At 41.5% G+C, this 288,358-nt stretch overlaps 4 protein-coding genes and 2 pseudogenes across 12 annotated transcripts in view; 3 read left to right on the top strand and 3 right to left on the bottom strand.

Annotated features, from left to right (window-relative positions):
• AKAP14 (A-kinase anchoring protein 14) overlaps positions 1-7,045 on the top strand; it is a 7,667-nt gene extending 622 nt beyond the window's left edge. Inside the window, exons 1-4 of the mRNA XM_081043859.1 lie at positions 1-894; positions 978-1,069; positions 5,294-5,473; positions 6,240-7,045. The exon at positions 1-894 is cut by the window's left edge and continues 622 nt beyond it. Coding sequence (XP_080899985.1) covers positions 738-894; positions 978-1,069; positions 5,294-5,473; positions 6,240-6,296 — 486 coding nt within the window. The 5' untranslated portion in view covers positions 1-737 and the 3' untranslated portion in view covers positions 6,297-7,045. The remainder of the gene's footprint in view (positions 895-977; positions 1,070-5,293; positions 5,474-6,239) is intronic.
• Positions 7,046-9,577: 2,532 nt separating this feature from the next.
• On the bottom strand, positions 9,578-23,383 carry NKAP (NFKB activating protein). Its single transcript, XM_081043855.1, has 9 exons — positions 22,914-23,383; positions 20,677-20,757; positions 16,973-17,043; positions 16,532-16,669; positions 14,783-14,846; positions 13,519-13,628; positions 13,346-13,421; positions 12,215-12,364; positions 9,578-10,435 (listed from the first exon to the last, which is right to left on the bottom strand). Exons 1-9 carry the CDS (start codon positions 23,297-23,299, stop codon positions 10,261-10,263), a joined length of 1,251 nt encoding a protein of 416 aa, XP_080899981.1. The 5' UTR covers positions 23,300-23,383; the 3' UTR covers positions 9,578-10,260.
• Positions 23,384-28,050: 4,667 nt separating this feature from the next.
• LOC308495273 (large ribosomal subunit protein eL38-like) lies at positions 28,051-28,297 on the bottom strand (annotated as a pseudogene). Its single transcript has one exon. The product of its transcript is annotated as a large ribosomal subunit protein eL38-like (transcript).
• Positions 28,298-92,135: 63,838 nt separating this feature from the next.
• On the top strand, positions 92,136-99,587 carry ZBTB33 (zinc finger and BTB domain containing 33). Its single transcript, XM_081044047.1, has 2 exons — positions 92,136-92,315; positions 94,646-99,587. Exon 2 carries the CDS (start codon positions 94,648-94,650, stop codon positions 96,640-96,642), a length of 1,995 nt encoding a protein of 664 aa, XP_080900173.1. The 5' UTR covers positions 92,136-92,315; positions 94,646-94,647; the 3' UTR covers positions 96,643-99,587.
• TMEM255A (transmembrane protein 255A) lies at positions 93,021-236,280 on the bottom strand. 7 transcript variants are annotated; one of them, XM_081044051.1, is made up of 11 exons: positions 236,031-236,250; positions 233,493-233,542; positions 228,068-228,210; positions 219,068-219,130; positions 216,865-216,954; positions 188,123-188,191; positions 186,625-186,696; positions 186,111-186,199; positions 172,760-172,922; positions 124,182-124,325; positions 100,913-102,227 (listed from the first exon to the last, which is right to left on the bottom strand). In XM_081044051.1, the coding sequence occupies exons 3-11, from the start codon at positions 228,146-228,148 to the stop codon at positions 102,069-102,071; spliced, it is 930 nt and encodes a 309-aa protein (XP_080900177.1). In that variant the 5' UTR covers positions 228,149-228,210; positions 233,493-233,542; positions 236,031-236,250; the 3' UTR covers positions 100,913-102,068. The 7 variants fall into 7 exon arrangements, 6 of the variants coding, with proteins under 6 accessions (XP_080900176.1, XP_080900177.1, XP_080900174.1 ...); XM_081044050.1 differs by lacking the exons at positions 100,913-102,227; positions 233,493-233,542 and adding an exon at positions 93,021-93,149; XM_081044048.1 differs by lacking the exon at positions 233,493-233,542 and having other exon boundaries at positions 236,031-236,280.
• Positions 125,421-134,332, top strand: LOC308494394 (eukaryotic translation initiation factor 4 gamma 3-like; annotated as a pseudogene). The gene is made up of 2 exons: positions 125,421-128,303; positions 132,430-134,332. The product of its transcript is annotated as a eukaryotic translation initiation factor 4 gamma 3-like (transcript).
• Positions 236,281-288,358: the final 52,078 nt, after the last annotated feature.

The raw sequence follows: 288,358 nt of genomic DNA, 5'->3' as shown, positions 1-288,358 counted from the left end.
AGTAAATGACTTCTCATAAGTGAAGAGACTTACGTATAGCAGGAAAATGGAATCCATGACTGTGGGGCCAGAGCCAGGAGTGCAGATTCCAGGCTCTTGGCCTCACGTGGAAAGGTGCTGGTTCAGGTAGTAAATGGCCATCAACTATGATTGGATGGCCATCAGCTGTGGCTAGTTGGTCGTCAGCTGTAACCAGTGAGCCACTGGCCACTAATGTAACTGCTGTGGCTAAGCTAGCAGAAAATGAGGGCTAGCCAGAAGATGGTGGCTGAGCAAGCAAGAGTGGATTACAGTTAGCACGGTGGATTGCAAGTGAGGTTGGTTGTGGATAGTGTGGCTTCTGCCTCCCGTGTCTCCAACCCAGCCGCCAGTGAGAGTATAGTGGTTTGACTCCCCTACCTATGGCTCCGTGGGTGTTCCTTTTTGGCTTCACCGTGTCCTGCGTTCTTATGTGGGGAGCGGGAGCAGAGACCCCGCAGGCCGCTCTGCGTGACAACGACTCAAGGGAACAAATGGAAAAAAGATGGAAAAGTAGATCTCAGCAGCCAGGCACAAAGGGTAAACAGCAAGGCCTCACTCCTACCCCAAGCTTTAATCACTTCCCTAGAAGAAACAACTGTTTTCTGACTTTTGTGATTCTTTAAGAGATAGCTTGTACTTTTAGGAGTGTGTACACATGTGCGCACACACAGGTGCAAAAGTTAACTTCTTGAGTTCCTTTTTCCAGGCAAAAGAAAATGCGTAAGACTAAAAGTGTCAGATTTCGGGAGACAGTAGATGTGTATGTAAGTCCTTCAAGGCAGATGATGGACACAGAAGACGACCGCAGCGTAACTGACCTTGCTCTGGATTTAGCGAAGAGGGCCGTCTCCGCTGCTGCTAAGACTGTGAGAGGTAGTAATGTGGGTGCCTAAAGGACTGCCTTGTTACATAACGTCAACTACCAGGCAACTAACAAATTCACGTCTTGTTTGCAGAAGATAAATACACCATCAAAAACATCAACTGGATCACACATGGTGAATTCACAGCAGAAAGGGGCCGTAGACAAATTGAAGAGTTCGTTTTGGTAAGTTAGTTGACCACTCCAGTTTGGTGTACAAGGGCAAAGAACAATAAAAAGGCTCTAGTTTGATGAAAATTTTGAAGTCCAGAAACCCTAGATGATATCAAAGGCAAATAAAACAAGTAAACGTTGTCCCCATCTGACTTCCAAAATCAAAGTGGGATAGTCTTTGAGGGTGAAAAGCACAATTGTATTTTCCAGTGTTTGTATTATCATAAGTGAACATTTCCCTAGAAATGTCTTATGTTTCCAGTTGAACATTTTGCTCATGCTGGTGCATTAAATGTGGGGCCCAGTGGCCTGAGGTACCAGTTGCTTCTCCCAAACAAGAATTCGCCATCACCAACTTTAGAACATTCCTATTAACAGAGGGGATGTGCAGGATGGAAAGTCATTTCCATGTAGCTTTGGGATGTATTGCCTGCAGTCAGATGCACATGCCCGTGAATTCCTTTTTCTTTTCCTCCTGCGCCTGGCTCCGCCTGGCTCCGTCCCACTCGTGTGGCTTATCCTGGCAGCTCTGCTGAAAAGGCTCTGGGTTGCTTTGCGGAACTGGTGGGTAGATGAAGAATGATTGAAATTCCCACTCATTGTACTTCCCCAGATGAGAGACCAGTTGAAATTGGTGGAGGCAAACCTCCACCCCTGGGAGAATTTTCCTGCTGTCTCTGTTCCTCTGGCTAGCCCATCAAAGCTCACAGCCCTAAGGGCCCTAGGCAGCCCCGGCCAGGTTGGAATTAGGAAAGGTCAGGGATTTCTGGCTTCACACCCTCCATCTGTGATCCAGAGAGCACAACTCACTGTTGCCATTTGGAGGGGTATCTAGAGTGTAATAAAGATGCATGGTACAAAGTACTAGTTACTCTTGGGCTTTACTGCTCCAGAGCATGTTTCCATTTGGGGTTGGGTAAAGGACCCTACCAGATGCACCCAAGGATCTTGAATTGGCCTGGAATGGGACAAAGAGATGGGAAATTTTGCCCCTTGGAAAGTCCACTGCTCACCCTGAGTATAAGACAAAAGGAAGTCCTGACAATGCCTTACAAGGCCCGACGTGATCTGAGTGTCCTCCCTCCCAACTTAATGCTCAGATACCATCACCTACTACCTTCTCCCTTTTTACCTTCCTCACTCCAGCCACACTTGTCTCCTTGCTGTTCAACTGCCATGCATGTCCCCACCTCAGGGCCTTTGCACTTGCTGTTCCCTCTGCCTGGAACACTTTCCCCTGAGAAATTCTCATGGTTCATGCCTCACCTCGCTTCAGATCTTTGTTAAGATTACACCTGCTCATTGAGGCCTTTCCTAGCCATGTCATCTAAAATTGTGACCCTCTCTCTTTCTCTGACTTAATTTTTTCTTTAGCACTTAGTTCTACCTAAGATACTAGATTTTACTTATTTATCCCATTGCTTTTCTTTCAGCACCGTATCATATGAGGGCAAATACTTCTGTTCGTTTCTCTGTCCCTAGCCCCTAGAAAGGTGAGGTACACATAAGTACTCTATAAATAAGTGTTAAATACATGAACAGATTTATTCTCTCCATACCAATATTTCTTCACAGATGAAGAGCTTACCTACTTTGTAGGGCTGTTGCACAGGTAGAGACAATTAGAAACTAGAAGGTGACTGAAAAGCTAAAAGCTCGATACTTATAATTCCTGACATCCAATCACCCTGTTCCCAGCCCCACTAATGTAGCGAGCCCTAGAAGTGAACCATCTACCATCTAAGTGTCAGGCGTTTCTGATAGACAACTTTCTCAAGCTTAGTGAAAATTTCCCAGAATCCACCATATACCAGAGGATGGCAAATTCGGAGTTATCATTCACTAAGCATTGCTATGTGCCAAGCACTGCTGGGAGCATTTCATGTGCATCACCTCATTTAATTCTCATAACAAACCTGAGTGTAGGTATATTAGTGTACCCCTTTTACAATTGAGGAATCTTGAGGCTCAGAGAAGTTGGGCAATATATTCAAAGTCTTTCTGTTTAAGCAGCAAAATGAAGTTTTGATCATAGGTCTGTCTGATATACTTTTTCCCCATAGTAGGAAAAGGAGTTTTTGATGATATAAATCATGCAGAGTTTTACTGTCAATAAAAAATGGAAATTCAAAAGATTTTAAGGTATTACAATGTGAATAAGAATGATTAAATCTGGTGTCAAAAGGCTTGTGTGTTTGCGGAGAGGGAATAGGTACACTTAAACATTGCCAATGGGCATTATAATTGGTTTATTCTTTTGAGGAATGCAATCTGGCAACAAGAATATACAAATAATTTCTTTATAAGATAAAAAATGGAAAATCCCCAATGCCTAACACACAGTTAAAAATGTTTTAAATGGAATGAATAATTATTTTATTATGAAGGTCACTGCATTAAAAACACTGAAAGAAAATCCATTGGCTATTTAAATTGGTGGGTATTGTATCCTTCTCCAGTTAAAATTTTTATAAGTACCAAGTATCGTCATAAAAAACCCCAGTGAGCAAAAATACAAAGTAGAAAATGAAAGTTATTCCTTCACTCCCACAATACCCAGATGTACTCCCTTAAAGGTTACTTACCATCGATAACAATTTTGTGAACGTATTTCCAGGTGCCTGTTGATTTTGAGTATCCAACATATGTTATGGGCTAAGCCATCCATAGTAGAGTAGCACAATGAGATACTGTTTCCTAGAAGCGAGTACATGAAGCAGTGTTATGCAAAAATTACAAAACACAAGGATAATACCCACTCACTGGAACTACATATAAGTCAGCTGCCTGCACAGTGATAAAAATGGGAAGAAACTGGCCTGATGGAGATAGTTGAATTTGATGTGCCTAAGGTTGCCTTAGTTCACAAAAGAGAAAAAAATCCCACTAAGACACCAAGTTGAGTGGAAGAAAATCTTAGAACTAAGGCATGTGGTGGGGTAGAGAGATAACTGAGCTGGCTGCTCAGGAGCCCTGGGTCCCCGTCCCAGCTGTCGTGTTGGACTGTCCTTACCCACTTGTAGGTCCTTGTACCCTCATCTGTAAAGTAAGGGGCTTCATGAGATGATCTCTAGGGACCATTCCAGTGCTACAGAATCTGTCATTATGTGACAGATTAAACATTAGGACTGAAAAAATACATCAAATAGTATAGAAAGGTTGGGAAAAAAGGCATGCTTCTATGGGTGTCAAGCGGTTGACTGTTGGACTTCATTAAAAAAAATGATGATCTCTGTAGGAAGACAGTCCCTGATCTCAAGGAATGCAGAGTCTGGTGCTCCTCTCTGGCTGACTGAAACAGCCATTTGGGTAGAAGCTTGAAATAAAGTAAGCTGAGGCAGATGGCCAGTTTAGTTGCTTTTTATTTTTTTTAAAGGAGGTCTTGAAATCTTTTTACTATCTCTTCCCACACTCCCTCCACACATACATCACTGGGATTGTTAGACAATCCCACTTTCTTCCTTCTGCAGACCTTCATCTTAATTCAGGATCTTTTTTGATTTGGAAGCTTCATGTACTCTAATAGCCAGCCCAAGGGGGCGGGTGGTTGAATGGGACTTGTTAAACAATGGGACTTGAACACCCATAGAGTTCAAGGCCCTGTGCTAAGAATCAGGCCTGCATTAGGACTTCCATGGACCCTAGGTGCTGGTGACATTTGTGCTTTGGAGGTGCAGACAGCAATCCCAGGTATGTGGATGATCCTTTTGCCGATTCATCCTTTTCTGACCTTATTTTATATATGCCCTATAGCTGCAATGAAGTTCATCTGATTTTCAAAAACAGCTTGTGAAATCAGCCTCATTACTTTCCAGTCACAACTTTAGGTCTCCCAGAGTGGAGTGAGCAGACCACATGTTCTGATCACTTTCTAACTATTTTCTAATTAACCAAACCTGCCTCCCAGGTAAGGGTCTGGAAGGAGGTGAATGTGTATGTATGTGTAGTGTGGATTTACATACCCACATCTGAGCATGTGCCTCTACGGTCCACAGTCCAATTTCAAGTGATGTTTGCATTAGTCACTCATTTCATTTCACCTCCACCTTTTCTGTCTTGCACTGATCATTAGGAGTTGACTCTAGTTTGAATCCCAATTAAAAATGTTAGCAATGGACCCCAGAAGCAGGGCTGTAAACCCAACTGTTATGTGCTGCTTTTATCTAGAGGACTTGAATAGAAGCAAGAAGTCTGCTTGTCTTCCTCTGTGGGCTCTTTCTTTTTTCTATGAAACAGACCTGGGAATATCAAGACCACTGGGTGCACTACACAAAGTTGATAGAGATGAAAGACATGGTTCACAGCTTCTACTACATCTACTCAGTACGCTGGAGCATCCCAACGGCCAACATACCCATGGCACTAGGCTCTGCCTCTGCCTACTTCACTATCAAGGTCAACAAAAGCAAACCTCCGGTAAGCTCCTCCTTTTCTGCCATTTCCATTGATGAGACCTCAATGAGAATGGAGACTTCTCTTGTTCGAGATCACTGATGACCTCCTTTGTGAAACTTAATAGTCGTATTTCTGTCCTCATCCTGCTTGGCTCGTCTGCAGCGCTTGCCATAGCCGATCACTCCCTCCTCCATGAAACATTCCATTTAGCTTCTAGAACAACATACTTTTCTGGTTTTCCTCCTGCCTCACTAACCATTCCTTCTCAGTCTCTGCTGGTTTTTCCTCCTCCCACCAACCTCTTCATATTGTAATGTCCCAAAACACAGGCCTTGCACCTCTTCTCTATACTCAGTGGCTTTAAATGCCACCTCTAGCTTGTGGTTCCCAAATTGGAATCTCCAGCCCAGACCTCTGCACTTGGATGTTTAAAGTTCTGCTGCTTTAAAAATGTTTTTGAACTTTGTTCATCTATCTTATTTCATTCTTATGCCATTCCTAAGAGGTAGATACTGGAACATGTAAAGAAGGTAAATTATTTACTTTTCCTTTTACTTGTAAAAGTAAAAATATTTTACTTTTACTTGGAATTGTTTCCAATTCCATGGCGATTCTTAATGTATTTGTTGCCAAAAAGATCATTTGGAGAATAGAGATTTGAAGTGACAAAGAACTACCACCTACACATTCCCAATTCACAAGGAAGATGAATTCTAGAAAGTTAAGAGTACACATATGGACAAGGGTATGACTGATCTAGGCTGACAATTGTCCTTTTCTCTCTTAGGATGCACCAATCGATGTCTCTTACATCTTTGAGGGCCAGTCATTAGTTCACAGGTAATAAACATTTGGAGACTTATTTAAAAAGGGTGGTTTTTTCCTAGAGAAAAAGATCATCATACTCCAGGAATCCAACAAGCCCACAGCCACGGATAATTCATGTAATAGTCACTTTTTTCTTTTGGACTACCTACCCCATTAGGATTGGCTGAAAGTAGGATTCTGCCATTGTTCTAGAAAATTGTTTTTGTTTTTTTTCAGTGATTAGAAAGAAACTCGAGGATTAATTGCTAAAGTAGAATGGGGGCAAAGTGGGCCATGTCTATTGTTTCTATGGGAAAATTCACAATTACATGGAATTACCTCATGTATAATAATCCCTTTTATTTGTGTAGCAGCTCTCTTAAAGAGTCTTCACATATAAGCTCATTAATTATTTTATTGATTGGGCTTAAGGAATAGAGACAGACTTCACTCCCTTACCCCTAAAAGAGTTTTTGCTCACCAGGAATGTAACAGAGTAAAGAGGGGATCAATCTCTGGCTCAATGTTTTGTTTTCTTTTAAAAACTTTTGGTGTATTTGTTTTTCTTTCTCTGCAGACCAGGAATGACTTACTTTCGAGAAAAATGGCTGTGGGACCTTATTGAGGCCAAACATGTTTTAATGGAGTCAATTCCCTTCTAATTCAACTGTGTCTGATTCTTACAGAATGTTTTAGGATTGAATTTCTAATCAGAATGTATCAAAAATACAGTACTCTCCATCAAACCATAGAATATTTATTGAATAAACTTGTGGGACACAATCCAGCTGTATTTTTTACATTCATTTTCCATTTGGCAATTTCCATCATGCTAGCAGAGTAACCAGTAAGTTGTTTTCTATTTTCTAAAAGATTTTTCCCATCACTATCTGCATCACTCGGAGTCTTACAGGTATAGAAGCTGAGTTTAGAGAGTTGCTAAAATTCAGACCAACCTGTCAGACCAACTGAGACTGGTACTTGGCTGCTTGTTCCCTCATTTGAGCCTAAGTCTCCAGCCCAGACACACCTCTTTATGGGCACAACTGGGGAACAGAAAAATGGCAACAGTTCTATGGCTCATAATATAACCAGGCTGAAGGGTTTCTCTACTCACAGACCCCTTCATTTACTGCAAGTTTTGCCTCATTGTTAAACAACACATTCTGAAACTTTGAAACTGGGCATACTGCCTGCCACAGTGCAGTACCACGACCATGGTGGGAGCAGGGTGGCTTGAGGACTGGGGGCAATGGGAAGGCTCAGTTGCCACCCTTGCTTATTTGTCTTCTTCCCATCCTCACACCAGATTATCATTTGTTCCTACCATCCCTTTTAGGCTGTCTTGCCTGGCTGCAGTTTTAAAATACCAAAGACAGAATTACATTACAAGTGATTACTCACAGGTACATCAGAATACATATTTACATAGACAAGTACTGGAAGGGAGCACAGAATCCTAAAGACAATTGATGTGGTAAGACTGTGGGTAATTTTTCTTCTTTTTTTATTTATTTTTTCCCCCTTTCTTCCACCTCCCCCCCACTCCTGTTCAAACTGTTGTTTCTCAGTCTAGTTGTGTAGGACACAGCTCCCTGGCCCATGCTGGTATGAGCCTTGCACTCCCCCTGGTTGAGGCAGTCGGTCGCTAGCTAGTCAGCCGCTCACAGCCACTCACGGCAGCCCACAGCAGCTCATGATGGTTGCCGGCCACTCACGGCAGCACAGTAGCCAGCCTCCTGCAGCTCACACCAACCTCCGGCTGCTCATGGCAGCCCAGCTCCAGGGAGAGTTGTTGTTCCCAATCTTAGCTGTAGAGGGCGCAGCTCACTGGCCCATGTGGGAATTGAACTGGGGACCTCTGCGTTAGGAGCACCCCGCTCCAACCACCTGAGCGACTGGGCTGGCCCTTTTCTTCTTCTTTTAACTGTTACATTTGTTCAATAAATAAAAAAGGAGGGAACATTTTAGAGCAACAGGCGAGGGGGTGGGACACTAGGAAAGTCTCCTTGGAGAACAAAAAATATAGTATTTCAAACACAATAATTCTCCTATTAGACTTACGGCTCAAGTGACTAAACACAGTTTGAAGCAGTAATTCTCATGTGCTGAAAATAAAATGCATTTAGCCCTTTTATTCTTTCTTCCTCTTTCCCAAAGAATATGCTACTGAACCTGTTCTTTGGCAGATGTTTCCTGAACAAACCCTGATGAAAGACATGGTAAAGTTTTGAAATAAATTAATGTATTTTCTTCCATTTATTCAACAAGCATTTGTTAAGTATCTACTCTGTGGAGGAGACAGGAAAATCCAATGAAAATCCACAATATTCATATATCACAAAATTGTTGCATTTGAACTACCTTGCCTACTGAAAACAAGAGAACAAACTCATTCAGTTTCTAGGAGCCAGTAACAAAAAATGTTCTTAGAGAACAAATTTTTTAAATGGGGATTGTAAATTTAGGTTTTATTACACAGGGAAATAGATGGATTACGTCTCACAAATTTGGGACCCACTTTCCTTTTAACTTTTGGAAACAATAGATTCTTTAAGGGTAGGCAGCAATGATGATACACAAAAATCACTTCAAATTCAGGGGTCATAAAAGTTGCTACATGCCAACTGGCGGTTTAGTTCATTAATTGTGGGTGAAAGGCATTTCCCTAGAACATGTGCTAAACAGTAAAACTTCTGATCTATGCTTTGAAATCTGACTGCCTTATTTTAAAACACCGAACACCACCACTTTAAACTATTCTAAGGAGACAGGAGAGGGCATTTTATAACAGCAGAGTCAGTTTCTCCATCACCCAGGTAATTTAAATTTACTCTAGGCACATAATAATAATGCAGCTCAAAACAACCTTAACAAAAATAACCAAAACTTCCACTGTCTCCTCCCGCTTCACTTTTGTGACCTAACAACTAAAATTGAACAAAATAAGGGAAGGAAAAATACTATGATCTCATAGTCCCAGAATTTTCCATTTCTCCCAAACTTAAAAGTCAATAGTAGCCATAAAGTGATACAGTGAGGGGGTTCTGTACAAAGTTAAAGAGTAAACTGAATGACAGATGTAAAAAATAAACAGAAAGGTTTAACAACATTTAAAATGAAGCCTGCCTATTACATAAAGGACAGACAAAAAAGTTTAATATCATTTTAGCTTCATCCTTATGAAACAACTAAAACAATGATTCACTATATTTTTCCCTATTAAACTCCTGACCACAGTTGACTCCCATTCATTTCTAGTACTCAAATTATAATCTAAGCACAGCTTAGATGGAAATAAAAACATCGGCACAATAGTAGACTTCCCAATATGTTATATTTGAAAACAACATCTTAAAGTAACCAACCTATTAAGAATTTTTAAAACTAATGTTCACATTTTCAATTCAACAAGTCTGGGTTAGTTTGCTTTTTGGTTTTCGGGTAGAGGCAGGGACTAAAATTAAAATACATTATTTCCAGGGCAGACTATATATTGTATAATACAAGTCAATCATCAAATTCCAGATTTGCTTTTTTTCAGCAGTGACTTCATTTTGTTAACAAACTGGCCTCCTGTATTTATCTATCAAGTCCACTTATAACACATTTAACATAGAGGAATGAGAATTTCACACAAGTTCACTTGGGGTTGGGGGTGGGCGTCATGTAAAGCTAAGAGTAGCATTGTCCCATGGTGTGAGAGTTAAGATTCTCATCTCACTGACACTTTATTTCAATGTCACCACCCCCAATACAGTAGGATTTCATTCATAATTTGGATTTTTAAACCAGAAAATTTTATGGTCAATCCAAAATAACCCAAAGAACTTGCTAAAGTTATATCAATAAGCAGCTTTTTATTGAAGGACTGAAACAAATAGAAGGCACAGTAGCACTGTAAAGCTTTTCCAGATCATAGTAATAATCTTTTTGTATGTATATATGGAAACCAGACTTTCTTTTTTGTTGTTAAAAATATCTGAACAATCCGAAAATCCTTATTTGTCATCTTTTCCTTTAGTTTTTCTGTATACCATCTCTCGAAAACTGGCCAGAATCTTGTTTTCTCTCTTTCGTCTCTCTTCTTGGTTAAAGGATGCAAGAGCCCTCTTCTCATCAGCACTATAGATCTGGTTTTCTTTTCGCAGTCGTACAGCCTCCATTCGGCGATGCCTGGAGATAATTTTATTTGTGGCTTAATTTCTCAGTAATTATTCTCATAGTACTTCCACACTAATCCTTTTTTTTTTAATTTATTGGGGTGACAATTGTTAGTGAAATTACACAGATTTTAGGTGTACAATTCTGTATTACATCATCTATAAATCCCACATCACACTAATCCTTTCTTAATATACAGTGGTCCACTTAAAAAGCTGACCAATAGACATTGTTCTTGTAATGGGTTCAATTTTCAAAAGATCATTCATTTTATCTGCCAATGTATCCTTTGATTCATTTCTAGTATTCAAATAATGATCTCTGATGTTTTGTCAACATTGTGAATGTTGTTAATTTCAAATACTAATAGCAGAAGTCTAGTTCTGCTGTTTCCAATAAATGAGAAACAGGCAAATTGTTAAACTTCCTAGGTGATATGTGCAATCTCACACCTGGTAGGGCAAATCTCATCTTCCTGCTCTTCTTCCTCAGAAGTGACCTGGCTATTCTTGGCCCTCCTGTCTAACATATCAGTTTTAGAACCATCTTACTAAGTTTTATGAAAAAAAACTGCCGTGATTTCGATTGGAACTGTACTGAATCTACAGATCAATTCAGGAAGAACTGGTAACTTACAATATTGCCTTTCGATCTGTAAACATGGTCTCTTTCCATTTATTTAGGTCTTCTTTGATGCCTCTTAATGTTTTATAGTTTTCCCTGTAGAGGTCCTGGACATCTTTTCAGATTTATTCCTAAATCCTTCATATTCTTTGATACTGTTATAAATGTTGTTTTGTTACATTTAATTACATTTTCTAGATGTTTGTTGCTGATGCATAGAAATGCAATTGGTTTTTGTGTATTAACCTTATATCCAACCACTTGTTAAACCCTCCTATTATTTACGATTTATCTGAAGATTCTTTAGGATTTTCTATGTAAACAATCATATTATTCACAAAAAATGAAGTGTTATAGCCTCCTTTCCATTCTTCAGCCCTCTGATTTCTTTTTCTTATCTTACTGTGCTGGTCCTCAGATATGATATTTTTAAATGTTGGTTTTCAGAATTCCAGGATTCTGGAGGTGCTTCATGGGTTCTGCAAATATTTGCCTCCAATTTTATTTTAAAATATTCATCTACTTTTCAAAGTCTATAGTTTTTAAAACTCCAAAATTCTGTTTGATCTTGGTACAGATGCTCTAATTCACTCTCCTTGTTCTTCCTGGTACTTTGCTCTCTCTTCCCTACTTTTATACTCATTTCCCCGTGCTGACCCTGATGTCTGCTCTTCAGAGTCCAGAGAGAACTGGAGAGTCCATGTTCTCTGAGTCCACAGAGAATGAGAGGCAAAGTCAGAAACCAGGAAATATTATCTTATGAAAATGCTTTCCAAGCTGGTTCCATAGTATAATGGTCAGTACTCTGGACTCTGAAAATGCTTTCCTAACTACCAGAATGCCATATTCCTCAGGGAAAGTGATAAATAGCTGGTTTTAACTATATCCTTCAGAGGATAAACTATCTGTGCCAAAACACAAACTAAGAAAGGACTCTGGAAAGACTGATTCTTTGATATAGCTGAGTCTGAGGCTTAGTTGCATACATACTTGGAATTTTAGACAACCACATTTAAATCAATAAAACCAATATTAAAACAATACTTATATTCTACTTTTCATTGGGAGTGGTCACTTAATGAAAGTCCATCACCAAATATAAATCTGGTAGCGAGAAAGAAGGAAATTATCTAACCACAGAAAATGACTTCAATGCCAAGAACATACCTGCTACCACTCATTACGTAACCTGAGCATTCAAATGATGCAATTTCTTCACTTGTCAAGCCAATTTCACCTCTTCGTGGGATACGCTTTCCAGCTTTTACATATTCAGCCATAGCTGCACCTTCGCCAGGTAACAGAGCATGGCCATAGCTACAAAGTAATTCAGAATTCAGAAAAGGTTCATTTTAAAAGGCTCAACATCTAAAGAAAGCACAAAAATTTATTTACTCTCAGAAAACAGTAGGAATAACATTTGCTGAATGGCAGCATGCTGGGAAGCCCAATATGAATCCCTTTAATTTAATTAGTGAACAACTCACTGTGATGTTTATGACTAACCCATAAATGCAGATACACTTTGGAAGAACAAAAGAACTGATATTAGTAAATATAGACTCGTGTTTTACAGTTATGGATCAATGTGTCCCTACAGGCACTGCCTTTACTGCCTCTGCCTTCAGTGAATTTCTTTTCCCTTTTTCACTTAAAAAAAAGTATACAAATAACATTATTTCACGTACTTTTTAGACTTATAACCAATAGCAACACTATACAGTAACAATTATCTATTAATTTTCATTCAAGGGGACTTTCAAAATTTTACCATTCCTTCATTCAATTCATTGACTGCTTCTTAAATACCTATTAAACTCAAAGTTGTAATACAAAATAATATCTGTTCTTGTGGAATTTACATTATTAATAAGGATATAACAGCAATAAAATGCAGAATATATAATACATTACACAAAAGAAACAGAAAATGCTGTGAGGACTAAAGGATTAAAGAGGGGTAGGAATCGCACCAACTTGTACAGGGAAGGTATTGGGAATCAGAACATGCACCTCCTTTTGAAAAGGGCTTTGAAGGATGGTAAGGATTTTAAAAGGAAGAAATTGAGGGTAGTGAAGAAAACAGGGCTGGGAAAAGGGAAGGCAAGTTGGGGGAAGAAATAAGGTAAACAGGGCACGATGTGGGAAAGTGCACAGTAAACACTGGGAAGTTTTAGTTCAGCTCAGTTGGAACCTGAGGTATAAATAAGGGAGCAGAGTGAGACAAGCTTGGAAAGATAAGTTAGGGCCATACTTTTTGGAAGGTATTTTAGTTATTGTAAGTTAACTGTTACTTACTTCAAAGGTTTATCATCTTGAGAGGCAAGTGTTTTTGGAGCCTCTGGGCCAATTAAATCCGAGGGTTCCTCAGGCTCTGCATGAAAGATGTTCAGAAACACATTCATATCTTGACTAATCACTTAACTTAATGTTTTACCTGTTCTCAATCAAAGTCTATCAGAAGAACCTACTTGATCGATCCTTCCAGGGATTCTCCAGAAACTCTTCTTGGGAATCTTTAGAGCTTGAATCACTGGAGTCTTTTCTGTTCTTCTTAGACTTCTTTTTCTTGTATTTCTTCCTGTAATATTACAATTTGATACAAATTGACTTAATATTCCCATGTTAAAGGACGTATTATTTTTTTAAGGCTGTGAAAGACTGATTAAAATGATTTGGATTCTCAGCTTATTCAAACTTGTTAGAGAAAAAAGTTTAATTAAAAAAATCATCTAACTTGTTTAACCAAATCACGTTTCACTATAAAAAAGATCCCTAAAAGATAACAGAGATAAAACAGTTTTAAAGATAGCTCTTACTAATTTAAACATCAATTTTAAGTGTAGTGAATTAGAAAAACATCAAACACGTATGAATACTTGGGTTGATGATACAAAAATAACCCAACTCATTATTTTGAAAACTCATAAAACAGATAATAAGCAATTATCCTCCCTTTTCTATACAAACTGTACTTTGGGGTAAATAGCTGATGAGCGTAGGTTTCTCTTATAGAATTGTTCTACCTTTATAAATGAAGAAAGCAAGCCAGAATTAGACTATCACCATTTTGCATCCCTAATGAAATAAGGGACCTAGGCAATGATCATTGGTGACTGTTAATATAAGCAAAAGACACAATTAGACATCATCTGCCTATGAAGTATTCCTGCCAAAAACTCAAATCTGAATCTCATCAAGACTAGACCTAATTATCAATCTATAGGAAATACAGAGAATATGTTAAAAGGACACCATAAAAATACAATCAGCAAAATCCATACTGCAGGAAACTCTACAGGATGAATAAGTTGGTTTCTTCAATAAATAAATTGCAAGAAGAAAAAGAGAAGGGGAATGTATTGATTTAGAGGTGTAAGAGACATATCAACCAATTGCAATTTATAGACATTATTTGGATCCTGATTTGAATAAACTTCACAAAACTGCTGAAAATTGAGAAATTATTGTTAAATATTTTAGGTATGATAATAGTATTGTAGTTATAATTTTTTTTAAAAGAAAGAATGCCTGTCTTTTAGAGAAACATGCTGGTTTATGGATGAAATGATATCTGGGATTGGTTTAAAAATAGTGGGGGGGCAGTGGAGACTGCCCCTGAGTTGGTAATTGTTCAAGCTGGGTGATGGTTACATGGGGGATCATTTTACTATTTTATATAATTTTATATATAGTTGAACTTTTATGTAATAAAAATTGAAGAAAAAAACTGACGATCTGCGTTTCTTCTTCTTTTCCTTTTTCTTGGCTTTCTTTGCTCTCCTCTTTGTATCTTCGTCTACAAATTAAAGCACATTATAATTAAAAAAATTAACTCTAAACCCCAATACTTTTGTAAATATCTTGTTTCTGTTCTATTTGTCATTACACAGAAATTCATTCATTTATTGCTACATCTCAGGAAATAAGCTAGGCACTGGGGACATATAAATTAAAGTCACACTATGTATTTGGTGATACAGGATATTATTAATTTTACTGCATTAAGACAATAGTATTGTGATTAAGTAGGAAAATGTCATTTTTTAGAGATGTACACAGAAATATTTAGGGTGGCAGTGTGATACTTGTAATTTACTTTGACTATCTCAGCAAAAAAAATCATATTTGAAGCATATTTGTCAAAATACTAACAACTGTTAAAATCTAGGTAATACGTATATGGTATTATACAATTCTCTTTATTTTTCTGAGTATTCGAATATTTTCATGATAAAAAAGGGAAAAAAAACCCTATGCGTGTTTGGGGGGATGCTTTCCAGGAGCTCAGTCTAATGGAAGAGACAAAGGTAGAGAGATAAATAGAATCCGGAATGATGGGGGAAGTCTGGGGTGCTCTGGACCTATAGAGGAGTCTCAAAATCAGGTTGATTTGGGGAGGGTGGTTGAGGAATGACTGACCAGGCAAAGGTGACTCTGAAGCTAGTTCTTTTTAAAATCAGTTTTATTACAAAAGTCATGCATGCCTACTGTTGAAACGAATAAGCCAAGCCGAATGCAGGGAGAGACTGACATTACAAGCAGACGGATTCTCAGTGTCAAGTAACAAAATCAAGAGAAAGAACATGGAATATTGAGGAGACAGAAGGTAGTTCTCAGGCTACACAGGATGCTATGAGAGAAAGTGACAGGGTATATGTGATTCGAGCAGGATCAATCAGGGTCTGAACTTTACCCTGAAGGCTATGCAAAGCTACTGAATGATTTTAAGTAGGGGACTGACATGCTCTGATTTGTGCTTTAACAAAGTTCAGTCTCCATTTCGATAAATAAACCTTTCTTTACTAAAAAAAAAAAGTTCAGTCTTCCAGCAGTGAGGAAAAGTGACGGTGGGAATGACATCAGAAGAAGGGGTGCCTTTGTGTAATGTGTTCCCAGAGGAGGCACCCTCTGTCAATCATCAGCCAGGAGAGGGCACAAAAAGGCTGCTTTTTGTGATGTGCCACCCCACAGGGGTGTCATCCTTAAACCAGCTGCCAGCCTGAAAGGGGTCCTTTGTAGTATGCCTTTTTGAAAACTGCACAAAGGTGTCCACTGAGTGTGAGAATTACACAAAAGAGCTGCTCTACCGGGCTGATGCAGCCCTGGACCACTTGGTTTGGCACCATATATCTTGCAGCCCAACCCTGACCTGGTTCAGTGCCGCAGGCCTTGTACAACTACATACAACCAGTCTGGAGTCACAGTGCTTAGGTTCAAATCCCAACTGTGTGACCTGGAGGGTGGTACTTATAAAGTGCTCTGTGTCTCCCTTTCCCCATCTCTAAGACGTATCCTGTAGTTACTGTGTAGATTAAAAAGCAATAATGAATATCAAGCACTTAGCAGAGTGCCCGGCACAAAGTCAGTAAGTGTTCAAAAACTTTTGACTATTATTATTTTTTTTAAGAACCTACTTCTGAAATAAGCTTTAAGAAAACTAGTTTTGAAGCAAAGCTTGCAGAATGATGTTGACTTTCTTACCACTGGAGTCTGTTTCAGAATCAGAGTCACTGTCACTATCGTCAGAATACTTCTTGTGTTTTCTTTTAGATGATTTTTTCTTCCTCCTTTTCTTGGACCTTTCTTTTGAATGACTAGACTTCTTCTTCTTCTTTTCGTCTACATAAAATACAAACAAAAAACTAAGTTGTAAAGACATATTTCTGAGTATCAATTTTATTGTATTTGAAATACTGAAAAGGAATACATGATAGAAAATTTGAATAAAAGCAAAGTTTAATGTTCAACTATTTATAAACTTATTTTTTTAACATCTCAATAAAAAAAGCTCTGTATTTAAAAATATCTCCTGGGGGTGGCTGGTTAGCTCACTAGGTTAGAGCCTGGTGCTGATAACACCAAGGTTGCCAGTTCAATCCCCACATGGGCCACTGTGAGCTGCGCCCCCCCCTTAAAAAATACCTTCTGAAGTAGAAGCTGAAGTGGTGCCTTTCTTTGGCTCTTCATCTTCTACTGGTGTATGTTCATCAGAGCTGAATTTAAAGAAGATGGTTGTAAGAATCAGAAAAGAGATGAAATATAGATCATGGGGTACAAAAATACATTTTCAGTCACAAATGGTTGTCGAAGAACCATTAAAAGCAGGCACTGGACTGCTTTTCTAACAGTACAGCTCAAGGAGTTACCACCTTCATAATAATATGATAATCATTTACACCTGCATAATGCTTTAGAGCTTACAAAGTACTATTCAAACTGAAATAAACAGCTAAGATTTATATTTTCAGAAGAAAGCACAGGGCAAAAGTAAGGAAATGGGAACCATAAGGAAAGATGAAAGAAATTGGAGAAGTCTGAGGGAAGACGTCACAATTTTATTCTATGTGTGTAAAGGACATATGGCAGAGCAGCAACTTTCTGTATCCCCAAAGCAAGAAGAACCTCACACACTACAATATAAACAGATTTCATTCTGTTGTAGAAAATTCTGAAAATGAGTATTATAAAAGTTGTGTAGTAGTTTAGGAAAGGAATCCTTATATCACATTATCTTTTCCTTCGGAGATCACATCCGGAATTTAGGTATCACCTAGAAAATTAATTTTAGGGTTCCTTCCAACTCTAATTCTTTGAGTTCAGATTCTTCAAGCATTTTCCAAAGGTATTTATAAGAACAAGTTTCAGATAATAATGCTTTATCACTCTGTCACAAATTACAAGTTTACCTGACAAGCTCACTGTTTCAACTCAACCTAAAGTAGACACAGAAACAGAGGTGAGAGAAGAAGCAGCTTATGAATAGCATCAAAGAGAAAAAAAATAAGGAAAAGGAAAAGGGATTAAGCCTTCAGATGCTATTTGATACAGGAAAACTAAACAAAACCCTATTAGTATAATCATTATTAAAAAATTCCTCTGCAAACAGAATAGAGAGCTCAGAAAGAAATGTACACGTACATGGTCAATTAATTTACAAGAAAGGAGGCCAGAATATACAATGGGGAGAGGACAGTCTATTCAATAAATGGTGCTGGGAAAACTGGACAGCCACATGTGAAAGAATGAAAATGGATCACTTTCTTACACCATACATAAAAGTAACTCAAAATGGATGAAAGACTTGAATATAAGACCTGAAACCACAAAACTAAAAGAAAACATAGGCGGTAAGCTCCTTAGCATCAGACTTGGTGATAATTTTTCAGACTTGACACTGAATGCAAAGCAACAAAAGCAAAAATAAACAAATGGAACTACATCAAACTGAAAGCTTCTGCACAGCAAAGGAAACCATCAACAAAATGAAAAGGCAACCTACTGAATAGAAGAAAAATTCGCAAATCATACATGTGATGAATTAATATCCAAAATATATAAAGAACTCATACAACTCAATAACAAAAAAACAAACAATCCAATTAAAAAATAGGCAGATGATCTGAAAAGACATTTTTCCAAAGAAGACATAGAGATGGCCAACAGGTACATGAAAAGACGGTCAACATCAGTAATCACCAGGGAAATGTAAATCAAAACAACAATAAGATGTCACCTCACACCCATCAGAATGGTTATTATCAAAAGGACAAGAAATAACGTGTTGGCAAGGATGTGAAGGCAACCCTTGTGCACTGCTGGTGGGAATGTAAATTGGTGCAGCCACTGTGGAAAACAGTATGGAGGTTCCTCAAAAAATTAAAAATAGAACCACCATATATGATCCAGCAATTCTACTTTTGGGTTTTTATCGGAAGAAAACAAAAACACTAACTTGAAAAGATAATCTGCACTCTCATGTTCACTATAGCATTATTTACAATAGGCAAGATATGAAAACAACCTAAGTGTCTACTGACAGATGGATATAGAAAATGTGGTGTATAAAATGTATGTACATTTTAAGGAAAAAACTGAATTAACTGTAACACTCAACATATACCAATAACAAAAGATGAATACAAGTCAGGTTTGAGTTCTGCAATTACAAGAGGTGAAGAGGTGCTCAAAGTAGTTACCATCAGTGTCCAGACACTTCTGATTACGGTGAACTACTGCTTGAGCATAGATAATATCTCTTAAAATATGTATACATTTTTTTGGCAGCCCCCCCAAGTGTGTGTGTGTGTGTGTGTGTGTATTTATATACACTGATGGTAACCACTTTGAGTACCTCTTGTAATTGCAGAAATCAAACGTGTCTTGTATTCATCTTTTGTTTTCGGTATATATTGAGTATTACAATTTTAATAGTCTTTTTTAAAATAAATTTTATTGGGGAATATTGGGGAACAGTGTGTTTCTCCAGGGCCCATCAGCTCCAAGTCGTTGTCCTTCAATCTAGTTGTGGAGGGCGCAGCTCAGCTCCAAGTCAGTGGCTGTTTTCAATCTTAGTTGCAGGGGGCGCAGCCCACCATACCATGCGGGAATTTAACCAGCAACCTTGTTGTTGAGGGCTTGCGCTCTAATCAACTGAGCCACCCGGCTGCCCCTCCGGCAGCTCAGCGACAGCGTCTTCAATCTAGTTGTGGAGGGCACAGCTCACTGGCCCATGTGGGAATCGAACCAGCAACCCTGTTGTTAATAGCTCATGCTCTAACCAACTGAGCCATCCGGCTGCCCCTTTAATACAGTTTATTCCTTTCTTAAAATGTGTATACATTTTTTGGCACTGTGTGTGTGTGTGTGTGTGTGTGTGTGTGTGTGTGTATCAACAGAATACTATTCAGCCATAAAAAGAAGGAAATCTTGCCATTAGCAACAACATGGATGGACCTTGAGGGCTTTATGCCAAGTGAGTGAAAGAAGTCAGACAGATAAAGACAAATATTATATGATCTCACTTATATGTGGAATCCAAAAAAAAACAAACAAGTTCATGGACACAGAGAATAGAGAATAGATTGGTGGTTACCAGAGGCAGGGGTTGGCGGGGAGTGGGGGAGTGGGTGTCGGTAAAAGAAGTGAAGGTAGAAAGTTACAAAAGGGTCAAAGATACAAAATTCCAGTCATAAAATAAATAAATCATGGGGATGTAATGTACAGCTCAGTGGCTATAGTTAATACTGTATTGCATATTTGAAAGTTGCTGAGAGTAAATCTTTAAAGTTCTCATTACAAGAAAAAAAATTCCTTAAGTATGTATAATGACAGATGTTAGACTTATTGTGGTGATCATTTTGCAATATATGCAAATATCAAATCATTAATGTTGTACATCTGAAACTAATATAATGTTGAACGTCAATTATACCTCAAAAAATCTTTTTGTAATGCTAACATCTGACATGCAATCTTCTACTGGATTGAGAACAAATAATTAGAAATAATATAAATGTAATTAATACTGAACTCTTCTATGCATAGGAAATTAGTACCTCATGAATTACAATTTAAAGAGAACAATTAGTATGCTAAAATCCATTAGCAGCATGTTTTAATCCTTAGGTATGTTCAATGTTTTTAAAACTTAAGGGGTAGAATAGCATAAATTACAAGAAAAAAGAAAAATGTGAGGTGTACTTAAAAGTTCTTAACAAAAATTCTGACAACAGACTCTGCATTTAAACAAATGTTACATTTAATATACATACATACATATATATATATATATATATATATATATATATATATATATATATGTATGTATGTATATTTCAATCACTTACTCTGGTTCCGGATTCTTTGGAGAAAGTCCCCATACTTCAGGAGCTCCCAATTCACCAATCCTCTCTCTCTCACTTAATCTCCTAGAAGATATAGGCATGTAAATTAAATCTCCATGACTAAATTGTTTCCTAAATATATAATCAAATTCAAAGGGGTCCAGTTAAGTCCTATTTTTCTTTTACATTTTGAACTTTAAATTAACAAAAAGTTGGCTTAAATGTAAACTCAACACTTACAGTTTGATGTTTTGATAGTACTATCAAATGGTACAGACTACAGACAGCCTGAGAGGCTGGGCCAGAAATGCAGCCTGGGAGACTGTCAAGTGCATCCTTTCTGCCACATGCATGACATAGCTCCTAACTGTTCATCTTCTGCAACATGTGACAGAAACAGATTTTACATTTGAAAATAACTTTATTTGTTCACACACATTTATGAAAGTAAAGAGAAGTCTTTACTTTTGATTTGGTCAAATCTTCCATTTGCAGAAACTCAGGAGTTAATGTAGAAAAGGAGTACATCATTATCTACTCTTGGAGGACACAAAATCTTTTTTTCTTGTTTTATGTTTGTGATTTCTTCTCTTAATTTTTGCTATTACTCATAAACAAACAAAACACAAAAATTAAGACTCAGTTCCTCAATGTTTAGCTGCTTGTGACTCCCATTTTTTAAAGCCCTTACAAAATAAATATGACTGTTTGAATAAACTGTTTTTTACTTTTTTATTCAGGGGAAGAGATATTATAACCATGCAGTTAGACTCATGTTTTCCACTTGAAGAAATGGTTGAAAAAGGGACATACTTATAACCGAACTGGGACTATTATGCATACAGGGGGAAGTATGCCTGACAGGCTGTAAAGAACAAGCAGTCAAGTTCTCATCACCTGACTTCATCTGTACTGAAGATAAATAATTTATCTTCTAAATGTACAAATGCAAATTTCATCCAAGAATTTCCCACATCTTTTGGTGAGGTTTGTCTAGTAAGAAACTGGTTGCTTCTTGCTTGACAGCCTGGGGTAAATTTCTGAAAATTTTAATTGGCGAGGTAGGTCTCCAACCTAACTCAAGACCATTTTTACTGTTTCTGTTCCTATGCAGGAAAACATAATGGCTAACACTTAAGGACTATTATGTTCCAGGCACTAAATCATTACAACTCTGAAGGCAGTCGTGCTAATTTTATCCCCTTTTAAATGGTGAAGAAATAAAGTTCAGAGAGGTTACGTAATTTGCTCAAGGTCACACAACTATTAAGTAGCAAAGCAGGGCTGCAAACTCAGGCTGTATGATTCTAGAACCTGTCCTCTTCATTACTATGCTTTATGACTTCCCACTCCCTGAAGAAAACAATTCATGAGACATTTCCCTGATGTTGGAACCTAACCTTAATGCCTGTAATACTTTTAAATTTCTTGTTTATTAACACATAGTGTATGTAAAGCACTTAGTACAGTGCCTGACACATAATTGAACACTCATAAGCATTAGGTATTAAGACTTACATGGCAATAATTATAACCCTTTTTCTTTCTTATTCTTAAACTATCCATTTTTCACTCAAATACTCTCATTAGAGACCTGATCTCACCCTGACTTTATTTTTCATGGTCTAGATTGAGACCACTTAACAAAACCTTTCTCAACATAGCCTAATCTACAGTTTAGCAGATCAGTTTTCCTACACTCATTCAATTATCTTGTCTCAGAGGTTTTTCTCCTCTCCAATTTAAAACCCTAAATCTCAACCCTTCTCAACTCGCTACAAAACATTTCCACTTACATATCCTGTTATCATCTCAAACCTGTGTGATCATTCAACAAGCAATGGTTGTGTGCCCACCAAGTGCTAAGCATTGTGAATGATAAAACAGGGCTCCTTTCCGTGAGATCAGTCTAGTGGGGAATAAAAACATGCTTACGAATGATAACCACACAACCAAGTAGATGCTATATAATTCCGGTACGCCATGTCCGCTACAAGCCAGGAGGCAGAAAGGAGTAGCGGGAGACCAGAGCACTGTAATAAAGAGGGCCTAGGATGAGTGAAAACCTAAGGAAGAAAAAAAGAGAATAAGGCGTTGTAGTGGGTGGACTGAAGGGATGAAAATGGGCGCAAGGCAGGCAGAGACAGCGAAATGCGAATAGTCAGTAGCGGGATGAACGATAAATCAGACTCGGAAGGCAGGTGGGCTCGTGCACGAGAAGGTGCGTCCATCTCACTCACTTCTGCCGCAGGCTCTCCTCCCTCTCCTTATCCAGGAGGCTGGGCCAAGGCTTGTCGCTCCCATAGGGGCGTGAGTAGCCGCCATAATAGGCGGACGAGGAGGCAGAAGCGAAGGGGGTGCCCCGCGTCGCAGAGGGCCGCTCTCGAGAGCGTGACCGCGAGCGAGAGCGGTAAGACTGGTTTCGGGAGCCTTGGCTGAGGCCACTCGGCTGATGACTGAGGCCATTCCGATCCCCCGACCGAGAGCAAGAGTGCGAGCGAGAGCGGCGTCCCCGCGGGGAGCGAGCGGATTTGCTGGGCTTAGGGCTCTTCGAGGAACTGCGACGCTTCCCCCTGAAGCCCGAGGCCTCCCTCTCCGGGCTGCGCGAACCAGACACCGGAGCCATCAGTGCCGCTAGATCCCGGAAACCGGGGAAGAAGAAGGTGTTCTCGCGATCTTGGGAGGATCTCGGTTGCCTTGGCTCCCAGAACAAGCCAATCACGCCACAACAAGAGCCCAAAAAAACCTTGGAAACAGTTCCGGGTACTACCGCAAATACTTTCCCCGGACTTAAGTAGTCCTGCCGGTGGGACATGATGTGTGTATGGGCATAAAGAAGCCGGTGGGGCAACCGGGTCGGTGCATCCATCTGGTTCCGAGCGAGGTTGCTCAAATCTAAGCGGGACTGGAAACCACATCCTTTCTGCATCCTTGAATTGAAATACCTGAAGGGAAGGAGGACAGGCCAAAGGACATTTTTTCACTGGGTGGCCCTATGAAGAACAAAACCGGTGTAATTATTTATATGAAGAGGGTGCCAAAATAAATGTTTACACATTTTACACTTGATCTTAGCCAAATGGCCAAGAAGCGATTAAAGAAACGGAAAAAGTGTGTTAAAATTGTGATACAATGACTGATGCTAGCATTATGCTAGCATTCATTTGATTAATGCCATCTTCGAGCAAGCATACCACACATTGCATTGCTACGGTAATCCAATTCAACTTTGAAAAGTAATACATAGATACCATCTCTTAAAATGTGTATATTTTTTGTACCCCCGGTATATAATAAAATGTGTGTGTGGTTGTGTGTGTGTGTGTGTGTGTGTGTGTGTGTAGGCATATGCATGCAATTTTTTCTTTCCAATTCCAAGCAAAGTAAGTAGGGTTTATCGAAATTGGTGGTTAGCTATGATGTCTGCGGCCCATGTTGCCCAATTAGCTTAGAGAAAATAAATTCTATGTTAATGACTTGAGCCTGGTACACTCCAGTTAAGTTTGCAGCCTAGAGAAAAAACTGCATATTTATCCCCCAGACACCCACCTCCACCAATGTGCTCCAGTAAAAGGAATTTGTAACCCCCTCCTTGTCCAGCCTTTTAAACTAGTCCCATCATACGCTAGCTCAGCATTACATGGTTAATGGTCATTATTTCTATTCACTCTACACTATTTTTTATTATTTTTTTATTAGTTTCAGGTGTACAAAACAACATAATGATTAGACATTTACACCCCTCACAAAATAACCCCACAAGTCTACTAAACAATCTGACATCCTATATAGCTATTAAAATACCATTGACTATATTCCCTATGCTGTACTTTACAACCTGTGAATATATATATACACACACACAGACACACACACACATATATTTAATTATAGTTGACATTCAATATTATTTTATATCGGTTTCAGGTGTATAGAGCAATGATTAGAAACTTATATAATCTATGAAGTGATCCCCGCAATAAGCACAGTACTCATCTGACACCCTACATAGTCTTTACAACATTATTAATTATATTCCCTATATTGTATTTCACATACCTGTGACTGTTTTGTGACTGCCAATTTGTATTTCCTAATCCCTTCACCTTTCTCACCCATCCTCCTACCCTCTGCAATCTAGCAATGTTCTCTGTGTCTATGAGTCTATTTCTATTTTGTTTGCTCACTTATTCTGTTCCTTAGATTCTGTTCCTTAGATTCTCACGTATAAGTGAGATCATATGGTATTTGTCTTCCTCAGTCTCACTTATTTTGTTTTGGATAATATACTCTAGGTCCACCCATGCTGTTGCAAATGGTAAGATTTCATTCTTTTTTATGGGGGAGTAATATTCCATTGTATAAATGTACCACAATTTATGCAATCGTCTATTGCGCAGTTTGGTTGTTTCTATATCTTGACTATTGTGAATAGTGCTGCAGTAAACATAGGAGTGCATATATTTTTTCGAATCAGTGTTTTGGATTTCTTTGGATAAATACCCAGGAGTGGAATTACTGGGTCAGAAGATAGTTCTATTTTGAATTTTTAAAGGAACCTACTTACTATCTTCCATAGTGGCTGAACCAATTTACAATCCCACCAGTAGTGCGCTTTTTTCCACATTCTCCACATTCTCACCAGTACTTGTTGTTTGTTGATTTATTGATGATAGCCATTCTGACAGGTGTGAGGTGGTATCTCATTGTGGCGTTTACTTGAATTTCTCTGATGATTAGTGATGTTGAGCATCTCTTCATATGTCTGTATGTCCTCTTTGGAGAAATGTCTATTCAGATCCTCTGCCCATTTGTTAATTGGATTTTTTTGGTGTTGAGTTGTATGAGTTTTTTAAAAATAAATTTGGATATTAAGCCCTTATCACAGGTATCATTGGCAAATATCTTCTCCCATTCAGTAGGATATCTTTTTGTTTTATTGATGGTTTCCTTTGCTGTGCAAAAAGTTTTTAGGTTGATGTAATTCCATTTGTTTATTTTTCCTTTTGTTTCCCTTACCTGAGAAGACATAGCAGTAAAAATGTTACTAAGGGTAATGTCTGAGAGTTTACTTCTTGTTTTCTTCTAGGAGTTTTATGGTTTCAGGTCTTATAGTTAAGTCTTTAATCCATTTTGAATTTATTTTTGTATATGGTGTAAGAAGGTGGTCCAGTTTCTTTCTTTTTTTCTTTTTTTTTTGCATATATCTGTCCAGTTTTCCCAGCACCATTTACCGAATAAACTGTCTTTACTGTAATGCAAATTCTTGCCTCCTTTTTCATAGATTAAATGACCGTATAGACATGGGTTTATTTCTGGGCTCTCTATTCTATTCCATTGATCTATGTGTTTCTTTTTATGCCAGTACTATGCTGTTTTGATTACTATGATCTTGTAATATAATTTGATATCAGGTAGCATGATACCTCCAGCTTTGTTCTTATTTCTCAGGATTGTCATGGCTATCCGGAGTCTTTTATGATTCTATATAAATTTTAGGATTATTTGTTGTGGTTCTGTGAAAAATGCCATTGGTATTTTGAAAGAGATTGCATTGAATCTGTATATTGCTTTGGGTAGTATGGACATTTAAATTATATTAATTCTTCCTATCCATGAGCATGGTATGTTTCCATTTATTTGTACCTTTTTAAATTTCTCTCTTCAATGTCTTATAATTTTCTGACTACAGGTCTTTTACTTCCTTGGTTAAATTTATTCCTAAGAATTTTTTGATGAAATTGTAAATGGGATTGTTTTCTTTTTTTTTTAAATTAAATTTATTGGGGTGACAATTGTTAGTAAATTTACATAGATTTCAGGTGTACAATTCTGTATTACATCGTCTATAAATCCCATTGTGTGTTCACCACCCAGAGTCAGTTCTCCTTCCATCACCATATATTTGATCCCCTTTGGGATTGTTTTCTTAATTTCTCTTTCCGATAGTTCATTATCGGTGTATAAAAATGCAACGAATTTCTGAATATTAATTTTGTATCCTGCTACATTACTAAATTCATTTACCAGTTCCAATATTTTTTTTGTGTGTGTATGTGTGTGTGTGTCTGTGGAATCTTTGGGTTTTTCTCTCTCTATAGAGAGAAAAACCTGCAAGTAGTGACAATTTTACTTCCCCTGTCCAATTTGGATGCCTTTCATTTCTTTGTCTTCTCTAATTGATGTGGCTAGAACTTTCACTATGTTGAATAAAAGTGGTGAAAGTAGGCATCTTTGTCTTGTTCTTGATCTTAAGGGAAGGGCTTTTAGCTTTTCACCATTGAGTATGATATTAGTTGTGGGTTTGTCATATATGGCTTTTATTATGCTGAGATATGTTCCCTCTGTTCCCACTTTGCTGAGAGTTTTTATCATGTAGGATGATGAATTTTGTCAAATGCTTTTTCTGCATCTATTGATATGATCATATGATTTTGATTTTTTATTTTGTTAATATGATGTATCACATTAATTGATTTGTGGACATTGAACCAACCTTCATACCAGGAATGAATCCCATTTGATCATGGTGTATGATCTTCTTAATGTATTGCTGAATTTAGTTTGCTAATATTTTGTTGAGGATTTTTGCATTTATGTTCATTTGGGCTATCTGCCTATAGTTTTCTCTCTCTCTCTTTTTTTGTTTGGTAATGTCTTTTGTTTAGTAATGAAATCAGGGTAATGGTGGCCTCCTAAAATGAGGTAGGGAGCCTTCCCTCCTTCTGGATTTTTTGGAATATTTTGAGGAGAATAGATGTTAATTCTTTTTTTGAATGTTTGGTAAAATTCACCTGTGAAGCTATCTGGTCCAGGACTTTTGTTTGTTGGGAGCTTGTTGATTACTGATTTGATCTCATTGGTAGTAATCGGTCTGTTCAGATTTTGTTTCTTTTTGATTCAGCCTTGGAAGAATGTATGCTGCTAGGAATTTATCCATTTCTTTTAGATTGTCCAATTTGTTGCCATGTAGTTGCTCGTAGTATTTTCTTAAAATTTTGTGTATTTCTGTGGTGTCTGTTGTCACTTCTCCTCTTTCATTTCTGATTTTAATTGTTGGGGTCCTCTCTTGTTTTCTTAGTGTGTCTGATTAAAGGTTTGTCAATTTTGTTTATCTTTGAAAAAAAACCAGCTTTTGGTTTCATTGGTCCTTTGCTTTTTTTTTTTTTTGCCTCTATTTTGTTTATTTCCACTCTGATCTTTACTATTTCCTTCTTTGTACTCACTCTGGGCTTTGTTTGCAGTTCTTTTTCCAGTTCCATTAGGTATAAAGTTAGACTGTTTATTTGAATGTTTTCTTTCCTTCCTTCCTTCCTTCCTTCCTTTCATTTTTCGAATTTTTAAAAATTTAATACAGTTCAGATCAGCATGTCTGGTTCATTTCAGCTCCTTCACTGCCAAACCTGGGGGCAGGGACTGCTTCAGTTTTTCTGCCTTCTCTTTGTCTGTGATGACCAAAGTGTAAAGGTATCTGCTGCATCGAACTTTAAACTTCACATTATCCTTTTTTTCTTTTTTCTTTTTTTTTTTTCATTATCCTTTTTTTCTTGATCTTGGCCGATTTGGCGTCCTTTCATCTGACTGTGAGCAGGAAGTCCTTGATTTCCTCAATGTTGTGAGGCATGGCCAGGAGGCGCGGAGAACGTGTGGCGGGCACCTGGCTGTGGAGTACCTGTGATTACCCACCCCCCATTCTCCGCATACCTCCCCTCTTGTTTCTTTAGATAGGCCTGCATTGCTACAAATTTCCCTCTTAGGACTGCTTTCACTGTGTTGATTTTGGGTCATTGTGTTTTCGTTTTTGTTTGTCTCAAGGTATTTTTTGATTTCTTCTTTGATCTCATTGTTGACCCATTCATTATTTAGTAGCATGGTATTTAGCCTCCATGTGCTTGTGTGTTTTTTTAGTTTTTTTTCTTGTAATTGATTTACAAGAAAATCAATTTCATACTAGTTTCATACCAGTGTGGTCGATGCTTCAATCGTCTTAAATTTACTGAGACTTGTTTTGTGGCCTAACATGTTTTTTATCTTGGAAAATGTTCCATGTGCACTTGAATGTATATTCTGCTGGTTTGGGGTGAAATGCTCTAAAAATATCAATTAAATCCATCTGGTCTAATGTATCATTTCAGGCCACTGTTTCCGTGTTGATTTTCTGTCAGGAAGATCTGTCCATTGGTGTCAGTGGTGTGTTAAAGTCCACTACTGTAATGTTGATCCTAGAATTTATGTCAGTCAATATTTGCTTTATGTATTTAGGTGCTTCTGTGTTGGGTGCATACATGCTTGCTAGGTGACATCCTTTTGTTGGACTGATCCCTTTATTATTATGTAATGTTCTTTTTTTATCTCTTATTATAGTCTTCATTTTAAATTCTGTTTTATCTGATGGAAGTATTGCTACCCCAGCTTCTCACTTCCATTTGCGTGAATTTTTTTTCTATCCCTTTACTTTCAGTCTGTGTGTGTCTTTCTATCTGAGGTGGGTCTCTTGAAGAAAGCACATGCATGGGTCTTGTTTTCTTATCTGTTCAGCTACCCTATGTCTTTTGATTGGAGTATTCAATCCATTTACATTTAAAGTGATTATTGATAGGTACATGGTGATTGCCATTTTATTATTTATATTTTTGCTCTTCATTTGTTTGTTTTCTCCTTTCTTCTGCTTAAAGAAGTCCTTTAAAAAAAGAAGTCCTTTTAACATTTCTTGTAATACTGGCTTGGTGGTCATGAATTCCTTTAGCTTTTGCTTGTCTGGGAAGCTCTTTATCTCTCCTTTAATTTCATTTTAATTTTTTTAAATTTTTATTAGTTTCAGGTGCACAAAACTATGCAATAGCCATACATTTCACCCCCAAAAGTAACAACCCCCTCCCCTAATCTACTGACCCCCTGACATCGTACATATAAATTACAATTCCATTGACTCTATTTCGTACGCTAAAGTCTATATCCCGTGACTGTGTGTGTATAATTATAGTTGGCATGCAATATTATTCAGCTACAGCTTCAGGTGTACAGTGCAGTGGTCAGGCATCTACACCATCCCTGAGGTGGTCTCCCTAATAAGACATTTGCCCATCTGACACCCTACAAAATCTTTACAACATTATTGATTATATTCCCCAAGCTATCTTTTATATCCGCATGGCAATATTATAGTTACCAATTTGTTCTTTCTAATCCCCTCCCCTTCTGCCTCATCCTCACCCCGCTCTCATCTAGCAGCGATCAGTTTTTCTCTCTATCTCTTTGAGACTATTTCTGTTTACTTTGCTCATTTATTCTTTTCTTTAGATCCCACATATAAGTGAGACCATATGGTATTTGTCTTTCTCTGTCTGACTTATTTCACTTAGCATAATGTTCCCTAGGTCCATCCATATCGTTGCAAATGGTAAGATTTCATTCTTTTATATGGCTGAGTAATATTCTATTGTATAAATGTACAACAGTTTCTTAATCCAGTCGTCTAGGCATTTCAGTTGTTTCCATGTCTTGGCTATTGTGAATAACGCTGCATCTCCTTCAATTTTGAATGACAGCATTGATGAATAAAATAGTCTTGGTTGTAGGCCCTCAGTTTTCGTAACTTTGAATATTTCCTGCCACTCCCTTCTGGCCTGCAAAGTTTCTGTTCAGGAATCAGCTGGTAGTCTTATGGGAACTTCCTTATATGTAATTAGTTGTCTTTCTCTTGCTGCTTTTAGGATTCTCTCTTTGTCTTTAACCTTTGCCATTTTAATTTTGATGTGTCTTGGTGTGGGCCTGTTTGGGATCATCTTGTTTGGGATTCCGTGCTCGTCCTGGGCTTGTATGTCTGTTTCCTTCGTCAGGTTAGGGAAGTTTTCAGTCATTATTTTTTCAAATAGGTTTTCAACTAGGGTCTGCTCCCTCTCTTCTTCTTCTGGTACTCCTATGATGCTAATGTTGTTGCACTTGATGTCCTACAGGTCCCTTAAGCTATCTTCATTGTTTTATATTCTTTTTCGTTCTGTAGTTTCTATTGGGTGTTTTCTGCTACCTTGTCTTCTAAATTGTAGATTTGATCCTCTGCTTCATCTAATCTGCTGGTGATTCCTTCCGGTGTAGTTTTCATTTAGGTTAATGTATTCTTTTTTAAATTTATTGGGGTGACAATTGTTAGTAAAATTATATAGATTTCAGGTGTACAATTCTGTATTACATCATCTATAAATCCCATTGTGTGTTCACCACCCAGAGTCAGTTCTCCTTCCATCACCATATATTTGATCCCCCTTACCCTCATCTCCCTCCCCCACCCCCCTTACACTCTGGTAACCACTAAACTATTGTCTGTGTCTATGAGTTTTTGTTTCTCATTTGTTTGTCTTGTTCTTTTGTTGTTTTTGGTCTATATACCACATATCAGTGAAATCATATGGTTGGTTCTCTGCTTTTTCTGTCTGACTTATTTCGCTTAGCATCATACTCTCAAGATCCATCCATGTTGTCACAAATATTCCTATATCATCTTTTCTTACCGCCGAATAGTATTCCATTGTGTATATATACCACAAATTCTTTATCCATTCATCTATCGAAGGACATTTCGGTTGTTTCCATGTCTTGGCCACCGTAAAGAATGAAACTGGACTGCTATCTGTCACCATGTACAAAAATTAATTCAAAATGGATCAAAGACTTAAGCATAAGACCTGACACAATAAACTGCATAGAAGAAAATATAGGTACTAAACTTATGGACCTTGGGTTCAAAGAGCATTTTATGAGTTTGTCCCCAAAGGCAAGGGAAGTAAAAGCTAAAATAAATAAATGGGACTATATCAAACTTAAAAGCTTCTGCACAGGAAAAGTAACCATCGACCAAATAAAGAGGCAACCAACTGAATGGGAGATTTTTGCAAACAGTGCGTCCAATAAGGGGCTAAATCCAAAATATACAAGGAACTCATGCAACTCAACAACAAAAAAGCAAACAACCCAATTGAAAAATGGGCAGAGGACCTGAAGAGACATTTCTCCAAAGAGAACATACAAATGGCAAATAGACATATGAAAAAATGCTCAACATCGCTAATCATCAGAGAGATGCAAATGAAAACCACAATGAGATATCACCTCATCCCAGTCAGAATGGCTTTCATCAACAAGACAAATAGTAACAAGTGTTGGAGAGGCTGTGGAGAAAAAGGAACCCTCATACACTGTTGGTGGGAATGCAGACTGGTGCAGCCACTATGGAAGGCAGTATGGAGGTTTCTCAAGAAATTACGAATAGAATTACCATATGACCCAGCAATCCCTCTCCTGGGTATCTATCCAAAAAATCTGAGAATATTTATAGATAAAGACACGTATGCTCCAATGTGAATTGCAGCTTTCTTTATGGTGGTCAATACATGGAAAAAAACAAAATGTCCTTCGAAAGATGAATGGATAAAGAAGTTGTGGTATATATATATATATATACATAATGGAATACTTTTCGGCAGTAATATAAGATGAAATAGGACCATTTGTGAAAACATGGATGAATCTTGAGGTTACAATGCTAAGCAAAATAAGTCAGACACAAAAAGCAGAAAACCATATGATTTCACTGATATGTGGTATATAAACCAAAAACAACAAAAGAACAAGACAAGCAACTGAGAAAGAAAAACTCATAGACACGGATAATAGTGGTTTCCAGAGGGTAAGGGGGAAAGGGGGTGGTAGATGAGGGTAAAGGGGATCAAATATATGGTGATGGAAGGAGAACTGACTCTGGGTGGTGAACACACAATGGGATTTATAGATGATGTAATACAGAATTGTACACCTGAAATCTATGTAACTGTACTAACAATTTTCACCCCAATAAACTTTAATTAAAAAAACATTATAAAGTATCTTTCCAGTTAGGTTTGGCCAATGAGGAACCCTGATGAAAAGAAGGAAGGAAAGTGAAATTGGGGTCCCTGGTCTCTCCACTGAATTCTCTGATCTTTTTTTTTTCTTCTTCTTCTTTTTTAAATTAGTTTCAGATGTACAAGACAAGGTAATACTTAGACGTTCATCATTTATATCCCTCACACTGTGAACTCCCCTCCCCCCATGCACTATACCTCTGACCTCACACCGAGCCATCACATTATATTTATAAAATTATAGTTGGCATTCATTAATGTTTACCTTCTAGTGTACAATGCCATCATCAGGCATCCACAGTATCCCTGAGGTGGTCTCCCAAATAAGACGCATGTCCATCGGATACCCAACAAAATCTTTACAACATTATTGAATACGTTCCCCAAATTAATTTTCAAAAAACCCTGAGGCCATCTTGTGGTTACCAGCTGCTTCCTAATCCCTTCACCTTTCCCCCTATCCCCAACCCGCCCCCCCCCGCCTATCTAACAACTCTCGGTTTTTTCTTTGTGTCCCCAAAACTGTTTCTGATTAGTTCATTCACTTATTCTTTTCTTTAGATTCCGCATATAAGTGAGATCATATGGTACTTGTCTTTCTATTTCTGACTTATTTCACTTAACATAATGTTCTCTAGATCCATCCATGTTGTTGCAAATGATAAGATTTCTTTCTTCTTTATGGCTGCGTAATACTCCATTGTATAAATGTACCACAGTTCCTTAATCCAGTTGTCCTACCTATGGGCATTTCGGTTGTTTCCATATCTTGGCTATTGTGTAAAGTGCTGCAATAAACATAGGAGTGCATACTGATTTTTGAATTGGAGTTTTGGATTTCTCCGGGTAGATGCCTAGGAGTGGAATTACTGGATCATAGGGTAGTTCCATTTTCAGATTCCTGAGATACCTCCATACTGTTTTCCATAGTGGCTGCACTAATCTGCAATCCCACCAACAGTGCACTAGCGTTCCCTTTTCTCCACATCCGCGCCAGCATTTGTTGTTTGTTGATTTATTGATGATAGCCATTTTGCCTGGAGTGAGGTGGTATCTCATTGTGGTTTTTATTTGCATTTCTCTGACGGTTAGTGAGGTTGAGCATTTCTTCATATGTCTTCTTGCCTTCTGTATGTCCTTTTTAGAAAAATGTCTCCTCAAGTCCTCTGCCCATTTTTTAATTGGGTTGTTTGTTTTTTTGGAGTTAAGTTGAGTAAGTTTTTTATAGATTTGTGATATTAATCCCTTATCAGATATATCATTGGCAAATATCTTTTCCCATTCAGTAGGATCCCTTTTTGTTTTATTGATGGTTTCCTTTGCTGTGAAAAAACTTTTTAGTTTGATGTAATCCCACATGTTTATTTTTTCTCTTACTTCCCTCGCATGAGGAGATATATCAGTGAAAATCTTACTCCGGGTAATGTCCATGAAGTTTCTTCCTATATTTTCTTCTAGATATTTTATGGTTTCAGATCTTACATTTAAGTCTTTAAGCCATTTTGAATTTATTTTTGTACGTGGTGTAAGGAGGTAGTCCAGCTTCATTTTCTTGCATGTGTCTGTCCAGGTTACCCAACACCACTTATTGAACAGGCTGTCTTTACCCCATCGTACATTCTTGCTTCCATTGTTGTAGATTAGATGGGCATATAGGCATGGATTTATTTCTGGACTCTCTATTCTGTTCCATTGATCTACGTGTCTATTTTTATGCCAGTACCATGCTGTTTTGATTACTGTAGCCTTGTAGTATAGTTTGAAGTCAGGCATTGTTATACCTCCCACTTTGCTCTTATTTCTCAAGATAGGTGAGGCTATCCGGGGTCTTTTATGGTCCCATATAAATTTTAGGATTATATGTTCTATTTCTGTGAAAAACGTCGTTGGTAGTTTCATAGGAATTGCATTGAATATGTATATTGCCTTAGGCAGTATGGACATTTTAACTATCTATATTAATTCTTCCTATCCATGAACATGGAATGTGTTTCCATCTATTTATGTCATCTTTCACTTTTTTCTTAAGTGTCGTATAATTTTCTGAGTACAGATCTTTTACATCTTTGGTTAGATTTATTCCCAGATATTTTATAGTCTTTGGAGCAATTGTAAATGGAATTGTTTTTTTAATTTCTCCTTCTGATATTTTATCATTGGTATATACAAATGCAACTGATTTTCGAATATTTATTTTATATCCTGCTACTTTACTAAATTTATCTATCAGTTCTAATAGTTTCTTGGTGGAGTCTTTAGGGTTCTCTATATATAGTATCATATCATCTGCATATAGTGATAATTTTACTTCCTCCTTACCAATTTGGATGCCTTTTATTTCTTTCTCTTGTCTGATTGCTGTGGCTAGAACTTCCAGCACTATGTTGAATAGAAGTGGAGAAAGTGGGCAACCTTGTCTTGTTCCTGATCTTAGGAGGAATGGTTTTAGCTTTTCCCCATTGAGTATGATGTTAGCTGTGAGTTTGTCATATATGGCCTTTATTATGTTAAGATATGATCCCTCTATTCCCACTTTCTTGAGGGTTTTTATCATAAAGGTTGCTGTATATTATCAAATGCTTTTTCTGCATCTATTGATATGATCATGTGATTTTTATTTTTTATTTTGTTAACGTGGTGTATCACATTAATTGATTTGTGGATGTTGAACCACCCCTGCATACCAGGGATGAATCCCACTTGATCATGGTGTATGATCTTTTTTATGTATTGCTGAATTCTGTTCGCTAATATTTTGTTGAGAATTTTTGCATCTATGTTCATTAGAGATATCAGCCTGTAGTTTTCTTTTTTTGTGGTGTCTTTGTCTGCCTTTGGGATCAGGGTGATATTTGCTTCGTAAAAAGTGTTTGGGAGTCTTCCCTCCTTCTGGATTTTTTGGAAGAGCTTGAGGAGAATAGGTGATAATTCTTTTTTGAACATTTTGAAAAATTCACCTATAAAGCCATCTGGTCCAGGGTTTTTGTTTGTTGGGAGATTATTGATTACTGTTTCAATTTCCCTGGTGGTAATCAGACTGTTCAGGATTTCTGTTTCTTCTTGAGTTAGCCTTGGAAGGTTGTGCGCCTCTAGAAAATTGTCCATTTCTTCCAGATTGTCAAATTTGTTGGCATATGGTTGCTCATAGTAATTTCTTAAAATTTTTTGTATTTCTGTGGTGTCTGTTGTCACTTCTCCTCTTTCATTTCTGATTTTATTAATTTGGTGATTATGTCTCCTGTTTTTAATGAGTCTGGCTAAAGGTTTGTAAATTTTGTTTATCTTCTCTCAGAACCAACTCTTGGATTCATTGATCTTTTGCATTGTTTTTCTGGTTTCTATTTCATTTATTTCTGCTCTGATCCTTATTATCTCCTTCCTTGTGCTCCCTTTGGGCTTATTTTGCTGTTCTTTTTCCAGATCCCTTAAGTGTGAAGATAAACTGTCAATTAGTGATGTTTCTTGTTTGTTTAGGTAGGCCTGCAGTGCTATGAACTTCCCTCTTAGGACTGCTTTCGCGGCATCCCATAGATTTTGGGTCGTAGTGTTCTCATTCTCATTTGTCTTGAGATATCTTTTGATTTCTTCTTTGATCTGCTGCTTGACCCATTCATTATTTAGTAACATTTTATTCAGCCTCCATGAATTGGTGTGTCTTCCTGGGTTTTTTTTCCTGTAGTTCATTTCTAACTTCATAGCACTGTGGTCAGAGAAGACAATTGGTATGATTTCAATTTTCTTAAATTTATCAGGCTTGTTTTGTGTCCTAACATATGATCTATCTTGGAAAATGTTCCATGTGCACTTGAGAAGAACGTGTATTCTGCAGCATTGGGGTGAAATGCTCTGAAAATATCGATTAAATCCAACTGCTCCAAAGTATCATTTAAGGCTGTTGTTTCCATATTGATTTTCTGTCTGGAGGACCTGTCCCTTGTTGTCAGAGGTGTGTTGAAGTCCCCTACTATGATAGTGTTGCTGTTGATCTCTGTCTTTATGTCCATCAGTACTTGTTTTATATATTTAGGTGCTCCTATGTTAGGTGCATAGATGTTTACTAGGGTTATGTCCTCTTGTCGGATTGATCCCTTTATTATTATAGAGTGCCCATTTTTGTCTTTTAATATGTTCTTCATTTTAAAGTCTATTTTGTCAGATAAAAGTATTGCAACTCCAGCTTTTTTTTTGCTTCCATTTGCATGAAATATGTTACTCCAACCCTTCACTTTCAGCCTGTGTGTGTCTTTTGATCTGAGGTGAGTCTCTTGTATACAGCATATACAAGGGTCTTGCTTTCTTATCCACTCAGCCACCCTATGTCTCTTGATTGGAGAATTTAATCTGTTTACATTTAAAGTGATTATTGATAGGTCCATAGTTATTGCCATTTTTAAATTTGTAGTAAATTGTTTTCATCTTTCTTCTATTTACAGAAGTCCTTTTAGTATTTCTTGCAATGCTGGCTTGGTGGTAATAAATTCTTTCAGTTTGTTCTTTTCTGGGAAGCTCTTTATCTCTCCATCAACTTTAAATGATAGCCTTGATGGATAAAGCAATCTAGGTTGTAGGCCTTTGTGTTCCATCATTTTGAGTATCTCCTGCCATTCCCTCCTGGCCTTCAATGTTTCTGTAGAAAAGTCATTTGATAGTCTTATGGGAGTTCCCTTGTATGTAACCTTCTGCCTTTCTCTTGCTGCTTTTAAGATTTGCTCTTTGTCTTTAAGCTTTGCCATTTTAACTATAATGTGTCTTGGTGTGGGCCTGTTTGGGTTTATCCTGGTTGAAACTCTCTGCACTTCCTGGGCTTGCATGTTGGTTTCCTTCATCAGGTTAGGGAAGTTTTCGGACATTATTAACTCAAATATGTTCTCAATCCCTTGCTTCCTCTCTTGGCCTTCTGGTATTTCTATGATGTGCATGTTGTTGCGCTGGATGTTATCCCAGAGGTCTCTTAACCCATCTTCATTGTTTTTTATTCTTTTTTCTTTCTGTTGTTCAGTTTGGGTAATCTCTGCTAACTTGTCTTCTAAGTCGCTGATTCGATCCTCTGCTTCATCTAACCTGCTGGTCATTCCTTCAAATGAGTTCTTAATTTCGGTAATTGTGTTCTTTAGTTCTAGCTGGTTGTTCGTTAAGATTTCTACATCCTTTTTTAATTCTAACGGGTTGTTCTTTATGATTTTTACATCCTTCTTTATGTCTTCTCTAAGCTCCTTAAACATTCTTATCACCAGTGTTCTGAACTCTGTCTCTGAAAGGTTGGTTACTTCTGCTTCATTTCGTTCCAGTTGTGGAGGTTTCTTCTGTTCTTTTATTTGGGACATGTTTCTTTGTCTACCCATTCTGACTGACTCTCTGTGCTTGCTTTGAAGTAGTAGGAAGATCCCCTAGAGCTCTTAGTTCTTGCTGGGTTATCTTATGTATTATGTGTCCTTTATATTTGACTTGGACTACTTCGTTCTTCTCTGCTTGTGCTCCACAGGTGGTTCGTGTGTTTAGTATATCATCCTGTTCAAGAAGCACCTTAATTGCTTTTTGCTTGTGAGTAGGTGGGTGTAACTCCTAGGCCGTCTAGTTGTGAAACTTGGCTCTGTCCACCGCAGGGTGTTCTGCTGGGTGAGGGTTGGCCACTTAAATGAGGTTTGGCCTCTGTGGGCTCTTGTGCCTTCAGAGAATTCCCTCTGGGTGTGTGACTTGTAGGTCAAACCCGGTAGTACTCTGGTTTGGTCCAGAGTTGGCTTCTGGATATGTTGAATCTTGTGCCTCTTAAGCTGGGCCCTGTTAGGGCAGTTTCAGCACAAATCAAGTTACCAAGTACAACAACAACAAAAACAACAAAGAAAACAAATCAAGTACATTCACATGTAAAATACAACCGACAATCCCCACTCAACATAGGCAAAGATATCAAAGAAATAAAGACAGAACAAAGCAAATCACAACAAGCAGAAAAAAAAAAACACCAAACAAAGCAAAACAGAAAGCAGCACCAGTCTTGGCTTAAGCCCACCAAGTAATCTCCAGGTTGCCTTCCGCTGTGCCAAATAGTTCCCTGCCTACTGCGCAGGCAGCGCTGGTCACCTGGTGCCCAGAGTGAATTTGGACTGTAGATTTAAATGAGAGGGGCTGAGGGATCTGGATGACAGTTTTCAGAGAGACCGTGCAGTTTCTGTCCTTTCCTGCACAAATGCACGCTGAGAGTAGCTCCACCAGCCCTGTGCCCAGTACTCCTGAGTCTTAGGGCCCTCCTTCCGTGGGTGTGTGGGAGGGGGCGGGCGGGAGATCTCTAAGCTGCTGAAAGCCGGGAGCTGCATCTGCCGCTTACTGCTGAACTCAGGGAGTGCTTCCGCGGTTGACCTTGCCCCACCCCAGGCCAGCTAGAGAGGGTGGGGGCTTGCTAGGGAGGGGTCTTCTCTCTCCCTGGCCAGCCACGTCACACTCCTCCCGCAGGCCTGAAATGGTGGTGGCTGGGGGTGTGGGAGTCTTCTCTCTCCTCGTCCAGCGAAATTCCCCTCCTCCCAGCCTCTTCGGAAGGTCAGAGCTGGCTGCCAATCTTCCCAGCGCCTGAGCACAGACGCCCCTCTGTAATCTAACACTACTCCTCAGTTCAGGGGTCAGTATAAGTCTCTGGAAGGGCGCGGGGAGGATTCGAAAATTTGGGTGAGGGGGCCAGGTGTGGCGTCTGAGTTCTTTGTCTGCTCTAGGGCCCAGGAGCTGCTCGCCCTGGCGGGAGCAATCAGCTGTGGGGCGCAGGGAAAGAGCTCACCTCCTGGACCTTGCGCTCTCCGCTGCATCCTGGGCTCCCGTGGGACTCTAGAGCCCCGGGTGCTGCCTGCCGCTGCTGGTGCAGTGGGCACGCTTCAGGGCTGCGGCTCTACCGTGGGGGTGGGGTGGGGAGAGCGCTGCACGTTTCCTCTTGCCCTCCTCGCTCCTCCCCTGCTCACCCAACTAGAGCACCCCAAAGCAAACCTTCCACGAGTCTGCGCTCTGTCCTGGGAGCCGTGCAGCGGTCGCCGTCTGGCCTTGGATCCACCCTGGGAGGGCGCGTTTCCACTTCTTGCCCCTCTGTCCTCCCACGCTTGCCCAACTAGCGCACCCCAAAGCAAACCTTCCACGAGTCTGCGCTCCATCCTGGGCGCCGCGCCATGCTCGCCAACTGGCCTCAGCTCCGAAAAAACTTTTTAGTTTGATGTAATCCCACGTGTTTATTTTTTCTCTTACTTCCCTCGCACGAGGGGATATATCACTAAAAATCTTACTCCAGGTAATGTCTGTGAAGTTTCTTCCTATATTTTCTTCTAGATATTTTATGGTTTTAGATCTTACATTTAAGTCTTTAAGCCATTTTGAATTTATTTTTGTATATGGTGTAAGGAGGTGGTCCAGCTTCACTTTCTTGCATGTGTCTGTCCAGGTTTCCCAGCACCATTTATTGAACAGACTGTCTTTACCCCATCGTACGTTCTTGCTTCCAGTGTTGTAGATTAAATGGGCATATAAGTATGGATTTATTTCTGGACTCTCTATTCTGTTAAATTGATCTATGTGTCTATTTTTATGCCAGTACCATGCTGTTTTGATTACTGTAGCCTTGTAGTATAGTTTGAAGTCAGGTATCGTTATACCTCCCACTTTGTTCTTATTTCTCAAGATTGCTGAGGCTATCCAGGGTCTTTTATGGTCCCACATAAATTTTAGGATTATATGTTCTATTTCTGTGAAAAATGCCGTAGGTAGTTTGATAGGAATTGTGTTGAATATGTATATTGCCTTAGGCAGTATGGACATTTTAACTGTATTAATTCTTTCTGTACATTAACATGGAATGTGTTTCCATCTATTTATGTCTTCTTTCATTTCTTTCTTCAGTGTCTTATAATTTTCTGAGTCAGATCTTTTACTTCTTTGGTTAAATTTATTCCCAGGTATTTTATAGTCTTTGGAGGAATTGTAAATGGAATTGTTTTCTTAATTTCTCCTTCTGATATTTTATCATTGGTATATACAAATGCAACTGATTTCTGAATATTAATTTTGTACACTGATCTGTTTTTGAAAAGACTTGCCTGAACTATGTACTGTAAAAATTAAATTAAAATTCTCCTCCTGAATACTTCTTAGTCAATACAGTCTTAACACATTACTAGGGCATTGGTTTTGTTAATCCTTCTAACATCTGTCTTGACAGGCTTCATTTCTTGATGAGAAGTTACTGCTGCTTTTATAGGAAAGAGTTTGAAATTAGGCCACTAAATGTATTGATAATTTCCCGGGCTCCTAGGTTAATTGTAATTAATGTTTTTTATTAAATTTATTGGGGTGACAATTGTTAGTAAATTTACATAGATTTCAGGTGTACAATTATGTATTACATCATCTATAAATCCCATTGCGTGTTCACCACCCAGAGTCAGTTCTCCTTCCATCACCATATATTTGATCCCCCTTACCCTCATCACCCACTCCCCACGCCCTTACCCTCTGGTAACCACTAAATTATTGTGTGTCTATGAGTTTTTCTTTCTAGTTTGTTTGTCTTGTTCTTTTGTTGTTTTTGGTTTATATACCACATATCAGTGAAATCATAGGGTTCTCTGCTTTTTCTGTCTGACTTATTTCACTTAGCATTATACTCTCAAGATCCATCCATGTTGTCACAAATGCTCCTATATCATCTGTCCTTAATGCCGAATAGTATTCCATTGTGTATATATACCACAACTTCTTTATCCATTCATTTATCGAAGGACATTTTGGTTGTTTCCATGTCTTGGCCACCGTAAACAAAGCAGCAATGAACATTGGAGTACACGTGTCTTTATAGAGAAATGTTTTCAGATTCTTTGGGTAGATACCCAGGAGAGTGATTGCTGGGTCATATGGTAATTCTATTCGTAAATTCTTGAGGAACGTCCACACTGCCTTCCATAGCGCCTGCACCAGTCTGCATTCCCACCAACAGTGTATGAGGGTTCCTTTTTCTCCACAGACTCTCCAACACTTGTTACTATTTGTCTTGTTGATGAAAGCCATTCTGACTGGAGTGAGGAGATATCTCATTGTGGTTTTCATTTGCATTTCTCTGATGATTAGTGATGTTGAGTATTTTTTCATATGTCTATTTGCCATTTGTATATCCTCTTTGGAGAAATGTCTCTTCAGGTCCTCTGTCCATTTTTTAATTGGGTTGTTTGTTTTTTTGTTGTTGAGTTTCATGAGTTCCTTGTATATTTTGGATATTAGCCCCTTATCAGAGGCAATGTTTGCAAAAATCTTCTCCCATTCATTTGGTTGCCTCATTATTTTGTCAATAGTTTCTTTTGCTGTGCAGAAGGTTTTCAGTTTCATATAATCCCATTCGTTTATTTTAGTTTTTACTTCCATTGCCTTTGGAGTCAAATTCATAAAATGCTCTTTGAACCCAAGGTCCATAAGTTTAGTACCTATGTTTTCTTCTATGCAGTTTATTGTGTCAGGACTTATGCTTAAGTCTTTGATCCATTTTGAATTAATTTTGGTACATGGTGACAGATAGCAGTCCAGTTTCATTATTTTGCACGTGGCTATCCAATTCTGCCAGCAACATTTATTGAAGAGGCTGTCTTTCCTCCATTGTATGTTTTTATCTTCTTTGTCAAAAATTATCTGACCATATTTATGTGGTTTTATTTCTGGGTTCTCAATTTTATTCCATTGGTCTATGTGTCTGTTTTTCCGCCAATACCAAGCTGTTTTGATTATTGTACCCTGTAGTACAAGCAAAAATCAGGGTGTGTGATCTCTCCAGTATTGTTCTTTTTTTTATTATTGCTTTGGCTATTCGGGGTCTCTTGTGGTTCCAAACAAATCTGATGATTTTTTGTTCTATTTCTTTAAAAAATGCTATTGGGATTTTGATGGGGATTGCATTAAATCTGTATATGGCTTTGGGTAATATGGCCACTTTAACTATGTTAATTCTTCCAATCCATGAGCACAGGATGCCTTTCCATTTCTTTTTTTTTTTAATTAAATTTATTGGGGTGACAATTGTTAGTAAATTTACATAGATTTCAGGTGTACAATTTTGTATTACATCGTCCATAAATCCCATTGTGTGTTCACCACCCAGAGTCAGTTCTCCTTCCATCACCATATATTTGATCCCCTTTACCCTCATCACCCACCACCCACCCCCTTACCCTCTGGTAACCACTAAATTATTGTCTGTGTCTATGAGTTTTTTTTTCTCATTTGTTTGTCTTGTTCTTTTTGGTTTATGTACCACATATCAGTGAAATCATAGGGTTCTCTGCTTTTCCTGTCTGACTTATTTCACTTAGCATTATACTGTCAAGATCCATCCATGTTGTCACAAATGCTCCTATATTGTCTTTCCTTAACGCCGAATAGTATTCCATTGTGTATATGTACCACAACTTCTTTATCCATTCATCTGTCAAAGGACATTTTGGTTGTTTCCATGTCTTGGCCACCGTAAACAAAGCTGCAATGAACATTGGAGTACACGTGTCTCTATAGAGAAATGCTTTTATATTTTTGGGGTAGATACCCAGGAGAGTGATTGCTGGGTCATATGGTAATTCTATTCGTAATTTCTTGAGAAACCTCCACACTGCCTTCCATAGCGGCTGCACCAGTCTGCATTCCCACCAACAGTGTATGAGAGTTCCTTTTTCTCCACAGCCTCTCCAAAACTTGTTACTATTTGTTTTGTTGATGATAGCCATTCTGACTGGGGTGAGGTGATATCTCATTGTGTTTTTCATTTGCATTTCTCTGATGATTAGAGATGTTGAGCAGTTTTTCATATGTCTATTTGCCATTTGTATATCCTCTTTGGAGAAATGTCTCCTCAGGTCCTCTGTCCATTTTTCAATTGGGTTGTTTGTTTTTTTATTGTTGAGTTTCATGAGTTCCTTGTATATTTTGGATATTAGCCCCTTATCAGAGGAACTGTTTGCAAAAATCTCCTCCCATTCAGTTGGTTGCCTCATTATTTTGTCAATAGTTTCTTTTGCTGTGCAGAAGCTTTTCAGTTTCATATAATCCCATTCGTTTATTTTAGTTTTTACTTCCATTGCCTTTGGAGTCAGATTCATAAAATGCTCTTTGAACCCAAGGTCCATAAGTTTAGTACCTATGTTTTTTTCAATGCAATTTATTGTGTCAGGTCTTATGCTTAAGTCTTTGATCCATTTTGAATTAATTTTGGTACATGGCGACAGATAGCAGTCCAGTTTCATTCTTTTGCACGTAGCTATCCAATTCTGCCAGCACCATTTATTGAAGAGGCTATCTTTCCTCCATTGTATGTTTTTAGCTTCTTTGTCAAAAATTATCTGTCCATATTTATGTGGTTTTATTTCTGGGTTCTCAGTTCTATTCCATTGGTCTATGTGTCTGCTTTTCCGCCAATACCAAGCTGTGTTGATTATTGTAGCCCTGTAGTACAAGCAAAAATCAGGGAGTGTGATACCTCCAGTATTGTTCTTTTTTTTAAATATTGCTTTGGCTATTCGGGGTCTTTTGTGGTTCCAAACAAATCTGATTATTTTTTGTTCTATTTCTTTAAAAAATGCCATTGGGATTTTAATGGGGATTGCATTAAATCTGTATATGGCTTTGGGTAAAATGGCCATTTTAACTATGTTGATTCTTCCAGTCCATGAGCATGGAATGTCTTTCCATTTCTTTGTGTCTTCTTCAATGTCTTTCAAAAATGTCTTATAGTTTTCAGCATATAAATCCTTCACATCCTTGGTTAAGTTTATTCCTAGGTATTCTTTTTGCTGCAATTGCAAAGGGAATTGTCTTTTGTATTTCTTTTTCTGAGATTTCATTGTTAGTATATAGGAATGCAATGGACTTTTGTACGTTGATTTTGTAGCCAGCAACTTTACTGTATTCATTGATTGTTTCTAACAGCTTTTGGTGGAGTCTTTAGGGTTTTCTATATACAGCATCATGTCATCTGCAAAGAGTGATATTTTAACTTCTTCATTCCCAATTTGGATGCCTTTTATTTCTTTCTCTTGCCTGATTGCTCTGGCAGGGACTTCCAACAGTATGTTGAAAAGCTGAGGTGATAGGGGACAACCTTGTCGTGTTCCTGAACGTAGAGCAAAGGGCTTCAGCTTTTCACCATTAATTATGAGATTAGCTGAGGGTTTGTCGTATATGGCCTTTATTATGTTCAGGTATTTTCCTTCTATACCAATTTTAGTAAGTGTTTTAATCATAAATGGACGTTGTATCTTAACAAATGATTTTTCTCCATCAATTGATAGAATCATATGATTTTTGTCCTTTATTTTGTTTATGTGATGTATCACATTGATGGATTTGCGAATGTTCAACCATCCTTGTGCCCCAGGGATGAACCCCACTTGGTCGTGATGAATAATCTTTTTAATGCATTGTTGTATTCGATTTGCTAGAATTTTGTTTAGGATTTTAGCCTCTGTTCATCAGAGATATTGGTCTGTAGTTTTCTTTTTTTGTGTTGTCCTTACCAGGTTTTGGTATCAGGGTAATGTTGGCCTCATAAAATGAGTTAGGGAGTACTGACTCTTCTTCAATTTTTTGGAAGAGTTTGAGCAGGATTGGTATTAGATCCTGTTTGAAGGTTTGGTAGAAATCACTAGTGAAGCCATCTGGTCCAGGACTTTTGATTTTGGGAAGGTTTTTGATGACTGATTCAATTTCGTTACTGGTGATCGGCCTGTTTAGATTTTCCAGTTCTTCATGATTCAGTTTTGGAAGGCTATATATTTCTAAGAACTTATCCATTTTTTCTAAGTTATTGAATTTGGTGGTATATAGTCCTTCATAGTATTCTTGGATGATCCTTTGTATTTCTGTGGTGTCCGTGATAACTTCCCCTTTTTCATTTCAGATTTTGTTAATTAGTGTCTTCTCTCTTTTTATCTTAGTGAGTCTAGCCAAGGGTTTGTCAATTTTGTTAATCTTTTCAAAGAACTAGCTCTTTGTCACATTAATTTTTTATATTGTCTTTTTGTTCTCTATTTCATTTAGTTCTGCTCTGATTTTTGTTATCTCCTTTCTTCTGCTGACCTTGGGTTTCGCTTGTTCTTCTTCTTCTAGTTCTTTAAGGTGTAACATGAGGTTATTTATTTGGGATTTTTCTTGTTTCTTGAGATAGACTTGTAATGATATAAATTTCCCTCTTAAAACTGTTTTCGCAGCATCCCAAAAATTTAGGTAGGATGTATTTTCATTGTCATTTGTTTCTATGTATCTTTGATCTCTCCTCTAATTTCTTCTTTGATCCAGTCGTTCTTTAAAAGTATGTTGTTTAATCTCCATGTATTTGCCTTTTTTCCTGCTTTCTGTTCGCAGTTGATATCCAATTTCAATGCCTTGTGATCAGAGAATTTGCTTGGTATGATTTTAATCTTCTTAAATTTGCTGAGGCTGATTTTATGTCTCAATATATGGTCTATCCTTGAGAATGTACCATGTACACTAGAAAAGAATGTATAATCTGATGTTTTAGATGAAGTGCTCTATATATGTCAATGATGTCCATATCATCTAATGTGTCATTTAGGGCTGCTATTTCGTTATTTATCTTCTGTTTTGATGATCTATCCATAGCTGTCAATGATGTATTTAAGTCCCCTAGTAAAATTGTGTTTTGGTCAATTTCTCCCTTTAGTTCTGTTAGTAGTTGCTTGGTATATTTCGGTGCTCCCTTATTGGGGGCATAAATATTGATGACTGTTATTTCTTCTTGTTGTATAGTCCCCTTTACCATTATGAAATGTCCATCTTTGTCTCTTGTTATCTTTTTCACCCTGAAGTCTGTTTCATCGGAAATCATTATGGCTATACTTGATTTTCTCTGGGTACCATTTGCTTGTAGTGTCAATTTCCACCCTTTCACTTTGAATCTATGCTTGTCCTTGTAGCTGAGATGTGTCTCTTGGAGACAGCATATGGTTGGGTTTAGTTTTTTGACCCAATCTGCTACTTTGTGTCTCTTTATTGGTGAGTTCAGTCCATTTACTTTTAGGGTGATTATTGATATGTGAGGATTTCCTGTCATTCTATCTTTAGTTTTCTGGTAAGACTGTGTCTCCATTGTTTCTTTGCCTTTTTGTTGTTGTCTATTATTTCTGTGCGGTGGTATTCTATGATGTTTCCCTCTATTTCTTCTTTTATTACAGTATATATTTCAGTTCTGGATTTTTTTTGAGTGGTTACCCTTAAGTTTATGTAAAAGAAAGTTTGATATTTAGAGTATTCCAGTTTCTTCAGCACGCTTACTTTCTCTATTCCCATATTCCAGTTCAGGCCTTTACTCTCCTTTTTATATTTTGGTTGCCACAAGTTGTCCCTGTTGATGGTGGTCTAATAGCCTCCTTGAGTATTTCTTTTAGTGTAGGTCGTGTATTAGAAAATTCCCTCAGCTTCTGGATGTCTGGAAAGGTCTTTATTCCTCCTTCATATCTAAAGGAGATCTTTGCTGGATATATTATTCTTGGCTCACGATTTCTCTCTTTCAATAGTTTGAATTTTTGCTTCCATTCCCTCCCAGCTTGTAGAGTTTCTGCTGAATAATCTGATGATAATCTAATGGGCTTTCCTTTGTAAGTTACCGTCTTCTTTTCCCTGGCTGCCTTGAGGATTCTTTCTCTGTCATTGATTTTAGACAGCTTCAATACAATGTGCCTTGGTGAAGGCCTGTTGGGATTGAGGTAATTAGGTATTCTATTTGCTTCTTGGATTCGAGGATCCAGTTCTTTCCACAAGTTTGGGAAGTTCTCATCGACGATTTGTTTGAATATATTCTCTGTTCCCTTCTCTCTTTCTTCTCCTTCTGGTATGCCCATTATTCTTATATTGCTCTTTCTGATGGAGTCAGAAAGTTCTTGTAGAGTTCTTTCATTTCTTTTAAGTCTCAAGTCTCTTTCTTCTTCCCTCTGTGTAAATTCCAGTTTCCTATCTTTGATGTCACTGATTCTTTCCTCCATCTGGTCAACTCTACTACCTAAGCTGGATATTTCATTGTTAATTTCTTCTATTGAGTTCTTAATCTACAGAAATTCTGTTTGGTTCTTTTTCAAAATTTCCATGTCTTTCGTAAAATGCTCATGGTGTTCTTTGATTGTGTTTCTGAGTTCATTAAATTGCCTTTCTGTGTTTTCTTTCATCTCATTCAGTTTTTTCAGAATTGCAATCTTGAATTCTCTGTCAGTTAAATCACATATTTCCATATCTCTAAGTCCCTTTTCTGGAGACTTTTCACTTTCTTTCTGAACTATCTTGTTGCCTTGCTTATTCATGGCAATCACTGATTTACTATTTCTCTTCCTAGACATCTACAGTAGTGGCTTCTGCAACAGGTTGATAGGTATGCGAAGAGCTTTTGAAGTTCCTAAGCTCTTTCTGCACCAGATTCAGAGCCCATATGTTTCAGCAGTTCTGTTTACTCCTGCAGGGATCCGCCCAGATAGGTGGGGCCAGGGGCGGGGCGAGTCGTGAGAGGTGGCCCAGAGCAATGGCGGCGACCACCACCACAGCCAGTCCTGCTTCCACAGCTCCCTCCCCTTTGCCAGAACTAGTTGAGCTGCGAATCTCTGTCTGCGGTCCACAGTTCTCAGAGCAGCAAATATTCTGTCCTTTGATCCCACACTGCTACTTTATCGCTTCTAGCACCGTGCAGGTGGGGGCGGGGCGAGCTCTGGGATAGTAGGGAGCGGGCGGCTAGTCTCTGTGCCTAAGGCTTCCGTTCTTCGCTCAGCAGTGAGGGCTCAAACCAGCGATTTCAGCCCTCCTCCCTCAGTCTTCACTCCGAGGTCTGCGGTGAGCGAGCGTTGGGTTCAGCCGTGCTATATGCTGCCCCCTTAGTCCTGTGGGTTGTAAGCGGAGCCCTAGCAGTCCGAGTCCTTCCCTCTCCTGCAGCAGCTGCGGAAGATCCGGGAGCAGCGGGCTCAGAGCACTGAGCTAGGTCTGTGTCCTGCGCCCGCGCGGCTCCGTCTCCGCACTTCTCCTCTCCCTCCTCCCCCGCTCGCGCGATTCACCCACCTGGAGGTGAATTCAGTAGTGGGCCCCTTTATCTTGCCTGTCTGCTGTGCAGGGAGTCCTTTGTGGAGTTATTGTTGTCCGATTCGTTGTAAATTCCAGGGGAGCGTTACAGAGGCTCACCTCACGCCGCCATTTTTTCCGAGTATTACAATTTTAATAGTTTTTTCCTTTTTTAAAATATGTATACATATTTTGGCACGATATATGTATATATAATATTATATATATTATATATGTTATATTCATATATATATATATTCATATTCAGAAGGACCCAAGAGAGGAGAGATTGTTGTCCTCTGGCAGTATGCAATGAAGATAGGACGTTTTCCTGTGAAAATAATACTTGTATCATGTATTAATTTGGCTTCTTCGTGTATTATGAGCTCTGTGCTAGGAAGTGTGTCAGGAGAGTGTTTATTTCATTTAGCAGATAGATTCTTTCTAGGCCTAATACATTTTATTTCCAGGAGCCAGAAAATAACAATGTAATAATAGTTACCATGTATTAAGTGCTTATTCTGGGCCCAACTGAAGAACAAGCACTATAAAAGTTATAATCAGGGGCACGACAGGGTCTAATTCACATTTTAACCATCAGATAGATCACCCTGGCCCCTGAGTGGAGAATGGTCACAGGAGAGAAAGAGTGAAAGCAAGGGAGGGAGCAGGCTAATGCAACACCCTACTTTAAGATGGGTTAGGCCCGTGGGTCCATGATACATTTAGGCGCCCATGAAAATAGTTTAACTTCTGACATGCTGATAGATTGGATGTTTGCTGTTGAAGAAAGTAGATGAGACAGCCTACATGCCTTAACTCCTTGAACCCTCATGAAAACCCTATGATGTTGGCGCTGTTAATATCCCCATTTTTCAGGCAAGGAAGGTGAGAATCACGTTGGTGCATTGGCCCAGGACACAGAGTGAGTGGGTCAGGCTTTGGACCTATGCTCCTGACTGCCTCCTCCCTATTACTAGTGGCCTTTTCCTTCTCCCCACAATGTACATCTCTTTTTGTTTTCTTTTTTCTTATCCTACTTCATTATTTTTTTCTCCTTCTTCCCTATTCCTTGACTGAGGGTAGAACCCCAGGATCTCACTGAGCCCAGTGGGTGTCACTCAGTTAAAGAAGCAGGTAACTAAGTCCTGTCATGCTGACTCCCTAGATGCTGCAAAGAAGGGCCAGGGCCTTCCCGTGCTCGGAATCACAACGAAGACCACAGTCTCCAGTTGTTCCTCTATTGGTGGGCTACAGACTCAGTGGGTCTGCCTCTCTGTTTAATGTGCCAAGAACATTTTTTTTTAAAAAAAAACCCACCACAATATATGCAAATACATATAGAAAGTTTAGAGAAATAATATAACATCACTTCAGAGCACACCCACAATTTTCAGAAAAATAAAGGGTTTGTGATTTTTCCACTCTTGGAAAGGGTCTCCATATACTTCCTCATGACAGACTCTCTAGGGTTTTTCTCTGTCATTTAGCTTATTGGGGGCAGATGTGGGGGAGGCTGTGTAATTATGAGTCTGTCATGCATAAGGGGGTCCAAGTCCAGTAAGCTGTGTATCCATAGATATCCTGAAACTTGAATGGGGATGTATAGCAGGTATGCCCTCACTGTAAATCTCCCTACACTGCACCCCTTCCACTTTTTTTTTTTAAACTAGGGCCAATCCTGTGCTTGAAGCCCTGTTTGCATGTCCTAAAATCACTCCATTTTGCCACAAGTACAGGTCTCTTTTGCCTAGGCAAAGATATTTAAACTCAGGCAGATTCTGCCCAGTGGTTATTTTCACCTGAAGATTCTTCTAACTTATTTAAAGACCTCCATCAGTGTACTTAATCAAAGATAGGCTTTCTGAAAATTAGAAATTCCACAATTCTATCAATCTATGCTCAAAATAAGTTTATTGAGCTTATGGGAGTTTCCTCCCTCAAAAAAATAAACTATTGCTTTTTCTACAATGCTATCAACACTGCCCCCCACAGAGCACTAAAATGTCTTTTGTCTAGAGTGGTGCATCTGAAAATATCTGGGCATAAATATTTCACATCTATTTCTTTAACACTTGTGTAGTGCTTACTATGCACCAGCCATTGTTCTAAATATTTTCCAAATATTAAGTCATTTTTCTTCGCTATAACACTAATTGCAAAGGATACCATGCAGTGTAAGTGTTCTTAGCTGCACTAAGCACTGGGCTAAGCACTGGGCTGGGGTCTACACGTGCACTCTGATGAGGATTTCTTACTAAAACTCTGGAGTACTTACACTTTCTCAAGGGGCACGTTGGGTTTCTTGCAGAATGCATGTAACCACCCAGAGTGCTGGGCAAACCCAGCTACAAGATCCTGTTCCCACAGCTCCAGGTAACATGTAATGCTTTGATTTCAGGATCATAGCAAATACTAAAAGCAAGCAGCCTCCAGCAAATCTGTTCAGTTTAATTACTAACCCCTTTGGGATTCCTGGCTGCCGCATATGAAGAACTGGGTCAAAGGACATCTCCAAGCTTTCCTACAACGATTAGAGTGAGGTCTCCCCTCTTTCCTTTCTGCACCCAAATCAGCTTGTAAAATGGAGCAAAGCCCCTTCCTCTGGGCAGGCACCCCACCAAGTCTGGAGTACTTAGCTGAGAAGTGATATAGATCCCTCATTCAGTACACTTGCATGTACCCTACAGGCACCCTTCTGCTTTCTAAACTCATGACTTCATTGGTCAGAAACCTTTCAGTGTCGTTGTAAAATTGTGTGTGTGTGTGTATACAGATACACTATATGTAGTGTATATATATATATATGTGTGTGTGTGTGTGTGTTTGTGTATCCATATATATACATAATATATGTGTATATATACATATATATGTATTTATATTCTTAAGTAAATTGTTATACATGTACATATTTTATATATATGTAACATATATGTATATGTATTACATATATATAAAATATGTACAGATATATATACGCACATATAAAATGGAAGACCTCTGTGTGGAGACTATCAGATGGACATAATAGCAATATTATGCCATAGAACTGATGAGAGGAATAAATGACATAACGTGCGTAAGCACCTAGCACAATGTCTAGCCACAGAGTAAGCCTTCAGGAATGTTTACTACTGTTACTCCATAGTATATCCTATTACAATGGTATAACCGGTGGCATATGTGGTATAATGGAAAGAGGCCTGATTAGGAATCACACGTTCTGGTTCTTTTAGAGATACACTGTCACGCAGGGGACCCTGCTCGCTGCGCCATTTGTCGTGCAGGGTGTCCGGCGGGGTCTCAGCTCCCGCTCCCCACATAAGAACGCAGGACACGGTGAGGCCAAAAAGGAACACCCACGGAGCCATAGATAGGGGAGTCATATCACTATATTCTCACCGGCGGCATACGCCTCTCGGCAATCCTCTCTTGCTGGCCCCCATTTTCTCTGCTAGGGTAGCCACAGCAGTTATATTAGTGGCCAATGGCTTACGGGTTACAGCTGATGGCCAACTAGCCACAGCTGATGGCCATCTGATCACAGTTGATGGCCATTTACTACCTGAGCCAGCACCTTTCTATGTGAGGCCGAGAGCCTGGAAACTGCCATAAAGTAATTTTTCTCACAACAGATGCGACCTGATTCCTTGTAAGTACAGCAGTGAGGCAGCCACTGCTTCTTCCATAAAGTAAGTTACCTTAGAACAGAAGTGGCCTACACCCTGAAGCACCAATATGGCAACCATCCATGCCACCTTTATAAAGCAACTTCCCTCTGAACAGACTCTGCCTTGGGCCCGGAAGCAACAGCAGTGAGAGAGCTGTTGCTGCTGCACAAAACAAGTTCCCTTAGAACTAAAGTGGTCTACACACCAAAGTGCTGTGAACTTCAAAGAAGCAGTTTGTTCTTCAGGAAAGACCAAATGCAAAGGAGGCTGACAGCTGTGGGCTATCTCAGAGCAACTTTCCAGGGAGAGAAAGAACATTTCTGCTCTAACCCCACCCCATGTCCCCTGGAGAGGTGGAATGGACCCCAACCCTTCCTGGCAGAGGGAGGGAACCCCATGCCTGCTGGAGGAGGAGATGAGACCCCACCCCTCACCAGTGGCAGATGGGACCCTAGCCCCTCCTAGCAAAGGAAGGTGACCCTCCCCACGACCCACCCCACCCCGGGATGGGAATCCAGCTCCTCCTGGTGGAAAGAGGGGACACAGGACCCACTCCAGCATGGGACAGGACCCAAGCCATTCCTGGCAGAGAAAGGGGACCACACGCATACTGCAGTGGGGGACAGGATCCCAGCCTTCCCTGGAGGAGGGAGGATTCCCCACACCCACTTGAGGGGGAGGGGATCCCAGCTGCCACAGATCCTATAAAACATGTGCAACTTAATAACAACCCTAATGTCATGCAGGGTGTCATGTGGTGTCTCCTGTCCCGCTCCCCACATAAGAACGCAGGATATGATGAGGCCAAAAAGGAACACCCACGGAACCAATGATAGGGGAGTCATACCATTATAGTCTCGCTGGCGGCTGGGTTGGAGACACAGGAAGTAGGAGCCACAGGATCCGCTACTTGCTGTTTGCTTCTCTGCCAACGCACCTCACTTGCTAGCTGCAATCCACTGTGATAACTGCAATCCGCTCTTGCTAGCTCAGCCACCATCTTCTTGCTAGCCCCCATTTTTTCTAGTGTAGCCACAACAGTTATATTAGTGGCCAATGTCTCACTGATTATAGCTGACGGCCAACTAGCCACAGCTGATGGCCATTCAATCACAGTTGATGGGCTTTTACTACCTGAGCCAGCACCTTTCTATGTGAGGCCGAGAGCCTGGAAACTGCTCTCTGGGGCTCTGTCCCCACACCTAATAAAAACAACAGTTGATAACGTGAGAAGCTAACATGGATTTTCCAAGTATACCATATAACATGGCTAGAGGCTTTCTCACTGAAACCCATCGTACGAAAAACCAACAAGTGGCAATTGTGGCAGTGGTAGCAGCCAGGTTGCTATTAACATGGGCAAGGGAGGCAGAGCAGTGTGTTAACAGCTGCCCACAGCTTTTTGTTGTTGTTTCTGAGGAAGGCCTCTTGGTACCAGAGGAGGGGCTGAAGGAGAAGTTGAGCTGTGACACAGTCTCATCCAAAACTGCCTACATGAGAGACTCTGCTGAGTGGATGGTCCTTCAGTGGGTCCACCTGGGGGTGAGGGAACTGGGCTATCTGTGTTGATCTGACATTGGATGAGAGCATTAATTTCAAAGAAGTAGTTTGTTCTTCAGGGAAGACCAAACACAAAGGAGGCTGACAGCTGTGGTCTACTTCAGAGCCACTCTCCAGGGAGAGAAAACACTTTTCTGCACTACTCCCCCCACAACCCCCCTCCAGCGGGGAAACGGGACCACAACCCCATCTGACAAAGGGAGGGCACCCAGCGCCTGCTCCAGCTGGATGAGACCCCAGACCCTCCTGGTGAAGAGAAAAGACTCCGCCCTACTCTAGGGGGGACGGGACGCCAGCCACTCCTGGTGGAGGAAGGGGATTCCCATTCACCCATCAGGGTTGGGGACAGGACCAGAGCCCCTTTCAGTGGAGTGACGAGACCCGGTGCCCGCCCGCCCTCCTGGGCCGGGTACGGGACCCAAGCCACTCCTGGCGGAGGGAGGGGACCCCACACTTGCCCTTGCGGGGGACCGGACCCCAGCCTCGCCTGGCGGACGGAGGAAAATCCACACCTGCCCCAGCCTGGACGGGACCTTTGCTCCCCCTGGTGGATGGAAGCCCACCTGCGGCGGGGGATGGGACCTCACCACGCCTTGCTGAGAAAATGGGCACCGCACCTGCTTAAGCAGCGGGAAGGGGTGGGGAAAGGACCCCAGGATTCTCCTGGCAAAGAGAGGGGACCCTGCACCCGCTCCAGCAGGGGAAAGACCTTAGGCCCTTTCTGGCGAGGGGAGGGCTTCCAGCCCCCAATCCGGAGGTAAATGTGACCCAAGACTCCAACCTGGCAGATGGAGGGTACTGGCTCCCGCTCCAGCGTGAGACAGTACCTCAGGTCCCTCCTGGCAAAGGAAGGGGACCCAGAACGCACACCAGCGGGAGAAGTGACCCCGGGCCCTCCTGGCTGAGGGAGGGGGCCCGGCGCCCGCTTTGGTGGTGAACAGAACTTAAGGACCCTTCTGGTGCAAGGAGGGGACCCTGCGGCCTCTGCAGAGGGGACGGGACCCAGGCACCTCCTGGCTGAGAGAGGGGACACGACACACGCTCCAGCAGGGAACGAGACCCCAGATCCCTCCTGGCGGAAGAAGGGGCCCTAGGCCTTCTTCAGCTGGGGAAGGGAACCCAGACCCCTTCTGCTGGAGGGTTAAGACCCGGCGATTACTCCAGCTGGGACAGGATCCCAGGTGCCTCCTGGCGAAAGTTGAAGACTCGGGGCTCGCTCCAGGGGGACGGGATCCCAGGTAACTCCTGGCAAAGAGAGGGGACCTAGCGGCCATTCCAACGAGGGACTGGACGCCAAATCCCACGTGGCAGAAGGAGGAGACCCCACGCCCACTCCTACGGTGGATGGGATCCTAGACTCTCCTAGTGAAAGGAGGGGACCCCGCGCCCGTTTTAGGGGGAAATGAGACCACATCCCTTCCAGGCTCAGGTAGGGGATGCCGCGCCTGCTCCAGAGGGACTGGATCCGAGCCCCTCCTAGCGGAGGAAGGGGACCCCTTGCTCGATACAGCAGTGGGAGGGACATTAGCCGCTTCTGGCAGAGAGAGGGAACCTTGCGCCCGTCCCAGTAAAAGGAAGGACCCCAACCCCTCCTGGCAGAGGCAGGGGTCCCCACACCCATTCCAGAAACGCATGGGGACTCAGCCCTTCCTGGCGGAGAGAAGGGATCCTGTGCCCACTCCTACGGGGGTCTGGACCCCAGCCGCTACTGCCACAGGGGAGGAACCCCTGACCACCTCCAGTGGGGGGAAGGATCCCTGTTCCTTCTGCTGGAGGGAAGTGACCCCCGCGCCCACTCCAGTGAAGGGTACAACCTCAACCCCTGCTGGCAAAAAGAGGGGACTCCCTGCCCTCTCCAGCAGGGAGCGGGACCTCATCCCCTTCAGGTGGACGGAAGGGACCCTGCTCCCACTCCAGAGGGTGTCGGGACACCAGCCCATCCTGTTTGAAGGAAGGGACACTGTGCCCCCATCAGCGGGGGACAGAACTCCAGCCCCTTTTCGCAGATGGAGAGAACCATGTTCTGGTTCCGGCAGTGGGTGGAACCACAGCTCTTCCTGGTGGAGGGGAAGAAGAACCTCGCATGGGACGGGATCCCAGCATGGGATGGGATCCCAGCATGGGATGGGATCCCAGCACTTCCCGCCAGTGACGGGATCACTGAGGTGGTGGGCTAGAGCTAGGGATCCTGGGCACTCCTAGCAAGGGTCAAGGTGACCATACTGGCCTGGAACAGTAACCCCGACCCTACCAGGATGGACCAGGGTCTTGTCCCTGGCTCTAGGTGGCCAATGTGGTGATGCCAACCCTTGCAGGGGGCCTGCGGTCCTGCCCTTGGTTCCAGCCAGCCAGAGTGACAAATCCACCCCCTGCCAGGTCGCTCCAGGTTCGTGCCTCGGGCTCAAGTCAGCCAGTGAAGTGACCCTACCCCCTGCCAGGAGGGCCCATGTTCCTGCCCCCAGCTAATGCCAAGTTCCTGGCTCCAGCCAGCTGCCATGAAGACCTTGCCTCTGTTGGAGGCAAGGTTCCTGCCCCCAGCTAATGCCAAGTTCCAGCCCCAGACTACAGACAGCTTGCACAGTGACCCAGACCACTGACAGCAGGGCCTGGGGTCCCAGCTCCGGCTGGCCTGTTCAGAGACCCCACCTTTTACCAGGAAGAACCGGGCTCCCACCCCTGCATCTGGCCTGCCAGCGCAGGGATCCTGCCCACCACCAGAAGGGCCTGGGGTCCTTCCCTTGTCTTGGGATGGCCAGCATGTGGACACTGTACCCAGCTGGGATGGCCTCAGGTTTCACACTGGACTCAGCTGGCCAAGCGCAGAGAATCTGCCTCCTCTCTGGGAGGGCCTGGGGTCCTTCTCCTGGCTCCAGCCAGGTGGTGCAATGACCCTAGCCCTTGCCAGGAGGAACCTATGTCCTGCCACTGGCTCTGGCTAGCGATGTGGCAACACTGCCCCAAGCCAAGAGGGCCTAGGGTTTCCTCCTTCGGTCTGGGCCTGCAGGTCCAGTGAGCATGCCTCCTACCCCGTAGGCACAAAATCATTGTCCTCCAGGAAGAGTTTGGGGTCCATCCCCAACACAGGCTGGCTGGTGCAGCGACGCTACCCAAAGCCAGAAGAGCCTGGAGTTTTGTTCTCAACTACAGTAGACCTACATGGTGACACTGACCCCTGCCAGGAGGAACCAAGGTCATGCACCTGGTTCTGGCTGGATGCTGTGATGACACCACCCCCCACTGTGCAGGCTCAGATTCCCACCACCAGCTTGGGTCAGACTGCACGGGGAACCTGCCCACTGCCAGGAGGACCCTGGGTCTCAGCCCTGGATAGGGCTGGCCAATGCTGGAACACCACCCCCTGCCAGGAAAACTTGGGGTCCCACCCCTGTATTGGCCAGCCACCACCGCCACCCTACCTTCTGCTGAAAAGGCCCAAGGTCCTGCCTCCAGCCTGGGCCCCCACCCCCTGCCCTCCTGTCACCCAGTGAGAGGGTCACTACCAGGGCTTGTGCTCTCCAAAAGGGAACCCTGCCTCCTGTGGGAGAGTTCCAAGGACCCATCCTGGTTTGGGCTCGCTTGGCCGTTCGGGTCCCTGGCTCCGACAGGAGTCCCCAGGTCCCACCCTTGACTTGAGCTGGACAGTGCAGTGTCCCCACCCCCCACTGGGAAGTCCCAAGATCCCATCCCCAGTTGGACTGGCCAGTGCAGAATACCCGCACCCTGCCTGGAGGGCCTGGGTTCCTACCCCTGGCATGAGCCATGGGGTGTGTGGACCCAACATCCCACTTGGATGGCCCAGCGTCTGCCCCCAACTCGGACCAGCAGTTATGGGGATCCCGCCCCTGCTGGAAGGGCCTGGGTTCTCACCCTGGCTGAGTCTCACCTTGACACTGTCTGGAGGGCTCAGGGTCCCACACCCCCACTCAGGTAATTGGTCCAACCGGTGTGGGGACCCTGCCCCATGCCAGAAAAGCTCACAGTCTTATCCCCTACTCTAGCTGGCCCTAACAAAGAACCCAAAGCCTGACAAGAGGGACCCGTGTTTCACCACCGGCTCCAGCTGTGAGGGCCCAGGGTCACGACCCCTGCTCCGGCAAGCTGGTGTGGAGACAGTGATCCCTACCAGTAGGGCCCAGGGTCCTTTCCCCAGCTCTGGCCAGCCAGCATGGCAATCCCCACCCCCACCAGAAAGGCCCAGGGTACTGACCCTGACTCTTGCTGGCCAGCATGGCAAACCCGGCCACTGCTGGGAAGGCTGGATTCCCATTTCCTGCTCTGGTCGGCTGACTCGGTGAAACTGCCGCCCACTGGGAAGGTTCCAAATCTTGTCCCTTGCTCTTGCTGCCTGATAAAATGATCCTGAACCCCGCCAGGAGGGACTAGATTCCCACCCCTTGCTGTGGCCAGCCAGGTAAGGACCCTATCTCCCACCGGGAGGGCCCTGGGTCTGGCCCTTGGTTAGGTCCGGGAGACATGGGGACACCGCCCCCAGCAATGAGGACTTGGGCTACCAACCCCTGCTTGGGCAGGTTGGTGTGGGGACCCCACACACCACCTGGAGGGCCCAGAGTCTTGTCCCCAGCTCCAGTCCACCAGCACAACAACCCCGCCTCCCATCAGAAGGGCCCAGGGCCCCGCCTCTGGCTCAGGCGGCCCAGCATGGGCATCCCTGCCTTCTGACTGGAGGGCTCAAAGTCCCGCCCATGGCTCAGGCTGGCCAGTGCAGCTACACTATCCCCTGCCAGGTAGGGCCAGTGTTCTGCCCATGCCTCTGACCGGCCGGCACAGTGATCTCCCCCCATACCAGGAGAACGTGGGAACCCATCCCTGCCATTGGTTGGCCTATGCAGTGACCCCGCTCCCCACTGGGAGAGCCCAGATTTCTGCCCCCAGGTATGGCCACCTGGCACATCAATCCTGCCTTCTGTTGGGAGGGCCCAAATGACCCACCCTTGGCTTGGGCTGGCATGGGGGAGGGCATAGGTTTTGCCCCCGACTCAAGCCAGCCTGCACAGGAACACTGCCCCTCACACAGATCGTCCAGTGTCCTGCCCCAGGCTCGGGCCAGCTGGCGTGGCGAGCCCACTCTCATGGGGAGGGCCCATGGTTCTGCCCTCAACCTAGGCACATAGACTCCACCAAAAGGGCCCAAAGTCCTGTCCTTAGCTAGGGCAGGCCAGTGCAGAGGCTCCAGCCCCTGCTGGGAGGTCCTATGGTCCCACCCCTGGGTCAGGCTGGCCAGCACAAAATACCTGACCCCCACCCGGAGGGCTTGGGGTTCCAGCTTCAGCCAGCCCTCATACGGACCCCACACCTCACCTGGGGGACCTGGGGCCCCACCCCCAGCTCAGGCCATCAATCACAGGGACCATGCAACCTGCTGGGAGACCCTGGAGTCCAGGCCCCTGCTCAAGCAGGCTGGTTCGAAAACTGTGCCCTCACCAGGAGGGCCCAGGATCTTGTCCGCTGCCAGGGCCAACTGGGATATGGTCACTGCCCCATGCTAGGAGAGCTCGTGGTCCTGTGCCTTCACTCTGACTGGCCTGTGCCGAGAACCTGCATCTGGCTGTGAGGACCCGTGTTCCTGCTTCTGGCTCAAGCAGGCTGGTGCAAGAACCCAGGCCCCCTACAAGGAAGCCAGGGGTTCTGCCCCTGCTTTGGGCCAGCAGGTGCCGGGACCCTGCCCCTTGCCAGTAAGGCCCAGGATCTCGCTCCCACCATGGGCAGGCACACCCAGGACCACCCCCAGGAGGGCCTGGGGTCCAGTCCTCATCTCCAGCCTCCCAGCACCCCCTGACCCCACTGGGAGGGCCCTTGGTATCGGCCCCAACTCTGGCCAATCAACACGGGTGACACTTTCACCCACAGATAGGACCCCAGGTTTGGTCCCTGGCTTCTGCCATTCAGCACAGTGGCCCTACCTCCAGCCGAGAAGGCAAGGAATCACAGCTCAGGCTGGCCTGCGTGGCAACACCACCCCATGCCAGGAGGGACTGGAGTCCCACCCCAGGCTTCAGCTGGCGGTCGTGGCAACCCCACTCCCCATTGAAAGGGCCCAGGGTCTCACTCCTGGCTCCATGTGGCAGCATGACAACCTTGATCCTTGCCAAGATGGCCTGGTGTCCTGCCCTCAGCTCTGGCTGGATGGCGTGGTGACCCTACCACCCACCAGGAAGACCCAGGGTCCCTTCCTGGCTTTGGCCCACCACTGTTGGGACTCTAACCTGAGCCAAGAGGGCTGCATATCCTTACCTCAGCTTGGGCCAGCAGGTGTAGGGACCCCAACCCTGCTAGGTGGGCCTGGGATGCTGCACCTGGCTCAGGCTGGTTGGGGCTGAAACTCTGTCTCCTACTGTGATGGCCCAGTGTCCTGCCTACATCTTCAGCCAGCTGTCATGGCAACACCGCCCCCAATCAGAGAACACAAGTTTCTGCTCATGTCTCTGGCTGGCTGTCACTGGCCCCCACACCTGCCTGTAGGGACCAGGATCTTGCCACTGGCACTGGATGGCCAGCTCAATGAACCCAGCCCCCACCAAGAGGGCCTAGGTTCCCATCTCTGGCTCCGGCCAACCTGTGTGGAGACAACTGGCACTTGCCAGGAAGGCCCAAAGTCCCATCCCTGGCAAGAGCCACCAGACATCATGACCCCGCCCCCTGCCCAGTGGGCCCAAGGTGTTAGGTCTGGCTGGCAGGTGCAGTGATGCCACCCCCCATCAGAAAGGCATGGGGTCCCACCCTTGGCATCAGTTGGCTGGCGCTCAATCCAGCCCACTTCCATTAGGGCCCGGGATCCCAACTCTGTCTCCAGCCAACAAACTTGACAACTTCAATCCCTGCGAGGAGAGCCCATACAGCTGGTGCAGAGAAAACACCCTGTGCCAAGAAGGTCCAGGATCCTCTCCCTAGCTGGGGCCAGATGATGCAGCGACTCTGCTCCCCACAGGGAAGGCTTGGGGTCTAACCCACGACTCCAGCTAGCCTACATGGTGACCCCACATCCTGCTGGAAGGGGCCAGGGTCCTTCCTCAGGCTCCAATAAGTCAGTGTGGTGAAGTCGCCCCCCACCCCCACAGGTCCAGGGTCCTGCCCCCATCTCTGTTCAGCTCATTTGGCAACACTGCCTCCTGCCAAGAAAGCCTGGGGTTTCGCCCTCAGCTTGGGTTGGCTGGCCCGGAGATCCTGTCCCATGCCAGGAGGGTTTGGGGTCCTGGCTGTGGGCCCATCAGTCTGGGGACTCCAGCCCTTGCCAGGAGGGCTGCGGTTCCTGCCCCTAGCTCTGGCTGGCTGGCCTGGCAACCCTGACCCCCGCCAGGAGGTGCCAGAGTCACGCCCCTGGCTCCCTCCAGCTGGCCCACATGGTGACCCTGCCCCCCATTGGGAGGGCCTGTGTTCATGGCCCGACTTCACCAGTCAGTGTGGTGAACCAGTTTCTTGCCAAGAGGGCCCATGTACCACCCCTTCTCAGTATGGTTGTCATGGTGACCATGCCCCCCACTGGAAGGGTGTGGTGTTCTGGTTCTGGCTGGCAGATGTGAAGACCTAGCCCTCTGCCACAAGGGCCTGAGTCCCAGCCCCAGCTATGGCTGGCCAGTGTGGTGACACCACCACCACCACCAGGAAGGACTTGGGTCTCATCTGAGGCATCTTTCGTCTGGCACAGCGACTCTACCTCCTGCCAGGAGGGTCCGTGGTCCCAACCCCAACTTTGGTTGGCCAGTGTGGTGATCCTGTTCCCCACCAGGAGTACCTGAAATCTTAACCCCTACTCCAATCGACCAGCAAGGCAACACCCTACCCATCTGGAGGGCCTGCAGTCCTGTCCTTGGCTTTGGCTGGCCTGCTCAGTGAACCTTCCCCACTACTGGGTGTTCCTGGAGCCCCAGCTCTGGCTGGCCAACATGGTGACATTGTTCCTCATCAGGAGGGCCTGGGGTTCCACCCATGATATGGTAGGTCCACACAGTAAACCAGCCCCCCACTGGGAGGGCCCAGGGTACTGCCTCCAGCTCTGGTCAGCCAGTGTGGCAACCGTCTCCCTGCTGGGAGGGTTTGGGGTCCCACCCTGTCTCCAGTCAGCTGGTGTGGAGGCCATGAATCCCACAGGGAAAGCTCAGGAATTCACTACCCACTACTGCCAGCTGGCATGGAGATCCTGCCTGCCCACCACCAGGAGGCCTTGGGGTCCCAACGTCGACTGGCTGATGCAAACTCACCCTCAGCCAGGAGGGTCTGAGGTCCCTCCCCGGGACCCAGCTGGTCTGCATGGTGACCACGCCTCCTGCCAAGAAGACCCAGGGTCCCAACCAAAGCTCCTGCCAGACGAGGTGGCAACTATGACCCTGCTGGGAGGGCACAGGGACCCAGCACTGGCTGGCTACCACAGAGACCCTGTTACCCACAGGGAGGGTCTGGGATCCTGGTCATGGCTTCAGCCAGTCCACACAGCAACCTGTCCCCTGCTAGGAAGGCCAGGGAACCCAGCGCCAGCTCTGGCCACCCAGCGCTGTGACTTCACCCCACAGCGGGAGGGCACAGGGTCCTGCCCTTGATTTGGGCAGGCTAATGCTTAGACCTCAGCCCATATGGGGAGGTCTCAGGGTCCCGTCCCCATGTCAAGCTGACTGGCACAAATACTCACGCCTCTCTGGAAGGGCCTGGAGTCCCACCCCTGGCTCAGGCTGGAAGGCGTGTGGACCCCACACCCTATCTGGAGGGCTCCAGGACAGTGGTCCCAGGAACCCGGCCCCCTGCTGGGAGGACCTTGTGTCCCATCTCCAGCTCAGGGTGGCAGGCATAGAAACCTTGCCTCTCACTGGAGGACCCATTGTCCCATCCCCAGCTCAAGCTGGCTTTCATGGAGACCCCAGTCCATGCCGGGAGGGCCCATGGTTCCATCCCCAGCATGGGCCAGCTGGTACGGCAACCCCACCTTCTGCCAACAAAACTCAGGTCTCATCTTTGGTTTGGCCATCTGGCATGGCAAACTGGACCCCCCAGCAAGAGGACTTGGTGTCCAGCCCCCTCTCAGACCAGCCACTGTGGAGATTCCACACCACACCAGGAGGGTTTGGGGTCCGGCTCTGGCCTGTTGGTGTGGCAAAACTGCCGCCCGCAAGTAGGGCTTAGGGTCCCCCATGGCCCTGAACTGCTGCCATGCTGACACTATTCCCTGCCAAAACAGCTTGTGTTCCCGCCCCTGGCTCTGGTCGGATGGTGCAGCAACCATGCCCCATAAAAGAAAGGCCCTGGGTCCTGTCCCAAACTCTAATCAGCCAGTGCGATGACCTCACTCTGTCAGGAAGACCCAAGTTTTCATTCCCCAAGATAGTCGGCCAGAATGGCAGCCCCCCCCTCGCCAGAAGGGCCCAGGTTCCCACCATGGGCACCAACTGGCCTGCACAGTGACCACAGCCCCTGACACGAAATCCTGAGGTCCCACCCCTGACTCTGGGGGGCCTACGGGGTAAACCCATCTTCAACCAGGAGGACCCAGGATCCTGTACCCAGCTCAGGCTGACTGTTGCAGTGACCCTGTTCCTCGTCAGGAGGGCCCGGGTGTTGCCCATGCTCTGGCAGCTCAGCACAGCATCCCCACCCACTCCCAGAAGAGCCTCACTTGATGGATGGAGTCAAGGATGAAACCTCGGGTTCTTTAGGCAGGGGTCAGTGACCCCTGGTTGTTGGTTGGAACTCGGGATGAAAGCCGGAGCCCTCCTGGCAAGTGGTGGGGTTGCTGGACCAGCTGGAGGGAGCTGGGGACAGGACCCCTGGATTTCTTGGCACACGATGGTTTCTCCCCACTGGCAGGCTAGAGCCGGAAACAGGGCTTACCCAGTGGGGGGCAGGGTCGCTGGGCAGGCCAGCTAGAGCCAGTGGCAAGATCCAGACCCACTTGGTAGGGGGCAAGTTCCCCACACTGGCCAGCTTGGGCCGGGGACAAGAACCTGGGCCCTGCCAGCAGGGGACAGGATTACAGTGTGGAACACCTCGAGCTGGGGGAAGGTCCGGGCCTTCCTGATGAGGGGCAGGGTACTCGCACCAGCTGGCCCTAACCGAGGGCTGGACTCCATGGGGTGGGGACACCACACCAGCTGAGGGCTGGACTCAGTTTGGGGTGGGGACACCACACCAGCCAGCCCGAGAAGTGGGTGGGACCCCAGGTCCTCTTGGCAGGGTCAGGGTCTTTGCTCTGGTTGGGATCCTGGACCATCTCTGCAATGGGCAGGGTTGCTGTGCCTGATGGCTAAAGCTGAGAGCGTGACCCTGGGCTCTCCTAGCAAGGTGTGGGTCACTGCTAAGATTGGCTGGAGCCACAGCTGCAGACCAGGACCCTCTTGATGGAGGACAGGATTGCCACACCAATTGGCCAGATTAGGGGATGGGACTCTGGGCCCTCCCAGCAGCGGGTGGGGTCCCTGTACTGTACGGCTCCTGCCAGACCAGAGACCTGGGGCCTCCCAGTTGCAGTTGCGGTGTCTGTGCCAGCCAGCCAGAGCCAGAGCTGGACCCCATGACCTCCTGGCAGCAGGTGGGGTCACCTTGCTGGGTGGATGAACCACGGGTGGGACCTGGGTCTCTTCCAGTGAAGGGCAGGGCCCCTATGCTGAGTGGCTTAAGGTGGAGGCAGAATCCCAGGCCCTCAGTTGGGGGTGCGTTCTGCACGCCGCCGACTGGTTGGAGCTGGGGGCAGAACTGGGGCATCCTGGCAGGGGCCTAGGTCCCCACACAAGCCAGCCTGGGCTGGGGGCAGGCCCCAGGCTTTCTTGGAGGGATCCAGGCTTTCCTGGAAGGATGCAAGGTCCAAGCGCTGGCTGACCTGAGCCAAGAGTGGGACCACAGGCTCTCCCAGCACATGCAGGATCCCTGCGCTGGCTGGCCTGAGCTGTGGTTGGGATCCAGGGCCCTCCCAGCGGGGAGCAGGGTCCACATGTGGATTGACCCAAGCCAAGGTTGGAAGCATGGGCCCTTTTGCGGGCTGCAGAGTTGCCATGACAGCCAGCTAGAATCAGGGGTGTGACTGCAGGCCCTCTTGGTGATGGGTGGGCTCCCCACGCTGACTGGTTCACATTGGGGGCAAAACTCCAGGGCTTTTCAGTGGGGGACTAGGTCCCCATGCCAGCTGGCATGACATGGGGACGGGACCCCAAGTTTTCCTGGTGGGGGCAAGGTCTCCGCACCAGCCAGCCTGAATCAGTGGTGGGACCTTGGGCCCTCCTGGCAAAGGGCAGGGTCCAGTGCCAGCTGGCCCAAGCTGAGAGTAGGACTCTGGGCTCTCCCAGTCAAGGGTGGGGTCCAGCTCAGAAAAGTCTGAGCCAGGGCTGGGACCACAGGTTTTCCTGATGTGGGGGGTGAGGTCCCCATGCCAATTGCCCAGAATCAGGTACAGAACCCCGGGCCCACGCTGGCCAGCCAGAGGTGAGGGCGGACCCCGAGACCTCCCAAGGGCACAAGGGGTCCCCGCACCACACATCCTGAAGTGGGGCTGAGACTCCAGTCCATCCTGGTGGGAAGTGTAATTTCAGAACCGAGTGGGCCCTCCTGGTGTTGGGTGGCGTCATTGCACGGGCAAGCCGGCTCCAGGGCTGCATCCCAGGCTCTTCTGGTAAAAAGCAGTGTCTCTGCCCCACCTGGACAGAGCCTGTACTGTGGGCCCTCCAGTTGGGGCAAAGTCGCCATGCCAGCCGACTGGAGCCAGAACCCCAGGCATTCCTGGTGGTGTTTAGGGTCACTTCGCAGGCCAGCTAAAACAGGGGATGGAAACCCAGGACCTCCTGTCAGGGATAAGGTTGCCACACCTGCCAGCTGGAGCTGGGGACAGAACCCCAGGACCACCTGATGGGAAAGAAGTTCCCAAACAGGCCAACTGGAACTGGGACACTGGACCCTCCTGGGGGAGGGCAGGATTGCTGCAGTGGCTGGCTTGAGCTAGGGACGGGACCCAGAATACTCTAGACTTTAGATGGTGTACCCACATCTGCTGGCCTGAGCCAGCAGCAGGAACCAGGCCCTCCTGGCATGGGGAGGGGTTGCCGCACCTGCTGGTTAGAGCCTGCTGGTTTGCCATGTCGGGCCCTCCTGGCAGGGGGCAGGGGCCCTAAGCCCACCTGAGTCAGGGACAGGACCCCAGGCTCTGTTAATGTAGGGCAGGGACCCTGTACTGGCTGGCCTATTTTGGCGGTGGGTTCCTGGGCCCACATGGTAGGGAAGGGGTGCCCCCAGCCTGAGCCTGTGGTGGGACCCTGGGCCACCCTGGCAGGGTGCATGGTGTCCACACCAGTAGGCTGAAGCCAGGATACAGGACCCAGGCCTTCCTGGAAGGGGGAGGGCTCTCTGCACCAGCCCACCAGAGCTGGGGCAGGACCCCAGACCCTCCTGGTGGGGAGTAGAGTCATCGCACCATCCGGAGCCTGGGTCAAGACTGTGGGCTCTTCCAGAAAAAGGCGGGGTCTCACCACTGGCCGACGAGAGATGGGGGCAGGACTCCAGGCACTCCTGGCAGGTGACGGGTTTGCTGTACCAGCTGACTGGAGTCAGAGTCAAAAACCTGGACCCTCCCAGTGGGAGATGGGATCACCATGCTGGTCTGCAAGAGCCAGGACCCTGGGCTGTACTGGAGAAAGACAGGGTTGCTGTGATTACTGGCCAGAGCCATCTGCAGGACCCCAGGCCCTCCTGGTGGGGTGGGGTCACCACGCTGGCTGGCCTCAGCTGGAGGCAGGACCCTGGGTCCTACTGGTGGTGGGCAGTGTTACCACTCTAGCCAGCCAGAGCCAGGGATGGGACCTTAAGGCCCTCCTGGTGAGGGGTGGTGTCACTGACTGGGCGGGCCAAAGCTGGGACCCCAGGCCCTCTTGGTAGATAGTGGGGTCCACATGCTGGCTGGCTGGAGCTGAGATCAGTGGAAGGTAACGTCATCAAAACCTACTGACCAGAGACAGGGGCACGACCCCGGGCCCTCTCGGTGTGTGGTGGGCTTGCCCTGCTGACCATTCCAAGCCTGGAGCAAGAACTTGGACCCTACTTGTGGGAGGTGGGTTTCCAGAACAGGCCGATCAAAGTTGGGTGTGGGACCTCCCTCCAGGAGGGGCACGGGATCTTTGTGCTGGTTGGCCCTGGCTGAGGCAGGAACCCGGACCCTCCTGGTGGTGTGTGGGGTCCCTGTGCCATTGGTCAGAGCCGTGGGTGGGATTTCAGGCCCTCCAAGTGGGGGGGGGCAGGTTTGCCATGTCAGCCAATGTAAGACAGATCAAAATCCTGGGGCCCTCCCAGAGGGAAGCAGTGTCAAAGCAACAGCTGGCTGGAGTTGAGGGCAGGATCCAGGCCATCCTGGTGGGGGCAGGGTCAACACACCTACCAGCCAGGGTTAGGGATGGGACCCTGGGCTCTCCCAACACAAGGCGGGGTTGTCATTCCAGCAGGCCAGAGCAGGGGCAGGATCCTGGGTCCTTCTGTCAGGGTCGGAATCACTGCACCATCTGCCAGGAATCAGGGCGGGGAACCCAGGCCCTTCTGGCGGGGGGTGGGGTCAAAACCTTAGCCAGCCAGAGTGGGTGATGGGACTATGGGCCCTCCTGGCAGGGGACAAGGTTGCAGTGCTTGCCAGCCAGAGCCAGAGTTGAGACCCTGGGACCACCCGACGTGGGTGGGGTCAACACGCCAGTTGGACAGAGCCAGGAAAGGACCCCAAGCCCTCCCAGGATGGGGGCTGTGGACAAGTGCTGGCCAGCCAGAGTCGGTGATGGGACCCCAGCCTCTCCTGGCAGTGGGCGGGGTTCCCTTGCTTGCTTGTCTGAGCCCAGGATAGGCCCTCCCAGTAGGGTATAGTCCCCATGCTGACTGGCCCAAACTAAGGGTGGGCCCAGAGTGCTCCCATTTTGGGGGCAGAGTCTCCATGCCTGCCCATCAATATGGGTGACAGGACCCTGGGTCTTCCCAGTGGAGGTTGTGGTCCCTAAGAAGGCTGGCTCAAATCAAGTGTGAGAACCCATAAACTCCTGGCAAGAGGTAAAGTCTGCACCGGCCAATTGCCATCAGGACACAGGCCCTCACAGTGGAGGGCCTGGTTAAGCCTGGATGACTGGAGCTAGGGGCAGGAACCCGATCTGTCAGCAGGGGGCAGTGTCACTCGGCTGGCCAGCCAGAGCCAGTGGCAAGACTTTTCCCTTCTTTCCAGGGGCGGAGTCACAGCACCTGGGGACCAGAGCCAGGGATGAGATCCCAGGCCCTCCTGGCAGGGCAAGGGATCACCATGCCAGATGGCTGGAGCTAGGAGCAGGACGCCAGGCCCTTATGACAGGAATTGGGGGTCCTGCACTGGCATACTTAAGTTGTGGGCAGGACCATGGGCCCTCCCAGCAAGGGTCGGGTCCCCGTGCTGGCAAGCCTGAGCTGGGGGTGAAACCCTGGGTCTCCCAGCAAGTGGCGGGGTCCATACACCTGCCGACCCAAGATGGTGCCAATACCCTGGGCCCTCCTGGTGGGTGCAGGATCACTATGGTCACTGGCTTTTTCTGGGGGTGGGATCATGGGACCTCCTGGTGGGTTGTGGGGTTGCCACAACTGTGGGCCAGAGCCCAGACCCCAGGCCATCCTAGGGTTGGGCAGGTTCTCTGTGCCAGCCAGAAGGAGCGGGGAACAGGACGTTGGGCCCTCCTGGCAGGGTGCAGGGATGCCAGGATGACCAGCTGGAGCCCAAATGTTGACCCCAGGCCCTCTTGGCTGGGGGTAGGGTGTCCACTCCTGCCAGCCAGAGCTGAAACCCTGGACTTTCCTGAAAATGGTTGGGGTCACCTTGCTGGCCAGCTGGAGCCAGAGGCAGGACCACATGCCATACTATCAAAAGGCTGTGTCTCCACATCAGCTGACCAGTGCCTTGACAGCAGCTCCTCCCAGTGTGGAGCAGGTCACAACGCTGACTGGCTAGAGCTATGGGCGGGACCCAGTGCCCTCCTTGCAAGGGGCAGGGTCACCACACCTGCTGGCTGGAGGCAGGTCAAGACCCCAAGCCATCTTGGCAGGGGCAGAGTAGCTGCTCTGACTGGCAGGAGCTGGGGACAAAGCCCTGGGCCTTCTTGTCGGGGGGCGTGGTCTCTGACAGCCAGCTGTAGCTGGGACCCAGGGTACTCCTATCATGGGGCTGGGTCTCGCGCCAGTCATCTAGAGCTGGGAGCAGGACCATGGCTCCACTCAGCAAGGGGCAAAGTCTTCAGGCTAGCCAGAGATGGAATCCGGGCCCTCCTGGCAGGGGGGTGGAGGGGTGGATCACTGCACCAGCTGGCCACAGCCAGGAGTGGGAACCCAGGCCGTCCTGGCAGGAGCCAAGTTTGCTACATAGGCCAATCGGAGCTGGGGTCAAGACGCCATTGTCTTTGCAGGGGACTGAGTCACTGCTCTGTCCTGCCCCAACCAGGGGTGGCACTCCTGGCAGGGTGTCGTTTGAGTGCCAACCAATCAAAGCCAAGGGCAGGATCCTGTGCTTTCTTGGTGGACGATATACGGGGGTGGGGGGGTCGTTGCCACATTGGCTGGCCAGACCTGGGACCTTGGACCCTCCTGGTGGGGACTGGGTCATCATACCTGGTGGCTGGAGTGGGTGTGAGTGGGATTCTGTGCTTTCCCTGTGGGAGGTGGGGTCACTGCACTTACTGACTGGAGCAGGGGGTAGGATGCAAGGACCTCCTGGCATAGTCACTGTGTGGGCATGAGTCATGGGCAGGACCACAGGACCTCCCCAGGGGGAGGCAGAGTCATCCCGCCATCTGACAAGAGCCGGTATCAGGACCCTGGACCCTCTTTACAGTGGGTGGTTTCTCTTCACTGGTGGACTTGTTACCGGAGAATAGGCCCTTCTTGGCATGGTGTCCAGGTTCTTGGCATCTCGAGCAAAGAATTGAACGAGACATAGAAATATAGTGGTGAAAGAGCAGTTTATTAGAAGTGAAAGTACACTCCAAAGAGGTAGGCGCTGGCCAAATCCAAAGGAGTGGCTCAAAAAGCGGTGACTGGCGAAGACTTGGAGTTTTTATTTCCTTCTCGTCTAGAATGGGCTACTCCTCTCTAATTGTGGGGCTGCTTGATTGATAATGGCTAATGGTTGTGGTAAACAAGGGCAAGTTTGGGCAAAGAGGGGGGAGGTCTTTTGGGCGGTTATTTTCGGTAAACTTTGTTGGACGTGAAGAAATGTTACCTGACGTATCCGGGCGTCTTAGAGACTCAATTCCTATCTTTAGCTTCCTGCCTTATGTCCTCCTTAAGCGATGTGATCCCCATAAATCTCTATGGGAAGTTGAGGGACAGGAGATCTCTTCTTCTGTATCTGCTTCCTGCTGAATGTGGCCATTGTCCCTACCTATTGGGGATTTATGGGACTCTCATCCTATCTGATCTTAGATGAGGGTCTTGAGATCTGCCTGGAGGACCAGGTTGACCTCTGTGGTTGGGATGTACTGAAAGTCTTGTTGGAGTATCACTTGTATCCCAATGGCCCCTAGATGAGAAGAGATAGATTTTAATTAATAGAGTTAAAAGTGTTGGCCCAAGAAGCAGGATTCAAAGCTATTGACACAGGGTTATTGTGTGATGAAAAATTTGTTCAGCTTCATGGAGCTTTGACTTTCTTCTACTTTAACCGGTCATTCAATTGTTGTTCACCTGGGAGCTAGGCCTGGAAAGAGCACTGTGATACAATGACCAGTCAACAGACATTAACCACAAGCTTTAGGGTAATTATCTAATGCAGGGGGTAGCAGATTTCTATGATTTGGGTCAAAAACAATCTATTATTTATGATTCAGAAACTTATTTGTAAAATGATTATAACCAGGGACTATGGAGCCAAAACACTAGGGAAAAGAAAACTTCTATAGTGAGAAGCCCTTTCGTTTGGCCCGTATCAGACTGAGCTGGGACCCCAGGCTCTCCCTACAGCGAGCAGGGTAGCCGTGCTAGTTGGCCAGATAGAAGACCCCAGGTTCTCTTGGAGGGTAGTGGGGTCTTTGCACAGGCTGGCCAGAGCTGGGACCCCAGGCCCTTCTGTCAGGGGCGAGGGTCAAAACCCATGCTGGCCCAAGCCAAGGGTGGGACCCTGGGTCTTCTTGGTGGGGGATGGGGATTCCATGCTGGCTGACCTGAGCTGGGGGCAGGATCTTGGGTCCCCCCGGCAAGAAACAGTATTTCTGTGCTGAATGGGCTGATACAGAAACCAGGCCTTGGGCTTTCCTGGGAAAGGGCAAGGTGCACACACCAGCTGGCCCAAGATGGGTGCAGGACTCTGGTCCCTCCCAGTGAGGGGTGGGGTCCACTCGCCATCTAGACCGAGCTGGAGAAACAACCCTGAGCCCTCCTAGTGGGGAATGGAGTCCTTGCACTGGCTAGCTTAAGCAAGTGATGGGACCCAAAGCCCTCCTGGCAGGAAGCAGGATTTCTGCGCTGGCCTGCTCAAGCTGGGGGTGGGTCCACAGGCCTTCTCCACAAGAGGCGTGTTCTCCGTCCTGGTATGCCTGAGCCAGGAGCAAAACCCTGGGTTCTCCCGGTGGGGGTAGAAGTCACCACACTGGCGAGCTGGAGCTGGGGGCAGGACCTCCAAGCCCTCCTGGCATTGCGTGGGGTCTCCCTGCTGTTGCCCAGAGCTGTGACACCAGGCCCTCTCAGCAGAGGGCGGGGTTGCTGCACTGGCCAGCTTGAGCCAGGTGAGGAATTACAGGCCCTCCTGGCATGGGGTGAGGTTGCCGCATGGACCAGCTTGAGTCAGGGGCAGAATCACAGGCACCCCCAGTGGAGGGTGGAGTTTCTGTGGCACCCAGCCTGAGCCAGGGATGGGACCTCAGGACCTTCCAGTGAGAAATGGGGTCTGTGAGCCAGCCAGTTTTATATGGGGATGAAAACTGGTCCCTTCCAGTGGGAGGTCAGGTTCCCTGCACTGGCCTGCCTGAGCCAGGTGCAGGACACTGGGTCCTCCAGACTGCGGGCAAAGTCACTGTGCCAGCAAGCTGGAGCTAGGGATTGGACCCCAGGCCCTCCCGCCGAGGGGTGGTGTCATTATGCCAACAAGCTGAGCAGAAGGCAGGACCCCTGGCCCTCCCGGCAAGGGGTGGTGTACCCTCGCTGGCTGGCTCAAGCACTGAGCAAGACTTTGGGCCCCTCTGGTGGTATATGGTGTTTCCACACCAGGCAGTCTGATCTGGGGCCCAGACTCTGAGCCACCCAGTGGGGGTGAGGTCCCTGTGCCAAATGGCTTGAATCAGGAGTGGGATTTGGGGTCCTTCCGATGCAGGATGGGGACTTCTCGCTGGCTGGCCAGAGATCAGGGTGGTACCCTAGGCCCTCCTGGCACAAGATGTGGTCACCATGCTGGCCGCTTGAGCAGGGGCAGGACCCTGGGTCCTCCTGGCAAGTAACACGATCTACCCATTGGCCAGCCAGAGCCGGGAGTGGTACCTTAGGCCCTCCTGGAAATGATCAGTGTCACCACATAGTCCAGACATGTGTTGCAAAAGGGACCCTGAGCCTTCCTGGTGTGGGGCAGGGTCACTCTGTAGGCCTATTGGAACTGAGGGTGGGAACCCAAGCCCTCCTGGCAGGGGATGGAGTCAAAGTGGTTATGGGCCATACCCGGAGGGGGGGAACCCAAATCCTCCTGGCAGGAGTCAGGTTCACCACACCAACTGGTTGGAGCCGGAACCCCAAACCTTCTTGGCATGGGGTGGAGTCTTTGTGCCAGCCAGCCTTAGCTGGGGGCAGGAAGCCAGGCCCTCCTGGTAGAAGGCGGGGTCACCATGCCACTGGCTGGAGACAAGGATAGGACCCTGAGTCCTACTAATGGGTGGCAGGGTCACTGTGCTGGCATAGCTGAGGCTGGGGCAGGACCCCAGGCCCTGCTAGAAGGGGGGTATCACCACACTGGCAGGCCAGAGTAGAGGACTCCGGGCCCTCCTGGCAGAGGGTGGTGTCACCACACCAGCCAGCCAAAGTAAAGGATGGGACCATGGGCCATGCTGGTTGGAAGGGATTGCAACGTAAGCCAGCCGTAGTCAGGATTGGGACTCCGAGCTTTCATTTTTGGGGGCGTGGTTGATGAGTTGGTCAACCAAAACCAGAGACAGAAACTCAGGCTTTCCTGGCAGAAGCTGGGGACACTGCAGTGGCTGATGGCTGGCCAGAGCCAGGGGTAAAATTCCAGGCTCTCCAGATAGGGGCAGGATTGCCAGGCTGGCCAGCCCTAGCCAAAGGCAAGACCTCCTCCCCCTTCACCCCTGCCTTGCCCTCCTGGCAGAGGGTGGGGTCCCAGCATGGGCCAGCCCAAGTCGGGGGCAAGTTTCTGGTCCTTCCCAGCTGGGGGCTGGTTTTTCCTGCTGGCCAGCCGGAGGAAGGAATGGGACCCCGAGCATACCCAATGGGGGTTCGGTCCCCACACAAGCCAACCCAAGCCATGGTGGAACCCTAAGTCCTCCCATTGAAAGGAAGAGTCAAAGTGCCAGGCATCCTGTGCCAGGGGTGGACGCTGGGTTATCCTGGCTGGGGTCAGGATTGCTGCACTGACAGGAGCCATGGGTGGGACCCTATGCCCTTTTGGCTAGGGACAGGTTTGCCATGCAGATTGACCCCAGCCAAGGGTGGGACCCCAGGCCTTCCTGGCAGGGGCCGGGGTCTTTGCGCCAGGTGTCCTGAACCTGGGGTGGGAACCCGGACCTTTCTGGTATGGATTGGGGTTTTTGTGCTGAACTGTCGAGGCTGGGGATGGAACCCTGGGCCATCCTGGTGAAGGAAAGAGTTCTCCCTCCTTGCCATCCATAGCTGGGGTCAGGATCCTGGGCCCTCTTAGTGGGAGGTACTGTTTCTGCACCTTCCAGTCGGAGCTGAGACCACAAGCTCTTCTGGGAGTGGGTGGGGATGCTGTGCTGAGCTGCCGGAGCATGGGCAACACCCGGGCCCTCCTGACGAGGAACAGGGTCACTGCAACAGTCAGCCTGAGCTGGGTACAGGATCCTGGGTCCTCCTGGTTGAAGATGGGTTTACCCCGTAGGCCCCCCAGAGTCAGGGGTGGGACCTCAGGATTTCGTGTCAGGGGCTGTGGTCACTGTGCAGGCCAGTTGGTGCCCATGGTGGGAACCTGGGCCCTTCTGGCGAGGGGGGGGCTGCCATTCTGGCCGACTATCTTGGGGAATGAAAACTTGGGTCTTCCTGACAGAGTGAGGTCATCGCACTGGCTGATTAGAGTTTGGGACAGGACCCAGGGCCTTTCTTTTATGGGACATGGTTGCTGCACCATCTGACCAGAGCCAGGGGCGGGAACACAAGCTGTTTTGGCAGGGAATAGTGTCAGCATGGCAGCAGTTCAGGGCCTTGGGGGACCCTAAGCCCTACTTGCGGGCGGCAGTTTTGCCACACCAACTGGCCAGAGCCGGACCCCAAACCCTCCTGGTGTGGTGTGGAATCTCCACAGTGGCTGGTCTGAGAGGGGGCTGGACACCAAGTCCTCTTGCTGGGGGGTCCAGTTTGCCATGCCAGATGGCCAAACCAAAGATGAGACCTGAGTTTTGTTGGCAGAAGGTGGGGTTGCCGTACCAGCTGGCCCATGCTGGGGGTGGTATCATGGGCCCTCCCGGCATGGACTGGGGTCTCCATGAAAGCCAGCTTGAGCTGGGGATGGGACAATGGGTCCTCCAGTGAGAGGCAAGGTTTCTATGCCTGCCACCCTGAGCTGGAGATGGGACACAAGGTCCTCCCAGCAGGGGGCCGGGTTCCTGGGACCACTGTCCTGGAGCCCTCCAGGTGGGGTGTGAGGTCCACACGCCTTCCAGCCTGAGCCAGGGGTGGGACTCCAGGCCCTTCCATAGAGGCGTGAGTATTTGTGCCAGTCAGCTTGACATGGGGACGGGACCCTGAGACCTCCCCGTATGGGCTGAGGTCTAAGCATTAGCTTGCCCAAATCAAGGGCAGGACCCTGTGCCCTCCCTCTGTGGGGTGAAGTCACAGCGCTGGGTGGCCAGAGCTGGCGCTGGGTTCCCTGGCCCTCCTGGTTGGGGTCTGGGTTTCCACATGGCTGTCCAGAGCCAAGATCCTGGGCCTTTCTGATCGGTAGCGGTGTTGCCGTGTCTGGAGGCCTGAGCAAAGGGTTGGACTGGGTCCCTCCCAGCAAACAGCAGGGTCTCCAAGCGGGCTTGTCTGAGCTGGGGGTGATAATCTGGGCCCTCCCAGTGGAGGGCTGGTCCCTGCACCCATAGGTCCAAGCACCAGCCAGCCAATGCCGCGGACGTGTCCCTGGTCTCTCCCAGTGCAGGGCAGGATGAAACCGTGGAACCTCCCAATGGGGGCCAGAGACCATTCGTTGGCATGCCCAAAACAGGGGCAGGAATTTAGGCCATCCCCAGCAGGGAGCAGGATTGCCACGCTGGCTAGCTGGAGCTGGAGCTGGGGCTGCGATGCTGGGCCCATTTGGCAGGGTGTGGGGTTACTGTGCTCACCCGCCCAAGCAGGGGACAAGACCCCAGAACCCCCTGATGGGAGGCATGGTTGCTCCTTCACCCAGTGGGAGGGAGAGGTGGCACCTTGGACAATCCTGGTAAAAGGAAGAGGCCTGCTGGTGTCGGGGGCAGGAACCATGGCCTTCCTGGTGGGGGTCGGGTCCTCACGCTGCTGGCCCAACCAGAGGTAGGGAACTCGGACCCTCCCACTAAAAGGTGGGGTCACTGCACTGGCCGACCTGAGCCTAGAATGGGACCCTGAGCCCTATTGTTGGGTGGAGGGTTAAATGTAGTAATGTAGTTGACATTCACTATTGTTCAGCTTCAGCTTCAGGTGTACAGTGCAGTGATCAGGCATCTACATCATCCCTGAGGCGGTCTCCCTAATGGGACAAGATTCCACTGGATAACCTACAAATTCTTTACAACATTATTGATTACACTCCCCAAATTGACTTTCCTATCCCCATGGCAATCTTGCGGTTATCGATTGTGCTTTCTAATCCCATTACTTTCCCCCATATCCCCAACACCCCTCCCATCTAACAACCCTCAGTTTTTCATCTATGTCTCTGAGACTGATTCTGAATAATTCATTCATTTATTCTTTTTGTTAGATTCTACATATGAGTGAGACCATATGGTATTTGTCTTTGTCTGATTTATGTCACTTAGCATAATGTTCTCTAGGTCCATCCATATTGTTGCACATGGTAAGATTTCATTCTTCTTTATGGAGGTGTAATACTCCATTGTATAAATGTACCACAGTATCTTTTTTTTAATTTATTGGGGTGACAATTATAAGTAAAATTACATAGATTTCAGGTATACAATTCTGTATTACATCATCTATAAATCCTATAGTGTGTTCACCACCCAGGGTCAGTTCTCCTTCCATCACCATCTATTTGATCCCCCTTACCTTCATCTCACACCCCTCACCCCCTTACCCTCAGGTAACCACTAAACTATTGTCTGTGTCTATGAGTATTTGTTTCCTCATTTGTTTGTCTTGTTCTTTTGTTGTTTTTGGTTTATATACCACATATCAGTGAAATCATAGGGTTCTCTGCTTTTTCTGTCTGACTTATTTCACTTAGCATTATACTCTCAAGATCCATCCATGTTGTCACAAATGCTCCTATACCATCTTTCCTTAACGCCAAATAGTATTCTATTGTGTATATGTACCACAACTTCTTTATCCATTCATCTATTGAAGGACATTTTGGTTGTTTCCATGTTTTGGCCACCGTAAACAAAGCTGCAATGAACATTGGAGCACATGTGTCTTTATGTATAAATGATTTCAAATTCTTTGGGTAGATTCCCAGGATAGGGATTGCTGGCTCATATGGTAATTCTTTTTTTTTCCTTTTTTATTAAATTTATTGGGGTAACAATTGTTAGTAAATTTACATAGATTTCAGGTGTACAATTCTGTATTATATCGTCTATAAATCCCATTGTGTGTTCACCACCCAGAGTCAGTTCTCCTTCCATCACCATATATTTGATCCCCTTTACCCTCATCACCCACCCCCCACCCCCTTACCCTCTGGTAACCACTAAAGTATTGTCTGTGTCTATGAGTTTTTCTTTCTCATTTGTTTGTCTTGTTCTTTTTGGTTTATATACCACATATCAGTGAAATCATAGGGTTCTCTGCTTTGTCTGTCTGACTTATTTCACTTAGCATTACACTCTCAAGATCCATCCATGTTGTCACAAATGCTCCTATATCATCTTTCCTTAATGCGGAATAGTATTCCATTGTGTATATATACCACAACTTCTTTATCCATTCATCTATTGAAGGACATTTTGGTTGTTTCCATGTCTTGGCCACCGTAAACAAAGCTGCAATGAACATTGGAGTACACGTGTCTCTATAGAGAAATGCTTTCACATTTTTTGGGTAGATACACAGGAGAGCGATTGCTGGGTCATATGGTAATTCTATTCGTAATTTCTTGAGGAACCTCCACACTGCCTTCCATAGCGGCTGCACCAGTCTGCATTCCCACCAACAGTGTATGAGAGTTCCTTTTTCTCCACAGCCTCTCCAACACTTGTTACTATTTGTCTTGTTCATGATAGCCATTCTGACTGGGATGAGGTGATACCTCATTGTGGTTTTTATTTCCATTTCTCTGATGATTAGTGATGTTGAGCATTTTTTCATATGTCTATTTGCCATTTGTAAGTCCTCTTTGGAGAAATGTCTCTTCAGGTCCTCTGTCCATTTTTCAATTGGGTTGTTTGTTTTGTTGTTGTTGTTGACTTTTGTGTTTCTTGTATATTTTGCATATTATACCCTTGTCGGAGAAACAGTTTGCAAAAATCTTCTCTCATTCAGTCGGTTGCCTCTTTATTTTGTCCATGGTTTCTTTTGCTGTGCAGAAACTTTTAAGTTTCATATAGTCCCATTTGTTTATTTTAGCTTTACTTCCATTGCCTTTGGAGTCAAAGTCATAAAATGCTCTTTGAACCCAAGGTCCATAAGTTTAGTACCTATGTTTTCTTCTACGCAGTTTATCGTGTCAGGTCTTATGCTTAAGTCTTTGATCCATTTTGAATTAATTTTGGTACATGGTGACAGATAACAGTCCAGTTTCATTCTTTTGCATGTGGCTATCCAATTCTCCCAGCATCATTTATTGAAGAGGCTGTCTTTCTTCCATTGTATGTGTTTAGCTTCTTTGTCAAAAATTATCTGTCCATATTAATGTGGTTTTATTTCTGGGTTCTCAATTCTATTCCATTGGTCTATGTGTCTGTTTTTCTGCCAATACCATGCTGTTTTGATTACTGTAGCCCTGTAGTACAAGCTACTGTTCTTTTTTCTTAAGATTGCTTTGGCTATTCTTTTGTTATTCTATTGCTTTGTTCTTTTTTCTTAAGATTGCTTTGGCTATTCGGGGACTTTTGTGGTTCCAAACAAATCTGATGATTTTTTTTCTATTTCTTTAAAAAATGCCATTGGGATTTTGATGGGGATTGCATTAAATCTGTATATGGCTTTGGGTAATATGGCCATATTAACTATGTTGATTCTTCCAATCCATGAGCACGGAATGTCTTTTCATTTCTTTGTGTCATCTTCATTTTTCTTTCAAAAATGTCTTATAGTTTTCAGCATATAAATCCTTCACATCCTTGGTTAAGTTTATTCCTAGGTATTTTATTCTTTTTGCTGCAATTGGAAAGGGAATTGTTTTTTGTATTTCTTTTTCTGAGATTTCATTGTTAGTATATAGGAATGCAGTTGACTTTTCTACGTGGATTTTGTAGCCAGCAACTTTACTGTATTCATTGATTGTTTCTAACAGCTTTATGGTGGAGTCTTTAGGGTTTTCTATAAATAGCATCATGTCATCTGCAAAGAGTGATATTTTAACTTCTTCATTCCCAATTTGGATGCCTTTTATTACTTTCTGTTGCCTGATTGCTCTGGGAAGGGCTTCCAACACTATGTTGAAAAGCAGAGGTGATAGGGGACAACCTTGTCGTGTTCCTGAACGTAGAGCAAAGGGCTTCAGCTTTTCACCATGTTTCTTTGCCTTTTTGTTGTTGTCTATTATTTCTGTGTGGTGATATTCTATGATGTTTCCCTCTGTTTCTTCTTTTATTACAGTGTATATTTCAGTTCTGGATTTTTCTTGAGTGGTTCCCTTAAGATTATGTAAAAGAAAGTGTGTTATTTAGAGTATTCCATTTTCTTCAGCACATTTACTTTCTCCATTCCCATATTCCGGTTCAGGCCTTTACGCTGCCCCTTTTTATGTTTCGGTTGCCACAAATTGTCCCTGTCGATGGTGGTCGAATAACCTCCTTTCGTATTTCTTGTAGTGCAAGTTGTGTATCAGAAAATTTTCTCAGTTTCTGTATGTCTGGAAAGGTCTTTATTCCTCCTTCATATCTAAAGCATATCTTTGCTAGATATATTATTCTTGGCTGATGATTTCTCTCTTTAAATAGTTTGATTATTTGGTTCCACTCCCTCCTGGCTTGTAGAGATTCTGCTGAAAAATCTGATGATAATCTCATGGGTTTTCCTTTGTAGGTTACCGTCTTCTTTTCCCTGGCTGCCTTGAGGATTGTTTCTTTGGTGTTAATTTTAGACAGCTTCAATACAATGTGCTATGGAGAAGGCCTGTTGGGATTGAGGTAATTAGGTGTTCTATTTCCTTCTTGGAATCGAGGATCCAGTTCTGTCCACAAATTTGGGAAGTCTCATTAACAATTTCTTTGAGTATATTCTCTGTTCTCTTCTCTCTTTCTTCTTCATCTGGTATGCCCATTATTCTTATATTGCTCTTTCTGATGGAGTCAGAAAGTTCTTGTAGAGTTCTTTCATTTCTTTTAAGTCTCAAGCCTCTTTCTTCTTCCATGTGTGTAATTTCCCGGTTTCTATCTTCGATGTCACTGATTCTTTCCTCCATCTGGTCAACTCTACTACCTAAGCTGTTTATTTCCTTCTTAATTTCTTCTATTGAGTTCTTAATCTCCAGAAATTCCGTTTGGTTCTTTTATAAAATTTCAATCTCTTTCGTAAAATGCTCATGTTGTTCTTTGATTGCGTTTCTGAGTTCATTAAATTGCCTTTCTGTGTTTTCTTGCATCTCTTTGAGGTTTTTTTTGAAGTGCAATCTTGAATTCTCTATCATTTAAGTCACATATTTCGATATCTTTAAGTTCCTTTTCTGGAGACTTTTCACTTTCTTTCTGAGCTGTCTTGTTGCCTTGGTTATTCGTGGCAATTACTGATTTAGTATTTCTCTTCCTAGACATCTACAGGAGTGGCTACTGCAACAGGTTGATAGGAAGAGGTCTTTGTTTGTTTTCCAATACTTGTTGGTAGAATGTTTTATTTTCTCTCTGACTGCAGCCTTTTTTTGTCTCTCTGACACAGTAGTGCTATATTTTATCTGCACTTTTCCAGCTTCTCACACAATGGGGGGATTCCCTGGGAGACGGGCCTCTCCTCTGTTAACAGTTCACCTGGGTCATAGGGCGCTATGTCCCTTTGGGGTGCGGAGAGCTTTTGAAGTTCCAAATCTCTTTCTGCACCGGATTCAGAGCTGGTATGTTTTAACAGTTCTGTTTACTCCTGCATGGTGTCACCCAGATAGGTGGGTCCAGGGGTGGCGTAAGTTGTGGGAGGTGGCCCAGAGCAATGGCGGTGACCACCACCACAGCTGCTCCTGCTTCCACAGCTCCCTCCCCTTTCCTGGAATTAGTTGGGCTGCGAATCTGTGTCTGCGGTCCACAGTTCTCAGAACAGCAAATATCCTGTCCTTTTGATCTGGTACTGCTACTTTATCGCTTCTAGCACCGTTCAGTTGGGGGTTGGGTGAGCTCGGGGAGGGTAGGGAGGGGGCAGCTAGTCTCAGTGTCTAAGGCTTCCATTCTCCGCTTGGCAGTGAGGGCTTAAACCACAGTTTTCAGCCTTCTTCCCTCAGTCTTTGCTCTGAGGTGTCTGCCGGGAGCGTTGGGTTCAGCTGTGTTATATGCTGCCCCCTCAGACCTGTCGGCTGTAAGCTGAACCTTAGTAGTCTGATTTCTTCCCTCTCCCGCAGCTATGGTAGTTCAGGGATGCAGCGATCTCGGAGCACTGAGCTGGGTCTGCATACTGCGCCCGCTCGGCTCCGTCCCCGCACTTCTCCCTTCCCTCCTCCCCCGCTCACGCAATTCGCCCACCTGGAGGTGAATTTAGTAGAGGGCCCCTTCGTCTTGCCTGTCTGCTGTGCAGGGAGTCCTTTGTGGAATTATTGTTGTCCGATTAGTTGTAAATTCCAGGGGAGCTTTACAGAGGTTCACCTCACGCCGCCATTTTGATGACGTGTCCTATACCAATTTTATTAAGTGTTTTAATCATAAATGGATGTTGTATTTTATCAAATGCTTTTTCTGCATCAATTGATAGAATCATATGATTTTTGTCCTTTATTTTGTTTATGTGATGTATCACATTGATGGATTTGCGAATGTTCAACCATCCTTGTGCCCCGGGGATGAACCCCACTTGGTCGTGATGAATAATCTTTTTAATGCATTGTTGTATTTGATTTGCAAGATGTTGTTTAGGATTTCTGCATCACTATTCATCAGAGATATTGGTCTCTAGTTTTCTTTTTTTTGTGTGTTGTCTTTACAAGGTTTTGGTATCAGGGTAATGCTGGCCTCATAAAATGAGTTACAGAGGACTGCCTCTTCTTCAATTTTTTGAAGAGTTTGAATAGGATTGGTATTAGTTCCTGTTCGAAGGTTTGGTAGAATTTACTAGTGAATCCATCTGGTCCCGAAATTTTTCTTTTGGGATGGTTTTGGATGACTGATTCAATTTCTTTACTGGTAATTGGTCTGTTTAGAATTTCCAGTTCTTCATGGTTCAGCCTTGGAAGGCTATATGTTTCTAAGAACTTCTCCATTTCTTCTAGGTTATTGAATTTGGTGGCATATAGTCCTTCATAGTATTCTTGCACGATCCTTTGTATTTCTGTGGTGTCGTGATAACATCCCCTTTTTCATTTCTGATTTTGTTAATTAGTGTCTTCTCCCTTTTTATCTTAGTGAGTCTAGCCAAGGGTTTGTCAATTTTGTTAATCTTTTCAAAGAACCAGCTCTTTGTCACATTAAGCTTTTCTATTGTCTTTTTGTTCTCTATTTCATTTAGTTCTGCTCTGATTTTTGTTATCTCCTTTCTTCTGCTGACCTTGGGTTTCGCTTGTTCTTCTTTTTCTAGTTCTTTAACGTGTAACATGAGGTTATTTATTTGGGATTTTTCTTGTTTCTTGAGATAGGCCTGTAGTGATATAAATTTCCCTCTTAAAACTGCTTTCGTGGCATCCCAAAAAATTTGGTAGTATGTATTTTCTTTGTCATTTGTTTCTATGTATCTTTTGATCACTCCTCTAATTTCTTCTTCAACCCAGTCGTTCTTTAAAAGTATGTTGTTTAATCTCCATGTATTTGTGTTTTTTCCTGTTTTCTTTTTGCAGTTGATATCCAGTTACAAAGCCTTGTGATCAGAGAATATTCTTGGTATGATTTCAATCTTCTTAAATTTGCTGAGACTGATTTTATGTAACAATATATGGTCTCTCCTTGAGAATATTCCATGTACACTAGAAAAGAATGTATAATCTGATGTTTTAGGATAAAGTGCTCTATATATGACAATTATGTCCATTTCATCTAATGTGTCATTTAGGGCTGCTATTTTGTTATTTATTTTCTGTTTTGATGATCCATCCATAGCTGTAAATGATGTATTTAAGTCCCCTAGTATAATTGTGTTTTGGTCAATTTCTCCCTTTAGTTCTGTTAGTAGTTGCTTGGTATATTTTGGTGCTCCCTGATTGGGGGCATAAATATTGATGACTGTATGTCTTCTTGTTGTATAGTCTCCTTTACCATTATGAAATGTCCATCTTTGTCTCTTGTTATCTTTTTCACCCTGAAGTCTGTTTCATATGATATCATTATGGCTACACCTGATTTTCTCTGGGTACCATTTGCTTGGAGTGTCAGTTCCCACCCTTTCACTTTGAGTCTATGCTTGTCCTTGTAGCTGAGATGTGTCTCTTGGAGACAGCATATGGTTCGGTTTAGTTTTTTGATCCAATCTGCTACTCTGTGTCTCTTTATTGGTGAGTTCAGTCCATTCACATTTAAGGTGATTATTGATACGTGAGGATTTTCTGTCATTCTATCTTTAGTTTTCTGGTAAAGCTTGTCTCCATTGTTTCTTTGCCTTTTTGTTGTTGTCTATTATTTCTGTGTGGTGGTATTCTATGATGTTTCCATCTGTTTATTCTTTTATTGCAGTATATATTTCACTTATGGATTTTTCTTGAGTGGTTACCCTTAAGATTATGTAAAAGAAAGTTTGATATTTAGAGTATTCAGTTTTCTTCAGCACGCTTACTTTCTCCATTTCCACATTCCGGTTCAGGCATTTACTCTCCCCCTTTTTATGTTGCCATCAATTGTCCCTGTTGATGGTGGTCGAATAGCCTCCTTTAGTATTTCTTGTAGTGCAGGTCATGTATTAAAAAATTCCCTCAGCTTCTGGATGTGTGGAAAGGTCTTTTTTCCTCCTTCATATCTAAAGGAGATCTTTGCTGGATATATTATTTTTCGCTCATAATTTCTCTCTTTCAATAGTTCGTGTATTTGGTTCCGCTCCTTCCTGGCTTGTAGAGTTTCTACTGAAAAATCTGATGATAATCTAATGTGCTTTCCTTTATAGGTTACCGTCTTCTTTTCCCTGGCTGCCTTGAGGATTCTTTCTTTGTAGTTGATTTTAGACAGCTTCAATACAATGTGGCTTGGAGAAGGCCTGTTTGGGTTGAGGTAATTAGGTGTTCTATTTGCTTCTTGGATTCGGGGATCCAGTTCTGTCCATAAGTTTGGGAAATTCTCATCAACCATTTGTTTGAATATATTGTCTGTTCCTTTCTCTCTTTCTACTCCTTCTGGTATGCCCATTATTCTTATATTGCTCTTTCTGATGGAGTCAGAAAGTTCTTGTAGAGTTCTTTCATTTCTTTTAAGTCTCAAGTCTCTTTCTTCTTTCATCTGTGTAATTTCCAGGTTTCTATCTTTGATGTCACTGATTCTTTCCTCCGTCTGGTCAACTCTACTACCTAACCTGGTTATTTCATTCTTGATTTCTTTTATTGAGTTCTTAATCTCCAGAAATTCCATTTGGTTCTCTTTTAAAATTTCAATCTCTTTTGTAAAATGCTTATGTTGTTCTTTGATTGCGTTTCTGAGTTCATTAAATTGTTTTTCTGTGTTTTGTTGCATCTCGTTGAGTTTTTTCAGAACTGCAATCTTGAATTCTCTGTCATTTAAGTCACATATTTCCATATCTTTAAGTTCCTTTTCTGTAGACATTTCACTTTCTTTCTGAGCTGTCTTGTTACCTTGGTTATTCATGGCAATTACTGATTTATTATTTCTCTTCCTAGACATCTACAGGAGTGCCATCTGTAACAGGTTGATAGGAAGAGGTTTTTCTTTTGTTTTCCAATACTTGTTGGTAGAATGTTTAATTTCTCCGACTGCAGCCTTTTTTTTTCTCTCACACGGTAATGCTATGTTTTCTCTGCACGTTTCCAGCTTCTCACACATTGGGAGAATTACCTGAGTGTCCTCTGTTAATTGTTCACCTGGGTCACAGGGCTTGGTGTCCGTGTGTGTGTGCAGAGAGCTTTTGAAGTCCTGCACCAGATTCAGAGCCCGTGTGTTTCAGCAGTCTGTGACCACCACTACAGCTGGTCCTGCTTCCACAGCTCCCTCCCTTTTGCCGGAACTAGTTCAGCTGTGAATCTGTGTCTGCGTTCCACAGTTCTCAGAATTGCAAATATTCTGTTCTTTTGATCTGACACTGCTACTGTTCCACTTCTAGCACCGGGTAGGTCGGGGCGGGGCGAGCTCTGGGAGGTTAGGGATGGGGCAGCTAGTCTCAGTTCCTAAGGATTCTGTTCTCTGCTCGGCAATGAGAGCTTAAACCACCATTTTCAGCCGTCTTTCCTCCGTCTTTTCTCCGAGGTCTGTGCCGTGAGCGTTGGGTTCAGCTGTGTTACGGTGCCCCCTCAGCCTTGTGGGCCATAAGCAGAGCCCTAGCATTCTGAGTTCTTCCCTCTTCCGCAGCTGCGGTAATTCCGGGATGCAGCAAGCTCAGAGCACTGAGCTAGGTCTGTGTCCTGCGCCCCTGTAGCTCCGTCACCGCACTTCTCTTCCCCCGCTCCTGCTAGGGCAATTCTCCCACCTTTAGGTGAATTCATTAGTGGCCTCTTCGTCTTGCTTGTCTGCTGTGCAGTGAGTGCTTTGTGGAGTTATTGTTGTTAGATTAGTTGTAAATTCCAGGGGAGATTTACAGAGGCTCACTTCACCCCGCCAGTTTGATGACTTGACTCAATTTTAAAAGACAGACAATTTCAAAATTTGAGAAAAATTTGGAGAAATGCTGGAAAAGGAACATGAATTGGGGCAATTATTTTGGAAAAAATTTCGGCTTCATTAATGAAAATTAAAGAGGAGCACAGTAGTAGCAAACTACTCAACAGAAACCGGGCCGTGTGAACCAAGAAACAGAGCCTGAAATATCCAACACAGCATCATTTGTGATAGTCAAGCGCTACAAAAACCCAGATATCCATCAACATCAGAGTAGATTACGTGTGAAATACTGCCAGGCTGGAACACCTTACAGAGAAGAAACAGTAGATAAACTATTGCTCCACTCAAGAACATGAATGAAACTCACAAACAAAATATGAGCAAGATAAACCAGATACCATGGAGTACTCTATTTTATTCTATTAATAAATCTATCAGATTATTCCTATTAACAACAGTCCAAACCAGGAGAACACTGATCTGCATTGATAGATGCCACAGTGCTTACCTTTAGAAAGAAAACAACTTGAGAAGAGCTTTTGGCTCCTGGTAATTTCAATTTGTTGACCAAACTTGTCGTTACATTGTGGTCATTTTGTGATAAATTATTCAGGTGTACATTTATATTTTATATCATTTGTGTTTGGTGTATTGTAGTTGAATTATTAAATAATTTCCAAATGGGTAAGACAACCTAGAACCGATTGGAAAATTATGAAGGGCAAAAATAATGGTAAAGGGGGTCAAATAAATGGTTATTGAAGAACTGACCCGTGGTGGTGAACACACAATGTTATATACAGATGATATATTACAGAATTGTACACTTGAAACCTCTGTAATTTTATGAACCGCTGCCACCCCCAATAAATTTTAATTTTTTAAAAAAGAAAATGTATTACGTCCTTACAGTCTGTTCACTTCTACTCCACTGTCCTCATGGCCCTCGGGCTGCTCAGGGCCCACTGGCCAGATGTAACTCTCCAGGAGATTCTGGGATTCAGTCCCTTCTGGGTCTGTCTTTTATCATGTGGCTAAAGTCTTAACGAATGCAGATAATAAACTTTGAGGTAATGTATAGATGGCTTAATTTGTTATTTCTTTCATGTAATATGAGTTTGGGGAAATCATTTTGAGACAAAGCATTAACTTATCAGAGTAGGCACAGATGTTATAACCCATGAACTACCTGATGGACTGTCATCAAGATGTCACTGAGGATCAGGAGAGTGTGAAGAGGAATAAATAAGAATCAGAGGCTTTCGTAATTATGAACACACAACTATTTTATTGAAAGTCATGGCCTCAATTTTTATATCTCTGAATATACAAAGTTGAATTAAATATGTTCTAATGTCCTTCCCTCCACCTAGAACTCTATTGTGCAAAGCAGCCTATGAGCAGAACTATGCAGAACTATGAGCAGAACTATGAGCAGCATGGATGGTGATTGTCTCAGAAACAAGTGATCTCACCTTGTGTATCGACAAGGGCAATCTTCAAGGGCCTCACTCTGTGGCTCCCCATCTGGACTGCAAATGAGTGGATTGTTACAAAGTGACCACTGTGAGACAAGGACTTAGTGCAAGATATATGGGCAGCAGTACAGCTGAAAACTGTCACAGTGTAACATGCTTCAGCTCATGCAAAGTTAAATACTCCACCTGGAAATCATGAGGCAGACGGCATCACCTGGCTGCACCAGGCCCTCAGGACCATCAATTATTCCTCTCAAAGAGAAAGGCCCCGCTGGTATGCTTTTCTGACAGCTGAGCCCTCCAAATTTAAGTGACTGGACCACACAGTCTCCTGCCCCAGTGAGGCACCAAAAACAACCTCCTTTTGCCAGTGCCACAAGACCTACCCATGGGGATATATGTGGTCTCTTTGCCATGGCACTGGCAAGCCAGGCCTCGGTGGTTGAGGATCTTAACCCCATGGAGGGAGTATTGGTATAGAATAGGGACTAGTAATATCCCCAACCTTTGTCTTTAAAATCCCTCCCCATGTAACTATTCAGAACCCCAGACCCATAGTAAAGCAGGGCTTCCTATGTGTGACCCCTTTTCTAATTGGTTAGTTTCCCTTGTCCACTCCTAGTCTTCCCTACCCACCCCATTTTGGGGTATTGTTGCTTTCCTCCTGGGCCTGATATTGTTTTTCCTTTGCCTATATTATTGTTGCAGTGTCTGGTTACAATGTACATCTTTAACCCACAAGAATCCCAGAGCTATGACTGCCCAGGGTAGGGGGATGGGGCGGTGGGACCTGCCCACAGGCAGATAAGCTAGCAGGCCCTCAAGGTCTTCCCACTCCACGGGAATGTTGCTTATCAGACAGCCAGTTCTGTACACTGGCCAGCAGTCAAGGTCTCCTGGCTTCTCAGAACACCGTGCACATGAAAGCAGGCATGCAGGGCCTGCCAGATGATTTCTCCCATGGACTGCTCTGTTTTGCTTTACCTCTATAACCTCGCTTCTTCCCTGCCTGGGTGTGGAGCGCTACCCCTCTGGCTGGCTGCCACCACTGGAGACACTCCCTGGTCTGTAAGTCTCAATAAACCTATGTCTCACACTCAGCCACCTGGTGTATTCTTTGGGCTTGTGGCTTCTCAGGCACAAATCTTGGAACAACTTGCACTCAGTTTGAATAGTATATATGTATGCATACATAATATATGCACAAGTATGTGCATACACATGTACATATAGAATATATAGGAATATGTCAAATCAAATTATGTACTTATACAGAGATTTTCAACTGCCTGGGAGTCTGGGGCCCCTATCCCCCATCCATTGTTCAAGGGTCAACTGTACATATTGTTTTAGCCTATCTTGAATTAAAAGAAAAATCTCAGTGGGATGGGAAGAAAAGGCACAAAGTATTTCCTAAGCAGCTGACTGTGTTCATTTTAGTATTGTCAGATTTAGCAGAAAAAAATACCATAGACCCACTTACATTTGAATTTCAGATACACAACAAATAATGTTTTCATATAAGTATGTCACATACAATAATAATGCAACATGATGTTTGAATGGCTCTTTCCCTTGGTTCATTCCATTCTCATACATATTTTCAGAGAGGCACAGAATAGGTACTAAATATTATGTAATTAATGAATGAATGAATTTTTACTGTGGTAGGGTTTATAGTAGTTTCATTCTGTCACTTATTCATAGTCAACCTTGTTGTTTGGTATTACTCATCCATTTAAATAGATTGGCTCACTGCAAAAATGTCCATTCTTAATTCTTTATTTTGACTCATCTCTTATTTGATTTGATTTCATATTGCCAAGTAATTTTTCACAAAGGACTTATGGGTAGTATGTTCTCTTACTTTTTTTTTTCATATTTGAAATAAGCTACCTGTTGCTTTTTTCCTGTAGATTGTATTATTGTTAGAATTATCCACCTCCTCTTTCCCAGTAGGAGGGTTACATAATGTCTATCCAATTGACTTTGAAAGGATTTAAGAAGAAAAGGAGAATTAATAATATTAAACAAGTCACTTAAAGAAAGAATTGTTGGGGTTAAGCAGGAAAGGGGACAGTGATGAAAAAGCAAACGTATATTTAGCACTTACCGTGTTCCAGACACTCATTCATTTAACATTAAATAACCATATTCATCTACCATTTATTGGGTTAAGACAGGCTTCACAAATAAGTTAGTGCTTGAAATGTGTCTTTCTGGAAGCCCAGGCACTTGTCAAACAACAGGAGAGGCAAAGCGGATACGAAAGGAAAGCAATGGTTATTCCAGGTTGAGGGTTCCAGGTACAGAGATGGAAGAAGTAAACAACATATCATATTTTGGAAACTGTAAGCAGTTTGAAACTACATGTAGTTAATTCATTTAATCCTGAAAACAACTGTAAGAAAGTATTATTATCATCCCTATTTTACAGATGAAGAATCAGGCTCAAGTTTACACAGCTATTAAGTGGCAGTACCAGAATCCCAAACCACTAACATCTGCTCCTCAAGTCTTTGTTTTTTCCACTATACCTACCCTCCTATGGTTTCTTCTTATACTTGTGTAGTGACCTTACTAAATCTGTGAAGCTAAGTATAACTCAGAGGTAGCACTCTAGGACTGAATGAATGTCATTTTTCTCTTTTATCATCATCAATTAATATATATTAAGCACTCATAAGATTGTTGGCATTTTAACATAGGAGAGGACAGTTGCTGCCTTCATGGAATTCAGAATCAAGTTCAAACAAGGCAAGCAAACACTGACATGCGGTTATAAAACTGAACTGATTCTATCATCAGCCAATCAAAACCTTTCTAGAATGTGAAATAATTCATAACTCCAAATCCATTTGATATAGATTCTTCCCTTTAAAATCTATTGAGTTTGAAATAGGGGTTAAGCCCGCAGATGAACAGAAAGCGAAAAGTGAAATAACTTGCTGAGAAACAGAACATTACTGAAACTTTCCAATGGTCTTGTCCCAAAGACAAATATTATGGCTCCTCAGGTTTCTTGGTTTGCTCTGCTTTCCTACCAAGGAAAAGAAAATCCTTTCCTGATCATTGGATTTCCTTTAATTGTAGGTACATTTTTAACTTTTTGTTTAGTTTTTGCTGTGCTACGGGGTAAAGGCCATGGACAGAAGGGAATAGAAGATTTCTCGAACTTTGAATTAACAGGTTTTCATCATACCTCAGTTGGGGCTCCACACTTTTAATGTCCTTTCAGGAAAGGGACAAAGACAAGGCAATCCTGTGGGTGGCCTTGGTGTCATTAATGCTGCTGCAAAAGAAACTGTATTGCATCTTCCAATTTACTGAGAGGTAACCAACAAATATTTGATACCAAGTGTGGCAGCTACTGCTACTGTGATCTGTATTTCAGTTAAGTCTCATTTTATTTTTTAAAATTAATTAATTAATTTTCAATTTCACTTACAGTCAATATTCTTTTATATTAGTTTCAGGTGTACAGTATAGTGGTTAGACATTTATATAATTTAGGAAGTGAATTCCCCAATTAGTCTAATACCCACCTGGCACTACACATCATTAACACAATATTATTAACTATATTCCCTATGCTGTAATTTAAGTCTCATTTTAGTTTAAGTCAACTTAGATACTGAAAGGTAAATTGACCCTAAAGTTTCAAGATGTACTTTGTCCTGTTTCCTAAAAAAAATTTTTTTGCTACTAAATTTTGGGGGAGAAATGACTCATTAACCTGGTAAATAGTTTTGCTAATTGCTCAGTTGCCAGGAAAATACTACCATCTGCTTTAGTTTTTTTACAACAGAACATTCCTATTTCCCATGAAGTGTCCTTATATTGAACAATAGAACTTTCATAATTTTGTCATAATTTAAAAGCAATGAAGCAATAATTCTCACATAGTTTATTTTCCCATAATATAAAATATTGGAGAAGAAACTAAGGGATATCTTGTGAATTTCTTATTTATATGTGAAAACACAACTGTATTATACCACTTTGATGTTTTAGTACATGGCTTTACTTTTTTTGTTGTTTTTACATTGGAGTTATGACTTTGGATCGGTTTTCGCCCTGTGTTGGGAATACAGGGCAGTTTATTGAGGAGATTGTAGAATAGATTGGGGATGGACAGATGATGACATCCTTGTCAGATTTCATGTTGAAGAAAACTAGATGTAGTTAGATGTATTTTTATTATGAAATATCCTGATGGACAGTTTCAGTAAAATTTCTGTAGGAAAGAAGCACAGGTAAATGGGTGCAAATTCAAGTTTTTGGAAACTGATACAATATTATCCTATACATATTTTTAGAAAAAGGAAATGAAGGTAGTGAATGGCCTATATTGTTGAAAAAAAAGCTACTATTTTGGTTCCCTAGTTGAATATGATCAATAACCAACCTAAAGCAAAATATTTTGCTCTCCAAACACCGTTCCTGTTGTTTCATTCATCGTGGTACTCAGTCGGAAGTGAATTACCGTAAAAAAAGTGAATTACGTAAAAAAATATTACGTACAACTCATTTACTCATTCATTAAACAACTATTGCACAGTGTCAGACATTAAAGCCCTCTGAGCGTGAAATGCTGTTAAAAAAACAACTCAACAATGCAAGTGTTAATATTATTCATTTTTCAAGATACAGCTCAAATGTTAACATTCAGTTTGCTATGCCGTTCTGTTTTATACCTTGTATAAACACTGTTGTCCATGTTTGGGTACCTATCTACTGAGCTCTTTGAAAAGGTAGAGACCTTGGCTTATTTATTTTTGTATTCCATAGAACCTAGCATAAGATTTGGTATAGATCAAACAGGTGGTCAATAAAAGATAGTTGAAATGAAGGAATTAACATAGTACTGCATCATTTAGTAGTCAATTAAGAAGATAGTACTTCTCCAGAAACTAGTTTATTTCTTTAAAATAGTTACTATAGTTGTTATCTTGTTATCCTAGAATTTGAATTATGAGTTGATAAAATGTATTTGATTTTATTTATTCAGATTATATTTCAAAGTGGTTTATCATCTAAGAAATAAGTTAACAAAGCAGTTTCAAACTTGTAGAAGAAATGAAACCCGGATAGTCTCACAAAGTTTTTATGCCTTAGATGCTTACACTGAATTTGGTTGAAAGCGACTAGTTTCCCTTTCACCCCACCGCTTGTGATGGCATTACCCCCTCTCCCCCTTTCCCTTTTCCCACCCTTTCGCCCTCCGGAAAGGGCCGAACATTCCAAGAGCTTCCCAGTCTTCCTCCGCCCCCTTACGGAAGAAGCGGAAGGCCGAGTGGGGCGCCGAAGGGGGCCAGCCTGCAGCTCGGGTCCTTCCGGAAAGACCCGAAGTACGCTCGGAAGAGGAGGGCGCCTTCGACTTCAGCGCTTCGCCCCCGCGCTGTGCCCTCTGTCGGCGACGCAGGGCAGCGGTAGCAGCGGTCGCGGCAGGAAGCGGCAGCCGCGTCGACGTCGCCCAACACTGGAGCGACGTTTAAAGAAGGAGCCGAATCGCCGCGGAGTCCGGCCTCTTGTTGTTGGAAGACTCCTACCCTTTGGCGCGGCCTGACGAGGAGAAGCGGCGGCGCGGGGAAGCAGGTGAGGACCCCGCCACGACCCGGGAGGGGGTGAGGGGCGCGCTGCTTCTTCGGTCCATGGGCCGCGCCTGTGTCTGCGTTCTTCTCACTTGAACCAGGAAGCGGCCGAGTCCGAGGCTCCACTGCTCCGGCCCTTTCTTTGTGTGGGCCTGGGAGTGAAGGAGGGGACGAACCGTGAGGGACGCGGCGCGGTCCCCTTCCCCGTCAGGGGCCCGAGAGCTGCCGGTGCCCTGGGTAGGCCCGGAGCGTGGGGAGCCCTCCACAGAGACCCACTGGCTTTTTTCTGGCCCCTCTGTCTGCCTTTTTGTGCCTCTTTTTCTCTCTTCCTCGTGTCTACTTTGATTTAGAGCTTTTCTGCCGGGCCCATCCTCCCCTTCCGTCCCCTTCCCAGGGCATAACAATGCCGCCTACTCGGCCTCATCCCCTCCCAGCACCCCCACCTCGTCGCCGCCTTCTACTTTCCCCAGCTCGCTTATTACCCCCGCCCTCACGGTGCTGTACCTACCTCCATCTGTATTTGCAAAAAGCTGCCTTTTCTCGTGAATTGAGGTTAAAAACTCCGGTTGCCACCAGGTGGGTGCAAATGGGGAGGAAGGGGTGGAGGAAGGAAGATGGGGTTCAGCTGCTGCAGCGAGCCGCGTGTGTCGGTTTGTTTCAATCCCTCGCTGATGGCGTTTGGCGTTTTTTGCTTTTGCACCATCACCTGCCCCCAGTCAAGGATTTCTCTCGAAGTGATGTGGAATGGCTTTTCCAAAGTCAGGTTGCAAATCTTGGAGTGGGTTCAGACCGATTTGTGCTGTTCCTGGGCCCACCCTAACGGGGAGGAGGAGGAAACCTAAACAAAATGAAACCAAGTCCCAGTGTCACCGGGACACGTCCATTTAACGCATTCCTCTATTGGAAAAAAAAGCATTTGCAAATGGCAAAAATTGTGGGATTGTATTAAAAAAAACATCTATCCACTGAAAAGTGACTTCTGTCGAAATCCCCATATTTTGGAAGCCCTGATTGCAGGCTTGCTCTCCAAAGGTCACCCTTTCGATGAATGCCTTTATGGTAACCTGGAATTCCTTAGTACTGTTAACAAGCAATGTCTTGTTACAGATAATGTTTTAAATAATCTCTAGATTTTGTAGACTTTTTTTGATGATCTCTAAACTGTTCACCTACTTTTTGTTTTTAAGCTATAATTTTGAAAAATTGAGAAGATAGTTGAGACACCCTGCTTTCCATGTGTATATAACTTACACACTAACAGTAGTACTATTATTTTGCTAACACTAAAGGGAAAGAATATTAGCAATAAAATATTTCTTATTTTATTTCCTTACCAAAAGTAGTTTCCTTACCAAAAGTAGTACTTACCAGCTATATGGCAACTCAACATCATTGTTACTGGGAATATCTCTGAGAAGTGCAAAAAAATATTTTGGGAGTGGCAATGCTATTTACTGACATCCTGCCCTCCCCCCGTTTTTTCCTAGAGTAATGTCTGCTCTGTTCCAATAAGTTTTTGTTTTCATTTTCACCAATTAATTTGGTGTGAGAAAAGTTCTCATACCAATGGACGTAATTTTTCCCAACAAAATGTTTTCATGCAAATGTAAGCATTAAGAAATGGTAAACTTTCATTTTCCTTTGTCTTATTTTTTTACAATAGCATCTGTTGACTTCATTTGGCACTCTGTTTAACATTTTACCTTTGGAGATTGTAACAGTAGAGAGATAAGGGGGAAAGGGATAAAGAAAGAGGAGTGTGTAACAAAAGTATTTAATTGTTTATACAGATGAGTCAACCCAATTTAAATAAGAACAGAAAAATAATGGGAAGTTTAGATGTAATAATTGTCAGTGCTTACAAATGCTGATTCATTGGCTGCAGGGAGTAGCTTTTGAATATACTCTTAAAGATAAGTTAGAATTTAGGAAGAGTATATATTTCTGACTCTGTATTGCACACACTAAGCTTTTCTGACATTTTCATTCGTTTACAGGTGAATTACTTTTATATGTTCATGATGAAGATTTTTCTTTAAAAAGTTAACACAGCTGAAAATTAACTCTTAACTCTTCTTGAGAAAAACCCAAAATTGGAACTAAGAAAATTAATCTCATCTGTGGATCGATTTAAAACTTGCTTGTCTCTTTCGGGGAAGTCATGAGGTTTCACACATGGCCCAAAACCCAGCCTCTATGAACAATTTATATAAAAGCCAAAAAATTATGCCAAAAACTTGAATTTAATGATGCAATAGCTAAAATTCTAAATGGTAAAGTACTTTTGTTTTTCCTAATCTTCTCTCATCCCCTCCTCCTCCCTTTCCCTTATAGGCATGGAGAGTAGAAAATTGATTTCTGCTACAGACATTCAATATTCTGGCAGTCTGCTGAACTCCTTAAATGAACAACGTGGCCATGGACTCTTCTGTGATGTTACTGTTATTGTGGAAGACCGAAAATTCCGAGCCCACAGGAATATTCTTTCTGCTTCTAGTACTTACTTCCACCAGCTCTTCTCGGTTGCTGGGCAGGTTGTTGAACTGAGCTTTATAAGAGCAGAGATCTTTGCAGAAATTCTCAATTATATCTATAGTTCTAAAATTGTTCGTGTTAGATCAGATTTACTTGACGAGTTAATTAAATCAGGTCAGTTGTTAGGAGTTAAATTTATAGCAGAGCTTGGTGTCCCATTGTCACAGGTTAAAAGCATCTCAGGTACAGCTCAGGATGGTAATGCAGAAATCTTACCTCCTGGTTCTAGTGACAAGAACCTTGAAATACAAAAATCAAAAGATGAAACCCAAGATAATGGGGCCACTGTAATGCCTATTATAACAGAGTCTTTTTCCTTATCTGCTGAAGATTATGAGACAAAAAAGATCATTGTTACTGATTCAGATGATGATGATGATGACGTCATTTTCTGCTCTGAGATTCTGCCTGCAAAGGAGACTTTGCCGAGTACTAGTGCAGTGGCACAGGTCCTGCCTAACCCAGGCTCTGTTGCTATTTCAAATGTCGCACCGTGTGCTAGCAATAACTCTTCCCCTTTAACAAATATCACATCTACTCAGAAACTTCCTGCTGCTGTGAATCAGGCAACTCTGAGCCAAACACAAGGATCTTCAGCCCCAACACATCTGACTCCTAACATTATTTTGTTAAATCAGACACCACTTGCTACATCACCGAATGTCAGTCCTTCACTTCCAAATCCTTCAATCAATTTACTTGTGCAGAAGCAGCAGCAGACACCAAATAGTGCTGTTTTAACAGGAAACAAGTCCAATGAAGAGGAGGAGGAAGAAATTATAGATGATGATGATGACACTATTAGTTCCAGTCCAGATTCGGCCGTCAGTAATACATCTTTGGTCCCACAGGCTGATATTCCCCAAAATACCACTTTTGATGGATCACTGATACAGAAGATGCAGATTCCTACACTTCTTCAAGAGCCACTTTCCAATTCTTTAAAAATTTCAGATATAATTACTAGAAACACTAATGATCCAGGTTTAGAATCAAAACATCTAATGGAAGGTCAGAAGATCATTACTTTAGATACAGCTACAGAAATTGAAGGCTTGTCGACTGGTTGCAAGGTTTATGCAAATATTGGTGAGGATACCTATGACATAGTGATCCCTGTCAAAGATGACCCTGATGAAGGGGATGCCAGAATTGAGAATGAGATTCCAAAAACATCTAGCAGTGAGACAACAAACAAACGTATGAAAGTAAAACATGATGATCACTATGAGTTAATAGTAGATGGAAGGGTCTATTATATCTGTATTGTATGCAAAAGGTCATATGTCTGTCTGACAAGCTTGCGGAGACATTTTAACATTCATTCTTGGGAAAAGAAGTATCCTTGCCGTTACTGTGAGAAGGTATTTCCTCTTGCAGAATATCGCACAAAGCATGAAATTCATCACACAGGGGAACGAAGGTATCAATGTTTGGCCTGTGGCAAATCTTTCATCAACTATCAGTTTATGTCTTCACACATAAAGTCAGTTCATAGTCAAGATCCTTCTGGAGAATCAAAGCTTTATCGTTTACATCCATGCAGGTCTTTACAAATCAGACAATATGCTTATCTTTCTGATAGGTCAGGCACTGTGCCTGTAATGAAGGATGACAGTATTGGGTATAAGGTTGATGCTGGGAAAGAACCTCCAATAGGGACCACATCTACTCCTCAGAACAAGCCAATGACCTGGGAAGATATTTTTATTCAGCAGGAAAATGATTCAATTTTTAAACAGAATGTAACAGATGGCAGTACTGAGTTTGAATTTATAATACCAGAATCTTACTGAACTTTGAAATACCAGAAAGTTTTGGTTTGGATTAAGGGGCAGGGCTTTCAGAAGACCTATAAAAGAAATTAAGTTGAAAATGAGTTAATTTGATCTGCCACATCATCTGAATGTGGTTTAGTTGGATTATTTGTTGATAATTTTTAGAAGCAAATTATTCTGAAAGTTTGAGTAGAGATTGAGAAGTTCTCCACTAAGTATTTGTTTATATAGTTAGCTTTCAGCTGATTTAAGAGGCAAAAAACAAAAAAAAGAAAAAAAAAAGAAAAAAAAGCTTGGAGAGATAGTTTCCTGAATAGAATTTGAAGCAGTCTGAATGGTCTTTTAAAATAACTGGAGTTATTAAGCATACCTTAGTATATTTTTCAACTTTCCCCTTCTGTTAGCACTTTACTGCTGAATTCTCAATTTTCTTAATATTGAGACTATAAACGTGTATTGTCTTGTATATGGCATAAAAAGTAAACAAGAACTTCTAAAGTTGTTCTGGAAAATTTCAGAATAAGTCTGCTTGGTTGTGTATTCTAGTCCAAATGGATAGCAGCCTCCTGCCTTCCTCCATGAAACTGGCCACGCAGACAAGTCTCATCTGAAGAATTAATTAGTTTTAGCTAATCAGAATTAAATCTTGATAATGTCATAGTTTGGAAAAAACTTTGGTGGCTGGACTACTGTATATATACCTTTGTTATGTGGTACCTGTGAGCAAAAATACTAATCTTTGTAATGCGTACAGGAGGAGATGAAGAGTTTTGTCACATTTTTAAAAAATTCTGGCTCTTACATGATACAGAGGGTAAGGGAAAGGAGATTGCCTTTTTGCTCATTAGGGTTAAAAATATTCCCAATAATTTTTTTCAAATTTTGAATCTGAAAGCCACCAAATAAATCTTTAATTCTGTATAAATCTTTATACATGATAGATTCCATAAATGAGACTCCTACATATTTTGGGTGGGAGGCTACTGGCATATATTTTTAAATGTTCATATTACTTAGAATCTCTAATAGGAAGTTTTCATTTGAAATAGTTGAATCAGTGATCTAGTATTTTCCTTTCAGCAAGACCTTTTAGGTTTTTACCCCTTCTAAAATAAGTTCCATTCCATCTACAAGTTGCTACAATATAGTATCAATCAGAAACTGTATGGAATGTAATATAGGCTTGTTGATTTCCATTTATCTTGAGAACAGTAAATGCCACCTTTCTTCCTTTTTTTAAATGACACATATTTAAACATTTTGAAAATAAAGTAAAAACTTACTGAAGTGCTAGTACTAAAAGGAAGCAGGTTGGAACAAATATATAACTTAGCATTTACAACAGGATTAACTTGTTGAACTTCTGTAAATGACTTTTTGCAAAGGAAAAAAATAGATACTGAAAAAGATTGTGCATAGTTAGTCATTTGTAACCTTACTTAAGTATTTCTTAATTCAACATAGATATTTTCTTTCTCCTTAACTATGTATTTTTAAAAATAGTCTATTTCTTGACTTTGAACTTAAAGCTTTAATTGCAATTCCTCATGTATACATCATTCTGATGGTAAGCTAGATTGGAAAATAACGGTTTCAGTGTTTCTTAGTTGGTAGTTGAGGGTATCAAGCATCAGTATTTGCAGTAATACAAGGAGAAAGAAAAATAATCTTTTGCTTACTGAGGACAAGAATGATGTGCAACTGTTTTTTGTTCTGTGAGTCTAGACCTACAAACCATTTTGTAAACTAAGCCTTGGAAAATTTTAAATTACCTTATAACTTAAGACTTGTGGTCTCTGGAATCACAATATCAGTTTCCTTTCTGTGTAGATATTTATAACATTACTCTTTGGCTATAGGGTGCATTCTGAAATATTTTCAGTGGAAATTTGAGTTTCATTAATGCGATTTCAACCAGTTAGACATAATTACTTCTACAAGTGTGAATGATACTGATGCCAGCAGAGCTTCCAGACCTTTCAGAATTACCTGCTAGGTAAATTAGTTTGTTGTCATAAAACTTGGTAGTTTCTACAAGGCTATTAGAACAAACCAGAAATTAATTCTATAATGGAAAACTATCCATTCTGAGTAATATGGATATAATTTTGTGCTGCCGCTGTGCTCTATGTAAATTCTGAGTATGAAATTTAAACTGTGCCTACTGAAGGTATCTTCTGGAGTTTTTTTAAGGAGAATAACTGGAAAATTAAATTGTGTTTTTTGCCAGAAGACTCATACTTGCATGTATGTCAGGGTCTTCAGTTTTTTAAAAGTTTCTTCATCCAGAGTTTGGAATTCATGTGGAATACTCCTTGGGGGCTAAATCCCTTCACTACCAGTATTTATTGGGTTGGAAATCTGCAGCAAGGTGCTGCTTAAAACTTATGATGGGGTTTTCTTATTTTATACTTAGCTTGCTGGCTATTAAACTTCATTTTTTTTCTGTCAGGTTGGCTTTAGATTTGCCCCTGTGATAAATTACCTGTAAATATTCTGGATAGGAACTGTTTGAAATAGCAGTTTGTTAAAAGAGATGACAGTGAAAATGCTCAAACTAAGCAAAGATTTTAAAATGCCATAGCAATCTTGGAAGATTCACTTTAAAATATATTTTAAATAATTATCATTTTTGTAGTAATGATCCCTCACATACAATTACTATGAGGAATTGATGCTGCATTTCCCCCCATTGTACCAAAAAGATAAAACATGGTAAAAATGATCAAGGTATTTTGTATGGTCAAGGCTTGCATATTCTAAAGAAATAATTGCTAATTCGACAGTATTGACTTCCTCACCTCTGTCAATCATATGAAACCTTGTTCATTTCCACCCAATACTGTAATATTCATACTTGTACAATCTTCCCTATCATGACTTTAAGTTCTACTTATCATTAACTGTTACCTGATACTAGTTCGTAGAGCTTCTTACGGCAAAAATAAAATTTTTAATTCTGATTTTTGAGTGCATCTTTTACAAGATTGTCTTTCAGAAATTATATAGACTTAATATTCTTTTGTTTTTCAATTTTGTAGCAGGAGATTGGAGCTATATTTCTGATGGCAGCATGACAAAATTTCCCTTTAGGTTTTATATGTTGGTTATTCACATGCCCAATCTATCTTGAACCATAATAGTCAAAAGGGAGTCAGCTGCTGTCAGTCGCTTTAGAGACTTTGTGACACTTTTCGTAGATTCCATGAAGATGCATGTAAGTGGATAACGAATAGGATAGTTTTATTAATTTGAAACATCACAAAAGCGGTCTGGGTTTCCAGCGTGGCAGTGATACAGATTTAAAGCAACATCCAGTTTATACAGGTCCTGGATTAATATTTTAATGTTTCATGCCCAGTTCAATACTTTAGAGCAGAAATAGGAACAAAGCAGTAAATATTACAAAATGCAGTCAGGGTACATATTGGAAATACAAATTCCTTCATTACAGCAAATGTTTTGCAAAAGAGTAAAGCAGCAAATAATATTTTTTCTGAGGTAACATGCACTTTATATAATTCAATGTAATAAAAAAGCTCAAATTAAGTTGCAAAATCTATACTGTTTCAAGTTATTTTGTAAAGTAAGAAAAACAAAAATGAGTCAGAACCTTAATACTAAGAAATGTAATAAATGTAGGATATACTGTAATGGTGCCTTTTAAAAATACTCATACACATTCACTAAAGCAAAAGGTCAAGTGTAAACAGCAGAAAGAATCACTGAGTATTACAAGTTGATATTTGTGTTGTAAGTCAATTGGTTATTATTCCCTTTTTGAAATCCAATAGAATTTTAATCTCAGAACTGTAGAAAATAACAGTAATTTTATATAACAAAAGGATTATAGTTTTTCGGCTCTGAAATCTGGATGAGGCATCATTCATGATGCTGAAAGCTAAACTGAATGTTTTGCAAACATTTACTGTGAACCACGAGTGCACTTGTGCCTTGATAATTCTTGATGGCTGGGTGTCTACAAGGTAGATGGGAGCACCAGCATTTGCCTGCTGCTTCTAATCCATCAAGTTGGGAGGTAGCAAAATTGGCTGGAAAATTTTCCAGTACGTGTTCTGTGGTTGCATGACTGTCTTTAGGTACTCTCCTGTATTTTTACATTATACAAGTGTAGGATTATTCATCTTCCTTTAAATCAGTCATTTCTCAGGTTAGCATAAGATCACAACGAAAGTGTTCATTTTGAAGTGAAGGCATGGGTGCCAAAGTATTAAATCCATCAGGTTGATGGTTTAAAGCTATGTATAATTAAAAGAATTGTACAGATACCTACCACAATGTGCCAGATGCATTTTAAATCTACAGTAACACTTAAGAATTTGTCAAGTTGGCTACATTTGAGGTTTTGCAGACTTAAAGCGGCATTGAAACACTTTCCATGATCTTGAAAGCTGTCATGATTGGTCTCAACAGAAAAAGGGACCGGTAAGAATAGTAACATTAAAATACAGATGATTCTTTTGGGATAGGGTGCAGGATACGTGTGGTTTGCTAGAGTTGAAGCACAATATTTAAGGATTAAATAGTCACAAAGATTAATAACAATTCATTTCATGACCCAAGAACCTAATCTATCATTTTTAACTCTGAATTTTAACCATAAGATTTATGTCTCCTGCAGCAAATATATTTTGCAGTATTTTACAATACTGCAACATGTAGCAGAACCACTGTCTCCTAAGTTATCACATGTGTAACATCTATTTAAAACATCTCATGTTGCTCTGTGTATTTCAGTGCTTCTGAAATACAATCCTTTTCCCCACTACTTGAGGGAATATTGCACTTTTCCTTTTGGGAGGTACCATTAACAAAAGCTGAGCTGAATGCTCACGACAGCCATTTTTACAATATAGAGAAGAAAGGAGTAAGAGATAGGCAGCTTTTTTTAAGGTCCAGACACAAGCAAACAAAATCTTCGCCAGGACTGTCTGTATTGGAACTACTGTGTAGCCCCATCATCTGGGAAACTTTTCTTAGGAACTGACCTCAATGGTAGGGAAAGATAGGGCTTAAAAGCCAGGTACTTCAACCGTGGTACTAGAGTGGCAATCTGCCAAGGGCCCGAGGACAGTATTCTTATTTACACAAAATGAAACATGGAAACCACGCTTCTGCTGACTACAGAGGCAGAGTCATGGGGTAATGCACGTCCAAACATGACAGGATTCTTGCTGAGCTGGCTCCCTAGCCTTAGATTGTGTGTCTTCCCTTCTTGGGAAGTCCTGGGTTCAGCCTACCCACTCCTGCTCCGCGCTGATAACGAATAAGCTGCTTTCCTGTCTTTCCCTAGCCTGCCTGGCAGGCTGTTTTAAAACTTGAAACTATACATAAGAATGACACTTTAAATTGTGTACCCTATACACTTCACTAAAGCAGATATGAAAGCCACAATAATCCCAGTAGCTGGCAAGCATTCCGCTTTAGGGGCTGTAAGGTGGTGGCTTTTCAAAGGGTGGGTAATAAGGTGGAGAGTAACGGGGTGGTGCGCTGGAGGACCACGTGTAGCTGGGTGAAGGAGAGGCAGATTGGGGTTCCTCAGAAAGTCCAGAGGGAGGGGAGGATGGAAAGACACCAGAATGCTGTGTAATGAAAATAAAACATCAGTTTAGGCAGTGAAGTTGCAATTCCCCAAAGTCAGTTGTTATTTAAAAATCAATAGGGGCCAAGTTTGTTTCTGTTTGGAACAACAAAGAAACCACAAAGTTAATGAGGGGCATGACACTGAGCTGGTCCCACTTTCAGTCACTTGGACAGTGAAGATCCTGAAGAGATATCTTGTGCTCCTTCTACCCCTCAATTTGAACCCCTTTTCCATGTTTACAACTCAAGCCATGAATACCTCTTCCTGAGCTATGGCAACAGTATCTCAACTAGTCTTCGAAAAGGTAGTTGGGGACTTGAGAACATTTGAGGTTAAGTTACTAGTACCTGGGAAAGTATTTGCTACAAGAATATATCACAGAGCCCATCTCAGAAACAAAACAAAAACTAAGGTTAGAAAGGTTAAGTGCTTTCTTGGATCTGTACTCTTTAAGTCCAACAATTTTGATTTCATCTTAACTGAAGCCCACCACCTCCAAGGGCAGGGCAGATTGGAGAAGGAAGAAGAACAAAGGCATGGAGGTGGGAATGCCAATGATAGGAAGAGCAATCTGTCAGGTTGTAGAGACACTGAGGATTCAATTTTACTTTGTGTTGTCTAACTGATGGTGTTTGGGAAGGGAGCAGATTTGGATTTAAGACATACCCAGTGAATTGGCATGTTAGCAGTCATTTGCCACTTCTCTTTCCCTGGTCCACATATACCTACCTACCTTTGACCCTAATGATTTTCCTGCTCAAGGAGAGTTGGCCTGTTTTGTTCATTGCTGTATCCCCCAGGACTCAGAACAGAGTTTTGCAAGTAGTAGGTACTCAATAAATGTTTTTTTTTTTTTTTTTTTTTTTTTTTTAGGGACTGGCTCATCTCCTGGAATGATGGATACATCTGGGAGGAGGGAGCCAAGGGCACAAACTCCTGTCCAGTTTTGTGGTAAATAGGTGTAGGCATAATTATTTTCACAGATATATATTGATCCATTGGGTACACGCATAGGAGAATACATTAATGAAGGAGGAGCAATTTGTAAAGGAGAGGCTTCTAAAAATAACCTCTGTAGTTATAGTTTTTTCGGGGGAGGCAGGGAGATGCGACCACATCAAAGGTGCTGTTTGCCAAAAGACACCGGTGGGTGTGTGTGGCGTGGCACAGATGATAAACTTAAGGGGCTGAGTGTAGTCGATAAAGGTGATAAATTGTTGACTGATGGCCTCTTCTACTCTTTTTATCGCAAGCAGACCTTCCTTAGTTAGCTTGCGTGGGGAGGTTGGGTTTGAGTCTCCTTGTAATATATCAAAGAGAGGTTTTAGTTCTCCTGTCGTAAGTTTTAAGTATGGACGGATCAAATTTATATCACCTAATAATTTTTGGAAATCGTTTAAAGAGTTTAAATGGGTGGTTTTGAGTTGAATTTTTTGAGTTTTAATATATTTACCCTGGAGTTCAAAACCAAGATAGGTGTAGGGATCTTTTAACTGAATTTTATTGGGAGCTATTTGTAATCCTTTGTTTTGTAGGCTATTGACAAGGGCGTCACAGCATAAAAGGAGGTCAGACCCATTCTTGCCAGCTATTAAGATATCATCCATATAATGAATAATATAAAGAGAGGGCCACTGAGTTCGAATGGGATTGATGGCCAGAGCAACAAATTTTTGACAGAGTGTCAGGCTGTTGGCCATGCCCTGAGGTAAGACCTTCCACTGAAATCTCTGCATAGGCCCTTGGAAATTAGTTACAGGTATGCTGAAAGCAAAACGTTGTCGATCTTGAGGGTGTAGAGGGATAGTGAAGAAGCAGTCTTTGAGGTCAATAATGATTTTTAAGGATCCCGAGGGAATAGCTACAGGGGTGGGTAGGCCTGGTTGAAGGGCACCCATAATTATCATTGTTTTATTGACTTCCCTAAGGTCTTGGAGAAGTCTCCAATTTCCAGATTTCTTTTTTATGACAAAGATAGGTGTGTTCCAGGGGGAGTTACTGGGCTCTAGATGCCCTGCCGCCAATTGTTCCTGCACTAACTGATTGGCAGCATTTAGTTTTTCTGAACTTAGTGGCCACTGATCCACCCATATGGGCGAGTTGTCTTTCCAGGATATAGGGTCAGCATGGGGTGCAGGTTGGTCAGAGGCCACTAGTGAAAATGTTCTAAGCCTAATCGAGGTGGGCGCTGGGCAGTAGACAGGGGTTTTTTAATTCCCTGTCCTTGTTTTCCTAATCCCTGACCTGGGAAAAAAACTTGTTTTAACATCTGGGTGGTTATCTTGGGATTGGGGCTGAACATGATTACTCCCATTTGGGATAATATGTCACGGCCCCACAGATTTACTGGGAGGTTGGGTACAACGTAAGGTTGTACTGTGCCAGAGTTATTTTCTTTATCTAGCCATGTTAGGAACTTGGCACTTTGTTTGGGGTTAGTTGTCTGTCCTATGCCTTGTAGGTGAGTAAGTGTGTCAGAAAGGGGCCAAGAAAGTGGCCAGTTTTCTTGTCTAATAATGGTTGCATCAGCACCAGTGTCAATAAGGCCTTTAAAGGTTTTTCCATCAAGTTTTAAATCTAGCATGGGCTTATTGGGGGAGAGATTTTGAATCCAATAAGCATCTGAGGATCCAAAATTCTTTTTGTTTCTAGGCTCATTGCTGGCAGATTTATGGGTGGTCTGGAGTGGGAGAAGGAGTAGTTGAGCTATTCTCTGTCCTGGTTGTATAGAAATGAGAGAGGAAGTGGAAGAGGCTACAATCTGTATTTCTCCTGTAAAATCATTATCTATAACACCAGGGTAAATATATAGGCCTTGTAGGCTCGAACTGCCTCTTCCGATTATTAGACCAAAAGTGTTTGGTGGTAGGGGTCCGGTGACACCCGTAGGTAGTATCTGAGGTCCCATGTCAGGAGTTAATATTGATTTGGAGGAGGGACTGAGGTCCAGTCCTGCACTGCCGGGGGTTGCTCGGAGGAGACTTGAGACAGGACAAAGTTTTGTTGTGGATGAACAAACCGAGTCGCCCCAAGGTTTGAATTCTCTGTAGGGGCCTGGGGCTGGCCCCTCAGGAAGTTTCCCTGCTGGGGCAGGGGAGGATTGCCGTGGGCATCTATTTTTGATCTACATACTCAATAAATGTTGAATGAATGACTATAACTTCAGGAGTATATGAGATAAAATTAGTACATTTTTAAAAAATAAAATCTGTTTTCAAAAGTACGGTTACACCTTGTGGGACTGTTGCCTTGCTCCAGTAGTGGGACATGGCTGAGGCCTGAAGCCTGGAGGGGGCTACAGGGATGGCAAGAGACAAGAAGCAAGGGGCTAGTTTTAGGCTCTCAGGAAAAGTAAACATAAGCCAACAAACAGGGCTGGGCAACTGTAGTTTTCTGTTGTGTGTCAAATCTAGAAGGAACTAGTATATTAAAAAAAAAAGACCCACTTACACCAAAATTTCTCAAGAGTTCAAGTGCTGGGGAGGTCATGCCTTACTTTGTTCTGTTGGCCAGAGTCTGAGTAGATTATGTCATTTTCCAGCAATCTAGAGTCGGGCTTGACATGAGGTTCCTGAAGCCTGAGATCAGTGGCCGATTATCCTTATCCCCAGTCCTGACCACTGCACTCCTTAGAATGGTATGTCCAGATTTCTAGGTCTTACTTGAGGTATTGAAATATCTGTCCCTTACCACAAAATGTTAGGACTGAGAAGAGATTATAGCTGCCTCCATCCCCCCTCCTCCTCCTCCCACTCCACTCATTTTACCCCAAGTGAAGGAATGACAGGGTCATAGAAGCTGCAGAGCCGTTCAAGGCAAAACATCTTGAGGCAGTGGACTTGAAACAAGACAGATTCCTCTCTAAAATCTCAGGTTTTCTCCTCCCTCCAAGAAGATATGCATTCTTAAAGACATCAGTATTGTGATTTCCTAGTTTTCAACTCCATGTCCCAGAAGTCTCTATTTCCTCTTCTCTCCCTCCCTCATAGTCACTCATTCAACATTTATTGAATACCTACTTAGTTGCTTTCTTCAACTAAGAACATCATTGTCTTAACCAGAGAGGAGAGCGAAAACCCACCAAGGACAAGATTTCTGTGCCGGGGGTGTGATCCTCTGCCCTTCTAAACCCCTCTCCAGGATGGCGAGTGTCGGGAGGCTGGTTTCAGGTGTCCCAGCCACAGAAGGTAGGGGAGAGGTGCCTCCAGTGCAACTAAAGGCAGGTCTGTCCTGAGAGGCATTTAAAGGCTTCTGTGGGCAGCCGCTGCTGTGGGGGGCAGTTATACACTTTGGTAATAAAAGGAGATGGTGGTGTAACGGCCTTCAGTTTTCACTTCTCAGTTGCATGTTTGGGAAGTTTTGGGGGAAAGGAGGTAGGATGATTCTCACTTCTCTTTAAGGATGCTGTGAGTCTTCAGGATAAAATCAAAGGGCTCCTGGCACAGCTAGGGAGCTCACTGGCTGCAGTTCACACACCCTTGGGGTTTGGGTTTGGGGTATGTGTGTGGGGGGGGAAGGCCCACAGTACCTGTGAGTAGTTTCCTAGCAACAGGTAGGCACCTTGGGAAAGATCTGGCTTTGTTGCATCTGGAGAGCTGGCCTGGTGCATTTTGATTCCTGCCTGAGAGTCGACTTTACTAATGGAAGAGGCAGCTCCGAAGAACAGAGCCTTGAATCCTTGTGCACCACAAAGCATGAAAACCATCTAAAGAGCCTATTGCTGGGCCTCGTCAGCTTGAGCTTCCTGAGCTGCTTCTTAGAGGCTGGGGTAACGTACAGGCTGATGGCACTATAAGAGGAGCACCACCTTTTTAGGACACACCTGGCTTTTTTCCTCTGCCATCTTAGCCTGCTCCCTGTCTGCCTGATGGCTGACCTACACTCTTCAAAACCAATGTGCACTTCTGTCACTGTGATACAGTGACTCCCAAAAGAGCCCTGGCCAGGTGATAAAGTTTACCAGCAAGAGATGTTGTGTCCCTAGGGGAAAATCCAGGATCTCCTGGTTATTTTCATTCCCCATCTGTTTCTGCCCCAGAAAGCAAAGCCAGGAGAGCTGGAGATCTTCTCCATCTCGCTAAATGGAAGAGGAAGAAGGGAGATTTGGGAATCAGAAACCAGAAAAAGGAGGAGGAGAAAGGAAAATCTTAGCAGGAGAGGGAAAATAAAGAGAAAAAGTTAAGTGGCAGCAACCACACCTTTTAAATCTCTCAGCAACCTGTGCCATATACCGCCTCTCCCAGGATTAAAGCAAGCCTTTCATTAAATGGGCCTGATTTATAATGGGTCATTTTTCATGGCTATGATGAAACCTAGTGTGTACCCTCATGTGATTGACTAAAGAGCATAAACAGAGGTGCTTACATTTTGCATAGGCTGAGACTTTTGTTTTAAGCTAAATTTGGCAATTCACCAAATGGACAGGAAAGAGACCAGTTCATGGTTAGAGTGAAGTACAAGGACTGGTCCAGCAGGTCAGACGGGGAAGTATAGCTGGAATCCTTGAGGGGTTTACATAAAGCTATGTTGGGTTGACTTTCCTAGCAGAAGTAGAAACTGACGCTTTAGAACTGACAGACTTTGGACTACTTGGATGAAGCTGAAGGACAAGTAATGAGGAAATGAGTGTGATGGACAAGAGAAGTGAATGTTGGGGAGGTGAGCAAGGTGGCAAAAATAATCTCAGCTTATTTCCTTCCTGCTTTGGAGGATGGGAAATTTATTAGCAGCATGGGCACCATGGAGCTTAATATTTGAAAGCATCCTGTTTCTCCAAGTTCAGCACTCACAGCATCCTCAGGGCCAGCTAAGCACACCCAAGTGCTCACTCATGTCTGACCACAAGAAATGTTTCCCAAGCTTTCTAACTGGATAACTACCCAGTAAGGGCATGATGTTGAGAGGTTCAAACAAAAGCCTATAAATCTCTTTCCTTTTTCTTCTATCAGCCCGGGGTAAAAAGGAAGCAGAAGTATTCAAACTCTAAGTCACATAAATAGTCCTATTTGGAAATGACCAGAATGGGGAAGTCATTCAGAAAAAAGTCTAGAAAGGTCAGTTTTCCTGCTATAATTTGGGCTCTTTTACAATCTGAGAAGAGCATAGATAGTGCTCGCCTTTTTATTTTTTTCTTCAAGAAAGGGGAGTGGGAGGGAGGTCTGTGCTTCTGGTGGTTTTATTGTCAGAGCTGGTGTATATTTTGCTGACTGTTTTCTACTTATCTGGAAACATAAGCAAATATTCCTCAATCCTCTTGGCTTTCTTGGGTAAAGACTGGTATTTCCTCCTGTGAAACTATAAGGGAATAGAACTTGGTGAACAAAAGAAAGCTCAACTGAACACTAGAATGAAACACCATTTAAGTTCTAGAGGGAAACAAATCACTTAACATACCCCTCAAAACTTCAGCATACAGCTATAACATCTCCGAAAAGGGAATACAAAAGAGAGCTTGAACCTAGGGAAAGAACGGGAGATACGTAAAATGTGTACCAGGAGCCCCTGTAGTGCGGAGCAATTTAATAATGTATTAAGAGGCCCTTTCTGAGTCATGATTAGAAGCCCATAATTTAAATCAGTAGAAAGTATAAATATTCTAAAATTAACTGGCGGAAAGATCTATGTTATGCTCAGATTTACAGCTTTTCCAAAGAATCCTCAAGCCAGTCTCTGGAGTCAGACAGACCTGGATACAAATCCTTGTTCCTCTGCTTATCATCTCTGACTTTGGGGAAGTCACTTTTTCTCTGTGACTTAGTCATCTCATCTTAAAAATGGCAATAACAAGAGTATTTTCCTCAAAGGACTAAGTGAGATGAAATATGTAAAGCACTTAGCACAATGCTTGGTACATAGTAAGTGCTCAAAGAATAGGAGCTGTTATTAAAATTAGAGGCCTCCACAAACCCCTGAAGGCCCTGCTATGAGCTTGCAGTATAGGTCTGGGTGAGGTGGCTAGATTTGGATCCCTTCACTGAGTTAGGTAGCATGTTTCTGGGTTTCTATAACAGTCTGGGTAATAGTCTGTTTAGTTTTTTTTCCCCACTTCTGACCCCAGCCACCCCCTAAGGTCTAGGACTATGTGTCATTCATAACACAGGGCCTATGTCTCATTCAATCTGTCTATCCACAGCTCCTAGCATAGTGTCTGACACATGGGAACACAGAGTAAACATTGACTGAATTGAAACCAACAGCCTGAGTCACCACTAGCATTGTCAGTCTTGCTTTTGTCCCTGAAGGTAGTGTTTGAATAAGGACTGATGGAGAAAGAGATGGCTCCATACGCTAAAGAGGGGCTGCCTGTATTGGAGTTTGCAGCAACCATCATCAGGGAGATTACTGTTTCTACTTAAGGGGCTTATTATAAAGTGAACATTCCTAAAATCAGTGGATGATTTTTTATTAGATGGCCCCCAAGACAATGGAGACCATACTTCTGTTAGCTTCAACATCTTTGCATTCTCTTAAAGGATTACTTTTTTGCCTCTGTTACTACTGAAATTATCTGTGCACTTTTAGAACATACTTGTGTTTTCCAGTCTACATCATCTATTCAGTTAACAGGATCCCTGAATTGTCTGTCTGTGAATACCTAGGCATTAAAACAAGTTCTAACATTATTTTATCCAAGCTTTTCTTTTCAATTAAAGTTTATTGCGATGACAATTGTTACTAAAGTTACATAGATTTCAGGTGTACAATTCTGTAATACATTATCCATATCTCACATTGTGTGTAGACCACCCAGAGTCAGTTCTCTTTCCATCATGATATATTAGACCCCATTTACCTTCTTCTAGAGCCCCCTCTTACCCTCTGGTAACCCCTAAACTATTGTCTGTGTCTATGAGTTTTTGTTCCTTCATTTGGTTGTCTTGTTCTTTTGCTGTTTTCAATTTCATATACCAAATATCAGTGAAATCATATGGTTCACTACTTTTTCTGTATGACTTATTTCAGTTAGCACTATAATCTCAAGATCCATACATGTTGTCACAAATGATACTATTTCATCTTTCTCACTGCTGAATGGAACTCCATTGTGTATATATACCACAAATTCTTTATCCATTCATTTAGCAAAGGACATTTTGTTTGTTTCCATCTCTTGGCCACCGGAAATATAAATGCAATGAACATTGGAGGACACATGTCTTTCTGGATAAATGTTTTCAGATTTTTTGCGTAGATGCCCAGGAGAGGGATTGCTGGGTCATATGGTAATTCTATTCATAATTTTTTGAGGCACCTCCACACTCTCTTCCATAATGGCTGCACCACTCTGCATTCCCACCAACAGTTTATGAGGGTTCCTTTTTCTCCACAGCCTCTCCAACACTTGTTACTATTTGTCTTGTTGATGACAGCCACTCTAACTGGGGTGAGGTGATATCTCATTGTGGTTTTTATTTGCATTTCTCTGATGATTAGTGATGTTGAGCATTTTTTCATATGCCTATTTGCCATTTGTATGTCCTCTTTGGAGAAATGTCTCTTCAGGCCCTCTGCCAATTTTTCAATTGTGTTGTTTATTTTTTCGTTGTTGAGTTGCATTATATCCTTGAATATTTTGGATATTAGCCCCTTATCGGAGGCGCTGTTTGTAAAAATCTTCTCCCATGCATTTGGTTGCCTCTTTATTTTGTCGATGGTTTCTTTAGCTGTGCAGAAGCTTTTAAGTTTGATACAGTCCCATTCATTTATTTTAGTTTTTACTTCCCTTGCCTTTTGTGTCAAATTCACAAAATGCTCTTTGAACCCAAGGTCCATAAGTTTAGGACCTATGTTTTCTTCTATGTAGTTTATTGTGTCAGGACTTATGCTTAAGTCTTTGATCCATTTTGAATTAATTTTGGTACATGGTGACAGATAGCAGTTCAGTTTCATTCTTTTGTATGTGGCTTTGCAATACTTCCAGCACCATTTATTGCAGAGGCTGTCTTTTCTCCATTGTATGTTTTTTGCTTCTTTGTCAAAAATTGTCTGTTCATATTTATGTGGTTTTATTTCTGCATTCCCAATTCTATTCCATTGGTCTATGTGTCTGTTTTTCTGCCAATACCATGCTGTTTTGATAATTGTTGCTTTGTAGTACAAGCTGAAGTCAGGGAGTGTGAAAGCTCCAGCACTGTTCTTCTTTCTTAGAATTACTTTGGCTATTCAGGGTCTTTTGTGATTCCATAGAAATCTGATGATTTTTTTGTTCTATTTCTTTAAAAAATGCCAATAGGACTTTAATAGGGCTTGCATTAAATCTGTATATTGCTTTGGGTAATATGAAGTTTTAAACTATGTTGATTCTTCCAATCCATGAGCAAAAGATGTCTTTCCATTTCTTGTGCCTTCTTCAATTTCTTTTAAAAATGTCTTATAGTTTTCAGCATATAGGTCTTTTCACATCCTTGGTTAAGTTTATTCATAGGTGTTTTATTCTTTTTGTTGCAATTGCAAAATAAATTTCTTTTTATTTCTTTTTCTGAGATTTCATTGTTAGTATATAAGAATGCAATGGACTTTCATACGTTGATTTTGTAGCCGGCAACTTTACTGTATTCGTTGATTGTTTCTAATAGCTTTTTGGTGGAGTCTTTCGGGTTTTCTATATATAGCATCATGTCATCTGCAAAGAGTGATAATTTAACTTCTTCATTCCCAATTTGGATGTCTTTTATTTCTTTCTCTTGCCTGATTGCTATGGCGATGACTTCCAACAGTATGTTGAAATGCAGAGGTGATAGGTGACAGCCCTGTCATGTTCCTGAACGTAGAGCAAAGGGTTTCAGTTTATCACCGTTAATTATGAGGTTAGCTGAGGGCTTGTCATATATGGCCCTTATTATGTTAAGGTATTTTCCTTCTATTCCTATTTTATTAAGTGTTTTAATTATAAATGGACATTGTATCTTGTCAAACATTTTTTCAGCATCAATTGATATAATCATATGATTTTTGTTATTTATTTTATGTGATGTATCACATTGATGGATTTGCATATTTTGAACCATCCTTGTGCTCCTGGGATGAATTCCCACTTTGTCATGATGAATAATCTTTTTAATACATTGTTGCATTCCATTTGCTAGAATTTTGTTTAAGATTTTTGCATCTGTATTCATCAGAGAGATTGGTCTGTAGTTTTCTTTTTTTTGTGTGTTGTCCTTACCAGGTTTTGGTATCAGGGTAATGTTGGCCTCATAAAATGAGTTAGGGAGTACTGACTCTTCTTCAATTTTTTGGAAGAGTTTGAGCAGGATTGGTATTAGATCCTCTTTGAAGGTTTGGTAGAATTCACTAGTGAAGCCATCTGGTCCCAGACTTTTGCTTTTGGGAAGGTTTCAGATGACTGACCCAATTTCCTTACTGGTGATCGGTCTACTTAGATTTTCCAGTTCTTCATCATTCAACCTAGGAAGGCTATGTGTTTCTGAGAATTTGTCCATTTCTTCCAGGTTATTGAATTTGGTGGCGTATATTCCTTCATAGTATTCTTGGATGATCCTTTGTGTTTCTGTGGCGTCCATGATTACTTCCCCTCTTTCATTTTTCATTTTGTTTATTAGCATCTTTTCTCTTTTTATCTTACTGAGTCTAGCCTAGGGTTTTTCAATTTTGTTAATCTTTTCAAAGAACCATCTCTTTGTCACATTAATTTTTCTATTGTCTTTTCCTTCTCTATTTCATTTAGTTCTGCTCTGGGTTTTATTACTTCCTTTCTTCTGCTAACCTTGGGTTTCATTAGTTCTTGTTTTTCTAGTTCTTTAAGATGTAATGTGAGGTTATTTATCTGGGATTTTTATTGTTTCTTGAGATAAGCCTGTAATGATATATATTTTTCTCTTAAAACTGCTTTCGCTGCATCCCAAAAATTTTAGTAGGATGTAGGTTCATTCTCAGTTTTTCTATGTATCTTTTGGTCTCTCCTTTTATTTCTTTTTTGACCCAGTCGTTTCTTAAAAGTATGTTGTTTTAAATGAGAAAGAAAAACTCATAGACACAGAGAATAGTTTAGTGGTTACCAGAGGGTAAGGGGGGGTGGGAGGTGGGAGATGAGGGTAAGGGGCATCAAATATATGGTGATGGAAGGAGAACTGACTCTGGGTGGTGAACACACAATGGAATTTATAGATGATGTAATACAGAATTGCACACCTGAAATCTATGTAATTTCACTAACAATTGTCACCCCAATAAATTTAATTTAAAAAAAGTATGTTGTTTTATCTCCACGTATTTGTGGGTTTTCCTGCTTTCTTTTTGCAGTTGACATCCAATTTCAAAGCCTTCTGATCAGAGAATATGCTTGGGATAATTTCAATATTCTTAAATTTGCTGAGGCTAGTTCTATGTCCCAATATATGGTCTGTCCTTGAGAATGTTCCAAGTACTCTAGAAAAAAATGCGTAGTCTGATGTTGTAGGATGAAGTGCTACGTAAATGTCAATTATGTCCATTTCTTCTAATGTGTTATTTAGGGCTGCTATTTCTTTATTTATTTTCTGTTTGGATGATGTATCCATAGCTGTCAATGATGTATTTAGGTTCCCTAGTATAATTGTGTTTTGGTCAATTTCTCTCTTTAGTTCTGTTAGTAGTTGCTTGGTATCTGTCAGTGCTCTCTGATTGGGGGCATAAGTATTGATGACTGTTATGTCTTCATGTTGTATAGTCCCCTTTATCATTATGAAATTTACGTCTTTGTGTCTTGTAACTTTTTTATCCTGAATTCTGTTTTATCTGATATCAGTATGGCTACACCTGATTTTCTCTGGATACCATTTGCTTGGAGTGTCAATTCCCACCCTTTCACTTTGAGTCTATGTTTGTCCTTTTAGCTGAGATGTGTCTCTTGGAGGCAGCATATGGCTGGGTTTATTTTTTCCCCAATCTGCCCTTCTGTGCCTTTTTATTGGTGAGTTCAGTCCATTTACTCTTATGGCAATTATTGATATATGAGGATTTCCTATCATTCTATATTTAATTTTCTGGTAAGACTGTGTCTCCATTGTTTCCTTGCCTTTTTGTTGTTGTCTATTATATCTGTGTGGTGGTATTCCATGTTTTTTTCCCTCTGTTTCTTCTTTTATTACGTTATATATTTCAGTTTGGATTTTTTTTGAGTTGTTACCATTATGTTTATGTAAAAGAAAGTTTGACATTTAGAGTATTCCATTTTCTTCAGCATGCTTATTTTCTCCATTCCTGTTTTCCGGTTCAGGCCTTTACTCTCCCCCTTCCAGGTTTTAGTTGTCACAAAATATTTCTATTTATTTTTGTCAAAAAGCCTCTTTCAGTATTTCTTGTACTGCAAGTCGTGTATTAGAAAATTCCCTTTGCTTCTGTATCTCTGGAAAGGTATTTATTACTCCTTCATAACTAAAGGATACCTTTCCTGGATATATTATTCTTGGCTCATGATTTCTCTCTTTCAATAGTTTGAATATGTGGTTCCACTCCCTCCTGGCTTGTAGAGTTTCTGCTGAAAAATCTGATGATAATCTAACGGGCTTTCCTTTGTAGGTTACCGTTTTCTTTTCCGTGGCTGCCTTGAGGATTGTCTTTGTCATTAATTTTTGAAAGCTTGAATACAATGTGCCTTGGAGAAGGCCTGTTGGCGTTGAGGTAATTAGGTGTTCTATTTGCTACTTGGATTCCAGGATCCAGTTATTTCCCAAGTTTTGTCAGTTGTCATAGACTATTTGTTTGAATATACACTCTGTTCCCTTCTGTCTTTCTTCTCCTTCTGTTATGCCAATTATTCTTATATTGCTCTTTCTGATGGAGTCAGAAAGTTCTCGTAGAATTCTTTCATTTCTTTTAAGTCTCAAGTCTCTCTCTTTTTCCATCTGTGTCATTTTCAGAGTTCTATCTTTGATTTCACTGATTCTTTCCTTCATCTGGTTTGCTCTGTTACCTAGTTCGCTATTTCATTCTCCTTTTCTTCTATTGAGTTCTTTGTCTCCAGAAATTATATTTGGTTCTTCTTAAAAATTTCCATGTCTTTGATACAATATTCATTTTGTTCTTTGATTGTGTTTCTGAGTTCATTAAACTTAAGGGCACCATGTTCATTAAACTGCATTTCTGTGTTTCCTTGCATCTTGTTGAGTTTTTTCAGGACTGCAAACTGAATTCTCTGTCTTTTAAGTCAGATATTTCCATGTCTTTAAGTTCATTTCCTGGAGACTTTTCATTTTCTTCCTGAGCTGTCTTGTTACCTTGGTTATTCATGGCCGTTAATGGTTTATTATTCTCTTCCTAGACATCTACAGGAGTGGGTTCTACAACAGGTTGATAGAAAGAGGTCTTTCTTTTGTTTTCCAGAAGATATTGGTAGAATGTTTTATTTTCTCTCTGACTGTAGCCTTTTATTCTCTCTCACACGGTAATGTTATATTTTCTCTGCACTATTCCAGCTTCTCACACAATGGGGGGATTCCCTGGATGGCAGGCTCTCCTCCGTGATCAGTTTGCCTGGGTCACAGAGCTCCACCTCTGTGGAGGGATGTGGAGAGTTTCTGAAGTTCCAAAGCTCTTCTTGCACCAGATTCAGAGCCTGTGTATATCAGCAGTTCTGTTTACTCCTGCAGGGATCCGCCCAGATAGATGGGGACAGTGGCGGGGTGGGTTATAATAGGTGGCCCAGAGCAATGGCAGCAACCACCACCACAGCTGGTCCTGCTTCCACAGCTCCCTCCCCTTTGCTGGAAATAGTCGGGCTGCGAGTCACAATTCTCAGAATTGCAAATATTCTCTTGTTTTCATGTGACAATGCCAGTCTTTGCTTCTAGCACTGGGCAGGTGGGGGCGGGGCGAACTCTGGGAGGGTATGGAGGGGACAGGTAGTCTCAGTGCCTAGGGGTTCTGTTCTCTGCTTGGCAGTGAGGGCTTAAACCACTGTTTTTACCCTTCTTCCCTCAGTCTTTGTTCTGAGGTGTCTGCCGTGAGTGTTGGGTTCAGCCGTGTTATATGCTGTCCTCTCAGCCCTGTGGGCCATAAGTGGAGCCCTAGCAGTCCAAGTTCTTCCCTCTCCTGCAGCTGCAGTAGTTCTGGGATGCAGTGAGCTCAGAGCACCAAGCTAAGTTTGCGTCCAAGTATCCCCGTCTCTGCATTTCTCCTTTCCCTCCGCCCCCGTTAGTGCAATTTGCCCACCTTTAGGTGAATTCAGTAGTGAGACTCTTCATCTTGCCTGTCTGCTGTGCAGGAAGTCCTTTGTATAGTTGTAGTTGTTCAGTTTGTTTTAAGTTCCAGGGGAGATTTCAAAAGGCTCACCTCATGCCGCCATTTTTATGACCAGATCTATTTTTTCCCCAGCTTTAATGGATCCCTCCTTGGTCTAATATTGTACTTTATATGTTCACACTGTATGTACAGTTCACACTGTATGTACAGTTGTCTCTTGATATCTGCAGGGGATTGGTTATAGGAGCACTCACACAGATGCCAAAATCCCCGGATAGTCAAGTCCCTTATACTAAATGGCATAGTACAATGAAGACAATTGGCCCTCCACATCCCCCGATTCCAAACTGCTGATCAAAAATACTGTTTTCGATCTATAGTTGGTTGAATCTGCAGTTGCAAATGTCTGACATACAGAGGGCTAAATGTGGATTTATTGAAAAAAAAAAAGCTACATATAAGTGGACCCACACAATTCAGACCTGTGTTGTTTAAGTGTCAACTGTATTACTTTCAATTAAGAGTCCTAGACCTCCCCCAAATAAAATCAAAAACAAAAACAAAAATATACTTTATTCAACTAAATGGGGTTTTTCAGTTTCAATCATTTTGTTAATCTGCAGCTGATATTAGGTTGTCCAAGGCTTTTCAATTTCTAAACTAGTTGTTTAATTTGAAGCACCCCCAAATGCTCATGATTTATGTCCCCTTGGAGCATTTATGGGCTCTTAGGCAATGGAAGTAAATTTGTTATGAGCTTCCCTTCCTTCAGAGGTATCTCCTTTGGTACCCAAATTTTGAATTAACCAGATTTTAGTATAATCTCACTCCTCTGTGGTCAAGGGTTTCCAATCATTGTAAATGGCTAAAGCACCATTTTATTTGTTTTCCTGAAGTGCCTAGTTCAGTGCTCTGTACACAATGAATCTCTTTTAATTAAGCACTTTTTTTGTTCTGTTTTTCTGTGCTTTAGTCTCAGTTAAAACGGAAAAAGGGAGAGGGGAAAAAATGGCGGCGTGAGGTGAGCCTCTGTAACGCTCCCCTGGAATTTACAATGAATCGAACAACAATAACTCCACAAAGGACTTCTTGCACAGCAGACAGGCAAGACGAAGAGGCCCACTACTGAATTCACCTCCAGATGGGTGAATCGCGCGAGCGGGGGAGGAGGGAGAGGAGAAGTGCGGAGACGGAGCCGCTCGGGCGCAGGACACAGACCTAGCTCAGTGCTCGGAGCCCACTGCTCCCGGATCTTCCGCAGCTGCGGGAGAGGGAAGGACTCGGACTGCTAGGGCTCCGCTTACGGCCCACAGGGCTGAGGGGGCAGCATACAAAACAGCTGGACCCAACGCTCCCGGCAGCAAAGACTAAGGGAAGAGGGCTGAAATCGGTGGTTTAAGCCCTCACTGCCGAGCGGAGAACGGAAGCCTTAGGCACAGAGACTAGCCGCCCCCTCCCTACCCTCCCAGAGCATGCCCCGCCCCCACCTGGCCGGTGCTAGAAGCGATAAAGTAGCAGTGTTGGATCAAAGGACAGAATATTTGCTGCTCTGAGAACTGTGGACCGCAGACAGAGATTCGCAGGCAACTAGTTCCGGCAAAGGGGAGGGAGCTGTGGAAGCAGGACTGGCTGTGGTGGTGGTCGCCACCATTGCTCTGGGCCACCTCTCACAACTCACCCCGCCCCTGGCCCCACCTATCTGGGTGGATCCCTGCAGGAGTAAACAGAACTGCTGAAACATACGGGCTCTGAATCTGGTGCAGAAAGAGCTTTGGAACTTCAAACGCTCTTCGCATACCTATCAACCTGTTGCAGAAGCCACTCCTGTAGATGTCTAGGAAGAGAAATAGTAAATCAGTGATTGCCATGAATAACCAAGGCAACAAGATAGCTCAGAAAGAAAGTGAAAAGTCTCCAGAAAAGGAACTTAGAGATATGGACATTTGTGATTTAACTGACAGAGAATTCAAGATTGCAATTCTGAAAAAACTGAACGAGATACAAGAAAACACAGAAAGGCAGTTTAATGAACTCAGAAACACAATCAAAGAACACCATGAGCATTTTACAAAAGAGATTGAAATCTTGAAAAAGAACCAAATAGAATTTCTGGAGATTAAGAACTCAATAGAAGAAATTAACAATAAAATATCCAGCTTAGGTAGTAGAGTTGACCAGATGGAGGAAAGAATCAGTGACATCGAAGATAGAAACCGGGAAATTACACACATGGAAGAAGAAAGAGGCTTGAGACTTAAAAGAAATGAAAGAACTCTACAAGAATTTTTTGACTCCATCAGAAAGAGCAATATAAGAATAATGGGCATACCAGAAGGAGAAGAAAGAGGGAAGGGAACAGAGAATATATTCAAACAAATCGTCGATGAAAACTTCCCAAACTTGTGGACAGAACTGGATCCTCGAATCCAAGAAGCAAATAGAACACCTAATTACCTCAATCCCAACAGGCCTTCACCAAGGCACATTGTATTGAAGCTGTCTAAAATCAATGACAAAGAAAGAATCCTCAAGGCAGCCAGGGAAAAGAAGACGGTAACTTACAAAGGAAAGCCCATTAGATTATCATCAGATTTTTCAGCAGAAACTCTACAAGCTAGGAGGGAATGGAACCAAATATTCAAACTATTGAAAGAGAGAAATCATGAGCCAAGAATAATATATCCAGCGAAGATCTCCTTTAGATATGAAGGAGGAATAAAGACCTTTCCAGACATCCAGAAGCTGAGGGAATTTTCTAATACACGACCTGCACTACAAGAAATACTAAAGGAGGCTATTAGACCACCATCAACAGGGACAACTTGTGGCAACCGAAACATAAAAAGGGGGAGCCTAAAGGCCTGAACTGGAATATGGGAATAGAGAAAGTAAGCGTACTGAAGAAACTGGAATACTCTAAATATCAAACTTTCTTTTACATAAACTCAAGGGTAACCACTCAAAAAACATCCAAATCTGAAATATATACTGTAATAAAAGAAGAAACAGAGGAAAACATCATAGAATACCACCACACAGAAAAACAGACAACAACAAAAAGGCAAAGAAACAATGGAGACACAGCCTTACCAGAAAACTAAAGACAGAATGACAGGAAATCCTCACATATCAATAATCACCCTAAATGTAAATGGACTGAACTCACCAATAAAGAGACACAGAGTAGCAGATTGGATCAAAAAACTAAACCCAACCATATGCTGTCTCCAAGAGACACATCTCAGCTACAAGGACAAGCATAGACTCAAAGTGAAAGGGTGGGAACTGACACTCCAAGCAAATGGTACCCAGAGAAAATCATGTGTAGCCATAATGATTTCCGATGAAACAGACTTCAGGGTGAAAAAGATAACAAGAGACAAAATGGACATTTCATAATCATAAAGGGGACTATGCAACAAGAAGACATAACAGTCATCAATATTTATACACCCAATCAGGGAGCACCAAAATATACCAAGCAAGTACTAACATAACTAAAGGGAGAAATTGACCAAAACACAATTATACTAGGGGACTTAAATACATCATTGACAGCTATGGATAGATCATCCAAACAGAAGATAAATAACGAAATCGCAGCCCTAAATGACACATTAGATGAAATGGACATAATTGACATATATAGAGCACTTCATCCTAAAACATCAGACTATACATTCTTTTCTAGTGTACATGGAACATTCTCAAGGATAGACCATATATTGGGACACAAAATCAGCCTCAGCAAATTTAAGAAGATGGAAATCATACCAAGCATATTCTCTGATCACAAAGCTTTGAAATTGGATATCAACTGCAAAAAGAAAGCAGGAAGAAACACAAATACATGGAGATTAAACAACATACTTTTAAAGAATGACTGGGTCAAAGAAAAAATTAGAGGAGAGATCAAAAGATACATAGAAACAAATGACAATGAAAATACATCCTACCAAAATTTTTGGGATGCCGCGAAAGCAGTTTTGAGGGAAATTTATATCATTACAGGGCTATCTCAAGAAACAAGAAAAATCCCAAATAAATAACCTCATGTTACACCTTAAAAAACTAGAAAAAGAAGAACAAGCGAAACCCAAGGTCAGCGGAAGAAAGGAAATAACAAAAATCAGAGCAGAACTAAATGAAATAGAGAACAAAAAGACAATTGAAAAAATTAATGTGACAAAGAGCTGGTTCTTTGAAAAGATTAACAAAATTTGCAAACCCTTGGCTAGACTCACTAAGATAAAAAGAGAGAAGACACTAATTAACAAAATCAGAAATGAAAAAGGGGAGGTTATCACGGACACAACAGAAATACAAAGGATTATCCAAGAATACTATGAAGGACTATATGCCACCAAATTTAATAACTTAGAAGAAATGGACAAGTTCTTAGAAACATATAGCCTTCCAAGACTGAATCATGAAGAACTGGAAAATCTTAACAGGCCGATCACCAGTAACGAAATTGAATCAGTCAGCAAAAACCTTCCCAAAATCAAAAGTCCTGGACCAGATGGCTTCACCAGTGAATTCTACCAAACCTTCAAACAGGATCTAATACCAATCCTGCTCAAACTCTTCCAAAAAATTGAAGAAGAGTCAGTACTCCCTAACTCATTTTATGAGGCCAACATTACCCTGATACCAAAACCTGGTAAGGACAACACAAAAAGAGAAAACTACAGACCTATATCTCTGATGAATACAGATGCTAAAATCCTAAACAAAATTCTAGCAAATCGAATACAACAATGCATTAAAAAGATTATTCATCACGACCAAGTGGGGTTCATCCCCGGGGCACAAGGATGGTTCAACATTCGCAAAACCATCAATGTGATACATCACATAAACAAAATAAAGGACAAAAATCATATGATTCTATCAATTGATGGAGAAAAATCATTTGTTAAGATACAACGTCCATTTATGATTAAAACACTTACTAAAATTGGTATAGAAGGAAAATACCTGAACATAATAAAGGCCATATACGACAAACCCTCAGCTAATCTCATAATTAATGGTGAAAAGCTGAAGCCCTTTGCTCTACGTTCAGGAACACGACAAGGTTGTCCCCTATCACCTCTGCTTTTCAACATAGTGTTGGAAGTCCTCGCCAGAGCTATCAGGCAAGAGAAAGAAATAAAAGGCATCCAAATTGGGAATGAAGAAGTTAAATTGTCACGCTTTGCAGATCACATGATGCTATATATAGAAAACCCTAAAGACTCCACCAAAAAGCTATTAGAAACAGTCAACGAATACAGTAAAGTTGCTGGCTACAAAATCAACGTACAAAAGTCCATTGCTTTCCTATATACCAACAATGAAATCTCAGAAAAAGAGATAGAAAAAACAATTCCTTTTGCAATTGCAGCAAAAAGAATAAAATACCTAGGAATAAACTTAACCAAAGATGTGAAGGATTTATATGCTGAAAACTATAAGACATTTTTGAAAGAAATTGAAGAAGACACAAAGAAATGGAAAGACATTCCGTGCTCATGGATTGGAAGAATCAACATAGTTAAAATGGCCATATTACCCAAAGCCATATACAGATTTAATGCAATCCCCATTAAAATCCCAATGGCATTTTTTAAAGAAATAGAACAAAAAATCATCAGATTTGTTTGGAACCACAAAAGACCCAGAATAGCCAACGCAATATTAAAAAAAAAAGAACAATACTGGAGGTATACTCCCTGATTTTTGCTTGTACTACAAGGCTACAATAATCAAAACAGCTTGGTATTGGCGGAAAAACAGACACATAGACCAATGGAATAGAATTGAGAACCCAGATATAAAACCACATAAATATGGACAGATAATTTTTGACAAAGAACCTAAAAACATACAATGGAGGAAAGACAGCCTCTTCAATAAATGGTGCTGGCAGAATTGGATAGCTACATGCAAAAGAATGAAACTGGATTGCTATCTGTCACTATGTACCAAAATTAATTCAAAATGGATCAAAGACTTAAGCATAAGACCTGACACAATAAACTGCATTGAAGAAAACATAGGTACTAAACTTATGGACCTTGGGTTCAAAGAGCATTTTATGAATTTGACTCCAAAGGCAATGGAAGTAAAAACTAAAATAAACAAATGGCATTATATGAAACTGAAAAGCTTCTGCACAGCAAAAGAAACTATTGACAAAATAATGAGGCAACCAACTGAATGGGAGAAGATTTTTGCAAACAGTGCCTCTGATAAGGCTCTAATATCCAAAATATACAAGGAACTCATGAAACTCAACAACAAAAAAACAAACAACCCAATTGAAAAATGGACAGAGGACCTGAAGAGACATTTCTCCAAAGAGGATATACAAATGGCAAATAGACATATGAAAAAATGCTCAACATCGCTAATCATCAGAGAAATGCAAATGAAAACCACAATGAGATATCTCCTCACCCCAGTCAGAATGGCTATCATCAATAAGACAAATAGTAACAAGTGTTGGAGAGGCTGTGGAGAAAAAGGAACTCTCATACACTGTTGGTGGGAATGCAGACTGGTGCAGCCGTTATGGAAGGCAGTATGGAGGTTTCTCAAGAAATTACGAATAGAATTACCATATGACCCAGCAATCGCTTTCCTGTGTATCTACCCAAAAAATGTGAAAGCATTTCTCTATAGAGACACGTGTACTCCAATGTTCATTGCAGCTTTGTTTACGGTGGCTAAGACATGGAAACAACCAAAATATCCTTCAATAGATGAATGGATAAAGAAGTTGTGGTATATATACACAATGGAATACTATTCCGCGTTAAGGAAAGATGATATAGGAGCATTTGTGACAACATAGATGGATCTTGAGAGTATAATGCTAAGTGAAATAAGTCAGACAGATAAAGCAGAGAACCCTGTGATTTCACTGATATGTGGTATATAAACCAAAAGGAACCATACAAACAAATGAGAAAGAAAAACTCATAGACACAGACAATAATTTAGTGGTTACCAGAGGGTAAGGGGGTGGGGGGTGGGTGATGAGGGTAAAGGGGATCAAATATATGGTGATGGAAGGAGAGCTGACTCTGGGTGGTGAACACACAATGGGATTTATAGACAATGTAATGCAGAATTGTACACCTGAAATCTATGTAAATTTACTAACAATTGTCACCCCAATAAATGTAATTAAAAAAAAAAAGGAAAAAGGGAAAGTGAGAATTTGATAACATTATCCCTGATCAATATGATTAATAGGACAACAAAGGGGAGGAGGGTGTTATAAAAAATGTTTTCTAAGTGTAGTCCTAGTTAGAAAGTCTAGAGAAAAGGAAGGGTCTTATAGATATGATTCAAACCATTGTTTAGCTCAGAATGTCCTCCTACTAAGGAGAAGGACCAGGCCCCTCCCTGAGGCAAAGAAATGCAAAAAGCCACTGTTGGACAGGGGTCCATGGTTTGGTACTAATGAGTACCATCTTCTCCTTGGTGTAGGTCAAGACAATTTGGAACAGCTTGATTTTATATCTTTTTCTCCCTTATTCTTCCATTTCTCTGTTTCTTCTCCTCTTGTGTCTTTCCAACCCTTCCCATCTATCCTATCATTGTTTGCCTACATAGTCCTTATGCTAGTCACTGGTACCTACAGGCTGCTAAAGGCTATCAGGGATCAAGAAACTGGCTACCTCATACAAATCAGGGAAGTTTCATGAGTAGAGAGAAAACAAGAGAGCATGAGTGAGAGCAAGGGTAATGGAGAATTCTTTTTTTTCTCAAAACGTACCTGAAAGTCATAAGCAGAGTATGGTGGCAGATGAGGAGGGTCATGGTAGTAGGTATTGTAGGATGCCACTTGAGGGCGAGCATAGTAAGAAACAGTCGAATGGGCATTCTCAACAGAACAGTTCAGTGCTGGGAGAGTTGGGTTCTGTAGAAAACCACACATTAGAAACAACATTAATGTTCATCACTAGAAAAATGGTTATATAAACTGTGGCTCATCTATTCTATGGAATACCATTCAGCTATTGATAAACAACGTGGTGACAGAGAAAGTTTTCCAGGATATATTGTTAAGACAAAAACAGAAACAAACCAGCAGGAAAACTATGGAGACAATAAAAACATCACTGGTTTCCAGGGGTTGGGGTTGTGGGAAGGGATGAATAAGCAGATCACAGAAGATTTTTAGGGGAGTGAAAATACTCTGTATGATGTTATAATGATGGATATATGTCATTATACATCACCCATAGAATGTACAACAGCAAGAGTGAACCCTAAGGTAAACTGGACTTTGGATGATTATAATACATCAGTGCAGGTTCATCGTTGGTAACAAACGTACTATTTTGGTGGGGGATCGGGGCAGGGAATATATGGGAAATCTCTGCACCTTCCTTTCAATTTTGTTGTGAATCTAAAACTGCTCTAAAAGAACAACAAACAACAAAAATCTTTAATTAAAAAAAAAGAAAAAATAATAAAGTCAGCAGGCATTGCCTGAGCCCTGCTACTGAGAAGGGTGCCGCATCCCCCAGGGGAGGGGTATAAAAACACCCCTCACCCCACCCTAGGCCCTTGAGGATATTGCCGTGAAAGCCTCAGTGGCTGCAGCAGGAATGAGACCCAGCACCTGAGCAGAGGCAGCAGCGGCAGCAGTGGCACCACCTCCTCACAAGGCAGCAGCAGCAGTGGTGGAGGCTATTCCTCACCACAGCATCAGGGCCCTTTAGACCCAGGTGCCCTCCAAAATTCCCAGAGAACCAATGCAGCAGCCTTTCAAGAATCGAATCCTCACTCCTACTGTCTCGGCAGTGTATAGCACAGTAACACAAGTAGTAAGACAGCTGGGACCGCCGACCCCTTCCCCTATTGAACACATAAAATAAACAAGGGGCATCCATATCTTGCAGCAATGCCCCTGGGACATGCATCGTCCCCTGTACTCTCTCAAACCCCTTATCCCTCTGGACAGAATGCAGATCAAGCCACGTTTGTATACATTGAAGCTCCTTAGACAATGAATTCACAACCTCAAACCCATTCTCTGCACAGCAGAACAGTGCTAATACATTGCACATACAACTGGAAGAGGAGGAAGATTTTGGAACAGATTCCCATTTACAGGTCCTTGGTTGGAAGAGGCTGGATAAAATACTACATGTTTCCCCCAGAGGCCTCAAATACAGCCTCTTAAGCTACCATCACGAGCAGCAGTCCTTCTATTCATCCTGGTACACAGACACCCACTGCAGTGGGTCAGGCCAATCAGCACATCATGATGATTAACCATCTGCCCATGCCATACCCATTGCCCCAGAAGCCTCAGTACTATATACCAGTACATTACCTTCATAGTGACCATCTTTATGTTGGGCCCCACAACAGTATCCCATTCAACCACCAGGGTCAGCTCCTTTTTATCCTGGATTGGGACCTGGGGACTTCCTCAATGTTTATGGAACACCTTTTAACCCAAGCCAGCCAGTGTGTCAGTCAGTACCTATTATAGTGCCTATGCAGCAGCAGTCCCCTCGAGCCAAGAAAGAGAAAAATAAAAGAATTCGTGATCCAAACCAAGGAGGTAAAAACATAACAGAGGAGATTATGTCTGGAGGTGGCTGCAGAAATTCTACTCCACTCATAGTGAGACCCACATCCACACCTACTCCTACTCAGCTGCCCAGCCAGGTCCCCAAGCACAGCTTTGTGGTCTATTGGACTGTGGAGAGCACTCATCTTGCTGCCAGCACCCCTTTCCATTCAGCTAGTGACCAGAAGCAAGAAGAGAAGCCAAAACCAGATCCAGTGTTAAAGTCTCCTTCCCCAATGCTTAGGCTAGTCCTTAGTGGAGAGAAGAAAGAACAAGTGGGCCAGATACCTGAGACTACTGCAGGAGAATCCATACCAGAGCTTCCTCTGCCTCCATCACCGACCACTGTTTCTCTAATTGCTTGAAGTACAATTGCTTCTCCCACCTCTGTTGCTCTTAGTAGCCAGCCAATATTCACCACTGCTCAGATGTGAACTCTCCTCCTCAAAAGAAGACACAATTCCTATACCCAGCCCAATGTCTTGCATAGAAACATGAGATTCTTCACAAACATATTATTGATAATGATATATACAAGAAACCTTTTAGTGTAGCACCTAAATATATTCCACTGACTTCTAGTACTAACCTAATTAATGAAATGAATGGAGTTAGTGAAAAATTACCAGGTACAGAGAACATTGTGGAATTAATCAAACAGGAGGTGTTGTCATTGACTCTTGAATTGGAGATTCTGGAAAATCCCCCAGAAGAAATGAAAGTGGAATGTGTTTCAACTCCCATCACCCCTTCCACATTTCCTTCTTTTTCTCCATCTTCTTCAACTCCTCCAGCTTCTCCTCCCCCATCACCAGTCATTGTTCCTACTGCTGCCACTAATCTTAGTACTGCTATTGCTCCCACCATATTCCAGAGAGTCTTAGAAGAGGATGAGAGCATAAGAACTTGCCTAGTGAAGATGCAAAAGAGATTCAGAACAAAACAGAGGTGAAAGCAGATAGGCACACAGAACAGATTATGGATTCTCAGAACTTAAGTTCAAGAAAGAGTCCTCTCCTAGATCAGACAGCTATAACTGTACCAAAGATGTGGAAGAAACAAAAAGATCAGACCTGAACCACTGAAGAGGTATTAGAAGCAGAATTGGAGCCTAAAGCTAAAGAGGAGCTTTCAGGTGACAAAATACTTGAATCCAAACAGGATAAAATGAACCAAGGTTTTATCCTGAAAGAGACTCCTCACACATTAAAAAAAAAAAAAAAAGTGAAAGTTATGGAAGACAATGGAGAAGAAGCTGAGCCTGTACATAATGGTGCTGAGAGTGTTTCTGAGGGTGAATAGATGTTAATTCAGGCTCCACTGATCATTCTGGTGAAGAGGTCACATTCCCATTTAAACCAGAATCCTGGAAACCTGTTGATACTGAAGGCAAAAAGCAGTATGGCAGAAAGTTTTTGTTGAACTTTCAGTTCATGCCAGCCTATATACAGAAACCAGGGGCCTCTCTCCCATCACTAATGTGGTTCTTGACAAGACCAACCAACCCAAATTGCCAAGGCAAACTCTGGATCCTTGGATTTTGCCTCAAGGACCAGATTTTACTCCCGCCTTTGCAGATTTTGGAAGGCAAACCCCTGTTGGAAGCGGTGTACCTTTGTTGAACATTGGGTCATGGAGATGTCAATCTGGCCAGAGAACAAAGCCCAGGAAGATCATCACAGTTGTGCACCTGAAGACGTGCACCTGAAAAGGGAAAGAACACCTGGAAACCCAGCCAAAAATGAAACAGACAAGCTGAGGATCCCAAAACATTAGAACCCAGGAACTTTTTAGAAAAATGCAAAGTATCTTAAATAAATTGACACCACAGATGTTCAACCAACTGATAAAGCAAGTGTCAGGACTTACTGTTGACACCACAGAGGAGCAGCCGAAAGGAGTCATTGACCTGGTATTTGAGAAGGCAATTGATGAATCCAGTTTCTCTGTGGCTTACACAAACATGTGTCAATGTTGAATAATGCTGAAAGTTACCATGGCAGACAAGCCTGGTAACACAGTGAATTTCTGGGGGCTGCTATTAAACAGTTGCCAGAAAGAGTTTGAAAAACAAAGCAGATGATCATGTCTTTGAGAAGAAGCAGAAAGAACTCAAGGCTGTCAGTGTTCCAGAGGAGAGGACAAGGTTTCATGATGAACTGAAAGAAGCTAATGACAAAGCCCCAAGGAGATCTATTGGTAACATCGAGTTTATTGAGGAACTCTTAAAAACACAGAATGCAAACTGAAGCCATTATGCATGAGTGCATAATGAAGCTGCTAAACTACCATGATAAAGAATACCTAGAGGGTCGGTGGATCAAAGTAGCGGCGTGAGTTGAGCCTCTACTTTGTAAATTCCAGCTCCCCTGGAATTTAGAACTAATCGAACAACAATAACTCCACAAAGGACTCCCTGCACAGCAGACAGGCAAGACGAAGAGGCCGACTACTGAATTCACCTAAAGGTGGGCAAATCACGTGAGCAGGCGAGGAGGGAAGGGAAAAGGGCAGAGACGGAGCCACGCGGGCACAGGACGCAGACCTAGCTCAGTGCTACCAGCTCGCTGCATCCCAGAATTAGCGCAGCTACGGGAGAGGGAAGAACTAGGACTGCTAGGCTCCGCTTATGGCCCAAAGGGCTGAGGGGGCAGCATATATTAATGACCCCAATCAGGGAGCACCGAAATATACCAAGCAACTACTAACAGAACTAAAGGGAGAAATTGACCAAAACAAAATTATACTAGGGGACTTAAATACATCATTGACAGCTATGTATACATCATCCAAACAGAAAATAAATAATAAAATAGGAGACCTAAATGACACATTAGATGAAATGGACATAATTGACATGTATAGAGCACTTCATCCTAAAACATCAGAATATACATTCTTTTCTAGTGTACATGGAACATTCTCAAGGATAGGACATACATTGGGACATAAAATCAGCCTCAGCAAATTTAAGAAGATTGAAATCATACCAAGCATATTCTCTGATCACAAGGCTTTGAAATTGGATATCAACTGCAAAAAGAAAGCAGGAAAAAACACAAATATATGGAGATAAAACAACACACATTTAAAGAAAGCCTGAGTCAAAGAAGAAATTAGAGGAGAGATCAAATGATACATAGAAACAAATGACAATGAAAATACATCCTACCAAAATTTTTGCGATGCAGCGAAAGCAGTTTTAAGAGGGAAATTTATGTCATTACAGGCCTATCTCAAGAAACAAGAAAAATCCCAAATAAATAACCTCATGTTACACCTTAAAGAACTAGAAAAAGAAGAACAAATGGAACCCAGGGTCAGCAGAAGAAAGGAAATAACAAAAATCAGAGCAGAGCTCAATGAAATAGAGAACAAAAAGACAATAGAAAAAATTAATATGACAAAGAGCTGGTTCTTTGAAAAGATTAACAAAATTGACAAGCCCTTGGCTAGACTCACTAAGATAAAGACAGAACACACTAATTAACAAAATCAAAAATGAAAAAGGGGAAGTTATCACACACCACAGAAATACAAAGGATCATCCAAGAATACTATGAAGGACTATATGCCACCAAATTCAATAACCTAGAAGAAATGGGCAAGTTATTAGAAACATATGGCCTTCCAAGGCTGAACCATGAAGAATTGGAAAATCTAAACAGACCGATCACCAGTAATGAAATTGAATCAATCATCCAAATCCTTCTCAAAAGCAAAAGTCCAGGATCAGATGGATTCACTAGTGAATTCTACCAAACCTTCAAAGAGGATCTAATACCAGTCTTGCTCAAACTCTTCCAAAAAATTGCAGAAGAGACAGTACTCCCTAACTCATTTTATGAGGCCAACATTACCCTGATACCAAAACCTGGTAAGGACAACACAAAAAAAGAAAACTACAGACCAATATCTCTGATGAATACTGATGCAAAAATCCTAAACAAAATTCTAGCAAATCTAATACAATAATGTATTAAAAAGATTATTCACCACGACCAAGTCGGGTTTATCCCTGGGGCACAAGGATGGTTCAACATCTGCAAATCCATCAATGTGATAAATCACATAAATAAAATAAAGGACAAAATTCATATGATTATATCAATTGACGCAGAAAAAGCATTTGACAAGATACAACATCCATTTATGATGAAAACACTTAATAAAATATGTATAGAAGGAAAACACCATAACATAATAAAGTCCATATATGACAAGCCCTCAGCTAATCTCATAATGAATGGTGAAAAACTGAAGCCCTTTGCTCTACGTTTAGGAACACAACAGGGCTGTCCCCTATCACCTCTGCTTTTCAACATAGTGTTGGAAGTCCTTGCCAGAGCAATCAGGCAAGAGAAAGAAATAAAAGGCATCCAAATTGGGAATGAAGAAGTTAAGTTATCACTCTTTGCAGATGACATGATGGTATATATAAAAAACCCTAAAGACTCCACCAAAAAGCTATTAGAAACAGTCAACGAATACAGTAAAGTTGCTGGCTACAAAATCAACGTACAAAAGTCCATTGCATTCCTATATACTAACAATGAAATGTCAGAAAAAGAAATACAAAAAACAATTCCCTTTGCAATTGGAGCAAAAAGAATAAAATACCTAGGAATAAACTTAACCAAGGATGTCAAGGACCTATATGCTGAATACTATAAGACATTTTTGAAATAAATTGAAGAAGACACAGAGAAATGGAAAGACATTCCATTCTCATGGATTGGAAGAATAAACATAGTTAAAATAGCCATATTACCCAAAGATATACAGATTTAATGCAATCCCCATCAAAATCCCAATAGCATTTTTTAAAGAAATAGAACAAAAAATCATCAGATTTGTTTGGAACCACAAAAGACCCCGAATAGCCAAAGCAATCTTAAGACAAAAGAACAATACTGGAGGTATCGCACTCCCTGACTTTAGCTTGAACTACAGGGCTACAATAATCAAAACAGCATGGTATTGGCAGAAAAACAGACACATAGACCAATGGAATTGAATTGAGAACCCAGAAATAAAACCACATAAACATGGACAGACAATTTTTGACAAAGAAGCTAAAAACATACAATGGAGGAAACACAGCCTCTTCAATAAATGGTGCTAGGAGAATTGGATAGCCACGTGCAAAAGAATGAAACTGGACTGTTATCTGTCACCATGTACCAAAATTAATTCAAAATGGATCAAAGACTTAAGCATAACACCTGACACACTAAACTGCATAGAAGAAAACATATGTACTAAACTTATGGACCTTGGGTTCAAAGAGCATTTTATGAATTTGACTCCAAAGGCAATGGAAGTGAAAGCTAAAATAAACAAATGGGAGTATATGAAACTTAAAAGCTTCTGCACAGCAAAAGAAACCATCGACAAAATAAAGAGGCAACTGACTGAATGGGAGAAGATTTTTGCAAACAGTGCCTCCGATGAGGGGTTAATATCCAAAATATGCAAGGAACTCATGAAGCCCAACAACAAAAAACAAACAACCCAATTGAAAAATGGACAGAGGACCTGAAGAGACATTTCTCCAAAGAAGACATACAAATGGCAAATAGACATGTGAAAAAATGCTCAACATCACTAATCATCAGAGAAATGCAAATAAAAACCACAATGAGATATCACCTCACCCCAGTTAGAATGGCTATCATCAACAAGACAAATAGTAACTAGTGTTAGAGAGGCTATGGAGATAACAGGAACCCTCATACACTGCTGGTGGGAATGCAGACTGGTGCAGCCGCTATGCAAGGCAGTGTGGAGTTTCCTCAAAAAATTACGAATAGAATTACCATATGACCCAGAAATCCCTTTTCTGGGTATCTACCCAAAAAATTTGAAAACATTTATCCATAAAGACACGTGTCCTCCAATGTTCATTGCAGCTTTATTTACGGTGGCCAACACATGGAAACAACCAAAATGTCCTTTGATAGATGAATGGATAAAGAAGTTGTGATATATATACACAATGGAATACTATTTGGCAGTAAGAAAAGATGATATAGGAACATTTGAGACAACATGGATGGATCTTGAGAGCATAATGCTAAGTGAAATAAGTAGACAGAAAAAGCAGCGAACCCTATGATTTCACTGATATGTGGTATATAAACCTAAAACAACAAAAGAACAAAAGAACAAGACAAACAAATGAGAAACAAAAACTCATAGAGACAGACAATATTTTAGTGGTTACCTGAGGGCGAAGGGGATGGGGTTGGGAGATGAGGGTAAGAGGGATCAAATATATGGTGATGGAAGGAAAACTTACTCTGGGTGGTGAACAAACAATGGGATTTATAGATGATGTAATACAGAATTGTACACCTTAAATCCATGTAATTTTATTAACAATTGTCACCCTTATAAATTAAAAAAAAAAGAAAAGAAAAAAGAATCCCTAGAGTGCTTATGTCGCCTACTCACCACCATTGGCAAAGACCTGGATTTTGAGAAAGCAAAGCTACTTAAGGACCAATAGTTGAATCAGATGGAGAAAATTGTGAAAGAAAGAAAAACCTCATCTAAGTTTCAATTGATGCTTCAGGATTCAATGGACCTAAGGTTGTGCAATTCAGTATCTTGAAGAGCAGCAGATCAAGGGCCTTGAACAGATTCCCAAGGAGACTAAAATAGAAGAACAAGAAGAGCAAAGGAAGGTCCAGCAGCTCATGACCAAAGAGAAAAGACCAGGAATCTAGAGAGTGGAGGAAGGTGGGTAGAACACTGTACAGGGGGCCAAGAATAGTCCAGTTCTGGACCTCTCAAAATTCCTGAAAATCACTAAGCCCACAATTGATGAGAAAATTCAGCTGGTACTTAAAGTGCAGCTGGGTAGTTGGGAAAAACGCAGTAGTAATGGAGCAAAGGCAAGCGAGAGTGATGCCTTATGGTCAAGTACTTCCAGTTTAAACAGATTCTCTGCTGTGCAATCTCCAGCAACCTCAGGGTCTACATCATCCACACCTTAACATGGGCAGGACGAAGCCCCTTCCATCTGCACAGCTTGTCCAAACATTTCCATGAGGGGTAGCAGTAGTAAAGACCTGTTAGACAATCAGTCTCAAGAAGAGCAACAGAGAGAGATGCTAGAGACCGTGAAACAGTTTACTGGAAGAATGAATATGGACAGTAACAGCACTGAGGCTGACTGAAACAAAACCAGGGAGTCAGTGGTGAAACTAGAAATTCCAGGAACATCCACCTCTGATATGGCTGCATTGTCAGAAGAGATGGAGAGGAAGTCTAAATCTGTCACTGATGAATTTCTACAAATTAATGATTTTAAGGAAGCCATGCTCTGTGCGGAAGAGCTGAATGCCTAGGGCCTATTACATGTGATTGTGAGAATGGGAATGGAGTCCACCCTGCAGCCAAATCACCAGGGATCACATGGGCCAATTACTGGATCAGCTTGTGCAGTCAGGAAAACTCAGCAAACAGAACTTTTAAAAAGCTTTTTCAAAAACATTGGAATTGGCAGATGATAGTGCCATTGATATTCCCCACATTGGTTGTATCTTGCTGAACTGGCTACTCCCATGTTAAAAGAAGGAGGAATCTCCAGGAAATAATTTATCATAGAATTTACCAAAACTTTACTTCCTGTTCAAAGACCTGGGGTCTTGCTCTCTGAAATATTGCACCTTTTATGCAAACAAATGAGCCATAAGAAAGTGGGAGCCTTATGGAGGGAGGTTGACCTCAGCTGGAAGCACTGTTTACCAGAAGGGGAAGATGTACATAATTTTCTCTTGGAGCAGAACTTGGACTTTATGGAGTCTGACAGTTCCTGTTCCTCCGAAATACTTTGAAAGAAAGAACTCTCTGCTAACTATATAATAGCTATATAAGTGACTCGAGAAACTCATTACTGAACAGATCTTTGACTGGGTAGAGGCTAATCTAGATGAAAGACAGAGGAGTTCACTTACATTCCTTAGAGCTTTAATGACAGCCGTTTGTAAAGCAGCTATTATAACCAAGTGTTCTACCTTCCGAGTGGACACTGCTGTTATCAAGCAGAGAGTGCCGATCTTATTTGAGTACCTAGACTTGGACACGGAGAAGGACATGCAAGTGCTTTATACACTAAAGCATCAATAGTAAAACTTGATCAACCTGCCAATTTGCTATGGATTTTTTTTATTGCATTTATGACTGAAGAGATAATCTCTGAGGATGCCTTCTACAAGTGGGAAAGCAGCAAGGATCCCGCAGAGCAGAATAGGAAGGGTGTGGCCCTCAAATCTGTCAAGGCATTCTAGACTTGGCTTCGTGAAGCAGAAGAGGAATCTGAAGATAACTGAAACTTCACATACACAAAGAAACAAAAAGAACAATTTAAGCATTTAAAAAAAAATGTTTCATGTCTTCACCAATCATAGTGCAGCAAGGCCAATTCGTGCAGAAACCCCTACGTGTGCATGAGTGGGAGAGGAGAAAGAGGAAAAAAAAGGTGATAGTTGAGGGAAAAAGTACTGGATAGAAGTAAAGGAGGACTCACACTTTAAAAAAAAAAACACGTATGTTTAACAAAAAAAAAAGTTTTTGAGAACTTTTAATTGATTTTAAGGACTGCAAATGCCAGTGCAATTTTTTAATTTGCAGTTTCTGTAAACAACTTGAATAATAAAAAAGCAGAGAAATAAATTTCCCTCCCCTTCAGATTAACCTCACATTTGTTTTAAAGCATAGTCGTTAGTCCAGATTTAAGAAGGTTTGGGGTAAACAAGGTAAGCAATATATATATATATATATATATATATATATATATATATATATATATATATATATATGTATATATGTATATATATATATGTATATACACACACATATATGTATATATATATTGGCATCAGATCTTTCTGCCTGCCTCTCAGCTTGCTTCAGAAGAAAAAATCACAATAGTAATCAAAATATATACAACCTTGGAACAGAACTAGAGAACTAGAGAACTCCAAGAATTATTTTTTAAAAAGTGATACCCTGGGAAAAGTACTCTTAATACTTTTGAAATCTTTAGAGCAACTTTAAGGCTTATAAATACATAGAACAAATATTTTAAAAAACAGAAATATTATAAATTGACAATACTATTTATTTTCACTTTCAGAATATAAAGAACAAAATAAAGACAAACATTGCAATTTTAAAAAAATAAAATCTTTAAAAAAGAACCCACCATGTTACGTTTATATAGCATGATCCCAATTTATGTAAAAATAAAGACCCAAACAATTATATATGTATGAATGTTATAAAGGAAAAGAAATTAATCAGGAAAGATTCACAAGAAACTGTTAACTATGGTTATCTTTGGGGAAGGGAGTCGTATTAGGTTAATGGGTATGCTTCACTTTCTATTATACAGCCAAAGTTTTTACAACTAATATATATTACTTGTGTCATTTCCTCCCAATTTATTTTGAAAAATTCAAACCTATAGAAAAGTTGAAATCTTATTTACGTGATTTTTTAAAACAAAAAAGAAAAAATAAGACCCAAAATATACAATGTCAAATTGACAAGGCTGAACAGGCCTGCTGAAATGTGATGAATCACAAAGTGTTTGTAAAAGTTGTGAGGATTCTGATAGATTCCATCCAACCTTGCTAAGGAGCTCTCATGGAGACAGGAAGGGTATTTATTTCTCACCAGCCCTGCAGGCTGGAGGCAAAACCCTAGCAGTGTACAGAAACCATGAAAGACCAAGCAGAATATATTGATCCTTATTTTTTTAAAACAAAACAATGCAGAAAGAATTGTATACCATTTTTATAATCTGGTGGTGTGTGTAGTCTTTCAAGAGTTAAAGCTAATTTTGTCCAGGATGAGAGTCCTGCTCCCAACAGGGCCAAAGCATTGCTAAAGGAAATCACCACTGTTCATTAGCTCCCAAACAAGACCGTTATTTTTACCCATTGAGTATCACATAGGTCAAGGTGTTGGGCAAATGTTTTTTCCATTTTCCGTGTCATTGACACCTCCTCCATTCCTGTAGATAATTGAGAGCTGTCTGCAAAATCAGTGTGCCTTGTTTCTGGTACACATCTGTGCTACATTAACAAAGAGCAGAAGATTCCTCTCAAGTGATGAAAATGTGTGGGCAGGCTTTGGCAGTGGCACAGGCAACTATGTTGGGGTGTTGGCAGGGGAGAAACTCCCTTACAGCAAGTTTCAACACAGTTCTGTTGCTCTCTTCCTTAGAGTGGGTTACTGTTTACATTTCTATAAAACTGAAGAGCTACAAACCTTAGTCATTACAATGAAGCTAACAGACAACCAGAGAAATGTTTGTCAGCCTCTCTCATGTTTGGGAGAGGACTGAGATCTTTGCCATTTCAAGGGTTGGCTTGCTTTACAGAAGAAGAGTGCTCAAAAGTGCCCTTACTTCTCCAACAGAATTCTAAGAAAAAAAATTCATCTTTGAGGAAGTTCCAGAATCCAGGTTCCCTAGGCCTTCTGTCAATTAAAAACACGCCCTCCAGGTCTTGTAAAATCAAACCAGTTCTTCTGTGCAAATCTATTAAGCTTAACCATAAGAGAAAAAACCACAATATAAACTCTGTAAAAGCTTTTTGTGTGCGTGCAACAAGGCCAGAAGCACAGGATAATCTTTGAAAGGAAGTTGACTATTATAGAGAAAGAAACACTGAAGAAACATGAGAGGAAGATTGAATGGGCATGGGAAAGCCACGGAGGGAAGAGGGTCTGGGTAGAGGATGTAAAGAAAATAGACAAGGCAACAGGAGAGGATAAGAGAGCAGAAGGGGGTGAAGTGAAGAGTTAGGCAGGGAAGGAGCAAAAGAGATGGCCCCAAATAATGATCTAGTTGTTTTAAATCAATAATTCTAATTTTACAATAAATTTGGCACTGTCTCTATTTGTGTGTGCATATAAGAGTGTGTATTTCTGTTAAAATTCTGGGGCTTAAGTTATGAGACCCCCCCATTACTGATCAGTAGCATTCTGAGCTCTAGTGAAACAAAGGTTACTAGGTACTGCAGAAAACGGTGAAAGCAATATTGTCTAAACAAAACTGAGTCTGTTCTGAGGTAATGATTGTGGACTTTGGTAATAATGCCACTTTTATTTCTCCCCACTTTACTCCAAACCAGAGACACCAATTAGGAGAAAATGACAAGATATAATCATGTTTGAGAGATTCATGTGAAATCCTTATAGCGTTGGTCAACAAATACTTCATCAAATATTTGTTTAAGATCTTTTTTTTACCAATTACCTCTGGTCAGGGAATGAAGATATCCTTTTTCCTTTCAGGATCCCATAACTCTGGAAATGATGGCTCCTGGCTGATCCTACTGAAGGCTGCCAGCTCACAGTCTTTTGCTCCTATCCTCATTCCCCAGGGAATGGCTTCGATCAGCCAGCAACCTTGAGCCTCCCTGCAGACCCCAGGGCATTCTACTCAGGGAGGAGGTACACCACAAGTCACCAACCACATTTGGACATAGGCCAAGGATTTTATTCAGGTTCACTTGGTTGATGTTCCAGGATTTTCTATACCGTGCCTCATTTTAATAAAGTGAGCTAAGTAATGGTTCTTCCTTGTATAAGATGCCCTCATCTTATACTCCCACTAATATTCTCTCACTTCATTAATCAAATATCTTGCCCCCTGGATCTTTGCTTTCATCTTTCGTTTTCTCTACTGGTCCTTGCCTGAGTCTCCAGACTTGGCATTGGATGGTAATCAAAACTTCCCTAGTTCTCCTCCTTTACTGTTCAAGAAGCTCCCAACGGTAAGGGTGAAATTCAGTAAATCAATAATGTAATCAGACTTAGCTAGTTTGCAGTTTGACTCACCACACAGCTCACTATCTAGCCACCTATAATTAAACTTAGTTTGCAGTTAGATCCATCCTGATATTCAGCTGTTTTCTCTTTGTTTCTCTGCTCACTGATTAACTTAATAATGCTGTACGATTCCTTTACTCAAGGCTACCCATACCTCGTTAATCCATTTAATTAATAGAATCCTAACCTGGAAAAGAGATATTTCTTAATCCTCAGGTGCCCGGACTGTCATGCAGGGCCTCTGGTCCCGCTACCCAGACAAGAACACAGGATATGGTGAAGCAAACAGGAACAATGGAGCCATAGATAGGGAGTACTATATTCTCGCTGGCAGCTGGTCGAAACACAAAAGCAAACATCTGCCAGTACCCCAACGAATGGTCTTCCTGCACTGCAGTCTTGCTGGCGGCCAGGCGAGACACAAGAAGTAGGATCCACATGATCTACAATCCGCCACCCACTCTTGTCAGCCAACCAACCAACCCCCTAGCGTAGCCACAGCTGTTATATTAGTGGCTAATGGCTAACTGGTTACAGCTGATGGCCACCCAGCCACAGTAGATGGCCATCTGATTACAGTTGATGGCCATCTAATAACCGAGCCAGCACCTTTCCACGTGAGGCTGAGAGGCTGGAAACTGCTTTCTGGGACTCTGTCCCCACACTCCATGCCCCAGGGTCTTCTCTCACAATATATATGACAAGCATCTTCCACAAGGGGCCCGGTGTCAGGAACCCAACTCATGAGAAAAAATTTCAGTCCAGTTCAATTAATGCCCCAGGGGGTGTCCCTCAATGTCCACCTACTTTCTGGGCACAGCCAGACTTCCTGGGCACAACCAGGGCTCCCAGGACACGGCCAGTCCATCTGGGCACAGCCAGATTTCCTGGGCACAGCCAGGGTTCTCAGGGTACGAAGTCAGTCTTTCTGGGCACAGCCAGACTTAATGGGCACAGCCAGGGTTCTTAAGGTACCATGCTGGAACAATTGTGGCTCACAGCCAGGGTGTTTACATATTTGCTACAGCAGCTGCTGGAGACACAGGAAGTAAATATCCGCCTGTACTCCAACAAGGGGTCTTCCTGCATCCCCGTCATTCTGGCAGCCAGACAAGACACAGGAAGTAAGATAAACATGATTTGCAATCCACTATCCACTACATGGTGGTAAGATCCTAAGAAAACAGTCAAGCAATTTGTCAAATCAGGGATGGAAGGCAATTCCTCATAGTCCACAGTCATTCGCCAGGGCTGTGCATTGGCCTCACAATGTGTGCCCTCTCCAAAGGCGGAGGGCTCCAAGTCCTCCCCAACCTGGGAGTGAGGGACGATCTTGACCTCACCCACATCCTCCACCGAGGACTCAGCAAGCGTTTCCTCCTGGGACTACAAGTCCTGCATCTGGGCTGCCTCAGCAAGCACTTCCCAGCCCAAATGGCCACAACGACTTTCACTTTCTCTGGCCTTTGCTGGTTGGAGAACCATCCATGTCTTCCCAACCCTCCACAGGGTTCCAGCTCTCCGGCAGCTGCACGGCTTCCTGAGACTGAGTGTTCATTCACACAAACTGCTCCACCACCCTTCTGAGAGCTCTGGCTGGCACCATACCCTGCTCACTGCACCATGTGTCATGCAGGGTCTCAGCTACCACTCCCCACATAAGAACGCAGAATATGGTGAGGCCAAAAAGGAACAACAATGGAGCCATAGATAGGGGAGTCATACCACTATATTCTTGATGGTGGCTGGTCAAGACACAAAAGCAAACATTTGCCAGTACACCAACAGGGGTCTTCCTGCACCGCAGTCTTGTTGGTGGCCGGGCAAGACACAGGAAGTAGGATCTACACTATCTGCAATCCACCATCCATGCTTCTCTGCCAACCAACCCCCTAGCATAGCCACAGCAGTCATATTAATGGCTAATGGCTAACTGCTTATAGCTGATGGCCACCCAGCCACAGTGAATGGCCATCTGATTACAGCAGATTACTGCTCTCTGGGACTCTGTCCCCATACAGACACTGGAATCCAATTTGCAACTACCTTGCAGTTTCCACTGGTGATGCTTAAACTCCCAGGCCATGGCCCAGACAAAGTCTGGAGTCTGGAGATAACATTATCTTAAAACAGACCAGACCCCTAGGACCTGCCTGACACTCCCCCTTTCCTATATAACAAAAAGCTAAATAGTGGAGATTATATCATAAAAATGGTGGCATGAGGTGAGCCTCTTGAAATCTCCCCTGGAATTTACGACAAATTGAACAGCTATAATTCCATTTAAAAAATCCCTGTGCAGCAGACAAGGAAGACTAGGAGATGCTCAATTGAAATTATCTGAGCTAGACAAATTCGGCAAGCGGGGGAGGAGGGAAGGTGGAAGTGGGGAGACGTGGGCCTCACGCAGGCCAGATATTGGAGCTCCCAACTCCCTGCATTCCAGAGCTACCACAGTCACGAGAAGGAAGGACTTGGAGTGCTAGTGCCCCCCTTGTGGCTCATAGTTCCACCTGAGGGATCAGCATATAACACCGCTGAACTCAAAGCTCATGGCAGAGACCTCAGAGCAAAGACTGAGGGACGAAGGGTGAAAGCAGCAGTTTAAGCCCTCACAGCCAAGCAGAGGATGGAAGGCATACGCACACAGCCAAGTTGGCCTCTCTCTAGCATCCTAGAGCTTGCCCCACCCCCAACTGCCTAGTGCTAGAAGCAGAATGGTAGCAGTGTCAGATCAAAAGAACAGAATATTTGCAGTTCTGACAACTTTGGCCTGCAGCCATGGACTCGCAGCACAACTAGTTCCAGCAAAGGAGAGGGAGCTTTGGGTGCAGGACTGGCTGTGCTGGTGGTAGCCACAATAGCTCATAACCACCACTCACAACCTAACCTGCTCCTGCCCCTAACTGTCCTAGCAGATCCCTGCAGGGGTAAAAAAGAACCACAGAAATACACAGGCCATGAAAGTGGTGGAAGAAGAGATTTGGAACTTCAGGAACTCTTCACACCCAGTCCCCCAACAGAGGTGGTGCCCTGAGACCCAGATGATCTGTTCAGAGAAAAGACCAACTTCCAGGGAACTCTCCCCACCCATCGTGTGACAAGCTGCAATACCGCAGGGGAAATATACCAATACACTGTGCGAGAATAAAAGGCTGAAGTCGAAGAGAAAATAAAGCATTCTACTAACATCTACTGGAAAGCCAAAGAAACACCTCTTCCTACAACCTGTTGCAAAACCACTCCGGTAGATACCTAAGAAGAGAAATAATAATTCATTAATTGCCATGAATAATCAAGGTAACAAGAAACCTCAGGAAGAAAATAAAAAGTCTCCAAGAAATGAACTTAAAGACATGGAAATATGTGACATAAATGACAGAAAATTCAAGATTGCAGTTCAGAAAAAAACTCAACAAGATGCAAGAAAACACAGAAAGCAAGTTTAATGAACTCAGAAACACAATCAAAGAACAGCATGAGAATTTTACGAAAGAGATTGAAATTTAAAAAAAGAACCAAATAGAAATACGGGAGATTAAGAACTCTGTAAAAGAAATAAAGAATGAAATACCCAGCTTAGGTAATAGAGCTGACCAGTTGGAGGAAAGAATCAGTGACACAGAAGATAGAAATCTGGAAATGATACAGAAGGAAGAAGAGAGAGGCTTGAGACTCAAAAGAAATGAAAGAACTCTACAGGAACTTTCTGACTCCATCAGAAAGAGCAATATGAGAATAATGGGCATACCAGAAGGAGAAGAAAGAGAGAAGGGAACAGAGAATATATTCAAACAAATAGTCGATGAGAACTTCCCAAACTTGTGGAAAGAACTGGATCCTCGAATACAAGAAGTAAATAGAAAACCTAATTATCTCAATCCCAACAGGTCTTCTCCAAGGCACATTGCATAGAAGCTGTCAAAAATTAACAACAAAGAAAGAATCCTCAAGGATTCCAAGGAAAAGAATATGGTAACCTACACAGGAAAGCCAATAAGATAATCATCAGATTTTAGAAAAAAAAACTCTACAAGCCAGAAGGGAGTGGAATAAAATATTCGAGCTATTGAAAGACAGAAATTATGAGTCAAGAATAATACTTCCGGGAGACGTCATCAAAATGGCGGCATAGATGAACCTCTGTAAAGCGCCCCTGGAATTTACAACTAATCGGACAACAATAACTCCACAAAAGACTCCCTGCACAGCACACAGGCAAGACGAAGAGGCCCACTACTGAAGTCACATCCAGGTGGGTGACTCACGCGAGTGGGAGAGGAGGGAAGGGAGAAGTGCAGGGACGGAGCCGCGCGGGCACAGGAGTCAGACCTAGCTCAGTGCTCCGAGCTCGCTGCATCTCGTAACTACCGCAGCTGCGGGAGAGGGAAGAACTCAGACTGCTAGGGCTTTGCTTATGGTCCACAGGGCTGAGGGGGCAGCATATAACACGGCTGAACCCAACGCTCACGGCAGAGACCTCAGAGCAAAGACTGACGGAAGAAGGCTGAAAACGGTGGTTTAAGCCCTCACTGCTGAGCAGAGAACTGGAAACCTTAGGCACTGAGACTAGCCGCCCCCTCTTTACCCTCCCAGAGCTCGCCCCGCCCCCACCTGCCCAGTGCTAGAAGCGATAAAGTAGCAGTGTCAGGTCAAAAGGACAGGATATTTGCTATTCTGAGAACTGTGGACTGCAGACAGGGATTCGCAGACCAACTAGTTCTGGCAAAGGGGAGGGAGCTATGGAAGCAGGACCAGCTGTGGTCGCCACCATTGCTCAGGGCCACCACTCACAACTCACCCGGCCCCTGGCCCCACCTATCTCGGCGGATCGCTGCAGGAGTAAACAGAACTGCTGAAACACAGACTCTGAATCTGGTGCAGAAAGAGCTTTGGAAATTCAAAAGCTCTCCACACCTTCACAGGGACATGGCGCCCTATGACCAAGGTGAACTGTTAACAGAGGAGAGGCCCATCTCCCAGGGAATCCCCCCATTGTATGACAAGCTGGAATAGTGCAGAGAAAACATAGCACTACTGGGTCAGAGAGAGAAAAAAAAGGCTGCAGTCAGAGAGAAAATAAAATATTCTACCAACAAGTATTGGAAAACAAAAGAAACACTTCTTCCTATCAACCTGTTGCAGTAGCCACTCCTGTAGAGGTCTAGGAAGAGAAATAATAAATCAGTAATTGCGATGAATAACCAAGGCAACAAGACAGCTCAGAAAGAGTGTGAAAAGTCTCCAGAAAAGTAACTAAAAGATATGGAAATATGTGACTTAAATGACAGAAAATACAAGATTGCAGTTCTGAAAAAACTCAACGAGATGCAAGAAAACACAGAAAGGCAATTTAATGAACTCAGAAACGCAATCAAAGAACAACATGAGCATTTTACGAAAGAGATTGAAATTTTAAAAAAGAACCAAATGGAATTTCTGGAGATTAAGAACTCAATAGAAGAAATTAAGAATGAAATAACCAGTTTAGGTAGTAGAGTTGACCAGATGGAGGAAGAATCAGTGACATCAAAGATAGAAACATGGAAATTACAGAGATAGAAGAAGAAAGAGACTTGAGACTTAAAAGAAATGAAAGAACTCTACAAGAACTTTGTGACTCTATCAGAAAGAGCAATATAAGAATAATGGGTATACCAGAAGGAGAAGAAAGAGAGAAGGGAACAGAGAAAATATTCAAAGAAATACTTAATGAGAACTTCCCAAATTTGTGCACAGAACTGTATCCTCGAATCCAAGAAGCAAATAGAACACCTAATTACCTCAATCCCAACAGGCCTTCTCCAAGGCACATTGTATTGAAGCTGTCTAAAATTAACACCAAAGAAATAATCCTCAAGGCAGCCAGGGAAAAGAAGATGGTAACCTACAAAGGAAAGCCCATTAGATTATCATCAGATTTTTCATCAGAAACTATACAAGGCAGGAGGGAGTGGAACAAAATATTCAAACTACTGAAAGAGAGAAATCATGTGCCAAGAATAATAAATCCTGTAAAGATATCCTTTAGATATGAAGGAAGAATAAATACGTTTCCAGACATACAGAAGCTGAGGGAATTTTCTAATACATGACCTGCACTACAAGAAATACTAAAGGAGGCTATTTGATCACAATCAACAGGGACAATTTGTGGCAACGGAAACATAAAAAGGAGGAGACTAAAGGCCTGAACCAGAATATGCGAATGGAGAAAGTAAGCGTGCTGAAGAAAATGGAATACTCTAAATATCAGACATTCTTTTACATAATCTTAAGGGTAACCACACAAAAAAAATTCCAGAGTGAAATATATACTGTAATAAAAGAAGAAACAGAGGGAAACATCATAGAATACCACCACACGAAAATAATAGACAACAACAAGAAGGCAAAGAAACAATGGAGACACAGCCTTACCAGAAAACTAAAGATAGAATGACAGGAAATTCTCACGTATCAATAATCACCCTAAATGTAAATGGACTGAACTCACCGATAAAAAGGCACAGAGTAGCAGATTAGAACAAAAACTAAACCCAACCATGTGCTGTCTCCAAGAGACACATCTCAGCTACAAGGACAAGCATAGACTCAAAGTGAAAGGGTAGAAATTGACACTCCAAGCAAATTGTACCCAGAGAAAATCAGGTGTAGCCATAATGATATTAGATGAAACAGACTTCAGGGTGAAAAAGATAACAAGAGACAAAGATGGACATTTCATAATGGTAAACAGGACTATACAACAAGAAGACATAACAGTCATCAATATTTATACACCCAATCAGGGAGCACCAAAATATACCAAGCAAGTACTAACATAACTAAAGGGAGAAATTGAACAAAACACAATTATACTAGGGGACTTAAATACATCATTGACAGCTATGGATAGATCATCCATACAGAAAATAAGTAACAAAATAGCAGCCCTAAATGACACATTAGATAAAATGGACAACATTGATATATATATAGAGCACTTCATCCTAAAACATCAGACTATACATTCTTTTCGAGTGTACATGGAACATTCTCAAGGATAGACCATATATTGGGACATAAAATCAGCCTCAGCAAATTTAAGAACATTGAAATCATACCAAGCATATTCTCTGATCACAAGGCTTTGAAATTGGATATCAACTGTGAAAAGAAAGCAGGAGAAAACACAACTACATGGAGAAAAAAACAACATAATTTTAAAGAACGACTGGGTCAAAGAAGAAATCAGAGGAGAGATCAAAAGATACATGGAAACAAATAAAAATGAAAATACATCCTACCAAAATTTTTGTGATGCAGCAAAAGCAGTTTTAAGAGGGAAATTTATGTCATTACAAGCCTATCTCAAGAAACAAGAAAAATACCAAATAAATAACATCATGTTATACGTTAAAGAACTAGAAAAAGAAGAACAAGTGAAACCCAGGTCAGCGGAAGAAAGGAAATGACAAAAATCAGAGCAGAGCTCAATGAAATAGAGCCGGTTCTTTGAAAAGATTAACGAAATTGACAAACCTTTGGCTAGACTCACTGAGATAAAAAGAGAGAAGACACTAATTAACAAAATCAGAAATGAAAAAGGGGACGTTATCAAGGATACCACAGAAATACAAAGGATCATGCAAGAATACCATGAAGGACTATATGCCACCAAATTCAATATCCTAGAAGAAATGGACGAGTTCTTAGAAACATATAGCCTTCCACGGCTGAACCATTGAAGAACTGGAAAATCAAAACAGACCGATCACCAGTATCAAAATTGAATCAGTAATCCAAAACCTTCCCAATAGCAAAAGTCCGGGACCAGATGGCTAAACTAGTGAAATCTACCAAACCTTCAAAGAGGATCTAATACCAACCCTGCTTAAACTCTTCCAAAAATTGCAAAAGACAGTACTCCCTAACTCGTTTTATGAGGCCAACATTACCCTGATACCAAAATCTGGTAAGGACAACACAAAAAAAGAAAACTACAGACCAATATCTCTGATGAATACTGATGCAAAAATCCTAAACAAAATTCTAGCAAATCGAATACAACAATGCATTAAAAAGATTATTCATCACGACCAAGTGGGGTTCATCCCCGGGGCACAAGGATGGTTCAAAATCCGCAAATCCATCAATGTGATACATCACATAAACAAAATAAAGGACAAAAATCATATGATTATATAAATTGATGCACAAAAAGCATTTGACAAGATACAACATCCATTTATGATGAAAACACTTAATAAAATAGGTATAGAAGGAAAACACCTTAACATAATAAAGTCCATATATGACAAGCCCTCAGCTAATGTCATAATTAATGGTGAAAAACTGAAGCCTTTTGCTCTACGTTCAGGAACACGACAGGGCGGTCCCCTATCACCTCTGCTTTTCAACATAGTGTTGGAAGTCCTTGCCAGAGAAATCAGGCAAGAGAAAGAAATAAAAGGCATCCAAATTGGGAATGAAGAAGTTAAATTATCACTCTTTGCAGATGACATGATGGTATATATAAAAAACCCTAAAGACTCCACCAAAAAGCTATTAGAAACAGTCAACGAATACAGTAAAGTTGCTGGCTACACAATCAACGTACAAAAGTCCAATGCATTCCTATATACTAACAATGAAATGTCAGAAAAAGAAATACAAAAAACAATTCCCTTTGCAATTGGAGCAAAAAGAATAAAATACCTAGGAATAAACTTAACCAAGGATGTCAAGGACCTATATGCTGAATACTATAAGACATTTTTGAAAGAAATTGAAGAAGACAAAAAGAAATGGAAAGACAGTCTGTGCTCATGGATTGGAAAAATCAACATAATTAAAATGACCATATTACCCAAAGCAATATACAAGTTTAATGCCATCCCCATCAAAATCTCAATGGCATTTGTTTTAAAGAAATAGAATAAAAAATCATCAGATTTGTTTGGAACCACAAAAGACCTTGAATAGCCATAGCAATCTTAAGAAATAAGAACAATGCTGTTGGCATCGCACTCCCTGACTTTAGCTTGTACTACAGGACTACAGTAATAAAAACAGCATGGTATTGGCAGAAAAACAGACTCATAGACCAATGGAATAGAATTGAGAACCCAGAAATAAAACCACGTAAATATGGATAGATAATTTTTGACAAAGCTAAACACATACATTGGAGGAAAGACAGCCTCTTCAACACATAGTTCCTGGAGAATTGGATAGCCACGTGCAAAGAATGAAACTGGACTGCTGTCTGTCACCATGTACCCAAATTAATTCAAAATGGATCAAAGACTTAAGCATAACATCTGACACAATAAACTGCTTACAAGAAAACATAGGTAGTAAAATTATGGACCTTCGGTTCAAAGAGCATTTTATAAATTTGACTCCAAAGTCAATGGAAGTTGAAGTTAAAATAAACGAATGCGACTATATGAAACTTAAAATCTTCTGCACAGCAAAAGAAAACATCGATAAAATAAAGAGTCAACCAATTGAATAAGAGAAGGTTTTTGCAAACAGTGCCTCCAATAAGGGGCTAATATCCAAAACATACATGGAACACATGAACCTCAACAACAAAAAAACAAAGAACCCAAGTGAAAAATGGGTAGAGGACCTGAAGAGACATTTCTCCAAAGTGGACATACAAATGGCAAATAGACATATGAAAAAGTGCTCAACATCACTAATCATCAGGGAAATGCAAATAAAAACCACAATGAGATATCACCTCACCCCAGTCAGAATGGCTATCATCAACAAGAGAAATAGTAACAAGTGTTGGAGAGGCTGTGGAGAGAAAGGAACCCTCATACACTTGTTGGGAATGCAGTCTGGTGCAAACATTATGGAAGGCAGTGTGGAGGTTCCTCAAAAATTACGAATAGAATTACCATAGGACCCAGCAATCCTTCTCCTGGGTATCTACCCAAAAAATCTGAAAAGATTTATCCATAAAGACATGTGTGCTCCAATGTTCATTGCAGCTTTGTTTACACTGGCCAAGACATGGAAACAACCAAAATGTCCTTTGATAGATGAATGGATAAAGAAGTTGTGGTATATGTGCACAATGGAATACTATTCGGCCGTAAGAAAAGATGATATAGGAACATTTGTGACAACATGGACAGATCTTGAGAATATAATGCTGAGCGAAATAAGTCAGACAGAAAAAGCAGAGAACCATATGATTTCACTGATATGTGGTATGTAAACCAAAAACAACAAAAGAACTAGAAAAACAAATGAAAAACAAAAACTCATCAACACAGACAATAGTTTAGTGGTTACCAGAGGGTAAGGGGGGTCGGAGGAGGGAGGTCGGAGTAAGGGGAATCAAATATATGGTGATGGAAGGAGAACTGACTTTGCGAGGTGAACACACAATGGGATTTAAAGATGATGTAATACAGAATTGTACACCTGAAATATATGTAATTTTACTAACAATTGTCAAACCAACACATTAAAAAATAAATAAATATGTTAAAGAAAAAGTGACCAAATATATGGTGATGGAAGGAGAACTGACTCTGGGTGTTGAACACAAAGTATGATATATAGATGACGTATTACAGAATTGTACTTCTGAAACCTATGTAACTTTACTAAAAATTTTCACCCCAATAAACTTTAATTAAAAAAAAAATAAAGAATGTTTAAGAGACCTCTGGAATAGCATCAAGTGCAACAACATGCACATCATAGGAATACCAGAATGTGAAAAGAGGAAGCAAGGGATTGAGAACATATTTGAAGTAATAATGTCTGAAAACCTCCCTAACCTGATGAAGGAAACCAACATACAAGCCCAGGAAGTACAGAGATTTCCAACCAGGATAAACCCAAACAGGTCCACACCAAGACACATTATAGTTAAAATGGCAAAGCTTAAAGACAAAGAGAGAATCCTAAAAGCAGTAAGAGAAAGACAGAGGGTTACATACAAGGGAACTCCCATAAGACTCTCAAATGGCTTTTCTACAGAAACATTGAAGGCCAGGAGGGAGTGGCAGGAGATACTCAAAGTGATGGAACACAAAGGCCTACAACCTAGATTGCTTTATCCAGCAAGACTATCATTTAAAGTTGATGGAGAGATAAAGAGCTTCCCAGAAAAGAATAATCTAAAGAATATTATTCCCACTTAGCCAGCATTGCAAGACATACTAAAAGGACTTCTGTAAATAAAAGAAAGATGAAAACAATCTAACTACAAATTTAAAAATGGCAATAAGTATGTACATATCATTAATCACTTTAAAATTAAACGGATTAAATGCTCCAATCAAGAGACATGTGGTGGCTGAGTGGATAAGAAAGCAAGACCCTTGTATATGCTGTATACAAGAGACTCACCTCAGATCAAAAGACACACAGAGGCTGACAGTGAAGGGTTGGAGTAAGATATTTCAAGTACATGGAAATGAGAAAAAAAGCTGGAGTTGCAATACTTCTATCTGACAAAATAGACTTTAAAATGAAGAACATATTAAAAGATAAAGATGGGCACTATATAATTATAAAGGGATCGATCCGACAGAGGACATAACCCTAGTAAACCTCTATGCACCCAACATAGGAGCACCTAAATATATAAAACAGATACTGACTGACATAAAGACAGAGATCAACAGCAACACTATCATAGTAGGGGACTTCAACACACCTCTGATAACAAGTGACAGGTCTTCCAGACAGAAAATGAATATGGAAACAACAGCCTTAAATGAAACACTGGACCACTTGCATTTAATCGATGGTTTCACAGCATTTCACCCCAATGCTGCAGAATACATGTTCTTCTCAAGCGCACATGTAACATTTTCCAAGATAGACCATATGTTAAGCCACAAAACAAGTCTTGATAAATTTAAGAAAATTGAAATCATACCAATTGTCTTCTCTGACCACAGTGCTATGAAATTAAAAATGAACTACAGGAAAAAAACTGGAAGACACAGCAATTCATGGAGGCTGAATAATATGTAATTAAATAATGAATGGGTCAAGCAGGAAATCAAGGAAGAAATAAAGAGACATCTCGAGACAAATGTAAATGAAAACACGACAACCCAAAATCTATGGGATGCCACGAACGCAGTCCTCAGAGGAAAATTCATAGTATTGGAGGCCTACCTAAAGAAACAAGAAACATCACTAATCAACAGTTTATCTTCACACTTAAAGGATCTGGAAAAAGAACAACAAAATACGCCCAAAGGGAGCATAAGGAAGGAGATAATAAAGATCAGAGCATAAATAAATGTAATAGAAACCAGAAAAACAATACTAAAGATCAATGAATCCAAGAGTTGGTTCTTAGAGAAGATAAACAAAATTAACAAACCTTTAGCCAGACTCATTAAAAAAAAAGAGGGAGACAACCCAAATTAATAAATTCAGAAATGAAAGAGAAGTGACAACAGACACTGCAAAAATACAAAAAAAATTAAGAAATTACTATGAGCAATTATATGCCAACAAATTTGATAATCTGGAAGAAATGGACAATTTTCTAGAGGCGCACAGCCTTCCAAGGCTAACTCAAGAAGAAAGAGAAATCCTGAATAGAGTGATTACTACCAGGGAAATTGAAACAGTAATCAATAATCTTCCAACAAAGAAAAGCCCTGGACCAGATGGCTTTCCAGGTGACTTCTACCAAACGTTCAAAAAAGAATTATCACCTATTCTCCTCAAACTCTTCCAAAAAATCCAGAAGGAGGGAAGACTCCCAAACACTTTTTACGAAGCCACTATCACCCTAATCCCAAAATCAGACAAACACCCCCCCAAAAAAGAATACTACAGGCCAATATCTCTAATGAAACATCCTCAACAAAACGTTAGTGAACAGAATTCAGCAATACATTAACAAGATCATACACCATGATCAAGTGGGATTCATCCCTTGTATGCAAGGGTGGTTCAACATCTGCAAATCAATTAATGTGATACACCACATTAACAAAATGAAAAATAAAAATCACATGATCATATCAATAGATGCAGAAAAAGCATTTGATAAAATCTAGCAGCCATATATATTATAAAAACCCTTATGAAAGTGGCAATAGAGGGATCATATCTCAGCATAATAAAGGCCATATATGATAAACCCAAAACTAATATCATACTCAATGGGGAAAAGCTAAAACCATTCCCTCTAAGATCAGGAACAAGGCAAGGTTGCCCACTATTTCCACTTCTATTCAACATAATGCTGGAAGTTCTAGCCACAGCAATCAGACAAGAAAAAGAAATAAAAGCCATCCAAATTGCTAAGGAGGAAGTAAAATTATCATTATATGCAGATGATATGATACTATATATACAGAACCCTAAAGACTCCACCAAGAAACTGTTAGAGCTGATAGATGAATTTAGTAAAGTAGCAGGATACAAAATTAATATTCAGAAATCAGTTGCATTTATATATAGCAGCAATAAAACATCAGAAGGAGTAATTAAAAAAAGCAATCCCATTTACAATTGCTCCAAAGACTATAAAATACCTGGGAATAAATTTAACCAAAGAAATAAAAGATCTGTACTCAGAAAATAATAAGACACTGAAGAAAAAAATGAAAGAAGATATAAATAGATGGAAACACATACCATGTTCATGGATAGGAAGAATTAATATAGTTAAAATGTCCATACTGCCTAAGGCAATACACATATTCAACGCAATTCCTATCGAACTACCAATGATGTTTTTCACAGAAATAGGACATATAATCCTAAAATTTATATGGGACCATAAAAGACCCCAGATAGCCTCAGCAATCTTGAGAAATAAGAACAAAGTGGGAGGTATAAAAATACCTGACATCAAATTTTACTACAAGGCTACAGTAATAATAGCAGCATGGTAGTGACATAAAAACAGACATATAGATCAATGGAACAGAATAGAGAGTCCAGAAATAAATCCATGCCTATATGGACATTTAATCTACGGCAATGGAAGCAAGAATGTATGGTCGGGTAAAGGCAGTCTATTCAATATATGGTGCTTGGAAACCTGGACAGACACATGTAAAATAATGTATCCGGACCACTTCCTTACACCATATCAAAAATAAATTCATAATGACTTAAAGACTTAAATCTAAGATCTGAAACCATAAAATACCTAGAAGAAATTATAGGAAGAAACTTCACAGACATTACCTGGAGTAAGATTTTTACTGATATATCCCCTCGCGCGAGGAAAGTAAGAGAAAAAATAAACACGTGGGATTACATCAAACTAAAAGGTTTTTTTCACAGCACAGGAAACCATCAATAAACAAAAAGGGATCACACTGAATGGGAAAAGATATTTGCTAATGATATATCTGATAAGGGATTAATATCACAAATCTATAAAAAACTCACTCAACTCCAAAAAAACAAACAACCCAATTAAAAAATGGGCAGAGGCGGAGAGACAAAAAAAAATGGCGGCGTGAGGTGAGGCTCTGTAACGCTCCCCTGGAATTTACAACGAATCGGACAACAATAATTCCACAAAGGACTCCTTACACAGCAGACAGGCAAGACGAAGAGGCCGACTACTGAATTCACCTCCAGGTGGGTGAATCGCGCGAGCGGGGGAGGAGGGAGAGGAGAAATGCGGAGACGGAGCCGCGCGGGCGCAGGACACAGACCTAGCTCAGTGCTCGGAGCCCGCTGCGCCCGGATCTTCCGCAACTGCGGGAGAGGGAAGTACTCGGACTGCTAGGGCTCCGCTTACGGCCCACAGGGCTGAGGGGGCAGCATACAAAACGGCTGAACCCAACGCTCGCTCACAGCAGACCTCGGAGCAAAGACTGAGGGAAGAGGGCTGAAATCGGTGGTTTAAGCCCTCACTGCCGAGCGGAGAACGGAAGCCTTAGGCACGGAGACTAGCCGCCCCCTCCCTACCCTCCCAGAGCTCGACCCGCCCCCACCTGCCCGGTGCTAGAAGCGATAAAGTAGCAGTGTCGGATCAAAGGACAGAATATTTGCTGCTCTGAGAACTGTGGACCGCAGACACAGATTCGCAGCTCAACTAGTTCCGGCAAAGGGGAGGGAGCTGTGGAAGCAGGACTGGCTGTGGTGGTGGTCGCCGCCATTGCTCTGGGCCACCTCTCACAACTCACCCCGCCCCTGGCCCCACCTATCTGGGCGGATCCCTGCAGGAGTAAACAGAACTGCTGAAACAAACGGGCTCTGAATCTGGTGCAGAAAGAGCTTTGGAACTCCAAAAGCTCTTCGCATACCTATCAACCTGTTGCAGAAGACACTCCTGTAGATGTCTAGGAAGAGAAATAGTAAAATAGTGATTGCCATGAATAACCAAGGCAACAAGATAGCTCAGAAAGAAAGTGAAAAGTCTCCAGAAAAGGAACTTAGAGAAATGGACCTTTGTGATTTAAATGACAGAGAATTCAAGATCGCAATTCTGAAAAAACTGAACGAGATGCAAGAAAACACAGAAAGGCAGTTTAATGAACTCAGAAACACAATCAAAGAACACCATGAGCATTTTACAAAAGAGATTGAAATCTTGAAAAAGAACCAAATAGAATTTCTGGAGATTAAGAACTCAATAGAAGAAATTAACAATAAAATATCCAGCTTAGGTAGTAGAGTTGACCAGATGGAGGAAAGAATCAGTGACATCGAAGATAGGAACCTGGAATTTACACAGAGGGAAGAAGAAAGAGACTTGAGACTTAAAAGAAATGAAAGAACTCTACAAGAACTTTCTGACTCCATCAGAAAGAGCAATATAAGAATAATGGGTATACCAGAAGGAGAAGAAAGAGGGAAGGGAACAGAGAATATATTCAAACAAATTGTCGATGAGAACTTCCCAAACTTATGGACAGAACTGGATCCTCGAATCCAAGAAGCAAATAGAACACCTAATTACCTCAATCCCAACAGGCCTTCACCAAGGCACATTGTATTGAAGCTGTCTAAAATCAATGATAAAGAAAGAATCCTCAAGGCAGCCAGGGAAAAGAAGACGGTAACTTACAAAGGAAAGCCCATTAGATTATCATCAGATTTTTCAGCAGAAACTCTACAAGCTAGGAGGGAATGGAACCAAATATTCAAACTATTGAAAGAGAGAAATCATGAGCCAAGAATAATATATCCAGCAAAGATCTCCTTTAGATATGAAGGAGGAATAAAGACCTTTCCAGACATCCAGAAGCTGAGGGAATTTTCTAATACACGACCTGCACTACAAGAAATACTAAAGGAGGCTATTAGACCACCATCAACAGAGACAACTTGTGGCAACCGAAACATAAAAAGGGGGAGCGTAAAGCCCTGAACTGGAATATGTGAATAGAGAAAGTAAGCGTACTGAAGAAACTGGAATACTCTAAATATCAAACTTTCTTTTACATAAACTCAAGGGTAACCACTCAAAAAACATCCAAATCTGAAATATATACTGTAATAAAAGAAGAAACAGAGGGAAACATCATAGAATACTACCACACAGAAATAACAGACAACAACAAAAAGGCAAAGAAACAATGGAGACACAGCCTTACCAGAAAACTAAAGACAGAATGGCAGGAAATCCTCACATATCAATAATCACCCTGAATGTAAATGGACTGAACTCACCAATAAAGAGACACAGAGTAGCAGATTGGATCAAAAAACTAAACCCAACCATATGCTGCCTACAAGAAACACATCTCAGCTACAAGGACAAGCATAGACTCAAAGTGAAAGGGTGGAAATTGACACTTCAAGCAAATGGTACCCAGAAAAAAATCAGGTGTAGCCATAATGATTTCCGATGAAACAGACTTCAGGGTGAAAAAGATAACAAGAGACAAAGATGGACATTTCATAATGGTAAAGGGGACTATACAACAAGAAGACATAACAGTCATCAATATTTATGCCCCCAATCAGGGAGCACCGAAATATACCAAGCAACTACTAACAGAATTAAAGAGAGAAATTGACCAAAACACAATTATACTAGGGGACTTAAGTACATCATTGACAGCTATGGATAGATCATCCAAACAGAAAATAAATAACAAAATAGCAGCCCCAAGTGACACATTAGATGAAATGGACATAATTGACATATATAGAGCACTTCATCCTAAAACATCAGACTATACATTCTTTTCTAGTGTACATGGAACATTCTCAAGGATAGACCATATATTGGGACACAAAATCAGCCTCAGCAAATTTAAGAAGATTGAAATCATACCAAGCATATTCTCTGATCACAAAGCTTTGAAATTGGATATCAACTGCAAAAAGAAAGCAGGAAAAAACACAAATACATGGAGATTAAACAACATACTTTTAAAGAACGACTGGGTCAAAGAAGAAATTAGAGGAGAGCTCAAAAGATACATAGAAACAAATGACAATGAAAATACATCCTACCAAAATTTTTGGGATGCCGCGAAAGCAGTTTTAAGAGGGAAATTTATATCATTACAGGCCTATCTCAAGAAACAAGAAAAATCCCAAATAAGTAACCTCATGTTACATCTTAAAAAACTAGAAAAAGAAGAACATGTGAAACCCAAGGTCAGCAGAAGAAAGGAAATAACAAAAATCAGAGCAGAACTAAATGAAATAGAGATCAAAAAGACAATAGAAAAAATTAATGTGACAAAAAGCTGGTTCTTTGAAAAGATTAACAAAATCGACAAACCCTTGGCTAGACTCATTAAGATAAAAAGAGAGAAGACACTAATTAACAAAATCAGAAATGAAAAAGGGGAAGTTATCACGGACACCACAGAAATACAAAGGATTATCCAAGAATACTATGAAGGACTATATGCCACCAAATTTAATAACTTAGAAGAAATGGACAAGTTCTTAGAAACATATAGCCTTCCAAGGCTGAATCATGAAGAACTGGAAAATCTTAACAGGCCAATCACCAGGAACGAAATTGAATCAGTCATCAAAAACCTTCCCAAAATCAAAAGTCCTGGACCAGATGGCTTCACCAGTGAATTCTACCAAACCTTCAAAGAGGATCTAATACCAATCCTGCTCAAACTCTTCCAAAAAATTGAAGAAGAGTCAGTACTCCCTAACTCATTTTATGAGGCCAACATTACCCTGATACCAAAACCTGGTAAGGACAACACGAAAAAAGAAAACTACAGACCTATATCTCTGATGAATACAGATGCTAAAATCCTAAACAAAATTCTAGCAAATCGAATACAACAATGCATTAAAAAGATTATTCATCACGACCAAGTGGGGTTCATCCCCGGGGCACAAGGATGGTTCAACATTCGCAAATCCATCAATGTGATACATCACATAAACAAAATAAAGGACAAAAATCATATGATTCTATCAATTGATGCAGAAAAAGCATTTGATAAGATACAACATCCATTTATGATTAAAACACTTACTAAAATTGGTATAGAAGGAAAATACCTCAACATAATAAAGGCCATATACGACAAGCCCTCAGCTAACCTCATAATTAATGGTGAAAAGCTGAAGCCCTTTGCTCTACGTTCAGGAACACGACAAGGTTGTCCCCTATCACCTCTGCTTTTCAACATAGTGTTGGAAGTCCTCGCCAGAGCTATCAGGCAAGAGAAAGAAATAAAAGGCATCCAAATTGGGAATGAAGAAGTTAAATTGTCACTCTTTGGAGATGACATGATGCTATACATAGAAAACCCTAAAGACTCCACCAAAAAGCTATTAGAAACAATCAATGAATATAGTAAAGTTGCTGGCTACAAAATCAACGTACAAAAGTCCATTGCTTTCCTATATACCAACAATGAAATCTCAGAAAAAGAGATAGAAAAAACAATTCCTTTTGCAATTGCAGCAAAAAGAATAAAATACCTAGGAATAAACTTAACCAAGGATGTGAAGGATTTATATGCTGAAAACTATAAGACATTTTTGAAAGAAATTGAAGAAGACACAAAGAAATGGAAAGACATTCCGTGCTCATGGATTGGAAGAATCAACATAGTTAAAATGGCCATACTTCCCAAAGCCATATACAGATTTAATGCAATCCCCATTAAAATCCCAATGGCATTTTTTAAAGAAATAGAACAAAAAATCATCAGATTTGTTTGGAACCACAAAAGACCCCGAATAGCCAAAGCAATATTAAAAAAAAAGAACAATACTGGAGGTATCACACTCCCTGATTTTCCCTTGTACTACAGGGCTACAATAATCAAAACAGCTTGGTATTGGCGGAAAAACAGACACATAGACCAATGGAATAGAATTGAGAACCCAGAAATAAAACCACATAAATATGGACAGATAATTTTTGACAAAGAAGCTAAAAACATACAATGGACGAAAGACAGCCTCTTCAATAAATGGTGCTGGCAGAATTGGATAGCTACGTGCAAAAGAATGAAACTGGACTGCTATCTGTCACCATGTAACAAAATTAATTGAAAATGGATCAAAGACTTAAGCATAAGACCTGACACAATAAACTGCATTGAAGAAAACATAGGTACTAAACTTATGGACCTTGGGTTCAAAGAGCATTTTATGAATTTGACTCCAAAGGCAATGGAAGTAAAAACTAAAATAAACAAATGGGATTATATGAAACTGAAAAGCTTCTGCACAGCAAAAGAAACTATTGACAAAATAATGAGGCAACCAACTGAATGGGAGAAGATTTTCGCAAACAGTTCCTCTAATAAGGGGCTAATATCCAAAATATACAAGGAACTCATGAAACTCAACAACAAAAAAACAAACAACCCAATTGAAAAATGGACAGAGGACCTGAAGAGACATTTCTCCAAAGAGGATATACAAATGGCAAATAGACATATGAAAAAATGCTCAACATCGCTAATCATCAGAGAAATGCAAATGAAAACCACAATGAGATATCACCTCACCCCAGTCAGAATGGCTTTCATCAACAAAACAAATAGTAACAAGTGTTGGAGAGGCTGTGGAGAAAAAGGAACTCTCATACACTGTTGGTGGGAATGCAGACTGGTGCAGCCGCTATGGAAGGCAGTGTGGAGGTTCCTCAAGAAATTACGAATAGAATTACCATATGACCCAGCAATCGCTCTCCTGGGTATCTACCCCAAAAATATAAAAGCATTTCTCTATAGAGTCACGTGTACACCAATGTTCATTGCAGCTTTGTTTACGGTGGCCAAGATATGGAAACAACCAAAATGTCCTTCGATAGATGAATGGATAAAGAAGTTGTGGTACATATACACAATGGAATACTATTCGGCATTAAGGAAAGATGATATAGGAACATTTGTGACAACATGGATGGATCTCGAGAGAATAATGCTAAGTGAAACAAGTCAGACAGAAAAAGCAGAGAACCCTATAATTTCACTGATATGTGGTATATAAACCAAAAAGAACAAGACAAACAAATGAGAAACAAAAACTCATAGACACAGACAATAATTTAGTGGTTACCAGAGGGTAAGAGGGTGGGTGATGAGGGTAAAGGGGATCAAATATATGGTGATGGAAGGAGAACTGACTCTGGGTGGTGAACACACAATGGGATTTATAGACGATGTAATACAGAATTGTACACCTGAAATCTATGTAAATTTACTAACAATTGTCACCCCAATAAAATTAATTTAAAAAAAAAAAACAACAACAAAAAAAATGGAATGCATGATTGGGCCATGATTAGTTTTACTGTTCTCCTACCCAGAGGGGTTAAGGAATTTGTTTCCAATTTTTCAAACATGTTGTCTAATTTCTTTCCTGTGTGTCCATCCTTTTTTGTTCAATATCCCCAATAAACCCCTAAAGTCTGAAAAAAAAAATGGGCAGAGGACATGAAGAGACATTTTTCTAAAAAGTACATACAGTGAAATCATAGGGTTCTCTGCTTTTTCTGTCTGACTCCAATAAAATTAATTAAAAAAAAAGTACATACAGATGGCAAACAGATATATGAAGAAATGCTCAACCTCACTAACCATCAGAGAAATGCAAATAAAACCACAATGAGATACCACCTCAACCCAGTCAAAATGGCTATCATCAATAAATCAACAAGCAACAAGTGCTGGTGCGGAGTTGGAAAAAGGGAACGCTTGTGCACTGTTGGTGGGATTGCAAATTGGTGCAGCCACTATGGAAAACAGTATGGAGGTATCTCAAAAATCTGAAAATGGAACTACCTTATGATCCAGTAATTCCACTCCTAGGTATCTATCCAGAGAAATCCAAAACTCCAATTCAAAAATCTTTATGCACTCCTATGTGTATTGCAGCACTATACACAATAGCCAAGATATGGAAACAACCAAAATGCCCATCGGTAGATGACTGGATTAAGAAACTGTGGTACATTTATACAATGGATTATTACACAGCCATAAAGAAGAAATAAATCTTACCATTTTTAACAACATGGATGGACCTAGAGAACATTATGTTAAGTGAAATAAGTCAGACAGAGAATGTCAAATACCAAATACCGTATGATCTCACTTATATGCGGAATCTAAAGAAAAGAATAAGGGAATGAACTAATCAGAAACAGTTTTGGAGACAAAGAGGAAAAACTGAGGGTAGCTTAATGGGCTGGAGGGTGGGGATAAGGAGGAAGGTGAGGGGATTAGAAAACAGTTGGTAACCACAAGATGGCCACGGGGTTTTGAAAATTAATTTGGGGAACGTAATCAATAATGTTGTAAAGATTTTGTAGGGTATCTGATGGACACATGTCCCATCCAGGAGACCACCTCAGGGATGATGTAGATGCCTGATCACTGCACTGTACACCTGAAGCTGAACAATAATGAATGACAACTATTATTTTATATATATATACGTGTGTGTGTGTGTGTGTGTGTGTGTGTGTGTGTGTATACTTACAAGAAGCGGAGTACAGCATTAGGAATAGAGACAGTGGAAATGTAATGGCTCGGTGCGATGTCAGAGGCATAGTGGATGGGGAGAAGGGGGTCCACACAGTGCGAGGGATATAAATGATAAAGGTCTAACTATTACTTTTTCTTGTGCACCTGAAAGTAATAAAAAATAAATAATTAAATAAACAAATAAATAAATAAATCTAAAACTGAAATATATAACATAAAAAAGAAGAAACAGTGGGAAAAAAATCACAGAATACCAGCACACTGAAGTAATACACAGCAACAAAAAGACAAAGAAACAATGCAGACTCCATCCTACCAGAAAACCAGAGATAGAATGATAGGAAATCCTCACATATCAATAATCACCCTAAATGTAAATGGGCTGAACTCAAGAATAAAAAGGCACAGAGTAGTAGATTGGATCAAAAAACTAAACCCAACCATATGTTGCCTCAAAGGGACACATCTCAGCTACGAGGACAAATATAGACTCAAAGTGAAAGGGTGGAAATTGACACTCCAAGCAAATGGTATTCAGAGAAAAGCAGGTGTAGCTATAATGATTTCAGATGAAACAGATTCAGGATAAAAAATGTAACAAGAGACAAAGATGGACATTTCATAATGATAAAGGGGACTATACAACATGAATATATGACAGTCACAATATTCATGCCACCAATCAAGGAGCACCAAAATATACAAAACAACTACTATCAGAACTAAAAGGAGAAAATAACCAAAACACAACAGAGCTGGGTGCCTAAATACATTATTGACAGCTATGGATAGATCAACTAAAAACATAACTGACAGCTCTGGATAGATCATCCAAACAGAAAATAATCAGAAGAAATATGAGCCCTAAAAGACACATTAGATGAAATGGACATAATAGACATTATAGAGCACTTCATCCTAGAACATCAGACTATACATTCTTTTCTAGTGCTCATGTAACATTCTCAAGGACAGACCACATATTGGGACATAAAACTAGCCTCAGCAAATTTTAGAAGATTGAAATCATACCAAGCATATTCTCTGATTACAAGGCTTTGAAATTGAATATCAACTGCAAAAAGGAAGCAGGAAAAAGCACAAATATGTGGAGATTAAACAACATACTCTTTAAGAAATACTGGGTCATACCAGAGGGTTAGGGTGGGGGTGGGAGATGAGGGTAAGGGGGATCCAATATATGGTGATGGAAGGAGAACTGACTCTGGGTGGTGAACACACAATGGGATTTATAGGTGATGTAATACAGAATTGTACACATGAAATTATGTAATTTCACTAACAATTGTCACCCCAATAAATTTTTAAAAAAAGAAATACTGGGCCAAAGAAGAAATAAGAGGAGAGATCAAAAGATACATAAAATCAAATGACAATGAAAATGCATCCTACCAAAATTTTGGGGATGCAGAGAAAGCCGTTTTAGGAGGGAAATTTTTGTAATTACAGGCCTGTCTCAAAAAAGAAGAAAAATACCAGATAAATAACCTCACATTTTTCTCACATAATTCCTTACCCCTTAAAGAATTAGAAAAAAAGAACAAATAAAACCCAAAATTAGCAGAAGGAAGGAAATGATAAAAATCGAGTACAACTAAATGAAATAAAGAACAAAAAGACAATGGAAAAAGATAATGCAACAAAGAGCACGTTCTTTGAAAAGATTAATAAAATAAGCAAACCCGTGGCTAGGTTCACTGAGATAAAAAGAGAAAAGACACATATAAACAAAAGCAGAAATGAAAGAGGGGAAATTACCACGGATGCCAAAGAAATACAATGGATCATTCAAGAATACTATGAAGGATTATATGCCACCAAATTCAATTCCCTGGAAGAAATGGACATGTTCTTAGAAACATATAGCCTTTGTAGGGTGAATCACAAAGAACTGGAAAATCTAAACAGACCGATCACCAGAAAGGAAATTAAATCAGTGACCCGAAACCTTCCCAAAAGCAAAATTCCAGGACCACATGGCTTCACTACTGAATTCTCCCAAACATTCAAAGAGGATCTAATACCTGTTCTACTCAAACTCTTTTAAAGAATTGAGGAAAAGACAGTACTCCCTAATTCATTTTATGAGGCCAATATTACCCTGATACCAAAACCTGGTAAGGATAACACACAAAAAAAGAAAACTACTGACCAATATCTCTGGTGAATACACATGCAAATATCCTAAACAAAATTCTAGGAAATCCAATGCAACAATGCATTTAAAAGATTATGCATCACGACCAAGTGGGGTTCATCTCAGGGGCACAAATGTGGTTCAACATCCACAAATCCATCAACGTGATACACCACATAAACCAAATAAAGGACAAAAATCATATGATTATATCAATAGATGCAAAAAAAAAAGCGTTTGACAAGATACAACATTTATTTAGGATTAAAACACTTAATAAAATGGGCATAGAAGGAAAATACCTTAACATGATAACGGCCATATATGACAAACCCTCAGCTAGTATCATAATTAATGGTGAAAAACTGAAGGCCTTTGCTCTACGTTCAGGAACATGACAGGGTTGTCCCCTATCACCTCTGCTTTTCAACATAATGTTGGAAGTTCTTGCCAGAGCAATGAGGAAAGAGAAAGAAATAAAAGGCATACACATAAGGAATGTAGAAGTTAAATTGTCACCTTTTGCAGGTGACCTCATACTATATATAGAAAACCCTAAAGCCTCCACCAAAAAAGCTATTACAAACAATAAATGAATACAGTAAAGTTGTTGGCTACAAAATCAATGTTAAAAAGTCCACTGCATTCCTATATACTAACAATGAAATCTCAGAAACAGAAAAAAAAATTCCTTTTGCAATTGCACCAAAAAGAATAAAACACCTAGGAATAAACTTAGCCAAGGATGTGAAAGAGCTATATACTGAAAACTATAAGACATTTTTAAAAGAAATCAAAGAAGACACAAAGAAATGGAAAGGCATTCCATGTTCATGGGTTGGAAGAATCAATATAATTAAAATGGCCATATTACTCAAAGCAATATACAGATGTAATGCGATCCCCGTCAACATCACAATGACATTTTTTAAAGAAATGGAACAAAAAAAGTCATCAGATTTGTATGGAACCACAAAAGTCTCCAAACAGCCAAAGCAATCCTCAGAAAAAAAGTACAACACTGGAGGTATCACACTCCCTGACTTCAGCTCGTAGTATAGAGCAACAATAATCAAAACAGTATTGCATTGGCAGAAAAACAGACACATAGACCAATGGAATAGAATTGAGAATCCAGAAATAAACCCATGTAAATATGGACAGTTAATTTTCAACAATGAAACCAGAAACATGCAATGGAGAAAAGACACCCTCTTCAATAAATTGTGTTGGGAGAATTGGAAAGCCATGTGCAAAAAAATGAAACTAGAGTGCTATCTGTCACCATGTATCAAAATTAATTCAAAATGGATCAAAGACCTAAACCTAAGGCCTGAAACAATAAACTGCATAGAAGAAAACATAGATACTAAACTTATGGACCTTGGATTCAAAGAGCATTTTATGTATTTGACTCCAAAGTCAAGGGAAGTAAAAGCTAAAATAAATGAATGGGACTATATCAAACTTAAAAGCTTCTGCACAGCAAAAGAAACCGTCAGCAAAATAAAGAGGCAACCAACTGAATTGGAGAAGATTTTTGCAAACAGTACCTCCAATAAGGGGCTAATATACAAAATATACAAGGACCTCTTACAACTCAAGAACAAAAAACAAACAACCCAATTGAAAAATGAGCAGAAGACCTGAAGAGACATTTCTCCAATGAGGACATACAAATGGTAAATAGGAATATGAAAAAATACTCAGCATCACTAATCATCAGAGAAATGCAAATAAAAAACACAATAAGATATCACCTCATCCCAGTTAGAATGGCTTTCATCAACATGATAAATAGTAACAAGTGTTGGAGAGGCTGTGGAGAAAATGGAAGCCTCATACACTGTTGGTGGGAATGCAGATTGGATCAGTCCCTATGGAAAGCAGTGTGGAGGTTCCTCAAAAAATTAAGAGTAGAATTACCACATGACATAGCAATCTCTCTCCTGGGTATCTACCCCAAAAATCTGAAAACATTGATCCATAAAGATATATGTGTTCCAATGTTCATTGCAGCTTTATGTATTGTATTCAAGACTTGGAAACAACCAAAGTGTCCTTTGATAGATACTTAGTTAAAGAACACATGGTATATATACACAATGGAATACTATTCTGCCGTAAGAGATGATGAAATGTTACCATTTGCGACAACATATATGGATCTTGAGATTATTATGCTAGTAAAATAAATCAGACTGAAAAAGTAGAGAACCATATGATTTCACTGACATGTGGTATATAAAACTAAAAACAGGGGTGGTCAGATGGCTCAGTTGGTTAGAGAGCAAGCTCTTAATAACAAGGTTCGATTCCCACATGAGCCAGTGAACTGTGCCCTCCACAACTAGATTGAAAAACAACGACTTGACATCCTGGAAAAACACATTAGTCCCCAATATTCTCCAATTAAAAAACAAACAAAAAAGCTAAGAACAACAAGACAAACAAATGAAGAAACAAAAATTCATAGACAGAGACAACAGTTTAGTGGTTACCACAGGGTAAACGGGTGTTGGTAGATGAGGTTAAAAGTGATCAAATATATGGTGATCAAAAGAGAACTGATTCTGGATGGTGAACACACAATGTGACATATAGATGATGTATTACAGAATTGTACACCTGAAATCTATGTAACTTTACTAACAATTGTCACCCCCAATAAACTTTAATCTATGTAATTTCACTAACAATTGTCACCCCAATAAATTAAACAATAATAATAATAAAAAAATAAAAAGAAAAGAAAAAGCTAACCTAAAGATCAGAGCAGCTGTCCCTATCAGACTCTGCCCTGGCAAATTCTTTTTTGCCAGTGTTTCTCTTTCAAACAGAAACTGCAGCAGTCGTCTTCTTTAAACAATTCTGTGGGCATTCTCTCTGCCCAATCTTCAATAAAACTGTATACATATATCCACCTCATTTCTGGGATCAAAGTAAAACCCCATTCAGGCAAAAAATAATTTCCTAAACACATGAGGGACATTTCTTAAAGCAGTAGTACCCACACAAACATGACATAAATTCATTGTTTTATAATTTTCCCCTTTGCTTTGTTAATATTTGTTTATATATCTCTTTTACTTAAAAGATCCTGAGTCATTTGATCGATGACAAAGGAAGCAAGAATTTACATTGGAGTAAAGACAGTCTATTTAATAAATGGTGCTGGGAAAACAGGACAGATACATGCAAAAAATGAAACTTCTCACGCCATATAAAAAATAAACTCAAAATGGATTAAACACTTAAATGTAAGACCCTAAACCATAAAACTAGAAGAAAATATGGGAAGTAAGTTCTCAGACATTACCCTTCGTAATATTTTTACTGATATATCCCCTCGGGCTGTTAGGGTCCGGAGTCAACCCCTCTTTAAGCAAACAGAAGTTACACGATAATGTAAGTTACATAGCGAGGTTTATTTCCAGCTAGCTGGGGTCCGAGTATCTGCCCGAGGCAGCGGGTTTCAACAAAGACCCCAAACACACAAAGCTCGGGGGTTTTATAGCATAATATTTTAAGGCTCTCAGTAATTTTCTATGCAGGCAAGATATTTACAAGACTTTTGGTCCTGTGTCCTTGCTTACATTCTTGCTGCAAGATAAGCCTTTTCTTAACGGAACATCCTGATCTTGCAATGTGTGGCATTTATGATTAATGACTAGGTTATTCTGGTCTGGGGGCTGTTCAGAAAAGGGCTTCTTAACCCTTGAGGAGGCAGTTCTGGTGCTACAGTAAAGGGTTTCTAAACCCTTGAAGAGGCAGTTCTGGTGCTACTGAAAAGGGCTTCTTAACCCTTGAGGAGGCAGTTCTGGTGCTACTGAAAAGGGCTTCTTAACCCTTGAGGAGGCAGTTCTGGTGCTACTGAAAAGGGCTTCTTAACCCTTGAGCAGGCAGTTCTGGTGCTATTCTATTCTACATTCGCCCCTGTGTTGTTTATAATGAGGAATTATGCTTATATGTAGACTGACCGTAGAGGCCTGCAGCGGCAGGCAATTTCTTATATTGATGTCGTAGGACTATGAGTTGGACAGTATTTACACGATTTTTTACAAAATTAATAAGCTTATTTAAAATGCAGGGGCCAAAAGTTAAAATAAGCATAAGCAAGACAACCGGGCCAATTAGGGTGGAAATTAGGGTGGTGAGCCAAGGGGACCTATTTATGCTGTTGAGCCCTGATCTAACTGGAAGCCCCAAGTTAATCCTGATATCTAACTGTTTTCTTTTTGTGCCAATTCTTGGTTGAATTGGACACGTATCTCGGGTACTCGATTGTTGGGGTCCCTAAAGGAGATTTTGACTAGATCCCTGTTCCCAATGTCCCACCATCGGGGCCCATTATTGGAAGTAACATAACTCCAACTGCTACAATAATACCTGTTTGTGCCCCCATATGTTGTCCAAGAGTTTTTCAAGTTCCCCAGGCACGCCCAAACCCTTGTGCCCTACACCCTTGGGGGGTGTCTATTAAGGCTCGCTTTGACATGACAGAGTAGTCATGCTGGTGTCTACATGTGGTGCCAAAGATATTACGAAGGTCAAAAAAACAAGTCCGGCCACTACGTATTAAGTGGGGCAGTACTTGTAGTGCTATATAGGGTTGTTTGAGTCTGCCCGTCCATCAAGGTCTATGTCTGCTTATAAGGCTGATGGGTATTGGTCTCTGTGTGGCTCCTTCTCCAGATGTTGAGCAGATTCAGGGCAAGTAGCAGCCATCTTATCATTGAGTATGGCAGGGGGCTTAGCGCTTCTCCTAGGTCGGGAGAACTGTAGCTTCAGGGGTTTTTTAGGGTGTCGCCGTATAGTCCACTCCCTAGCTCGTGTCTGTTCCAGCGGATTGGCTCGGTGCACGTGAGAGTGATGGACCCAAGACCTGATGCCGTCAACCTTTAAGGCAGTGGGGGTAACCAGAAGAACCAGATAAGGACCTTTCCACCTTTCCTCCAGGGTCCGGGACCTGTGTCTTCTCATCCATACCCAATCTCCTGGGATGATGCCATGTTCCAGGTTCAGTGCGTCCTTTGTCTTATACAGGGAACGCACTAGGGGCCATATTAGGGTTATGATCTGGTAGCCTACGAACAATAATGGGGGGGTGCCCCATACAGAATTTCAAAGGGTGTCAATCTATGTACATATGGTGAGTTCCGAACCCGGAAGATGGCATAGAGTAGGAGGGTTACCCAGTCCCCGCCAGTCTCGATGGCCAATTTAGACAAAGTCTCTTTTAAGGTTCAATTTATTCTCTCTACCTGCCCTGAGCTCTGAGGATTATATTTATAATGTAACTTCCAATTGGTCCCCAACACTTGGGCCAGTCCCTGTAGGACTTTACTGATGAAAGCTGGGCCGTTATCAGAACCTAAAACCTCAGGAATCCCATATCTGGGAATAATTTCCTCCAACAATGCCTTAGCAACAATCTGGGCTGTCTCCCGTTTTGTGGGGAAGGCTTCTACCCAGCCTGAAAATGTGTTAATCATTACTAGTAAGTACTTAAACCCATACCTCCCAGGCTTTACCTCAGTAAAGTCTACCTCCCAGCTACGTCCCGGCGCCCTCCCCCTTACCCTTGTAACTGTATGTAGGGGTCCCTTCCTACTGGGTTTTATAGCCTGGCACCCAACATACTGATCCACGATCTCCTGGATCTGAGCTGTTTGTCGGGGGAACCGGAGGCGAGTGGACTCGAGAATCGTCAGTAACTTCCTCTTTCCTAAGTGGGTGGCTTGGTGTAGGTTGGAAAGGAGAAACAGTCCTAATTTTGCTGGCAGTATCAATCTTCCCTCTTTATCCCGATGCCACCCATGCTGATTAGGCTCCAGGAAGTGGTGGTTCTGGATCCATTGCAGGTCTTCCGGAGTGTAATCGGGTCGCGGGGGCAGGCGAGGGAGCTCGGGTGCGGGCAGGGTGAGTGTTAAAGCTGATGAAGTTACTGCTGCTTGCTTGGAGGCTTCATCCGCCCACCGGTTTCCTTCAGCCTCCGGTCCGGACAGACTGGGGCCCAGGGACGTGGACAATTGTAACTGCCCTGGGCTTCTGTACGGCTGCCAGCAGTCTCTGCACCTCTGGGAGATTGCGCAGTTCCCTTCCTTCCGCTGTAACAAAGCCTCTCTCCTGGTAGATGGCGCCGTGTAAATGGACAGTGCCGAAAGCGTAGCGGCTATCGGTATAGACAGTCACTCGTCTCCCCTCGGCCGTTGCAGTGCTTCCGCCAGCGTGATCAGCTCAGCCTTCTGAGCTGAGGTCCCAGGGGGAAGCAGGGTACTCCAAATGATGTTCCCGCTCTGGTCTACCACCGCCGCACCCGCCCTCCACACCCCGTCCATAATGAAGCTGCTTCCATTAGTGTACCATACCAACTTACTGTTAGGAAGGGCAACGTCCTGAAGGTCGGGACGCACCTGGGTGACTTCGGCTATGACCTCTTGGTAATTATGCAGGGGGGCTTTTAAATCCGGGGTCGGCAGTAAGGTGGCAGGATTCAGAGTGGTAGGTTCAGCGAAGATGATCCGGGGTGCATCTAGCAGAAGTCCTTGGTAATGAGTTAGGTGGGCATTAGTTATCCAACTACTAGGGGGACACTTCAGGACCCCCTCGATCGTATGGGGGGTCACCACCTTTAAATGTTGCCCAAAGGTGAGCTTATCTGAATCCTTTACCATCAGGGCTATTGCGCGATGATTCTTAGGCACAGGGGCCACCCTGCTGCAACTGGATCTAGCCTCTTGGAGAAATAGGCAACTGGACGTTTCTATGGCCCCAGGCGCTGTATCAGCACCCCTTTCGCTATTCCCTTCCTCTCATCAACAAAGAGAGTGAAGGGCTTCAGGGGGTCCGGCAATGCCAAGGCTGGGGTTCTCAAGATAGCGGCCTTAAGTTCGTCAAAGGCCTTTTGTTGGTCTGGCCCCCAGGCCTAGTGGGTCTTATCCTTGGTTGCCTTATATAGGGGCTTCGCTATCTCAGCATACCCTAGAATCCACAGCCTGCAGTAGCCTGTTGTCCCTAAAACCTCATGGACCTCTCGGGCAGAGGTCAGAACTGGAAGTCTGAGAATAGTCTCTTTTATGGCTTCTGTTAGCCACCTGGTTCCTCCTTTTAGTTTATATCCCAGGAAGGTGACTGTTTGCCTGCATATTTGTGCCTTCTTTGTACTGGCCCGATAGCCCAACTGCCCTAGCTCTTGGAGAAGGTCTCCAGTGGCCCATCGGTATTCGGCTTCGGAGGGGGCCACCAGAAGCAAATCATCTACATACTGCAGGAGCGTAACTGAATTATGGCTCCGGCGAAACGAGTCCAAGTCCTGATTCAGGGCTTTATTAAACAGAGTAGGAGAGTTTTTAAAGCCTTGTGGCAGTCTAGTCTAGGTCAACTGCCCGGGGGTTCCCGTACTGCCATTATGACATTTAAAGGCAAAAATATTTTGGCTGCTGGGTGCCAGGGCTATGCTAAAAAATGCATCCTTTAGGTCTAAGGTGGTATACCAAACATGTGAAGGGGGCAAACAACTTAGCAGGGTATAAGTGTTGGGGACCGTGGGGTGGATGTCTTTGACCCTCTTATTCACTTCCCTCAAATCTTGGACTGGTCTATAATCTTCCCCGCCCCCCCTTCCGGTTTCTTAATGGGGAGAAGCCGGGTATTCCAGGCAGAGTGGCAGGGTTTCAGTATCCCTGCTTCTAGTAGGCGGTTAATATGTGGGGCAATCCCTTTCCACGCCTCGGGAAAGGGACCATGTGCACGGCGCCATCTACCGGGAGAGAGGCTTTGTTACAGCGGAAGGAAGGATAAAGAAATTGTGGTACATTTATACAATGGAGTATTCCTCTCCCATAAAAAAGAATGAAATCTTACCATTTGCAGCAACATGAATGGATCTAGAGGATATTATGCTAAGTGAAATAAGTCAGACTGAGAAAGACAAACACCATATCATCTTTCTTATATCTAGAATCTAAAGAACAGAATAAATGAGCAAACAAAACAGAAATAGACTCAGAGATACAGAGAAAAAAATCGATGGTTGCTAGATGGGTTGGTGGATGGGGAGAAGGTGAAAGGATTAGAAAGTGCAAACTGGTATTGACAAAATAGTCAGGGGGATGTGAAATACAGTGTGGGGAATATGTTCAATAATGTTGTAAAGACTATGTAGGGTGTCAGATGGGTGCTGGACTTATGGGGGGATCACTTCATAGATTGTGTAGATGCCTGACCACTGTGCTGTACACCTGAAGTTAATGTAATATAGTATTGAATATAAACTATAATTATATACATATATACGTATATATATACATGTAAATATATATATATATATATATTTTTTTTTTTTCACAGGATGTAAAATACAGCATGGGGAATATAGCCAATGGTATTGTAATGGCTATGTACGATGTCGGAGGGGTGGTGGACTTGGGAGGGTTATCACTTTGTGAGGCGTGTAGATGTTTAATTATGTTGTTTGGTACACCTGAAACTAACATATACTTAAAAAGGGATCCTGAAGGTATCTCAGGAATCTGAAGATAGAACTACCCTATGATCCAGTAATTCCACTCCTAGGCATCTACCCGGAGAAATCCAAAACTCCAATTCAAAAATCTGTATGCACTCCTATGTTTATTGCAGCACTTTACACAATAGCCAAGATATGGAAACAACTGAACTGCCCATCGGTCGATGACTGGATTAAGAAGCTGTGGTACATTTATACAATGGAGTATTACACAGCCATAAAGAAAAAATAAATCTTATCATTTGCAACAACATGGATGGATCTAGAGAACATTATGTTAAGTGAAATAAGTCAGAAAGAGAAAGACAAGTACCATATGATCTCACTTATATGCGGAATCTAAAGAAAAGAATATGTGTATGAACTAATCAGAAACAGTTTTGGGGACACAAAAAACTGAGAGTTGTTAGATGGGCGGGGGGGAGGGGATTGGGGATGGGGGGAAGGGTGAAGGGATTGGGGGGCGGCTGATGACCACAGGATGGCCTCAGGGTTTTTTGAGAATTACTTTGGGGAACTTATTCAATAGTGTTTGGGGATTTTGTTGGGTATCCGATGGACATGTGTCCTGTTTGGGAGACCACCCCAGGGATGCTGTGGATGCCTGGTCATGGCATTGTACACCAGAGGTTGGACATTAATGAATGCCAACTATAATTTTATGTGTATAATGTGATGGCTCGGTGTGAGGTTGGGGTGGTGGTGGATGGGGGGATGGGGGTTCACGGTGTGAGGGATGTAAAAATAAAATAAAATAAAATAAAACTAAAAAAAAAATGAGGAAACCAAGGCACAGAAAGATGAACTTGACTAAGGTCACTATCTATTACTAATAAATTGCTGAGTTGAGACTCACTCAAAAAAAAAAAAAAGGGATCCTGAGATACTTAAGGGTAGGGCATTTATCTTATCTTGATTTTTCCCACATTTAGTAGGCCCTCAAAAACTCTCTCTTGAGTTTAAATGAGCAAAAAATGAATAAATCAAATGTTATTTTGTATCAAGTGCCCTTAAAGTAATCAAAATTTGTAATGTCTAACATGTTAGTAGCAATTTAGAACTCTATTAACATAGAACAAAAATGAGATAAATTATAATTTTAAAAAGTGTAAGTTAAAACCGAAGGAGGGAGGGAAGGAAGGAAGGAAGGAAGGAAAAAAAGAAGGAAGGAAAGAGGGAAGGAAGGAAGGAAGAAAAAGGAGGAAAGAAAGAAAGAAAGAAAGAAAGAAAGAAAGAAAGAAAGAAAGAAAGAAAGGAGAGAGAGAGAGAGAGAGAGAGAGAGAGAGAGAGAGAGAGAAAGAAAGAGAGAGAGAGAGAGAGAAAGAAAGAAAGAAAGAAAGAAAGAAAGAAAGAAAGAAAGAAAGAAAGAAAGAAAGAAAGAAAGAAAGAAAGAAAGAAAGAAAGAAAGAAAGAAAGAAAGAAAAAGAAAAAAGAAAGTGGTACTCAACACTGGCTGCAGATCAGAATTACCTGGGCTTCAATTTAGACCAATTAAGTGAGAATATCTGGAGGAGGGGCCCAGGGATATGGGTTTTTGAAGCACCTCAAGTGATTCAATTCTCATACGAAGCCAGGATGATATTTTGTAATTTGAGATCAAGTTTATTAAATAAGCAAATAAATGCTCAGAAATTCTTTAAAAGCAAAAGAAAGAAGGAGCCCACTATTATGTAGCACCTACTGGGTGCTGAATCCTGGTGTGCCTTTGCAGACACACACACACACAAAGATGGAAAAGAATTGAAAGGGAGGAAAGGGAAGGTGAGGAAGCTGAGATTGATGCTGAGGTTGAGGACAAGACCTGGTAAGCAGCTTAGCCTAGGGCTAGCCCTTCAAATGCACAAAAAAAATAATCACAAAAAACAGTCAGATGCTCTTTCTGGAGAAACTCCAGGACAAAATTCCTGGGAGGGGGAAACTAGGATTATTTTTACCTGTAGTTAAATAACCTCTTTCCTTCTCTCTCTCCCCAAGTCTATTAGGGGAAAAACTACACAAAAAGTTTTCTGCTAAAAGCATGTGTGGGGAGAGGGGTTTGGAAGGCATGTTTACACAACTAGCATGAACAGTAGAATTGAGAACACCCTCCCTCTCCTACCTGCCCTCAAAATTTGCCTGAAAAACACAGGCAACTCATATTAACGAGAAATATTTGCAGACTGATGGCATTACCTGGCTCCTTCAACTTGAGATGTTTGAAGGCAGCTACATTCTTGAAGCAATTGCTTCTGATTCCTCCATTCAAAACACGGGTCCCCATTGCTCTTAACTGCTGAGCCTGGCTGTGGCCACCAACAGAGGCCTGTGTGGAATGAGGAGTCACTTCCTTCCTTACCATATCCTTAAAGCCTCCAAGGACAGCGGCAGTGATGATGCCTAGGAACAGGCCGATGATGTTGAGGATGGTGGCAGACCAGAGCAGGTGGTAGAGGTGAATGATGTCCTGGCAGCTGCTGACATCGATGTACTCATAGTACCCACCGGTGATCTCCACCCGGCTGGACAGGGAGAAGCACACTCCAGTCAGTTCCCATGGAGCAGGCTGGCTCCTAGGGCTTTGGCTACCATGTAGCTCAGTGAAAAACAAGTGGGTAGGTACGGAGCTATTGTAAGGGAGCTATTGTAAGGTAGGGAGCTATTGTAAGCCATGAGTATACTCAGGGAGCAAGACACTATAATAAATCGGAGTACAATTGCTGTTTATGTAAAAAAACAAAACAAAACAAAAAATTCCTACCTGCCAGAGGAACACTTCTTATCATTCACTAACACTAATCCTCGATAACATTTATTGACACTTGCTGTGTGCCAGGCACAGTGCTAAGGATTTTAAATCTGCACTAATATGGCAGCTACCAGTAACATGTAACTACAAAGGGTGCCAAAAATATGTATACACATTTTTTTTTCTAAGAAAGGAAAGAACTGTGTTAAAATGGTAATACTTAATATATACCGATAGCAAAAGATGAATACAAGTCATGTGTATACATTTTTTGTCACTCCCAGTATTTAAATTTAAAGTAATTAACATTAAGTAAAATAAAAAAATGCAGTTCTTCATTCTCACCAGCCACATGTTAACTGCTCAATAGCCACAGTTCTAAGGGCCACACTAGTTACTGGACTGGACTGGACAGAGCAGATTATAGAACATTTCTATCATCGTACGAAGTTCTGTTAGACAGCACTGCAAATCCTTACAATGTTCTATGAGGTAGGTACTATCACTATTCCCATTTTACCAATGAAAAAATGGAAGCACAGAGAGGTTAGGAACTTGCTCAAATCATAAGAGGTAGAGCTGGGATCTGAATTCAGGCTTCAAAGATTTCAGTGTTTCCTCTCTCACAACAAAACACCAATGAACATAAAAAACAATGTCCCAATAAAAAAATACAGCTGAGTTGCTGCATAAAACCTATCACCTCCTTGGAGAGGCCCGACCCTGTTTAAAGACAATCCCCACCCCCCAGGCCCAGTCATTCTATCACATTACTTACTATGGACTGAATTGTGTCCTCCTACAATATTCATATGTTGAAGACCTAACTCCCTATGTGACTGTATGTATTTGGAGAAGGCCTTGTAGGAGGTAATTAAGTTTAAATGAGGTCATAAGTGTGGGGCCTCTAATTAAATAAATTGGTTGCTTGAGAGAGAGAGAGAGAGAGAGAGACAGAGACAGAGACAGAGAGACAGAGAGACAGAGAGACACAGAGAGAAAAGATATCTGTATACACAGTCACTGAGAAAAGGCCATGTGAAGGAAGACAGACTATGTTGCAGACGGCTGCTGTCTGCAAACCAGCAAGAAAGCTCTCATCAGATCCTGTCCATGCTGGCACCCTGATCTCAGACTTCCAGCCTCTAGAATTATGAGAAAACAAATATCTCTTGCGGAAACCACATAGTTTGTGGTATTTTGTTATAGTAGCCCAAGTTAAGACATTTCCCTTCTCTAATTCCTTTGTAGCACTCATTCCTTACTAATTTGTCTGCTTCTTTTTTTTCTTTTTTCTTTTCTTTTTTTGCATTTCTCTGATGATTAGTGATGTTGAGCATTTTTTCATATGTCTATTTGCCATTTGTATGTCCTCTTTGGAGAAATGTCTCTTCAGGTCCTCTGCCCATTTTTCAATTGGGTTGTTTGTTTTTTTGTTGTTGGGCTTCATGAGTTCCTTGTGTATTTTGGATATTGACCCCTTATCGGAGGCACTGTATGCAAAAACCTTCTCCCATTCAGTCGGTTGCCTCTTTATTTTGTCGATAATTTCTTTGGCTCTGCAGAAGCTTTTAAGTTTCATATAGTTCCATTCGTTTATTTTAGCTTTTACTTCCATTGCATTTGGAGTCAAATTTATAAAATGCTCTTTGAACCCAAGGTCCACAAATTTAGTTCCTATGTTTTGTTCTATGAAGTTTATTGTGTCAGTCTTATGCTTAAATCTTTGATCCATTTTGAGTTAATTTTGGTACATGGTGACAGATAGCAGTCCAGTTTCATTCTTCTGCACGTGGCTATCCAATTCTCCCAGCACCATTTACTGAAGAGGCTGTCTTTCTTTCATTGTATTTTTTTAGCTTCTTTGTCAAAAATTTTCTGTCCATATTTATATGGTTTTATTCCTGGGTTCTCAATTCTAATCCATCGGTCTATGTGTCTGTTTTTCTGCCAATACCATGCTGTTTTGATTATTGTAGCCTTGTAGTACAAGCTAAAGTCCGGTAGTGTGATACCTCCAGCATTGTTCTTTTTTCTTAAGATTGCTTCTGCTATTCGGGGTCTATTGTGTTTCCAAACAAATCTGATGTTTTTTGTTCTATTTCTTTAAAAAATGCCATTGAAATTTTGATGGGGATTGCATTAAATCGGTATATTGCTTTGGGTAATATGGCCATTTTAACTATGTTGATTCTTCCAATCCAAGAGCATGGAATGTCTTTCTTTGTGTCTTCTTCAATTTCTTTCAGAAATGTCTTATGGTTTTCAGCGTATAAATCCTTCACATCCTTGGTTAAGTTTATTCCTAGGTATTTTATTCTTTTTGCTGCAATTGCAAAGGGATTTGTTTTTTGTATTTCTTTTTCTGACATTTCATTGTTAGTATATAGGAATGCAATGGACTTTTGTACGTTGATTTTGTATCCAGCAACTTTACTGTATTCGTTGATTGTTTCTAATAGCTTTTTGGTGGAGTCTTTACGGTTTTCTATATATAGCATCATGTCATCTGCAAAGAGTGATAATTTAACTTCTTCATTCCTTTTGGATGCCATATATTTCTTTCTCTTGCCTCATTGCTCTGGCAAGGACTTCCAACACTATGTTGAAAAGAATAGGTGACAGGGGACAGCCCTGTTGTGTTCCTGAACGTAGAGCAAAGGGCTTCAGTTTTTCACCATTAATTATGAGATTAGCTGAGGTCTTGTCATAGATGGCCTTTATTATGTTAAGGTATTTTCCTTCTATACCTATTTTATTAAGTGTTTAAATCATAAATGGATGTTGTATCTTGTCAAATGCTTTTTCTGCATCCATTGATTTACTCATATGATTTTTGTCCTTTATTTTGTTTATGTGATGTATCACATTGATGGATTTGCGGATGTTGAACCATCCTTGTGCCCCGGTAGAACCACACTTGATCGTGGTGAATAATCTTTTTAATGCATTGTTGTATTCGATTTGCTAGAATTTTGTTTAGGATTTTTGCATCAGTATTCATCAGAGATATAGGTCTATAGTTTTCTTTTTTGTGTTATCCTTACCAGGTTTTGGTATCAGGGTAATGTTGGCCTCATAAAATGGGTTAGGGATTACTGTCTCTTCTTCAATTTTTTGGAAGAGTTTGAGCAGGATTGGTATTATATCCTGTTTGAAGGTTTGGTAGAATTCACTAATGAATCCATCTGGTCCCGGACTTTTGCTTTTGGGAAGGTTTTGGATGACTGATTCAATTTTGTTATTGGTGATCGGTCTGTTTAGATTTTCCAGTTCTTCATGGTTCAGCCTTGGAAGGCTATGTGATTCTAAGAACTTGTCCATTTCTTCCAGGTTATTGAATTTGGTGGCATATAGTCCTTTATAGTATTCTTGGATTATCCTTTGTATTTCTGTGGTGTCCTTGATAACTTCCCCTTTTTCTTTTCTGATTTTGTTAATTGGTGTCTTCTCTCCTTTTATCTTAGTGCCTAGCCAAGGGTTTGTCGATTTTGTTAATCTTTTCAAAGAACATGCTATTTGGCACATTAATTCTTTCTATTGTCTTTTTGTTCTCTATTTCATTCAGTTTTGCTCTGATTTTGGTTATTTTCTTTCTTCTGCTGACCTTGGGTTTCACTTGTTCTTCTTTTTCTAGTTCTTTAACGTATAACACGAGGTTATTTATTTGGGATTTTTCTTGTTTCTTGAGATAAGCCTATAATGATATATATAAATTTCCCTCTTAAAACTGCTTTTGCTGCATCCCAAAAATTTGGGTAGGATGTATTTTCATTGCCATTTGTTTCTATTTGTCTTTTAATTTGTCCTCTAATTTCTTCTTTGACCCAGTCGTTCTTTAAAATTATGTTGTTCAATCTCCATGTATTTGTGTTTTTTCCTGCTTTCTTTTTGCAGTTGATATCCAATTTCAAAGCCTTGTGATCAGAGAATATGCTCGGTATGATTTCAATCTTCTTAAATTTGCTGAGGCTGATTTTATGTCCCAATATATGGTCTATCCTTTAGAATGTTCCATGTACACTTGAAAAAAATGTATACTCTGATGTTTTAGGATGAAGTGCTCTATATATGTCAATTATGTCCATTTCATCTAATGTGTCACTTGGGGCTGCTATTTTGTTATTTATTTTCTGTTTGGATGATCTATCCATAGCTGTCAATGATGTACTTAAGTCCCCTAGTATAATTGTGTTTTGGTCAATTTCTCTCTTTAATTCTGTTAGTAGTTGCTTGGTATATTTTGGTGCTCCTTAATTGGGGGCATAAATATTGATGACTGTTATGTCTTCTTGTTGTATAGTCCCCTTTACCATTATGAAATGTCCATCTTTGTCTCTTCTTATCTTTTTCACCCCGAAATCTGTTTCATGTGATATCATTATGGCTACACCTGATTTTCTCTGGGTACCATTTGCTTGGAGTGTCAATTTCCACCCTTTCACTTTGAGTCTATGCTTGTCCTTGTAGCTGAGATGTGTCTCTTGGAGACAGCATAGGGCTTTGATCCAATCTGCTACTCTGTGCCTTTTTATTGGTGTGTTCAGTCCATTTAGATTTAGGGTGATTATTGATATGTGAGGATTTCCTGTCATTCTATCTTTAGTTTTCTGTTAAGGCTGTGTCTTTATTGTTTCTTTGCCTTTTTGTTGTTGTCTATTATTTCTGTGTGGTGGTATTCTATGATGTTTCCCTCTGTTTCTTCTTTTATTACAGTATATATTTCAGTTCTGGATTTTTTTTCTGAGTGGTTTTTCTTAAGTTTATGTAAAAGAAAGTTTGATATTTAGAGTATTCTCTTTTCTTCAGCACGCTTACTTTCTCCATTCCCATATTCCGGTTCATGCCTTTACTCTCCCCCTTTTTATGTTACCACAAATTGTCCCTGTGGTGGTTGAATAGCTTCCTTTACTATTTTTTGTAGTGCAGGTGGTGTATTGGAAATTTCCCTCAGCTTCTGTATGTCTGGAAAGGTCTTTATTCCTCCTTCATATCTAAAGGGTATCTTTGCTGAATATATTTTTCTTGGCTCATAATTTCTCTCTTTCAGTAGTTTGAATATTTGGTTCCACTACCTCCTGGCTTGTAGAGATTCTGCTGAAAAATCTGATGATAATCTAATGGGCTTTCCTTTGTAGGTTACCGTCCTCTTTTCCCTGACTGCCTTGAGGATTCTCTTTGTCATTGATTTTAGACAGCTTCAATACAATGTGCCTTGGAGAAGGCCTGTTGGGGTTGAGTTAATTAGGTGTTCTATTTGCTTCTTGGATTCGAGGATCCAGTTCTTTCCACAAGTGTTGGAAGTTCTCATCAACAATTTCTTTGAGTATGTTCTCTGTTCCCTTCTCTCTTTTTTCTCCTTCTGGTATGCCCATTATTGTTATATTGCTCTTTCTGATAGACTCAGAAAGTTCTTGTACAGTTCTTTCATTTCTTTTAAGACTCAAGTCCATTTCTTCTTCCATCTGTGTAATTTCCAGGTTTCTATCTTCAATGTCACTGATTCTTTCCTCCATCTGGTTAACTCTACTACATAAGCTGGTTATTTCATTCTTGATTTCTTCCATTGAGTTCTTAATTTCCAGAAATTTTATTTGGTTCTCTTTTAAAATTTCAATCTCTTTCGTAAAATGCTCATGTTGTTCTTTGATTGCATTTCTGTGTTCATTCACCTGCCTTTCTGTGTTTTCTTGCATCTCGTTGAGTTTTTTCAGAACTGCAATCTTGTATTCTCTGTCATTTAAGTCACATATTTCCATGTCTTTAAGTTCCTTTTCTGGAGACTTCACTTTCTTTCTGAGCTGTCTTGTTGCCTTGGTTATTCATGGCAGTTACTGATTTATTATTTGTCTTTCAAGACATCTACAGGAGTGGCTACTGCAACAGGTTGATAGGAAGAGGTCTTTCTTTTGTTTTCTAATACTTGTTGGTAGAATGTTTTATTTTCTCTCTGACTGCAGCCTTTATTTTTCTCTCTCACTCAGTAATGCTAAGTTTTCTCTCCACTATTCCAGCTTCTCACACAATGAGGGGATTCCCTGGGAGACAGGCTTCTCCTCTGTTAACAGTTCACGTGGGTCATAGGGTGCCAGGCCCCTGTGGGTATGCGGAGAGCTTTTGAGGTTCCAAAGCTCTTCCTCCACAGATTCAGAGACCATATGTTTCAGCAGTTCTGTTTACTACTGCAGGTATCCGCCCAGATAGGTTGGGCCAGGGGCAGGGTGAGTTGTGAGAGGTGGCCCAGAGCAATGTTCGCGAGCACCACCACAGCTGGTCCCGCTTCCACAGCTCCCTCCCCTTTGCCTAAACTAGTTGGGTACTAATCTGTGTCTGCGGTCCACAGTTCTCAGAACAGGAAATATTCTGTTCTTTTGATTTGACACTGCTACTGTTCCGCTTCTAGCACCAGGCAGGTCAGGGCGGGGCGAGCTCTGGGAGGGTAGAGAGGGGGCAGCTAGCCTCAGTGCCTAAGGCTTCCGTTCTCTGTTTGGCAGTGAGGGCTTAAACCACCGTTTTCAGCCTTTTCCCCTCAGTCTTTTCTCCGAGGTCTCTGCCGTGAGAATTGGGTTTAGCCGTGTTATATGCTGCCTCCTCAGTCCTGTGGGCCATGAGTGGAGCCCTAGCAGTACGAGTTCTTCCCTCTCCAGCAGCTGCAGGAGTTCCGGGATGCAGCAAGCTCGGAGCACTGAGCTATGTCTGCATCCTGCGTCTGCATGGCTCCGTCTCCACACTTCTCCCTTCCCTCCTCACCCGCTCGCACAATTCTCCCTCCTTTAGGTGAATTCAGTAGTGGGCCTCTTTGTCTTGCCTGTCTGCTATGCAGGGAGTGTTTTGTGGAGTTATTGTTGTTCGATTAGTTGTAAATTCTAGGGGAGCTTTACAGAGGCTCACCTCACACCGCCATTTTGATGATGTCTCTTTGTGTGCTTCTTTACTGTCTGACTGTCTACTCAACTCGAATATGAGCTCTATGAGGACAGAGAGTTGGTTACTTTTGTTTACTGCTGTGCCTGACACATAGTTGGTGCTACATGAATACGTGGTGAATGAATTCAATAAAAGTTCCTGTCCTCCTGGATGTTGTAATCTAATTTAAAACTTGGTCACTGCAATCCATAATGAATCTAAAACATTGTGATCCTTAAAACGAAAGTCACACCCAAATGCCATGGGATCATGATGGTTAATATGTGTGACTCCCCCATTATAAGAACACCGAAAATGAAAAAGAAAAAAAAAATAAAGGTTAACCTCCAAATTAATCGGAGTGGTGCAGGGGGCACTATTCACATAAGAAAACACTTCTAAACTTGACAGATAAATTTATCTTAGAATTCTTTAAAATCAGTGTTTCTCTAAGGAATTGAAATCAGTGTGGTTACAGGACTGCCTGTGTCAGAATCTTCTGGATTTGTGTGCCTACCTATGTGTGTCAGTGCATTATTTGTGTGTGCCTGTGGATGTCTCTGTGTGTATGTGTATGGGTCTTTGAGAAAAACATGGTTACCATGAAGATTCTTAGGCTCAGCCCCAATCCGACTGAATCTGGCAGAATTGCAGGGGCGAGGGGCGATGCTCAGGAATCTGTCTTAACGTGCTGATGTTAGAGACCCACTGTTTTGCACAGTAAGCTTCCACAGTGGAATTTTAAAGGTGTTTCAATTCAGCAGAATGTGAACTGGATCTCAGTTCCAGAACATACCTGAGAAGACCACAAGCATACACTGAGTGTCTCCTGTTAGTTGGCAATGTACTCAGTCTTGGGGATGGGGCAGGGAGGACACACGGATTACTTACTGCTCAAAAGCTCACAGATGGACAAAGACTATCCCCTGGAAAGAGCAGGCTTGTGTTAAGGGGGAATATAGGGTTGAAGTAGCCCAGGAGAGGCTTACGAGTCAGTTTCTGACTGCCCCAAAATTATCTTTGCCTACCTCCTAAGACACTGAGAGCAGGCTGGTTAGTACATATAGATAGGCAGTATGGCATGGCAGACTCCCAAATAGAACTGCATTTGAACCTGGCTCTGTCACTTATTTGCTATCTGACCCTCAGCAACTTTCTTAACCTTTCTGGGCTTGGGGGATTTAATTAGAGAATGCACAAAAACAATACTCCAGCACATAATAAGAACCCTCACAAAAACATGCAACTGTACTTTTTTCCCTTCTAAGACCCAACCTCTGGCAACACGATTCAAACAGTTGAATATTGTTCTTAAAGGCATTAAGACTTTACAGGCACAGGCCACAACCTGGGGTTAGGTCAGTAGCTCATTTTATAATATTCAATAATTGTAGAGAATATATGTTTAGTTTCAGTTTGAGCAGGTTCAGCAGCTATTGAAATATTTTTTTATTGAACTATGAAGCAAGAGAATGTTAATTCTTAGATCTGGTTCAGGATTTAGCAAAATAATGTGCTTTGTTTCTGTTTGAGATTCACGATTCTATTTGATTCGATCTCTGGGCAGAGCTTCCTCTGAAATTCCACCTTTTGCAGTCTCAATACTCCCACTCTCAAACCTCCATGACTTCAGGACTCTCCTGCTAGCCCCTACCACTGCCTGAGTAAGTTTCCTAAAACATTTTTTAAATTAAGTCATTCATTTAATCAAAGCCTTTCCACGGCTCCCCATTACCTTCAGGAAAAGGTGTCTAAATTCCTCAGCTTGGTATAATCTGACTCCAAAATGGAATTCACACTCCAGCCATGCTGGAGTCCTCAGAAACCCCAAACTGGCCATGCTGGGCACTTATTCCAAACCTTTGCTTAGATTTCTTTCCCTGTGTGGAAGGTACTGCCTTCTGTTCTCTCCCTGTCCTAATCATTCCCATTGCTAAAAGCTTCAGCCTTCTTCAATGACTCCTGTGCCCATTCATTAGCTTTTTCCCTGGACTCCCAGAGCCTCAGAGAGTCTGTTTTTTTTTTGTGTGTGTTTTTTTTTTGGCACTTTGCATATGTCAATAACTCAGCTATTCATTTAATCCAATGTTTATTGAGAGCCTACTCAGTGCTGAGTACTGTGCTGGGTGGTGAAGCTACCACCAAAGGCCAAGGTGGACATGATGTCTCTGTCCAAATTACAACCTCTTGAGGGCAAGGGGCATCTCTTAACTTCTTTTGTTTCTCCCTAACTGTCTTGCACAGTGGTAGAAACATTATAGGTCATCAATAAATACGTATTTGGTGAATGAGTAACTGAGTTTAAAGACTGATCATTGCGTTGATCATGAGATTGATTACCCAATATGGGCTCTCACCCTCTTGCTCTCAATGTGCTGGGTATGCCTAGAGAAACAGATAACCTCTCTGTGTTTCAGACCCCTTTTAACAGAGTAGGAGACAACAGATCTTGGATAAGGCAGAAGGGCATGCTTCTGCTTTTCGACAGGGCCCTGGAACTATTCACCAACTTGATAAACAGGCAGTGGCAATGGGCAATCTCTGTGCATATCTCTCTCATTGCATGTACTTGCTCTAAAACCCCCTCCTACAATCTCCCTGGTAAACTGAGTCCCTTAAGGGCAAAATTATGTTTTATTGATAGGTATTCTTTTAACCCAGTCCCTGGCACATAGTAGGAGCTCAATAAAAGTTTGTCAAGGGAGGAATGAATGAAAGTAGGCTCTCCTCTTTCATTTTATTACCAACTGAAGCAGTTCACAAACCACTCCCATTTTCTTTCATTTCCTTTAGGTTATACACTGAAAACCAGTGATATTGACTTGACCTCTCCAAAGCTGAGTAAAGTACTCTAAAAAGCTGCTGCTAAAGACCTGTGTCCTAGAGCAAGCCACCATCCTGCACAAAGCTAAATTGAATAATCTATGCTTGGTATTAAAACCTCATTGCCCCTGACGTCAGAGGTCTGTGGGTTTGAGGGGACAGTAGAAAGTCTATGTTTCCATAGCACTGTACAAATGACTGCCTGATGTGTTTGTTCCCACTTTTTTTCTTGGCCTCATTTCCAGGAAATGGACTGGAGGAGCTGGCAATTGATTAAAAATAGGCTTTGTATGAGGGAAACAAATATGCATTGGGCAAAATTAAAGTCTCTGAGCCTCAGAATGTTTGTGGCTAGCTATATTTAGGCCTGCAGTTTAAGTCTCTTCAGTAATGGCTGGAAAAAACTCAGGTCAAAATAAAACTTTTCCCTCTGTTGTAGGATCATCACTTCTTAAGTCTCATGGTCTTAGTTTATGAACTAGTAGTACTGTTTCCTGATGAAAAGCTCAGTAAGTGCTTTTTTCCTTGTCCTTGGAATCTTAGCATGACAGCCTTGAGAAAGAGCAATGACTGCTGCCTGGGACAGCTCTCCCAGCATCAGGTAGGTGAAAACCATTTCCAGGCTTGAAGATCTTTAGGAGAAGCATTCCTATAACCCCTCTTAGTTGCCTGGTCCCATATATTATTTTCCTGGTGAAAAGGACATTACTCTTTCTGTTTCTTTTCAACAAATGTCACTCCTTTTTCATCAGGTCTTTATTCATGACCGGTTCTGTGCTGGGACCTAAGGATATAGATAAGATGAAGTCATGTTCACTACCTTTAGGAAGCCCAGAATTTAGCACAGCTCTTCACAAAATTCCTTTAAAGCCTTGAAGACAATACTGGCATAACTTGTTAGAAAGTCAGTTATCATGAAGTTCAGATTGACAGTAAGATAAATTGGGCTTGAGTCTCCACTTTCAAAAACATTCACCTAAGGCCTCAGCTAAATGGAATTTAAAGTAGGATTTAGTGTATTCAAACCTTTTTCAGAAATATTCCTAATTACAGAGAGAAAGGTGTGTCTGCAAGGAATCACTTTTCAGCCCCCTCAGTAGGCCTCCTCACTTCTTCTTGGATCTCGGGCTCCATTCTGGCTAGCTCTCAGCCCTTGCCCCAGGAGGCCATGAAGGGAGGAGTAGAGAGGAGCAAAAAAGAGAAGGGAAGAGGCTGTCAAGAGGAGGAAGGAGGGAAAAAGAGAGGGAAGGGAAGGAAGGGATAAGGAGAAGTAAGAGGAAAGATAGCAAAGAATCCCAATTGCCCTGGGACCTATTTTCCATTCCTTTGATCACTTTTTGGAAGGATGGGCTCAGGAAGTACAATAATAGCCAGCTGTCACTCACGGCTGCTAGGAGGGAAGTCCTTTACAAGTGTTAGTTATTATTATACCATGAATAGTTGATGTTCCCAGATAATCCCCAAACCTCATTTGAGTCTTTAAGTTTCTCTTATTCTGGTAAACCTTTTAATGAAATGAGACTGGTGATAGTGAACACAGTAAAGGGCTGGTGTTAGAACCTCCTTTTTCTCCCCACTCCTGGTCTGTCAGGTCTTAATCCACAACACATAAAAACTGGCCCCCAATACTGAGAGTAGGGGATATAAGTGAGGAGGGGGCTGTATCCATCAACCCCTCTGGATCCAGCTCCATTCAGGCTCCTTCTGCAAACTCCTCCCTTCCTCCCTCCTTTTCCTGACCCTCAGCACTCCTGCACTGAGAATCTGGAGAATATGTGCATGAGCAGGCATTGTCTGACTCATCCCACAGGCAGGTCTATTCACTTACGCTCTGCATTACCTGCTCACGCATTTCTGTCAATTCCACCTTCTAAATTGTTCTTTAAAATATTCCTTGCTTTCTATTGTCCCCAAACCAACTTAATCTTGGCTCCACTCTCTTTGGCCTAAACTCTTGCAGTGGCCCTCTAGCTGCATCCTCTCTAACCACTCAAATCCGTCTTCCATGCTATACCCTTCAATGGATCCCAATTGTTTACAAGGTCAAGTCGAAAGGCATTCTTATGGCCAATGAGCCCTCCGTGATCTGACCTGTGACTACAACTCTGCCCTCACTTACTATCCCCTTTTATAACTACCCCCATCCCCACAACTCCTGGGAATGCCCTCTCCACCTCCACTCAATTTTGTTTGTTTCTTATGCTTTAAGTCTCAGCTTCTGCATGAAGTCATCCTTGACACTGCCCAACCCTCAGCAACTCTGACTTTCAGTTACTTGGGTTGCCAGTGTCCCCAGTACATCCTCTGATCCCTACCACACTTATCACACTATATTTCAATCAATTGTTCACATGTCTGTCTTCCCTACTAGTCTGTAAGCTCCTCAGCGGTAATCTCTGTATTCCTAGCTCCTAAATATGTTTTGAAAAAAGACTAAATGATGTTTTCACAATGGAAGGGCAGAAAGCCAGAGTGGTAGTAGCAGAACTAGCACCAAGCCTGCTTCTCAGGGTCTTTGCACTTACTGTTTCCTCTGCTTGAAACACTCTTTTCCTCCAGGTACCTACTTGTGTTGCCCTCTCATATCACTCAAGTCTCTGCACAAATGTCACCTCCTCAAAGAGGCCTTCCCTTGTTACTCCATCTAACACACCACACACAGTCCCTTCCTGTCACTATATATCTACCTCTCTTGCTTCATTTTTTTTAGAGCTCTGATCAACACGTGGCATGTTATATATTCATGTGTTTATTGACTGTCTTCCCTAATAAAATACAAGTTCCACGAGGGCAAGGACTTTTGTTTTGTTTGCTGTCGAATCTCCAGTGTCTAGAATAAGGCCATGCACAGAGAAAGTGCTCAATAACAACTTGTTGAGTGTTGTTGAAATTGGACCTAGAACCGGGTTTGGACACTTCTACCATTTTCAAGCTCTGTGTGACCTTGGGCTAATTGTCTGTTTCCTCTGAGCCTCACTCTCATCATCTGTAAAACGGGGATAATAATTCTATATACATCATAGATAAGAATTAAATGAGATCAAATATTTAAAAACACTTAGCATGCTGCCTGGCACAGAGAAGGCAGGTAATGCATGTGAGCTGATATTTGTTGACTGACCAGTGTCTTCTACTTCTTTGATCTTTATTGTGCACCCTTCACCCACTGTAGCCTTTCTAGTGTCCATTGTGGTAAAATCATTATTTCTGTGCCTAGAGGCTCAGCTCTTACTTGCCGCAGTTATAGAGGTCACAGCAGAAGCAGGTGTTGCCCCGGATGCGAGGAGTGCAGAATTCACGGCTGAGGTGAGGGCAGTTCACCTGAGGGCACACAACAGTGAGGACATGAGCTGAAATTGCATGGGAGCCAGGATACTCTGGGATTGGAAATGTGAGTTAGCGACTGATGGAGATAGTGAAGATGGCTGTGAGATGAACACACAAACACATGGGAGGGATGGGGCTGGAGAGGGGATTGGTTGAACTTGTGCATGAGGCAAGTCACTGTGTAGCTGTGCTCATGTCCAGCCTCAGCCACAGCCCTGATCAACTGAAGGGTGCCCCATCCCTGAACGGTGGAGATTGAGAGGAAGAACGACGGATGGAAGGATGGACAGAAGAACAAATGGATGGTAGGAAATGCGGATACAAGGGGAAGAGAAATCAAGGTAGGTACAGGAAGAAAGGGGATCAGATGTGAAGGAAGGCAGAGGGAAAATCACATGCACTCTGAAGTACAATGGTACCTCTCTAGCTGCCTGGGTAAGGTTCCTCACAACCCTCGCGGAAGGAGAATTTTTGGTTGAGGAACTTATGACCTTATGTAGGAAAAATAGGGTTAGGGGGACCAGGGTTACAAGTGAACCTACAGAAGTCATTATTAATATTTTTACAGTTAACACAAGAAAGCAATCATGATGAAATCAAGAGAAGAGCAATGACATTTTATACATCTTGAGTTGGCAAAATGTTTAAAGATTAATTTCCATTTACTGTCTTTTGTTGGTAAGAAATTTTCCAGGCTCTCTTAATCATGGATGCAATGAAGTGCTTGTAAATTCTGTGTTACAGAGAATATTCATAGTAAATGGTTTCTTTTTTCTATATTAGATCCTTTATCCAAAAATGCTCACTGTCTTTTGAACAAGCATACACATTTCTATTCCTCCCTTCTAACCCAAGGATAGTTAGAAAAATGGTAAATTTGTGATTAAGATTAGCAAAAGGAGGTAAGTGGAACAGCAGAGCTATAAAAAAAAAGTATTTGCCCTGACGCCTTGACAGCAGGGCCATTGCTTTGCCCCACTGCGAGGGCACTGTTCACATTGTATTGTATGTAGAATGGCTTCCCCTGAAATTGTGCAGTGCAGTGGCCATTTTATATCTACTTGTCTCTCTTTTCTCCCAATCACAAGTTTAACATTTTTCTAACTATTCTGGAGTGGGGCAGGGGACAACTGACTTTCAATTTGAGGTTAACAGAGAACCAAGTTGTCAAAGTTCCTAGAAGCACACAGTAGAGTTTCCTATGAAAGTAATCTCTGGGTTGTGGAGGGGCTTTTGTGTACTGAAATGAAAGCTCTCTGAAAATGACCTGGAGCCTTGCTTCACTTCACTGCCTACCACCTCTATTCTGTGTGAACCAACGTGGAACACAAGGAGAGCTCTGTGGGGCAGGAGAGAGTCTTATGTGCCCACTTCAAGCATTATCAGACTGGCCTCTTGGGGGTGTCATGAGAGGGGCAGGTTGACAGTCCTGGCCACTCCAGAATCTCCAAGTGGACAAGGGATCTCAATCACCCTCATTTGGATTCTTGACTCCTTCTGTGTGTGGGACTCAGGCTGTGCCCCCTAGTCCAGGGCTAGTGCCTTGGTGGGGCTCCTGCTTTTCTTCCAGCTTGGGCACCTGAACCATCATCCATAGACGTGGGGGAGCATCCTCCTGTGGCTTCTCCACTCTCATCTGTCCCTCTTGGGATCAAAGCCAAACACTGAGAGGCTGCCTGCTGGGTTCAGAGGGGGCACCTATGGCCACAGAACAGAATAAATCTGATTAGGCCTCCTGAGACTCCAACCTACTACCATAGCTTCATTAGCACTGTGCTCTCATCCACTGAGCAAATCAATTACAAATACCTAGCAGTAAGCTTTAAGCCCCTGGAAAAGAGTAGAAGAAAGAAGGTTTTAGGCACAGAACAGGAGACTTTCCCAAAAGGTAACACATACAGCCTCATTCTGGCTCACCTCCTCAGCTTCCTTCTGTGATGTCTTGGGAACATAGTGGCACCGGTTAGCGTAGAGTGGTTTCAGATCCTAGAAACAAAAATACCAAACCAAAAGGGTTTTGGTTTGGAAAACAAAGCAGCAAGTGCTCTGGTTATAAAAGATTTGAAAACACACACACACACACACACACACACACACACACATCACATCACACCACACCACAGTGGCAGCAATGGGTTGGGTTAATTAATTAATTAATTTATTAGTTTCAGGTGTACAAGACAAGGTAATACTTAGACATTCATCATTTATATCCCTCACACTGTGGGCCCCCCTCCCCCCATCCACTATCCCTCCTACCTCGCACCGAGCCATCACATTATATATATAAAATTATAGTTGGCATTCATTATTGTTTAGCTTCTGGTGTACAGTGCCATGATCGGGCATCCACAGTATCCCAAAGAATAAGTGAATGAACTAATCAGAAACAGTTTTGGGGACAAAGAGGAAAAACTGAGAGTTGTTAGATGGGCGGGGGGGTGGGCGATAAGGGGGAAGGTTAAGGGATTAGGAAACAGTTGGTAACCACAAGAGGGCCTCAGGGTTTTTGAAAATTAATTTGGGGAACATAATCAATAATGTTGTAAAGATTTTGTAGGGTATCCGATGGACACGGGTTGGGTTAATTTTTGAAAGCTGTTCATCTAGGAAGACTGAGAATGTGAGGATAAGATAAAAGTGTTCAAATAACTGCTTTTCATTGGAACACTAGTTAATGAGAAATTTGGAAATTGATTGAGAAATGGGTTTCTGGAAATTTCCTCTCCAGTTTTCTTTTATTTCTAGTTTTTGTCTTCTTTCAGAGAGTCGCCAAGGAAGAAGATTCAAAACTTCAGGTTATTGCAACATCACACTTCCAAACGGGGAGCTCAGTTCCAACAATGAGGTCTCGTATCACCTGGGAACAGGACCAGGGCTGGCTGACATGTACTCCCTGCTGTTGTGGTCACACGCTTTTCCAGAAAGAAATGCTCAGGGAGCAAGCCCCAGGGGGATGGGCAGCTACTGAGATTAACTCAACTGAACTATGAGCCATTTTCACTCAATTATACACATTAGATATAGACAGTGAACTCCAAAAATACTGCTGAAGCCCAGAAAACTAACATGAGGCTCAAGGACAGTTGATTTACCCCCACTGTCTTGGCTGGCATTCAGGTAAGGGAGCTGTCAGTCATGGGGTTGCTGGGGGTGGGGTGAAGGGTGAGAAGTGGGGAGGTTGGTATAGAAGAGACAGACTCAATACAATTCTGCCTGGAAACTTGCAGGCAGAGGATGTTGTTCACTTTCAGATTGACACTAAATATCCCCTCAGTGGTAGGGGGCTTTGGCCAAAAGCAGGTTAGGACAGGACAAGCAATTTATGCAAACTGGCCTTAGGGATTTGGCCAAAGCACCCTGGCAGAGGGAGTTTACTGATTGCTCCCAGCCCTGCCTGCACTTCTCTCACAATTTTCAATAATCCTGGTAGCTGTTTTTCCCCACAGATGTAATTTAGCATCTCCTGTTTCAGGCATTCACGTGCCTCTTGCCTCCAAGCTTGCCACCCCATCAAGTACCTAGGATTTTCTGTCAGCTGCTTCTACATGAACCTCCTGGCTGCTCAATGTTCTAAAAGTACATTGCTCTGTTGGTTTAGTCTGGAATCAGGCTGGAAAGGAAACAAGGTTACTCATGTTCACACCCAGCAGGTTTATTTTCCGTGTTTGAGTGATGGCAGAAGTCATTATTATCCCACAGAAGGGGATGCTTGACATGCTGGTCACAGTCTTCCTGACCTCCTAGTTCTGCATAAAGCATTCAGCCACCAACTTCCCTAAATGAAAACAAACGTATGTCATGGCTGTCCATTTGCTGCTTCTGGCCGCTATTCTGCATTGAGACCCCAGAGGAGAAATAAGCTTACACAATTGGGAGGTAAAACAATGGTTACTCAGTCAGGGGTCAGCTACCTTTTTAATCTGAAGGACCACCAGCTCTGGAGTGAAGGGATGGAAATGGAAATTGCTTTATGGTAAGTGTCTGTTCTGTGCCAGACCTTCTTAAGGCAAGTTCATACCCATGATTTCATGTCATCCTCATACTTACCGTGAGAGTTAGGTTACTATTATATCTGTTTGGAGGAGGAGAAAAAGTGACTTTCCCTTCTAGTTAATGGCTATATTCGGGGGAAGGGAAGGAAGGAAATAAGGAACAAGAAAGAAGGAACAAGACACATTTAGAGGGGTGTGTAAAAAGATAGATCTTGAGAGGAAGCTTATATGTCCCCAAGCCAAAGGACAGGGCAAGATGACATTAAAGGGCCTCAAAAACTGGAAAAGCTGGCTTTAAAACATCAAAATGGTGTCAGGGTCCAAATGTGCCTTTCATTTAAGTTGGCCAACAGACATCACCATAGATTAATAAAACCTCCTGCCTCAAAACCACTGGGTGTCAATGAGAACTGGCAGATGTCTTAGGACAGGTACAGTGGAAGCAGAAAGTTTTCCTTAAAGATTCACCCAACCTTACCCCAACCCCCTGAGTCCAGTGCTTTACTACAGGCCACTAACTGCAGGAGGTACAGAGGGCCTGGAGTCAGGGGCAGGCAGGGGTCATTAAAGGAAAATTCCAGTAAATATAATTTGGATTTTTCCCCATTGCCTTTGACTGAGACCAGTGATCTCAGACATTAGGAGTTTCAGCGAAATGTAAATTAAACCCACAATCAGATACCACTTCATACCGACTAGGATGGCTAGAACTTAAAAGTCAGATATTAACAAGAGATGGCAAGGATGTGGAGAAATTGAAACACTCATACACAGAAGTGGGAATGTAAAATGGCACAGCCATTTTGGAAAACTGTCTGATAGTTTACAGTAGCATTATTCATAATAGCCAAAAGGTAAGAACAACCCAAAGGTCCATCATCTAGTAAGTAGAAAAACAAAATGTGGTATAGCCATACAATGGACTGTTATTAGGCCATAAAAAGAAATGAAACACCGATATATGTTATAAAACATGAATAAAACTTGAAAATATTATACTAAGTGTAAGAAGTCAAGTGACTAAAGATCACATATTATATGATTCCATTAATATCGATGGTAATTAATACAGGAAAATCTATAGAGAAATAACGTCAGTTAGTGGTTGCCTACTACTGGAGAGTAATAGGGGGATGGGGAGATGATAGCTAAAAGGTATAGGGTTTGTTTTGGGGATGATGAAAATCCTCTAAAATTGGTGTGGTGATAGTTTGCACATTACTGTTAAGATATAAAAGCCACTGAATTGTACACTTTAAGTGGGTGAATTATATGGGATGTGAACTACATCTCAATAAAGCTGTTAAAAAAATAGGAGTTAGGAAGTCCAAGATGGTGGATTAGGTAAATACTATGCATACTGCATCCCAGGATCACACCAAAATTGCAAATAAGTTATAGAAAAAGCAACCTCAGGAATCAACTGAAATCTAGCTGAACAGAGCCTCTATAACTAAGGATATAAAGAAGAGGCCACATCATGACTGGTAGGAGGGGACAAGACGCAAAGCAGGCTGACCCCAAGCCCACAGATGGTGGTTGAATGTTGGGAGGGAAACCTTGGTGTCAGAGGTCCCCCCTGAAGAGGGAGGAGTCCCAGCCCCATACCAGGTTCCCCAGACCAGGGGTATTGTGCCAAGAAGAGAAGTTCCCATGACATCTGGCAGTGAAAATCAGCGACCACTTTGCTCATCCCTGTGGGGTGGAGGATGGATAGAAACCCAGATACCCTCTTGTAGAGCCTGCACATGGACTTGCTTGCTTGTGGGCACTCGCCTGGTCTCTGGTGGATGGGTGGCAGCATGGGAGGACCAGGGACGTGAGGGGTAGGACTGAGTTGTGTGGCTTTGAGGCAGGAGCTAGAGGGACAGGAGCCATTGTTGTCCCTGTGTGGAGCCTGGCACATATTTGGCCTACAGCAGAGCACAATCTTTTCAGTGTTGAATATGTCCTCCCCTAAATGTCTAAGTCTGGAACAGCATTGGTTTGGTAGAATCTGTGAGTGCATGGCCGCCCCCTGCATAGCTGGTGCTACATTGCCCAGGACATTCTTGACTGCTGGACTGCTGGCCACACCCCACAGGCTGCAGAAGTCTTTCTGCAGTGGCGGATGGCCCATGGCAGTCTGGGAAACATTTGCTGTTAAGCAGTGATGCAAAACCTGTGCTGCAACATCTCTTGGTCAGCTCTCAGGAATCTCAGAGACAGGCAGTGGCTGGCTGAGGTGTTCTCAGGGCAGTTTTGTGAGGTGTTCGCAGGCCTGGTACCAGTGTCAGAGCCAAGACTGATTTTGTAGAAACCACTGACCACACCCCTTAGCTCCCTGGAAACCCACTCTGCTCACCTAGAGCTGCATTGCCAAGGGCATTCTCAGCACCTGGGTGGCCAGCCCTGCCTCACAAGACACAGAAGACTTTTACAACAGCAGATGGCAGGTGACAGCCCAGGGAGATGGTGGTGGACAGTGACCCAAAACCTGTGTAGCAGCCAGTCTTGGGCAGCTCCGGGGATTTGCAAGCCTGGGGCAAATCTGGCTGGCTGTGGTGTTCTAAGGGCATTTTGCAAAGTGGTCACAGGCCAGATACTGCCCTGAGGTGAGTGGTGGCTGGCTGTGGTATTCTTGGGCTATTGTGTGAAGTGGTCACAGGCCAGGCACCAGTGTAAGAACTGAGTCTGTATTAACTTTGTAAAAACCATGGGCCATGTCTTGTGACTCCCTGGGACTTTGTCTCACCCAGTTAGTGCTGCATTGCCAAGGGCACTCTCAACATTGGGTCACCCAACCCAGCCTGCACACCTAAGGAGGCTCTTTCCACCGCTGGGACTTATGGGCAGCTGGCCTTAAAGGCCTAGGGAGCCCTGAGCCTTCTGCTGAGCTGTCTCAGGCCCACAGGTGGCAGCCAGGCTGAATTCACAGCGAGGCCACCCTCACAAGCCTCCAGGTCCAGCACACACAGCAGACAGCCACATATAGCTTTATGACTCCTACCAGGTAGCCATGGGCTGATAACAGGCAAAGCTGAAATTGGCCTCCATGGGAGCCTCTCCCAAGAGACAACAGACAAAACACACCCAGAGGCAATCTTCAGATCACACCAGAACACTACCTGGTTAGCCCCTCAAATGGCACACCCAAATACAAGAGCCCATGGGGGCAAATCTTCCTCTGAAGGGTCAGCTCCCACACAGCAGCTCACAAAATGTTGGCATAGCCAGTCCTCACCTATGAGTCAATCCCACTCAGCCTAAGAGTCAATCCCACTCCGTGACACAACAAAAACAATCAAAGCTCAATTACAACAAGAAAACACACAACCCACTCAAGGGACTCTCTTGGAATACACACACAGGAGATAAGAAAGATGAAACCATTGGACCACACAGGACACATACTACATAAGGCCACCCAGCAAAGACTGAGAGACATAGGAGATCTACCTAATACATGGAAGCAAACATAGAGAGGCAGCCAGAATAAGGAAACAAAGAAACATGTTCCAAATAAAAGACCAGAAGAAACCTCCAGAAATAGAACTAAATGAAATGGAGGCAACTAACCCACCAGAGACAGAGTTTAAAACATGGATTATAAGAATGCTTAAGGAACTTAGTGAGAGTTTCAACAAAGAGATAGACATAAAGAAAGACATAGAAACCATAAAAAGAACAGTCAGAAATAAAGAATATAATAACTGAAATGAAGAAAACACTAAAAAAAATCAACAGCAGATTAGATGAAGCAGATAATTGAATCAGGGAATTAGAAGACAACGTAGAAGAAAACATCCACTGAGAAAAACAAAAAGAAAAAAAGAATTAAAAAACGAAGATAGTTTGTGCTCGCTTTGGCAGCACATATACTAAAATTGGAACGATACAGAGATTAGCATGGGCCCTGCACAAGGATGATACACAAAAAATGAAGATAATTTAAGGGACCTGTGGAACAACATCAATGCTGGGACAACAGCATTCACATCATACGAGTACCAAAAGGAGAAGAGAGGAAGCAAGAAATTGAGGACCTAAAGAAACAATGACTGAAAACTTCCCTAACTTAACGAAGGAAATAGACATACAAGCCCAGAAAGCATAAAGAGTCCCAAACAAGATGCACTCAAACAGGCCCACACCAAGACACATCATAATTAAAATGCTAAAGGTTAAATCCAACTACTTATTTCCAAGGGAGCTCCCGTAAGACTGTCAGATGATTCCTTAATAGAAACTGTGTAGGTCAGAAGGGAGTGGCAGAAAAACATTCAGTGATGAAAAACAAGGGCCTACAACCAAAAATACTCTACCCAGCAAGGTTATCATTTAAAATTGAAGTAGAGATAAAGAACTTCCCAGACAAGAAAAAAGCTAAAGGAATTTATTACCACCAAGCCAGTATTACAAAAAATGTAAAAAGGACTTCTTTAAGCAGAAGAAAGGAGAAAACAAATAAATGAAGATCAAAAATATGAATAATAAAAGGCAAAAACTACGTACCTATCAATAATAACTTTAAATGTAAATGGACTAAATGATCCAATCAAAAGACATAGGATAGCTGAGTGAATAAGAAAACAAGACCCATGCCTATGCTGTCTACCATAGACCCACCACAGATCCAAAGACACAGACTGAAAGCAAAAGGATGGAAAAAGAATATTTCAGACGTCATCAAAATGGCGGCATGACATGAGCCTCTGTTAAGCTCCCCTGGAATTTACAACTAATCGAACAACAATAAATCCACAAAACACTCCCTGCACAGCAGACAGGCAAGACGAACAGGCCCACTACTGAATTCACCTAAAGGTGGGAGAATTGCACGAGCGGGGGAGAAGGGAAGGGAGAAGTACGGACATGGAGCCGCGTGGACGGAGGCCGCAGACCTAGATCAGTGCTCGGAGCTCCCTGCATCCCGGAACTACCACAGCTGCGGGACAGGAAAGAACTCAGACTGCTAGGGCTCTGTTTATGGCCCACAGGGCTAAGGGGTCAGCATATAACACGGCTGAACCTAACGCTCACCGCAGAGACCTCAGAGAAAAGATTGAGGGAAGAAGGCTGAAAACGGTGGTTTAAGCCCTCACTGCCGAGCAGAGAAGGGAAGCCTTAGGCACTGAGACTAGCTGCCCCCTCCCTACCCTCCCAGAGCTCACCCCGCCCCCACATGCCCTGTGCTAGAAGAGGAAAAGTAGCAGTGTCAGATCAAAAGAACAGAATATTTCCTGTTCTGAGAACTGTGGACTGCAGACACAGATTCGCAGCCCAACAAGTTCTGGCAAAGGGGAGGGAGCTGTGGAAGCAGGAGCAGCTGTGGTGGTAGTCGCCGCCATTGCTCTGGGCCACCATTCACAACTCACCGCGCCCCTGGCCCCACCTATCTGGGCAGATCCCTGCAGGAGTAAACAGAACTGCTGAAACATACGGGCTCTGAATCTGGTGCAGAAAGAGCTTTGGAACTTCAAAAGCTCTCCGCATCCCGACAGGGACATGGCGCCCTATCACCAAGGCAAACTGTTAACAGAGGAGAAGCCCATTTCCCAGGGAATCCTCCCATTGGGTGAGAAGCTGGAATAGTGCAGACAAAACATAGCACTATTGTGTGAGAGAGGAAAACAAAGGCTGCAGTCAGAGAGAAAATAAAACATTCTACCAACAAGTATTAGAAAACAAAAGAAAAACCTCTTCCTATCAATCTGTTGCAGAAGCCTCTCCTGTAGATGTCTAGGAAGAGAAATAATAAATCAGCAATTGCCATGAATAACCAAGGCAACAAGATAGCTCAGAAAGAAAGTGAAAAGTCTCCAGAAAAGGAACTTATAGATATACAATACGTGACATAAATGACAGGGAATTCAAGATTGCAGTTCTGAAAAAACTAAACGAGATGCAAGAAAACACAGAAAGGCAATTTACTGAACTCAGAAATGCAATCAAAGAAAAACATGAGCATTTTACGAAAGAGATTGAAATTTTAAAAAAGGACCAAATGGAATTTCTGGAGATTAAGTACTCAATAAAGAAATTAAGAATGAAATAACCACCTTAGGTAGTAGAGTTGACCACATGGAGGAAAGAATCAGTGACATTGAACATAGAAACCTGGAAATTACACAGATGGAAGAAGAAATGGACTTGAAACTTAAAAGAAATGGAAGAACTCTACAAGAACTTTCTGACTCTGTCAAAAAGAGCAATATAACAATAATGGGCATACCAGAAGGAGAAGAAAGAGATAAGGGGACAGAGAATATATTCAAACAAGTTGTCAATGAGAACTTCCCAAACTTGTGGACAGAACTGGATCCTCGAATCCAAGAAGGAAATAGAAGACCTAATTATCTCAATCCCAACAGGCCCTCTCCAAGGCACATTGTATTCAAGCTGTCTAAAATCAGCGCCAAAGAAAGAATTCTCAAGGCAATCAGGGAAAAGAAGACGGTAACCTACAAAGGAAAGCCCATTAGATTATCATCAGATTTTACAGCAGAAACTCTACAAGCCAGGAGGGAGTGGAACCAAATATTCAAAGTATTGAAAGAGAGAAATTTTGAGCCAAGAATAATATATCCAGCAAAGATATCCTTTAGATATGAAGGAGGAATCAAGACCTTTGCAGATATACAGAAGCTGAGGGAATTTTCAAACACATGACCTGCACTAAGAGAAATACTAAAGGAGGCTATTCAAACACCATTAACAGGGACAATTTGTGGCAATATAAAAAGGGGGAGACTAAAGGCCTGAACCAGAATATGGGAATGGAAAAAGTAAGCGTGCTGAAGAAAATAGAATACTCTAAATATCAAACTATATTTTACATAAACTTAAGGGTAACCACTCAAAACATATCCAAACTGAAATGTATTCTTTAAAAAAAGAAGAAACAGAGGGAAACATCATAGAATACCACCACACAGAAATAATAGACAACAATAAAAAGGCAAAGAAACAAGGGAGACACAGCCTTACCAGAAAACTAAAGATAGAATGACAGGAAATCCTCACGTAACAATAATCACCCTAAATGTAAATGGACTAAACTCACCAATAAAAAGGCACAGAGTAGCAGATTGGATCAAAACCCTATGCTGTCTCCAAGAGACACATCTCAGCTACAAGGATAAGCATAGACTCAAAGTGAAAGGCTGGAAATTGACACTCCAAGCAATGGTACCCAGAGAAAATCAGGTGTAGCCATAATGATATCAGATGAAACAGACTTCAGGGTGAAAAAGATAACAGGAGACAAAGATGGACATTTCATAATAGTAAAGGAGACTATACAACAAGAAGACATAACAGTCATCAATATTTTGCCCCCAATCAGGGAGCCACAAAATATACCAAGCAACTACTAACAGAATTAAAGGGAGAAATTGACCAAAACACAATTATACTAGAGGACTTAAATACATCATTGACAGCTATGGATAGAACATCCAAACAGAAAATAAATAACGAAATAGCAGCCAAAATGACACATTAGATGAAATGGACATCATTGACATATATAGAGCACTTCATCCTAAAACATCAGACTATACATTCTTTACGAGTGTACATGGAACATTCTCAAGGATAGACCATATATTGGGACATAAAGTCAGCCTCAGCAAATTTAAGAACATTGAAATCATAGCAAGCATATTCTCTGATCACAAGGCTTTGAAATTGGATATCAACTGCAAAAAGAAAGCAGGAAAAAACACAAATACATGGATATTAAACAACATGCTTTTAAAGAACAACTGGGTCAAAAAAGAAATTAGATCTTGTTCATGGAATGGTTCCAGCAATGCATCCCGAGAAGAAGAAAGCAAAATGGCTCTCCCGAGACACTTGATCTGCTGGCACCTTGATCACAGACATTCCAGCTTCTAGAACTGATAATTCTGGAGGGGCCATTATCCGTCACCCAGAGCTACTGAACAGCTAAAAGACTCCTAATTGACTCGTGGAAGGATTACTTGAAGTGCGCAAATTGGGCGAGCAGGGGAAGAAGGAAGGGAGCGGAGTGGAAACGCGCGGTCTCGAGGTGGAATCAGGCCGGCGCTGGCGGCGGCAGTGGCGGTAAACCGCAGCTCTAAAGACACAGGGAGGTATAGAACACCGAGGAGTCCTTTGCTCATCACGCAGAACAGCGGGGAGACTCGTGGAGGAATTACCTGAAGGTGAGCGCTGATTGCGAGGAGGGGAGGAGGCAGGGCAGCGAAGTGGAAGAGCGCTCCCCTCCCAACGGCGGAGCCGAGGCCGGCCGGCGACCGCCACCACGGAGCCCAGGACGGACCGCAAATTCATGGAAGAGCCCAGGCCTGCGGTGACCGCTGAGCAAATCCCAGGACGGAGCGGAGCGGAAGGTTTGCTTTGGGGTGCGCTAGTTGGGCAAGCGGGGGAGGAGCGAGGAGGGCGAGAGGAAACACGCCATGCTCTCCCCACCCCCCACGGTAGAGCCGCAGCCCTGCAGCGTGCCCACAGCAGCAGCAGCGGCAGGCAGCACCCGGGGCTCTAGAGGCAGCGGAGAGTGCAGGATCCAGGAGGTGGGCTCTTTCCCTGCTTCCCACAACTGATCGCTCCCGCCGGGGCAGGCAGCTCATGGGCCCTAGGGCAGACAAAGAACTCAGACGCCACACCTGGGCCCCTTATCCCACTTTTCGAATCCTCCCCCTGCCCTTCCAGAGACTTAAACTGACCCCTGAACTGAGGAGTAGTGTCAGATTACAGAGCGGCATCTGTGCTCAGGCGCTGGGAAGATTGGCAGCCAGCTCTGACCTTCGGAAGAGGCAGGGAGGAGGGGATTTTCGCTGGATGAGGAGAGAGGAGACTCCCACAACCCCAGCCACCAACTTTTCGGGCTTGAAGGAGGAATGCGACGAGGCTGGCCTGGGAGAGAGAAGACCCCTCCATCCCCAGCCCCCACCCTCTCTGGCTGGCCTGGGGCGGGGAAAGGGAAACCGCGGAAGTACTCCCTGAGTTCAGCAGTAAGCGGCAGATGCAGCTCCCGGCTTTCAGCAGCTTAGAGATCTCCCGCCCGCCCCCTCCCACACACCCACGGAAGGAGTGCCCTAAGACTCAGGAGTACTGGGCACAGGGCTGGTGGAGCTACTCTCATCGTGCATTTGTGCAGGAAAGGACAGAAACTGCACGGTCTCTGTGAAAACTGTCATCCAAACCCCTCAGCCCCTCGCATTTAAATCTACACTCCCAAATTCACTCTGGGCACCAGGTGACCAGCACTGCCTGTGCAATAGGCAGGGAACTCTTTGGCACAGCGGAGGACAACCTGGAGATTACTTGGTGGGCTTAAGCCAACACTGGTGCTGCTTTCTGTTTTGCTTTGCTTGCTGTTTTTTTTTTTTTCTGCTTGTTGTGATTTGCTTTGTTCTGTCTTTATTCCTTTGATATCTTTGCCTATGTTGAGTGGGGAATGTCGGTTGTATTTTACATGTGAATGTACTTGATTTGTTTTCTTTGTTGTTGTTGTTGTTGTTGTTGTACTTGGTAACTTGATTTGTGCTGAAACTGCCCTAACAGGGCCCAGCTTAAGAGGCACAAGATTCAACATATCCAGAAGCCAACTCTGGACCAAACCAGAGTACTACCGGGTTTGACCTACAAGTCACACACCCAAAGGAAATTCTCTGAAGGCACAAGAGCCCATAGAGGCCAATCATCATTTAAGTGGCCAACCCTCACCCAGCAGAACACCCAGCGGTGGGCAGAGCCAAGTTTCACAACTAGATGGCCTAGGAGTTAAACCCACCTACTCACAAGCAAAAAGCAATTAAAGTTCTTCTTGAACAGGACAATATACTAAACACACGAACAACCTGTGGAGCACATGCAGAGGAGAAGAACGAAGTAGTCCAAGTCAAATATAAAGGACACATTCTACATAAGATAACCCAGCAAGAACTAAGAGCTCTAGGGGATCTTCCCAATACATCAAAGCAAACGCAGAGAATCAGTCAGAATGGGGAGACAAAGAAACATGTCCCAAATAAAAGAACAGAAGAAACCTCCACAACTGGAACCAAATGAAGCAGAGGTAACCAACCTTTCAGAGACAGAGTTTAGAACACTGGTGATAAGAATGTTTAAGGAGCTTAGAGAAGATAAAGAAGGATATAGAAATCATAAAGAACAACCAGTTAGAACTAAAAAAGGATGTAGAAATCTTAACAGACACCCAGCTAGAACTAAAGAACACAATTACCGAAATTAAGAACTCACTTGAAGGAATGACCAGCAGGTTAGATGAAGCAGAGGATCGAATCAGCAACTTAGAAGACAAGTTAGCAGAGATCACTCAAACTGAACAACAGAAAGAAAAAAGAATAAAAAACAATGAAGATGGGTTAAGAGACCTCTGGGATAACGTCAAGCGCAACTACATGCGCATCATAGGAATACCAGAAGGCGAAGAGAGGAAACAACGGATTGAGAACATATTTGAGGTAATAATGTTCGAAAACTTCCCTAACCTGATGAAGGAAACCAACATACAAGCCCAGGAAGTGCAGAGAGTTCCAACCAGGATAAACCCAAACAGGCCCACACCAAGACACATTATAGTTAAAATGGCAAAGCTTGAAGACAAAGAGAGAATCTTAAAAGCAGCAAGAGAAAGGCAGAAGGTTACGTACAAGGGAACTCACATAAGGCTATCAAATGACTTTTCTACAGAAATATTGAAGGCCAGGAGGGAGTGGCAGGAGATACTCAAAGTGATGGAACACAAAGGCCTACAACCTAGATTGCTTTATCTAGCAAGGCTATCATTTAAAGTTGATGGAGAGATATAGAGCTTCCCAGAAAAGAACAAACTGAAAGAATTTATTACAACCAAGCCAGCATTGCAAGAAATACTAAAAGGACTTCTGTAAATAGAAGAAAGACGAAAACAATTTACTACAAATTTAAAAATGGCAATAACTATGTACCTATCAATAATCACTTTAAATGTAAACGGTTAAATGCTCCAATCAAGAGACGTAGGGTGGCTGAGTGAATAAGGAAGCAAGACCCTTGCATATGCTGTATACAAGGAACTCATCTCAGATCAAAAGACACACACAGGCTGAAAGTGAAAGGTTGGAGTAAGATATTTCATGCAAATGAGAGCAAGAAAAAAGCTGGAGTTGCAATACTTATATCTGACAAAATAAACTTTAAAATGAGGAACATATTAAAAGACAAAGATGGGCACTATATAATAATAAAGGGATCAATCCGACAAGAGGACATAACCCTAGTAAACATCTATGCACCTAACATAGGCGCACCTAAATAATAAAACAGGTATTGATGGACATAAAGACAAAGATCAACAGCAACACTATCATAGTAGGGGACTTCAACCCACCTCTGACAACAAGGGACAGGTCCTCCAGACAGAAAGTCAATATGGAAACAACAGCCTTAAATGATACTTTGGACCACTTGGATTTAATCAATCTTTTCAGAGCATTTCACCCCAATGCTGCAGAATACACGTTCTTCTCAAGTGCACATGGAACATTTTCCAACATAGATCATATGTGAGGACACAAAGCAAGCCTTGATAAATTTAAGAAAATTGAAATCATACCAATTGTCTTCTCTGACCACAGTGCTATGAAATTAGAAATGAACTACAGGAAAAAAAACCAGGAAGACACACCAATTCATGGAGGCTGAAAAACATGTTACTAAATAATGAATGGGTCAAGCAGCAGATCAAAGAAGAAATCAAAAGATATCTCAAGACAAATGAGAATGAGAACACGACGACCCAAAATCTATGGGATGCTGCGAAAGCAGTCCTAAGAGGGAAGTTCATAGCACTGCAGGCCTACCTAAAGAAACAAGAAACGTCACTAATTGACAGTTTATCTTCACACTTAAGGGATCTGGAAAAAGAACAGCAAAATAAGCCCAAAGGGAGCACAAGGAAGGAGATAATAAGGATCAGAGCAGAAATAAATGAAATAGAAACCAGAAAACCAATACAAAAGATCAATGAATCCAAGAGTTGGTTCTTAGAGAAGATAAACAAAATTGACAAACCTTTAGCCAGACTCATTAAAAAAGGAGAGAGAGGACTCAAATTAATAAAATCAGAAATGAAAGAGGAGAAGTGACAACAGACACCACAGTAATACAAAAAAAAATTTAAGAAATTACTATGAGCAACTATATGCCAACAAATTTGACAATCTGGAAGAAATGGACAATTTTCTAGAGGCGCACAACCTTCCAAGGCTAACTCAAGAAGAAACAGAAAGCCTAAACAGTCTGAGTACCACCAGGGAAATTGAATCAGTAATCAATAATCTCCCAACGAACAAAAGCCCTGGACCAGATGGCTTTACAGGTGAATTTTTGAAAACGTTCAAAAAAGAATTATCACCTATTGTCCTCCAGCTCTTCCAAAAAATCCAGAAGGAAGGAAGACTACCAAACACTTTTTACGAAGCCAGTATCACCCTGATCCCAAAAGCAGACAAAGACACCACAAAAAAAAACTACAGGCTGATATCTCTAATGAATATAGATGCAAAAATTCTCAACAAAATATTAGCGAACAGAATTCAGCAATACATTAAAAAGATCATACACCATGATCAAGTGGGATTCATCCCTGGTATGCAGGGGTGGTTCAACATCTGCAAATCAATTAATGTGATACACCACACTAACAAAATGAAAAATAAAAATCACAGGATCATATCAATAAATGCAGAAAAAGCATTTGATAAAACACAGCAACCTTTTATGATAAAAACCCTTAAGAAAGTGGGAATAGAGGGATCACATCTTAACATAATAAAGGCCATATATGACAAATCCACATCTAACATCGTACTCAATGGGGAAAAGCTAAAACCATTCCCCCTAAGATCAGGAACAAGACAAGGTTGCCCACTTTCTCCACTTCTATTCAACATAGTGCTGGAAGTTCTAGCCACAGCAATCAGACAAGAGAAAGAAATAAAAGGCATCCAAATTGGTAAGGAGGAAGTAAAATTATCATCATACGCAGATGATATGATACTATATAGAGAACCCTAAAGACTCCACCAAGAAACTATTAGAACTGATAGATGAATTTAGTAAAGTAGCAGGATATAAAATTAATATTCGGAAATCAGTTGCATTTGTATATACCAATGATAAAATAGCAGAAGGAGAAATTTAAAAAACAATTCCATTTACAATTGCTCCAAAGACTATAAAATATCTGGGAATAAATCTAACCAAAGAAGTAAAAGATCTGTACTCAGAAAATGATACAACACTGAAGAAAGAAATGAAAGAAGACAAATAGATGGAAATAGATTCCATGTTCATGGATAGGAAGAATTAATATAGTTAAAATGTCCATACTGCCTAAGGCAATATACATATTCAACGCAATTCCTGTCAAACTACCAACGATGTTTTTCACAGAAATAGAACATATAATCCTAAAATTTATATGGGAGCATAAAAGACCCCAGATAGCCTCAGCAATCTTGAGAAATAAGAACAAAGTGGGAGGTATAACGTGACCTGATTTCAAACTATACTACAAGGCTACAGTAATCAAAACAGCATGGTGCTGGCATAAAAATAGACACATAGATCAATGGAACAGAATAGAGAGTCCAGACGTAAATCCATGCCTATATGCCCATCTAATCTACGACAATGGAAGCAAGAATGTACGATGGGGTAAAGACAGTCTGTTCAATAAGTGGTGTTGGGAAACCTGGACAGACACATGCAAGAAAATGAAGCTGGACCACCTCCTTACACCATATACAAAAACAAATTCAAAATGGCTTAAAGACTTAAATGTAAGATCTGAAACCATAAAATATCTAGAAGAAAATATAGGAAGAAACTTCATGGACATTACCCGGAGTAAGATTTTCACTGATATATCCCCTCGCGCGAGGGAAGTAAGAGAAAAAATAAACATGTGGGATTACATCAAACTAAAAAGTTTTTTCACAGCAAAGGAAACCATCAATAAAACAAAAAGGGATCCTACTGTATGGGAAAAAATATTTGCCAATGATATATCTGATAAGGGATTAATATCACAAATCTATAAAAAACTTACTCAACTCAACTCCAAAAAAACAAACAACCCAATTAAAAAATGGGCAGAGGACTTGAGGAGACATTTTTCTAAAAAGGACATACAGAAGGCAAGAAGACATATGAAGAAATGCTCAACCTCACTAACCATCAGAGAAATGCAAATAAAAACCACAATGAGATACCACCTCACTCCAGTCAAAATGGCTATCATCAATAAATCAACAAACAACAAATGCTGGCGCGGATGTGGAGAAAAGGGAACGCTAGTGCACTGTTGGTGGGATTGCAGATTAGTGCAGCCACTATGGAAAACAGTATGGAGGTATCTCAGGAATCTAAAAATGGAACTACCCTATGATCCAGTAATTCCACTCCTAGGCATCTACCCGGAGAAATCCCAAACTCCAATTCAAAAATCTGTATGCACTCCTATGTTTATTGCAGCACTTTACACAATAGCCAAGATATGGAAACAACCAAAATGCCCATCGGTCGATGACTGGATTAAGAAGCTGTGGTACATTTATACAATGGAGTATTACGCAGCCATAAAGAAGAAAGAAATCTTATCATTTGCAGCAACATGGATGGATCTAGAGAACATTATGTTAAGTGAAATAAGTCAGAAAGAGAAAGACAAGTACCATATGATCTCACTTATATATGGAATCTAAAGAAAAGACTATGTGAATGAACTAATCAGAGTCAGTTTTGGGGACGCAGAGAAAAAACCGAGAGTGGTTAGATGGGTGTGGGGTGGGGGGTTGGTGATAAGGGGAAAGGTGACGGGATTTGGAAGCAGCTGGTAACCACAAGATGGCCTCAGGGTTTTTCTTTTGAAAATTAATTTGGGGAAGGTATTCTATAATGTTGTAAAGATTTTGTTGGGTATCCGATGGACATGCGTCCTATTTGGGAGACCACCTCAGGGATACTGTGGATACCTGATCATGGCATTGTACATCAGAAGCTAAACATTAATGAATGCCAACTATAATTTTATATATATAATGTGATGGTTCAGTGTGAGGTCGGAGGGATAGTGGATGGGGGGAGGGGGGTTCACAGTATGAGGGATATAAATGATGAACGTCTAAGTATTACCTTGTTTTGTACACCTGAAACTAATAAATAAATTAATTAATAAAAAAAAAAAAAGAACAAGATAAATAGCCAAGTCAAAAAAAAAAAAAAAAGAAGCTGTGGTACATTTATACAATGGAGTATTACGCAGCCATAAAGAAGAAAGAAATCTTATCATTTGGAACAACATGGATGGATCTAGAGAACATTATGTTAAGTGAAATAAGTCAGAAAGAGAAAGACAAGTACCATATGATCTCACTTATATGCGGAATCTAAAGAAAAGAATATGTGAATGAACTAATCAGAAACAGTTTTGGGGACACAAAGAAAAAACCGAGAGTTGTTAGATGGGTGTGGGGTGGGGGGTTGGTGATAAGGGGAAAGGTGACGGGATTTGGAAGCAGCTGGTAACCACAAGGTGGCCTCAGGGTTTTTTTGAAAATTAATTTGGGGAAGGTATTCAATAATGTTGTAAAGATTTTGTTGGGTATCCGATGGACATGCGTCCTATTTGGGAGACCACCTCAGGGATACTGTGGATGCCTGATCATGGCATTGTACACCAGAAGCTAAACATTAATGAATGCCAACTATAATTTTATATATATAGTGTGATGGCTCAGTGTGAGGTCGGAGGGATAGTGGATGGGGGGAGGGGGGTTCACAGTGTGAGGGATATAAATGATGAACGTCTAAGTATTACCTTGTCTTGTACACCTGAAACTAATAAATAAAAATAAATCAATATGCACTCCTATGTTTATTGCAGCACTTTACACAATAGCCAAGTTATGGAAACAACCAAAATGCCCATTGGTAGATGACTGGATTAAGAAACTGTGGTACATTTATACAATGGAGTATTACGCAGCCATAAAGAAGAAAGAAATCTTATCATTTGCAGCAACATGGATGGATCTAGAGAACATTATGTTAAGTGAAATAAGTCAGAAAGAGAAAGACAAGTACCATATGATCTCACTTATATGCAGAATCTAAAGAAAAGAATATGTGAACAAACTAATCAGAGACAGTTTAGAGGACACAAAGAAAATACCGAGAGTTGTTAGATGGGCGGTGGCGGGGGGGTGTTGGGTATAAGGGCAAAGGTGAAGGGATTAGGAAGCAGCTGGTAACCACAAGATGGCCACAGGGTTTTTTGAAAATTAATTTGGGGAACTTATTCAATAATGTTGTAAAGATTTTGTTGGTTATACGATGGACATGTGTCCTATTTGGGAGACCACCTCAGAGATAATGTGGATGCCTGATCATGGTATTGTACACCAGAAGCTAAACATTAATGAATGCCAACTATAATTTTATATATATAATGTGATGGCTGGGTGTGAGGTCGGAGGGATAATGGATGGGGGGAAGGGGGTTCACAGTGTGAGGGATATAAATGATGAACCTCTAAATGTTACCTTGTCTTGTACACTTGAAACTAATAAAAAATAAATTAGAGGACAGATCAAATGTACATAGAAACAAATGACAATGAAAATACATCTTACCAAATTTTTTTGGATGCAGTGAAAGCAGTTTTAATAGGAAAACATATCATTGCAGGCCTATCTCAAGAAAAAAGAAAAATCCCAAATAAATAACCTCCTGTTAAACCTTAAAGAAATAGAAAAAGAAGAACAAGTGAAACCCAAGTCAGCAAAAGAAAGGAAAGAAAAATCAGAAAGTAACTAAATGAAATAGAGAACAAAAAGACAACAGAAAAAAAATAATGTAACAAACAACTGGTTCTTTCAAAAAATTAACAAAATCGACAAACCCTTGGCTAGACTCACTAAGGTAAAAAGAGAGAAGACACTAACTAACAAAATCAGAAATGAAAAAAAGGAAGTTATCACGGACACCACAGAAATACAAAGGATCATGCAAGAATACTATGAAGGACTATATGCCACCAAATTCAATAACCTAGAAGAAATGGACAAGTTCTTAGAAACAGCCTTCCAAGGCTGAACCATAAAGAACTGGAAACTGGAAACATACCGATCACCAGTAAAGAATTGAATCAGTCATCCAAAACCTTCCCAAAAGCAGAAGTCCTGGACCCGATGGCTTCACTAGTGAATTCTACCAAACCTTCAAAGAGGATCTAATACCAATCCTGCTCAAACTCTTCCAAATAATTGAAGAAGAGACAGTACTCCCTAACTCATATTATGAGGCCAACATTACCCTGATACCAAAACCTGGTAAGGATCTCACAAAAAAAGAAAACTACAGATCAATATCTTTGATGAATACTGATGCAAAAATCCTGAAAATATACTAGCGAGTCGAATACAACAATGCATTAAAAAGATTATTCATCACGAGCAAGTGGGGTTCATTCTTGCGACACTATGATGGTTCAACATCCACAATTCCATCAATGTGATACATCACATAAACAAAATAAAGGACAAAAATCATATGATTATATTAATTGATGCAGAAAAAAACATTTGACAAGATGCAACAACCATTTATGATGAAAACACTTAATAAAATAGGTATAGAAGGAAAATACCTTAACATAATAAAGGCCATATATGACCAGACCTCAGCTAATCTCATAATTAATGGTGTAAAACTGAAGCCCTTTGCTCTACGTTCAGGAACACGGCGTGGCTGGCCCCTTTCCCTCTGCTTTTCAACATAGTGTTGGAAATCTCTGCCAAGTAATCAGGCAAGAGAAAGAAATAAAAGGCATCCAAATTGGGAATGAAGAAGTTAAATTATCACTCTTTGCAGATGACGTGATGCTATATATAGAAAAACCTAAATACTCCCCCAAAAAGCTATTAAAAACAATCAACGAATACATTAAAGTTGCTGGCTTCAATATCAACGTACAAAAGTCCATTGCATTCCTATTTACTAACAATGAAATCTCAGAAAAAGAAATACAATAAACAAATCCCTTTGCAATTGCAGCAAAAAGAATAAAATACCTAGGAATAAACTTAACCAAGGATGTGAAGGATTTATACGCTGAAAACCGTAAGACATTTCTGAAAGAAACTGAATAAGACACAAAGACATTCCATGCTCTTGGATTGGAAGAATCAACATACTTAAAATGGCCATATTACCCAAAGCAATATACCGATTTAATGCAATCCCCATCAAAATCCCAATGGCATTTTTTAAAGAAATAGAACAAAAAATCATCAGATTTGTTTGGAAACACAATAGACCCCGAATAGCCGAAGCAATCTTAAGAAAAAAGAACAATGCTGGAGGTATCACACTACCTGACTTTAGCTTGTACTACAAGGCTACAATAATCAAAACAGCATTGTATTGGCAGAAAAACAGACACATAGACCGATGGATTAGAATTGAGAACCCAGGAATAAAACCATATAAATATGGACAGAAAATTTTTGACAAAGAAGCTAAAAAAATACAATGGAAGAAAGACAGCCTCTTCGATAAATGGTGATGGGAGTATTGGATAGCCACTTGCAGAAGAATGAAACTGGACTGCTATCTGTCACCATGTACCAAAATTAACTCAAAATGGATCAAAGATTTAAGCATAAGACTGACACAATAAACTTCATAGAACAAAACATAGGTACTAAATTTGTGGACCTTGGGTTCAAAGAGCATTTTATAAATTTGACTCCAAATGCAATGGAAGTAAAAGCTAAAACAAACAAATGGAACTATATGAAACTTAAAAGCTTCTGCAGAGCCAAAGAAATTATCGACAAAATAAAGAGGCAACCGACTGAATGGGAGAAGATTTTTGCAAACAGTTCCTCCGATAAGGGGCTAATATCCAAAATATACAAGGTACTCATGAAACTCAACAACAAAAAAACGAACAACCCAATTGAAAAATGGGCAAAGGACCTGAAGAGACATTTCTCCAAAGAGGACTTACAAATGGCAAATAGAGATATGAAAAAATGCTCTATATCACTAATCATCAGAGAAATGCAAATAAAAACCACAATGAGATATCACGTCACCCCAGTCAGAATGGCTCTCTTCCACAAGACAAATAGTAACAAGTGTTGGAGAGGCTGTGGAGAAAAAGGAACCCTCATACACCGTTGTGTGGAATGCAGACTGGTGCAGCCGTTGTGGAAGGCAGTGTGGAGCTTTCTCAAAAAACTACGAATAGAATTACCATATGACCCAGCAATCCCTCTCCTGGGTATCTACCAAAAAAAATCTGAAAACGTTTATACATAAAGCCAATTGAGTTCCAATGTTCATTGCATCTTTGTTTACGGTGGCCAAGATATGGAAAAAACCAAAATGTCCTTCAATAGATGAATGGATAAAGAAGTTGTGCTATATATACACAATGGAAAACTATTAGGTGGTAATAAAAGATGATATAGGAACACTTATGACAACATGGATGGATCTTGAGAATATAATGCTAAGCGAACTAAGTCAGACAGAAAAAGCAGAGAACCATATGATTTCACTGATATTTGGTATGTAAAGCAAAAACAACAAAACTACAAGACAAACACATGAGAAACAAAAACTCATAGACAGAGACAATAGTTTAGTGGTTACCAAAGTGTAAAGGAGGTGGGAGATGGGACGTGAGGTTAAGGAGGATCAAATATATGGTGATGGAAGAACTGTCTCTGGGTGGTGAACACACAATGGGACTTATAGATGATGTAATAGTGAATTGTACACCTGAAGTCCATGTAATTTCACTAACAATTTTCACCCCAATAAATTAAATAAAAAAAAGAATTATCACCTAATCTCCTCAAGCTCTTCCAAAATATCCAGAGGGAGGGAAGACTCCCAAACACTTTTTACGAAGCCACTATCACCCTGAACCTAAAATCAGACAAAGATAACACAAAAAAAGAAAACTACAGGCCGGTATCTCTAATGAACACAGATGTAAAAATCCTCAACAAAATGTTAGTGAACAGAATTCAGCAATACATTAAAAAGATCATACACCATGATGAAGTGGGATTTATCCCTGTTATGCAAGGGTGGTTCAACGTTTGCAAATCAATTAATGTTATACACCACATTAACAAAATGAAAAATAAAAATCCCATGATCATATCAATAGATACAGAAAAAGCATTTGATAAAATTCAGCTGCCATTTATGATAAAAACCTTTAAGAAAGTGGGAATAAAGGGATCGTATCTCAACATAACAAAGACCATATAGGATAATCCCACAGCTAACATCATACTCAATGGTTGAAAGCTAAAGCCATTCCCCTTAAGATCAGGAACAAGGGAAGGTTGTTCACTTTCTCCACTTCTATTCAACGAAGTGCTGCAAGTTCTAGCCACAGCAATCAGACAAGAAAAAGAAATAAAAGGCATCCAAATCAGTAAAGAGGAAGTAAAATTGTCATTATATGCAGACAATATGATACTATATAGAGAGAACCCTAAAGACTCCACCAAGAAACTATTAGAGCTGATAGATGAATTTAGTAAAGTAGCAGGATACAAAATTAATATTCACAATTCAGTTTCATTTGTATATACCAATAATAAAACATCAGAAGGAGAATTTTGAAAAAACAACCCCATTTACAATTGCTTCAAAGACTATAAAATACCTGGGAATAAATTTAACCAAAGAAGTAAATGATCTGTACTCAGAAAATTATAAGACATTAAGAAAGAAATGAAAGAAGATACAAATAGATGGAAACACATTCCATGTTCATGGACAGGAAGAATTAATTTAGTTAAAATATCCACACTGCCTAAGGCAATATACATATTCAACGCAATTCCTATCAAACTACCAACGAAGTGTTTCACAGAAATAGAACATATAATCCTAAAATTTATATGGGACCATAAAAGACCCCAGATAGCCTCAGCAATCTTGAGAAATAAGAACAAAGTGGGAGGTATAACAATACCTGACTTCACATTATACTACAAGTCTACAGTAATCAAAACAGCACGGTACTGGCATAAAAACAGACACGTAGATCAATGGAACAGAATAGAGAGTCCAGAAATAAATCCATGCCTATATGCCCATTTAATCTACGACAATGGAAGCAAGAATGCACGGCCAGGTAAAGATCATCTATTCAGTAAATGGTGCTGGGAGACCTGGACAGACACGTGCAAAAAAATGAAGCTGGACCACCTCCTTACACTATATACAAAAATAAATTCAAAATTGCTTAAAGACTTAAATGTAAGATTTGAAACCATAATATTCCTATAAGAAAATATGGGAAGAAACTTCAAAGACATTACCCGGAATAAGATTTTTACTGATATATCTCTTCGCACAAGGGAAATAAGAGAAAAAATAAACATGTGGGGTTACATCAAGTTAAATTTTTTTTCCACAGAAAATGAAACCACCAATAAAACAAAAGGGGACCCCACTGAACGGGAAAAGATATTTGCCAATGCTATATCTGATAAGGGGTTAATATCACAAATTTATAAGAAACTCCCTCAACTCAACTTCAAAAAAACAAATAACCCGATTAAAAAATGGGCAGAGGACTTGAAGAGACATTTTTCTAAAAAGGACATACAGATGGCAAACAGACATATGAAAAAATGCTCAAACTCACTAATCATTAGAGAAATGCAAATAAAAACCACAATGAGATACCACCTCACCCCTGTCAAAATGGCTATCATCAATGAATCAACAAATACAAGTGTTGACGTGGATGTGGAGAAAAGGGAACGCTTGTGCACTGTTGGTGGGATTGCAGATTGGTACAGCCACTATGGAAAATATTATGGAGGTATCTCAAAAATCTGAAAATGGAACTACCTTATGATCCAGCAATTCCACTCCTAGATATCTATTCGGAGAAATCCAAAACTCTAATTCAAAAAACTTTATGCACTCCTATGTTTATTGCATCACTATAGACAATAGCAAAGACATGGAAACAACTGAAATGCCCATCGGTAGATGACTGGATTAAGAAACTTTGGTATATTTTTACAATGGAGTATTAGGCAACCATAAAGAATAAAGAAATCTTACCATTTGCAACAACGTGGATGGACCTAGAGAACATTATGTTAAGTGAAATAAATCAGACAGAGAAAGACAAATACCATATGATCTCACTTATATGTAGAATCTAAAGAAAAGAATAAGTGAATGAACAAATCAGAAACAGTTTTGGAGACATAGAGGAAAAACTGAGGGTTGCTAGATAGGAGGGGGTGGGGATAAAGGGGAAGGTGAGGAGATTAGAAAACAGTAACCACAAGATGGCCATGGGGTTTTGAAAATTAATTTGGGGATTGTAATCAATAATATTGTAAAGAGTTTGTAGGGTATCCGATGGACACTTCTCATTAGGGAGACCACCTCAGGGATGATGTAGATGCCTGATCACTGCACTGTACACCTGACGCTGAAGCTGAACAATAATGAATGTCAACTACAAGTTTGTATGTATGTGTGTGTGTGTGTGTGTGTGTGTGTGTGTGTGTATACTTACAAGAAGCGAAGTACAGCATTAGGAATAGAGACAGTGGAAATGTAATAGCTCTGTGCAATGTCAGAGGGATAGTGGATGTGGAAAGGGGGGTTCACACAGTGCGAGTGATATAAAAGATAAACGTTTAAGTATTACTTTGTCTTGTGCACCTGAAACTAATAAAAAAAATTGTCCTTACTGCCCATAGCAATGTAGATTTTGTGCAATCCCTATCAAAATACCAGTGGCATTTTTCACAGATCTAGAACAAATAATCCTGAAATTTATATGGAACCATAAAAGACCCTGAATAGCAATGGCAATCCTGAGAAAGAAGAAGAAATCTGGAGGTATCAAGCTACTTGATATCATATTATACTACAAGTCTATAGTAATCAAAACAGCATAGTATAGGCCTACAAACAAATACATAAATCAATGGAACGGAATAGAGAGCCCAGAAATAAATCTATGCCTATGTGGTCATTTAATCTATGACAAAGGAAGCAAGAATTTACATTGGGGTAAAGACATTTATTTAATAAACGAAGCTGGAAAAACTGAACAGATACATGCAAAAAAATGAAACTGGACCACTTTCTCACGCCATATACAAGAATAAACTCAAAATGGGTTAAAGACCTAAATGTAAGTCCCGAAACCATAAAACTCCTAGAAGAAAATATAGGAAGTATACCCTCAGACATTACCCTTACTAATATTTTTACTGATATTATCTCCTCGGACAAAGGAAGCAAAATAAAAAATAAAGAAATTGTGGTACATTTATACAATAAAATATTACTCTCCCATAAAAAAGAATGAAATCTTACCATTTACAACAACATGGATGAACCTAGAGGATGTTATGCTAAGTGAAATAAGTTAGACTGAGAAAGACAAATACTGTATGATCTCGCTTACATGTGGAATCTAAAGAACAGAATAAATGAGCAAATAAAGCAGAATAGACTCAGAGATACAGGGAACAAACTGATGGTTGCTTGCCTGGAGAGGGGTTAGTGGTTGGGTGAAAATGGTGGCGGGATTAGGAAGTACAAATTGGTAGTGACAAAATAGTAACAGGGTTGTGAAATACAGTATGGGAAATATAATTAATAATGTTAATATTGAAATGCATCATTTCAATTCCAACTTGTTCTCGGACTCTTCTCCCACATATAAGACTATGTAGGGTGTCAGGTGGGTACTGGACTTATCGGGGGAATCACTTCTTAGATTATATAAATGCCTAACCACAGTGCTGTAAACTAAAACTAATATAAAATAATACTGAATGTCAACTATAAATATATACAGAGGGTGCCAAAAAATGTATACACAGTTTAAGAAAGTAAAAATGTATTAAAGTTGTAATACTCAAAATATACCAATAACAAAAGATGTATACAAGTCGCATTTGACTTCTGCAATTACAAGAGGTGCTCAAAGTGGTTACCATCAGCATCCAGACACTTCTGATTATGGCGAACTACTGATTGCTCAACATTGACCAAAATGTCCACTTGTATACATTTTTTGGCACCCCTGATACACACACACACACACACACACACACACACACACAGGGTGCCAAAAAATGTACACACATTTTAAGAAAGGAAAAAACTATATTAAAATTGTAATATTCAATATATACCAATAACAAAAGAGAATACAAGTCATGTGTATATATTTTTGGCAACTGCAGTATATATATCTATATAGATATATAGATATATACACATATATATCTCTATATATTTATATATATATCTATATATGTATAGATATACACATATATAGATATATACATATAGATATATAGATATATAGATATGTAGATATCATATAGATATACATATATGCATATATGTAGATATATACATATATATTTTCCCCCATGGGATGTGAAGTACAGCATAGGGGATACAGTCCATTGTATTGTAATAGCTATATATGATGTCAGATGGGGAATAGACTTGGTGGGTTTATTACTTCGTGAGGGGTGTAAATATCTAATCATTATGTTGTTTTATATACCTGAAACTAATAAAAATGAATATGAATGGGGGTGGGCTGGAATGTAGGGAGACATTTTATTTCATGATGCCATCAATATCTGCTGCAGGCTTCTAGGCCACAAGGCCTATGTTGCCATGAAGACAGCCTCAGAGTGAATACTGCTTGTCAAATGGGGATACCTCACAGGATTGCTGTGGGTCTCCAATGAGATAATACATGTGAAAGCACATTGAAAATCTAAATGCACTACACTAAAACAAGGCATTATTGTTATTAAGATGACTCCTCTTAAATACAAAATAGCATGTGTACTATGATTGACTGCAACCATGTTTCAAAAATAAGTATGTACTTTGAGGGTAATATGCAAAAATGATAAGAATTATTATGTTAGTGTGGTAGGAGTGTGGATGTTACAAATTCCTGATGTGTCATTTGCCTTTTTAAGAAGAAAAAGATGAAGAAGATGGCTGCTTTCCGCTAAAATCAAAAGAGATGGGTCTGATATAAGGGCCTATATTTATATTCATGGCCTTAAAAGAAAATTGGGCAAAGGGCTTCTCTCTCCCACCCCTTTATTTTCTCCCTGCTCAGAAATTATCTCCTGAAATAACATTTCAGAGACTGCTTGGTGGCAGTGCTGACCATATGAACTCCTCGAATCTTGGCAAAGGAGGAACTGACTCTTATACCTGGGAGAAGGGTCCGAGAACAAGTTGGAATTGAAATGTTGCAAATCATCCTTTCCCAGATCCAACCATACCCATGACACTCCCTCAGGATGACCTGCACTATTAGTCAAAGATCGACATGGAATAAAGTATCATTGATCCACAGAAGATTCTGAAAATACAATTTTGTGCCAATTCAATTGTTTTAGAAAACAAAAAATTTGCAACTTGTTCATGAGATGTTTTCATTTTCAATGTTGCTTCAGTTGGAATCAAATGAGTATTTGAGTTTGCTGTGGGGGCTCAGTAAGTTGCTGTGGCTCACTCTTGATATTGGTCTGTGGGCCAGATCAGAGCCATGTTATGACTTCCCTGAGACTTACGCACTTTTACTTTTGTGGGCTCCTTCCTCCATTAAAAACTATTGAAAATTATATTTTATTTATTTTAATCATATCTTATGATTGCATTAACATATATATTTATATTATATGCAAAAAGTTTCTTTTGACCTACTTGTAAAGAAATGGTGACATCTTTACGTGACCCTGAATGTACTGTGGGTAGTAGGCATTGTGCCTATTGTGCCTAATGGAGAGGTCAGGTTGGCCCTTGGCCAAATATCTGGAATAGTATGAAATGCAAAGTGGTGAAAAAGGGGTGAGGGATCTAGTGGAGAACCACATAGGAACACCCTGAATCCCAAGATTCCCCAGAAAAGGAGCACAGATTTGGGTTTCAGGAATAAATTGACCTTTCTCCAGGGACAGATTCATCAGAGTAGGAAGCATTTGGCACCTTAACTCCAGGACTAGGCTGTGAGTGGAGGCTTCCAGTTCTGGAGCTTTCCTCAGAACCCAATCAAACCTCTATTCTCCAACCACTGTTGTAGGGACAGCAAAGTTCATACATCTGAGAAAAGGTGACTCTGTCCTCATTGTCGACTCTTGTTGCTATTAAAGAGGAGAGAAGCCAGCTATTGAAACCTCTGTCAGGAAGTCATGTGGCTTCCTGCTCCTCTCTCCCTACCTCCTACTCCCAACATCAGTTCCCCTGGCCCCACTGTCCTTGTCTTTGCCTTTCCAAATCTCACCCACATGTCAAAGACTCCAGCTTTACCACCACCAGGAAGCTTGCCCTGATCCTCAGAGTCCAAGCCAGAGTCCAAGATAAACCATTCTGACACTTAGAGTCTATTTCCTCAGCTTAGACCCAGTTCTTTGGATGCCTGTATGTCCATCGGTGTCCTCAACTTGCCTGTCAGGGATCCTGTCTTCTCCCTCTTCTGTTACCCTCATGGCATTTAGCATACACTCGATGAAGTGTTATTGTATTACACACTTAGTTTAACCCAGGTCTAAAAATACTTACAATGTGTCTGGCAGCGAAGACCCCATCTACTATGGCACAACAAAAGGCTGCAATCACACCAAAGCTGATAAAGACGATAGAAGCCACCAGCTGTGGAGGGAACAAAAGTGTCTGTTAGCCTTCCACTCTTGCTGCGTCTGGAAACAAGGTGATCCCCAAGAGTCTGCCACCCCATGAGGATGCTCTTTTCAATCATGCAAGATGAGTGAGAGCTGGGGAAGGTGGAAGCAGAGAAGGGGCCAGTGAAGCACTTTTAACATTTTCAGAGCAAGCTAAGAAATTCACTCTTTATCTGTGAGCACTAAGTGAAGAGGAGGCTTGCATGATGTCCATGGCAGAATTTCACTGAATGACACTTCCATTCTCAGAGTCAGAAAAAATGTTGGACTATTGACATCCTGTACTCCCACCCCCGTATTTTATTTATTGTGGAATTGGAGGTTCAGAGAGGGGAAGTGGTATATGTGCCCAGGATCACCACCTAGTCCACGGAAGAGTCTGGTGCCCACCAACTCCTTGTCCAGTGTTCTTCCCAATCCCGCATAGTGAGCACTGATGAAGACAGGGGTGATTCTGAGGCCCTGCACAACCCTTCACAGCCTTCTGCATCATTAAAGCAAGAGAACATTCAATTTATTAAGACTTAAATATTAAAGACATTTTATAAGGGTTGACGTCTCTGAAACTGATCAACTCTGTAAGGTGCATATGAATATATTCAAGTAGGAAAAATGTTTGCTTGAACCAGACTGCCCTATTCTCTGATTATGTTAGATAACAGAAATGTTTCTAATAATTTGCCTTTCTTTACAAGCCAATGTGGGAGTAAGTGTTTCAAGGTATTTCTAGGGACAGGGATAGGTGTTGCCTGAGTCCACCTTCTGCTTGCATTGACCTGCAGAACTAGATAAATCAGTGTTTTTCTTCCTTGAGGTGTTTGGAAGAAAAGAAGGGGAAATAGAATGGAATTAAGCAGGCTTCCAGGGAAAAGGAGGAAGCAAAATCAAGACCACCCTAAGGTTCTCCGATGTCAACAGGCTAGAGGGAAATACTTATCTCCTTCAGGAGTTGTTCAGAAACCTTTTTCCATAAATTTCACTTCACAGTTCTACAGAGAATTAGTAAATAATGGATGAATGGTGTCATGAAATTGAAATTATTAGCTATGCTATAATCGACTCTACAATTAAAACTCCCCTATTATTTTTAATAATTTCAGCCAAAAATACAAACACAACTGGTAGGAGGTGGGGGTGGGAGTGAGTCCAGGTGAAATGGAAGAAGAGACCTATTAGAACTCCTCTGGGGGCAAATCCCACATTGCTTGGGGAGAACATATGGTTAGAGTTCTCTGTATTATGTTACCTGATTAATGTTGCTGTTAAATAGACTACTTATCAAAGTCAAAATACTACAGAGACTTGTACTGGGGAAGCCTAATCAGTTCACCATCTGACCACTCACCAGGCATCTTGATTTGTGAGCCTATAAAACCGCAGTGTGCTTGCAGTTTGGTCTGTACCTTCTTTCCCCGCTCTCTAGGAAGCCTTCTCAGACTGAATCAGAAAAATGCAACAACTTGCCCTTGTGGACCCCCATTAGGGCATAAAACTTTCTAAGATTTACCTCCTGTTATATGTTCATCCTTCCTTTCGAACTTACAACGTATTTACCTACGAACTATGGGTAATGGAAATAATTTGGGTTGGCTTCATAATTTTATTTTGTCTTCTGTGTGTCCCAAGTATATTTGTTCTCTTAATCAAAGTGCCCTAGATTGTAATCTGAAAAGGTGAGACCTCTCTGTAGAAACTCCCTCAAAAGATTATGTATCAGAGAAGATGTGAGAGTCACCAATAATCCAGGGCTGCAGCAATGGAAATCACAGAAGCAAAGGCATTCTAGGCGAGGACAGTAGCCTGACTGAATAGGCTGGGGCACTCCTTTGGAAGTGAGGAGGAAAGCAAAAGGCAAGACCCAGAATATTCTATCCCTGTGACTTAAAGAGACTAGCTAGGCCACTGAGAGAACATCAGGCAAGATGAGAACAAGTCCCATACCACAAGGTCACTGGAAAACAAGTTCCCTGGAGGCTTAGGAGAAAAGGCAAAGTGGCAGTTTCTTTTGTGGCCCAATTTGAGTAACCTTAAGAATTGTGTTACTTTCAGATGAATAACTTGATTCCATAGCAATGAAAACTTACCATCTGCCGTTTGTTCTCAACAAGGTTGGATCCAATGATTCCAAGAAATGATCCAAAGCCAAGCTGCAAAGCAACATGGCATATGTTGTGAGATGGTCAGCCTGACCACACATTCGTTTATCTCCTGGATATGATTCAGGCTAACGCAAAGTAACTGGAGTATGGATGCTAAAGCCATGTGCAGTCATTACACAAATACAGTATGTGCAATAAAAGTATTGCTCCCACCATTTGCCAATTTTTCCTTGTAGATATAAATCACATCTAAAAAGAAACGCATGTTTCCCAAAACTAAAAGCCGTAGCTTTTCAGAGCCTGCTCATTTCAACTTCAATATCCATTACCTAATATGTGACTGGTGAATCAGTGAGAGACATATACTAGTGAAAAGCATGCATTATATTCTGATCTTTATACCTTTTTTTTAAGTGACCTTCCACTCTGATGCCTGGATTACAAAATAAAGATTTGAAATAGCAACTTTTGGTGCATCTGGCACATTAATAAAACCCAGGAAGTACTTCAGAAATTAGCAAGCACTTTAAACTAGACTTAAAAACAGAGAACTATTTTTTTAAGCCTATATTTGTGGTTGACCCACTGCAATTTATGTTAGCACTCATTCACCTCTTCTTCCATCTCTGCTGCACTTATGGACAGAAAGCATTCATTAAAGGGTGAACAGAAATGGCAGCGTAAAACCTTGAAAAACAATTTCCCCGCCTAAGAGGCTAGGTTGATGGTTCATGTAGTAGATCCCACTTTCCTCTTAGTTCTGCCATTAGTGGACTGAGTTTGCCATTCTCAGCTGAAAACTATTACTAGTAGATGGCTGTTGACATGGGTGAAAATGAAATAAAGTGGTCAGAATGGACCAACAAATCTTAACACAAGTTCAGTGATGTAGTTACATATCTCTTTAGCCTCACTAATGATCTGGGTTTCCATCTGCAGCCTTACCTTGGCTCACAGGGGCATCTATTTCAGTCTGAGGCCCCAAATCTTACACCGAGCCTTGGAAATCGAATGGACCCATGGACTGGGCAGGAGTGTGGTGGAGCAATGTAGGGGGACTGGGTAGTTGTCTCAGAAATCCAAGAATGAAAGAGAGTGAAGGGAAGGAATGAATACAAATTTCCAAGGACTCACTCTGCAGGCCCACTCAGCCAGCTATCCCTCTTGGGACATAGAAGCTGAAATGCATAAGGGTATACAGATCCCATGCCGTCCAAGACACTACTGAGAGCATCTTCACTCAACTGCTAAATTATGCCTGTCTCCCACCTGGTCTTATTTTAAAGGTAATTAAAATGTGTTGTCATAAAGTGTACTGATTAAAATCTGGTTATCGGACAAGCCTGGCTTCTAACCCCAGCTCTTCCACTTATGTTTGTGCAATCTTGAACAAACTGATTGAACTCAGTTTCTTCATCTGGACAATGGGGACTATAGTAGTGGCTATGTTATAGAGCTTTTGTAAGGATTAGCCAGGATGATACATTCCAAGAACTTTGCAGTGCCTGGGACACAGTACATACTCAGTAAATATTACTCTTCTAGTGATTACTATTTTAAAACACATTTAACTTTTGAGCATCTCTAATTTGATTTGAGCTGGGAAATCTTATTATTTGCTGCTTCATAAGAGTTTCGTGTTCTATCTTATCTTCCCCTCCAACATATCCCACAGCTTTTATTTTTTTAGGAAGAATTCCATGAATGGTCTGTGCTTATGTCACTCTGGGGCACTTGTGAAGATTGAGAGTACGCTGTAGACAGCTTCTTACATGGAAAAATAAATCCTTTTACTGAGGAGTTCACCAGTTTCCACAGATACTCACTGAATGTCTTCTGAACGCCAACAGCAGTCTTTACCGTAAGACAGAAGGCAAAGACACTGGCTATTTCTGCACTCTCAAATACCTCTTTAATTGCAGGGACTAGAAGAGGTGGGCTGAAGTCTCATGGAATTAACTGGAAAGACAAAGCACTCTGGTACTGCAAATCGCAGGCCAGTCAGTTACTTTATCCAGTTCCCTTCCCTTTCTTTCTATTCCACTTCAACTCATTCAATTTTCTAACATTCACTGAGTACTTTTGTCAGATAAATATGAAGACATGGACCTTGCTCTTCATGAACTCCATAGTCTAGTGAAGGAGAGACAGATTGTGTGTTAAAAAACCACAGGTGAGGTATAAACAAAGTGCTATAGGAACAGAGAATAATTCAATTTGTGTAATGTCCTTGGTTCTGCTACTTAAAAACGGTGTGACCTTGGGCTAGGCCTTTAACCACTCTGTGTTTCAGTTTCCTCATCTAAAAAATGGGACTCATAATGATACCTACCACACAGGGCTGTTAGGATTAAATGAGATAAGGTACAGGCATACCTCAGAGATACTGTGGGTTCTGTTCGAGACAGATGACTGCAATAAAGCTAGTATCACAGTCAAGCGAATCATAATCTATCTGCTGGTAGAGGGTCTTGACTTCAATTTGTAAAAAAAAAAAATGCAATATCTGTGAAGTGCAACAAAGTGCAATAAAACGAAGTGTGTCTGTATGTAGTGCGACTTGCATAAAGTAGGCTGCTAAATACATGGTAACTCTAAGATTTCACAAAAGAGGAGACATTTTAACATGAGCTCAAAGGATAGGTAGAGTTCACCAGGCAGGGAACTAATATCAATTGAGTCATGGCTGGAAGAATTCACTCACTAGATGATAAGTTGATAAACTCACCAGTGTTACTAAAACTATCTTACATTTGAAAAGCATTTTAATTTATAGAATTACTTGCCCTCCTTTTTGGTCACAGTAGTGTTATGGAGTTTGGCGGAGCTCATTTGACAGATAGGAAAATGGAGGCTTAGAGAATTGTATGGACTCGACCCCTCTTACAGCAAGTTACTGGCAGGGCCAGGGTTAGCACTTAGGTCTCCTAACAGCTGGGGTGCTTTCAACAATATTTTGCTGCATTTGTAGCCAGTGTTAGTAGAATACCTTCATAGCTCCCCCCCAGGGAAAAAGTTCTCTTCAGGGATGGAGTAAGAAGTCCTACTTGAGGAAGAGCTGAGGGGTTGAAAGTAAAGAAGAAAAAAACAGAATTTCCTGAAAACAGGCAGCTCCTTTCTAATGAACTGTTCGCTCCCCTGAGGCCTCAGAAAGGTAATCTCTGCCTCCTGAGAACTGCATGGAATCATGGAACATTCACACCTTTGGATCTTCATCTTGATCCCACTATTACCTGAACAAATCACCAGTTTGCTTTGTTTTCGGCTCCCTTCCACTTGAAGAAGAAAAAAAGATATCATTAGAAATTAAAGTCAGTGTCAAGAGATCTGGGCCCTATATAACCTATGCCTATTTCCATCCACTGCCCCAGACACCCAACACCAAGGCTCAGAAGGATTAGTCATTCAATAAATATCAATTGGACACCTACTCTGTGACAGGCAGTGTCCTGGATCTGCGATTTGGAGGCCAGGAAGTAGGATACGGTATGATACCAGGACCATTAAGACTCAGCCTCAAGAGGTATAATTAAGTAAAATGTTCCACAATCCCTTTCCATAATCCTGAAATCCACAAAGCTCTTAAAAAAGATTTTTTTTGTAACTAACTTGGTGGCAAAACCAGACCCTAAACTGATGTGAGGATTTTTTTTTAAAACTGTCTTTATCAGCTTAGTGTAAAGACACACAGTTTATAGTAGAAATATAAAAGTGCTTGATTATGGGATGTTTCTCAAGACCCCACTGGGATGTTAGATCATATGTGATATACGTGTTGTATTATCTTTCTAATATAAAAAGTCTAAATTCTCAAACACATCTGACCCAAGGGTTCAGATAAGGGATTGTAGACCTGCATAAATGTAGCTAAATGAGAATATAGCTCAACATCCCGCAAAGCTGGATGTGAGAATTTTCCAGGAACCATGAGTAAGAGGAATCTATGACAGGGAGTTCAAATATGATAAACACCACTGTGGACCCCAGTAGTTGAGAAATATCCCAGATGTGTCTTTAAGCTGGGATAGGGTATAACACTGAGAGAGAGACAGACAGACAGAGACAGAGAGAGAGAGACAGAGACAGAGAGACAGAGAGAGACAGAGAGAGGAAGGGAGGATGGTCAAGACCAGGAGGAACGAGAGTGACAGCATCAAGGCAGAAAAGCCCACGTCATGTTCAAGGGACTATGAATTAATCATTGTGGCAAAACGGCCTGGTGGCTCAGGCGGCTAGAGCTCCATGCTCCTAACTCCGAAGGCTGCCGGTTTGATTCCCACATGGGCCAGTGGGCTCCCAACCACAAGGTTGCTGGTTCAACTTCTCTAGTCCCGCAAGGCATGGTGGGCTCTGTCCCCTGCAACTAAGATTGAACATGGCACCTTGAGCTGAGCTGCCGCTGAGCTCCCAGATGGCTCAGTTGGTTGCTGCGCGTCCTCTCAACCACAAGGTTGCGGGTTCTACTCCTGCAAGGGATGGTGGGCTACGCCCCCTGCAACTAGCAACAGGCAACTGGACCTGGAGCTGAGCTGCGCCCTCCACAACTAAGACTGAAAGGACAACAACTTGAAGCTGAATGGCACCCTCCACAACTAAGATTGAAAGGACAACAACTTGACTTGGAAAATAAAAGTCCTGGAAGTACACACTGTTCCCCAATACAGTCCTGTTCCCCTTCCCCAATAAAATCTTAAAATAATAATAATAATAATTGTGGCAAAAGAGAGGTAATGGGAGGTCAGACCGAAGCCATCTTCAGAGAACTTTGAATGACAACACTAAGGAGGCAATAAGGAGCCAATGAAGATTAGAATCTTCTGGCATTATAAGTCTTATCTAGGAAATCAAGATTCAAGTCTCCTCTTTGAAATGTACTTACTAAGGTGGGAACTTTATTTTAGAAACATTTTCAACAAGAGGTGAACAAAATTTTTACCTAATTCATAATAAACCACCAAATCCCCCTATCCAGAGCTTCTTATATTTCCTGAGCATTCAAGTTAGTTAAAACTTGGTTGGATTTATCAAGAGTCTACCTGTGAAGCTCAAGTCACACTGGCCTAAAGAAAGTTTCTGGGCTATTAATCGTTTTGGATGATCTCTGTTTTCCCTGTCTCCTGATACGATTTTCAGGTAACTCTGGCATAATTGATGTAATTATTACCACATATAAAAGAATTTTGATATATTTTCGATTAACTGGTCCCCACGCCCCCTGGGAAATGGGGCAGAAACTCCTGGCTTCTTTCCTGAAAGAAAACCCTCACTGATTTGGGTCCTATCACTACAACAGCTCGGGAGAGGGCTCAAAAATGAAAGGCTTTCCACACTGATCAGGTGGCCAACTGCATCTTGTGGGTTGCTTGAGAAACACATTTAGAGGCCTCCCTCTTCTGGATCTAAGGTTAGAGATTTATAAAGAAGAAGCAGGCTCTCTCCCCTGCCTTTTTAAACTTCCTACAACAACCAAGGCTCTCTGGTGAGCCTCCAGAGTAGAAAGCTCATTAGAACTCTTCTGGGATAAAATGTCTTGAATATTCTAGGACACTAAAAATCCTAAGCTGGTTTGTCTTTATGGGTTTTAATTTTTTAAAAAATTATACAGTTAAGCTTGTACAGATAAGAATATCTTTAAAGATGCATGCATGTGTATGTGTTGTAGGGTGATGATACCACATTCTAGCTCAGGAAGAGTAGCTAACACCCTATTATAATGCATCTCACTATACAGGAGCACCTCTTTTGGCAAAATTAAGATGCCCTAGAAAGTTTCACATAACTGAAAGTATGCAAACACAATTATATTTTAAAATGCCTGAGATCTCAATATTTAAATGAAAGGTATGGTAAGTCTTCTTTTAATCTAATAACTATTCCCTAATTTGTCTGTTTTGAAATTTAATTTCTCATATATTGTTAACACATTTAACTAGAGTCCAAAACAGCAGAGTTCCAAATAACCTGAATTTTTTTCCATACAATGGCATTTTATATTCAAAGTGACCAATTTGGTAGTGTGGAATCTAAAATGCCACATTATGCTCTCTCCGGTTTTATTGCTAAGCATACTATTTTTATAATGTTTAAGTTCTCCAGGTGGTTGCTGATCCACCTGAATTAGATTCCCCTGGGGTGTTTATTAAAATGCAGATTCAGCATGTCTTACTTTTTCAATCAAAGGTTAGCTCTGGAAAATAAATTCAAGTTTTTGGGTTCCACCCAGACCTCCTGAATCAGGATCTCTGGGGGTAGGGAGTGGAGCTCTGTATTCTCCACAGGTTCACCAGATCATTATGCACAACAAGATGGGGAAACCACCGGCTTAGAGTTTATATAGTACCTCTAATAACCAAACTATTCAATTAGTCAAAGTGCCCCATTCCTGGACAAATCTTGATTCTCAGGTGTTTACTGTTTCAGAAGTATGAGTCATTATTGTATTTGTTACAACATGATCTGACCTATAAACTCAAATGGATTTTTCTGCTTTTCAATCTGCAATCTTCCCCCTTCACTTTCCATAATTAAAACCCATTTTAAATAAGCAATCTATAGGAACTATAAGAGCAAATTTTTAAAGGTTAAAATCATGAGGCACTATCTGTTCGGGATGGCTCTCCTATTAACATTTCCAGATTAGCTTTTAGTGAAAAGCATACACACTGACACACGCCCCCATTGCTTCAACTTGAAATGGTAGCTGAACATCAGGTACTAGAATAACAACAATTATGCACCCTCCTTACTTTGTTAATGTATTCCAGCCTAGCCACCCACCGTCAGATATTCTACAGAGAAGGTTCATATCCACTGATCATGAATAGGAGTTACTATTCTTAAATGACTTGGAAAATACCTTCCCTTCACCCATGGAGAATATGAATCTTGACTCGAGTATTATCTCATCTATCAGACATATTTCACTAAACGCAGCTACCTGAAGCCTGCAAAGTCACACAGACCTCATATATTCTTCTTCCAAGCCATCAGAATGCAATCTTACCTTCATTTCCTCTCCCTACCCCTTGCTGTTTAAACATAAAATCCAATTTTGCTGATGACTGGTTTTCCTGCCTCACCACAGGAAGTGGACTGGGTGAATTCTCACATCACAGGTTTAACGGAGGGCACCAAATGGTGTCTGTGGGATACCTGCCCTCTGCTGGGGGAAGCCCTGCCTGCCCAAGAGCTGTGAAGGAACTTTCCAGGGCAGTCTTCAGCTTGTGGGAGGCCAGCCCACGTGAGGCCCCAGCTTTGCTAGGGCCGTTGAGGAGGCTGACTGTAGAATCGGTGACCTAGGTAACAGGTGTCAGTCTTGGTCACTCAAAGTGCTGGCTTCTCAAAGGCATCCATCTTTAATCACTTTCCCACTCTTTGCTTCTCTCTCCCATCCCCACCTCTCCAAAGAGAGAGAGAGAGAGAGAGAGAGAGAGAGAGAGAGAGAGAGAGAGAGAGAGAGAGAGAGAAGAGAAAATATGAAACAAAACAACAAATACATCTGACCTCTTTGCTATCCTAAAATATTTTTTTTAATGAACCATACTAAAATCCCTCACTGCTCTCTGTTTAGCATTTCCAATTGGAAAGCCATTTACTTGGTATTAAAAATATGATCCAAACTTTAGAGTTAGGCTTTTGAGTTCAACAGCAGTGTGTGTAGATCTAAATGAGATTTTTGTTTTTGTTTTCTTTCCCCCACCTTTACTGACATATACTTGACAAATAAAATTGTATGTATTTAAGTGTACAATGTGATGATTTGATATTAAATGAGGTTTTGTATATAAAGAATTCAGTAGTTTCCAAAGTAGATTCCATACACTCTGGGGGTGGGTCAAACAATCCACTGAAGTATGGAAAGAAACTATTTGAATTCTTGTTTCTTATTTATTGTTTATCTAAAATAATAAGAAAGGAATTAAGCATTACAAATGTTCAATAAACAGACAGTCACTGGAACCCTTCTTCAGTGTGAATGTCAGAGGACAAGGTGAGCTATCCTGCGGAAGGAGGGCAAGTTCCAAGCAGCAAAGTGTTGATGGTGGGGCATTTGACACGTGACCGGAATTGTCCTACATAGGTTTAACTAAACTAGTCCCCCTAAAATGGACAAAAGCTTTGGAAAGCCTCTTGTTGAGAAACCACAAATTGCAGATGACACTAATAATGTAAGCACAAGCCAGAAACAAGAAAATGGAAGAGTCACCACTTCTAAATCTCAAGGTTAGCTTTTTGTCAGCCATATGGTGAGATCGACATTAAAAAACAATGATGCCAATGATGATCTAATCATGTCTGATAAGTCAGCCAAAAATATTCAAAATTATCTAGTGGACTATTTGAAATAAGAATTTATAGCCATTATCTTTAATGACAGACTTCATGTGAAGTGCATCTCAGTTCTTGAAATTTAATATTAGTATGAAGATATTAAAAAGTATTATTTCATTTTTATTTAATTTTAAAATTTCCATTTGTGTATGTTTTATGAACATGTACATAATTTGTAAATAAATACACATATTTTAGGGGTAAATATTTCACGTATTTTTCCTGATAGGAGTGAAGGATCACTCTGGAGATCAGTGCTCTTGATCACAGAGTGTCAAGCTGCCAGGGTTCTCAGAGTTCAGGAAAGATCAGGAGACGTCTATTATACATAGGAAAGTAGATGCCCAGAGAGGAAAGGACTTTAGCCTAAGGTTAACACTGCTAGTTAGTAACATCTCCCAGACCAGGAAACCGAGGTCCTAAAGAGTGAGATGACTTGCTCAGGATCACACTACTAATTAGAGATGGAGATTCTTAGTCCAGTGCTCTTCGTAATGGGCCCAGTTGTCTTTCTATATAAATATAAAGAGATATATAAAGGAGAAAAACTGAGCAAACCCTAGAAAATCAAACTCAATTGAAAACCTTCATAGTAGAACCCGAATGTCTGAAGCCAGCAAGCTACTGAGACCCACCTATGCCTTTTATACTTACAATAACTCCTGGATAATAACCTCCAACAGTCACATTTTGGGTCCTGGTGGTTGCAGCAAGGCCCACCGTGAGAATTAACATGGACACAATAAGCAAAGTCACGGTGACATAGATGGAGTTTCGTTTCCTTCGACTGAAGGCTCCTGAAAGTACACAGAGAAACTGAAATTGCTCATTTCTGCTGGAGAAGGGATGGGGGGAAAATCACTAGGAAAGTTTTCCTTTTCCTTTCCTACTCCAACTGGTAACTGGGGTTATCTCTGGGGAGTGGAATTATGGGGAAGGAATGGAGCTTTAGGGTTTTTTGTTTGTTTGTTTGTTTTATTTGTTTTGCAGTCATCACATTTACAATAAAAATATATATTTCCAGTTTGAAAATAAACAACAGAAGAAATATTGCCAGTCACATAAAAACAAAACAATTTTTTGTGCTTTCGGCATTCTACAAAAGATGGGTCATACCCACTTAGTAGAGTGTTTTTTTAGGTTAAATTATAAGGTATATTATAAATGGGAATTGTGTGTGTGGAGGTATTAAATGAAAATATTTTAAAGCCATTGTACAACTAAGAGGTGTTTTTTCATAAGCTGGAGGTATGAAATTTCATTTTCAGTGTAAATACCAGAACAAAGCTAGGAACTGGGATTTTTTTTCCATTTAGTTCTGACATTTGTCACTTCATGTATAAGCTTTAAAACGGTGTGTTGGCAAGATTTGTCACATAACAAATGTGTGTAATAAATTAAGTGTTTGGAGGCCATTAGTCTGCAAAGGGGAGGTAGATAGAGAGGATTTTATCTTACACACATTTAAGTTTATGTGAGGGTGACATAAATATAGATGATGAGAAATCCATTCTCCTACTCAGTGATTATCAGACATGATAGCACAAACCAACATATTTTTTTGAAAACAGGCTTATTAAGTCAGATTAAAAAAATGGTATCTAGATTCGCTTTCCAATTTAATTTTTTTTAAAGAAACTGAGCACCGCTGCACACGCTGCATGCATTTCTCTGACCTGGGGAGAAGGCTCTCTACAGGAAATACCAGGGACGAGTTACCTTATGAGAGTCCAGCTGTCTAGTGGGGAGGATGAAGGAGTGGAGAGCCTTCTGATGGGGTTGTCCACACAGTGGCTTGACTGTAATTTATGGGCCTAAAGATGTCACTTGGGTCTGTTCATAGGACTCTGTCATTCTGGGAGACCTCCCTGCAGCCTCAGGAAGCAGCGGCTGATTGAAGCAGCCAAGACTGCACAACTGGGAGGGAGGAGAGAGGGGATGAAGGAAGGAGAAGGAAGGGAGAAAACCAGCAGGACCCAGGAGGCCTGGTGGTGGTGAGAGGGAAGGGCTGTGGCTAGCCCTGCAACCCCCAGCAGATATCCCCTCATGTAGGGAAGAAAAGCATTAGGAGTGCCCCCTCCCAGGTTAGCCCCACCATCCATCCTGTCTTCCCCAGTGTGGTCACTGCTAGACTCCAGGGAGGTGGAAGGGGCTGGAGGTCTCCCCTGACATCAGCCTCGAAAGTGAAGGACGTGACTCATCAGGGTCATTTTTTTTTTATTAATTAATTTATTTATTAGTTTCAGGTGTACAAAACAAGGTAATACTTAGACGTTCATCATTTATATCCCTCATACTGTGAACCCCCCTCCCCCCATCCACTATCCCTCCGACCTCACACTGAACCATCACATTATATATATAAAATTATAGTTGGCATTCATTAATGTTTAGCTTCTGATGTACAATGCCATGATCAGGTATCCACAGTATCCCTGAGGTGGTCTCCCAAATAGGACGCATGTCCATCGGATACCCAACAAAATCTTTACAACATTATAGAATACCTTCCCCAAATTAATTTTCAAAAGAAAACCCTGAGGCCATCTTGTGGTTACCAGCTGCTTCCAAATCCCTTCACCTTTCCCCTTATCCCCAACCCCCTCCCACACACCCATCTAACCACTCTCGGTTTTTTCTCTGCGTCCCCAAAACTGACTCTGATTAGTTCATTCACATAGTCTTTTCTTTAGATTCCATATATAAGTGAGATCATATGGTACTTGTCTTTCTCTTTCTGACTTATTTCACTTAACATAATGTTCTCTAGATCCATCCATGTTGCTGCAAATGATAAGATTTCTTTCTTCTTTATGGCTGCGTAATACTCCATTGTATAAATGTACCACAGCTTCTTAATCCAGTCATCTACCGATGGGCATTTTGGTTGTTTCCATATCTTGGCTATTGTGTAAAGTGCTGCAATAAACATAGGAGTGCATACAGATTTTTGAATTGGAGTTTTGGATTTCTCCGGGTAGATGCCTAGGAGTGGAATTACTGGATCATAGGGTAGTTCCATTTTCAGATTCCTGAGATACCTCCTATCAAACTACCAACGACGTTTTTCACAGAAATAGAACATATAATCCTAAAATTTATATGGGACCATAAAAGACCCCGGATAGCCTCAGCAATCTTGAGAAATAAGAACAAAGTGGGAGGTATAACGATACCTGATTTCAAACTATACTACAAGGCTACAGTAATCAAAACAACATGGTACTGGCATAAAAATAGATACATAGATCAATGGAACAGAATAGAGAGTCCAGACGTGAATCCATGCCTATATGCCCATCTAATCTACGACAATGGAAGCAAGAATGTACAATGGGGTAAAGATAGTCTGTTCAATAAGTGGTGTTGGGAAACCTGGACGGACACATGCAAGAAAATGAAGCTGGACCACCTCCTTACACCATATACAAAAACAAATTCAAAATGGCTTAAAGACTTAAATGTAAGATCTGAAACCATAAAATATCTAGGGTCATTTTTTTTAATTAAATGTTTTTGGGGGTGACAATTGCTAGTAAAGTTACATAGGTTTCAGGTGTACAATTCTGTAATACATCATCTGTATATCACATTGTGTGTTCAACACCAAGGGTCAGTTCTCCTTCCATCACCATATATTTGATATCAGGGTCATTTATAATAGGATACTAGTCTAAGTGGCACGAGTGTTTATAGGCACACACATTCTAAAGGGCCGTATCACACTCTGGGAGGAGAAGAAAGAGAGTTGGGAAATGAGGCTTCCCTGTAGTGGGGCCTGAGTCCAGCCTTCATGGGAAAATAGAAAGGACTGCTAGAGACACCTGTGACATCAGGGCCTTTTGTGTGCAAGGGCTATTTGGGATACAAATGATGAGACGACAGCTGGTAAACAGGATGAGTGAGCCTGGGAGAAATGGACTGTTAGTGGTGGGGGTGGAGGACAGGTTTTATTTCATCTGTTTGCCTGAACGTTAGTTATCCTTCCGCTTGATTTCAAGGGCCCCTAAGTGAGTCTCTAAACCAGGGTCCCTAAGTCCATTTGATGATAGACACTTCTCAGTGAATCTGCGAGTTGGGTCCATAGAGGAGCTCTAACCTAAATTTACCAACATTGCATCCCATTCCTGTCTGCCTTTTTCTTTTGTAAATCACACCGTCTCTGCCACATATGGGCAAATGAGAGTGGTCGAACATCTGGATACATCAAGGGTATCTTTGTGACACGTGAACGTGTCTCAACGCCTCACACGGAAAACATGTAATCTCAGAGACTAAACTGAGGAAGTATGTGTGTGCATGGTGTTTCTAATTGTTTTGTATCACTCGCCTGTTCCTTCCCCACCAACCAGCTTTTGATGCTATTCACAGATCTTGGGTCTCCTTTGCAAATATCACTCTAACTCTTAAAAGCACAGGAGCCAGCTCACAAAAGTGACTCAGCAAACCACATGGTGTGATTTGAAAATCTATATAGTTTTTCCTGCTTTAGAACCTGAATTTAAAATCTAGTCAGTTGAGAAACCCAGGCAAAGATCCTACAGTTCCACCAGGACCTTGTCTCTAGATAGGATTTGCTTTGGGTGAAATTGCTAAGAAAACTCTCCCATCATTAGGTTGAATATATCTATTCTCTGTCCTCTCACACCGTCCCCCAAATCACCCCTTATTTTACACAATAAGGACCATATTTGTGTAAAATGAAATTATTTCTAGTTGTCCTTGGTGAATGGACCATTTTAAGGGACACTGGGGTGAATCTTTTTGAAAAGCAAAGAATCACCCCTCCGTTTATCGTTAGTGTCAATTTGACTTAAGAGTCACATCTACATAGAACAAGACACACCTGTTCTCTCAAGATGTGGCCCAGGTTCCTAAAAGGCAGCTTATTGTGTCTACTTAGGATATTTTCCTGAGCGGTTGTTTCATTTTAGAAGGGAGAAGTAGAGCCCTGTTCTTATTAGGGTACAATTTTGGACCTGCCTTAGATGTTCCTATAAACACAGGAACATATGATTCTGATTTGTTTAGTAAATCAGCATATCAAAAAACCTCGGACACCGTGGTATACTTAAACAAAGCAGCAGGTACTTGAAAACAGTACCTATCAGTGTCTGATACCTAGTGGGCAGTCAATACTTGTTGAATAAACCAGAAGTAACCTCAGAATTGCTTACCTTCTAATCAAAAAGGTCGCGTGTGTGTGTGGGAGGGGGGTTGTGTGAATAAATATGCGCTACGTTCATAGAATTGTTTTTTTTTAAATAGGGTACAACTGAGGGCTCTCCAGAAATAAAAGCTTTCTGGCCAATTAGTGTCACAATCCCAATATCTCTCACTAGCCTGCCTATTTGGCACCCAGTATGTTTCTGTTTCAACAACAACCACCACCCCTGCAACCAACAGCCATAGGAGAGTCCGAAATCCTGTCATTGGCATTGCCACCACCCCCACCCCGCCAGCAGCCTACCAGCAAAACTACTGCAGCCCTCCCTCTCTGCAGTGCCCCACCCCTACCCCAGATTCGTGACAACCAGGATATTCAGCTCTAGAAGTGCCCAATTATTTTCTGTCTTCACCCTTCCAAATACAGCCAATTTCTCCATCCTCCCAGTTTCCCCTTTGGTTAGAGATTCCCCGCCCATGCACTGCAGTCTTTGAATCTTGGTCCCTCCCTTCCTATGAAACCTGCTCAAAACTCACCTCCTCCAAGAAGTTTTCTTGACCAAGCTCACTGTACTGGAATCACTCATTATTTCGTGTTCCTAGGTACCTTACTGAATAAGTATGTTAACTGCTATAACTATAATTGTAATTGTGTTTCTGTCCACAACCCATGTGATGTCCACCAGGTTCAGAATTATGTAGCTGACAGGAACCAATGTGTGGGTTGCTAGAAGATAGGTGATTGTCTCTACTCACAAGTTTCACTTTGTACGTGTTCTCGGTTACCCCCTCAATTATAGGGTGTGTAATCCAAATACAGTGAGGATGAGGGCCCAGCATCCTATCTTGTGCACTAAGTTGTTGATGCCTAATTCTCGGGGCTGATCTTTTGAACTGATTAGGAGTTGCTTACCTGAGTCAGCTTTGCCACACAGGAAGTCCCAGCCTCGAGCATCCCTGAAACTGCCCACACAAGAGTTTCAAGGCTCTGCCAATCTCCCAAACATTTCCTTAAAGGTACTGAAATCCCACCCCAGCTCCCTTTGGGCAATTTTTGACCGGAGACACCCAAGACCACCGGTGAATTACAAATGTGTTATTTGGGAGGGAAGGGGTACCCTGCTGTGGTAGAGGTGCCTTAGCGCCTGGGGGCGGTGTTGCCAAAAGGGAGGAGGGTACTGGGAGGGAGATGAAAGGCCGCTGGAGTCAAATTACCATCTTTCCATTGCCAAAAGCCTGCTTGGCTCCAATCCTTGGGCTAACCTCTCATCCCCAGGCAGCCAGTAAGCTTAAAGTGCAGGCACCTGGGTGCAGTGTATCTGTGTTTTAAATTGTATTGTTTTGGCTGTGGTGTGTCTTGCCTTTAGAGGGAATCCCCTCAGAAATGTTGCCCTTGGAGGATGAAACCCTAACCCACCCACCTCCTCTTCCACTCCCCCATGCAAGGGACGGTGGCGTTGCCAGAGCTAGCTCCTAAGTAGACTAGACGCCGATTCAGGCCTCGGCTGTGTGGGACCAGAGCCAGGGAACTACGGCGAGACTCCCCTGTCCAAAGTGTGGAAACCCAGGGTTACCACTCTACTCAGGAATTTGCTAGTGCCCTGGGTCTGTGGACTTTCCGAAGCGGGATGCGTGGAGCGGGCTTCCGCTATAAGGGATCTCTGATTCTTCTCTCGCAATGTCTGGACGAAGCCAGCTCAGCTTCTTGTGCAGACCTTTCTGGAAACGCAAGACTGGCTGAGGGCCCCTGGGAGCCCAAGAAAAACTGTCTTCATCTTGTTCCTCAACCCACAGAGCAGTTTGCAAGTAACAACGTTTTAGTCCCAGGCCACCAACCTTCCCACTCCCCCGCAGGCGGATGGCCGGGCGCTGGGAGACAGGTAGGTTTGCAGGTGATTGTGGTGGCTGCGGGTATGGTGTTGCAGAGCCCTTGCGCTCTTCCCCCCAGCCCTCCAGCGAAGCAACCTGACATAGGGGAGCCAGGGCAGCGTTGGCGCCACAGCTGGCCAAGGTGAGAAGTGCATTGTATGTGCGTGTATGTTAGGGAGAGAGAGCTGGGGGAGTCTGGTACTGCTGGGTTCTAGATTCGAGTCCTTGGCCTCATTTATTGCAAAAAAAAAAAAAGAGCAAATTCTTATTCTGAATATGCAAAACATTAAAAATACTGATCTTTCCACCATCTAGGAGACTATACTTTCTGGGGCCCCTCCAGTGAACAAATTCTGTTTAAACCGAGTCTTTTCCAGGGAGTAGGGAGCTCAAAGAGGGGGTGCAACTCTCTCTCCCCGTCCCTTATCACAGAGATGTTCCCGCAAATTTTTCGGAGAAGACCTGAGCAGACTGGATGGCAAAAATTCGGGACGGAGGGATTTTGCAGATTGTGAAGTATGTTGTAAAGAGAGAATTCAATTTGGCTAAGTGTATCCAAGGCAAATTTTAAGATTAGGTGGGATAATGGTTTGACAATCTGTTCATTCTCCTGGGATCCAAATTAATTTCTCCACCCAGTGAAATCATAGGTCTTGGGAAGGTTCCTAAAAGCTGAGGGGAACTGGGTTTGTGTTTTGTTTCTAACTACCAGAAAGCAGCTTCGAGGGGCAGCCAAGTTGGCGTCTGAAGATAGCTATCCCCCAGTTTGATGAGGAAATGTGTTGAATCAAATCAGGCTAGTGGGTCCCTCCTCCCCTTCCAAAATGCGCGGGCTAGCCCTGGCTCTGTCTTTCTCCCGTTCTCACTCGTCCCCCCTCCCTTTTTTTCCACACTCACGCACATTACATTCCGTGCATTTGGAGCAAAATAGGAATCAAATTCTAGGAATGTTGATCCTGCCGCTGTAGACAGCAGGGCTGGCCTGTCTCTAGTGATCCCTGAGGAATTCCCCTCCCGCCAGTCCTCCTCCTTTCTTCTCCCACCCGCCCATCCCGCAGGGCTGCGCAAACACCCCCATCCGCGAGGTGCAAGTCGCCCCCGCCCTCCACTGCAGCTCTGAATTTCAGGGAAGCTTCGACAGAGTTGGGAGGAGGCGAGGACCTTGCTTCTAATTATTGTTAGTCGTGAGCTCTTGAAAGTGAGGACTTTGCAAAGAGGGAGCGTCGAATGGAAAGCGAAGGCGCAGGTTGCAGGGAAGTGTTTTGATTCCCAGACAGCTGGGATTTACCACCGGCTGCAAGTGTGTGGACACATGCACAGAAACACGCATACACCCGCACTCCGGGCAGGGAGACCCCAACGCAAGCTGGGCGCTCCAACCTCGGCCTTTCGCCCCTGCCAGGTTGTTCCCTGGGGCTCTGGTCCACCACCCAGACGTTCGAGCACGCGGATCCGCCTCCCTAGCCCCGCTTCCCGCTCCCGGGATCTCCGGGCGCTCAGGGCGCTCAGGGTGCTCGCAGTCCAGAGCACAGCTCACTCACCCGTTGATGCCGCCGCCCCTAGGAAGAGCTGCTAGACTTACCCAGAGAATCCGGCAGAGACATGTCGCTGGACCGCTGCTGAGTCAGAGACTGATGCATGGTGAAAGCTGCCCTGTTGCCCTGGCCACTGAAGCTGCTACACGCCTCCCGGACTCAGGGCGCCCCGCAGAGCATCTTACACCGCAGCTGCCGCTTCCGGTCTCTCGCAAAGCTAAGAGAGACTGCCTCTGGTTGCGAGCTGCAGCCCAAATGCCGCCTCCCCCTCCCTTCTCTTCTTCCTCCCTCTGCTCTGGGTGACAGCAGCATTGGCGATCTGAGCAGAGGCTTGCGCTTGCGCAAGCACCCCCACCCCCGCCCCCAATCTCAGCACTCCCATCCTAGTTATCCACCTTCTAGCCTCTCAAGCCAAACGGAACCGTTTTAGCCCTTGGAGCCAGGGCTCCACAGAGAAAAGAGGGAGAGGCTACAGTCTGGGGCCAACCGGCCTTCTCTGTAGTTTGGAGAGAGGGTCTTGGGCAAGCATCCTGTTCTAGGATTTATAATTGGGGAGGGGGTAGAGTCAGAGGTTCCGAGCTGAGGAACACACACACACACACACACACACACACACACACACACACACATTTGTGCAGGTTTGGACTTAGTGCTTCCAGAATGACATAATGAAGCTGGAGATGATCCAGAGAAGGGCCACTCCATAATTAGAGGGATGAGGGAGGATGGAGGAGGCTGTCATATGTAGACAGATTAAACAAATGCAGACTCTTTAGTCTAGAAAGGTGAAGGCTAGGAAGAGATGTGACCAGAGTATATAAAATCATGCAGAGATGGAGAGAGAGAGCACAGTCTTATTCACCAGATCTGATTATTCTAGACCCTAAGGGCTAGAAGGAGATTCAGCTAAAACAAATCTGACTGCATCAGCGCCCCGGTTTGTGCTTTTGTTCAAGGTGCTTTTATGTCAAATATCTCACTTTCTCATCTTAGCAGACATGCAAGGCAGGATGAGGAGGTATCAAGAACCCCATTTTACAAATGAAAAACCTGAGTCTCAGAAAGGATGAAAATTTCCTGTAATCACACAGATAGTTGGTGGCAGACGTGGGATTTGAACTAGATCTGTTGGACACCCAGGTCAGTGCTCTTCCTGCTATGGCAGGTGAAACTAAATATTACTCTATATACCACATTGAAAACCTAAGGAATTCATTAGTTCCAAGAGGTGCAACGGATGAAAACACAAGTAGCTTTGGAAAGAGTGAAAAACTCATAGCTGACAGATCCATTGTGGATTGCTAAGGGAAACTGAGGATGAGGTGGGAATGTCCCTGATCTTGGAGGACAGCCAAGTCCTTATCTAACCTGTCCTTCCAGGACCCATTAGGATATTGGGCTTGAAGCACTATGTTGTTGGCCCAGAAGTGTGGTTCTGATGTCCTCAAAACAGTAGCAGAACAGGATGAGGCCTCCTAGGAGTGCCCCAAGACATTTGTCTGGTGGCCAAGGGAGATGGATGGTGAGGAAGGGGATAGCAGTGGGCTCCAGCTCTTGGAAACTCAGTCCCTGGGACTGGCATCCCAGGGAACTGACCTGTTTGAAGGCATCATTCTGCCCCAGTTAGAGCTCTCCGGTTCCACAGTTCCACTTGCCAAGTCTCTTTCCAGCGGCCTCTCTCTGATGATTGCTGCAACCCTCTCTCCATTCCCTCGTCCACAAAAAAACTCACCTCAGAATCAAGTATAAAACTTTCTGAGAGTTGATGAAATCAAGAAGAGTACTTGGTTTTTCACAACTTTGTTTTGCTAATCTACTTTGAGGCTTTGTTTCCTTATGCAGGAAACAGAACTGAGGGCCCTTGCTCTTTCCCGTCTTCCAAAAGAAGAAAAATTGATTCCTGAAGGTTAAAAAGGAAGCCCTTTGTAAAGAACTTGGGCACACCCCACGGACCAGACTGAACACTGTATCAGGTATTATTAGCAGCCTTACATTACAGATATGGTTTAGAAATCTATGATATATGTCCTAGATAGACACAAGATACCCACTGTTATAGAGGTGAGTGTCTTAAGCATGCATGCTTGGTTTACAAGGTTTGACAATTAAGTTTGCTAACTTGTTGCAACGACGTTGCTAACCTTTTTTGATATCGGAGGGATTATTCGTTTTGAATTTGTACCAACTGGATAAACATTTAACCGACTTTACAATTTGGAAGTGCCGAAAAGGCTGCGTGAAAAAGTTAAACGACTTGAATTTTCACCAACAATTCATGGCTTTTGCATCATGACAAAGCACCAGCTCACACAGCACTGTGAGGGAGTTTTTAGCCAATAAATAAATAACTGTTTTGGAACATCCTCCCCCAAAATAATTCACTGTATTGGAACACCCTCCCTACTCACCTGATCTGGCCCCCAATGACTTATTTCCTTACCTGAAGATAAAGGAAATAATGAAAGGAAGACATTTTGATGACATTCAGGACATCAAGGATAATATGATGACAACCGTGATGGCCACTCCAGAAGAAGTTCCAAAATTGCTTTGAAGAGTGGACTAAGCTCTGGCGTCAGTGCATACCTTCCCAAGAGGAGTACTTCGAAGGTGACTGTAGTGATATTCAGCAATGAGGTGTGTAGCACGTTTTCTAGGATGAGTTTGTGAACTTAATTGTCAGAACTTCATATGTGTCAGTTTCCTTGAGCTCCACAAAGGCGGAGAGAAATTCCATATTTGTACTCTTTCCATGTTTGTCTTCAATTCTGTTTACTTATCTCTTCCTCCCCCCACTCTAAGTATTTCATATTTAATATGAGGAACTCTGGCAATCAGCACTGATTTCTCAGGAATACTTCATAATTAACTGACTTTGTTTCTGTGAAAGTAGCCTTGAAGAAAACAGGGGTTTATACAGGCTAGAAAAAAACTGTTTTACACCTTCTTTATTTTGTCTTCCCTATAGCAACCATATCGCTAGAAATCTCTAAAGAAGCCAAACAGAAACTTGTTACCATGCTGGTTTTGAGGGACAGAATGAGGTCTTTTCACTTTCAAGAGAAGCACATTACTCATCAACTGACAGAGAGTGCATATGTAATTTGAATTTTGTAATCAAAGCCATAAAGTAGTGAGGTGACATTAATGGGGGTGACGCTTGGTTTATGTAACATCTGTATTCCTGAATCTTCTGTGAAAATTAAACATTATTTTAGAAAGTGTTAGAGGAGTTGGCTATTTAAAAGACTTGCATATGGTATATTTCCTCTGGACTATCTCTGGAGATCTGCACGGGACTTGGAACCCAGCAGGCTCTCAGTCAAGTTAAAAAGAGACGAACGGCAGTGACAGAGCAGTAGCAGGCGTCTCCGCGCAGAGCTATGCTTGTTTGCACGGAGGAGCAGAGATAAAGTGGGGGCTAGACTGGGAACACACACAAGAAAAACACAAAACACATTTCAACCAAGCCTAGATCAAAGACCCCTTTCCTTAAAAAAAAATATATTTTTTTCTTTTTTCGTTTTTCTTTTCTTTTAAGTAAAGTTTATTGGGGTGACAATGGTTAGTAAAGTTACATAGGCTTCAGGTGTACAATTCTGTATTACATCATCTATAAATCACATTGTGTGCTCACCACCCAGAGTCAAAAACTGCCTAAACTTTCTTTTTTTATCCACTAGATGTTTTCTTTCTTTTTTTTTCCCATTAGATCTTTTTTTTTTTTAATTTATTGGGGTGACATTTGCTAGTAAAATTACATAGATTTCAGGTGTACAATTCTGTATTACATCATCTATAAATCCCAATCAGTTCTCCTTCCATCACCATATATTTGATCCCCCTTACCGTCATCTTCAACCCCTCACCCTCCCTTAACCTCTGGTAACCACTAAACTATTGTCTGTGTTGATGAGTTTTTGTTTCTCATTGGTTTTTCTAGTTCTTTTGTTGTTTTTGGTTTATATACCACATATCAGTGAAATCATATGGTTCTCTGCTTTTTCTGTCTGACTTATTTCGCTTAGCATTATATTCTCAAGATCCATCCATGTTGTCACAAATGTTCCTATATCATCTTGTCTTACTGCCGAATAGTATTCCATTGTGTATATATACCACAATTTCTTTACCCATTCATCTATCGAAGGACATTTTGGGTGTTTCCATGTCTTGGCCAACGTAAACAAAGCTGCAACGAACATTGGAGCACACGTGTCTTTATGGATAAATGTTTTCAGATTTTTGGGGTAGATACCCAGGAAACGGATTGCTGGGTCATATGGTAATTCTATTTGTAATTTTTTGAGGTACGTCCACATTGCCTTCCACGACTGCACCAGTTTGCATTGCCCCCAACAGTGTATGAGGGTTCCTTTTTCCCCACAGCCTCTCCAACATTTGTTACTATTTGTCTTGTTGATGATAGCCATTCTGACTGGTGTGAGGTGACATCTCATTGTGATTTTTATTTGCATTTCTCTGATGATTAGTGATCTTGAGCATTTTTTCATATATTTATTTGCCATTTGTATGTCCTCTTTGGAGAAATGTCTCTTCAGGTCCTCTGCCCATTTTGCAATTGGGTTCTTTGCTTTTTGTTGTTGAGTTTCATGAGTTCCTTGTATATTTTGGATATTAGCCCTTTATCAGAGGCACTGTTTGCAAAAATCTTCTCCCATTCGTCGGCTGCCTCTTTATTTTGTCGATGGTTTTTTTTGTGGTGCAGAAGTTTTTCAGTTTCATATAGTCCCATTTGTTTATTTTAGTTTTTACTTCCATTGCATTTGGAGTAAAATTCATAAAATGCTCTTTGAACCCAAGGTCCATAAGTTTAGTACCTATGTTTTCTTTTATGTAGTATAGTGTGTCAGGTCTTATGCTTAAGGCTTTGATCCATTTTGAATTAATTTTGATACATGATGGCAGATAGCAGTCCAGTTTCATTCTTTTGCACGTGGCTATCCAATTCTCCCATCACCATTTATTGAAGAGGCTGTCTTTCCTCCATTGTATGTTTTTAGCTTCTTTGTCAAAAATTATCTGTCCATATTTATGTGGTTTTATTTCTGGGTTCTCAATTCTATTTCATTGGTCTATGTGTCTGTTTCTCTGCCAATACCATGCTGTTTTGATTATTGTAGCCCTGTAGTTCAAGCTAAAGTCAGGAAGTTTGATATCTCCAGTATTGTTCTTTTTTCTTATGATTCCCTTGGCTATTCGGGGTGTTTTGTGGTTCCAAACAAATCTGATGATTTTTTGTTCTATTTTTTTAAAAATGCCATTGGGATTTTGATGGGGATTGCATTAAATCGGTGTATTGCTTTGGGTAATATGGCCATTTTAACTATGTTGATTCTTCCAATCCATGAGAATGGAATGTCTTTCCATTTCTTTGTGTCTTCTTCAATTTTTTTCAAAAATGTCTTATAGTTTAAAGCATATAGGTCCTTCATATCCTTGGTTAAGTTTATTCCTAGGTGTTTTATTCTTTTTGCTGCAACTGCAAAAGGAATTGTTTTTTGTATTTCTTTTTCTGAGATTTCATTGTTAGTATATATAAATGCAATAGACTTTCATACGTTGATTTTGTAGCCAGCAACTTTACTGTATTCGTTGATTATTCCTAATAGATTTTTGGTGGAGTCCTTAGGGTTTTCTATATATAGCATCATGTCATCTGCAAAGAATGATAATGTAACATCTTCATTCCCAATTTGAATGCCTTTTATTTCTTTCTCTTGCCTGATTGGTCTGGCAACGACTTCCAACACTATGTTGAAAAGCAGAGGTGATAGGGGACAACCCTGTCGTGTTCCTCAACGTAGAGCAAAGGGCTTCAGTTTTTCACCATTAATTATGAGATTAGCTGAGGGCTTGTAATAGATGGCCTTCAGTATGTTAAGATATTTTCCTTCTATACCTATTTTACTAAATGTTTTAATCATAAATGGATGTTGTATCCTGTCAAATGCCTTTTCTGCATGAATTTATATAATCATGTGATTTTTGTCCTTTATTTTGTTTATGTGATGTATCACATTGATGGATTTGCAGATGTTGAACCATCCTTGTGCCCCAGGGATAAACCCCACTTGGTCATGATGAATAATCTTTTTAATGCATTGTTGTATTCGATTTGCTAAAATTTTGTTTAGGATTTTTGCATCAGTATTCATCAGAGATATTGGTCCGTAGTTTTCTTTTTTTGTGTTTTCCTTACCAGGTTTTGGTATCAGGGTAATGTTGGCCTCATAAAATGAGTTAGGGAGTACTGACTCTTCTTCAATTTTTTGGAATAGTTTGAGCAGGATTGGTATTAGATCCTGTTTGAAGGTTTGGTACAATTCACTACTGAAGCCATCTGGTCCAGGACTTTTGCTTTTGGGAAAGTTTTGGATGACTGATTCATTTTCTTTACTGGTGATCAGTGTGTTTAGATTTTCCAGTTCTTCATGGTTCAGCCTTGGAAGGCTATATGTTTCCAATAACTGGTCCATTTCTTCTAGGTTATTGAATTTGGTGGCATATAGTCCTTCATAGTATTCCTGCATGATCCTTTGTATTTCTGTGATGTACTTGATAACTTCCCCTTTTTCTCTTCTAATTTTGTTAATTAGTGTCTTCTCTCTTTTTATCTTAGTGAGTCAAGCCAAGGGTTTGTCGATTTTATTAATTTTTTCAAAGAACCAGCTCTTTGTCACATTAATTTTTTCCATTGTCTTTTTGTTCTCTATTTCATTGAGCTCTGCTCTGATTTTTGTTATTTCTTTTCTTCTGCTGACCTTGGGTTTCACTTGTTCTTCTTTTTCTAGTTCTTTAAGGTGTTACATGAGGTTATTTATTTGGGATTTTTCTTGTTTCTTGAGATAGACCTGTAATGATATAAATTTCCCTCTTAAAACTGCTTTCACTGCATCCCAAAAATTTTGGTAGGATGTATTTTCATTGTCATTTGTTTCTATGTATCTTTTGATCTCTCCTCTAATTTCTTCTTTGACCCAGTCGTTCTTTAAAAGTATGTTGTCCAATCTCCATGTATTTGTGTTTTTTCCTGCTTTCTTTTTGCAGTTGATATCCAATTTCAAAGCCTTGTGATCAGAGAATATGCTTGCTATGATTTCAATCTTCTTAAATTTCCTGAGGCTGCTTTTATGTCCCAATATATGGTCTATCTTTGAGAATGTTTCATGTAGACTCGAAACGAATGTATACTCTGTTGTTTTAGGATGAAGTTCTCTATATATGTCAATGATGTTTATTTCATCTAATGTGTAATTTAGGGCTGCTATTTTGTTATTTATTTTCTGTTGGATGATCTATCCATAGCTGTCAATGATGTAGTTAAGTCCACCAGTATAATTGTGTTTTGGTCAATTTCTCCCTTTAGTTCTGTTAGTAGTTGCTTGGTATATTTGGGTGCTCCCTGACTGGGGGCATAGGTATTCATGACTGTTATGTCTTCTTGTTGTATAGTCACCTTTACCATTATGAAATGTCCATCTTTGTCTCTTGTTATCTTTTCACCCTGAAGTCTGTTTCATGTGATATCATTATGGCTACACCTGATTTTCTCTGGGTACCATTTGCTTGGAGTGTCAATTTCCACCCTTTCACTTTGAGCCTATGCTTGTCCTTTTAGCTGAGATGTGTCTCTTGGAGACAGCATATTGTTGGGTTTAGTTTTCTGATCCAATCTGCTATTCTGTGCCTTTTTATTGGTGAGTTCAGTCCATTTACATTTAGGGTGATTATTGATTTGTTAGGATTTCCTGTCATTCTATCTTTAGTTTTCTGGTAAGGCTGTGTCTCCATTCTTTCTTTGCCTTTTTGTTGTTGTCTATTATTTCTGTGTGTTGGTACTCTATGATGTTTCCTCTGTTTCTTCTGTTATTACAGTATATATTTCAGTTCTGGATTTCTTTTGAGTGGTTACCCTTAATTTTATGTAAAAGAAAGTTTGATATTTAGAGTATTCCAGTTTCTTCAGCACGCTTACTTTCTCTATTCCCATATTCCACTTCAGGCCTTTACTCTCCCTTTTATGTTTTGGTTGCCACAAGTTGTCCCTGTTGATGGTGGTCTAATAGCATCCGTTAGTATTTCTTGTAGTGCAGGTAATGTATTAGAAAATTCCCTCAGCTTCTGGATGTCTGGAAAGGTCTTTATTCCTCCTTCATATCTAAAGGAGATCATTGCTGGATATATTATTCTTGGCTCATGATTTCTCTCTTTCAATAGCTTGAATATTTGGTTCCATTCCCTCCTAGCTTGTAGAGTTTCTGCTGAAAAATCTGATGATAATCCAATGGGCTTTCCTTTGTAAGTTACTGTCTTCTTTTCCCTGGCTGCCTTGAGGATTCTTTCTTTGTTATTGATTTTAGACTGCTTCAATACAATGTGCCTTGGTGAAGGCCTGTTGAAATTGAGGTGATTAGGTGTTCTATTTGCTTCTTGGATTCGAGGATCCAGTTCTGTCCACAAGTTTGGGAAGTTCTCATCGACGATTTGTTTGAATATATTCTCTGTTCCCTTCCCTCTTTCTTCTCCTTCTGGTATACCCATTATTCTTATATTGCTCTTTCTGATGGAGTCAGAAAGTTCTTGTAGAGTTCTTTCATTTCTTTTAAGTCTCAAGTTTCTTTCTTCTTCCATCTGTGTAAATTCCAGGTTCCTATCTTCGATGTCACTGATTCTTTCCTCCATCTGGTCAACTCTACTACCTAAGCTGGATATTTTATTGTTAATTTCTTTTATTGAGTTCTTAATCTCCAGAAATTCTATTTGGTTGTTTTTCCAAATTTCAATCTCTTTTGTGAAATGCTCATGGTGTTCTTTGATTGTGTTTCTGAGTTCATTAAACTGCCTTTCTGTGTTTTCTTGCATCTCGTTCAGTTTTTTTTCAGAGTTGCAATCTTGAATTCTCTGTCATTTAAATCACAAATGTCCATATCTCTAAGTTCCTTTTCTGGAGACTTTTCACTTTCTTTCTGAGCTATCTTGTTGCCTTGGTTATTCATGGCAATCACTGATTTACTATTTCTCTTCCTAGACATCTACAGGAGTGTCTTCTGCAACAGGTTGATAGGTATGCGAAGAGCTTTTGAATTTCCAAAGCTCTTTCCGCACCAGATTCAGAGCCCGTATGTTTCAGCAGTTCTGTTTACTCCTGCAAGGATCTGCCCAGATAGGTGGGGCCTGGGGTGGCGTGAGTTGTGAGAGGTTGCCCAGAGCAATGATGACGACCACCACCACAGCCAGTCCTGCTTCCACAGCTCCCTCCCCTTTGCCGGAACTAGTTGAGCTGCGAATCTGTGTCTGCGGTCCACAGTTCTCAGAGCAGCAAATATTCTGTCCTTTGATCCGACACTGCTACTTTATTGCTTCTAGCACCGGGCACGTGGGGGCGGGGCGAGCTCTGGGAGGGTAGGGAGAGGGCGGCTAGTCTCAGTGCCTAAGGCTTCCGTTCTCCGCTCGGCAGTGAGGGCTTAAACCACCGATTTCAGCCCTCTTCCCTCTGTCTTTGCTGCAGGGAGTGGTGGGTTCAGCCTTGCTATATGCTGCCCCATCAGCCCTGTGGGCCGTAAGCGGAGCCCTAGCAGTCCGAGTCCTTCCCTCTCCCGCAGCTGCGGAAGATCCGGGAGCCGTGGGCTCCGAGCACTGAGCTAGGTCTGCGTCCTGCGCCCGCGCAGCTCCCTCTCCGCACTTCTCCTCTCCCTCCTCCCCCGCTCGCGCGATTCACCTACCTGGAGGTGAATTCAGTAGTGGGCCCCTTCGTCTTGCCTGTCTGCTGTGCAAGGAGTCCTTTGTAGAGTTATTGTTGTCCGATTCGTTGTAAATTCCAGGGGAGCTTTACAGAGGCTCACCTCACGCCGCCATTTTTCCCCCTCCTGGTGATAATTCTTTTTTGAACGTTTTCAAAAATTCACTTGTAAAGCCATCTGGTCCAGGGCTTTTGTTTGTTGGGAGATTGTTGATTACTCCTTCAGTTTCCTTGCTGGTAATCAGTGTATTCAGGTTATCTATTTCTTCTTGAGTTAGCCTTGGAAGGTTGTACACCTCTAGAAAATTGTCCATTTCTTCCAGATTGTCAAATTTGTTGGCATATAGTTACTTATAGTAGTTTCTTAAATTTTTTTATATTTCTGCGTTGTCTGTTGTCACTTCTCCTCTTTCATTTCTGACTTTAGTAATTTGGGTCCTCTCTCTCCTTTTTTAATGAGTCTGGCTAAAGGTTTGTCAATTTTGTTTATCTATTACATTTAAAGTGATTATTGATAGGTACATAGTTAATGCCATTTTTAAATTTGTAGTCAGATTGTTTTCATCTTTCTTCTATTTACAGAAGTCCTTTTCGTATTTCTTGCAATGCTGGCTTTGTACTAATAAATTCGTTCAGTTCATTCTTTTCTGGGAAGCTGTTTATCCCTCCATCAACTTTAATTGATAGCCTTGCTGGATAAGCAATCTAGGTTGTAGGCCTTTGTGTTCCATCACTTTTAGTATCTCCTGCCACTTCCTCCTGGCCTTCAATGTTTCTGTAGAAAAGTCATTTGATAGTCTTATGGGAGTTCCCTTGATGTAACCCTCTTTCTTTCTCTTGCTGATTTTAGGATTCTCTCTTTGGCTTTAAGCTTTGCCATTTTAACAATAATGTGTCTTTGTGTAGACTTGTTTGGGTTTATCCTGGTTGGAACTCTCTGCGCTTCTTGGGCTTTTATGTTGGTTTCCTTCATCAGGTTAGAGAAGTTTTCGGACATTATTAGTTCAAATATATTCTCAATCCCTTGCTTCCTCTCTTCACCTTCTGGTATTCCTATGATGTGCATGTTGTTGCGCTTGATGTTATCCCAGAGGTCTCTTGAACCGTCTTCATTGTTTTTTTATTCTTTTTTCTTTCTGTTGTCCTGTTTGGGTGATCTCTGCTAACTTGTCTTCTAAGTCGCTGATTTGATACTCTGCTTCATCTAACCTGCTGCTCATTCCTTCAAGTGAGTTCTTAATTTCGGTAATTGTGTTCTTTAGTTCTAACTGGTTGTTCGTTATGATTTCTACCTCTTTCTTTATTTCTAAATGTTGGTTCTTTATGATTTCTATATCCTTCTTTATGTCTTCTCTAAGCTCCTTAAACATTCTTATCACCAGTGTTCTTAACTCTGTCTCTGACAGGTTGGTTACCTCTGCTTCATTTGGTTCCAGTTGTGGGGGTTTCTTCTGTTCTTTTATTTGGGACATGTTTCTTTGTCTCCCCATTCTGACAGACTCTCTGTGTTTGCTTTGATGTATTAGATAGATCCCCTAGAGTTCTTAGTTCTTGCTGGGTTATCTTATGTAGTATGTGTCCTTTATGTTTGACTTGCACTACTTCGTTCTTCTTCTCTGCGTGTGCTCCAGAGGTGACTCTTGTGTTGTGTATATTGTCCTGTTCAAGAAGAACTTTAATTGCTTTTTGCTTGTGAGTAGGTGGGTTTAACTCCTAGGCTGACTAGTTGTGAGACTTGGCTCTGCCCACCGCAGGATGTTCTGCTGTGTGAGGGTTGACCACTTGAACGAGATTTGGCCTCTATGGGCTGTTGTGTCTGCAGAGAATTCCCTCTGGGTGTGTGACTTGTAGGTCAAACCCGGTTATACTCTGGTTTGCTCTGGAGTTGGCTTCTGGATATGTTGAATCTTGTACCTCTTAAGCTGAGCCTTGTAGGGCAGTTTCAGAACAAAGCATATCACCAAGCACCACCACCACAACAACAACAACAAAGAAAAAAAAATCAAGTACATTCACATGTAAAAACAACCAACAACCCCCACTCAACACAGGCAAATATATCAAAGAAATAAAGACAAAACAAAGCAAAACAAAACAAACAAAACAAAACAAAACAAACAAAACAAAACAAAACAACAACAAAATAAAAAGCAACAAAAAAACAAAACAAAACAAAAGAAAACAAAACAAAAAGAAAAAGAAAAAGAAAAAAGAAAAAAGAAAAAAAAGAGGAAAAAAAACACAAACAAAGTAAAACAAGAAGCAGCACCAGTCTTGGCTTAAGCCCACCAAGTAATCTCCAGGTTGTCCTCTGCTGTGCCAAAGAGTCCCCTGCGTATTTCGCAGGCAGCGCCGGTCACCTGGTGCCCAGAGTGAATTTGGGACTGTAGATTTAAATGCGAGGGGCTGAGGGGTCTGGATGACAGTTTTTAGAGAGTCAGTGCTGTTTCTGCCCTTGCCTGCATCTATCCACGTGAGAGTAGCACCACCAGCACTGTGTTCAGTACTCCTGAGACTTAGGATACTTCATCCATTTGTGTGTGTGTGGGGGGGGGCGGGCAGTTGATTTTTCAGCTGCTGAAATCCAGAAGCTGCCTCTGCCGCTTCTCTCTGCCAATCTCAGGGAATGCCTCCGCAGTTGTCCTTGCCCTGCCCCAGGCCAGCCCGAAAGGGTCGGGACTGGGGATGGAGGGGTCCTCTCTTCCAGGCCAGCTGCATCACACTCCTTCTGCAGGCCTGAAAAGGTGGTGGCTAGGGGTGGAGGAGTCTCCTCTCTACTCTTCCAGCGAAAATCCCACTCCTCCCAGCCTCTTCCGTGGGTCAGAGCTGGCTGCCAATCTTCCCAGAGCCTGAGCACTGAGGCTCCTCTGTAATCTGACACTACTCCTCAGTTCAGGGGTCAGTTTAAGTCTCTGGAAGGGTGGGGATAGGATTGGAAGAGTGGTGGGAGGGGCCCTGGTGTTGAGTCTGTGTTCTTTGTCTGCCCTAGGGCCCACTAGGTGACCGACCCGACGGGCGAGATCATCTGTGGGACGCAGGGAAAGAGCCCACCTCCTGGCTTTTGTGTTCTCTGTTCTGCCCTGGGCTCCCTCGCAGCAGCGCGCTGGGTCTCGGCTCTACCATGGGGGGGCGGGGTGCGCAGCGCGTTTCCTCTTGCCCTCCTCTCTCCTCCACGGCTCGCCCACTTAGCGCACCCCTAAGCAAACCTTCCACGAGTCTCTAAGCTGTTCTCCTGGCTTCTGTGCTCTTGGTTCCGCCCTGGACTCCCATGTGTCGTTGGAGCTGTGGGTGGCGACTTTACTGGGGGAGTGCGCATCTCCACTTTCCTCCCCTCTCTCCTACCTCGCTCGCCCAACTAGCGTACCCCTAAGCAAACCTTCCACAAGTCTCTCAGCTATTCTCCTGGCTCTTGTGTTCTCCATTCTGCCCTGGGACCTGCGTGTCCCTGGGTCTTTGGGCGCGTCGGGTATGACTCCACCGTGTGTGTGTGTGTGGGGGGGCGCGTTTCCACTTCGCTGTCCTGCTTCTTCCCCTGCTTGCAATTAGCGCGCACCTTCAAGTAATTCTTCCACGAGTCTCCCAGCTGTTCTGCATGATAAGCAAAGAACTCCTCAATGGTTTATATGTCCCGTTTGCAACAAGATCCAGAGGAGAACTCAAAAAGTGCGCCCCACTGCCGCCATTCCTATGACATCCCATATTAATTTTTTCTATTGTCTTTTTGTTCTCTATTTCATTTAGTTCTGCTCTGATTTTTGTTATTTTCTTTCTTTTCCTGACTTTCGGTTTCACTTGTTCTTCTTTTTCTAGTTCTTTAAGGTGTTACATGAGGTTATTTAATTGGGATTTTTCTTGTTTCTTGAGATAGGCCTGTAGTGATATAAATTTCCATCTTAAAACTGCTTTCGCTGCATCCCAAAAATTTTGGTAGGATGTATTTTCATTGTCATTTGTTTCTATGTATCTTTTGATCTCTCCTCTAATTTCTTCTTTGACCCAGTCGTTCTTTAAAAGTATGTTGTTCAATCTCCATGTATTTGTGTTTTTTCCTGCTTTCTTTTTGCATTTTCATTCCATTTGTTTCTATGTATCTTTTGTTTGTTTGTTTGTTTGATTTTTTTGTTTCTATGTATCTTTTGATCTCTCCTCTAATTTCTTCTTTGACCCGGTCATTCTTTAAGAATATGTTGTTTAATCCCAATTAAAAAAATGGGCAGAGGACTTGAGGAGACATTTTTCTAAAAAGGACATACAGAAGGCAAGAAGACATATGAAGAAATGCTCAACCTCACTAACCATCAGAGAAATGCAAATAAAAACCACAATGAGATACCACCTCACTCCAGTCAAAATGGCTATCATCAATAAATCAACAAACAACAAATGCTGGCGCGGATGTGGAGAAAAGGGAACGCTAGTGCACTGTTGGTGGGATTGAATATTAGTGCAGCCACCATGGAAAACAGTATGGAGGTATCTCAGGAATCTGAAAATGGAACTACCCTATGATCCAGTAATTCCACTCCTAGGCATCTACCCGGAGAAATCCAAAACTCCAATTCAAAAATCTGTATGCACTCCTATGTTTATTGCAGCACTTTACACAATAGCCAAGATATGGAAACAACCGAAATGCCCATCGGTAGATGACTGGATTAAGAAGCTGTGGTACATTTATACAATGGAGTATTACGCAGCCATAAAGAAGAAAGAAATCTTATCATTTGCAACAACATGGATGGATCTAGAGAACATTATGTTAAGTGAAATAAGTCAGAAATAGAAAGACAAGTACCATATGATCTCACTTATATGCGGAATCTAAAGAAAAGAATATGTGAATGAACTAATCAGAAACAGTTTGGGGGACACAAAGAAAAAACCGAGAGTTGTTAGATGGGCGGGGGGGGGCGGGTTGGGGATAGGGGGAAAGGTGACGGGATTAGGAAGCAGCTGGTAACCACAAGATGGCCTCAGGGTTTTTTGAAAATTAATTTGGGGAACGTATTCAATAATGTTGTAAAGATTTTGTTGGGTATCCGATGGACATGCGTCCTATTTGGGAGACCACCTCAGGGATACTGTGGATGCCTGATCATGACATTGTACACCAGAAGCTAAACATTAATGAATGCCAACTATAATTTTATCTATATAATGTGATGGCTCAGTGTGAGGCCGGAGGTTTAGTGGATGGGGGGAGGGGGTTCACAGTGTGAGGGATATAAATGATGAACGTCTAAGTATTACCTTGCTTGTACACCTGAAACTAATAAATTAAAACTAATAAATTAAAAAAAATTAATTATTAAGATAAATTAATCAAATATAAAATAAAAGATACATGAAATCAAAAAAAATATGTTGTTTTAATCTCCATGTATTTGTGTTTTTTCCTGCTTTCATTTTGCCGTTGAATCTAATTTCAAAGCCTTGTGATCAGAGAAGATGCTTCGTATGATTTCAGTCTCCTTAAATTTGCTGAGGCTATTTTTATGTCCCAATGTATAGTCTGTCTTTGAGAATATTCCATGTACGCTAGAAAAATTGTATAGTCTGATGTTTTAGGATGAAGTGCTCTATATACATCAATTATGTCCATTTCATCTAATGTGTCATTTAAGGCTGCTATTTCCTTATTTATTTTCTGTTTGGATGATCTATGTATAGCTGTCAATGATGTGTTTAGGTGCCTGAGTATAATTGTGTTTTGGTAAATTTCTCCCTTTAGTTCTGTTAATAGTTGCTTGGTATATTTTGGTGCTCCCTGATTGGAGGGATAAATATTGATGATTGTTTTGTCTTCTTGTTGTATAATCCCCTTTACCATTATGAAATGTCCATCTTTGTCTCATGTTACCTTTTTCACCCTGAAGTCAGTTTCATCTGATATCATTATGGCTACACCTGATTTTCTCTGGATACCATTTTCTTGGAGTGTCAATTTCCACCCTTTCACTTTGAGTTTATGCTTGTCCTTATACCTGTGATTTGTCTCTTGGAGACAGCATATGGTTGGGTTTAGTTTTTGATCCAATCTACTACTCTCTGCTTTTTTATTGGTGAGTTCAGTCCATTTACATTTAGAGTGATTATTGATATGTGAAGATTCCCTATCATTCTGTCTTAATATTCTTGTAAGACTGTGTCTCCATTGTTTCTTTGTCTTTTTGTTGTTGTCTATTATTTCTGTGTGGTGGTATTTAGTGATTTCCCCATCTGTTTCTTGTTTAATTACAGTACATGTTTTAGTTCAGGATCTTTTCTAAGTGGTTACCCTTAAGTTTATGTAAAAGAAAGTTTGATATTTAGAGTATTCCATTTTCTTCTGCATGCTTACTTTCTCCATTCCCATGTTCCAGTTCAGGCCTTTACTCTCCCCCTCTTTATGTTTTGGTTGTCACAAATTGCCCCTATTGATGGTGGTCGAATAACCTCCTTTAGTATTTCTTGTAGTACAGGTCATGTATTAGAAAATTCCCTCAGCTTCTGTATTTCTGGAAATGTCTTTATTTCTCCTTCATATCTAAAGGATATCTTTGCTGGGTATATTATTTTTGTCTCATAATTTCTCTCTTTCAATAGCTTGCATATTTGGTTCCACACCCTCCAGCTTGTAGAGTTTCTGCTGAAAAATCTGGTGATAATCTAATGTGCTTTCCTTTGTAGGTTACCGTCTTCTTTTCCTTGGCTCCCTTGAAGATTCTTTCTTTGTCATTGATTTTTGACAGCTTCAATACAATGTGCCTTGGAGAAGTCCTGTTGGGATTGAGGTAATTAGGTGTTCTATTTGCTTCTTGGATTCAAGGATCCAGTTATTTCCACAAGTTTGGTAAGTTCTCATAGACTATTTGTTTGAATATACTCTCTGTTCCCTTCTCCTTTTCTTCTCCTTCTGGTATGCGATTATTCTTATATTGCTCTTTCTAATGGAGTCATGAAGTTGTTGCAGAGTTTTTTCATTTCTTTTCAGTCTCAAGTCTCTCTGTTCTTCCTTCTGTATCATTTCCAGATTTCTGTCCTCGATGACACTGATTCTTTTGTCCATCTGGTGAACTCTATTACCTAAGCTGGCTATTTCATTCTCCATTTATTTTATTGAGTTCTTAATCTCCAGAAATTCTATTTGGTTCTTTTTTAAAATTTCAATCTCTTTGGTGAAATGTTCGTTTTGTTCTTTGATTGTGTTTCTGAGTTCATTAAAGCCCTGTTGGTGTTTTCTTGCATCTTGTTGAGGTTTTTAAGAACTGTAATTTTAAATTCTCTGTCATTTATGTCACATATTTCTAAGTCTTTAAGTTCATTTTCTGGAGACTTTTCATTTTCTTTCTGAGCTGCCTTGGTACCTTGGTTATTCATGGCAATTAATGAACTAGTACTTCTCTTCCTAGGCATCTACAGGAGTGGTTTCTGTAGCAGGTTGATAGGAATGGTCTTTCTTCTGCTTTCCTGTAGGTGTTGGTGGAATGTTGTATTTTCTTTCTGACTGCAGTCTTTTATTCTCTCTCATGTTATAGTGTTATATTTTCTCTGTACTCTTCTGGCTTCTCACATGGTGCGATGATTCCCTGGCAGGCGGGCTTCTCTTTGGTGAACAGGTCACCTGGGTCACAGGGCACCATCTCCATGGGGAGACGTGGATAGCTTCTGAAGTTCCAGAGCTCTTCTTACACCAGTTTTAGACCCTGTGTTTCAGTGGATCTTTTTACTCCTGCAGGGATCTGCCCAGATAGATGGGGACAGGGGCTGGGTGGGTTGTGGCTCTGTGTGCTTAGAGCAATGGCGGCATCCACCAGCACAGCCAGTCTTGCACACAATACTCACCCCCCTTTGGCAGAACTAGTTGGGGTGAGTCTGTGGCTGCAGACCACAGTTCTCAGAACTGCAAATATTCTGTTCTTTTGATCTGACACAGCTACCGTTCCACTTATAGCACTGGGCAAGTGGGGGCAGGGGAGCTCTGGGAGGGTGGGGAAGGGTCGAATAGCCTTCTAGCCTTCTAGCCTTCCGTCCTCTGCTTGGCAGTGAGCGTAAACCGCCATTTTCACCATTTTTACTCAGTTTTTGCTCCGAGGTCTCTGTCTTGAGCAGTGATTTCAGCCATGTTATATGTTGATCCCTCAGGTAGGACTGTGGGACATAAGTGGAGCACTAGCTGTCTGAATTCTTCCCTCTCCTGTGACTGCAACAGCTCTGGAATGCAGTGAGCTCAGAGCTCCGAGCTTGGTCTGTGTCCTGCGCCTGTGTGGCCCACGTCTCCGCACTTCCCCTTTCCTTCCTCTCCTACTTGCCCAATTTCCCCACCTTTAGATGATTTCTTTCTTTTTTTAAATTAAAGTTTATTGGGGTGACAATTGCTAGTAAAGTTACATAGATTTCAGGTGTACATTTCTGTAATACATCATCTATATCTCATATTATGTATTCACCACCCAGAGTCAGTTCTTCTATGACCATATGTTTGACCCCGTTTACCCTCTTTTAGAACACTCCTCTCCCCTTACCCTCTGGTAACCACTATTGTCTATGTCTATGAGTTTTTTTTTTTTTTTTTTTTTTTTTTTTTTTTTTTTTTTTTTTTTAATTTATTTATTGGGGTGACAATTGTTAATGAAATTACATAATTTCAGGTGTACAATTCCGTATTACATCATCAATAAATCCCATTGTGTGTTCACCACCCAGAGTCAGTTCTCCTTCCATCACCATATATTTGATCCCCCTTACCCTCATCTCCCTCCCCCCACCCCCCTTACCCTCTGGTAACCACTAAACTATGTCTGTGTCTATGAGTTCTTGTTTCTCATTTGTTTGTCTTGTTTTTGGTTTATATACCACATATCAGTGAAATCATAGGGTTCTCTGCTTTTTCTGTCTGACTTATTTCGCTTAGCATTATATTCTCAAGATCCATCCATGTTGTCAGAAATGTTCCTATATCATCTTTCCTTAACGCTGAATAGTATTCCATTGTGTATATGTACCACAACTTCTTTATCCATTCATCTATCGAAGGACATTTTGGTTGTTTCCATGTCTTGGCCACCGTAAACAAAGCTGCAATGAACATTGGAGTACACGTGTCTCTATAGAGAAATGCTTTTATATTTTTGGGGTAGATACCCAGGAGAGCGATTGCTGGGTCATATGGTAATTCTATTTGTAATTTCTTGAGGAACCTCCACACTGCCTTCCATAGCGGCTGCACCAGTCTGCATTCCCACCAACAGTGTATGAGGGTTCCTTTTTCTCCACAGCCTCTCCAACACTTGTTGCTATTTGTCTTGTTGATGATAGCCATTCTGACTGGGGTGAGGTGATATCTCATTGTGGTTTTTATTTGCATTTCTCTGATGATTAGTGATGTTGAGCATTTTTTCATATGTCTATTTGCCATTTGGAAGTCCTCTTTAGAGAAATGTCTCTTTAGGTCCTCTGCCCATTTTTCAATTGGGTTGTTCGTTTTTTTGTTGTTGAGTTTCATGAGTTCCTTGTATATTTTGGATATTAGACCCTTGTCGGAGGAACTATTTGCAAAAATCTTCTCCCATTCAGTCGGTACCCTCTTTATTTTGTCGATGGTTTCTTTTGCTGTGCAGAAACTTTTAAGTTTCATATAGTCCCATTTGTTTATTTTATCTTTTACTTCCATTGCCTTTGGAGTCAAATTCATAAAATGCTCTTTGAACCCAAGGTCCATAAGTTTAGTACCTATGTTTTCTTCAATGCAGTTTATTGTGTCAGGTCTTATGCTTAAGTCTTTGATCCATTTTGAATTAATTTTGGTACATGGTGACAGATAGCAGTCCAGTTTCATTCTTTTGCACGTGGCTATCCAATTCTGCCAGCACCATTTATTGAAGAGGCTGTCATTCCTCCATTGTATGTTTTTAGCTTCTTTGTCAAAAATTATCTGTCCATATTTATGTGGTTTTATTTCTGGGTTCTCAATTCTATTCCATTGGTCTACGTGTCTGTTTTTCCGCCAATACCATGCTGTTTTGATTACTGTAGCCCTGTAGTATAAGCTAAAGTCAGGCAGTGTGATACCTCCAGCACTGTTCTTTTTTCTTAAGATTGCTTTGGCTATTCGGGGTCTTTTGTGGTTCCAAACAAATCTGATGATTTTTTGTTCTATTTCTTTAAAAAATGCCATTGGGATTTTGATGGGGATTGCATTAAATCTGTATATTGCTTTGGGTAATATGGCCATTTTAACTATGTTGATTCTTCCAAGCCATGAGCACGGAATGTCCTTCCATTTCTTTGTGTCATCTTCAATTTCTTTCAAAAATGTCTTATAGTTTTCAGCATATAAATCCTTCACATCCTTGGTTAAATTTATTCCTAGGTATTTTATTCTTTTTGCTGCAATTGCAAAACAAATTGTTTTTTGTATTTCTTTTTCTGAGATTTCATTGTTAGTATATAGGAATGCAATGGACTTTTGTACGTTGATTTTGTAGCCAGCAACTTTACTGTATTCATTGATTGTTTCTAACAGCTTTTTGGTGGAGTCTTTAGGGTTTTCTATATATAGCATCATATCATCTGCAAAGAGTGATATTTTAACTTCTTCATTCCCAATTTGGATGCCTTTTATTTCTTTCTCTTGCCTGATGGCTCTGGCAAGGACTTCCAACACTATGTTGAAAAGCAGAGGTGATAGGGGACAGCCCTGTCGTGTTCCTGAACGTAGAGCAAAGGGCTTCAGTTTTTCACCATTAATTATGAGATTAGCTGAGGGCTTGTCATAGATGGCCTTTATTATGTTGAGGTATCTTCCTTCTATACCTATTTTATTAAGTGTTTTAATCATAAATGGATGCTGTATCTTGTCAAATGCTTTTTCTGCATCAATTGATATAATCATATGATTTTTGTCCTTTATTTTGTTTATGTGATGTATCACATTGATGGATTTGCGGACGTTGAACCATCCTTGTGCCCCGGGGATGAACCCCACTTGGTCATGATGAATAATCTTTTTAATGCATTGTTGTATTCGATTTGCTAAAATTTTGTTTAGGATTTTTGCATCAGTATTCATCAGAGATATAGGTCTGTAGTTTTCTTTTTTTGTGTTGTCCTTACCAGGTTTTGGTATCAGGGTAATGTTGGCCTCATAAAATGAGTTAGGGAGTACTGACTCTTCTTCAATTTTTTGGAAGAGTTTGAGCAGGATTGGTATTAGATCCTGTTTGAAGGTTTGGTAGAATTCACTAGTGAAGCCATCTGGTCCCGGACTTTTGCTTTTGGGAAGGTTTTGGATGACTGATTCAATGTCTTTACTGGTGATCGGTCTGTTTAGGTTTTCCAGTTCTTCATGGTTCAGCCTTGGAAGGCTATATGTTTCTAAGAACTTGTCCATTTCTTCTAGGTTATTAAATTTGGTGGCATATAGTCCTTCATAGTATTCTTGGATGATCCTTTGTATTTCTGTGGTGTCCGTGATAACTTCCCCTTTCTCATTTCTGATTTTGTTAATTAGTGTCTTCTCTCTTTTTATCTTAGTGAGTCTAGCCAAGGGTTTGTCGATTTTATTAATTTTTTCAAAGAACCAGCTCTTTGTCACATTAATTTTTTCTATTGTCTTTTTGTTCTCTATTTCATTTAGCTCTGCTCTGATTTTTGTTATTTCCTTTCTTCTGCTGACTTTGGGTTTCACTTGTTCTTCTTTTTCTAGTTCTTTGAGGTGTAACATGAGGTTGTTTATTTGGGATTTTTCTTGTTTCTTGAGATAGGCCTGTAATGATATAAATTTCCCTCTTATAACTGCTTTCGCCGCATCCCAAAAATTTTGGTAGGATGTATTTTCATTGTCATTTGTTTCTATATATCTTTTGATCTCTCCTCTAATTTCTTCTTTGACCCAGTCGTTCTTTAAAAGTATGTTGTTTAATCTCCATGTATTTGTGTTTCTTTTTGCTTTCTTTTCGCAGTTGATATCCAATTTCAAAGCCTTGTGATCAGAGAATATGCTTGGTATGATTTCAATCTTCTTAAATTTGCTGAGGCTGCTTTTATGTCCCAATATATGGTCTATCCTTGAGAATGTTCCATGTACACTCGAAAAGAATGTATAATCTGATGTTTTAGGATGAAGTGCTCTATATATGTCAATGATGTCCATTTCATTTAATGTGTCATTTAGGGCTGCAATTTCGTTATTTATTTTCTGTTTGGATGATCTATCCATAGCTGTCAATGATGTATTTAAGTCCCCTAGTATAATTGTGTTTTGGTCAATTTCTCCCTTTAGTTCTGTTAGTAGTTGCTTGGTGTATTTTGGTGCTCCCTGATTGGGGGCATAAATATTGATGACTGTTATGTCTTCTTGTTGTATAGTCCCCTTTACCATTATGAAATGTCCATCTTTGTCTCTTGTTATCTTTTTCACCCTGAAGTCTGTTTCATCTGATATCATTATGGCTACACCTGATTTTCTCTGGGTACCATTTGCTTGGAGTGCCAGTTTCCACCCTTTCACTTTGAGTCTATGCTTGTCCTTGTAGCTGAGATGTGTCTCTTGGAGACAGCATATGGTTGGGTTTAGTTTTTTGATCCAATCTGCTACTCTGTGCCTTTTTATTGGTGAGTTCAGTCCATTTACATTTAGGGTGATTATTGATACGTGAGGATTTCCTGTCATTCTAGCTTTAGTTTTCTGGTAAGGCTGTGTCTCCATTGTTTCTTTGCCTTTTTGTTGTTGTCGATTATTTCTGTGTGGTGGTATTCTATGATGTTTCCCTCTGTTTCTTCTTTTATTACAATATATATTTCAGTTCTGGAATTTTTTTGAGTGGTTACCCTTAAGATTATGTAAAAGTAAGTTTGATATTTAGAGTATTCCATTTTCTTCAGCACGCTTACTTTCTCCATTCCCATATTCCGGTTCAGGCCTTTACGCTCCCCCTTTTTATGTTTCGGTTGCCACAAATTGTCCCTGTTGATGGTGGTCTAATAGCCTCCTTTAGTATTTCTTGTAGTGCAGGTCGTGTATTAGAAAATTCCCTCAGCTTCTGTATGTCTGGAAAGGTCTTTATTCCTCCTTCATATCTAAAGGATATCTTCGCTGGATATATTATTCTTGGCTCATGATTTCTCTCTTTCAATAGTTTGAATATTTGGTTCCACTCCCTCCTGGCTTGTAGAGTTTCTGCTGAAAAATCGGATGATAATCTAATGGGCTTTCCTTTGTAGGTTACCGTCTTCTTTTCCCTGGCTGCCTTGAGGATTCTTTCTTTGGAGTTAATTTTAGACAGCTTGAATACAATGTGTCTTGGAGAAGGCCTGTTGGGATTGAGGTAATTAGGTGTTCTATTTGCTTCTTGGATTCGAGGATCCAGTTCTGTCCACAAATTTGGGAAGTTCTCATTGACAATTTCTTTGAGTATATTCTCTGTTCCCTTCTCTCTTTCTTCTCCTTCTGGTATGCCCATTATTCTTATATTGCTCTTTCTGATGGAGTCAGAAAGTTCTTGTAGAGTTCTTTCGTTTCTTTTAAGTCTCAAGTCTCTTTCTTCTTCCATCTGTGTAATTTCCAGGTTTCTATCTTCGATGTCACTGATTCTTTCTTCCATCTGGTCAACTCTACTACCTAAGCTGGTTATTTCATTCTTAATTTCTTCTATTGAGTTCTTAATCTCCAGAAATTCCATTTGGTTCTTTTTTAAAATTTCAATCTCTTTCGTAAAATGCTCATGTTGTTCTTTGATTGCGTTTCTCAGTTCATTAAATTGCCTTTCTGTGTTTTCTTGCATCTCTTTGAGGTTTTTCAGAACTGCAATCTTGAATTCTCTATCATTTAAGTCACATATTTCCATATCTCTAAGTTCCTTTTCTGGAGACTTTTCACTTTCTTTTTGAGCTGTCTTGTTGCCTTGGTTATTCATGGCAATTACTGATTTATTATTTCTCTTCCTAGACATCTACAGGAGTGGTTTATTCAACAGGTTGATAGGAAGAGGTCTCTCTGACACAGTAGTGCTATATTTTCTCTGCACTTTTCCAGCTTCTCACACGATGGGGGGATTCCCTGGGAGACGGGCCTCTCCTCTGTTAACAGTTCACCTAGGTCATAGGGCGTCACGTCCCTGTGGGGGTGCGGAGAGCTTTTGAAGTTCCAAAGCTCTTTCTGCACCCGATTCAGAGCCCGTATGTTTCAGCAGTTCTGTTTACTCCTGCAGGGATCCGCCCAGATAGGTGGGGCCAGGGGCGGGGTGAGTTGTGAGAGGTGGCCCAGAGCAATGGCGGCGACCACCACCACAGCCGGTCCTGCTTCCACAGCTCCCTCCCCTTTGCCGTAACTAGTTGGGCTGCGAATCTGTTTCTGCAGTCCACAGTTCTCAGAACAGCAAAGATCCTGTCCTTGTGATCTGACACTGCTAGTTTATCGCTTCTAGCACCGGGCAGGTGGGGGTGGGGCGAGCTCTGGGAGGGTAGGGAGGGGCGGCTAGTCTCAGTGCCTAAGGCTTCCGTTCTCTGCTCGGCAGTGAGGGCTTAATCACAGTTTTCAGCCTTCTTCCCTCAGTCTTTTCTCCGAGGTCTGCCGTGAACGTTGGGTTCAGCTGTGCTATATGCTGCCCCCTCAGCCCTGTGGGCCGTAAGCGGAGCCCTAGCAGTCCGAGTCCTTCCCTTTCCCGCAGCTGCGGTAGTTCCGGGATGCAGCGAGCTCGGAGCACTGAGCTAGGTCTTTGTCCTGCGCCCGCGGGGCTCCGTCCCGCACTTCTCCCTTCCCTCCTCCCCCGCTCGCGCGATTCACCCACCTGGAGGTGAATTCAGTAGTGGACCTCTTCGTCTTGCCTGTCTGCTGTGCAGGGAGTGTTTTGTGGAGTTATTGTTGTCCAATTAGTTGTAAATTCCAGGAGAGCTTTACAGAGGCTCACCTCACGCCGCCATTTTGATCTGTCCCTGTCTATGAGTTTTTGTTTCTGCATTTGTTTGTCTTATTCTTTTGTTCTTTTCAGTTTTATATACCATATATCAGTGTAATCATATGGCTCTCTACTTTTTCTGTCTGACTTAATTTCGCTGAGCATTATAATCTCAAAGTCCATCCATATTGTCACAAATGGTGCTATTTCATCTTTTTTTATGGCAGAATAGTATTCCATTGTGTATATGTACCACAACTTCTTTATCCAATCATCTATCGGACACTGGTTGTTTCCATGTCTTAGCCACCATAAATAAAGCTGCAATGAACATTGGAGCACACTTGTCTTTATGGATAAATGTTTTCAGGTGTTTTGGGGTAGATACCCAGGAGAGGGATTGCTGGGTCATATGGTAATTCTATTCTTAATTTTTTGAGGAACCTCCACACTCCATAGAGGCTGCACTGATCTGCATTCCCACCAACAGTGTATGAGGGTTCCTTTTACTCCACAGCCTCTTCAACACTTGTTACTATTTGTCTTGTTGATGATAGCCACTCTAACTGGGGTGAGGCAATATCTCATTGTGGTTTTTATTTGCATTTCTCTGATGATTAGTGATTTGAGCATTTTTTCATGTGTATTGGCCATTTATATGTCCTTTTTGGAGAAATGTCTCTTCAGGTTCTCTGCCCCCTTTAGATTATTTCTATTGCATGTCTCTTAGTCTTGCCTGTGTGCTGTACCAGGAGGCCTTTGTGGAAGTATAGCTGTTCAATTTTTTTGTAAATTCCTGGGGAAATTTCAAGAATTTCACCTCATACCACCATTTTATGTTCAGAAGTACTTCTAGTGAATTCTTGCCAGGCAAATTCAGAAAATCAATCTTTTTCTTACTACATAGAGGAGGTGATTTATTTTTTCATTTTTATTTTTTCCCAGAATTTGAAGGCAACAGAGAACAGTAAGGTATGTGGCAATGAATATACTAGCACAATCTTGATATTCAAAAAGGCTAGATAATGCCTCTTTGAACTGTAGAATAAATGTAACAGGTTAATAATCACAAATATTAAGGTGAGAGTGAGATAAGTTAATTGGTTAACATAATTAACATATTTTATAAACTATTGAAGCAAAAATCTATACAGAAAAAAAATCACCATATGTTTTACTTTTTAATCAGGGGAAAAGGGCATGAGATGATTGTGAGTGACTTCAAGCCCACAGATGTGTTGGGGGTGATCACTAGGCGAGGTCTTACAGCTTGGATGGCTTGGTTTACCTGCCAGAGATGGCGGGTGGTGGGGATAGGATTCAGTTAAGCTGTAACTGCTCTGTTTCCTTCCTCTAATTAATTGCACAGCTCAGTACATCCTTTTCTTTTATGACCATCAAACACCTAATTAGGTGTGGTATTGTGACAGACAGGGGGTGTGACTGTGTCCAACTGCCTGCTTCAAGTTTGGACTGGAGAGGATTTGTGTAGTAGTTTCTGGGATTCAGTTGGTTTGCACCCAGTTCAAAGTGCTGCACAGAGCCTTTAAAAATGTTTGCACTTTGTGATGCAGTAATTCCACTTCTGGGGATCTGGACTAAGGAAAGAGACCTCTAGACTAAGATTTATGTGCAAGGATGTCCATGGCAATGCTATTTATAATAAGGAGAAAAATTGGGGAAAAAAAACTTGAAATGCCCCAAATTAGGGGAATGATTAACTAGATGACACCATAGCCGTAAGATGCATATATTATACAGCTATCACAATTGTGTGTTCAAATGGTAAGGATATAGAAATATCCATAATGATGAGTGAAAAAGCAGTCTAAGAACTGCATGTATAGTTTGACCCCAATTTTGTTTAAATTTGCATATAAATGCAAAGAAAAATGACTAGAAGGAAATTGATTGACATATTCATTGTAGTTATCTCCGGGAGGTGGAATTCTTTGTTTGCTGTATCTGTCAAATATGTTCAATGAACACGTGTTATTATTAATATTAGCAACCCCCCAAATTTCATTTTATAAATAAATTATACAGGTAAATGTTTCATAAATTGTACTCTATTCTCCCTGCACTGTTTGATTGGGGACACTCTGGACCCACCTATTTTTGTGCTCTCTCTTCTCTCTCTCTCTCTCTCTCTCTCTCTCTCTCTCTCTCTCTCTCTCTCTCTCTCTCACACACACACACACACACACACACACACACACACACACGGCTCTGATTTCAGTTTTCCTTGCCTGAGTACAAGTTCCAGGCAATATGTCACTTCTCTCAAGGGAATTTGTACTTCTCTTTCACTGTGTGATTAAAACTTACTGGTGCTGGCAGGTGGGCAAGTACTTTTTCTGGTCCAGTTCTGTCTATGCCCCTGAAATTACACTGGTAGGGGGAAATAGCTTTCTGGGAAACTGACCTGTCTGGGAAAATAAAGGAACTCTGCCTCAAGTAGAATGGGGGAATTTGAGGTAAAGACAGAAAAAGGAATAAAATGAGCAACTTTGTTTATTAGGGAGGATTCCTTTGGTTAGGTTGTATTTTTCGTGTCTTACTATTTAAAAGAAATACCAGCACTGCAGTTCAATTGGACCTGTAGGAAGTTCTACTGAAAGTGAAATGCACCTAACTCCATGCCTGCTTCTCAGCTCTGCCCAGCAACCCAGAATCCTGCTATAACGAGGAGGGGGTTGTTCAATAAAGGCTGCTGTCCTTTAATAGCCAACAATTACAAAAGTGAATTATGCACCCAAATTTCAAACAATACAGAAGTATCGAAATTAAAAAGTGAAAGTCTTTTCCTCCCCAATCTCACTCGTCAGCGGTAACCTCTATTAAAAATCTGGTGTATATTTTCCCAGGTTTTTCCATTTTTCCTATGCACATACAACAAGTACATATACACAGTTACACACATAGATAGTGAACAAAAATGGAACCAAACTATAAATATTATCGTGTAACTTACCTTTTTAAAAACCCAATAATATTTCATGGGCATATTTCCACGTCAGTATATATAGATTTATGTCATTTTTTTAGCAGCTGCATAACATTCCGTCGTGTGAATGTTTCAGACTTATTTAACCAAGTCCCCATGGTTGGAAATTTAATTTAGTTCATTTTTCATGGTTATAAGCAATACTGCTATAAACATCTCTGCACATACACCATGGAATCAATTTAAAAGGAAATCTTTCCATCAGCTGTGCATTACCTAACCATTTGCAATTAGTTTCTTGGGCTCTGGAGAACAGTTTTTAATGGCTATGCCAAATGTTCTGCAGCATCCTGAATGGTCCAAGACATACTTTCTAATTAAGTTGCAGTCTATTACATACTGCATCTTAAATGACATTATGCATTAAGGACAGGGCACTGTCTTTCATTACTGACACAATGTTATAATGTTGTATCATCATTCTAATGCCCTGGACTTGAATGGATGCTGCCTGAACACAGTGGGTGGCCAGAGGTTATTGGTACACATCATCAAAGGCAGCGCAACCCAGGAGAACACAAATATTTGAACTTCCTGCCTCCACTCACATCCGGCATCTCTCCACCATTTCTGGCAAGAAGGCTCAACTAAGAGATAAGGCATTTTATTTGCCACCTACCAGCTTGGGAGACAGAAATAGGGGAGCACTAATACTAACATCTAAATTGAGTAGACCAGGCTGCTTTCCGCCCCTCTTACCTCCCCATGTTTCTTGCTTTACCTAGGTGCTCATTGTCTCTACCAGACCTTCCTGCTATTTGCAGGCCCTTTCTCTGACACCCTACTTGGAGGTGACTTCAGTCATTGCCTGCATTCCCATCAAAACACAGGTCTTTTTAGAATTCTCAGTTGCCAGTATTCATTTGTGTTGGTATGACAGAGAATGCTTAAGGCTTGGCATCAGGAGACCAATTTCTACCCCTAAGCCTTGGACCAAACCAATTAATCTCTCTGAGCTTCCATTTTGACATCTGCAAAATGGGGATAATAATAATAATACCTTTATCACAGGGTTGATGTAAAGATGAAATGAGATAGAAAGTACACTGAAAGCAAGAAAAAGTACTCTGTGATAGTAAGCTTCCATTATTATTTATGGACTCTTATTTCCAGGTAAACCCATTTTATTTTATTTTGCTTAAACAGGGGATTTTTGGAGACGACAATGTTTTAACTGAAAGGAACACTAATTACAATGAAAATGTCAGGCAGTGGAGCAGGCCAGTGGGGAAGCTATTTTGAGATGGGGAAACCCTTCCAGGCCTTCAAATCCACATATGTAGGAGTTTGCTGGCACCACCAAGACAGAAAGCTGGCCAGAGTCTCCCAGGCAAAAATGTCAGAAAGGTCTCCATTACCCTTTCTATCTCCAGGGGATAGGAAGATCAGCTGGAAGGAGGCGAGGAGAGCATAGACTTCTGTGGACTTGTCCTCCCTAGGGAGATATGTTCAAGCAACTGTTCGATGTATTTTTAAAGGTTAGAGAGGCTTTGGCTCTATAGGATGGAGTGGCTATGACACCTAATTAATGCCTGTGCAGTACTTTCCAGAATGAAATTTAATCAGCAGAATGATTGCAGCAAGCAGCTGCCTGGAGGAAAATGATCCTGTTCTAATGGTGGCTTGTTTGATGTGTTGGCATTGTAGTGGGGCACATACATTATTAGTCCATCCCAGATGGCCCCAACTAGGACACTAGATCAACTAGTAAGGAAATGCAGCAAACGCCAGCAGCCCCTCTATGGCTCCACATAGCATTATCACTGTACGGTTGTTAGTTCCTCCCACTACAAGGACCTTTACTGTCAGCCTCCCTCCTGCCCCCAGACTCTTCCCTGTCAGTTCCTTTGACCCCTTCTTATTTCCATTGTTATCTATTCCTCAAGTCCCCTCAGTTCTATCACTCTTAGTATTCCCCCCACAGCTCAAGGCCTTCACTGACAGCTTCCTCCAATATACTTATACACACATACTCAAGCATACATGCCCCCATCCCCCACAGGTGTTCTCAAGGCTTATGTGAAATGAAAAATGGCCTCTCCTCACAAATGACTGGAGTCCCCTAGTTTAATTAACTCTCCTTGGCCTATTTTTCTATCAGAAGCATGGGGGTTACTATACTGACTTGCAGAAATTCTGTAGTTGGTGTTATACTCAACAGATAGAACATACACCAAAGATCTAGGTGACTGCCATGTACTATCACTCAAATGATATAGTGTGCTTTACATACAAGCTGACTTTGCTGGGCGTCCCTCACCAGGATCTGTGTTTTGAAATGTTTCCCAGTAGTGGAGGTAGGTTGAATGAGCTAGTCACACTTTCTTGCTGATCTCTGTTTCCCTAATTTGAAAAACTTCCACCTAAGCCCTCCAGAGTGTACCTCAGAATCACCACAGGGATCTGACCCAGAATGAAGGCAGTGCTTGGAATTGTTAAGGCCCCAGTTTACAGTGGAAAGGGTAGACTTTCAGGACCAAAAGGATCAAAATAGATAGGGATGTAAGAACTCTTTTTAAACTCAAAGAAAGGGCTGAGTAGTCTCTTCTCCATGGGCAGTTGAGAGTACTTCAAGACTCCTAGGTTTTGCCTGAGGCACCACCCCAGGGCCCTGTGTATGAAATGAATCTGGAATCCAGGAAAAACAAACAACTGACTAGTGTTCCTGGTCACATTAAGTTGTGTATGTATGGGGGAGGGTCTAGAGGCGGAATTGAACCCGAGAGTGTAGAGATGGTATTCAAAGTTTGAAAACACCTCGAATAGTATAGAATAAACTATTATTGAGCACTTGCTGTATGTCAGGTCAGAGAAATAAATAAGATTCAGATCCTGCTTTCAAGTATTTTGGTTAATTGGGAGAGAGAAATTAAAAAAAAAGATAATTTCAGCACAGAATACTGAGAGAGGACTGAGATACTTTTCAGTTCCTAACCCAAGCAGGAAGGATAGGAGAAAGTGGTGCTTGATTTAAGTACTAAAAGATTTATCAATTCATTCATTCATTCCCTCCCTAGGATGTAAGTTCCATGAGGTCAGGGACTTGTTTTGTTCACTATTTTAGGTCTAATGCCATATAACAATACATGGACTATAGTAAGAGCTCATTATTCATTGACTAAATGAGACATGCCTACTATGTGCCAAGCACTGTGCTAATCACTTGGAGTACATGGGGGAAAGAACGATGGAAAGGGAAGAATGGAAATGATGATGGAAAGTTTTCTGGCTTGAACAGAAGGATTGGTGTTAATTCTTGTTTAAATGCTTGCTAGAATTCATCAGTGAAGATCTCTGGTCCTGGGCTTTTCTTTGGTGGGAATATTTGAGTTCTGATTCAATCACTTTACTTGTGTAGGTCTATTCAGACTTTCTGTTTCTCCTTGAGTCATTTTTGGTAAGTTGTGTCTTTCTAGAAATTTGTCCATTTCGTCTAGGTTATCTAATTTTTTGACATACAATTGTTTATAGTATTCCTTTTTAAAAAAATTCTGTAAGATCTGTAGTGATGTCCCCAACTATTATTGTTGAATTGTCTATTTCTCCCTGCAATTCTGTCAGTTTTTGTTTCATGTATATGGGGGAGGGATGTCTGCTTTTTGCTGTGTGTATTTATAATTGTTATATCTCCTTCCCTGACTTGTTGACCTTACTATCATTATAAAATGTCCATCTGTGTCTCTAGAAACAATTTTTGTCTTAAAGTTTATTTTGTCTGATATTAGTATATCCATTTTAACTCTGTTTTGGTTACTGTTTTCTTGATACAGTTGACCCTTGAATAATGTGTGTTGGGTCTACTTATATGCAGCTTTTTTTCAATAAATACTGAAAATGTAGTATCTCTCTTTTATAAGTTTCTTAACATTTTCTTTTCTCTAGCTTACTTTATTGTAAGAATAATACATATAATATATATACATATAATACATATACTATACAAAATATGTGTTAATTAACTGTTTATGTTATTGGTAAGGCTTCCAGTCAACAGTAGTCCATTGGTAGTTAAGTTTTGGGGGAGTCAAAAGTTAAACGTGGATATTCAACTGTGCAGGGGGTCGGCACCCCTACCACCCACACATTGTTCAAGTGTCAACTGTACATCCTTTTACTTTCAACTTAATTGTGTCTTTGAATCCAAAGCATGTCTGTTATATATATCATTGGATCATGCCTTTTAATCTACTTTTCCAATCTTTGTTTTTGATTGTAGTGTTTAATCTATTTGAATTTAATGTAATTACCAAAAAGATAAGATTTGTGTCTGCTATTTTGCTTTTGTTTTTTATGTTTCATGTCTTTTTTGTTTATCAACTCCTCCATTACTGCCTTCTTTTGCGTTAAATTGATTGTTTTCTAGTTTACCATTTTAATTACCCTGTTGTTTCATTTACTATATTTTCAGTTATTTTCTTTTGTGGCTTCCCTGGGGATTGCAATTAACATACTAATTTCTAAATCCTAGTTGAAATTAATACCTCATTAATTTCAGTATTATTTAAGAACTTTGCTCCAAGGTAGTTCCATTCTCTCCCCTTCCTTTGTGCTGTTATTGTCATAAAACTCCATCGTTATACATTATATGTCTATCAACACAGATTTGTCATGTTGGCTTTATGCAATTGTCTTTTAAATCAGAAAGGAAAAAAAGAATATGGTACACAGCCTAAAATTAATATTATGTGTTGCCTTGACATCTGGTAAAATTGGGAGTGTCTTAAATGGCCTAAATGCAAATTCCCCTCCCCATTCTGCTTCCACAGATAAGGTCCTCTAGCCAAACAATCCTCCTTATCACAGAAAATAGGCACAGTGTTTGCTTATCCCTGAGTAGTGGTCTTCAGTTCTCTGCCAGCCCACAGAATTATTTAAACAAGCCAATCACATCCTCCCACAAAAACCAGGGGTCACCCCATCCTCTTGATACTGTAAAGTCTGCCTCTCACCACCCCTGGTTGTTCACTCTATTCTCAAGAGCAAACCCTTTGTTGCTCTGTGTGACTTACAGTGTCCTCCTCGTCTAGGCTGTGAGAATATGTGACTAATGAACTACTGTCAGACTCATCTGTCCAGTGTTGGGTGTTTTGTGTTTTGTCATCCCCATAACCCTAGGGCAAGATCTTTCCCTCACCAATGAGGTGAAGAAGTGTTCAATACAACTGGCATCATGAACAAGATGAACAACCATGACCAAGGACATCTGGTCAGCTTTAATTAACTGCTCATGACTAATTAACTGGTTCCATAACATGGCAAATACTGTCTGGGAAAGAAAAGCCAATTTATGGTGGACTTGCATTTTGGCTTGCATGGCATTGTGCTGTCTTTTCCAGGTATTATCATCTCTTCTCACTCTAAATGCTCTAATCTTCAAGATAAGAATGATCATTAATTGACTATACCACGTCATGATATGCTATTGGATTGGCCTGCATATCACACACAGAATGTTAACCAGTAGGCACTTGAGTCCCAGTTACCAAGGGTTAGGCTACAGCACTTGGATCACCGGTCTAACCTTGTTACTGTTACTAACTGCTTGGGCAGCCGTGTAAACCTTGTTTGTGATTGTGCACTGCCAGAACAGCCCTCTGGGGACACCACTTTGTGAGGTTTGTGGGAAGGAAGGATATCACCTGGGTAGAATTAAGCATGGCACCCTAGTAGCCCAATAGGCATTGTTGTTCAGGCACGGGTAGCATCCTTGCTTCTCTCCTGTGCTGCTACTTCCCTGTTGCTCTCATGTATGCTCTCCTGACCCCCAAATAAATTAATGTGCACATCCATGGTGGCCCATGGTCCAGGTACTGATTATTTAAAAAAATGCAAAGGAGTGTTTCATACTTAATTGCTCTTCCAATGCATAACCCCCCCCCCCTAGGCAATGTGCCTGAGCTTTCCCTAGTGCTGCTGCTTACCAGCACACCAAAGGGTTAATGTTGCAATCATGGGGTTTGATGGATTCCTATCCAGGCCATAAACAAAATGCTCTTACTCTGTGTGGACCTCAACTCAGGGAAAATTGACTGGCATTCCCTGGAGGCGGAGGCAGCCACCTATGAGGTGGGCCCCAGAGCTTCTGAATCTTTCCCAATAACCACCAAGAAATCCACATCACAGGTGACTGGAAACTAAAAGCTGTGATTTCTATGGCTAGAAATCTAAATTATTATGAGGGAAGTTTTAGAAAGAGAAAAAAGGGAGGCCTCTGCAGGAAAAAGAGTAGGAACTGTTTCAGAATTGTGGACCCAATGTTCTGCTATGCCACTCTGCTGCTTATGCCTCTGTGGCAACAAAGAGCTCGATCTTCAGGGTTGGAAGAAAACAAAATTAAATTGAAGCCAAGGTCCACAATTTGACACAAAGGAAGTCCAAAATTTACTAAAATAATTTATACAGCAGAAAGACAAAAAGGTATGTTTTGTTAATTTATTTTGACATTTAGTATTATTTTATATTAATTTCAGGGATACAGCATAGAAGTTAGACATTTGTATAATTTAAGAAGTGATCTCCCTGTTTAGTCTAGTACTCACCTGGCACTATACATAGTTATTACCATATATTTGACTATATTCCCTATACTTTACATTCTCATGACTATTTTGTACCTACCAATCTGTACTTCTTAATCCCTTCACTTTTTTCACCCTGCCCCAACTCCCTCCCATCTATCATCCAACAAATCTAGTACCCATCTGACTTCATATATAGTGATTACAATATTATTGACTATAGTCCTTATGTTGTACCTTACATCCCTATGCCTACTTTGTAAAAACAAAGTTGTACTTTTTAATGCTTCCCCTTTTTTACCCACCCCCTCAACCCCACTCCCATCTGGCAACCATCAAAATGTTCTCTGTATCTATGAGTTTGTTTCTGTTTGTTTTCTTTGTTTTGTTCTTTAGATTCCACAAAAAAGCAAAATCACATTGCGTCTGTCTGATATCCTCCACTCAGCACAATACCCTCCAGGTCCATCCATGCTGCTGCAGATTACAAGAACCCATTCCCTTCCATGGCCAAGCAATATTCCATTGTATATATGTACCACCTCCTCTTTATTCATTCATCCATCAATGGACACCCCGGCTGCCTCCACATCTTAGCCACTATAAACAATGCTGCAATGAACATATGGATGCACATATCCCCTCAAAATAGTGTTTTGAATTTTTTCAGATCAATACCCAGTGATAGGATTACTGGGTCCTTCTTTGTCTCTTATTATAGCCTTTTTTAAAAAGTCTGTTTTATCTGGTATAAATATTGTTATCCTAGCTTTTTTTTATGTTTCCATTTTCATGAACTGACTTTTTCCATCCCTTTACTTTCAGTCTGTGTGTGACTGTCAACCTGAAGTCTTTTATAGGCAGCCTACGTAAGGGTTTTGTTTTCTTATCCTTTCAGCCACCCTATCTTTTGATTGCAGCATTTAATCCATTTACATTGAAAGCAATTGGTGATAGATTATGTAGTTGTTGCTATTTTATTATTCGTATTTTTAATCTTTTTCCATCTTAAAAAAGTCTCCCTCTAAATTTCCTTGTCATACTGGTTTGGTGGTGATGAACTCCTTTTACTTTTTCTTGTCTGGGAAGCTCTTTACCTGTCCTTCACTTTTAAATGACAGCCTTGCTGGTTAGAGTAATCTTGATTCTAGGTCCTGACTTTTGATCACTTTGAATATTTCATGCCAATCCCTTCTGGCCTGCAAAGTTTCTGTTGAGAAATCAACTTACACTCTTATGGGAGCTCTCTTGTAGGTAACTAACTGCTTTTCTCTTCTAGCTTTTAGGATTCTCTTTTTGTCTTTAACCTTTGCTATTTTAATTATGATGTGTTTTGGTGTGGGCCGCTTTGGGTTCATCTTGTTTGGGACTCTTCTCGACATGTATGTCTATTTCCTTCACCAGGTTCGTCTTTCATCGTTATTTATTCAAATAGATTCTCAGTTCCTTGCTCTCTCTTCTTCTTCTGGTACCCTTATTATGCCAATGTTGTTATGCTTGATGTTGTCCCAGAAGTCGTTTATCCTCATTTTGAGGGGAGAGATTCTTTTTTCTTTTTGCTTTTCCAATTTGGTGTTTTATGCTACCTTGTCTTCCAAATCACTGACTCAATCCTCTGCTTCATCTAGTCTGCTGGTGATTCCTTCTAGTGCATTCTTCATTTCAGTTATTGTATTTGTTACTTCTGACAGGTTCATTTTTATGGTTTCTATGTACTTTTTTATGCTTGCTATCTCTTTGTTGAAGTTCTCACTAAGTTCCTTGAGCATCCTTATAACCATTGTTTTGAACTCTGTATCTGATAGGTTGCTTGCCTCCATTTTATTTAGTTGTTTTTTTTCTGGAGCTTTCTCTTGTTTTTTTATTTGTGACATATTTCTGTTTCCTCATTTAGACTGCCTCTCTGTGTTTGTTTCTATGTATTGGGTAGATCTTCTATTTCTCCCTGTCTTGGCCAGGTAACCTTATGTAGTAGGCGTCCTGTAGGGCCCAGTGGCACAGTCTCCCTGGTCACCTACGCTGGGTACTTCAGGAGTGTCCCTTACGTGGGTTGTGTGTACCATCCTGATATAGTTGAGCCTTGATTGCTATTGGTGCATTAGTCAGTGGGATTGACCCTTATGTTGACTGACCGTGGTGTTTGGCCACATCCACATCTTACAGACTGCTATGCAGGGACTTACCCCCATGGGAGCAGGATTCATCCCAGTGAGCTCTGGGGCCTGTTGAGATCACTCTTTGGGTATGCCACTTATGGGGCTAATTGAGTGGTGCTCTGTTGTGGTGGTTCTGAGACCTCTTGGTAGGGGGTCCTGTGCAGGCCCAGGTCAGCCACTGCCTGTGGCTAGCCAGAGAGTACCTGGCAGGAGCTACAGTGATCCATGGTTGGTCACTGCCTATGTTGTACCTGGAGGCACATGGGAGAGGCCATGCTACAAACCAAGGATGGCTGCTACTAGTACTTGGTCTGGGGTAGCTCTGCAAAAAGCCAGAACTCTCTGAAGCCTGCTGCCATCTGCTGGTTTCTGCAAGGTTCACCAGGTTATAAAGCCTCCTGCAGTACAGAGTTGGGTGTAGCAGAATCTCAGTGAGTCACTAGGGTGGAGAAAGTGGAGCTTACCAGGCCAATTCAGATTCGATTTGGCCATGGGCATGGGGGAGGGACTCAACACAGGAAAGATGTGCCCGCCTGCTGGCTGCATGGGAGAGGGCCTCACACAGGGAAAATGGTGACTGTCCCTCCAGACCTCACCCTGAAACTACCCAACTCAGTCTTTTCTCATATGTTCGGACTTTCCCTGGAGTCATCGTCCCTCCACTGGAGCCCCTGATGAGTGCCTGTATGTGCCCTTTAAGAGAACAGCTGGGTTTCTTGCAGCCTTCCATCTCACCTGAACAGTTGGACTCCTCACTGTTTTTCACAGCCAGATGCTCTGGGTGCGCCTTTTCCCAGCATGAATACTCTGGGCTGGGGAGCCTGGTGTGGGGCTGGGGTCCCTCACCTCTCTGTGGAACCTCTCTCCCGATTTTCAACTGCCACACATGGGTGTGGGGCCAGCCCATTTTGCACGTCTGCCTCTCCTACCAGTTTCAGCTTGGCTTCTTCTTTATATCCTTAGTTATAAAACTTCTGTTCAGCTAGACTTCAGATGGTTCTCCAGGTTGATTGTTTTATAATTTAGTTGTACTTTTGATGTGTTCATGGAATGATGCAAGCACAGTGCTTGTCTACTCTACCATCTTGGATCTCCACAAAAGGGCACTTTTGCATCTCCATAATATAGGTTCTGAATTAATTTCAGCATTTGTTGAAATGTACCAATTGGTGGACCTTCAAGGACTTAATCAAAACTGGAGCTCAAAATACAGTTATACTTGGGGGCCCATTAAATTTAAACAAGGTATGCTCTATAATCTTAAGGGAGTTACTGAATATAAAATAGAAGACAAATAGTTATGCCTCACCTGAACCCTCAGAATTATTATTTTGTCTAAATTCCCCATGGTCATAGCACCCATTACCACAAAATATACTGTAATGGGCATAGATACTCTGACGCAATGAGTAATAAATTAGAATTAAATAAGGTATTTGGCACTTACAAAGTCATTTGCTTGACTAAATGAGATGCCATGAATTCCCCAGTTAAAATAGTTAATATGGCCCAATGTAAGTTACAATAGGGCCTTCAAACTTATCATATAAGATCTTATTATTGTCTGTGTCTATGAGTTTTTGTTTCTCATTTGTTTGTCTTGTTCTTTTTGGTTTATATACCACATATCAGTGAAATCATAGGGTTCTCTGCTTTTTCTGTCTGACTTATTTCACTTAGCATTATACTCTCAAGATCCATCCATGTTGTCACAAATGCTCCTATATCATCTTTCCTTAACGCCGAATAGTATTCCATTGTGTATATGTACCACAACTTCTTTATCCATTCATCTATCGAAGGACATTTTGGTTGTTTCCAATTTAGTGGTTACCAGAGGGTAAGGGGGTGGGGGTTGGGTGATGAGGGTAAAGGGGATCAAATATATGGTGATGGAAGGAGAACTGACTCTGGGTGGTGAACACACAATGGGATTTATAGATGATGTAATACAGAATTGTACACCTGAAATCTATGTAAATTTACTAACAATTGTCACCCCAATAAATTTAATTAAAAAAAGATCTTATTATTAAAGCGGTGATTAGCCCCACTGATCTTGCATTAAGCACCTCAATCTGGCATGTTCTTAAGCCTGGAAAGAGTGAATGGTGCCTACAGCAGATAAGTACAACCTCAGTGTTGTGGTCCTGTCCATTAAGGCCCCCATATCCAATAACTAGTATTATTGAAATTACTAACTCCATCCACTCAGCAACTTGTAAATATTTTTCTATTATAGATTTGGATAATATATTCTGTTCAGTGTCTATTCCAACAGCTTCTCAATGACTATTTGGCTTCACCTCCAAAAGGACATAATACACATTTACCAGGCTACCCATGGGGTACCTCAGCAGCCTTGCTGTTACATACAGTCTTTGCAGGCAAGATCCTAACTGCACCCACCTTTCTCTAGGAACAGATATGACACTACATTGATGACATCCTCCTCATCCTCCATTTGACACATATTAAAGACATAATAATATTCACAAAGGAGCTCACATAAAGGGGATAGACCATTACTCTACATATAGTGCAAGGTCCCACCTTCTCTGTTACCTTTCTAAAATAATTTGTTAAACCAAGGGCTGCTCTTTCTCTGACACTGCCAAGAAAAAACTACTGACCCTTTCAGCACCCACAATACTAATACAAGTCCAACATCTTTCAGTTTGAGGTTTCTTTTTAGGGGGGTTCTGGACGTACCATATTCATCATTTACAAATTTTACTTAATCTCAATGATGTTGCTACTTGCAAATTGACTACCTTGAATGGGGACTTCTTCAATAATAAATGTTAGACTCTGTCCAAATTTAAATCAACAAGCACTCATGTTAGTGTCCTCAGAGACTCCTTCATTGTCACTTTAGTAACTCCTTTCATGCCTCCTGGAATCTCTAGACCACCTATGATGACCATAAGTTCTCCATAAGCTTCTTATGCAAGAAACTGTCCTTTGTAACCCTGCACTATACATATACCATTAGGGCAGCATACTGGCCATGTACTGACATCTGAAAATTGAGGCTCTTATAGTCCCTGAGCCTGTGACCTTCCATAGCCAACTGCCCATTATGCCTTGGATCATGGAAGCAGCATCCCACAAGCACAGCACAGCTATTGAGGCCTCATGCCACAGAATGGAGCCAAACCTGGGCCCTCTAGTAGATCCTACCTATAGGAGGGGTGGCCTCCTCTATCCTAAGTTACTTGCCAGATGCCATGATGTTGGAGTAGGTCAACCCTCTCCCAAACCCTTGGCTACCTGGGGACCACTTTCTTTTTATTATTATTATTATTTTTTTTATTTATTAGTTTCAGGTGTACAAGACAAGGTAATACTTAGACGTTCATCATTTATATCCCTCACACTGTGAACCCCCCTCCCCCCATCCACTATCCCTCCGACCTCACACTGAGCCATCACATTAAATATATAAAATTATAGTTGGCATTCATTAATGTTTAGCTTAGGTGTACAATGCCATGATCAGGTATCCACAGTATCCCTGAGGTGGTCTCCCAAATAGGACGTATGTCCATCGGATACCCAACAAAATCTTTACGACATTATTGAATAAGTTCCTGGGGACCACTTTCTGATCAACTGAGTGACAAACGATGGGAGTTCATACACATTATGGATGGCATTGCACCATCATACTTGATATATTTCAGTAGAATGTTGCTGTTTTTTCATCCCTTAACCAGAATGTCCCTGAAAAAGCAAACAAGAGTCAGCAAAAGTGTAATTTTAACATTGGATGCCCTGGAAAAACAATAGTCCCATCTGTACATTTTTACAAAGTATTGGGAATCTCTTGCCTCATAAATACCCAAAATATAAATCAAAGTTATGCATGTCTCTACATGTACTAATGCCACAATACAAGGCCTTATCAGTATACTCCTTATCTCCTTGGAGTTACAGACATTACTGTGACAAAAGTACTAATTTCACTTCTCAGAATACAGTGCTGGCTCTTAAATAAGGTATTCAGTGGAACTTCCACCTCTCCTATAGGGTCCAGGAAGTTGGTTTAATTGAAATGCATATTGGGGCCGGCCTGGTGGCTCAGGTAGTTGCAGTGCTGTGCACCTAACGCCAAGGTTGCCGGTTCTATTCCCACACGGGCCAGTGAGCTGTGCCCTTTACAGCTAATATTGTGAACAACGGCTCTCCCTGGAGCTGGGCTGCCGTGAACAGACGGAGATCAGCGTGAGCTGCCAGTGGGCTGCCGTGGGCTTCTGTGTGCTGCTGCAGGCTGCTGTGCTGCTGTGGGCTTACCATGTGCAGCCAGGAGTGGCCAGTGGCCAGCGTGAGTGGCTGGCAGGCAGCGTGAGCCGCTGGCAGCCGGCGAGAGCTGCTGTGAGCTGTGAGCTGCCAACCAATGACTGGCGACCGACTGCCTCAGCTGGGGGGAGCGCAACGCTCATAATACCATCATGGGCCAGGGAGCTGTGTCCTACACAACTAGACTGAGAAACAATGGCTTGAACTGGTGTGAGGGGGGAGGTGGAAAAAGGGGGAGGAAAAAAGGGCATACTGAGCACCTCAGAGAACTCTTATTTAAGTTACAAACTGAGAAATGAACCCACCCACTGGGTGTCACTATTACTACAGGCATTGATTAGTTTAAATTCATGCTCCCTATACAAATGCCACACAATTCCCTCAAATGCCTTTATGGGCCACAAAGGGGGATGCCTCTAAAGTCAATGTTTTTTGATGATCACCTTGCCATGTGGCCCTCTTCCTTCTGGTCAAGTGCCTATTTCTCTTCTTATAGAGGCATTCATCCTAGTCTGTAAAAGTCTCAGTCATAACCAACAATTAAATTGATGTCAAGACATTCAAGAGGTCAGTTGTGATGTAAGTCTTAAAATTAATATTAAGTGCTGCCTTGACAGCTGGTAAAATCAGGAGGGTCTCAAATAGCCTAACTGTAAGTTCCCTTCCTCACTAACGTTCCCCTAGCCAAAGAACTCTCCTTATCATGGGAAACAGGCACAACTCTTGCTTATCCCTGAGCTTTGGTCCTGCACCAGCCCATGGCATTATTCAAATAATTACACCCTTCTGTGGGAACCAAGGGTCACCTCACCCTCTTGATACTACAAAGTTTGACTCTTATAGACACTTTTTTTCCCCAAGTGCACACCCCCTGTCGCCCTGCATGGCTTTCCCCTAGGCTGAGAGTATAAGTGACTGATAAACTGCTATCAATCACATCTGTCCAGTACTGGGTGTTGTATATTTGACTATTCCCATGGCCCTACGATGGAGAATCCATCCTTCACTGATAAGGTGAAGAGGGGGGTTATCAAAACAAGGAATTATAATGAAAAAAATTCACTTATATTGTCTTTTGTATTTACCTATACAATTAAATTTATCAGTTTATTTTTTTCATGTGCATTTGAGTTATTACCTAGAGTTCTTTCACTTAAGCCTAAAAACCTTCCTTTAGTATTTCCTCTAGGGCAGATCTTCCAGCAATAAATTCTCTTAGTTTTTGTTTATCTGAGAATGGCTTAATTTCTCCTTTTTTTTTTTTTGAAGAAACATTTTGCTGGATATAGAATTCTTAGTTGACAGTCTTTTTCTTTCAGCACTTTTAATGTGTCATCTTACAGTTTTCTGCCCTCCATTATTTCTGATGAGAAATTAGCTGTTAGTCTTATTGAGCAACGCTTATATCTAATGAGTCACTTCTCTCTTGCTGCTTTCAAGATGGTCTCTTTTTCATTGTCTTTTGACATATTAATTATGATATGTTTAGATGTGGATCTTCTAAAGTTTATCCTATTTGGGTTTGTTTAGCTTATTGAATGTGTAAATTCATGTTTTATTTCTTTTCTGAAATAAAATTTGGGAAGCTTTCTGACATTATTTCTCCAAATAAATACACTTTTTGCCCCATTATTCCTCTCCTCTCCTTCTGGGTGTCCCATTGTGCCTATACTTGATTGTGTCCAACAGGTATCTGAGGCTCTGTTCTTTTCTTTCTGAATCTCAAATTCAAAAAACTCAATTGACCTATATTCAAGTTCATTGATTTTTTCTTCTGCCTGCTCAATTTGTTGTCAAGTCTCTCTAGTGAGTTTTTCATTTCAATTATTGTAACTTTTCAATGCCATACTTTCTATTTCATTCATTATATACTTTCTGCATTTTTATTCATAATCACTACTTGGTGAGACATAATTTTCATGCTTTGCTTTAGTTCTGTTAACTAAAACATCTCATTTAAAGTCTTTCTCTAGTAATTCCAATGCCTGATTTTTCTCAGGGACAGTTTCTATTGACTGCCTTTCCCATGTAACAGCTAATCTTTCTTGTTTCTTTTCATGTCACATAATGTTTTGAAACTGGATGTTTTCCATAATATAATATGGTATCTCCAGAAATTAGATTCTTTTTCATGCCCAGGGTGTTTTATGTTTTGTTTTGTTTTGTTCCTGATTGTTTTTATTATTGTTGCTGTTATTTGTTTAATAACTTTTCTGAAATAATTCTGTAAATTTTGTATTTTTTGTCATGTGTGACCCCTGAGAGTGCTGCTAGTCTTCTATTTCTTGAGCTGGGTAGTGGTTTTCCCCATGGTGTTAGCTTTTTAAAATATTTCATTAAAGCTGCATGACAATATTTTATGCATCAAGTTTGTACGTAATCAGTACTAAAATCAAATGAGCTATCAAGCCATGAAAAGACATGGAATAACCTTAAATGCATATGCGATTGGACAATTAAGTTTGCGAACTCATCCTAGAAAAAGTGCTACATACTTCATTGCTGAATATCACTATTGTCAACCTTCGAAGTACTCCCCTTGGAAAGTTATGCACTGATACCAGTGCCTAGTCCAACCTTCAAAGCAATTTTGGAACTCTTTCTGGAATGGCCATCAGAGCTCTTGTCGTATTACCCTTGATGTCCTGAATGTCATCAAAATGACTTCCTTTCAATATTTCCTTTATCTTTGGGTAAGGAAAGAAGTCACTGGGGGTCAGATTAGGTGAGTAGGGAGCGTGTTCCAATACAGTTATTTATTTACTAGCTAAAAACTCCTTTACAGATAGTGCCATGTGAGCTGGTACATTATCATGATGCAAGAACCATGAATTGTTTGCGAAAAGTTCAGGTTGTCTACCTTTTTCACGCAGCCTTTTCAGCACTTTCAAATAGTAAACTTGGTTAACTGTTTCTCCAGTTGGTACAAATTCATAATGAATAATCCCTCTGAGATTATATTTATATATAAAAGTTAGCAACATCATTGCAACAAGTTGCTTAATTTGCAGACCTCATATACTTAGTGAGAGAAACCAATCTGAAAAGGTTATATACTGTATGATTCCAACTATATAACATCCCGGAAAAGGCAAATCTGAAAATAGTGAAAAGGTCAGTAGTTGCTAGGGGTTGGGAGGAGGGAAGGATGAATGACTAGGACAATTAAGTTTGTGAACATTCCACCATGTAAGTGCACAGTGGAAAGTTCACAAACTTAATTGTCTGACCTTTGTATATGTAGCACAGGAGATTTTTAGGGCAGTGAAACTATTCTATATGATACTATAATGGTGGATATATGCCATTATACATTTGTCAAAATGCATAGAATGTACAATACCAAGAGGGAACCCTAGTGTAAACTGTGGACTTTGGGTGATAATGACTTGACAATTTAGGTTCATTGATTGTAACAAATGTACCATTCTGCTGTCGAATGTTGATAGTGGAGGAGGTTGTATGTGTGTGGGAGGGCAGGGAGTATATGGAAACTCTCTGTAGTTTCTGTTCAATTTTTCTATGAACCTAAAACTGCTCTAAAAAATAAGTCTATTTAAAAATCTGTATGTTCACTATACTTCACAATTTTTTAGAAAGAAAAAATGTCTAGAGAGAAGTGATTACTGTGTTTCCCTGAAAATAAGACCTAGCTGGACCATCAATTCTAATGCATCTTTTGGAGCAAAAATTAATATAAAACCCAGTCTTATTTTACTATAAGACTGGGTATAATATAATGTAATATAATATAATATAATATAATATAATATAATATAATATAATATAATATAATATAATATAATATAATAATACTGGGTCTTATATTAATTTTTGCTCCAAAAGACACATTAGAGCTGATGGTCTGGCTAGGTCTTATTTTCAGGGAAACAGGGTAGTGTTATAGAGCTCTTTAGGTGGCATATTAATATATTAACTTTAAACTTAATTGAGTATAGTAGGCTGCCAAAATCCAAATTCTATGCTTTTCTCATTACACCATCCTTCCTCTGTAGAATCAAGTTCAGAATTATTGACTTCCCAAGGTCTCCTACGGTAGATCCAGTCCTGATAAGTAAACTGCCAAATTCAAAAAAAAAAAAAAAAAGAAAAAAAACTGCCAAATTCAATGCCTGAGCTAATTTTTGCAGTTGTCATAGCTTCTTCCTCTTCCCTACTTGTGGAGGTCTCTTTGCTGTCACATTTGAAAGTTCCTGCCAATCTCATTGTCTGCAAAGAATTAGTTCCTTCCTTTGACCTCCAAGTTACAATAGCTGAGAGGTAATGACCTCCTCTCTCATGATCTTCCCTGAAGGAATCACCTTTTACCCCCTGCCCCAGAAAGGAACAGTGACAGAAGCCTTGGCATACCACTTGGAAAGGTCCCTGATTTGTGATCAAGGGGATTAGACTAAGAAACAGACTGAGCTAATGATTAAAGAGAGAGTTAGGGATCATGTTTCCTTGCTTCTATTCCTAGCAGTACTGTACTAACATGGGATTGGTTTAAATTAACACCTGCCTTTCTATCTGTAAAAGTAGGGAGAACAATCTATTTGGAATCACAAAATACTTGGGGAAAATGTTTTTGTTAATACCATGAGAGTGACTGACCAGAGAATTCTGGGAATTTTTATAAATAAATAACCATGAATCGGCTTGTAAGCACCATGCCATTCCATAGCATCATTCCTTTTTTTTTAGCTAGTTATTATTTTTAATTCTTTTAGAACAGATTGTGTTACTGAACAGATGCAGGCTTTGCTAGGAGGGAAAGGAGTGAAAGTGTGTTACAAGAGAAATATAAGGTACAGGTGTTGCCTTCACGGTTCTTACAATTCTATTGGAAAGAAAAAATATTCATCTAGGAGGAGGAAGGGTGGTAGCACACCAGTGAAACGGCTCACTGGTTTGAATCATGATCATTTCTTTATAAGCCACATGTGAGGCTAACCTTGGAAGAAGGGGAGGAAGTTTGTGTAGGTAATTAATTGTGAAAATGAGGGCACTATGTCAGTTACTTATGAGTGAAGCCCAACAGATTTGCTTTCAAACACTCATTTGGCAGCTGTTTTGTTTTAAAGAATGACTCTGCTAATGTGAACTTGGATCTGTTCTTTCCAGTCCTCAGCAGATTCTAGAAGCCTTATTTTCCCAATTCTTTCTATCACAGTGCTGCTGCTGCCTGTCTTGGAAAGTAAGACTCTGGGTGGTGAACACACAATGTGATATATAGGTGATATATTACAGAATTGTACACCTAGAATCTATGTAACTTTACTAACAATAGTCACACCAATAAACTAAAAAGAAAGGAAGGAAGGAAGGACGGAAGAAAAAAAAAGATGACTCCATTCTTTTGACAGTGTTCTACATCCTAGCTGGTCCACAAGTTTAGATTGACGTTTTACTTAGTTAGGGCCCAGGAGTGGATTTGAACTCCATCAAGGAAGAATGGTAAGATATATATGATCCTTTGTGGACAATGAGGCAGTGCAGATCAAATGAGGGAAATGGGGATAATCCTTTCTTCCATGTGTTATGCTTTCCTGATGAGCAATAATTATGATTTATTTGTTTAAGGTCTAGCTTCCTATATAAAGGGCATGATCCATGAGGGTGGTGCCCATGTCTTTTTCATTCTTTGCTGTATTCCCATTACCTAGCAGACTATCTGACACATAGTAAGTGTTCTACAAATATTTGTTAAATAAATGAAGAATTAATTAATTAATTAAGTGGGTCTTAAATCCTGACAAGATGTGGATGGAAACTAGCAAATGAGTGAAAAAAGGTGGTGAGAAGTAAACTGAGGTCTTTGTTGGTAGCCATGGAATAACTATAGGAATAGAACAGGAGGTGTGCAATAATAGGGCCTTCTAGTAATAGTGATGAGAAAGTGAAAGTGAGAGGAATGAAACTAACATTTATTGAGCACCTCCTAGGTGCCTGGTGCTTTAACATGTATGAACTCAGTTACTCTTCACAACGCCATGAAGTACGTATTAATATGATACACATTTTACAGAAAAACAAACAACAATGACAAAAAACAAGACTCGGGGCGGCCGGATGGCTCAGTTGGTTAGAGCGTGTGCTCTCAACAACAAGGTTGCCAGTTAAATTCCTGCATGGGATGGTGGGCTGCACCCCTTGCAACTAAAGAATGAAAACAGCTTACTTGGTGGGCTTAAGCCAAGACTGGTGCTGCTTTCTGTTTTGTTTTGCTTGGTGGTTTTTGGTTGTTTTTTTTTTTTTTTTTTTTTTTGTTGTTGTTGTTTTTTTTTTTTTTTGTGTGTGTGTGTGTGTGTTTGTTTGTTTGTTTTTTCTTTCTTTTTTTTTTCTTTTCTTCTCGTTTTTTCTTTTCTTTTCTTTTTCTTTCAGCAGCTTAGAGATCTCCCGCCCACCCCCTCCCACACACCCACGGAAGGAGGGCCCTAAGACTCAGGAGTACTGGGCACAGGGCTGGTTGAGCTACTCTCAGCGGGCATTTGTGCAGGAAAGGACAGAAACTGCACGGTCTCTCTGAAAACTGTCATCCAGACCCCTCAGCCCCTCACATTTAAATCTACACTCCCAAACTCACTCTGGGCACCAGGTGACTAGTGCTGCCTGCGCAATAGGCAGGGGACTCTTTGGCACAGCGGAGGACAACCTGGAGATTACTTGGTGGGCTTAAGCCAAGACTGGTGCTGCTTTCTGTTTTGTTTTGCTTGGTGGTTTTTGTATTTTTGGGTTTTTTTTTTGTTGTTTTTTTTTTGTGTGTGTGTTTGTTTGTTTGTTTTTCTTTTTTTTCTTTTTTTCTCGTTTTTTCTTTTCTTTTCTTTTTTTTCTTTCTTTCTCTTTTTTTCTTTTCTTTTCTTTTCCTTTTGTTTTCTTTCTTTCTTTTCTTCTTCTTTTTTCCTTTCTGCTTCTTGTGATTTCCTTTGTTCTGTCTTTATTTCTTTGATATCTTTGCCTATGTTGAGTGGGGATTGTCGGTTGTATTTTACATGTGAATGTACTTGATTTGTTTTCTTAAAGGAATCTAGGATGTAGGCCTTTGTGTTCCATCACTTTGAGTATCTCCTGCCACTCCCTCCTGGCCTTCAATGTTTCTGTAGAAAAGTCATTTGATAGTTTTATGGGAGTTCCCTTGTATGTAACCCTCTGTCTTTCTCATGCTGCTTTTAAGATTCTCTCTTTGTCTTCAAGCTTTGCCATTTTAACTATAATGTGTCTTGGTGTGGGCCTGTTTGGGTGTATCCTGGTTGGAACTCTCTGCACTTCCTGGGCTTGTATGTTGGTTTCCTTCATCAGGTTAGGGAAGTTTTCGGACATTATTACCTCAAATATGTTCTCAATCCCTTGCTTCCTCTCTTCGTCTTCTGGTATTCCTATGATGTGCATGTTGTTGCGTGATGTTATCCCAGAGGTCTCTTAACCCATCTTCATTGTTTTTTATTCTTTTTTCTTTCTGTTGTTCAGTTTGGGTGATCTTGCTAACTTGTCTTCTAAGTCACTGATTCGATCCTTGCTTCATCTAACCTGCTGGTCATTCCTTCAGGTGAGTTCTTAATTTCGGTAATTGTGTTCTTTAGTTCTAGCTGGTTGTTCGTTAAGATTTCTACATCCTTTTTTAGTTCTAACTGGTTGTTCTTTATGATTTCTATATCCTTCTTTATGTCTTCTCTAAGCTCCTTAAACATTCTTATCACCAGTGTTCTGAACTCTGTCTCTGAAAGGTTGGTTACCTCTGCTTCATTTGGTTCCAGTTGTGGAGGTTTCTTCTGTTCTTTTATTTGGGACATGTTTCTTTGTCTCACCATTCTGACTGACTCTCTGTGCTTGCTTTGAAGTAGTAGGAAGATCCCCTAGAGCTCTTAGTTCTTGCTGGATTATCTTATGCAGTATGTGTCCTTTATATTTGACTTGGACTACTTCGTTCTTCTCCTCTGCATGTGCTCCACAGGTGGCTCGTGCGTTTAGTATATTGTCCTGTTCAAGAAGAACTTTGATTGCGCTTTGCTTGTGAGTAGGTGGGCTTAACTCCTAGGCCGTCTAGTTGTGAGACTTGGCTTTGCCCACCACAGGGTGTTCTGCTGGATGAGGGTTGGCCACTTAAATGAGGTTTGGCCTCTATGGGCTCTTGTGCCTTCAGAGAATTCCCTCTGGGTGTGTGACTTGTAGGTCAAACCCGGTAGTACTCTGGTTTGGTCCAGAGTTGGCTTCTGGATATGTTGAATCTTGTGCCTCTTAAGCTGGGCCCTGTTAGGGCAGTTTCAGCACAAATCAAGTTACCAAGTACAACAACAACAACAACAACAACAAAGAAAACAAATCAAGTACATTAACATGTAAAATACAACCGACAATCCCCACTCAACATAGGCAAATATATCAAAGAAATAAAGACAGAACAGAGCAAATTACAACAAGCAGAAAAAAAAAAAACACCAAGCAAAGCAAAACAGGAAGGAGCACCAGTGTTGTCTTAAGCCCACCAAGTAATCTCCAGGTTGTCCTCTGCTGTGCCAAAAAGTTCCCTGCCTATTGCGCAGGCAGCACTGGTCACCTGGTGCCCTGAGTGAATTTGGGACTGTAGATTTAAATGCGAGGGGCTGAGGGGTCTGGATGACAGTTTTCAGAGAGACCGTGCAGTTTCTGTCCTTTCCTGCACAAATGCACACTGAGAGTAGCTCAACCAGCCCTGTGCCCAGTACTCCTGAGTCTTAGGGCCCTCCTTCTGTAGGTGTGTGGGAGGGGGCAGGCGGGAGATTTCTAAGCTGCTGAAAGCTGGGAGCTTCGTCTGCCGCTTACTGCTGTACTCAGGGAGTGCTTCTGCTGATTGCCCTTGCCCCGCCCCAGGCCAGCCAGAAAGGGTGGGGGCTGGGGATGGAGGGGTCTTCTCTCTCCCAGGCCAGCCACGTCACACTCCTCCCGCAGGCCTGAAAAGGTGGTGGCTGGGGGTGTGGGAGTCTCCTGTCTCCTCATCCAGCGAAAATTCCCTCCTCCCAGCCTCTTCTGAAGGTCAGAGCTGGCTGTCAATCTTCCCAGCGCCTGAGCACAGACGCCCCTCTGTAATCTGACACTACTCCTCAGTTCAGGCGTCAGTTTAAGTCTCTGGAAGGGCCGGGGGAGTATTGGAAAAGTGGGATGAGGGGACCAGGTTTGGCGTCTGAGTTCTTTGTCTGCCCTAGGGCCCATGAGCTGCCTGCCCTGGCGGGAGCGATCAGCTGTGGGACGCAGGAAAATAGCCCACCTCCTGGACCCTGCACTCTCCACTGCACTCTGGGCTCCCGTGGGACTCTAGAGCCCCGGGTGCTGCCTGTCGCTGCTGCTGTGGGCACGCTGCAGGGTTGCGGCTCTACCGAAGGGGGTGGGGAGAGCACTGCGCGTTTCCCATTGCCCTCCTTGCTCCTCCCCCGCTTGCCCAACTAGCGCACCCCAAAACAAACCTTCCACGAGTCTCGAGTCTCCGCTCAGTCCTGGGAGCCGCTCGCGGTTGCTATCCGGCCTGGGTCCGCAGTGGGTGTGGTGCGTTTCCACTTCGAGCCCCTCTCTCCTCCCCCGCTTGCCCAACTAGCGCACCCCAAAGCAAACCTTCCACGAGTCTCCGCTCCGTCCTGGGATTTGCGCAGCGGTCGCTGTCAGGCCTGGGCTCTTCCATGAGTCTGCCCTCTGTCCTGGGCGCTGCCGCGGCTGTCGCCGGCCTCGGCTCCGCCGTGAGGGAGGGGAGCATGCTTCCACTTCGCTGTCCTGCCTCCTCCCCTGCTCGCAATCAGCGCGCACCTTCAGGTAATTCCTCCACGAGTCTCCCCGCTGTTCTGCAAGATGAGCAAAAGACTCCTCGATGTTGTATATGTCCCGATTGTCAGAAAATCTCGGGGAGGATTCAAAAAGAGCGCCCTGCTGCCGCCATTCCCATGACGTCACCTGTCCAGAGTACATTTTCATGTTTGCCAGGTGGGAGTGGTGTTGGCGGGATGGGTGAAAAAGGGGAAGAGATTAAGTACCAATTGGTAACTACAAAGCAGTCACGGAGATGTAAAGTATAGCATAGGGAATATAGCCAATATATTGTAATAACTATCTATGGTGTCAGATAGGTACTAGATTTATTGTGGTGATCACTTCGTAAGTTACATAAATGTCTAATCACTATGTTGTACATCTGAAACTAATATAATATTGTATGTCAACTGTAATTGAAAAATTTTTAAAAATATATTTAAAAAAGTAGTACAAACTTCCAGTTATAAAAATAGTCACGGGGATATAAAGTATAGCATAGGGAATATAGTCAATAATATTATAATAACTATGTATGGTGCCAGATAGGTAGTAGACTTATTGAGGTCATCACTTAATAAGTTATATAAATGTCTAATCACTATGTTGTGCACCTGAAATTAATGTAATATGGTATGTCAACTATAATTAAAAACAAACTTAAAAAAATCTCAGAACCTTCACAATTCTTGACAGTCACACAGGTGAGCAGTAGCAGAACTGGGGATTGTACCCACATCTCTTTGACTGGAGCCCACACTCTTTTCTAAGGATGGTGTTGCTTCGTGAGCTATACTCCTGAGCTGCTACATCATATGATGTCATTTCTCCCTGCCCTTCCCCCATAACTGTGTCACTGGACCTGACCTTACTTCTCAAGTTGAATGACTTAGATGTCCCATTAATCAGAGAAGAGACTTAAAGTATCTGATTAATTGTCTTTCCTTCTGTCTCCTAGGTTAATGGAAGTCCTTACTCTGTCATCCTATCTTCTCAATCATGCGATTTTCCCAGAGCTACAGTTCTTGCAATAGTCAGGCTTGTGTCAGGGAGATTCATATTGATGGACAAGAATTCCCAGAGGAGATGCTGTGGATGCCTGGTCATGGCATTGTACACCAGAGACTGGACATTAATGAATGCCAACTATAATTTTATGTGTATAGTGTGATGGCTCGGAGTGAGGTCGGGGTGGTGGTGGATGGAGGGAGGGGGGTTCACGGTGTGAGGGATGTAAAAAATAAAATAAAATAAAATAAAACTAAAAAAAAAAATTCCCAGAGGAAACAAGAGCTGGAACACCTTAGATACCTCATAAATAACCAGCTAGGTTTAGTTCTTTGGGGGATACTTGCCAAACTCTACATCAAAAGGCACCTAGGTTCATGGGGTGTACAATGGTGGGATCACAAGATCACATTTTCCATATATTTCTAACCCCTAAATTAATTGTATAAAGTCGTTTCAGTAGAGATTTCTAATCTCAGGAGTCCCAAGTATCACTTTTGTTCATATAGGTCTTTTGCTCTCATTATCTACAAACTCTTTTTATCTTCAGCAACATTGGGACATTAGACAATAATTGTCTCTTTTTTTTACTAAAGCTGGAGCGGAAGCTGCCAGCATAGGGTTGGGGAGAGGAGAAATAGGAGGCTGTGGAGGAATGAAGCCATTCCCAATTATCGTATCTCCAGAGAACTGCTCTACCAGAAGGTCTGATGATTTGTCTAGCACTTTCACCAAAATGATTACATGCTATCCTTTGAGGTCCAAAGAGTTTGAGTGACTAACTAGTCCAACATTACACTGTGCATTTAGAGCAGATCTGGGGTTATAATTCCTCTCCCTACTCTGTGTATTTAGTGAGTTCATAGAACAGTGCCCTGGTTTCAAGGAAGTAGAGGAGTGGGAATTTTAAGATGATAATTCTTCCTTTTGACAGCTTGTGGTTATCTTGGCCAGAAGATAGAATCTCAGGGGGC

This window comes from Rhinolophus hipposideros (genome assembly GCF_964194185.1).
Source record: "Rhinolophus hipposideros genome assembly, chromosome: X".
Lineage (NCBI taxonomy): Eukaryota > Metazoa > Chordata > Mammalia > Chiroptera > Rhinolophidae > Rhinolophus > Rhinolophus hipposideros.
The sequence above is the reverse complement of the archived record's forward strand: the minus strand, read 5'-3'. Positions and strand labels throughout refer to the sequence as shown.

Bases quoted from the DNA above. Each gene is read 5' to 3' on its own strand.
- NKAP (XM_081043855.1), bottom strand. From the start codon at position 23,299: ATGGCTCCGGTGTCTGGTTCGCGCAGCCCGGAGAGGGAGGCCTCGGGC. The intron at 20,758-22,913 runs GTGAGTGAGATG...TATATCTTCTAG, and splicing joins GAGGAGAGCCTGCGGCAGAA to GAGATTAAGTGAGAGAGAGA. The intron at 13,422-13,518 runs GTAGGTTCTTCT...TCTTTCATGCAG, and splicing joins TCCCTGGAAGGATCGATCAA to AGCCTGAGGAACCCTCGGAT.
- ZBTB33 (XM_081044047.1), top strand. From the start codon at position 94,648: ATGGAGAGTAGAAAATTGATTTCTGCTACAGACATTCAATATTCTGGC.
- TMEM255A (XM_081044048.1), bottom strand. From the start codon at position 236,088: ATGCATCAGTCTCTGACTCAGCAGCGGTCCAGCGACATGTCTCTGCCG. The intron at 216,955-219,067 runs GTAAGTTTTCAT...TTCCCTCCACAG, and splicing joins TTGAGAACAAACGGCAGATG to CTGGTGGCTTCTATCGTCTT. The intron at 186,200-186,624 runs GTACCATTGTAC...GTGTGCCCTCAG, and splicing joins TTACCCAGGCAGCTAGAGAG to GTGAACTGCCCTCACCTCAG.